At 47.6% G+C, this 266,237-nt stretch overlaps 5 protein-coding genes across 8 annotated transcripts in view; 3 read left to right on the forward strand and 2 right to left on the reverse strand.

The window, feature by feature from the left end:
• Window positions 1-5,057, reverse strand: part of Fas1 (fasciclin 1 Fas1 domain-containing) — a 56,239-nt gene extending 51,182 nt beyond the window's left edge. Inside the window, exon 1 of the mRNA XM_077668553.1 lies at window positions 4,878-5,057. Coding sequence (XP_077524679.1) covers window positions 4,878-4,985 — 108 coding nt within the window. The 5' untranslated portion in view covers window positions 4,986-5,057. The remainder of the gene's footprint in view (window positions 1-4,877) is intronic.
• Window positions 5,058-37,402: 32,345 nt separating this feature from the next.
• Cbs (Cystathionine beta-synthase) lies at window positions 37,403-104,309 on the forward strand. 3 transcript variants are annotated; one of them, XM_077668554.1, is made up of 13 exons: window positions 37,403-37,627; window positions 83,799-83,937; window positions 86,200-86,306; window positions 87,249-87,383; window positions 88,701-88,915; window positions 90,154-90,315; window positions 91,279-91,404; window positions 94,353-94,437; window positions 96,260-96,443; window positions 99,114-99,248; window positions 101,073-101,181; window positions 103,160-103,244; window positions 104,126-104,309. In XM_077668554.1, the coding sequence occupies exons 1-13, from the start codon at window positions 37,597-37,599 to the stop codon at window positions 104,257-104,259; spliced, it is 1,647 nt and encodes a 548-aa protein (XP_077524680.1). In that variant the 5' UTR covers window positions 37,403-37,596; the 3' UTR covers window positions 104,260-104,309. The 3 variants fall into 3 exon arrangements, with proteins under 3 accessions (XP_077524680.1, XP_077524681.1, XP_077524682.1); XM_077668555.1 differs by lacking the exon at window positions 37,403-37,627 and adding an exon at window positions 57,392-57,431; XM_077668556.1 differs by lacking the exon at window positions 37,403-37,627 and adding an exon at window positions 73,167-73,316.
• A 16,405-nt stretch (window positions 104,310-120,714) lies between these two features.
• LOC144136313 (cytochrome P450 3A5-like) lies at window positions 120,715-171,278 on the forward strand. Its single transcript, XM_077668558.1, has 14 exons — window positions 120,715-120,858; window positions 136,175-136,271; window positions 137,756-137,808; window positions 139,934-140,030; window positions 141,258-141,383; window positions 147,374-147,614; window positions 148,979-149,112; window positions 150,557-150,635; window positions 151,321-151,393; window positions 151,678-151,786; window positions 164,108-164,199; window positions 164,282-164,422; window positions 165,355-165,517; window positions 168,466-171,278. The coding sequence occupies exons 1-14, from the start codon at window positions 120,794-120,796 to the stop codon at window positions 168,559-168,561; spliced, it is 1,566 nt and encodes a 521-aa protein (XP_077524684.1). The 5' UTR covers window positions 120,715-120,793; the 3' UTR covers window positions 168,562-171,278.
• A 10,975-nt stretch (window positions 171,279-182,253) lies between these two features.
• oaf (BRICHOS-like domain-containing protein out at first) lies at window positions 182,254-205,861 on the reverse strand. The gene is made up of 4 exons (XM_077668561.1): window positions 205,551-205,861; window positions 196,238-196,372; window positions 193,766-193,958; window positions 182,254-190,199 (listed from the first exon to the last, which is right to left on the reverse strand). Exons 1-4 carry the CDS (start codon window positions 205,749-205,751, stop codon window positions 189,916-189,918), a joined length of 813 nt encoding a protein of 270 aa, XP_077524687.1. The 5' UTR covers window positions 205,752-205,861; the 3' UTR covers window positions 182,254-189,915.
• Window positions 205,862-206,051: 190 nt separating this feature from the next.
• Window positions 206,052-233,971, forward strand: LOC144136314 (uncharacterized). Of its 2 annotated transcripts, none has more exons than XM_077668560.1 (7): window positions 206,052-206,774; window positions 212,086-212,265; window positions 215,783-215,897; window positions 218,002-218,200; window positions 221,454-221,668; window positions 227,731-227,966; window positions 230,812-233,971. In XM_077668560.1, the coding sequence occupies exons 1-6, from the start codon at window positions 206,230-206,232 to the stop codon at window positions 227,962-227,964; spliced, it is 1,488 nt and encodes a 495-aa protein (XP_077524686.1). In that variant the 5' UTR covers window positions 206,052-206,229; the 3' UTR covers window positions 227,965-227,966; window positions 230,812-233,971. The 2 variants fall into 2 exon arrangements, with proteins under 2 accessions (XP_077524686.1, XP_077524685.1); XM_077668559.1 differs by having other exon boundaries at window positions 227,731-227,940.
• The last annotated feature ends 32,266 nt before the right edge of the window (window positions 233,972-266,237 follow it).

Genomic DNA, 266,237 nt, shown 5'->3' on the forward strand with positions numbered 1-266,237 from the left:
TGGACCCACAGCATATAAATTAAACAAATAATTAACCCTGAGTACTGAAGACTAGACCTTGAACACCTTGAATAGAATCGAATCTGCAGGTGACCAGAAAAATTTCCGGAACACTGTAATCGCGAATAAGATTAACTGGATTACATTACAACCATGCAGCCACGAACTTAACGGTGTGCACCTGAGTATGTTATGCCATCAGAGTGCACCTCCCAATGCCAGAGCGCACCACCAGGCATTTACGTTTTTAGTCGTTTCTGTGTTCCGAAAACTTTTTGGGCGACCTGTACGCTGTTACAGCTGAATGTCGGAGCATTGTTCTGGTTTTCGAGCCGCTTTCCCGCCTACTAAGTTTTGCCATTTGCTTTCCGAAGCTCTCCAACTAGCGGCGCTGCCTGACCGCTGATGACAAGGCACAAGTTCGGAGCAGTCGCGAACCGAAACGAAACTAAGTGCCCCCGCCTTTCTCAACTCGGAGACATTGTACATAATTGGGCACTACTGGATGGAATATTGAAGCAAGAACGCAGTATAAATAGCCATTATGATTTTGTACAAATGAGCAAATTTTATTTTACGACATAGAAGGAGAAACCTTACAGTATCAGTATAACCGTGTAGAAATGACCAGCCTTCTGTAACACATTCCACTGCCTCACCGTGGTTAACAGCCACAACAGTGTTGGCACTCATACTAATTTATCCTCCCTCTTCCGTTTGTGATGAGCATTGCCGCTTTGTTGTAGTACAGCTCTCTTGCGATTATTAGCTTCCAGGTTGAGACTGGTACTTTTGCGCTGGCGCCGGCGGGAGATCTGATTAGATCTGGGCCCCTGCAATGCTTTAGTGCCAATAATTAAGTAACACGCGTATGAAGACAATGAAATGCCACGCTGTATGCTGTAAACAATGGATGCTCACTTGTTGCTGCATATACTTATCATTGCTGCGCTATTCCTGATGCAATTAAAACGCCAGCTTATAAAGGCAGTACAATGACTGATGTCGCATTGCTGTTCATTTTTGGTAAACAAATCAGGTGTGTTATTGGGCTGTATGCAGAGGCGCGATTGAAAGTGCGGATCAGAGACGTTAGTGAAAGTTCAAATTTTATCGAAGATTTGGCGCTTAGCTTCGAACTCAGCAACGCAGTCTCAACATCCGCGCTTGAAGAGCACAATGCACCGTCAAGCTCAGGTACCGCACCTTGGCGGGGAGATTTAAGTTTTTCCGCGGCACCCGTGCTTTGTGGACTTTAGTTCTTGAGAATATGTTTATGCTACACGTAACAAAAATGACAGCGTCAGCGCAAGCCATTCATCTGCTGATGAAAACTAAAGTTTTTGCAAGAGAAGTGTGGCCAGCCCTCCCGACTATACTTATTCAAATCTGTCCTCTCTCGATGCAGGCACCAACTATGATCATGTCTATAGTACATCCCGCAAGTCCTTGAACTTCATTTGTAGCCGAGCTTCGTACCGGGAGTTTACGTGGTCCTGACCGCACTCAATCACGCTGCGAGTGTTAGGACCAAGATAAAATTAAGCCTTCAACTGTTGGAGCTTCGATAAAAACTGACGTTCTTATATGAATACTGGCCGACAAAAACGTCCAAGTAAGTGTGTGTTGTGAGTGCTGCGGAGCATTCTTCGTCATTTCCTTTGAACACACCTTGGATCGTCTCCCTTTGCTACTGTTGGTAGGACACTATCAACGGACTGAAACTACCGAACAGCCTTGAGCATGCGCTTTTAAACTAAAAGCAAGTGTCACAGAAGCTGTTTAACGAAATGGAAGCTAAAATGTTTCGAGGCCACAGGCGCTGCCAAATTTTCGTTCGCGATATCGCTCCCATGTTTCTAGTTGGCCTTTGCGGACAAAGCTACAAAAATTCTGGGACAGAAAGCAATCTCAAAGCGATTTCCGCGAAATACGAATGCGCACCCCCCTGGCGTGTACCACAATCGAGGTGTTTCTCGTGGCGGGGAAGGGACGGCTATAGGCTCCCTCTGTCGCAATCCAAGGAGGGACGGCTGCGCGATCAAAACGCCAGTCGCTGCCTCGGGGCTGCAGGTAATGGCAGCCGCGATGAGGAGGAGGAGGCGATTGCGCAAGCACCTTACGTCACGGCGAAATCGCCGCCTACCTGTTGGGCGCGCGGCCCGGAGAAGAAGCCTACGAATGCTGATCATTCCTTCGCCGAAATGTGTTGCAATGCGCAAGCGGACAGTGCTCCGAGACAGGAATTACGGGCGCACTGAGGAGACTCCGGAGGTACGCAGGGCAAATTGCAATGAGCTGACTGTAGTCTGCGCTGCACACGAAGGGCCCAAGAGGATCTGAAAATGAAGCGAATTACCTGTGGCCTCCTGAACGTTTGGAAAAGTCAACAGAGAGCGCCGGCGGCAAGCTGGTGGGGCACTTAGGAAGGGCACAGTTATTCTTTCCGCCAATAAAAACCGATGAAGAAGACAAGCTTAAGCTGAGCGATTGACGCAGTCTGAACATGAAGTAGCCGGTCGCACTTAATTTATTCGGCGGAGATAGACAGCTCAAAACAGGGGACATCACTCAGGAGCAGCCAAAAGAGAATGTAGAAACTAATGCGACGTAACTTCGAAATTGAAGTACTGCAAAAAGTTTAAGGTAATGCACATCTCATGGTCTGAGTTCCGATATGCCGGCAATTCGAGAATCTTTAGGTTTTAGATGCCTTAAGTGGTCATGCGATTTTTACTAAAAACGTTTGAATCATTGCTGTATTTTATTGCTACGCCTGGAGCCTTGTGATGAATATTAGTCAGGATTACGGGTACTTGAGTAGTCATGTTACGCCTCAATGGACACCACGAAAGAACATATCTGAGGAGTTCGGCCGGCGCCAAAAGCCTGGTCCTGTCCTGCCATCTTCACCCTCTTACTACTCCTTCCCGTCGAGGCGCTGCATTCCAATGCTTCCGATGAAATACAACTAAACGTTGTCCCATATCGATGTTATGAAATCACTTACGGTGTGGGTGGCACTGGCATGCCCTCCCTGTACTTCATAAATGTAAAGCCATTGGGTCAAAATCGATTGCGTGCACGCGAAGGCGTAGAAATCAGTGGATGCAGGCTGCGCAGCGACGCCATTCCTCTTGGTTGGCGGATGAAGTGCAACGACATTCGCTCTTACTAGACTATTTCCAACCCTAAACGCCCTCCACGGTTCTGCGTCCGCGCCATCCTGCTGGTGTTCGATTTGCTCTCAGAAAAAACTTGGAAGGAGGCCTCGCAACTGCCACACCCGACTGCTAAATGCGGCGCCAACAAGAGCTCGCTTCGAACTACGAAATAAGAAAATCGCTCGCCGAAATCGCGCTAAAACCTACAGAAAAAGGCGTTCCTTGAGTGCTCTTAGTGGTGATAAAATCCGTCGTTTCGTGACTGATCCGTAGCAAAGAGCCAAATGGTCGTGCAGTCTCGCCGACAAGTGAGCACGGGTGCGATGCCCTCATCGTCGCCTGCAAATTCACAGAACGCCTAGTTTGTCGCCTCATTTTCCCCTCCGCACGACTGCTCAATTGAAGCTACGCGCGACAAGCGGCCAAACTCTGTTGATGTGTCGCTGGCATGTAAGCGCGAGTGACGACTCGTCTCGCCGCGGCGGATTGAAGACTTGTCTGCGCAAGAAAAAAACAAGCTGTACGTCAAACTGCGGGGAGGGTGAGGGACTTCCGCAGACGAGGAGAGTCAATGGAGGCACGTGCTCCTCCATGAGAACCTGTTTGCATGCAACGGCGACTGCTTATGCGTTGTAAATAAGGAAAAAAAAACGCGACTACCGGTACACAAACGAGGGCTCTCGACGCGAGGCAGTAGTTTGCTCGTGAGCAGCGCCGCCCTTTTTACCGCGACGAACGCGGCTCGGAAAACCGAAACACAGTGAATCACGCCTTCAAGGGCTCGCCAACTTTCGCGGCTGTTTGAGTCGTCACGCACACATATAGCCCGTACGCTTTGTACAATCTGGAGGCGGAAAGCTCCCGCCGGACCCATTGGAAAGCGAACTCCAGTCAGCTTGCGTCTTCTCTTGGGGACTGAGCGGAAAGAAAGATTGGGCCGTGCGTCACGCTCGTGTAACCGCGACGCTACCGGGGTAGCGCCCGTGGCGGGCGTCCGCAACCGTTGCGGATTATCCCGGCATGGAATGATTCCCCGCCAAAGGGCTCCCATGCCCCGCCCCGTGGCAAATGCCGTGGACGTCGCTGCACGCGCGGAACGTCCGCTTCGGCCTCGTAGATGGGGCGCGCCTGCAGCAGTCTTGTAGCCGTTTCTGTGGACGATGTCTTCTGACACAGCGACGTGCGCTCCTTGGTTTTGCCACTGCGAAGGGACCTCTCGCATGGGGACTTGGGTGCTCCTCGCGTACTGCGGTTCTTGGGCACCGGACATAAGGGCCGAGGAGCTGGCGAGCCGTACAGCCAGCGGGAGCCCCGAGAAGTTGCCGGCACCGCGAGCCGGATCGCGCGCGGGAGCGGTCGCCGGCCCCGCCCCGTGAGGACCCGCGCGACGACTCGCGCGTGCCGGCGCACGTTCGTGGAGCCGCGCGGACCGCTCCAAGGAGCCGTCGACCCGAAGCGCTTCTTCCGGCCCCTTTGTGCGTCCAATTGCGCGCCCCATTCACGACTCGCTTGAAGGGGCGACGGCAGGCCTGTCCGGAGCGCGCGTATTTCGGCCGCCGAGGGACCGGAATGGGCGGCGCTGGCGGGCCGCTCTCGCGCGGGCCGCTGCGGCGGTTTCGATCGACCGGCGCCATGACGGCTCGCCCATGGGGTCTTCGGGGGAACATGGCGTCAAGTGGTCGCGCTGCCGCCGCGCGAGCGAGCGCTACTCACCGAGGACAGCTCGCCGTCGTTGCGTATGGCATCCAGCACGTTCTCGGCGGCCCCTAGCGCGGCGACGGCGAGGAGCAGCGCGGAGCACACAGCCATCGGCGTCATCATGGTCGTGGCGGGACACAGCGCGGAACGACGCCGGCGGAGACGACGCCTAGCGCATTGTTCCCCCGCGAGCGGCGCTGCCTCTGCCGGGAAAGGGGGGGTCGCGGCGTCCAGCTGACGTCATCCCCCGCCAAGCACCGGTTTTGCCCGCGCGCGCGCAACAAAGCCGCCGCGGGGCGCCCCCCAACCTCCGCGCAGGGCGGCGCCCACCGGCTGCCGTTGTTGCTTCTGCTGCACCGTCATCGCGCACCGGAGTGTGTCCCCCCGACAACAAAGCTCTACAATGGATCCGGCTACTGGAAACCTGACCGCGTACTCGAGCCGAGTCGGCAGAGCGACTCCGTTTTGCGCGGACTCTATCCTCCTCTCCCTCGAACAGCAGCCAGGGGCCAATGCATAATGGATGCGCTTGTATGAGCACCTGGCCGCTTATAACGCACTCCCGGCGATGGTGTAAGGCACCCCCTCAGCCGCCTACTTCGACGGGCTACTGTGATATGTTTCGAGCCAAAGCGATCCGGCCGTGTAAAAGGTACGCGGTGAGGGGTCCCGCTGTGTCCCGGCGAGGGAAAGTCGCGGGTGCATGGCCGTCTGCGCCCGACTGCGCATCTGCGAGTTGGAGTGGCTGAGCGAGCGAAGTTTTTGAACGATAATTGATCTGCGTACGTGGCCAGGTGTGCCGGTAGGCTGTAGCGCTGGCCGGTTTCAGGTTTCGCGGCGGATCGCAGGGTGGGTGCGAAACGTGGGCACGGAGATTACCAATACCTATTAGCCAAGCGGTGCGACGGAGGATAAAAGCACGCGCGCGGTTTCCCCAAAATCACTGGCGGCCTGGCTGGTCACCGCACTTGCAGAAGGTAGAGGTTTCGCGTTGCGTTTCGCCGAGCAATTGCAGTGGGTTTACGAAGTCCGTTAGTTTTGTGTAGTGATTTCAAATTGAGCGGATCCAACCTAAGAACTGATCTTAATTTTCTCGCTGACCGTTATGGCGGCGATGTTCAAAAGCAGTGTCCCGCTCTGTGGGCGTTGCCCTGAGCTGATTTTATAGATACTTTAGCTGATTTCAAGCAAATTGAGAGGTGCCATCCTTGCAACGCCTGCTTTATAGGAGCTCCGTAATGTGTTGCTTAGCATTTGCATGATCACTCACACTCTCTGGCCACTTCAGGAGCATCATTATGCATGATTACGGCATGTAGCACTGCAGTCATGGTGGACTTAATACCTTATAAAAGGAGGTGACGGCCACGAAATACTTCTGCGTGTGTGCGCAGCCCCACAGATCCTAAAAACAGTGATAAAGGCCCAGTACGCTGAGTACAAACAGATGGTCTGTCACTGTCAGGAGCGCCGGTGATGCAGCTGACATAGCCTCTAATTGGCGGTCGTTGACAGTAGCAATATCTGTAGCTGGGATCGCCTCAAGCATACGGGAGAGTTATCTTTAGAAAAAAAAAATACTTTGGCCAAATTGAAGTCTTTTCACATTCTTTCGTTCACCTGCAACTTAAGCAAACGACAATATTTCAGCAGTCTAAATTATTTTATTCGACAGGTAACGTGAGACTAAGGTAACACGAGCGTTACATGATTATTAAACGCGCACACGTTCCTTACAACCTTCGATTTGCATCCATGAGAAATGTCTCCGAGCTTCCGACTAGAAACATAAGTTCATCATCATTACGTTTTCTTTTTTGTCGACAGGCATGATGGCGCAATGATCCGATGCGTGTAACGATCCGACCATGGGCCAATGCTGGCCCACGGTCGCTGGCCAGCAGTGACTGGTAAAACACACACTATGAGCGCGGTGCGCACACCTGTACACACCCATCATCGCTCGTCTGTGTTCTCAGGAGTTATGTGTTTTCCTGAAAAAAAAAAAAAACTCGTTTGTCCAAACGGTGGCTGACAAGTGGTGGAGGTGCCCTTCGTATCCCCAACCTCCCGCTTTGCACCCGTCTACCGGGAGCCACCGCTTTAACAAAAGTCCTCATTCTAAGACTCAGCGCGCGAGCCTAAGAACACAGGCGAGCGATGGCGATGATGGGTGCGTATAGGTGAGAGATTCGCTCCGCGCTTGCAATACCATTGCATGTCGGGCTCCGGACTACAGACTCCATCTGGGACGACACGCACCTCTACCACAACAACCGAAAAGAAGCTGTTTATTCACTCATCTGCTTTCTTTATATCTTTGGCATCCATGAGGGCAGTCAAGTCTACGTTTGTAACCAACAGGAGGGGAAAAGCGCAGGAGGACAGTCGTTGCCAATGGGTGTCGACGGCAGCCGAAGTGAGCGCTTCTCCGTGCCTAACGTGTCCAGCGACTGCGGTTGCCTGGCGTTCCCTACCTATTCAACGAGTTCAATGCCCACGGGCGCGGACAAAGAGACGCTCGCCCCGTCCGGGCGAGGCAGCCAAGGAATTGCTCAATTGCCTCGGCCTATTCAGCGTTCGGTGCGAGAGGGATAAGACGACGCTTAAGGAAAAATAACTCCACTTTGATCCTCGGTGTGTTGGAAAGCGTCACGTAAGCTGGGAATCGTAGTTTTATTAATTGGAGTAAATTCTTCTTTGTTGACAGTAAAAAAAAAAAAAAAGTTTTCCGCGAGAATACCGCATCAGTTGACGAATAGGCTCTCAATCTGAAGACAGTTTCAAAGCCCCGCTCCTATTGGCCGGCCCCGAACGCGCCTTGACTGATAGGTAGGCCAGGGCCGGCAGACAGGGTCTTTGATACTGTTTTTAGGCTGTCTTCAGGTTAATAGCATTCTGTTATTCGGCTCCAAAGTCCTTTAACTTCACGAGAAGAGACTATCCGTGTAAGTAACTGCGTTCTTGCATCATTGAAAGCGTTTTTAGTACAGTACACAAAATCGCTCTAAGGTATTTGCTTCACTTAACACAAATCCTCTCGGTGGCATCCTCCAAATGTCTCGACAATAATTGCCAAGTCCACCCTCTAACTCTGAAAGCAACTGCTACAAAAATAGTTTTTGTCAACAGCAAGAGATAGATAGATAGATAGATAGATAGATAGATAGATAGATAGATAGATAGATAGATAGATAGATAGATAGATAGATAGATAGATAGATAGATAGATAGATAGATAGATAGATAGATAGATAGATAGATAGATAGATAGACAGACAGACAGACAGACAGACAGATTGATCGATTGATTGATTGATTGATTGATTGATTGATTGATTGACTGATTGATTGATAGATAGATAGATAGATAGATAGATAGATAGACAGACAGACAGACAGACAGACAGACAGACAGACAGACAGACAGACAGATAGATAGATAGATAGATAGATAGATAGATAGATAGATAGATAGATAGATAGATAGATAGATAGATAGATAGATAGATAGATAGATAGATAGATAGATAGATAGATAGATAGATAGATAGATAGATAGATAGATAGATAGATAGATAGATAGATAGATAGATAGATAGATAGATAGATAGATAGATAGATAGATAGATAGATAGATAGATAGATAGATAGATAGATAGATAGATAGATAGATAGATAGATAGATAGATAGATAGATAGATAGATAGATAGATAGATAGATAGATAGATAGATAGATAGATAGATAGATAGATAGATAGATAGATAGATAGATAGATAGATAGATAGATAGATAGATAGATAGATAGATAGATAGATAGATAGATAGATAGATAGATAGATAGATAGATAGATAGATAGATAGATAGATAGATAGATAGATAGATAGATAGATAGATAGATAGATAGATAGATAGATAGATAGATAGATAGATAGATAGATAGATAGATAGATAGATAGATAGATAGATAGATAGATAGATAGATAGATAGATAGATAGATAGATAGATAGATAGATAGATAGATAGATAGATAGATAGATAGATAGATAGATAGATAGATAGATAGATAGATAGATAGATAGATAGATAGATAGATAGATAGATAGATAGATAGATAGATAGGTGAGGCAGGGATGTCAACCAGAAAGGTTTCCGGTTGGATACTCTGCACTGGGGAAGGGAATGAGGGGGGGTTTAAAAGAGGAGAGAGAAGGAACGGGAAACACAGTCACAATCTGTCAATCAAGGCAGTCGTTCGTAAAAGCACAAAACAGTGCCTTGTAAGCCTTGATGGTAGTCGTATGTTGTGGCCACCGACCGAGGATCTCGTCCTCTGTGAAACGTTGAGGATCAAGACGGTCCAGAGCACAACGCAGCTTACGTCTCTAGTTCACAAAGACAGGGCACTCACGTAGGAGATGACGGATTGTCTCTTCGCAGACACAGCTTTCACGAGAAGGGCATATTGATTTGTGAAGGCAGCGCCGAGCTATAGACGGCACAACAATGTTGCTTCGCGACGCTCTATGACACATGAAAGGCGGACGCGCAGTCCGGGGTCCAATGCCCTGAGGCGATGGTTGGAGAACTCTCCCGTGTTCCACACTGAAAGTGTGAACTCCAACGCCAAAGAATGAAGCCCACACTCTGTGTCAGCTCGCATTGCAGGGATATTGGCAGGGATGCCGTCGTTGTGGGCAGAACGGGCTGCATCGTCTGCCTGGTGATTTCCTTTAATACCGCAGCGTCCTGGCAGCCACTGGAAAATTATGTCCTTTCAATGTGGCGCCGTGGTAGAGCTTGTGGATTTGTGCGATGAGTTCTTCTTGCGACCCGTGGCGTAGTGCATCTTGCTGGCATTGAAGGGCTGCTTTAGAGTCGGTGAAAACTGTCCAGCCATGTGGAGATTCCTGACTGATGAACTGAACTGCAGCCCGTAAGGCAGCCAGTTCCGCACCAGTTGAAGAGGTGAGACAGGTAGTCCTCACCTTCATTAAGACATACTGGCCGGTATCACCACAGGCCCACCAGAACTTGTCACTGAGCCATCTCTGTATGTACGTGGTGACTATAGTTAAAAAGCAGATGATCCAATGTCATTTGTTTCAGAGCAGGCAATGGTAAGCCAGATTCCTTAGTAATTCCCGGAATAGAGAGGTGTACTCGAGGTACATGCAGACTCCATATGGTTGGGCACGGTCTTGAACCAGGGGTCAATTGCGAAGGAAGCTAAGCACGATGAGCCTCAATTACTTTTGCGAATGCAGTATGTGGTTTGATTGCTGAAAGAGCTTCGAGGTGATGACTCGGAACTCGTGTGAGGTGCCGGATGTGTGTTCTTATGGTTTCCACAGCAATGTATGTAGTAACAGGATGCTCCCCAGCGACAAGAACAGTGGCTGCTGTTCAGGCACATTTAGGCAGTCCGAGGCAGATTTGTATAAAGCTTGGGCTTGTACACTTTGAAATGCCTGGATGTTCGTCTTTCTAATGTTGCTTAAAATGGGAAAGCTGTGCCCGCATGAACTTCACACAAGAAGTTGACCGGTGTAAGCCTTAAGATGACTTGTTTGACCGTGAATCAAGTGCCCTCTTAATCCCGGTTCCACATATATTTCAACACACTAAATAGCATTAGGAGGGCCATGAAGGCGAAAACTATACGTCGGCTGCGCCAGCGTCTGTGTGGAGCCTCCACCTGCCAAGTTGTGTTTAAGGGGATTTTCCTCTCTCTACCTGCCACCTGCCAAGCGTTCCCTCTCCTCCCCCTTTTTCCACTTGTAGGGAAGAGGGTGAAGGCGCCGTACGAAGAACAACACAGCAAAAATGAAAAAAACAAACATTCAGAACAAAATGACACGGACAGCAGCAGGCCTACCTGCAAAATAGAAAGATCTATAGGCGATGACTTAAGCAGGTTTTTAAAAGGGGTCATTCTGTTCGTTTTTTTCTGCGTTTATCGACAAGCTCTTGTTAGCAGATCACGATATTACATGTTACACACTTTCTTGCGATGAAATCGCTGTGCTGTTACCGGTGTGTTTTGTTGAGATATGGTACATTTGTCACATATGTGACAAATGATTTATTGATTGGCATGTCTCGAGCGTTTGGGATAAACTACTCCCAGAAGTTTGTGCAGCGGCCTGATTGAAGATAACGGAAGTTTTCTCCGGAGTGTCGGGGAAAACGTTGATGACAGAAGAACCATTCGTTTTTTTTTTCTCCCGGGACGCTGATTAATAAGCGACAATGGTTTTCATGAAGTTCTAAAAGAAAGCTCTAACAGTTCGTGGTATCGCCCTACTGTTAAGCAGATAAGGGGAGCAGCCCTATTATGGCAGTAGTGTAGTCGACACGGAGTTCATGATTATTAGTACAGCGTTTACCGCGTTTCCAAAGAATGTCTCGGTAAGTCATTGCCTGATTGATTTCTGGAGATAGCCAACTGCGGTTCTGTCTCCGTATTTTGTACCAACTCTGCTCCCCTTCCTATCCCTGTTACGCCTGTCACGCCGGACGGCCGCCTTATAGATACGGCTGGATGAGCAACCATGCGTTGTGACATGCGCGGCCAACGCCTGCCCTACACGCTATTACACCCGCAAGGCCGCTATGGATTACGCCAGGCGTTTTCGACGCGCCCGCTGGAGGAAGAGAAATCTTTCGAACGGACTCGAAGGCTGCCGTGAGCGCGTCTCAGAGCACGGCACTGGTCCTCCTTTTTTGGCGACATAGGCGAGGCGGCGCTCGCGAACATCAGCTTATGGTTCGAGCGCTGTCAAGAAGACAGGTGGAGAGAGACGCAGCTTAGCGCGTGCTCCAACATCTTCTCCCTTTCTCTGCATTGCTACCCGCTTCAGGAAATCCGGGCCTGGTTATAAAAGAGCGTGTCACATGGTCCCATGCAGTTTTTCTGTAGGGCTTCGAGCGGCCACATATATAGCCCCGGTTTATGCGAGGTTGTGGGTTGGGCTCAACTTTGGGAACTGAGTGCGAAGCTGCTGTTACTTTCGTGTGTATCCATTCTTGTATGGGTGTTGAAGTGTTATTACAAAGCCTAGTTCTTCTGTTTTTGCATGCATCGTTCATCTATCGTCTGGCTGTATGCTACATACCGTTCGCCAAATGAACGTGCCCTTCGAAGAAGCGAGATGAAGAAGAAAATGGCTGGTGGTTTAGCATTGCTAAGCACGAAATATTGTGCGAAAGCACAGTCTTTTTTAGGCGGACACCAGTGCCACGTACCTGAACGCGATTGAGGTGTCCACCGATTCAGGGAGCCAGTTATGCCTGTCTTCAGCTTTTTCATGTTCAGTGCCGAAGTACCCAATGTACGCCGGCGGCCCATGCTCTAGTGCCTTGCTTCTGCAGCAATGTTGTCAACGCTATGTATGCAGCGCACATCTCTCTGTCACTGCCGCCACATATATCTCAAAGCACCAATATTAGTATAGGTTGATGAAGAAGACGATGTGAAATGCACAGAGCGAGAGTGTGTTGCAGTTTAACACGAGGCGTGATCGGTTGCGGCGATAGCATAGTGCTCTCGTGCAGTGGCCTGCGAAGCTGATCTGTTCGTCTCGCCGTAGGTTTGAATCCCAGTGGCGGATATTTATTTATTTATTTAGTTCGCTTGGTATACAAACCTACGAACATCACAAGCTCTTGTTCGGGGTTTACCCATCAGAACAGTGATTTCACACTGAAAGGAGCTGATCTTTACGGCCCGTTCACACTTGTTCAAAAATCCGGCGAGCGAAGCGGATTCGGTCGCAGGAAGAAACTAGGCCCTGTTCTTATCTTTTAACGTCCGGGCGAGGCGGAACCGCCGCGCCGCTACTGTTTCTCGCTTTTCCGCATACTTCCCGGCCACCACGTCATCGCTCGCGGCGTGCACATATATGGTTAGGAAAGAACACAAATCGGCGCTGTCTATATACCATAAGTGCATGCACGCTTACGTACGCTAAACGCATGCACATTCCCACCTTTAGTTCAGCGCATGCAGACACGCAACCAGCCTAGTAGCCACATCTGGTGGTCAGGACGGGAACCAATACTCTTAACATACCGACACTTTTCTTAGGCCTAGAGGCGGCAGAATCGTCTCTCTATATAAAAAAATAAAGCAAATTTATTACTTATACGTTTTTTATAGATGAGGTAAGACTAAACGAAAGACCAGTTCCCCTTATGTGGTCAGTTCACGCACTGAAAAAGGCAGCAACAACGACGAATTCAGTCCAAATCGAGGGGTCCGGCTTCGATGAGCGCCGCCATGTTTGTCGCCACTGAATGTTTCCGGCGGCGGAAATCGGTCCAGGACGGATCTAAAGCGCCGCGATTACGTTTTCTGACAAAAAAAGCGCCAGTGACATTAGATGAGCTTTAGACGGATCTAGGGTGCCTTACAATGTCGCTTCAATGTAGGTTGGGGGTCGCTCTATTTTCTGCTTCCCTCTGCGGGGATCACTGCTCAGAGTTGGAGGGGGTCCGAGAAAGGCAACACAGCACACACCATGCGGGCATCTAGGGCACTTGGCGGGTACTGGAGGTGGCGATGACAGGAGGAGGTTCCCCAGGACACTACACAACACCACACAATAGGAACACTGCACTGCCGTGGAGGGACATAGATGGTAGGTCTGCCAGCACAGCGACTGTCCGGTTATGGAATGGGAGTGGTCCGTTGACAGCGTTTGGAGCACTGAGAGGTCACTCTTGGGAAAGCACAGCACACAGCATTGGAAAGTCCGGTTATGGTATGGGAGCGGCCCTTTCACCGCCCTAGGAGCACTGAGAGGTCACACTTCGGGAGAATGGCACAGCACTGTCGGAAGTGAGGGTAGGAAAAACTGCGGGGAAGAGGGAAAGTTCTACACTGCCCAGTTGTTCATTTGGGGCTGACATGGGTCATGGGTTGGCAGAGTATAGGTAACAGACACACAGTAAAGCATTGGTGTGCTCTGACAGGAGCTAAAGTCAGTGTGGATTAACAAGTAGAGGCACCCCCACACATTGAAGATAATGGGCATTGATGCTGAGAACAAATTTGCACTAAAAGGTAACATAGAAAAGAGGGATGTGCACTGGCTTGGGAGGAAGTCCATTTGCACAGTAAGCTAACACAGAAAAATGCATTGTGCACGGCTTGGGAGGAAGTCCATTTGCACTGTAAGAACACAGAAAGATGGATTGTGCACTGGCTAGGGACGAAGTCCATTTGCACTGTAAGATAACACAGAAATATGACTGAGCATTGAAGAGGTGTAGTAAATAGTTGTAGGTATAAGGCCCACGACGAGTGGAAAGAAAAAAGAAAAATTGCGTGCAGGATGGGTGAAAAAGTGTGAAATGTGAGGTAACAATGGTACCTGTGGAGTGAAATTGTAGATAGGAAAAAGGGTATATGATAAGACGCAGTGTTAAGGTCATAGGACTGAGGAAAGGGTTGTGTGGTCAAGGAGTGTGAGAAGATGTTGACAGGCTCACCGGATGGGCCGTTCGGGAAAGAGGAGGTGGTTTTCAGATTCCGCAGTCAATCCGAGCTGTCTGTGTGAATTAATGTGTTTCTCTGCCAGTCATATGCCGGGCACACGAGAAGGAGATGACCAATGGTCTCAGTATCACCGCACTGAGGGCAGTTCAGGTCTGGAGCTAGACAGTGGATGAACTTGCGGAACCTGGTCCAGGTGCAGCCAATTCTCATACGAAGTAGGAGGGATCGTTCTCTTCTTGGTAGATTTACTGGAAGTCGCTTGAACGGGAGACCCGAGGAGATTCTTGATTCAGCATGGTAAGAGAGTGCGTTGTTACGGAGATGTCTTTTGGGGTAATCTAGGAGTCTCACTGCTGATCATATGTCAGTGGAAGTAGAGTGAGCCGATTTGGCTAAGGCGTCGACAGCTTCGTTGCCTTGAATTCCGCAGTGGGAAGGAATCCATCGAAAATAAATGTCAATGCCCGCATCCTCTAGAGCCATAAGGTGAGCCTTGAGGAAAGCTGCGGCTGAAGAGGTATGTTTTGGGTGCTGTAGGCTCATGAGAGCAGTTTTAGAGTCTGTCGGGATGGAGACGCTGCGTTGAGGGTGAAGTTGTTCAATAATGTCTGCAGCTAGATGGAGATCTGCTATTTCTGAGGCCGTTGAACTGACTGGAAATCCAAGCCTACAGGTTTTGGATATTTTGAGACAGGGAATGAGGCAGGCGGCAGCGGCCTGACCAGTTTGAGGCAAGACAAATCCATATGTGAATATGAGGATCCTGTTCCGAAGCTCTTCGTGTAGAAGTGTGGCTGCAGCCTGTTGGAGATGAGCCGTTGGGGTACGTTGTTTATGAAGGCCTTCCAAAGTGGTGCGCACGTCAAGAGGACGGCGGGTGGAAGGAGGAGGAGAGACTGTGCTTGGCGGAGGAAGGTCTTCATCGAAACGATCTTCAAATGCCGCGTAGGGGATACCTTCCCTGGATGAGGTACGTGAGGAAAGCTTTGAGAGGAGCTGCAATCCTTCAGGAAGATTGTAAATGCGATTGATGCGAGTGCATCCTCTTTGCTGAAGGAGGAGGAAGAGGGGGAGGACTCCCGCCTCGATCATGGTAGGGGCAACCTGGGAGCTGTTGGGTACACCCAAAAACTTTCTGATGTAGTTGCGGCAAAGGACTTCGAGTTTACGAAGACTTGGGGGTTGAGAGAGACGAATGGAGGATACAGGAAGTCGCTGCGGCTTCGAAGAGAGTTATGGCCCATTTGTTGCTACAGCCAAGCCCACCGGCTAGTAGTCTGGTTATGGCCTTGCCAACTCTGTGGATATGAGGTGTGAGGGACTTATAGGGTGCCTCGATGAGCGCCCCGGTCCGCCGCTCCGTCGGAGTGGGGGAGCGCGCATCGAGGTACCCTAGACGGATGGGCCTCGCCGCGCCGCTTTCCGCCCGGGCCTGGCGCCGCTTTCGCGTCAAAAGCGGCCGAATCCGCTTCGCTCGCCAGATTTTTGGACAAGTGTGAACGGGCCCTTACTCTAATCCGCTCCCACCCCGTGATGGGCTCCTGAACCAGATTTCTCCCACTCTCGCAAAGGCTACACCTTAACCCTGCCACTAACGCGAGTATAACGGCATAATTGATTGACTGACTGATTGATTCTCCCCTGGTCACTTATCGGGTCCCATTTTGTTAAAGTAACCATATTGCATTTTAAAGTTCTTTTTGAACTGCCCTGAACACTGAGGGTAAACAGAATTTTTAGCGAGATTAGGAACTATTCCTGGGCGAAAACTAAAACCAACCTCCAACTTCAATTCTTATACAAGGTGATTTTTTAGAACTTTTACACATTTTTATTTAACACCTGTGATAGGCAAGTCGGTGCGGTTTGTTTAGCTGCACTATACAGCAACGCGGACATTATATGTCTCATATGCGTTAACAATTAGACAATTAGTTTGCCAGAATTAACTAATAAAGTTTACATTTTCGATATTAGGGTGCAAGGTTATATTGCGAAATTGGTGGCCGTCAACATTGAAGGTGAGCCCTTTTTTTAAATTTTCTTAATCGGCAATGAGGTTCGAAATATCAAATGTTGAAAATACCCATTTGAAAGCTTGTTGAGTTGGCTTTTCCGCCTTATTTAATTATAAAATGCCGTCGCTGCGTGTGCGATCGTCGCTGAAATCAAGTTAATTTCTTCTGCATCATCGAATACACCAACTGCGCCTGTATTTGATGCATTAGAAGTGAGAGAGACGCCAACTTATAAATATGCAATGCAAGAAAGCCAACTCAATGAGCTTCGAAATGCGTATTTTTTTACATTCGATGTTTCGAACCACATTGCCGATTAAGAAAATTTAAAAGCACAGCTCACCTTAGATGTCCATAGCCATCAATTTCACATTATAACCTTGCCCCATAAATTAATAAATAAATAAGTGCATTAGTAATTTTAGTTCATTAATCATTTCATTATCGATCTATATAAGGTATACAATCCAGCTGAACAACTGCACAATTCAGCTGTACAGTCCAGCACAACCAATCGAACCGACGTATCTCTCACAGTTTTTAGTATAAAAATTAGTAATGGTTTACAGAAATTACTCTGTAAAAAGTATTTCTGGGTTTGCAAGCTTTCAAAGATGCTAATAACTCTGACTAAAAGGTATGGTTGAGTGAGGCTTCAAAGAAAATGCGAAAGTAAATTCTTACTGTAAAATTACTCCCGAATAAGAGGAAGTAGTGGACTTGATGCAAATACCTTTCTGATCCTTGCTCGTCAGTGTGCCCACTTCATGAACCTTATCCTCATTCGGCGTATACAAATTTTCCCATGACCTCGAGAGCATGTCATTGGAGCTTCCAAGTCAGATCAGCGCCTCTTTCCTTGAAATAGGCTGGTGGTTCTTTCCTGTGTACAGATTTATTTGCGTTTATCTAAGCAACAATACACTACCACGTCGATAACGATAAGTGGCGAGTCACCTGCACTCCCGATTTCGATGGTGGGGCGCACTGGTTATCTCCAGTCACTCGTTATCTTAATCTTTCGCTATGTTTCTGCCGACCGCCGCAGCGTGCAGAGATTCTGTCTTCACCAGGGCTATCTATTTAACGTCAGTGACGGCGATCTGTAACCTCGGCTGCGCGGCCAGTGGGTGCACGTGACCTTTCATGTGAATTGGTGAGCTTGCCGCGATATGTCGAATATAACTTGACCGATATCATAATACTGTGTTTATACACACAATGAGTGCACCCCCCCCCCCCCCAAAGAATTGTCGAAAATTAATTGAAGCAGGAGGCCCAGGCGCAGTTGCCATGCCACAAAAATGAGTGTTGGATGCCGAGGAAGCAGTCACACCTTAGCGCAGGCGGGCTGAATCGGCCAACAGTGCGTGCGGCAGAAAGCGGCAAATCAATAGGACCACCCCACTTCGAAGAAGAAGTGGAGACCGGCCCTCCTCCCCCTCCCCCACCTCCACCCCCATGAAGCCCCTCATTTCTGCCGCAAGGCTAGGCCTATTTTGTGCAGAAATAAAGACGTATAAAAAAAATGCGCGCAGCGAACTGACAAAAGGAGAGCTGCGGCGGCTGAGAGAATGAGTGAGACGCGCTGGCCAAACTGAGGCACAACTGCAAGCACTCAGACTGCACAACACAGAAGCAATGTCTTTAACGCGACAGGGCCTCCCCGTGTTAGTGTCCCAAGATGCTGATCTTCTCGGAGCAGAAAATTTTAATCTCACCAAAAATGCGTGGCTGAAAAACTTTGAGGCAGGATAGTTTGGACTGAACACGAATAATTTGGCACGAAACCAACAACGAACAATCGCCCAGCGTTAGATTTGATGTCTGGAAAGGTCATTCGTAGCGTCAACTGTCTAAATTCAGCGGCCTACTTCAGTTATCATAATGTTTTGCGTGTTATGGGGTAATAAATTTCGAATAGTGTTGGAGGATGCTTTCAGGCAGGTTCTCATAATGCGGGTGTGCACGTATAACCCGTGTCCAACAAAACCTGCAGCCCATTGGCTTTCACCGCTCTTCCTTTGCAGGATACGGCAAGGAACATGGAATTTTTTTTGCTTCCCAAGTGGCGACATTTAAAGCGGTCGTTTAAGACACAGAGCACGATTTCTGCGAATGGCGCAGCGTCAGTGCATGTTCCACATTCGAAGGCGGCCGAAAATTTTCCTGAGTCACTACGGCACCTAATGCTCTGCTCCTATTTTCATTTCCTCCTTCACCCCCTCGTCAATGCGCGGTTCGGTTCCCACCAAGAAGTGAGACAGTTACTGAGCCCTTTCCTTTGCTTCAAACCAGTTGCAACTTTCACTGCTCAAATCAGTTCTGTGAGCGCACAGAAAGCAAGCGAAGTAAATTATCTTCCTCTCCACCGTAAGTCCTGCACTCTCCTAGCAGCCATGTGAAAGTCTGCCCTACAGCGAAGCCCCATCTCCAAGCTTGAAAACAGGCGGTCTCGGACGTTCCCACTCGGTCTACTGCTCGCGCCAATGGCGGCTCCGCCCGTTCCCACGGTCTTCTGCGGCGTGACGCTGGATACGCGATCGCCTTCCTGCGAGCGGTGCAGCGTGGCGGCTGACACGCGATCTCTGTTGCGCCGCGCTGTCTCGCTCTGCGAAAAAAATAAACGACGCGTACCCCTCCTGTTTAGAGCATGCCAGAACAGGAATATTCATGAGTACGGCGTGCATGTTGTAGTTTGGAAGCCAGGACGAATATCAACCAAGCACTATTTGCAGTAGTGGTGCTTGGTTTATGGTTTATGGGTGTTTAACGTCCCAAAGCAACTGAGGCTATGAGGGACGCCGTAGTAAAGGGCTCCGGAAATTGCCCCCACCTGTGGTTCTTTAACGTGCACTGCCATAGCACAGCACAATGGCCTCTAGAATTTCGCCTCCATCCAGATTCGGCAGCAATGGCCGGGATCGAACCCGCGTCTTTCGGGTCGGCAGCTGAGTGCCATAACCACTGAGCCACCGCAGCGGCAGCAATAGTGGTGCGTTGATGCTGTATCCTATATGTGCTTGGTCAACACCCAGCTCGTGATTGGTTGTTTTCGCCAGGTGTCATTGAATCTGCTGAGCAAGTCCACATAATCACAGATTGACGATATGAATCTATTCAATAAAGTATTTCAAGTTATAGGTGCTTATGTAAAAAAACAATGCACAAGAACTATATTCACATATCTCCATGGCACGTGTTCCTTTCCGAAGCAGCCATGAAAAGTGCCCGGCGGTGTCTATCGATATACGCACGTAATGACGATAGCAATGCATAGCAATTTACTTAGTAGCTGCGCGCCGAGACAACGACCTTGCAACCAGCCTTTGAGGGCGGGCATCGCGAAGCATAAGAAATAATATTTCGCGCGTCACAGATGCTACCTGAGGCCCAAGGTGCAGTGCAACAGCATACATTGATTGTGAATATTCATTAGAGCAAATTTTACACCAAATGGTGACGACACATTTTCAGTGGGCCAGGTGTACTCAGGATGTCATGGTATGATATGAATGCGTAATGTTATTAGGTACCGTTGAACTCAAAATTACTTCCGCCTGCTATCAAAAATATCAGCTTGGAAGCTCTTAACGGGGCTTCGCGCCCGTCGGCAAGCGTACGAGATTCTCCAGTGGCGTCACTAGGGTCAGCTGCACCTCAAGGGGTGGCTAATGGTCCCCCCCCCCCTTTCCATAACGCAGATAATTCTATACAACATCACATGTAGAACGTACTTAGTGAATGTATTCACATGTTTTATATAAGAATAAAGAAAATAAATTCGTGAAATACTCCTTTTTACAAAGAAGCACTCATGAAGAAATAAACACACCAATTTTTTTTTTGGAATGGGTGAACGTGGCGATTGTTCTGCGGGACATTGAGCAGGGCAAAAAAAGAGGCAAGAATTCTAAATATTGTTGCGGCATTAAAGAGTTTACATTCATTTGAGTATGAACAGCAAGGCAGAGCTAAATCGACAGCTGCCAAACGTCAATTTTAAAATGTGCAGAAAAACTGAACTGACACCCTCAGGGTTGACTGGAAACGAACCAACAGTCGCCTGATGCAAACATTGTACCAGCATGTCGCCAGCAACATATACAGTAGAATTTAGAGGGGAGAAAAGCCAGTAGACGTGTTCTCGCACTGTTATGGTTGATGGAACTTGCCCCCCCCCCCCTCCACACACACACACACTGCGATCCGGAGACCATACAAGTGTGTGTGTATTGGAAGCACAATGGGTCAGCAACTGCGAAGAAATTTCGTGTTCAGTGGTCAGGTGGAGATATCAAGGCAACAAATTTTTGGGTAACATAAGGCGTTTTATTACTAGAATTCAAACCACACAAAATACAAATACTGGGGACACCTATGTTTCAATAATGGCAGTATTACGTCACCAATCAAAGATAAACGCCATAGAAAGTTGTCGGCAGGTGTGTTGCTGCTTCACGATAATGCCCCAGTTCGCAAGTCTCGAAAGTCACAAGCTGCTCTCAGCTGCGGCTTCGTGGAGCTTACCCATTCACTCTACAGTACAGACCTGGTTCCCAGTGGTTACATTTTTTCCCGTAGTCTGGAGAAATATCTACGCGGAGAACGATTTCCGTCACCCCCTCTCTCATCCCTCGGCTGCAGCGCCCCCCTTGGCTGTGCGGCGGATTGCAATGAGGCGCCAAAAAGAAGAGAGAGAGCGCTGCCATTTAGTCGGGGTGGCAGCGTTACTGAGGTGTTTTCTGCGGAAATCGCAGTCAGGCACAATAATTAGTAGAAGCACCGATTCGCAGCTAGATCTTGCGATGTTTGTATGCTTGCGGCATTTGTGGGTTTTTGCCAAGTCTAATGGATAAATTATATTACATGAAATCAATATCCGCGACTGGGATTCGAGCCCGCGGCGGCGCGAGCAGATCAGCTTCGCTGGCCGCTGCGCGAGAGCACTAGGTTATCGCCGCAGCCGATGATGCCACGTGTTAAACTGCGACACACTCTCGCGCTGTGCACTGCACATCGTCTTCTTCATCAACTGATACTGCTATCAAACTGATATTCGCGGTTTGAGCTGTGTTGTGCTATGGACAGAGAGATCTGCGCATGCTTGCGTTGGCGTGGATATCGCTGCTGCAGAAATTCAGCACTGGAGCATAGGCCGCTGGAGTGCACTGCGTAAATTGGCATTGACGATGAAAAAGATGAGCATAACTGTGTCCCTGGGTCAGCGGACACCTCAACCGCGCTTTCAGGTACGTGGCGGTGGTTTAAACCTGCAAAAAAATGTTCTTTCACACAATATTTCGTGCTTAGCCATGCTAAACAGCCAGCCATTATTTTGGCCTCGTGTTTGAATAAATCACATTTTTGAAATGTTAAGATAACCTTACGTGCGCAAGTGTTTTTCAAGCTAATATTTAAAGCCCGTTCAAAAACCTTAATGAGAGCAGACAATTGATCGTCTGCCGCACTTTTCATCGAGGGCGGAGTATACGCCGACTATACCTCCCTATCTGAACTGACACCATGCACTGATCGATAAATACCTGCTGTACCCAGCTGTACCCTTGAACTAGAGGGGCGATGAAAAAAAAGATGTGAACAGCAATGTGAACATAATACAATCGTGGACTACCATGGCGTCGTTTTCTTACCGCTAAGGCACGAACACGATGAAATGAAATGCGAAGAGCGGAACTTATGGGGGCGCGTTGTTTAGATTTCTTTTTATCGGGACAGTATACTAGATAATGTGCCTGCAGAAACGCAAATCCTGTTTAATCGAGTACTACAGGCATCATAGCAATGTGTGAAATGGATGCTGTTGCTTTTCTCTCGTCCCACGCCCACAAAGTTAATTAACAAGTCAAATCCGTAAGAGCACCAGCGCTAGCTTAGCGCGCACAGAACACTCCTCGGTCGTCATCAGTACTAACACAGTTGAAATCTCTGAACAGAAGTGTAACATTCGGCGCGTTGCTGACTTGTTTTTGTGTTTAGGTCTGACTGCAGACATTGCGAAGGGATGAACAGGGAGCCTGACCGTTCGCTGTGCTCTTTATAGATACGCGCGGTTAGTTTCAGCCCGCTTACATTAAACGGAGCGAACGTCACAGTAGCAGCGCTGCCGATCGCACAGAACGCGGGAAAGGTGTTGAATGCTTCCAGACGGGCGGCACGCATCCGGTCCGCATAGAGCAGCATCATGTTCGGCTCGTCGGCCTGTGGTTGAATGCGCTATGCAGGGTGTAACCTATCCTGAGCTGAGGTGTACGAGGGAGAGTGAAAAACCATGACATCACTGCTGACGAATTGAAGCGATCAAAAGTGATGTCATAGTGATGTCAGGCTGAAGTTGCAGTTTGTGTATTTTACTTTAGTGTGTGGAAAAGAGGGGAGGGAGTGCGAATGCCACTGCATTTAACCGGCGTCGCATCGATGTTAAGAGGAAGGGCTTGCTGGCCTTACGGGGCTGGGAACTAGGGGCTCTCGCACAAGTGGCGAGGGCTCCTTGTCACCGCGGGTATCTGCTGCTAAACCGTCGTCATCTCTTCAGATGACGCGGTTGTTGCGACGCGCGTCTTGTCTTTCAATCTTTCCTCTAGCATCTCTTTCAACTCTTCTACTGTCTGCACGTGGCAGCGTTTGTGGCTCAGCTGGAGCCACTGGGCAGGCCCGAGCACTTTCCTTTTCCTTCTTCCTTCAGTCGCAACAACACAGCAACAACAATGTTAAGAGGAACTCGTTCTGTAGCTGGATGGGCAGATTCCACACTCGAGTAGTCGCGGAGAGGCTGCGCGGATCGGTAAGGGAGTTCATTCACTGTTAATCGTCCTAAATAACTTGCATATATTTCCTGTGCATAAACATTTTGCCGCTTGCTTGTCTGCGAAGTCTCCGTAAAGCCTGCAAGCCAGAGACGACCACGACGACGGGAAAAAGGATCAATCATTATTATATAATGTTTCACGACGTTTCAGTGTGTTTTTGTTGTTTTAAAATGATTTGCTGCTCACTCGTGATTACGTGCATTTCATAACTTTTGTTTTGTATTGCGCTCCTGCTTGCTTTTTAGTTGAGAGCAGCGCACTTTACATTAAAAAAATATTGAATTTCGCGATCCGTACACTTAAGCTCAACCAATGACAGAAATAAGGGCGTTATGCCGCTGCATCAGAGGAGCAAACACGCAGATAACTTTCCACTGCACAGCTGAAGTTACAAGTTCACAGCATATAAGCCGCCCTTCATCATCTATGAAATACAACGTATACCTCCGCAGTCCCCCGCGCTGTGTATTCAAACTGTTCGTCTCTCATGGTACTGCTTTAATTCGCATTTTCTTCAAGCTTCATCCGTTAGCTTTGCGTTTCGAAATGTCAGCGCCAGCAGCATGATGTTCAGCTGTAAAAGAAAGAGCTGATGGTGGCAGCTATTCAAGCCTCAAAAGCGGCCGGCAAGGCCATGCAGACTGGCCGGGTTGTAGAGTAGAAGCAGGTGAAAGCGGGGGCCCGTCCAGCAACAAACGCACCTATACACGAATGCAGAATCTATGAACTAGGCGTCCTAGAATGTGCTACGTCTTTCCAGCGATGCATTTAGTACGTACATTTCACTTCGACGACGAGACAGACTTCAAATTTTGTTGGGCGGCTTCTATCCTGTGCGGCCCCCGCCCCCTGCTTTCACCGACAGCTTCCACGTTTCGTGCGCAGCACTCGAGGAGCGTAGCAGACGACGCAGAGGTACGGTGGTGACACAGCGACGAGTGCGGTGAGCTGCAGTACCGTGCCTGGCCGGTAGAAGGAGCTGGTAGTACGCGGACGCTACTGTTCCTGTATATGCAGATTCCAGAATAGTAGCTACTATACTGGAATCTGCATTTAAATCTAATCACGACCGAGAAATTATTGAGTCTTTGCTGATCTATAAGTTTAATACAGTATCTTCTGGTTTGAACGAAAGCACGCGGAAATTGAGCACCCTACCAGTTCAAACATCCTGATATCCACCGATGTTAAGTGCTATTCTGTTCGTGCTCTTTCTTCATGTATATCGCACCCCGCGTTTGCGTTTAATCGCGCCTGTATGTTTAACTTGCTGCTCCATCATATAGCTAAAATTTCGCTACGTTTATCTTTTCACCCCACCGCACATATATTACTTATTTTGCTGCAGGTCATGAGGAAAATATGGAAATATGTAATTAATAATACTTTCTCGTACAACAGCGGGAGCCTGGTTTTAATGCTGTTAACTCTGTGCCATGAGCTTTTTCATCTGCTGTTTGCTCTTTTATATGTCTAAATGCTAAAATTGATGCAAGTATTTTGTACGCTGCCTTAGGTCTGCTGCTATTAGCCTAGATGATGAAGGATCTGGGAGATTCAAGTGGCTATCCGCGTGCCTTACTTCATGAACTTGTCTAGCTTCTATTCATTAGGTTGGAGAGTATCGGCATTTAGGTAAACCTTCTCAAGGCCAGTTTTAAGGGCGACAGCGTTAAAGTTTCCGGTCACCAGAAAATGCGGTGTCGGCGTTGTCGGCGCCGTGAGCGAAAAATCACGGGCATGGCTCTGGCAGGTCGTCACCAGAGAGCAACCTAGGAGGCAGGTGGGCCAACTAAGTCACGTGACCTTGTGGCGTCATCACAGCCTGCTCACCGGATATTGAGCAGACTGCTCACCGTGGCAGGTGGCTGTTAAATTAATGTTTGGTAGCTCGGGAAGAGCATCCTGGGCCGCACAAAGCCCACCGCTAGGGGCATCTGCCATCGCAGGGCCATCGATCAACCACTGCACCACTGCGCCAGGAGTGGCATGAGGACTCGCAGGGATCTACGACAGCAAAGTAGAGAATGACCTTCTGCATTTATGACTCATTACGCTATCACGTCATACATTTAAGGCAGAACTTATATGTCCCCACCAATTTCTTTAATATGCCATTATGCGTTTTGCCTGATTGGTGCTGTTCTCTATCTCTATGTGAAAGAAACAGCATCATTGCATTTTTGGTAAACTAGTGCACCGTGCACACTTGGCACTGGCCCTGCTTCACTCTGAGCATTTCTTTTTGTTAAACACTGATTTCCAAAGAACCTCCTGGCAAGGTCAACTTCTTAATGTTTTGGTAAGCACTTTTCGCAGTTGATACTTTTAATTGTTTCACATCATACTTTTTTGCATATCTACAGGCTGTTATCTAAAGTTTGTTTAACAAGCCCCATTATTTGTTGAACCTTTAGAACCGTTAGGGCTGGCCAGGGGAGCAAGGACTTGGGCTAGCTTCAAGCAAATTCATCGCTGCAACATGTGCATGGTTGTTTAGATAGCAGTAAGAATTTAAGGCTATCTTTAAAGCTTGACCTTAATTATGGTTGGTGTGCTAAAATTAGCGTCTGGACTAATGCTTCTTGTGCAGTGGTGAAGCAAAATCTTCCTTTTCATTTCTGCAGGCTGCTGAATAGAGCTGAAATGACTTCCCCATATTACCTCCTAGTTGATATCTTCCTTGCAGGATAAGTAATTTTGGAAACACCCATCGAGTCGTGCTGCTTGCCATCTGCTTCTGAGCAAGTTGCTTATCAATGCATCCAAATGCTTACCATTAAATCTCAAGCAATCAACTTACCTTCTCAGTGGCAATCAACATTGATTTCCCGGTTGTTTTTTTGTGTGTGTGTGTGTGCGTTGGATAAAATAAACAATAGCAGCAGGAGAATCGTGTTTTCTTTTCAGGCTTAGCTTGCGCATTTACTGCATGAGCATTACTGAAGCCGTTCACCGTATGGAATGTAATCATTGTCCTCGTTATTGCAGATGAGCTCTGGGAAAAGCTTTAAGGAATTATTTAAAGAAAAGTTTACTGTAAACAGTTGATGAGTGTTAGAAGTTTAAAATGAGCCTGAAAACCATTCTTAAAATGCGTAAAAATCTGAGCACCGATTTCTGCATAAAAAAAGTAGCGTCAAAGCTCTTCACAAGTATAGGTAAGGAGTCTTCAAGTCAATTACTAGCCTAGCGTTAGCACAGTGACAGGAAGACTTGTAGCTGTGTACATGGTGTTTCACTCAAAACTTAGTAATTTTTGTCTATAGGTTTTCTGTCTATTTAAAAAGGGTTTCGCTGCAGTAATGTCACCGGTGATGGCCACCAGAAAACAGCTGTGTATAATTTTAATTACCAAGACGATTAACCGAAATATAATGGTTAATATTTGAACTAATGCTGTTAGGATTTTCATCTATCTCAAGATTTATAAGCCAGCCATTGCCGATATTCATACTAGTTTTTATATTTTTGCCATTCTCGTCAGAACTGAAGAACTAAGAATATGGGCCGCTTTCACGGGCCAAGCAAAACCCAGGAGCAGATCAGCGCATGCAGCCACTCCTACCAGCGCGCGTCACCAGGTGGCGTGCACGTCACGTGCTCTCTCCCCACTGACGCGCCACAGCCGGACTGTATGCGGCGGCGGTGCGTTCTCCGAAATAGAGCACGTGACAGACTCGCCGCTGTATGACGCGCGTTGGTAGATGTGGCTGCATGCGCTGCTCTGCTCCTAGGTTTCGCTTCGGCGCATGAAAGAGACCCGTATTTATTGCATTGTGACTCCGACGAGAAGGGCTTTTTCGAAAATTAAAAAACTGGTATGCACATCAGCAATGGCGAGCTACATATCTCAAAACAAATGAGGAGCCTGACTGCAATAGTTCGAAACTAAATTACTTGCTTTTATTTAATTAACTTAGTAATTGATACGTCTAAGCTGTTTTCCGGTGGCCACCACCGGCTACAGTACAATAGGAGGTATTCACATGACGTCATCCGCAAGGGGCGCTAACGGCCGGCGCGGCATTCGCCATGTTGGTGGTCGCGCGCGCGGCAGCCGCAGCATTTACCTCGCTCGTGATGTGTGAAATGTGAGTGTATTTAGCGTCTCGCCGCAGATCATTTCTGTCCGACCCGTAACACCATGTGGCTGAGCGGATACGCCGTGAACTGCGCGAAGCAGAAAAGAGCGGGCACGCTGAAAAGGTTACACTTTGTGAAAACGTCGACCCGTAGGAATGTGCAGGTGCCGGTGTGGTGTGCGACGTACTACGAGACGACGGCTGCCGTGCGTTGAATTCACCGATATTGAGGCCAGCCTTGTGCACGGCGTACGTTTGCCGACAGGCCGAGGAATTAAAGCATGCAAATCTATGAGAGTGTGCAATTGCTTGACAAGCGGTCGAGCCCAACATCCGTGCTTGAGGGTGCGACGGCCGAAGTGCCGTTTTTCACCTAGGTGAGTAGTTGAACGTGTCTGTTCGTTTAGTAAGCTTAACTTGTCATCTCTGTCTGCTGAAAGTGACGAGTTACTACTCAAAGTAGCGGAATCGCTGCACATCGCGTTGCTTCGAACCGGCCTATAGATTCCAGGTCTTGTGCACTCGAAACAACGCTACGTTTCTACAATCAAACCTGCAAAACATTCTCGCTATGTCTGCCATTAGTGCTGCGAGTGCATGTCAGTATTTGCTCGACCATTTTGTCGCGTAAATAAAGCAGCTATGACGCAATATGCCTTTCTGCTGAAACAATGAGGCTTCGGCAGTTCGCGGACTACAGCCGCTGGAAATATGAGTTTCTGCAGCGTCAGTTTTGGAATATGGGTAATTAATCATGTGCTATGTTATCCACGATGTGTCCTGCATGAGTAGCTGACAGTTATGAACTGATAATAAAAGCTGCAAGTCGTGTACATTCCTGTGTGCAATGCAGCCGGCCAGTTTTGCTGCCGAGTTGCGGCAGGCAGCTCGGTTGAATCACGGCACAGAATTCTGCTTCAAACTTTATGCACAATTAGCGTTCCACAATGAAAAGTGGACGTTGACGCATTTAACAACATGCAAAGATGTTACGGATCACTAACAATACAGGCCGGCTACCTCACGGCGTACCGTGACACTGCGCGAGCTGGCGCGAAACGACCGCAAACATGGCGCGTTTGCCGCGGCGACGCTCGCGCCGTCTGGTAGCGCGGCCTCAGTGAATACCTCTTATAGCGAAGAGAACGCTTTTAACTGAAAGGCCTACCTTTAGAAAAAACCAACACTCCTAAGTGAAACATACGGCAAGTCTACAGAACATCTGACGCAAAACTTCTTTTAGACATTTCCATTTAATTGCGTAGACGTGCGTTAGACGTTAATTAGACCCTTTCAGCGTTTTTGGAGTTGACGCGTCCTACTTGCTCGCGACATCTCGCGCCCATTGATTATCACATTTTCGATCGCTGAAGGGGGCACTTCGGTGAAAAGAAGGTGCATTGCGTGCGGAAAGGAGGAGGAAACGGCTGAACACTTGATACTTTTCTGTAAAGGGCTTCACCCTACAGTGGAAGGCAGCGGGGCTGACTTACCCAAGGCATTGGGGTTTAGGGATAGTGAAGGGAAAGTGGATTTTAAGAGGTTAGAAGTAACCAAGCGAAGGTTATCTGATTGGTGGCTAAAAGCAAGACAGGAGTAAAATTTCACAAGACATGGCTAGGTGGCTTGAGCCACCGCCCGATGTAAAGGGTTCAGCCGTATCCATCCATCCATCCATCCATCGGTGACGTCGGATGAAGAGATTCAGCGAGCGGTGCATGACTGATCATATAGCCAGCTAAAAAAAAAAAAGAATTCTACAGTAGGCACATTGTAAACGTTGAAAAGCTTGTGTTGAGAATGGGAGAAATTATTTAGGAAAACGACGCATATGAGTTTCTCTTTCGCACAATAAACGACTTTTGAGAACGTATTTACGGTTTCCATTTGGCTGACTTCGTAACTCTGGTACCTTGCACATTGCAATCTGTACTAGTGAATATATATCTCACAATTAATCTATCCCCTGGAGTAAGCGCTCACTACTCTCTCTCTCTCTCTCTCTATACGTTTAGAACAACGTTCAGCCCTTCCGCATTGGTTGCGAGACTTCGCCTTGGAACGTTCCCCGAAACTCTACTTTTGCTCTACTTTTGTCTTCCCTCGGAACGTCAAAACTTCGACCTTCCTGTCTCCCTTCATCATTTCAAGCTGAAGAGCCTGCCACCTTCTCGTGTTGGAGTCCTGGCGATAAGCACTTGCAGACTCTTCCCTCTCTTCTATTCTCCTCCTTCTGCTTGCGTCATCTGTCTGCGCCTTGAGGCCCGTGACTACGTTTTGCTTGGCACGTGTCGACCTTGATATCCTAGCCTTGCTCTGAAGCGTCCTTCTTTCGCTCGCTGTCGCCACGTGTCGTCTTAGTTACTGCTTCCACGTTATTCTGCAAAACCTTGTCCTTCTACTAGCACCCTGTTGACCACCCTTGTATAGGGCCCGTGCATATCTCCTGCACCGGCGCGTGCCCACCATTGCAGCTTCCAATGCCGGTCACGATCACACTTTTCATTTTACTTCCAACCTTTTCTTTAGCTTTTTCTTCTCCTCCTTTTCCAGTCCAAGCTCTTTCTAGAGTCTCAACATGAAGCTTATGTCGGTGCTTTCACCCCCACCCTCTTCATCGGGGCATTCCATTGGTGCACGGGAATAAGGAAAACAACGAAAGGACTTCGGTGATAAAGTGGCCTAATTATACGATAAACTAAACATAAATAGTTTTCTTTATTTTTTGGAATCAGGATTAAAATAAAATATCTCCCATAATGCCAAGTTCAAACGAAACAAAAACTACGACACCGGTACGCGGACTCTGTGTCGACGCAGTCTTCAATGTCCAAAAACACCTTCGGTAATGTTAATACTCGAAGTACTATTTTAAGCTGGATACCCTAAACTGGATAGCCATAACAGAAACCTGGCTAACCAGAGACGTCAAATACTTCGAAACAACTCCCAAAACTACGTTTTAATTCGCAAATATCGGCCAACTCGAGGCGGATTGATAAAAAAGAAATCCTTTCATTACGCTGCCTCAGGTTGAGGGAGGTGAAGAAGTTACTTCCAGAATTTGCCTTGCCAATATCATCTTCGTAGTGGAATGCGTTTCTCGTAGTCTTTCCTCTGATCTGAATATAATACAATTATTGCAGTACGTCTACATGCAACAGCATGTGAATGGAAGCAAGCTGATATTACTGGGTGACTTTAATCCACCTGATATCAACTGGCACACACTGCATCATCAGTCACCTCGTGCAAATATCTTTTTCACATCATCCTGTCTTTCATTCTAACATGTACAAGAATCTAGATAAAACATATTAGATCTAGTATGTTTAGCAATAATTTCCCTATCCATGAAGCTAAATTCGTAGCATCAGACGGCCTGTCAGACCACAAGCTAGTATTGTGCGCTGTCCCATATCATGACTCTCTACTCCCTTCGCGATCAACAATAACGTAAAAAGAATACAGCAGAGCTGATGTCACAAGCCTCAATAATTTCCCTATCCATGAAGCTAAATTCGAAGCATCAGACGGCCTGTCAGACCACAAGCTAGTATTGTGCGCTGTCCCATATCATAACTCTCTACTCCCTTCCCGATCAACAATAACGTAAAAATAATACAGCAGTGCTGATGTCACAAGCAACATTGTTACATTTTCTCTCGAACTGTCATCATTTCATCAGCTCACAGATGATATAAACACAGACATGAAACTATATGGGATAGATTTGAAATGAGGAGTCATATTTCATCACTAACTACGTGCTCTTGAAGACTACCACATAACGGCTATCATGCCCACGTGTGTGCTCTGAGAGCACACATAAAAGTAGGATGCTTCCGGAAGTTCGCCTTATTGGACAAGGGAAATGCTGGCCAGCTAGAGGCAGAATCACAACAATCATTGTATGCGGATGCTATTTTACAAGGCTACAAGGTTACAGGAACGCCTAAAGCGCTTAGATATGTACCCGTTCGCGGGGGGTATGGTCATCCCAGACGTCATTGTCAGCCCTGCGACGTCCAATTAAAGACAAATGCCTCTCAGTTCATTTCCGAGTGGCATTATCCTGAGACAGGTGTAGCCACCTTGTCCCCGCACATTTCCCTTTCTGATCTTTACTCCTGTCTGTCGCCGTATGCTACGTCCTTCTTGCCTCGGAATCCCCTCTGCGACCTTGACAGACCAACGGTTATCTGCTCTTTGCATTACATGACCCGCCCATGTACATTTCTCCTTGATTTCAACTGGACGTCGCTAACGCGTCCTTTTTTTTCCTGACGCACGACAGTCTCCTCCTGTCTCTTAACGGTACACCTGCTATTTCCCATTCTCGAGCTCTGTGCGCTGTCCTCAGTACAGCTTCAACACATTTAGTTATTAAGGCTAAAACAGCGCACCTGCGCAAGGACGAAGGAAGAAGGGACTAGACACAGCGCTGGGTCTCTTCTTTCCTCGTCCTTGTGCACGTTCGCTGTTTTAGCCTTAATACGTCATACGAACTTGCCCATCAGTCAGCGTTATTACTTTTATTTAGCCTCAGGTTTCAGCCCTCTTACTGAGTACTGTAAAGACACAACTAGGATGATGTGTTTCAGCCCTCTTACGGAGTACTGTAAAGACACAACTAGTATGATGTTCTTACCTCTTGAGGAATATTAATAAAGCTCACGGATGAGCTCACCTCACCAGTTTGCCTGCACAGGCAAAGAAGACTGGAGTTTGAAACTTGCCTTCACGGCCTTATATGAGTCTTTTATATATTACCTTTTTATGCGGTAATCATCATGCGTATGCGTTTCCGTGGCCATGATTTTACTACTCTGTGATTAGGTTCTTTTGATGGTATTGTGCTGAGCAGCCAAGCAAAAGCCCTATGTTTTAGCCGGCTGCGTACGTAAGGCTAAAGCACACCAGTGGCTAGACCCCCGAGTGTTCACTGGTTGGTATGAAAGACTTCAGACAAACGTTATGCTCTCCAATTCTTTATTCACAGTGTGCAAAGGTAAACACAGACGCAGTTCATTGTTCAAGATACTAATAAATTTTCCCTCAACATTTGGCTTACATCGTTCGCATCAGCTGTAGCTGCTCATTCATTTAATAAAATAGCTGCTATTACAGTTGCATGGAGCTATTCAACTTTCTATTCCGAGCCTTTTCGAGAAGCCACTACCACGGCACTCGCTTTCCGCTGCTTGTTATTTCTCTCTTTACAGTAAGGATAGTTGCTGTCGAGATTTTGCAAGAAGCACTGGGCTCACAGTCAATGCGCGATGTCCGTCTGTGAAATGGACGATCTCCCGAAGAAAAGAGTAGCGTAAAAACTGCACACTTTCCACACCTCAAGATGGCACGCGCGGCGGAATTTTTTTTAATGTTTGTAACTTTGGTAGGCTACTCACAAGCAATCATGAGAGTTATCAAGTTCACTCAATAAACGAAGAAACAACAGTTGAAATTCACTCGAAAACATTTGTCGTATCCGTTTAAAAAAAATGCAACTTAGTTGCGCCACGGCAATGTTTCCACACTTTGGGTTGCTACAGAGAAGGGTAGAGAGGGTGTGATGAGAAAAAATCTGACTTTCGTAACTGTAAGCAATGCTCACAACGTAACTGCGTGTGCGACGCCAGGATTCTCTATAGGTGAAATGTTTAGGGGAATCCCCCAAGGAATCTGCTCCCTTAACCCCATAAGTAGTCGCATTTATCTAGTCGTCGTTGATTTTCTATACTCGGCCGCACTACTTGTGGGCACTGAACCGAAGATACACACTATCTAGCTTCTTCGACGCACACTGCGGCTCGTTTCGCGCGTCTGCTGTGGTTCTACTCGATGTGCCATGCATCGCACATTGCACGTCGGTCTGTATTTGAAGCTGTATTTTCTGAGCACGCCTAGGGGTGTCGTCGTGAATATAACTGTCCACAGCGGCTGCTTTGCTCCTACGGTCTTGCTTCGCCACTTATAGATTCCTCATGCTCATCGCCGTTTGATCATCATATACTTGTTGAGACTACCGCAGGGCAGCAGAGGCTTCTGCTACTGACTGACCATTAGTTGTCCTTGTACAACTACTCGATTAAGGGGCCGGTTTCCCTGCCGCTGTTAAAGGGCGCCTGGTTATTCTGAACGTATTCCTGCTGACGTAGGCCTGGCCTCGCAGCAGAAACGTTACTTATTTCCTGACTAACAGCGAGTCACAGCGGGTGGCATTGCAGTGCCCGTCGCAGCATATGTGTCCTTTCACTTCCGGACATAGAGCCCCCATTGTCGACCTAAACGCCATTCCGTCATTGCTCTTTTCAAAAATGTGGAGTTTTCCTTGCACATCGAGCGCCGCCATTGAAATGGCGGTGTGTTAGGGGTGGTGGTACATTGTCGGTGATAATGAAGATGAAGGGTGAGAGAACTAATGATCGACGGAAGGGCTGCGCTTATGTCTGGGACGCTTATGTCTCTCGTACATAGCCTATAGAAATTAAAATAAAAACTGTAACACGGAATGAAATGACACCAGTAGTACAATAAATGGCCAAAAGTTATAATTAAAAGAAGGAGTTGCCGACGTGAATTCTATCCTAAATCGTACAATAAACTCGCTGCTGACGCAAACTGGCTCGACTAACCTGAAGTCCTGCATGAGGAAGCATCAAGTTACACAAAGTTGTGCGTCCCTCTGCTGATGCGCATAAGGTAATTCAACCATGTTTCTTCGTGTAGGACAGCTACAACAGTAGGACAACCACGGCCTCCATCTGGGAAGCGAAACATGAGCGACAAAAACATGTTTCATATCCTCCATGGATCCGCAAGATTCACACTTTTGAGCACTCCCTAGAATGATGTTTTAATGCCACTCTTGTAAACGCACAATGAAGGCACGGGTGGCGCAAATCAGATGCGCTTCCTCGTGAAACACCACAGCAATAGACGCACATAATGCCGGGTGCTTGTGTAATCCGTTTTCCGATTTACCGGAACTCCGTGTGATTTTCTCTACTGCACTGCTTCCGTGCACCGGAGCAGATAGAGAGCTGGAATGTCATAACCGAGTGTGCTTGAAACGAGAGAGCCTACATGGTTGTTACCGGATACCTGTGTGCGATTGGCAATACCATCCGCTTAATCGGATGCTTCAACACTCCAAGCTGTGCTGCCTGTCACAACTCCGAGACTGTGGACTACGTAAGCGCGGTTTGCCTCACATATGCGGGAGAGCCTGACGTTGTGCGCTTCCTTTGCGCGTTTCGACATCGCCGCAGGGAGTCGTGCTGAGCAGTTAATGAACCCATTCGTTTTTACACTGCGAGGGTCTCGGTTCGTGGCTGTGATCAAGTGTGTTGATGGTGTCTTTTTATGCTGGCTGTCCCAGCTAAAGTTAACCAAGGTTTTAAAAAAGACAGTGTTCTAGCCTAGTGAGGCCAGCTGAGGGCTGTTGTGAGCCGCGTGACATAATTTGCAGCATTTTTTCATGCTGCAAAGTTAATTATTCAGTAAATACTAATTAGCTGGCTTTCTAGATTATTGGCTTGAGGGAAAACGTATCCATTCGCCAGTTGTGAAGTTTTACATCATCTTGAAAACAGCTGGCTGAAATGTTTGCACCACCGTAAAGCAGCGTTTTTTAGCGACATTAAAAGATAACTCGCACAATGAACGGCACACGCAATCACAGGTAACTAATATACTACGCAATGCTTATTCTGCAATAGAGCCTGCAAGTCCCAGTGATTCCATTTGGAATCATTACTATCTGCGAAATATTTTAGAGCTTGTGCGTAAGTTTTGGCAAGAGAATTTATTTTGAAGGAGTAACGTGAGGCTTACTTACACAGCAAAGCGTACGCAGTTTCTATATCGCTTTCCTACCTACTAGCATACGCCAGTCTGGTGAGACGCCACTAAAATATGTTTAGGAATTTCTAAATGTCAGAACTGCTGCAAAAACAGCAGGACATTCTCTCTCACTTCATGGCTGGCGGCCTCTAAATTTGGTGATTCAACTGGAGTCGCTGGTCTGAAAGTGGTAAGGCCGGCAAGTAAAGGCTGCGAAAATATTACCTTGGTGCAAACGTTGGAGCGAGCTGTTTTTCAAGACAGCTTCCGAATGGACGATTTTGAACTGACACTTTGTTCCTGAAGCCAACAGGGGAAAAGTTGTTTAATTTTTCTTTACTAATCAATTAACTTTGGAGAACAAACATATTGCAGGGCATCGCGATTCTCAGACTATAGGACTCTCCCTTTAAAAAAAAAAAAACTTGGTTATATTCTTTTAGCTGGGAGGCCCTGTATATTACCTCTCTCAGCCAATCAGCCCTCATCTAGAGCAGAGTAGCAGGCCACAAAATCATAGCTACGGCCAACCTCTTTGGCTTCCCATATAAACAGACCTCTGACTGCGTGCTATAGCACTGGCTGAAAGCGCAGTGTCCAGCCTTAGTACTAAATGCGGAAACGCGAGTTCATGACGCTTCCTGTGTACGGAATGGATACCTTGTAGTTTTGCCACTACAAATCGATAATCGCTGAGAACTAACGCTCATTTTGATGTTACAGTGACGAGATTCTTAAGGGCCAGCCGCGCTTTGAAGAACAGCGGTGTGGTAGACCGCGTTGATGTTTAGGCGTCATTAATACATGCGATCCATCTCTCGATCGAATATAGTAAACGGACGTGCCTGTGCCATGTTTAATGCTTCAGTACGTATAACAAAAAGAAAAAAGTTGCTGCGGGAGGCAGGTGTAATATTCTAGACATATTCAGTATACCGTTTATTATGTGTATGTAGCGTGGGTAGTGAAGTTCGTGCTGAGGATAAAGCACAGGCTGTAAGTTATTCAACTTCACGCGGCACAGTTTGTGCCAGACGTCATATGCGACAATCAAGCATCAGGCTCAACCTATGCAATAGCTGAACGGTCGTCCCTACAGCAGTTCAGTGTTTGCAAATCGTCCACGAGGAGGTTTATGTGCACCGGTGTTGGAGCAGTTTGGATCAAAAACCGTGCAGGCGAAGTTACGGACACGATAGAAAAGTATCTGGTTGAGAATATTACATCGTTGTGGCATGCCAGACGTCAGCAGTTTGTGATGTGAGCCACGCTACTCAACCATGTTGGCTGTGATGATTCAGTCTTAAAAGGAAGCACAGGCGTTAAAAATTCTTAGTTCTGGAGGTGAAAGAGTATAGTATCGTTAGAGGGGGCATCTAAAGTCCAGTGGTTGCAAAAAAAAAATAAATCCAGCGGAATGAAGCGCTAGTTTGTGTTTTTCAGCATTGATGCAGTACCACTTCGTGCGTCCGCTGTTGCACGGTGCCACAGAAAACGTCTGACAGACTCGGAAAAGCCCCGACCAATTTAATGTACCTGGAGAGGGGATTGTTTACTCTTCTCTGCCTAGGTTTGCAAATGCCTGATATCAGTGAAAAGTTGATGGCATTATTCTTTAGCGCAAACAATGTCATCATGTTTTGAGAATATTGAGACTGAGAAAACACGTCGAGGTCTAACAGGCTGCAAAAACATAAAATTTTAGATCGAGTATGACCAGATGCTGCGCTTGTCATCAGGTATCAGGTTTGCTTACTAGTCAAACCAGGAAGTCTTCTACGCCTGCACAAGAAGAAAATGAATCCCGTGTATTCCAAACCTCATGGTCCTACCAGTACCATTCAACAGGCTCGTGTAATGCTAAGGATAGCATGCATGCCCGCGGAAGTCGGTCGCATTTCATCCTTTCTCGCACGAGTTCGCAAGCATACAGGTTTCAAAGCAGCCCACGAATTTGGTGACGCAGATAGAGTAGAACACGTGGTTACCTGGGCATTTCATGTAAGTCCGCGCTCTTACATTGCTGTGCAAGCTTGCACGCATGGAATTGAACATGGATCATTTGGCTAAACGCGCATTTAAGCGGTGCTTTGCAGCGGGCTCTCCATCATCCCTCTCTCTTTCTCATTTCTCTCTCTCTCTCTCTCTACGTCACTGCGGCTGTTGGGCGAATTATGACCTATCACTCTCGGCAGACGGCGGCGATCTGTCAGGAGTCATCGATTGTAATAGCGGCGCCGCAGCTGCACGGCCAGTGCGAGAGGGGAGGCGCGAAGAAGGAAGCCGCAAGGGCTGCGAGGCCGGATACTGGCGCGCCAAGGTCGCGCTGACTGGCGAGCGCGCGCCTGGGGCGACGACGGCAGACGCCGCAGCAGCTGCCACTCCTTGCCCGGCGCCGCAACGAGTCGCTTGCTCGCCGGAGCCGCTGCTACCAGCTTCCAGAGACGATGCCGCGTGCCGCCAAGAAGGACTGCGAAGGTGAGTCGGACGTTGCTTGCGCGGGAGAAGCTAGCGGTGACGTCACGTTGACGCCACGCGAACGCGCAGCACCATGCCAACAACGCGCCAAGGGAGTAAACAGTGCGCCTCCTCTCTGCCGACAAATATGAGTGGGAGCAGCATAAGGAATGGTCGCCCGTGGCAGACAACCGTCGGTCCGCGACAGATAGAAATAGCTGCTGATCACCGGGCACCAGACACAATCTAACGCCGTAAGAAACGTCAACATTCGTGCAGGGCATTTAGGGCTTCGAAACGCTATAATTTTAGGCAATGGTATTGAGTTTCTTTTGTCGCACCACCGTCTGCTGGTTGTGCAATGGTATTGAGTTTCTTTTGTCGCACCACCGTCTGCTGGTTGTGCATCCATATCGCTTGCATGTACTGATAGCAATACGGGAAGCTGGGCATCACAAACCGATAACCGAACAAAGAAATTGTCAAACATGAAATATCGTTGCAATTATATACCCGACGAGTCTCTAACGTGAGCCAAACTTGTACGAAATGAAAAACCTTCGTTCTCCGACTGACCAAGGCGAGAGCAGCAAAAGAGAACCTAGCAATATATATATATATATATATATATAGTGTGACGCCCATGCAGAGGCGATGCCTAGTCTATTTGGTCGGCATCGCTGAGCACGCAGAAGAGGAGAACTAGGTGGTTGGCTGCGTCTCGTGCTCGGCAAGCGGACCCAGCCGGTTTCAGTCGCCCGTCGTGGTCTGAATAAACCCCTGGTCGTAACAATATATTCACGGTGCTTGGGTGTGCTGGTGAGATCTTGTTTTCCTCCATACCCATGTGTAGCGCGCTGTGCTTTTATTGTCGCCGTGCACCACAAGTGCCAAGTTCTGTCACTTCACAGAAATACATATTCGATCCCAAGGGTTTCATTGTCCCACATCGATTTCGTGCGTCGTAGCTGCTATTTTAGTTAGGTAGCACTACTGGGCGAATTTTCTGATTTCGACCATACGTACGTACATACACACTTCCCGGAAGCCTGCTTTGTGGCAGGCCGCCCACCTTCCCATCGGATAGTGGGCAAACTACCAGGTGTGTACACCTGGCAGGCCTTCACCTGGGTGAAGACCTGGGTGAGGGTACGCACTTGTCAGGCATTCACCTCGGTACATCTGGTTTAAGGCCTTCAAGGCAAAGGTTTTTAGGGTGAAGGCCTTCTGGCTAAAGACCTTTAGGCCAAAGGCCATTGACCTTTAGTCCTTACCATAAAGGCAAAGGCCTTTAGGACAAATCCCGTTAGCTCGTAAGCACCTTAAGTGCCGACCATAACGAATGCTACTGCACCATATTCCGCGCTTAGCCTTGCCATACCGTCTGCTAATTTTTATATTACTTTGCTCGCACTTTAGGAAGCAGTGCAAGGGTGTGCAAGTTCTTGCGAAAGGGTTAGCCAAGGATTAGGTTCTAATTTGTTTGCTTCTTTTCATGTCTGCGCCATCGAGCATATGAATGCACACTAAGCAAGCAAGTTGCAGTAAGTATTTAAACACGCTGACAGACTCTCGCAATGAAACAAGGATAAATAATCTTTTACTGCGGAGACAAGCTGTTTTCATCTTGTATCGATGATTTCAACGCTCGTTTTGAATAAAATGACAATAATTCCTTCGTCATTGTGCAAAAAATTTGGCCTATATTTTTTTATATTATTCTTTGTCCGACTGAATTGATCAGTGCAATTCACAGCGAGCTATACTGCCTGATAAGTTCCTTATAATCATGGGAAGAAGTTTAGTCATGTCCTTATTAACCCGCAAGCAGCGGTGATTACTCTATGCCAAACCTTATCATCAATTTTACTTATCGAACCTGAGCACACATCAAAGAACAGTTCGTGTGAAATTTGCTCGTTGCCTTTAGTTTGCGTTTAGCGAACATTAGTGCAAAAATATGACTTGAGCAAAGAAGTGTTTATGCTGGGACACATGTGTTACGGTATAACTGATGTGAAGTGTACAGGGGGCAAAAGTTCTGCGATTGAACTGCGCGACCTTGAGTTATTAGCATTCTAATTGAGTACATCAGAGCCGCGATTGAGCGCCATAATACTACGGGTCCGCATTTGCATTGCAACGCGCATCGGCACAGTGAGATCAAATCACATCGTTGCCTTTTCTTCTGACTCCACTGACACAATTATTTGCCCGCATTTGGGCCACCTAAAGTTGGGACATAAGTGAGGCGTGGAGACGAGAAATTCATCTTTACTATCCTGCTTAATACTGAAATTTCAGTGAAAACGTGTTAAACGTTTATATTTCGCGTTCCAGGTTGATAAACCGTATGTGGTCCAGTTGTTCAGGGCATGGGGGCATAGAATACGCTTAACTGACTGCTTCCAGCAGGTTGAGCGAGTCCACTTCTTAATTAATGTTCACAATGGCACACGTCGATAAGATATAAGATAAGAACACTCCCTTCAGTATGCTTCCTTAGAGTATTTGGTGAACGTGTGCCAAGCGGCTTCACTGAGACGAAGGGCCCGTGTTCAAGCATGCAGGCCGGCCTCGCAGCAAATGCAGACGACGACATTCAGGCAGCCAGACGCAGCCATCCGCTATTCAGGTTGTTCAGCTGTTCTGCTGCTGCTGCTGTTGCTGATAGGAAGAAAGAAAAAGAAAAGTGTACGGGCCTGCCTACTGGCTCAAGCCGAGCCACGCTCGCTGCCGCGTGCTGGAAGTAGGAGAGTTAAAGGATAGGAGAGTAAAGACAGAAAGAAAAGGCGCGCGCTAATATGCCCCGGGCCGATCCCGGAGGCAGTGCAATCCCGGGCCGACCCGTGCCACAGTGCTTCAAGCTGAGCACTCCGCCGTATTCCAAAAATAAGTTTAATATCTGTGGTCCAAGGACCCGCAGCAGATATTAAATCAGGTATCAGATTCAGATTCAGCTGTTCTGGCAGACCGTGGCATGCACTTTCCCTAAACGCTTGCAACATGTGCTGGATTGAACTCTTTAATTTTCTTTTTTTTTGCCATCAGTCTTCTCATGGCAGACGCGCGTTATATATCCACGTAGTCAAGTACATTATTTAGCGCTGGAGCGTTTTCACACCTGGTGAACGTCCCTGACCCAGCTGGGCTGTCACAGACACACCGTGCTAGCCACCACGTCAGCCCCCGGGGTGCATGTACTGATCACATGGAAAGGAAAACGCTAGAGCGGTCGATTCAGGCTAGTGTAAATGCAGCCGCGCTGCTTCCAAGGGCTGGTACCCAAAGCAGGAAACGGCAACAAAAAAATTTCTAAAGGTCGCAAGTCAAACTGGTCTTTCCATGAAAGAGGGAGCAGACGAAGGTAAGCCGAGCAGTTTAACTCGTCTTATGCCCGGTTCGCTGCCCCGGATGCAGGGAAGAGGGAAAAAGCACTAAAAACACAACGAACAAAGGGCGCAGACGAAAAATGGTGAATGAATTTGATCGAGAAGCAACCTGCATGATGCAGCTACCAGATTATATTTCTTTATTTTCTTTGAAAAGAATGCATTTTAACAAAACGTCAGAACTAAAAATTGAAGCAGCTACATCCTGTTACGCTCGTTGTCTGCTCCGCGTGTGGCAGGTCTGTGCATTACGCCTTGTATTTCGGAGGTCACAACTAATCTTCCATTTTGTATCTCGCTAGCCTGCGATGCGTGGTTTCGATTTCACTGCGACTTGACCGCGACTTCGTCCGCCGCCTATTTTCGTTGATCCCGGTCAGTGCACCCCGATGATGCCCGTATACGAGTGCGACCTAAAACAGCGCTATTCGCCAGCGCCTGCGAAACGCGGACAGGTGCCCCAAACGCTGCGCTGTTTTCTCCCGCATCCTCTCCCTGCCCAGTAATTATCCTCTGGCTAACGATCAAAACAGCGCCCGCGTCAGCAGTGGTCACGTGACCGACCTGCAATTTGGTGTGGTGGTGCAGGGGCCGGTGCCAGCGAAGAGCGCTCGCACCGTGCACGAAGAAAGTTGTGAGTGCAAATCTGCGCCATCTCTGCTCTGAATTCCTCGCTTTCGCTGTGGCGACTCGCGTTGTGAGCGCGCTCTTACTTATGGGTTGAACGATGCTCTATGATCAGCAGCACGTAATTGGCGGCTAAGCACTCAAAATTTCTTCCTTTAGGGTTACCCAAACCAAGTGCTTCAGGGAGGAGTGGGAGTTTTTTTTTAAAGCTATTGAGCATGATATATATATATATATATATATATATATATATATATATATATATATATATATATATATATATATATATATATATATATATATATATATATATATATATATATATATATATATATATATATGTGTGTGTGTGTGTGTGTGTGTGTGTGTGTGTGTGTGTGTGTGTGTGTGTGTGTGTGTGTGTGTGTGTGTGTGTGTGTGTGTGTGTGTGTGTGTGTGTGTGTGTGTGTGTGTGTGTGTGTGTGTGTGTGAAATTCGCAAATCAATCGTTATCAGTGGTGGAAGTCAGGAAGCACTTGAAATGGACTAGTTAACGAAACCATAGCTCAAAGTTTCTGACTAGCACATCGCCTACTTTGTTCAGTGCACATGCCGTGATTTTTCAGTTGTAACCAGCAGCAGAGGGAGGAAGAGGGGGGGGGGGGGGAGATAGAACTGAAGGAGGGACTAAGGAATTTCGATGGCATAGGGTGGCATTAATGCGGGAAGACGAACGTAACCAAAGGTGAATGGGAGAGGCGTTTTTCCGGTACTAGACTACACTTTTCATATGGTGGCGATTATGAGGAGGAGGATGATGTCAATGTAACGTACACGTGTATATTTACAAAAAAAAAAAACTCAACCTAGAGTCTCCTTGGAGAGCTTCCACACCGACTGCACTTCGAATGGCAGTGGTGCTGCATAGAGTATGTAGCAGCCAAAAGTGCTTTCCACAGTTACGTTGCTCTCAAGCGAGGCACCCTGCCTTCATCATCAACACGCACATGGACACCTCTGTTGTCCCACCTAATCAGACCGATGTTATAGTTTAGCGTTATAATACACGCACTTGTATTTTTGTCGCCTTTCTTTTTATTTATAGCAAGTTTTTTCACATGTGCGTAATACAGACTCGTGTCAATAACAGCTTACTCTGTGTACTCTCAGGCAGCTCCGCGTTCGACGATTGTACTCTGATAACACAAGAGCAAATTTAGAGCTGGCATGCGTCCCCAGCTTGTTAATAGAGATCACAACTTCTACTCCGAGGCGGTGCATAGCGTACCACACAGATAAACGCAGTCACCTTCCGCAGCAGCCAGTAAGACAAGTAAGGCTCACACTGCAAACTGCGATGGCCTACTGGCAGGCTTGCCTGTATGTGGGTGGTATTGGGTTCAAATACCGGTGCCTGTGAAAACAGACCGATTTATTATTGGGAAAAAGCACCTGCGCTAAAGGTGAAACGCTAGAAAAACGTGCCCCCCGGTGTACAACGAAAGCGATGTGCTACGGTCGCGAGCGAAAACTGAGCACATGATCTGAATATATAGGTCACCGCATGAAGTTAATAAGGAATATTAGTGTGTCGGTAAATTCTCGGGCAATTACTTGCGCCACTGCAGCGTTCGGATGTTACATAATATAGGGTACTGCCTCCGCCGCAGCGTTTCACCCCAAGCTAAATCCCAGAAAGTTTCCAAACCAACTTACCTTTCGTATACTTTCGGCCTTTGTAAAAAGTTTAGAACCCGAAATGTTTGCTCCCGCGTCATTGCTGTAAGGCTCGCTATGCATCGGCAGAGTTTCAAATCTCTTGAATTTGAGAGGAGCTTGCGTCCTCACCCCTCCGAATGTTCGGACTTCCACAGATGCTGCAAGGGTCCCATAGCAAGGCTTGGAAGCAAACCCACTGTGCTCCTTAAATTTTACAAAGGCTATACGTGTTTCCTCCTCTAATGCTTTCCATGCCCAGCTTTCCTGGACTTCAGTGCTCCTGTATATGCTCCCGCGGGGACCAGAATTGCGCGAAGGTCCGCCATTTTGTTCCAAGCTCTGCGGGAAAGCCGCTTCTCGTGTGGCAGGAGCCACACGAGAAGGCAGTTTGGAGACAGCCCGCCTCCTCCCGGAGGTGGATATAAAATGCCCTCTACGTCGAATAATAATAATAATAATAATAATAATAATAATAATAATAATAATAATAATAATAATAATAATAATAATAATAATAATAATAATAATAATAATTGGTTTTGGGGGAAAGGAAATAGCGCAGTATCTGTCTCATATATCGTTGGACACCTGAACCGCGCCGTAAGGGATGGGATAAAGGAGGGAGTGAAAGAAGAAAGGAAGAGGTGCCGTAGTGGAGGGCTCCGGAATAATTTCGTCCACCTGGGGATCTTTAACGTGCACTGACATCGCACAGCACACGGGCGCCTTCGCGTTTTTCCTCCATAAAAACGCAGCCGCCGCGGTCGGGTTCGAACCCGGGAACTCCGGATCAGTAGTCGAGTGCCCTAACCACTGAGCCACCGCGGCGGGGGGATGACAAAGCAGACTGCGCTCAAGGTGGAAGCGGCTGCCCCCTTCTGGCTCATGCGTTAGGTATGAGCTGACACGAATTCGAACGTTTGACGTTAGCGGGATCACATGAGAGCCGCTCCGCGAACTGTGTTACAAGTGGCGCAGGGGAAACAGTCGCGCAGCTCTGCTCCCTTCGGGAGCATATATAGGAATACTACTGGACATCAGCACCTACAGACACCTGTTGGCCTCTAAGAGAACATCGCGTAACGGAATGGGGCTATTTTACACTGCTAATTTTCAAAAAACTAGGCAGTCCTGAGCTATTATGCGCGAACATAGTGATTATCATTGCCGGTTCTTCTTTCTCACTGCAAAAACCTGACATACACAATGGTTCCTGCGCTCGCATCAACTGTTTCAGGCGGCCATAGAAAATCAATAAGATGTACCGAACAATCGAAATTCCCTGCGTGCTTCTGAGTGCTTGACATGCCGCTGCACGTGGTGGCGGCAGTGCAGACTATAGAAGCGTTCGTCCAGATTTTCTGGCTCACATGACAACCACGCTGTAGTCCACGAGCATGCCCGGTACCAGAATCCTGGCTTCGCTCCAAAAGAACGTCGCTTGTATTTAGGAGATGCATTGTGTCACGTTTGCACACCTCCTAATGTGTGTACAACCCGGGGAGCTTATTTGGGCGGTGATGATAGTACTGCAGCTCTTTCCTTCTTCGAGCCCAACAGATAAACTCGCGTGCGTGCATGCGGCCGGCTGCGCCCCTTTTCCCGATAACACCTGGTTTGTTCGCCTTCGTGGTGACGCCCGACCATGTGATTCTCCCACGCGGCCTCAGCTTTTTTTTGCTGCCCCCCCCCCCCTCCCCCCCGCTTCTGCTTCTCCTTGTTACCTGGCGGGAACGAACTGCACAACAAACACGACACACTCCTCCTATATTTGCTACACAAGCTGCTCTATTTGCGCATGCTTTGATTTCAGTCCCGCTCAGGGAGGCTGGGCTAACAGAGTTTTAAGCGTGAAATGCTTCAACAACAGCGTCTTCTTGGTCCTGTGGTAGGCGAAGCCTGCGCGCGGCGTGAAGGAGCCTACGCTTTGTTCTGCAGCCCGAGCGCGCAGTCCTCGTGACGTTTTAGCGAAGCGAGAGCGCCGCGTGTGTCGCGTAATCCGCGGGCCCGCGGGCCACTGCTCTCTTGGAGTGCCTCGATGCAGCGTTCCTTCGGCAGGACGGCGACATCCATTGTTCAGTCCGAAGACGACATTTTGGATCATAAGGAACACTACGAGCAATACAAAATGGAGAGGAGAATGTTTGACGTGACTAAATTACAGTCCGTGCTCCAAAATGGCGGACATGTGCCCACCTTGCCAAAGGAACGCAGTCTCGTAGGGAGCCATGGCGAGCTTTCGGCGCGGCTCGAAACCCTCTGTAAACAGTGAGGATGGCGGATGGTCCTGGACGTTGCACTCTGCCGTGTGGACGGAAGGCTGAGACGACACTTTGCAACGAGGTTCAGTCTCTAGAATGTGCTACGCCGATACTGCAGAGCATTTCTTGCTTACGTCTAGTCTTGACTAATGGCTTTCGGTATTTCGGCTTTAAGACGATGTTGGGCTTTAGTTTGCATGCAGTGGGAACTAAACGCATTTTATGCTTAGAGTCTGGTGTTTGTTCTGTCAGGACGTCTTCTTTACGAGTCGTTCTACTTGCCTGAGCTCTGCAGAGTAATGGTGAGGTCTGAGCAGCCTTTATAGGCCCCGGCAGCAGCTTTCATAGCGTTTCTAAAATTACCTTGAGGGGAAAGAGGTGAAGTGGCCTTCAAGAATACCGAAAAGCGCGAGCTTCGTATTTGGCTGTGCTAGTAATTGGCTGAAAACGTGGATTCAGTTTTACTGGTACGACTTTTCCCGAGCAATCTGAATTCGCTAACCTCAATTCCCGCCACGTATTAAGCATCCACTTGAAAGAAATTTACGAAATAATTGAAAAATTAAATACTTTAATCAGTGGACAGTTAGTAGCACTGCAGCGTGCCTATATGTATTTTAAGGAGAACATACGTGTTCCGTTTTCTTGTTGGTTCATTTCCGTCTGGTTATTTAATTCAGTGTATTTGTTCGCAGTTTGTGTCGGGTTGCTTTGTTTGTTGAATGCAACTCTAATGCGCGTTTTTTTCAAACTTGTATTCCACTCCTGAAATAGCCTGAAAAGGCTGACAGTGTAGATCGATCGATCGATCGATCAATCAATCAATCAATCAATCAATCAATCAATCAATCAATCAATCAATCAATCAATCAATCAATCAATCAATCAACAATTAATTAATCAATTATTCGGTCAGTTAATCCGTGTTTTCGGCCAAGCACTATGTAATTCCAATGCGTGGTTAACACCTCCCGGCATTCCCTCGGCGGGTTAAGCGCTCTCAAAGAAATAAGCAGAAATGGTGGTGCCTTTTTCCCATCCGTGTAACTCTGAGAAGCTCTGTGGTTATCACGACGCGTACGTGACGAGAACGAAAGGTCTGACGTGGCACAGCGTCTGGGGCTCGGGTGTCGTCGCCTTTGTCTCGCGCGATCTCCTATTGCAGCGGACGGGCGTAGAGCGTGGTACCTCGGGGTACGCGTACAGCTTGGCTCTGGGCCACCTTCCGATGAACCTTTTAGGACGCCAGGCAAGAGAAGTTTAGTGCGTCGTTGTCTTTCTCATCATGTGACAGCGAACAGGTGGAGCTTTGACTCGGCAATCAATGTGCGGTGCGTCCTTTCAAGCTTTTCTCTCTCTGCCCTCTCTCTGTGCGTTTGCGGTTTCAACTCTCGGCGACGGCAGCCAAAGTCGAGATGGCGGAGCTCAAAAATGGCCACACACAGAATCTCCGGCACACAAAGCAAGTTGTATACCTAAGCTGGCGACGTAAAATTTAAGTTGACGTCCTCCCAGTTTCGCAGGGAATGCTCAATTTTCTGAATGTAATATATATATATATATATATATATATATATATATATATATATATATATATATATATATATATATATATATATATATATATATATATATATATATATATATATATATATATATATATTCTGTAGGGGTTCCAATGCGCCAGTTTACAAGTGTAAGTACAGTATTACGACAAACGCGACTGTCCGTTTTAAAGGTTTATTGTGCCAACAGTTTCGGGAATGGTATTCCCTTCGTCAGGGCCTGCCCTGACGAAGGGAATAGCATTCCCGAAACTGTTGGCACAATAAACCTTTAAAACGAACAGTCGCGTTTGTCGTAATACTGTACTTATATATATATATATATATATATATATATATATTCATCCAGTTCATGCTACACACGTAGGCGACCTCCACGTGTTTTCTCTCTGACTCCGAATCTTTTCACTGGCAGCCGCATATTATCGAAACCTGCAGTTAATTTTTAATATCACTGAAGCTGGCACGGTCAAAATACGGTTCACTCTCTCGGAAGATGTTGTTTGCTGCGTTCAAGAGCCCTGCGATGGTTGATGCACTGTTTACTCCTTATAAGGCAGAGGCCACCACAAGCTCAGCAGTTTTACTGTGCAGAAAGGATTTGCCCGCTGTTTCATTCTCTCTCTTCTATAACTCACATATGCGCTAGTCCATTGTGGTGTCCGCCATACTTCAAGAGGTAAACGTTACGTCAGACGCTGTCCTCGGGCTCATAATTAACAATGTGTAACCGTATAAGTGTTGTGAGAGAAAGAGCGAATGCACAAAAGACGGAAAATGTGGACAAGCAGCCTAAAAGTTAGGGGGTTATAACGTTACCGAAACTTCCTCAGTTAGTTATCAAAAGAGTGAATCAAGTAGGAAAGCAGCGATGAAAAAAAGGGGCAGGTCTGTCGGAGTGTGGCAGGGGCGCTAGATGCTTTTACAGGCTGCTCCACAAAGCAGAACATTGCTAGCAAAGACACGTGTCGTACGTTGCTTTATTGCGGAGTGAAAACCCGCCGACTTGAACGATTGCTAATTGGTCCTCGTTTCTTTTTTTCCTTTCTGAGAGCTGTCATAGAACAAAAACGATTTATTTTTGCTACGGAGACTTGCAACACGTTGATCACTTGTCTATTTTAGCTGTTTCTTTTGCGGCGAATAAAGCTCTTTCGGTTTCCGCCGCTGTCATGTCAAGCTGGCAACTGCTGCCATTTCGGCACGTATACGTAACCCAATGATATTATGATAACAAATGGTGTTGTACAGCACAGTTGAATCAACTGGCTTATATCAAAAGATAAGCCATCAAAAATACAAAGTTACGTGCGCCACTAACAATACATTGGCTTGTTAAGAATGTTTTTTTGCAAAGTTATTTTTCTCCTAGAGCTGGGTTACGTCATTTTCGATCTCCTTATTTCGCCTTTCTTGCCCGAAAGCGTTGTTGTTTTTCTTCATATAATTGGAATGGGAACGGTGAACCATGCCTATAAACTGCTATTCTTCCTGCTCCGTTCCTCAGTCACAGCTGCAGAAAATCGAACCGGACTTAAGAAACAACTGGCCGCCGATGTGCCTGGTTAAGAAAATGTGACTTAGGTGCGCGAGCACGTTTGCCCTTGTTTAGCTTTGTTCACCTTTGTTTAGCTTTTTATAAGCTTGAAAATTATAGTTTCACCCTAATGTTCTTGCAGTCATTCCTCGGCTTTCATCTTGCAATAAGCTGCCTGAATTGCTCGTGGCGACTCGAGTCGTCGTTCCTTCTGTTCGGCGGTCTGTGAAGCCACTTGTACCCTCCACTCTACTGCAGCTTCCACCGGTGACTTCGTCGTTCGCCTCTTCTTTCTCGCTCTTCTGTTTTCGCATCCCGCTTAGCAAGGTTATGCGGTCTTCGCCGCTCTGCTTGGGCTTGCCGCTTCGCTATATCCACTGGATCGGTTGACTCAAGTTGGCGCTCTCTTCTTTTGCGTTGCTGTTCAGCTCGCCGTGCACGTCGTTGGGCTTCGGAATCTGTCGAAGGACCGGCTGCATCCATGACGTTTGCTGCACTGCACGTTCCTCCGGCGACTACATCATTCGGCTCTTCTTGCTCGCACCTGCATGTGCACGCAACCACGTTTCTCACTCTTCATCCCCATATCCTCGCTCCGCTCGGCTGCAGCTGGCGCGACGGCCTCCTCTCATTGGCTGCAGCTGGAGCGAGGCCCCTGCGGGCTTACCCGAACTTACCAGATTTACTCCGAGGTTTCACGTGGACGTCACGGCTTTTCCGCTAGTGACCCATCTAGTGATAGCGCTCTAAAAATGATAATGCCTGTTCCGCTTTATGCCTTCGTTCACTAAACATAATTACGGCCTTACGAACTTCCTCCTGAACGCATTTTTGCCGTTAACAAAAAGGAAGAGAAGAGAAAGAATAAGATACCAGCAATAATTGGCCGCGCCGTTCCGCCTCTCGGTGGCGGCGCTAAAGTTCAAGATGTTTTGTTATAGTGCAGTTGCAATTTAGAATCTTACGTCAGCGTTAAATGAATGTCCAGCATTATTGGACAAAAATTTTGAATATTGGATTATTGTAAGATACTGTTGTGTAAATATCAAAGGTAATGGTCGATTCTAACGATTCGTAGCAAAATCTTTCTTTTAAAGTTTATCCATGGCTCGCAACCAACCAGTTAGGACTAACATAGAAAACCAATGGAGAACGTTCTTGACTTTAGCGAAAACGTTAATAGCTAGAAAATACAAGCCTGGAGATCTGCGGATATATTGATTTTTATAGTGAAATCTACCACTACATGAAAAAAAATTACGTTTGTAAACACTTTCTCGTTGAAAAATGCTTTTGTCCAGAATTGCTGCGTATGTTCCAAGCATTCTCGCATGTTAGTCGTGTGTGCAGCTTTTTATTTTCCAGTACTTATTACAATGTTAAAAGGGGAACGTTCTTCATCACGTAGCAACTCTTATGATCTCCACTGAGGAAATTCAAAAGAAAACTGTTAAATTTCTCACCAGTCGAACTAGCAGCTTCATCTTTCGATTGTGCAACACCGAGTGTGAGCGATAATGCGCTTGATAATAAGTGAGAAGTGAGGACATTGCGTTGCGAAGACACGAAAGACAGTAATCCACCGCTAGCACAACACACTGGCTTCTAACTCGGGCCCACACAATCTGTTGTTCTGTATAGTCGCTCGAACTTGCCACAACCGCTTGAATGCGGTGGAGCATCACGTCCCTCGGCAAACGGACCTGACGACGAGATTGCATGCGCGTTCCAGTGCGCTCATCTGGTTTACTGGCTCGAGGATGTGCGCTCAAGTGATGCCGTATCTGCACTCTCACGGGACGGCGCAGGGCGCGAATGAAGACATCGGGGGACGCGTACTTTCATTTTTTTTTTCTTCCGTCTGTTTTGCAGCGCTGAAAACCCAAGCGGGGCTGAATCGTTGCTCATTCGCTCTCATGGCGTGGTAGGCAAGGCCTATGGTGCCGTTGATGTTTCTTTTCCATGTGCACACAGTGTGCAATGACCAGAATACATTTCGTAATGTTGCTTCATAAGCAGAAACTACAAAGTAGAAGAGCCATTACACTGCTTTCTTGACATTTTGGCGAAATCTCAGAGTTATGACGACGAGGCAGTGCCACTGCTCAATGCTATTGCACTTTACTAGCACCTCCTGTGAGGATCCAACTACGCAGAATGGTTGAAGGGCTTCGAATGTGAGTGAGATTACATTATTTCCTAATCAAGCAATTCGCTATTCATTAACTTTATTACACTACTAAATTTATTACAGCACACGCGCCTTCTTTACTCCGCAACTTGGCAGAGCAGAGGCAACATGCTTGCTGGAATGACATTTTCGAAGTTGCAAAAGGTCGCGGGTCGACGAAATGTGCGTCGTCTGTAGGGTTAGTGATGGAACTCGCTGGCTACAAAACTCACTATAAGCAGAGCGGCATGAAGGGTGTTGTGATTTTTTAAAAATAATTTCATCGTTTCAATGTCCTCCATCGTGGGCGTGACCTCACGCCGGCGTACCGCGAGCTCGACCGACTAGAGCTGCCTTGATAAATGTGAAGCAGATGACCAAGGATGTGTAGCGGCATGCGCACATTCCTGCTACAGTGACCTTTCCTTCGAGGCCTAAGCAGCCGCACGCTGAATCTGTGGCATGTGTGACTGTATACGAAACGGTTCCGCAGTGGGGATCAGCAGGAAACTGAAGCCCTCTCCACAGGAACATCGTAGGCTAACGGAACACTATCTGTCGACAGAACAGCCCAATAATTCTCCCTCCACAGCACATCAGCTATCTCACAGCCGGTATATAAAGGATTAAGCTCTTGGTGTAACTGACGGTGGAATGTGTTGCCAGTGTTGAATGTGCTGACATTGGAACAATGTTGATGTTCCAAGACTTCGAAGCTTCGGTAACGCTTATTTTTATACAAATGCCACTGACGTCTGCACGTCACACACGATTGTTATGCACCCGTTGACAGATTTTTTTTGACATCCCGGATCATTATTGCGCTTTTATTTCTCGTCTTGTAATGAGGCGTTTTTGTCCCCGCCGACCGGCTAAACGTGCGACTGCCGTGCTGCTGGCATACGGCTCCGTTCTCCTTTTTGACTTTTTGCAGCATCGCGTATTCTAAAGCGAGTTCTCTCATCCGACGTCTTCTGCGAAGGCCTTCGTTTGCTGCACTCTGCGACAAAAAAAAAATCTGGAAAAAAAAGAGCAACGCGACGTCACAACGGCAGCAGCTTTAGTTACAACAAATAAGGTGCAGCATGCTTCACAAGCTGAGGATTGCGTCAAGTCCGCCCGCGGCCGCGACACTCGGGAACAGTTGTAGCGCAGATAAGCTCTCCGCGGCTATCCGGAATGCGTTCGCAGCAGCAGGTGTTCCGCTTGTGCGATGCGAATTACAACCATGAGGATCTCATTCATTTAGCTGTGCTGGTATTTGCCAGACTGACTTTTTGTAGTTGTTTGCTCTAATGCAGACCTCATAGAAATGACATCACCATTCAGTCACGGCAGTCTTCTAAAAAAAAAAAAAAGGCTTATAATCTTCAGCTCGCTCCCATAGTAATGGCAACTATGATGTCCCGCTGCTCAGCACTATAGGCGAGAAATTAGAGCGCATTCCAATAGGTGACGTACTAAGCTGATAATGAGATGTCATTCCAGCAAACCTGTGTTTGGTCATTTGCAGCGCGAGGTAATTCCATGCGTGTTTACAGTGCGCACTAAAATTCGCTCCCAAGCCGATACTGCAGATAATAGCATACCCACTGCGCTCATCCTCGAAAGTTCGAGTATGAAGCGGTCATTTGGGGCCCGCACTGCAACGACCTCATACAAGATGTATAAGACGTACATAAATGTGAATTCATATTCGCCTACGCGAATTACTTTTCTCACAAGTGCGACTAAACTGAGAAAACAAAACAAAAACGTTCCGCTTTTCCGCTAACGAATCGTCGCCGTAATACTTTGCCACATTATCACTCGGAATTAACGGCATTATCAGGAATTATCTTATCAGGAATTATCATTCCAGACTAGATGTGAATTACTATTCCCGATTTGTTAATTGTGAACGTGGCCTATGTAGCGGAGAAGAAACGTTCTTTCACTTGTAGCCAATGCGTTTAATGTATTTCTGCCGTAGCACAGCACTAGAACGGTGAAAAGATAAATTGGTAATGACGAAAAGACGCTCCCAAGTCGCTGGGCCGCTGTGGTACAGTGTTCATTATATAAGTAATCCGTGTTTTCCCGCTCGACATTGTTCCCAATGTTAGGCGATATTCCAGCCGCTGGCCGCTATTTAACGTGTGTGCAATTTTTGGTTCTAATCAGTTTTTTGTCTGATTCATTTTACATGTTTCGTCATTTGAATCTTCGGTTTTTCTTCAGAGAGCTTTTGATGCATTTTACACACTTTTAGAGCGCAGATCTTAGCCGCCCGTTCCTGTGGTCCATCGTTCTCGGCGTTGTCGGTATAGCCGCTTGTCCAAGTTGCAGAGCGAAACGCCACCTGGATGTCACGGGAATATCCCGGAGAGTGACTAGCAGCGTATACCAGGCCACCTGCCAGCTGTGCAAAGCTGCGCTCAAATTTCACGTTACCGGCTATCGTTATCGTCTGTCAACTTTTTGCTTCTGCGGGTTGGTTCTGTTCTTTTTACTCAATATCCTGCAGCTGTGTGTATCTATTAAATTTGCTCCTGATGTTACTCACTATAATTAGCTTATCTGAATGTGGCATATGTTACCCTTTGTGTTTAATTACCTTTTTTCGTTTTTGGACGTCCGAGTACTCAAGAAAGTATCCTGCTCCTCATGTAATGCATCACTTGGAGGCCATCGTGGCCATTGTTCTGGCAGCTGACTCTTTGCAAAATTGTGGCTATACTAGGCGCCGTATTTACCACATCTGCATCGCTTTAAGGCGCGGGTCCCACGTTTTCGCGGCCTCTGGCCATTTTTCACAGTATTTGCGCGATCGCTGTAGCCCTTCCGCTTATGAAAGAAAAACAAGTTTTAGCTCATTAGAAATAAAATTGTATTTTAGTTTTATTTGTATAAGTTGTTAATAGCAATAATTGTTGGTACGAGTGTAGTGGGGAAAAAATGTAGTGCATAGAGCAATACTTTTATTCGACTTGACTGCTTGCGTCAAGTTTTTTGAAAAAACTGCTAAGGAAACGCTAAGAAACGCACAACACAGTGCGGCTTCTGAAGCGTTTATAAGGAATTTTTATGCGGTTTTTGGCTCGAGTGGATAGGTATTTCAAACCGGCACTCTAAAAGAGAGCAAAAATGACCACCGGATTGTCAAAAAACAAGTACATTTGGCAAATTTCTGGAACGTGCATATTTAGTTAAGGGTACAAAATGTCTTTGGGCTGCACTTAGTAGCTCTATAGTTCTAGTTGTTCGCAGTTGACTGTAATCGCCAAAATGCAACCCACAGCGGTCTGGTGTTGTGTCACTAAGCCCAAGGCTGGATTGAAGCTCAACGAAGTGGCTGAGAAACGTGTTACCCTCTTAAATTATTTTTTCTCGTTAATAAATGTGTCTTTTGCAACCGCAGAAACATTGGCATAGCGACAAAGGCCCAAACAATCGATTTTTGCTAAGAAAAAAAAAATGTATGAAGGTGTCCTCAGTGACCCTTTATTCCTGTAATACCCTTAGATATGACGTATTGTATAGACTGTAAGAATGTCAATAGTTTTTTTCTGCGCCAGAAAAAATATAAAATCATCACAACGCATTTCCCAAAATATTTTTCAAACCAAAGTCATAGTGTCAGTTGTAACTCACGCGTTAGTTCCCGGTGAGTCCCGTGTGTTGTTGCGCATCCAGAAATTTCTCGTCGTCTCTCGCATGGCCTTCGAGTCACAAGAAAAAGCAGTTAACAAAGCATGGAAATGCAATCCCTGCTGGCTCAGTCAAGGATCGTGCTGGAGTCACCAGTAGGCTTTCAGACCACCACGCTGGTGACTCAGCCGCAAAATAGGCGCACATTTTCTTTCGTCATTTAAGCTGACGGTCAGGAGCAAGGTTAGTCTCCATTATTCGTGTTATTTCGTCTTTTCACGACATTTTTTTTGTAACTTCCGTCGTTGATAACAAAAGATTGGGGCTTTCTTAACGATTGCTTAATGAAGGAAATGCGACATCATTCAGGTGGTTGGTTTTGCCCTCTACGTTGTAATTGCAATGTCATTCCTGCGATTAAGTTGTGTACCCTGTGGAACCACTATTTTATGTAGACAGAAACAAAAAGAACCACTTCAGAAAGACATCGACATGCGGCCTCACTATCAGTGAGCTCATGGCAGACGGACGCTCGGCGCTCCACCGCCACACACATACCACCCTTTACAGCCAATAACCGTTTGAAACCAGAATTTCTCCCCATTTTCGTATCACGCCACCCTTTCCCGCCAAAACCGGTTGAAACAACATTTTCCCGCCCATTTCACATGACGCCACATTTTCGCGCGTAGACTGCAAATCCACTCACTACGGCAGCTTAACCCATGTCAGGTGGGCGAATTCGGAAATTTCATGGGTAGGCCTAGTGCCAAATATTGAGATGAACCCACTGCCAAATTTTGGGGCGGGCAAACAGCCAAATTTTGAGGGGTGGGTCAAGTAGCAAATTTTGGGGCTGGCCAACTGCCAAGTTTTTGGAGGTGGGTCAACTCTGCGTTCACACGAGGCGACCTCCAGTGCCTCGGGCAATGCTAGCCATGAGGCGGTGAACATGCAAGGGAAGTCCGACAAGTGGCTTAACTTTGAGCGCCGACGGTAGTGCATAGTGAAGGTAGTAAGTATGCCAGTCGGGGGTGGGGGGGTGAGGGGGGGGGGCTAGTTCTCTCCAAGTTAAGGGCATGGAAGCGGCTTCTGTCTACTCGCTCGCTTATTTTGCCTCAATTATTTTGCGGGGCCAGCACCAGACTTTGTGCAAGCCCCGAGCATAATCGTCATCATCATCAGACACGCGTGTATCCCCTGCGTATGCCCTCCCAGAAACAGCTCCCGCTGCGCCTTTAAACTCCGCTTTCATTTCCAAGCTTCTATCCGGGCGTACTTCCGTGCCTGTTTTTCTCTCTAAGGGCTCATTACGCGCAGCGCTTCGAGAGGACGTTCCTCTTTTTCGTTGATTGCTATTTGCACCATTTTTTTTTTCGCGTAATCCGAGCCCATGTCATCTTTTGAACAGATATACCACGCTCTTAGCTTTCTAACCTTACTTGTTTTTCACAGGCTGTTTTTCACAGGTAGCAGTCAGTAAGTTTTGGCCCGTCGTCATTTGTCGCAAAGGTCTGGTTAAAAAAAAAAGTAACTCTGCTTGCGCTGCATCCGCCGTGAAAACTATGTTCGCCAACCCTGCGGCGTATGTCCATTCCATCAACGATACAGAGCCCCAACTCCTGGTGTTGCCCCCTGTCTTCTCTGAAAGTTGTCTAAACGGCAATCTTTGCTCCAAAGCCCCTCATAGTGCAACCAGTATACAAGGTAGCACAAACCGCGACGGTAAATCGTAAATTATTTTGGGGGCGCAGTAATTGCTTGTTCAAGCAAAGAATTAATATTGGTTTGTACTGAGTGCATTAAACGCGATTTTCTATCAAAAGCATAACACGCCGAGGTGGCTCAGTGGTTAGGGCGCTCGACTACTGATCCGGAGTTCCCGGGTTCGAACCCGACCGCGGCGGCTGCGTTTTTATGGAGGAAAAACGCTAAGGCGCCCGTGTGCTGTGCGATGTCAGTGCACGTTAAAGATCCCCAGCTGGTCGAAATTATTCCGGAGCCCTCCATTACGTCACCTCCTTCTTCCTTTCTTCTTTCACTCCCTCCTTTATCCGTTCCCCTACGGCGCGGTTCAGGTGTCCGCCGATATATGAGACAGATACTGCGCCATTTCCTTTCCCCCAAAACCAATAAAAAATAAAAATCAAAAGCATCTCAGAGTGCGACCTAAAAGACAACTCACCTCCAGGAAAACATGAGAAATGGTTTGCTTTGTATAAATACTTATAAAAAAAGAAAGGATCAAAGGTGTTCAAGTAAAAATAGGATTCGAACGCTCGGCTACTGATCCGGCGTACCCGGGTTCGAACCCGACCGCGGCGGCCGCGTTTCGATGGAGGCGAAACGCAAAGGCGCCCGTGTGCTGTGCGATGTCAGTGCACGTTAAAGATCCCCAGGTGGTCGAAATAATTTTCTGAATGCCTCCACTACGGCACCTCTTTCTTCCTATCTTCTTTCAGTCCATCCTTTATCTCTTCCCTTACGGCGCGGTTCAGATGTCCGCCGAGATGAGGCAGATACTGCGCCATTTCCTTTCCCCCAAAACCAAATTTTTTCAACTGCTATCTTTTGCGTCGTAAAGCAGTGCTCTATTCTAGTGCCCCACAGAATCTTTTTTTTTTTCTAGAACATGGCATTTGTGCATTACAGTGAAGCAATGTTCTTTGTACATGAACTGTGAAGAAAACAGTCGCAAATCAACACAATACAGAAGCAACGATAACCTGCGGTGTTAAATGTGCACTTACCCGTTCTCAGAAAGATTCTATATTCCGCTAGGTGCCGCAGCTTACTTCCTGCAATGCACCGTGGACGGTTAGAAAACACTCAGCACTGCACTATACATACTGCTGCGCGAGCGTGAAAGACAAAAAGGACGGTGACGGCGTACAATCCATGCTCTACGCTGCTTGCCAAAATGCATTCGAAGGGTCAGCTTACCGGTACGTTACGAAATAATTTTGTTTCCTTACTATGGCTTTAGGTTTGCGCTGAAACGAGCCAACGCATTTAAACTTAACAATGAACGAAGTTGGTTATTCCGCTGCCACCTGGATGAACAGCATGTGCTGCGAATAATAGCTTTGGAACTACCCATGTCCACTCTAAAAAAAAAATTGAACGTGATCCTCACTCTCCCTGTGGCGGACAACTGCCTTGTAAAATTTGAAGCTCTCGCAGGCTCGGTCACGACGGTGGATTAGTAGTGCAGCATCACAAGAAATTAGGCACCCTGCTTTGCTGACTTCACTGCACGTTTCTCGATATATTGTCACTTGATCGCAGAAAAATTGCCTGTTTTGCGCTTGGTTTCATCTATGTAAATGGGAATGGTTCCAGTGTCGCTGTGCTTGAGTGATGTGTGCGCGTGGTTCGGATTTCAGATGTTCCTGCGGAGACGCGGGTTTTGTCGCGGCGCTCATAAGGTTTCTCTGATTCGGTTTGTTGCTCAGTAGAGTGCGCGCATAGTTAACTAAAATATCCACTCAACTCAGGGCTGTCTGGAGGAGTGAATAAACTGGCCTATAATGCTCTCCGTGCCGATCTTTACAGCAATATGTGATATAGTCCAAGATAGAACGTTTTGAACGCTTGTCCAGTGTGCGTTGCACAATAAAAATATTCATGGTAACACCGGTAAATGCTGAAGAAAAGTTTACAGCAACGTGCACTCAAAGTGAAATGAGTTTTATTATCAACCGATGCTAATGTATATGCTAATGTATGGTATTGCGTGTGACAGCACTGAAACGCGCAATTTTGAGTGAACGTTGCTGTAGGCATTATTTAGTTGTTTTGTTGCAAATATAGGCTCATCATGGCGTGCTTAAAGTTGACATGCCATAGCGGGCCACAGGATTGGATTTTCGCTTTCAGGCGCGAATAATAATAATAATAATAATAATTGGTTTTTTGGGGAAAGGAAATGGCGCAGTATCTGTCTCATATATCTTTGGACACCTGAACCGCGCCGCAAGGGAAGGGATAAAGGAGGGAGTGAAAGAAGAAAGGAAGAAGAGGTGCCGTAGTGGAGGGCTCCGGAATAATTTCGACCACCTGGGGATCTTTAACGTGCACTGACATCGCAGAGCACACGGGCGCCTTAGCGTTTTTCCTCCATAAAAACGCAGCCGCCGCGGTCGGGTTCAAACCCGGGAACTCCGGATCAGTAGTCGAGCGCCCTAACCACTGAGCCACCGCGGCGGGGCATTTCAGGCGCGAACGAATCACATTAGCGAACAGACCATGACCTGCTTGACGGGTTCACGCTCACGGGCCTCCCGCGGCAGTACGTCCGGAAAATAACGCTGCAGGTCTCTTAGAAGTGCTTCTTGCGATTTGCGCGTGTGCAGTGGAAATATCAGGTAAAGAAATTTGCACCATATTTAAAAATCAGTTGCACAGCTGAAAAAGGTTTTATCCCATGATATTGGTTTTGACTTTTGGCTTATTGCCATGATATCGGACGGCTGCCGCGCAGGGGTTGCCAGAGTTCCGTCTCCAACTGTTTCAAAGGTTTCGTGCGGACTACGCGATCTGCGCACTTCTCCATAATATTGAACGTCTTAAAATAAGAAACCATATAATCAATCGAGGCTAACCAAGAGTTCACCTTCACTAAAAAAGCTTATGTGTTGGTGCAGAATTAATCTCTTCGTCGTTCTCCGAATTATGGTTCTTCAAACAGACGCAGCTGCGAAGTGTGCTTAAAATCACTGAGGCCTTATTCTTCTGAAATGTGATTAAAAATGGGCAGGAGGGGGCTTGCTAATAGCCGTTAGTTGCTAGGATTGGCCTTATTGCGGTAAGTTCTGCACCTTCTGTGGAGATACAGAAACCAAAGCAGGCAGAACCGACTCGCGACTTGGAAGTTTTGGCACGTGGTTAAATTTCACTTAGAAATTAATGTGTATTAGCCCAGCTAATCCACGATATAGCAAGCGAAAGCGAGATTGAGGTCTCCAGTGGTTCACGAGGCCGGTTCTGCGCCTTTCCTTCCCTGAAAATGAACGGTCTTTGCAAAGTTGTCAACGCCAATGAACTCTATGAACGCCGTTGGCTCACTTGTTTTGCTTGGCTTTTGAGGAAAGGAAATGGCCAAGTAACCGTCTCACATATCTCGGTGGACACCCCAACCGCGCCGTAAAGGAAGGAATAAAGGAGGGAGAGAAAGAGGAAAGAGAAAACTTAAAACCGAAAGTTGGATTTTGAGGAAAGGCGCGGCGCTGCGCAGCGGCGGGACACCTGTGGCTCGGTGCTACCAGTGGCGCATACGCACTAGTGACTAGGGAGCGAGAGAGAGAGAAACTGCGCCGTACGTGACGTCACTCATGCTCCGACATACGCCGGCTCGCGCGAAGCGCGGTGTTGACTAGCGTAGTGAAGCTTTTCGCTTCAAAATTAGCTGCGGTTCAACTACTGCTAAACCTGGTTAGAGAGCGGAAGCTGTGGTGTATCGCGCAACTATAGACGCGGCTTGGCGTCTGTAACGTTGAGTGCGTTCCGCACACTGGACAGGCAGTGCGCCCACCCTCCCATCCTGTCAGGTCGCAGCTAATTACTGGTTGATCGCGAGAGGTTGGTCACCCAATGAACGCTGCGGCCTATTGCTGCAGTGCCGTGTGTCTGCCACAACGTTGTCTGTGCTAATTCATACAGCCCACATCTGTCTCTCTCTCTCTCTCTCTCTAACATCACCTCCACGCACCTCAAAGCGCGATTGAGGCGTCCACTGCCCCAGGGAGCCAGTTATGCCCCTTCCTTTCCTCGAAATCATCGGTATAGAACGCTGTCAACGCCAACGCCAATGAACATAAAGAACGCCGAACGTTGTGAATGCCAACGCATGCAGGGCACATCTATCACTACCACCACGTAGCTTAAAGCGCGACTGAAGGTGTCTACTGTCCCAGGGGGCCAGTTATGCGTTTTTCTTTTGATTCGAAGAAAATTGGACTGGTTTTAAAAAAAGGAAATGGCTCAGTATCTGTCTCACATCTCGGCCGACACCTGAGCCGCGCCGTAAGGGAAGGGATAAAGAGACTGAAAAAAGAAAAGCAGAAAGAGATCCTATAGTGGAGTGCTCCGGAATGAATAATTTCGACCACCTGGGGACCTTTAACATGCACAGACACCGCACAGCACACGGGCGCATTTGCGTTTCGCCTCCATCGAAACGCAGCCGCCGCGGTCGGGTTCCAACCCGGGTACTCCGGATCAGTAGCCGAGCGCCGTAACGACTGAGCCACCGCGGCGGGTGACTGGTTTTGAAAATTTGTGTTGAGGAAAGGAAATGGCGCCGTAACTTCCTCACATATATCGGTGGACACCCGAACCGCGCCGTAACGAAGGGGTAAGGGTTAAACGTGGTTGAGTTGAAGGTCGTTCAAGGTCATTCTCCGACCTATATGATGACTGATTTGCCTAGCATAGTGAAGCTTTTCGCTTCAATAATTTGGGGACCGTGTACGAATTTAATGAGAGATAATTTTGTGCTCTGTATGGTACAAGAGATACAACGCTTAACCTGGCAGTTGGCCGCGCTCCATAGTGATGGCGTACTTTTCCACATTCTTCGTACTGTGAATAGCCACTCGTTAGTTCACAAGGACACTGCTATGTGCTACTTGGTTCGAAATGATAGTAAGGAACAGCCCGGACGCAGGACGATGGAGATGAACGGCACAGGCGTAATTGTTAATCAGCACTTTTGTCGTCCTGTGTCCACGTTGTTCCTCTCTGTCAAGTAATACCATTGACTACGGCTTTAAAAACGTTGATATATGCTAGTTTTTTATGAAGTGATTGTTTTTGCTGTCCAAAAAGTTGCTTTTTTTTCTAATTTTAACCCACGCGAATACCACCAGTAATGAAATACAGCCGCTGCTGGCGGAAAACATTTTAGCCCTATTGGTGGTTCGTGGCAAATCGCCCGACCGCCATATTTACCGCAGCCGCACTCTGCTCTTATCGGGAGCGCAACCGCGAACTCTTGCGAGACAAGCCGCTTACACCCCGTGTTGCTACCCACTTCAAAGCCACGCGGTATATGACAACTGCTCAGCCACTCATATTGTAGCCCTAACTCGTTCCATCGAACCGACACCTTTGATAAAACGGAGAAACGAAGCCGTTTTTTGATGAAGCCACAGCTCTCAGTGTCAAACTCAGCTGCGGTAACGAAGAAAGCAGTTTTCGTGACATGCAAACGCATCGTGTCTTGCACAAACTACAAACGCAACTTTTATTTGAAACATCGGGTGTGTACTTTCTACGCATATAACGTTGCGCGCCACCACCCAAGAAGACAACTGAACAAGTAAAAGTTCGACATTGCTTTCTTAGCGTTGTACGCAAACAATGAACACTTCCGTGTATCTAGCTGAGCAAACATCTGGGCTCGGCTAAGTTTGCTGTGGCCAGGTGCTACATACAGATGCGTCTAATACGGCGCAGACAGTCTGTCATCCAGACAAAAAATTTGTAGGACGCTTAAGCTTCGTCTTTAAGAATGAGACGCGACAGCGTGTTGCAGCGTTGCCAGGAGTCCACGGAACGCCATCGCCCGCTAGGCTCAACGCGTGGCCCGTTGGACAATTTAAGGAAAGGACGCCTGTCTCACATATCTCGACGGACACCCGAACCGGGCCGTAAGAGAAGGAAAATGAAATGAAAATTGGTTTTAAGGAAGGGAAATGACTCCTGTCTCACAGTTCTCGCTGGACACCCGTACCGCGCCGTAAGAGAAGGATAATCCCTTCCCTTACGACATGGTTCAGGTGTCCACCGCGATGTGACACATATTGCGACATTTTTCGCTCACGGCCAACGCCACCGACGCCGACGACACCGGCTTTTCTGCGACACGGAGCCCTTAACGCTGTCGCGTTAAAACCTCGCTAGGATTAAGTTAGCTGCGGGCAGTTTAGGCCAGGTTGCACAGCTGGGCACAGTCGATACCCGGTCCGTCAAGGATAGTTCGGAGACCTGCGAGACAGTTGCGCAGGTAAGCCCTCGTCCACGTTCGAACAAATGCACAGGTGATGCGACAAAACTACGTTAGAAGTATTGGTTGTACTTTTCGCTGACACAGTAATTGCTTTTCCGCTGCGGCTTTAAATTGTGTCGCGTTTACGTCCCAGTGCTACGTGTGCTTAACGCGGGTGAGGGTGTCTAGAGGTAGGCAGTCAGTGGATGGGTGATGGGAAGGGCTTTCTGGAGGATGTAAGGTATATGCTGGTCGTGGTTGAGGCTTCGGTAGGGTCGAGGTAGGTTGGTTGGTGGCGGCTTCTGGATGGTTAAGAAGAATGGGTAGTGGGTGGAGGCTTTCTAGATGGTGGAGGTGGATGCGGACAGTAGGTGGAGGCCTTCTTGAGGGTGGATGCATCCCGCAACACCTTAAGGTCAGATTTTGAGCTAGTGATGGTAGCAATTCGAACGCATTAAAAATATATCCCACTTATCTTACTGCGTTAGCAGTCATTCCCTAAATCGGCTTCGCTGTTTGAATCCTCGGCGAGTGAAGTCTCCGCCCTCCAGCCGCGTCAACCACAAACCCACCTCCACCCTCCACCCAACGGTGTTGGCAGTGTGAAACCGAAACTGAGGCCTCAGCGAAAGTCTGAGAGGACCCACCATTCAAACACTCACCTCCACACTACTACACCCGCTTCCCACCACCGCCCTCCAGAAGTGCCACCCGCCACCCAGCCTCCAGATGGTCCACTTTCCACTCACCTCTGCCTTCAGCAGTCTCCTTCCACTAGAAGCCCACGCTTGCACCGGAACAAAAAAGCGATGCTGAAATAAAATTCAGACTCAATGGGAAGGAGATCAATGTAAAAGCGAAATGTACAGTCCCGGCCATAACAGTATTACTGAGCGCGCTTCTGCGATCAAACTCTTGTCACGCCTTACCTAGCGAAAATCAGGAAGCACTTCTTCCATATACATGCCGCTGGTGAGCTCGGGTATGAACCCAATAAACACTCATATCTTCTCTACGTAATGCGTGAGAAAATTACAAGTTCTCCCAGCTCTTCGCCACTTCACTGCTCCACAGCGGGCGGAGCAGAAAGTGTCACGTTGCACGTGCGTCACGGAGTGTCGCGATTTGACTTAAGACGCTCTGGGCCCTCCCACTAGCGCGCCTTTTCGAATGGCGCATCAAATGGCCCAAATTAGTCGAGCCACAGCGGCGAGTGTAAGCGCGTTCTCAGAATTATCAAAACTGTTATGGCTATTATTGGCTGACTCCAAATATATAATCACTATCAGGTGCCTATGGCTCATCGTTATAAATTTCGTATTAAAGTTTGTGTGTCAATTTATTTGGTAACATGATTCGCCTTTTTTTTATGCCTGCTAGCACTGGCATTACTATGCAGCAAAAAGGTTCTCTTTAGCCAAAAACACCTTTTTTTTAAATTAGTGGCCAGCTTCCCTGAAGCGCCTGGTATAACGCTGACTCAGAGCAACCACGAGTATTGGAGTCAGAAAAGAACCTTCCTAGTGTTGACTGAAAGTTTTCAAAACACCTCAGTGATGATGAGCCTATTATGTGTGTTGTGCGGTAACAGATTTTGAACCGAGAGATGCACTACGAGACCTCGTGCTTCGATCGTCGTGTGCCTAGTTTTCGCCTTCAGCTGAGTTAGAGGTCGAACCATGAAAAAGAGAAAAAGAAATTGAATCAATATCCATGACCGGAAGTCGAACCCGCAGCTGAGCGAACAGTTCTCCTTTAAGGGCCGCTCAGCGGGACCACTAGGCAGTGTTGTCGGTAATGCGTTACTTTTTTCGGTAACTTAGTAACGTACTCGTTACCAATTCGGAACTGTAACGGGTAACGTACGTTAACATTTTTCGGTAACGGGAGGTGTCACGTTACTAGTTACAGCTGCCCTTGACAACGCAAACAACTAAAAAAAGGCAATAGCCATAAAGCACGAAACACGTGCACGAACACGCATTCACACACTTGCCTTCACCTACCTCCCCTTCCCAAACCTCTCACACACACGACTCTACAGAATGGAAGCATGCCGAGCATTTTGGAACATCACATTTTTCAGAATTACTCTAAATTTGATGAGAGTTCAGCGATGTTTTCTTTGCGAAGTTATAATTGATGATGGAGTGTCATTTTGTGTTTAATGCCACATTCAGAAGATGGCTTCACCATGTGCCACAGAGTTAGAATCCAACACTTGTAACTCTACAGGCAACTTTACGCCACTATAACACTGCTAAGCTCCTGCACATTTGTGCAAACTATTTTCGTTAAATCAGGATATCGCGTAAAATCGTTGTTTGGGCTAGATGTTATATGTGAAATGTGAGCTGACATAAAAGTCCTTCAGTACGCTGACGACATCACGGTGTGGAGTAGTCACCAAGATCTCCGTACTCAGGAGGCTGCCCTTCAATCTGCCTTGGATGTTACCTGTAATTACGCATCATCCATCGGACTTCAGCTATCCGTGCATAAACAACATACACGTCAGTCGCCAACCGCTGGGGACGCCGTGAACTTGCTGCAAGTCCAATCAGTCTTTGCCTATCAGGCACCCCGCTACAGGAAAGTCCGAGTGTAAAAATCCTTGGCTTAATGATTCACCAATCAGGATCAGCGACTGCATGGCTCTCTCGGGCAAAAAGGCAAGCTATTCAGACTTTGGGTTTGATTAGAAGAAATGCCCCTAAAACTGGTGGCGCAGGCTCGTTCGTTGCACGGCAATTGGTGAGGGCAGTTCTGCAGCCACGTATTGTTTATCAAGCCCAGTTTCAACATCTTACAAGAGCCCAATGGGATCGCCTTGAAGCCGTGAACCGAGAGGCTATGAGGACCATTACGTGCTTTCCACGCATCACACCGGTCATAGCTTTACAAGATAATGCGCAGCTCAATACCATTGATGAGCTGGTGCAGCAGCGCCGTGAAGCGCGCAGCCTTAAGGCCAGTCCTTCGCACTCCACGCATGCACTGAGGACTTATGCAGCGTCACACTCCATTCTCCAGCCGACAACGCCAGTTCTTCCTCCATGGAAGTTTGTACAGCTCGGCGATCACAAGCCAACAGATAATCGCCGGCCAACATCTGTTCATTCGGCATCGTTGCTTCGCCAGAAATTTGAGGAACAAGATGCTTGCCTGCCTGAAGCATCCATTGTTGTCTACGTAGACGCAAGCATACAAGACTGCAAAGCAACAACAGCTATCTACTGCCCGTGCAGACCTGCCCTGCATCAAACCTCTTGGTTTCAGCTTACGGAACCCCCTTCGTCCTTTTGTGCTGAGCTCGTTGCAGTTCAAGAAGAACTCTGCTTCGTGGCCGACATAACTATGCTCCCTGCGGCCCGCGTTGTCATCCGCACTGACGCCCTTCAAGTTGTCCGGTTGCTACGACGTGTTAGCCGCTGTCCAACGATATGTCAGGACGTCCACCGGCTCGCGGCACGCATCCCGCAGCCAGTACGTATTGAGTGGGTCCCACGGGATCTGCCGACCTATCAAAGCCAGGCAGATTTAGCGACCCGCCTTGCGAATACAAACTCGTCACCGCCTCGGCTCCTTCATTTGGACAATTTTACCCTCCTTTCATCAAGAAAGGAACTCCTCCGGCGCCCCACACGTGCTCTCATCGCTCCGTGTGCGGTAACACTCTCCCGAGGTCTTACCCGTGCAGAGGAGGTTGCGCTTAGGAGGATCCGGGTCGGGGTCGCCCTCATTCCAGCCATCACTCGGAAGTGGCCTCAGTACCGAGAATTGTTTCCTCAGCCAGGGTGTCCGATATGTAAACACGAGGACATTGAGGCCGACATTCATCACTTACTGTGGGACTGCCCAGCTCTCAAGCCTACAAGGATCCGGCACCTGATGGTAGCAGGTCTTTCACCAAGCAACCCTGCTTCATACATTGCCTGGAAGCAGGGACCGTACCATCGTTCTCTACTGGACTTCATCAAATCAGCTAACCTTTTTCCATTCATTTAATCTCTACTACATCATTCATCACACATTCACCCATCATTGATGCCCTGGGGCAATAAATTTCGCTTAAAAAAATGAGCTTTATAAATTTGTTATCGTAAGTTCTTAAGGTGACGAAAACTTAAAATTTATATCTATGAAGTAACGGAAAAGTAACGTGCGGTACTTTTTTTCGGTAACGATAACGATAACGCGTTACCTTTTTCTGTAGGTAACGTAGGGCGGTAACGCGTTCCTTTTTTGTTAACGTAACGAATAAAGTATTTAGTTACTTTTTTTCGGCAACGCCTACAACACTGCCACTAGGCTACCACCGCATTTTTTCCGTCTTTATTGTCTGTTTTGACAGTTTACAACAGATCACAAACACTTGTTCTGCTCTGCATTCTCAAATATCAAAAGTGGACATGTGTTTCCCTCACGTGAGAAATAAAAACTGTTTCAAGGAACACAACTCTCCCATCTCAATAGATAACTTCATCTCCAAAACATAGCTCCTTGTACACTTCAAGCAGCTTAAATACGTTTTCTTTGAAATAGTCTCAGGCAGACCGCACATCTTCATCGCAGTGTCGTACAGCCATCCCACGCCTCGTGTTAAACTGCATCACACTCTCGCGCTGGGCATTGAAGAGCGTCGTCTTCATCAACGTCCATCTGCTCCGTGCCGCGGCGCAGCCTGCTCACCGTCGTCTTCTACGAAGCACAAATCCGTGCCTTCGCTCCGATTCGAATGTAGTAAACATTCTCTGTAATTTCTTAATTGTGGTGGAGCGTGAGTTCTGGCAGTGAAGTTTGCACGCCTGTGTGCAGCAGAGTGTGCTGGCCCTTGGTTGCCTCCATTATTCCTATGCAGGATATGGCAAGGAACCGGGAATTTTTTCTTAAGTAACTTCGCAACTAAAAAAAAAAAACATGCTGCTAGAAACTTCCCAATCTGAGCTAAACTAACGCTCTGTTCTCAAACCCGCAAGCAGTAAAAAAAAAAAAACACCTCCCTGCGTGCAATGATGCCACAGGAGATCATGTGCTTCACATCGCTGACCCTCCGAAGCCTTAAACCAGCCTCCGCCGAGCGACAGCCATCAGCCACACTGAGAAACGCTCTAATTACTGCAAAGGTGAATATCTCCGAGCCTCTCCTGGAACATCGCATAGCTTGCTTGTGTCTGCTTCGAAAACAAACTAAACAAAAAGCCGACGAATATTCTCTCGCGGTCACGTGACCGATAAGGAAGGGGCTTGGAGCCGTGTGCAACATCTTTCCAGGTCATATTTGCCTGACGTGACTTGTCAGCTCTTGGTACAGTGGGAAACCCATATCGTAAAGGCTTGGCGCCTGCTCTTCACAAATGATAACACCATACACTTCACCTCTTTGAGGGCGCCACAGATAAGGGTATGTTCAGCTTTACGATTAACTTCACTTTCCTTGAAATCATCGATGTGCTAGCCTTCTTGAAAGGCGGATAGACATGGTGCCCACGCGAGATCAACTCGTATTGGCCACTGTCAACGAACACGAAGTCATAATTTATGGTTACCGCTATTCGAAGGTTACGAACAGCTGGATCAAGGCGTCGCCCTAGGCAAAAATCAAGGTTCAACGCCAGTGGCCGTTTCTCTTGCACAGGGCATCACTGACGGACGGCCGTAAGATCCGCGCTGCCCTTTGCAAGAGCACAGTATTGTGCCGTCCATTATAACGTGGCGCAAGCGGACAGGATATGTCGTGCAGCGTACGCTGGCGACATTGCAATATGCACAACGAGCAGCCTACATTCGCAGCCACAAGGCAAAATTTAGACAACCGTTGGCCCACTTCCTACTGTTTGCGCCCATCATGACTTGTTACTCAAGCGTGTGTGTGTGACGTACTATTTACGAAACAGCCCAGGCAATCGCAGCATTCGAAGAGCCGTAAATACATGACGTGCATATTGCCGCGAACCTTTGCAGTGTTTGTTCATTCTTCGGAGCTGCCGGCACTCCGCTTTACCGCTTTGCTAGCGATGAAAGACGCGACCAGATTTATCTCGGTTTATCGCAGCCTGGCAGAGTTGATCCTACGTTGTTTCAGAATGGTCTAGTAATTTTGCACGATTTATCTCGTAAGTTCGCTGTCAGCTTTAAATTGAGCACGGCCGACAGCGGCGGGGATTCTATTCGACGACTGCCGAGCACGCTTGTTCGTGTACGCCGCCGCCGAGTGATTCAGTCCATTGTGGGCGCAAGTCAACACAAATCGAGAGTTCTGTTTAGACGCCATTTTCGTAGCCTTTCTGCCCTTCGGACTGCAGTCACCACATCGTGACAATATGAAGAAGGGAAAAGTAAGACTGTCCTGTTCTTGAAGATTTCTGGAGCAGATTCACCACATCGAATTGCAATACTCAGCGCAGCGTCGTAGAGGCGCAGCGGGGGCGCCTTTTTGCGAGCCTGCAAGTCGCACTGCGGCATGGAGGAAACTTTTTATTCTAGTGATAATACAGATATCGACACCTCGAGGACGGCTCCTACAGCACGTGGACTGCGATAACGGCCCTTCGACACGTGTAGTGCATACCTCCCTGGGCACACTGCAACCGGCTTTCTGCAAACCTTTCCTTCGCTTACTTTTAGACGTAGCCAGCTCATTCGTGCTCTCAAAGAATGCAAGGGTCAGGCTACCTCCGGCAGCTGTCCATTGTGTCAGCGCATTACCACAACCCTAGAGCGGGCGCATTTGTCAGCTACTGCGTCCACACCCTGCAAACGTGGAGCTACTTTATGGTCAGGCTTAGGACGACAGAACAAACGCGAGCGAGATTCAGCACGTGCAGCGAAGTGTCTTGTCTCGCCTATTTCCTGCTGTAGCGTGGGCTGCTTGCCCCACCATGCAAGACTAGCCAGTCAAAGCACTGGCGGTGAGAACCGTAGCAGCCTACCCGGCGTGTTTCGGAACCGCCAAAGCCACATTGCCGTAAATTGCGTATTGGATGGATAGGCGAGGCAGGGATGTTAACCAGAAAGGTTTCCGGTTGGCTACTCTGCACTGGGGAAGGGAATGAGGGGGGGGGGGGGGGGTAAAAAGGGAAGAGAAGGAACGGGAAACAGTCACAATCTGTCAATCAAGGCAGTCGTTCGTAAAAAACAAAGAAGTGCCTTGTAAACAGTCCCTTTTTTAACGCTGGGCGTTCCTTCATCTTCGTCCCACTTGACACGGCGCATAGGATGGATGGATGGATGGATGGATGGATGGATGGATACGGCTGAACCCTTTACATCGGGCGGTGGCTCAAGCCACCTAGCCATGTCTTGTGAAATTTTACTCCTGTCTTGCTTTTAGCCACCAATCAGATAACCTTCGCTTGGTTACTTCTAACCTCTTAAAATACGCACAGCTGTTGCGCGCCCCGCCGCCGGCAGCAGCACCTGCTCCGCACCACGTGACCAACGGCGCCGCCATGGGCCACGGCACCGCCACGCTGAAGGCTGGAAATGCTGAACCCGCCGCGGTGGCTCAGTGGTTAAGGCGCTCGGCTACTGGTCCGGAGTTCCCGGGTTCGAACCCGAACGCGGCGGCTGCGTTTTTATGGAGGCAAAACGCTAAGGCGCCCGTGTGCTGTGCGATGTCAGTGCACGTTAAAGATCCCCAGGTGGTCGAAATTATTCCGGAGCCCTCCACTACGGCACCTCTCTCTTCCTTTCACTCGCTCCTACATCCCTTCCCTTACGACGCGGTTCAGGTGTCCGCCGATATATGAGACAGATACTGCGCAATTTCCTTTCCCCCAAAACCAATTATTATTCTTATATTATCAAATGCTAGGGTAATGCAGCTATCGCTACAAAATGACTATCTTGAACGGGCTTTAAAAAGGTGAAAAGAGTCAAGCGACTATTCTAGAGGCATGACAATCTGTACATGAACACAAGCACTACGTTTACGCCACTCGCTCTCATGCGCTGTGCTTGGAGAGTACCTTTAAACTGTTTCTAGGCTTCCGCTGCGCCATCCGTCATAATAATCATCGTGTGTGCTTTCTTTCTTGCGAACGTGGTTTCTTATCATGCAGTTATGGCAAAAGTCACGCGAATTCCTTCTGGTCCCACGTGGAGAGCAGCTAAGAGCTCTCGCTGTTTCTTCGTGCCAACGCTTCCCAGAATTCTCACGCCGGTACGTGGCTGCCCCTGTATAGCTGGGTTCTTTACGTTGATATGGCTCGGCTTGCAAGTGCGAGTTATTTCAACATACCGCGGACGCAACGGCCGCTTTGTCCGACCTATCATCGCGGGCATTGTGCTCACCACGTCCGTGGCGCATAGCATGAAGCTGTTCCCGCTTCTTGCATGGTTGGCTGTTAGCACTTGAAACCACTCGATTCTGTCTCCTGTGGCATTGCCTACTTTTGCGCGCGTTCTTCTCAGCTTCATCATTCCATGCCCTGGCAGTCTTTCGCAGCTCGAGCCAGACGACGTGTGTCAGTGGCCTTGCTGCTGCTGTTGACAGGAAGAAAGAAAAGGAAAGTGCACGGGCTTGCCTACTGGCTCCCCACTGTGCCCTTTTTGTGCCAAACCTGAGACAATAGATCACTTCCTGCTGTTCTGCCGCCGCTTTTCTCATTTGAGGAAGCGTCTTTTGCAAATTCTATTTCATCAACTGGGCTTGCCTGTGTCTTCCGCGGTTGTTCTTTCCATTGGCGCTTCTTTGCTTGGACGAAGCGACAGGAGTGTGCGCTCTGCTGTGCAAAATTTTCTTCAAGAAACGCAGCGACTCCCATTCTAATTTCTTTTCCTGATCTCTGTCAGTAAGACATTGCAACATTACAGGCATTGTGTACTATTATGCACATTAAGCAATTGTCCCGTCTTCGATCTCCAAGTTAACTGGACCCCTTTCCTTCCCTCTTCCAATCTATCAGACTACATACTATTTCCACTGCTTTTCCCGTCAAAAATTTCCTGTATCCAGTAATTAACCGCCTGTGTCTTGGCCACTCCCCCGTAGTGGGTATGTGCCAGCAACGTCTGAGGCCTTCCTTCCTTCCTTCCTTCCTTCCTTCCTTCCTTCCTTCCTTCCTTCCTTCCTTCCTTCCTTCCTTCCTTCCTTCCTTCCTTCCTTCCTACTGGCTCAAGCCGAACCACGCTCGCTGCCGCGTGCCGAAAGTAGGAGAGTTAAAGGATAGGAGAGCAAAGATAGAAAGAAAAGGTGGAGTAACTTCCTGCAGGCACTTGCTGCGGCAACTTGTTTAACGCGGTTTCTTTGCATTCCTTTGTTGCTGTCTTCATGCTCGATTCATTGATTCGTTGCCCATTTTTCTTTTCCTTAAACTTTTGTGGAATCGCGCCAGTAGCTTTCTCCTGTACACTGGTTTGACCGGGACCGCGTTGTCTTTTCTTTCGTTTTTCAGCATCCATAATGCAGCAGCCCATTTCGATGCGTGTAGAATGCTTACCGGTTTTTCAGCAGTGCCCTGCAGGCCACTTCATATAACAAAGCGAGTGGTTTATTATTTTGTTAACGAAATTTCACGCCCCAAAAAAACTCCGCTATAAATCACGAAATTACTTCAGAGGACTCCAGATCAATTTCTGCCATCTAGGAGTTTTTAACCTGCACGTACACGCAACTTCTGCACGGGAATACTTTTTTCGTTTCGTGGGGATCTAAATGTGGTCACCACGGTCGTGATTGCATACGCAAGGCGCAAGTTTCAATTTTCCATATCAACTGAGTCCCCTCGCTATGTGGTCTAGCAAGTAGACCACAGTGTTTTAGCTTCGACTTTATATCTGACATGGTCCCGTCAGTCGAAATCTCGGTGACCTGTTTAGGCCAAGCCTGTTCGGTCATGTCTACTTTTCCTGGGTCCACTTTCATATCTTCTGCCATCGAGGTGACCATATAAAGCGCTCTTATATTTTCGCCGTGCGCCCCACAACGCATCAGTCTTTACATAGACGTGTTATGACCACCATCATACACCAACACATTTCAGCAAGGAATCCACATCATCGAGTGACTTTCAGAACAGATATGTGTATGGTGACGCTCCTTAGCTAAGTTTCTATGTGCATATTGCCTTGTTGACGCCCGTAAATTCTCACCCTGCTACCGAAGTGCGATTCCACGTAGACGAAGTCTTTTTTTTTATCTTGCGTGCACCAATTCACAGACAGGTGCTTGTCGTGGCTTGAAGCGGCACATACAAGCACCACAACGTCCCTAGACATGGTGGCAGCCCAACACGTGCGTCGTATGAGTGCATGCAGCATAAAATGGTGTGGCACTGGCAAAGAACGGCACAGATTTGATTTTGCTCACACGTTTCGTCGCAGAAAATTACGCAGCAGCTGCACCGTTATAAATCGGGGCAACGCTCGCGCAGCTCTGCTGTGGACACCGACCGTGAGTGAACTGACGGTCACTCTTTTCCAGGAATCAACTAAGGGGCCAACTGCAGAACTGCTTGGTTTCCACTGGCGTGCACAGGAAAGTCCAAGATGTATTTCTGGCTAGTTTCGTCCGAGGCGCTAACGCAGACATTTTTCTTTGCTTGGGCACTTTATTTTCCTTATCGGCCGTTCTCGGAGCTCTAATCGGAAAATGATCGCTCACTTCAGATAATCGCTCGAATGCGCGGGCGCCTCCGAGCGATTATCGGCTTTCCGCATTCCGTGGGCGCAAATCGGGCCAACCAGTCTACCGTCGGCCTGATAGCCGCAATAACTCTATCGGTTCCCGCTCAAGCAGCGCGGCGCCCCCCGCAGACGTCGTCGCGCCACTCGGCCTCTTATCGACAGCGTCGCGTCAGTGCAGCTCCAATCGCCATGGCTCCGGTCCAACCAAAGGGTGAGTCCTCGCAGGGCTGGCACCGCGGCTATATAGGGAGGGCGCCGCTCATGATGTTGTTCCGCTTCCACACTGGCCATTCCCGTCACCGCACCTTCAAGCAGTGCATTTTGTAGATCTGGTAGTACGTATCTCGTCTGTGCCTCACCATCGTGGAGCGCCGCCGTGGTGGATGAGGTTATGGCGCTCGGCTGCTGACCCGGAAGACGCGGGTTCGATCCTGGCCGCGGCGGTTGAATTGCGATGGAGGCGAAATGCTAGAGGCCCGTATACTGAGCGATGTCAGTGCACTTTAAAGAACCACGGGTGGTCGAAATTTCCCGAGCCCTTTACTACAGTTTCCCTCATAGCCTGAGTCGCTTCGGGACATAAAACCCGCATAAACCAAACCTTACCCATCGTGGCACTCTTTGATGAAATGGGCAGTCGAGGCTCTGCTTGCGGAAAGCTTACCAAAACGCTTTAGTGTGGTATATTGGGATTTAACGTCCCAGAGGTGCGCATGCGCTTTCAGAGACACCGTAGCAGAGGAGATTCGAACTAATTTCGACGGCCTGCGGTTCTTTGACATGCGCTGACATCGCACGCAACACAGGTGAAATGCGGCCACCGCGTTCGTAATTCGACCCTGCGACCATGGGTTCGGTGAACTCATTATTAGTTAGGTCGAGGGAAGTCTTGCTCATTCGTTACTGCAGGTTATTAGTGCGGTCAAGGGAAGTCTTCCTCATTCGTTTATGCAGGTTATTTTGTAATGCGTGTAGTCGCGAGCGCAGTTGTTGAGGGCGCACTGTAGTGGCGTGCAGTATAAGATAGTGCAGAATCTGTCCTTGGATTTTGCGCAAGATGCGGTGTTTTGTGTTTGCGGCTAGTAGGTTTTCGTGGTCGCTCTTGCCCACAAGCGCTGTATCTGGAAACTGTAACTGGCAGCATAGCTGCGGTACTGCGTTCTTCGCCCCCAAGCATGCCACTCGCCACGCACTCTCGATTGGTGCGCTGGGGACTATGTCATTCCACAGCTGAGAACAGATACAACATATCGACGCTATCGCAGGCATGGCAAGGAGGGGAGCAAAGCTTACTGCTTTGCTGCGCGACGATAGTGCCACTTGAAGAGGCATATCTGCGTTCTGACCCCATCTCCCGCAACGCACTGACTAAGTGGTGTAGTGGGCACGCTGCTCTAGGTTCTTGCTTCCCCACGCATTAAATCAGCTGCTGTGTCTCTTGGATTGAGTACGACTGATACAACTAGCGTAAATGCGTGCACGAAAATATGCGGTCAACTCCCCCGAAGCGGTTTTCCACTCCAACGGCGTACGTGCTGTGTAGCGACGTTTTTCTTTCTTCCAAACGCGCTTGCTTGAAATTATAGCGAAGCTCTCGTCTGCACCAGATTGTGCCACGGCGAAATTGCAGGAATGCGCTAGCCTGACGTCTTAATTATATCCTGAAGACTGAGCGGGAGGACTCGTGATGTAAATAATAGTCCTACTTGTTTCATGGCAAATGTTGAGCACGACGAAAAATGCTTTCGAAAAAAACATTGGGGCTAATGTCTCGGCAAAAACTAAGGATGTGTGAGAACACAGCGCACATGACTCATCATGCACTATTGATCCGCTTGTGTGATTGCAGTGTGTTGCGTGTCGACCTCTTGCTTACGTGTTACTACGATTAAATGCGCCATCGAAGTGCGTGCTGTGGCTCGCAACGTGGCACAGGGTTGATGGGGGCTAGTAATGCTGGAAAACGTGCTCAGTTCCTCGTCCGAAAGCATGGCGAAAACTTGGCTTCCAGTACTTCCTACGGGTGTGACTTCCTGCTTCGATCCATGTACAGGGTCTTCCACTCTTGCCAGGAACACGCGAGCGCGTGGCCGCGCTCTGCGACACGCCAGTGTCCGGCGCAATCGAAGCGAAGTGGCGCAGGCGCAGTAAGAACTGCGTTGGTGCTTGACGTCGTCTGCTACGGCGTTCGAGAGCAGTACTCGCTGTAGCCTGCAGGACATGACGTTGTTGTGCTCGCGCTTCCTTCCTGCTGTGGAATTCGGCGAAGTTGGGCATGGGGAGGATTCCCTGAAGACCACCGCCAGGGTGGGTGAGCCCTCTGGGGGAGACGTGACTGCAGGACTGCCGGATTTAACGACGACAATAGCGTCCCCACATGTTCGAACAGGAATGCCGGAAGCAGCGACGACAATAGCATCCCCACGTGTTCAACAGGAATGTCAGCGACGACCATAAGCGTATTCGTTCCGGTCCTCGCCACGACGAAGTGCGGTATCTGTGGTCCCCTTCAGTCACGCTGGATTTGAACAATTGCCCGAGTGCCGCACCTTCGACAGAGCTTCCGCGTTCCTGTCACCAGTACAAGATCTTTCGACACCTGCTGGGAGACAGCCTGCAGTCCTGTGTCATGCAGGTGCCCTCCGGGTCAACATGGGCGTGGTCCGGACGCACGTGCGCGGCCACCTGGAGGCCGCGAGGACGACAACGTGACCGGATCCTGTTCCCTTTCTCTCGACCGAGCTGCGAAGAAACATCAGGACCGCCCTGCCGTGGGTGGTACCATCAGTGCCATCGTGTGATTGGACGTCATTCTTCGAGCTGTATTCCCCAGCTATGGATCGGGGGAATACGAAGAGTATTTAAGGAGCTGCTGGTTTGATACCAGGAGAGAGCTCCCTTCTTGAGAGGTATCAGAGACTCCCGACTCCTAAGAAGCTCTCTTTACTGAGAAGCACTCTCAATTGCCCGTACTTGTACATAATGTAAATAGTCCTTGTATAAAGTTTTCCGTTTTCTTCCTCCGATCGTCCTCGTCTCTTCTCCGGCCCAGTCACGCTACCTGAATCCCAACAACGTGAAGCATCGCCTCCAGTTCCCTCCGTGCCGACCGCACTGGCGCCCCGCGGAGCGCGGCCACGTGCTCGCGTAATCACTCCTATAGAGTGGAATACCCTATACAGTCGTCAGCACGCCTGCCTAGAGCGCTCGAACGTCGCCCTGTCTCATAAGGTGAAAGTTCTGAGCAGGTATTCGGCTGTTGCAGGCGGTGAAGCGAAGGCGATTATGCGTACTCTTTGCCCTGGAAACTGCACTATAGTGTATAGTGCAGTTGTAGAGCAGCTGAGCCATGCTTTCACTTTCTTTGTTGCGCAGCATAGCGCTCTAGACAGATGTGCTGACGACAGTGCTCGCCGTGCACATCGCAGAGGTTGTTACGAGCGCATTCATTCGCGTTTGTTGGAGAAAGCTGCTACAGACAGTGTGTTCGCAGTCACAGTGGAGCTGGAGCGCGGAACTTGTGATCCAAACTAGACGAGTTCTTTGTGCGATGGCATAAGACTGTCTGGCTATATTTTCTCTTCTTAAAGATGTCTTTCATAGTGGTCGGCTGCACGTTTCATTTTTTTTTTTACGGAAAACAAACATTATCCAAAGTTCGTGACAACTGAAATTACCGTGCGGCAGCTTTGTGTCGCGTAAAAGGATGTGCCACTGATATAAAGAACTATTACCTCAGCACCCAAAACCCATATTTCTGATGACCGGAAATGCGCCTGCAATGATTATGTGCTGTAGCACAAGCCGGCAAAAGCAGCGTGCCTATTAACACGCCAGTGACTAAGCAAGGGTCGTCACTACTTAATTGTCGCGAAGCACCCGAAAAGAGTTTACGGAAGTATAACCGAACCGAGTTTGGGTATAATGTTCGCGGACTAAAGAAACGAATCGTTTTTTTCACGGCGATTACCTTCACATAGGCCACAAACCTCACGCTTGCCTTCTCTTCACATCACCTTTAAACGCATTATGGAGAGGGAAAGCAAAGCTTAATGAAAGGAAAGGTGAAGAGGTCGGCCGACGGTACCCTGGCCTATACTGCACCGCAAGGGATGAAAGAAACGGGAGAGAGGTAGACTGGCGAATGAAGGGTGACGATGTCAGACATGTACTCCCATGAGAAACTGTACAGTCATACTGGTTCAGCATGAACTTCCCAGCGCTCTTGGACATTCTCTAAAATTAAATACGAACATACTTGCAGCTTGTGTTTGCAGCGCGAAGCTGTCAGCAGCTACGTTCATGATAACGACATCCCCCGCTCCGAATTGGGCGCTCATGCAGCGCACATCTCTCAAATTCGTTTCTGATCTCGTCCTTCTGCAACCTTCCATTGCCGAGTTGTACTTCTTTATCTTTCTGCGGACTGTAATCAGATGCAACTCAAGAACGCAGTGGTAAATACCCCTCAAAGGAGCCTTTCAGCGAATGGCGTCAACCGATTCTCCCCTTGACCGATCCCGGTCGACGAGTGTCGCAGAATTCGCAGAGGCATGAATTCAGCATCTCATCACTGCCTTTTAAGCCTACTTACGCGCCACTTTAGCGCACTACCCAGCAAACTGGTGGTCGTCTGCTTTACAGGTACTTAAAACTACCGAGTACAACCATGCCGCGCATGCCCCTCGCCTAATATTTTGAGCGCAATCAAGCCTATTACGAACTTGACGAGTTTGCGTGCTCTTCGTGTCTTTGTGCAAGGAACGCTAAAAGGTCACTGATATGGTATACGAAGATGGATGTCAGGCGAGATCACAAAGTGATCACGTGAAAATAGCGTATATTTGACGGTGTTAAAGACCGCTTAACAGCTCCAGGCTGTTAATCGTCCAGGAAGGAAAGCTAACACAACTCTTGCAAGACTGCCAACTGGTGTCCGCACGGAAGTCCTGGGTGGGCGTCCGGTTATCGCGCAGGGCGCATGTGGGCGAGTTACGCGTCGCGAAGAAGCCGCTATCTCGCAGCAAACCAACGTGTTTTTCTGGGAGATCAGCTGGAAAGCTGGAAGAATGGATCACGATTACAGAGATAAATGTTGCCGCTATATTTCCAGACTATTCATTCGTAGCGCTAGCGTTTCAAGTGGCCGTTAAACCTTGTATCTTATACTGACAGTGTAACCCCCCTCCCCCTCAAGAGACGCGTTTGGGCTCTTGGGGATCACTTATGGCGCAATTAAGAACATACTTTGTCTGAGTGAGCTCTCTTCAAAGCCTGTGAACCCATTAGGTGTGATGCTCTGGGCACCAGGGTGATCGCTTGCACGAACGATGAAGTCGTCTTGCATGATGCCGCTACCCGCACACACACCCACTCACGAACACAAAATTCAAACCTGCGCCCTTTGGTCTTTCAAAGCGGCACAGCGATCCGCAGAAGGCGCCTCGTCGGGAGACACCTCGCTAACCTCGGACCCTCAGAATTCCACGTGAACAGAAACGCAACTGCTCCGGTGCACTCACATATGGTCTGAGCACTCTAATATAGTTCTCCACTGTAGAATACCTGAGCCACTGGAGCAGAGTGGGAAGAGGACACGTTTTCTGTCGGTTCGCCGAAACGGGCACCTTCCGTTTGTCATATGGAATTGGACAGCACACAGCGAGATAGACGCAGAGAGCTCAACTTCCAGATGTCACATTGTTCTCACACTGCAGTTTGCTCCCTAGCCGCGTTGGAACCAACGGGACAGAACAGATCGGTTGTTAGCGTCAAACACAAAGGAACCCTTTGATTGAATTTAGTACTCTGTTCAGAGGAACTTCTCATCTAGTGCAAAATTAGACATTGTGCAATGGAGGTGGTTTGTGCTATCACAAGTAGCATCACGAATTAAAAAGCGCGATAACAGTTCTCAAATGAACATGTACAGTTGATCAATTAAATGCGGGAAAAGATTTATATAGGGCTCTGAAAACAGCCAAGGTTTATTAGCTGTAGCACTTCTCTGTTTAACCTGGTGTGCCGCACAAGCACAAAGCCGCTGAACTGGCATTTGTCACCGTGTAAGCAAAGCGCACCTTAGTATTCTTAGTTTTCGTCCACGTGTTCGCCTTTGTCAATGATAAGATAGCGCATGACGTGTCAGCTGACAGCTCGCGTTGAGAGCAAGGAAAACGATTGCGAACACAAATAATCGCGAGTGTTTTTGTATTTCTTCCTCTGGGCGGCTGCACTGACGTTTGCTGCAACGCACACACAAGGCCAGACTTGCGCAGACCTTGTCGCAGATACCTCAAACGCCAGGGAGGCACCACGCAACCAGTAGGCGGGCATTCACTAAACATATGTTCGTATTCCATATCTGCTGCCCTTGTAACGTTGACAAAGCATTGTAGGCAGCGCTAAAACGATTACCATGGGGAAATGGGCTACGGACGTCACCCGGAAAATCCCTGATGTCCAGATTTCCAGCGCCTGTTTTTCTCGCCGTTATACTTTTAATGTTGCCATGTCCGACCACGGTGAAAGCCAGCAGGTGGCCCACCTGTTAGTTTTTAGTTTGCCGTTGTATCTAAGCCGTCGGCAAATATCGAACCAGCATCGCTAGGTCAGTCTTGTAAGCTCTGCAGATCGTGCATTCTTGCTTTCTCCAGTTCATACCCTTTACTTCTAAGGCGCTTTGTAAACACACACTTTGCGAACTGCGACCTAGCCGCTTTTTCTCAGTGTACATTTTTCTTGGTTCAAGGCGGAGTTGGTACACTTCATCTTGCGAATAGGGCGCTTTTTTTACGCCACCTAGCGAACGCAGCAAAAAATATTTCACAAAACAATGAGCTTCGTAGCACGTCGTTTGCCATTTTCTTGTAGGCAAATTTTGCCATCAGGTCTTTTTTCTGGGTTTCTTGCGTCATGGGTGCTTTCAAAACACATTTTACGATCCCTTGGGTGTTGATATATAAACACCGGTGTTTTAATTTCGCAGCTTCGAGGAATTTTTAGTTTGTAAGAAATTTTGTATATGCGTGTTCAAAATAAGCCGTTGGTGTTTTGTGTTGGAAAGCTAACGAGTAAGGCCGACAAATATTTATGCTGAACGGAAATTATGAATTTTGCCTGAAAGGGCTAAACGCAATATAGGCACAGTTTTTGCCTTTAAGTACCCCTATTTGTGCAGTAATCATGAAAAACTCCGAAAGCTGGACCAAACATGGCGAATTGCGATCTATTATTTTTTTACCTTCAGTTTCTGCTTCGGTCAACCGTCACACATCAACCGTCACACGGGTTGTTGATGTTACAGCGCTAGATGTCCATCCGCTCACGCTGCCACCCGCTCGTCGTCCTGGCAGGTTCGCGTCGCAGATGGTCGATAGACGGGCAGTGAGAAGTCTCGATATTTTCCCTGCTCGAATTACGCGTCGCTTGATGTTATTTACGCACGAATATAAATGCTGTAAGGTGCTCCTCGGCCAACATTGTAACTTGCTGGGTGGCATCACTATGCAACGCTGAGGTAGCAAAAATTCGTTGGAGGCACTTAGATATCTCTTAACTGCGGGAAGGCGAAAGCCGTTTGCGACTCATTGCACTGATTTGTATTTGAGCGGTGTCGTCACGCTGCGCATGCGCAGTTGTTGCTTGGCGGCGGTTCACACCACCCGCCACAGTGGGCAGTTTGCACACATTCCAAGTGGCAGATTGTGATCACTTGACAAGGCCACGTGACTTAGGATGTAACGGACGGACAGGGTAACGTGACCTAGGATGTAACAGACCGGATCGGACGGACGGTCACCGCAAGTATGAGCCATTAAAGGCTTTCGCCTTAAAATTGCTTTTTCTGTTGGTCTTTCAACTTTCTTGTCTACCCATTCAAGTGAATCGGAGTGGACCCGGTGCATTTAGAATGACCGATTATCATTGTCCACTTAAATGTTCGCAACACATTTTCAGGCGAGCAATACAGGCCTGCTGACTGAGCCATTCCCTCAGTGAAAATCTAATAGTCCTGAAACATGTTTCCAATGTTACATTGGACGCTGCATGCTTATGAGTCCGGGCCATGCTTATTACAAAGTTGGAATAAGATTCGGGAAACGATTCACTCCATATTTGAACTAAACTCTATTAAAAGGTAGAAGCGAAGAAAAAAAACGTCTGGAAAAAGCAAAAAAACAAAGACAGTTACTTCATGTTTGCAGATAAACAAACCAAACATATGAGCTAGTAAAAACTTAAATTCAAAGAAAGTAAAGCACTCATATCTAAACAAATTAATCGCACAACTGCTTCAATGACATTCTGGTAATATAAATGTCATATTGGGAGATCTGATTAATGGCGGTGGGGAAGGTGAATTTTAGAATCTGTTTTCTGTAAATACTACGACATTCAGTAACTTTATAACTCAGGATGACGTGTGAGATGAGATTTTTTTTCTAACCCGGCTAGTTCAGCCAGGATTTGGATGTTTTTCTATTATGTCTAACCTCAACATTTACATAATCTACAACGATACGATGAGTCCAGGCGAAGAATATTTAGCTTTTTGAATAAACCACATTCAAACACAGCTTCTTTCCCCTGGCCATTCAACTCTGGAACTCGCTGCCTGCAAACGTCCGCTCGCTACCCACTGAAGAGTTTTTGGTGGCCATCAATTGTTAATGACACTTTTTATTTTCTTTGTTTTTACACGTTTTCATTTTTATACATGACTTGTTTGTCTCCCTACCCACTCCTGCCATAGCCTTATTAAGGCTGCAGTATGTATAAATAAAATAATAAAAAATAAATAAAAGCTATTTTTTGAGCTTCTAGTCTGTGGCCTGTTCAGAGCATTTATCCGACCTGAATAAGAAATCTTCAGTTCTGAACTTCAAAATAACTTCAGTTCATCATCGTCATCAGCCTCACTAAACCCACTGCAGGGCAAAGGCCTCTCCCATGTCTCTCCAATTAACCCTGTCGTTTACCAGTTGCGGCCACCGTATCCCCGCAAGCTTCTTGATCTCATCAGCCAGCCTAGCTTTTTGTCGCCCCCTGCTACGCTTCCATTCTCTTGGAACCTGATGTTAACAGCGCAGGACGTAGACGGGACACAAAAAGAGAAGCACACACAATGAGCGCTGACTTTCAACAACAAGCCCAAGCTGCTGTTCTGGCTAACTACATTCTCTTCGAACCCTCTCAGTTGCCCGTAACGACCAGCTGTTATCTTTCCTTCGCAGTACATGCCCTGTCCAAGCCCATTTCTTCCTCTTGATTTCGACTCGGATGTCATTAACACTCTGTTCCCTCACCCACTCTGCCCGCTTCAGGTCTCTTAATTTAACACCTATCATTTTTCTTTCCATAGCTCACTGCGTTGTACTTAACTTAAGCTGAACCCTTTTCGTTAGCTTCCACGTTTCTGCCCCATAGGGGAGTGCCGGTAACATACAGCTATTGCATACTTTTCTCTTGAGGGATATTGGTAAACTGCCATTCATAATCTGTGAGAACCTGCCATGTGCGCTCCACCCCATTCTTATTCTAGTTATTTCCCTCTCGTGATCCGGATCAGCGGTCACTACCTGCCCTAATTAGGCGCTCTTCACCGCCTGTTTACTGGAGGAGCTCCGATGCTTGGATTGGGAACAGTTGGGAATAAGAGTTAATGGAGGATGTTTAAGAAATTTGCGATTCGTTGATGGCATTGCCTTGCTAAGTCACTGAGGAGATGAAAGCCGCCGCGGTGGCTGAGTGGTTATGGCGCTCGGCTGCTGGCCCGAAAGACGCGGGTTCGATCCCGGCCGTGGCGGTCGAATTTCGATGGAGGCGAAATTCTAGAGACCCGTGTACTGTGCGATGTCAGTGCACGTTAAAGAACCCCAGGTGGTCGAAATTTCCGGAGCCCTTCACTACGGCGTCTCTCATAGCCTGAGTCGCTTTGGGACGTTAAACCCCCATAAACCAAACCAATCACTGAGGAGATGAACTACAAAGCATGATCAATGAGTTAGACAGGCAGAGCAGTACGGTGGGTCTAAATATTAACATGCAGAAAACCGAAGTAAGGTTCAACAGTCTCGCGAGTAAACAGCAGTTCACAATTGGTAAGAGATGTTGAAAGTGGTAAGGCAACTTCAGTTCATAACACTATGTAAATTCTATAGAAGAGCCTCTTTGATTGTTGTGGCTTTAAGTTTTATTAAAGGACGGAACGATGTCTCCAGGTGTAAGCTTGCTTTACCTCCGTCACGGGTTGGCCCGGTATTGCACTGCCTCCGGGATCACCCCCCCCCCCAAAAAAAAAATACTAATCTTAAGAAAAACCACAAAATTATGTTTTCCAAGTAAACGTGGCTAATTTAGAAATTCAGGTAAGCGCGCCGCACTACTTTCTGCTATAACTGCGGCCAGCTTCCACGTTCGTTCCATGGTGCACCAACTTAAGTATTCCTCCACAGCATTCAAGTGCAGCATGAATTACTAGTTTTTGGTCCTAAAGGGAGGCATACTGTTGAAAACATTCCGCTGTATTGGTGTAAACTATACTGGTGGCAAAATCACCAGGGTCGAGTGCTACACACCTGCAACCAGCCAGTGGAATTGGCTGGAGTCCTGTCATATAAACGCTCCCTTTAGCTGTGGCTTTCCGTTGCGACCAGTTCAGCACAGCAGGGCGTTGTTCTTTTCGGCGCAGGTGACTGCTCGCCGCAGATGCCATGGACCAAGTACTGCACGCACGACTCGGAGTCCATCGTGTTCCCCGACAAGGAAAGCGTCTGCACCTGGAAGCTGGGCCAGCCGATCGAGGAGTCTCCGCACCGACATGTGACCAGGTGGGCAGCAGTGGACACGCACGGTGTGGCGCGTCTTTTCCGAACTCTTGTCATCTTGCAAGAGAAAGGGGAAAATGTGCGCGTGCGGATTGTGGTTCTACAAGAGCGGCGACTCCGCTGAGCTTCTATTGTTCTCGTATACTTCGGATTCTTTCCGCAGAAAAAAAACGTACGTATGAAAGAAGGTAAAGGTCACTGAAATCAAGGAAATCACAGGGTAATTTTTTAAATGACGGTATTGACCAATGTGGGAAATAGTGCTGTAATTAATTTGAGATTAATGACAAATTTATAGAAAGTAGCAGAAAGGACAACCACGTGCCGCCGGATGGGAGGGTGGTGAACACCGTAACGGTGAGGTTGCATGCAACATAAATGCACTCTAAAGTGGAGGGTTGAGCAGCCGCCGCCGTAGCTGAGCTTGGTATACAGTGGCGTGCGTCGTATGCGGAGTTCGTGAGTTCGGCTCCCACCGGTGGCATGTCGTCGTCTTTTTGTTCCACTTTCTTTTAGGTTACAATGAAACCGTAAATAATTACGGCACTAACTATCCACTTTGATCAATAACCGTCAATAAAAGTTTTTCCTGATGCTTTCTTTGGCTTTAATGACTCGAATTGTTTCATATGCATATTGTAACGAGCCCCTCATTTCACCACCGTTGCGTGCGCGACAGAAAACAGCGGTGACATTTCAAATCACTCCTAGCCACAAGCGTCCGCCCAAATAAGCGATCATCAGAGTAAGAGTGAAATCTGAATTTTTTTATCTTTCTCTGAAGGCCGTAAGTATTATGGCACTGTAGGCGCAAGTGCTCTAAAAACAATCCAGTACAAGGCATATAGATCACCTTATGGTAAAATTTCACTTAGTTTCTATTCAAAGAATAAACTTTACGTGGTATTCTCTGAATACTACAAACCAAGTATAAAATTTACGTGGTAAGACGCGGGTTCGATCCCGGCCGCGGTGCTCGAATTTCGATGGAGGCGAAATTCTAGAGGCCCGTGTACTGTGCGATGTCAGTGCACGTTGAAGAACACCAGGCGGTCGAAATTTCCGGAGCCCTTCACTACTCCGTTCCTCATAGCCTAATTAAGCCGCTTTGGGACGTTAAAACCCCCATAAACCATAAATAAACTTTACGTGGTGTATTACTCGCTGAAATTCCAGATAGTGCCGGAAGGATATGCTACTGGGCACGTTGGTCGTTCATGTTCATACAAAAAAAAAAGAAACAGGACACACATGAACGTCATATATCAGAAGAAGACAGCCCCACCCTGTCTATTTCATGTATGTGTTCGGTGTGTCGGCTTTGCTGATGAACATGAGTTTTGCAAAAAAAGGAAGAAAGAGTACGGAATGAATCGATTCATGACAATTCCCTACCGCGTACGTCAGCAACCAGGGGTGGACACACGGGATGGAAGTGGCTTTCCTGGGCATCCAACGCGTTCGCCGCAAAATCCTTCAGCCTACGTGGTTTGTCCATGTATCATATGCGTTTCAAACGTTCCTAAGGAGTTTCCCTGATAGGAGTGGACTCAGAACTTTCTTACGGAGGCTCACTGGACAATGCCACTCGATGGTTTTGCGATGAAAGACGTCGTCGAGAAATTCTGCAGTCAATGCAGTCAATCTCGGCCGCACGCCGAGCCTACGTCGGCCTCAGGGACCACGTTCTGGGAATTTTATGACGCTTACACACGCAGTGCTCACGTCTTAAAAATAAACAAAAATGCATTTCTCTAATACAGAAGTCAAGAATAGGCGCTTGATTAGGCAAGTATTCTCTCTACATTAAAACACTGGCTACATTGAAACACCTACGCATCAACAAACCACGTACGAATGTATCGTCTTCACATTGGCCTTTCGCTGCCATAACTTTTCTCTTTGAAGAACTTAGTTTTGTAGTTTAAGTAGTCTTTCAAAGTTGGACAAAAAGTGACTAAGAAAATTCAGGCTACTTTATAGTATGACACGCTGATTTCTGAAGCAGTTATATACACCGCAACTAAACACTGAGAAATAAAAAAAAACTTGTCCGCTCGGAAAAGCCTGCACAAGTCTTTCTTCGCGATGCGCCACCGTTGGTTCGAAGAGGCAGGAATCCGTAACTATGTGCGATACGCTTTATTTTGTGCAAAAAGCTCATACAGTTCACGCACATCACATGCGTACTTACTTCCGACCATTTCTTATCAAATAAGCTTCTTTCGCTTCCGTATGAGGGATGCCGCCTTTTTAAATCCGCAGATCACCGAAACCAAAGATCTACCCGGACATCCTCACCCATATCGGCGAAACACCAATGGTTCGCATCAACAGGATCGGTCAAGAATACGGCTTGGAGTGCGAGCTATGTGAGTGCTTTACCCTATTCTGTTTTTGCTAAGCAAAAGCGTACGAAGCGCCTAAAGAACTATTGTGATAGTGTAGTGTTCTTAGAGCCTATTTTCTGACTTCGGGACTCGGATAGTATGCTCAGTGTGTTTCTAACGTGCCTACTTTCGCTGATGTGAGGCTGGTAGTTTTAATTTGTCTTATATATGTCGAAGCCATTATTTAGCTTTCCGATGAAAGGATTGCATTCTATTTAATCTCTGCTAAGAATGCGTGTGCAGTACAAGAACACTTGTACAAAAAAAGGGAGAGAGGGGGAGGAGCGCACTAGTTTCACCTAAGCACCGTCGGTTCCGTTTACTCGCAGCCTTTGCATGCAGGACCATATATGCTTGAGAAGTCCTTCCAAGTTGATGCTAAGCCGGCAGTATTATTGTGCTTCAAACACAAAACGTATTGTAGCCGCCGCGGTGGCTCATTGGTTATGCTGCTCGGCTGCTGACCTGAAATACGTGGATTCCAGCCCCCCTCCCAAGCCCTTTGTTTTTGTTTGCGTACTATCGGAAGCAAAAAAAAAGAAAGATTGTTTCGGTGCAGTCATGTAAACAATTTGCCTGAAATACGTCAAGGTATGAGGGGACGTGCATCCTCTGTCCGCTGGTAACACTATTATGCTACTAGGTTGAGAGACAGCGCTACAGTATTTATTTTTTCGAGTACGCACATGTCACTAAACTTTTGCTGCCGATAGTAGTACATGTCTGTCATTGCACAAAATCGGGCTTTATTTTTATGTCGAAGTGGTGCGTGGTTACGAGGTTAATTATGAAGATCACATTACGATTGCATGCCGCTTAGGTAGATTTGACTAAGAAAACTATTCATGCGTCTGACCTTCGTGTGCTTCTGTCTCAGTGCGCCAAAAGCGCTAATCGTTGCCCCTTCCGTGCTCTCATACACAGTGGCTAAGTGTGAATTCTTCAACCCTGGAGGCAGCATCAAGGACCGCATCGGGCTTCGAATGGTGGAGGAAGCCGAACGAGACGGTGTTCTCAAGCCAGGCTCCGTCATCATCGAACCGACCTCCGGAAACACCGGTAAAAAACTCTCTCTGAATGCACTATACGCGAGGTTTTTCACTTGTGTCCAGCGCTGAAGGGTAGCTTTGTCACTGCGATCACCATTCGGCTCCCGTGCTGAACCGTTTTCTCCTGCGTCCACGTGGCTGAGCTGCTTCGTGGTGGAAGAACAGCGCTAAAGCGAGGAAACAAGGAGACAGCACAAGAGCTGGCGCTTTTTACACGCAGAAAACGCTGCTCGTTTCTAGGAGGTCGATGGGCATCAAAGCACAAAATTCAGCACACTGAGCGAACTTTTTGAGGTGTCCGCCAGTTTTCGGTTTGATCACACCCTGTGATGCCCAACTTATGAAGGAATCGAAGAAAAAATATTACATTCACATTATGCTAGCTAATGTGCCCACGTCCGAAAATCGATATGAAAATTTCGCTAGCACCGCTAAAATTTGGAATCAGTATGTCGCCAGTTAGCAACAATTGGCATTTTGGCAATTTTGTGCACCTATTACGAGCCGCGTGAAGAACCAAATCGAAGTCCTCGAACCCCGCAACATCTGTCAGGAAATGAGGCGAGTTGAAAGTAGCACATTCCAGGCCCCTTTTTCTTCAGGCAGCTTGCCTATATATTTTTAATGGAAAGCGATGGTTGGGTTTCAGGTTTTCAGCGCTGGATGTCGCTGAAAGGGACATCCCTCATAGTCCATGTGTCGCCTCTCGCATTGAGCACACCCACCTTGAATGCAGCTTTAGTCTCGCAAAACAAGAAAAACCTACATGCGAGCCATGTATGCTAGCTATACAAAACCTCATTTTATATTCATGCACAAAACTCGTGAAACGCAAAAATATTTTACACTGTTTTATAACAAACATATCCCTTTACACACCAGCTTGCTCTTGGGAGACAATTCACTTGTCGAAATTTCATCTGTGTTTCGTTTCCTAAAAGAGTCAATAATCCTAAACAAGTTATAACACCCTAAAAACTTTTATTTCTTGCTCACTAAGCAAACACACAAAACCTTGCATTTGACGCATAATATCTTTAATTTCTTATGTGCCATAAAGCATAACACAACGCATTTATATGTCGTTTCGGGACGTTAAACCCTACAATTTACACTTTTGTATTGGGATGCATTGAAAAGCATGAATATTTTGGCGGATGCATTCTTGCTCATCTTGAGCAAAATGAAGCGCAGTCAGACCATAGGCGTGCTGCTGATTGGAGGAAGGATATACAGGTGAGCGCATGCTCCCGCGTAAGTCGCGCACTGCACGTTTCCGAGAGTAGGGCTGACGTGACGCGCGCCTCCCTCCTCGCACGCGCTGCAGGCATCGGGCTGGCGATGGCCGCAGCCATTCGAGGCTACCGCTGCATCATCGTGCTGCCTGAGAAGATGAGCCGCGAGAAAGTGGACGTGCTGCGGGCGCTGGGCGCCGAGATCGTGCGGACGCCCACCAGTGCGCGCTATGACTCGCCCGAGTCGCACATCTCGGTCGCCTTCAGCCTCTGCCGCGAAATCCCCAACGCCGTCATCCTGGACCAGGTGGGCCTCCGCTCTTCTTTCCCTCCGTTCCGCGGCTGGCCCGAGTGCATGCGAGAGGGAGAGCATCTTTGTTCGGTGTGCGGTGCTCTGTCACTTCTGAGACTTTAATATGTTGCACAGCACTAAACACTGAGTACGTGGAAATGCTGGAAACAATGGATATCCCCGAGGCATTTTAAACAAACTGGGTCCAGGTGGTGAATGCGTGAGTGTGCCACCTTGTGTACGCGCGGTGTATGATATTTCGATCAGAAATATGATGCTATCCACATTGCATAAACGCGTTTCGAGTTCGAGCAACGCGATTGGTGTCACTTGTTAATTATTGGGGTTGAGGGGTTGGAGGGAACCGCATTTATTTCTATTTGCTTTGTCGGTCAAGGTCCAAGAAATGTACTGCTAAAATATAGGACTACACCTCCCTCTCTCCGCTTCCTGCTTCCAATCTTCCTATGAACTCCCTCTCCCAGAGTTGCCCATAAATGCACCTGTGTGCTTCCTGCTCTATCCGCAGACTGCCCCTGCTCTATCCGCAGACTGCCCCTGCTCTATCCGCAGACTGCCCCTGCTCTATCCGCAGACTGCCCCTGCTCTATCCGCAGACTGCCCCTGCTCTATCCGCAGACTGCCCCTGCTCTATCCGCAGACTGCCCCTGCTCTATCCGCAGACTGCGCCTGCTCTATCCGCAGACTGCCCCTGCTCTATCCGCAGACAATTGAACTGCAGAAACTCTGTTCCTCTAGAACAAAAACTGCAGAAAATCTGTTCCTCTGGAACAAAAACTGCAGAAAATCTGTTCCTCTGGAACAAAAACTGCAGAAACATTGTTCCTCTGGAACAAAAACTGCAGAAACATTGTTCCTCTGGAACAAAAACTGCAGAAACATTGTTCCTCTGGAACAAAAACTGCAGAAACATTGTTCCTCTAAAACAAAAAAAAACTACCATTGTTAACCAATTTTTGGCGCATGATAGCCATTAGGCGCTTAAGCGCCATGAAACTCGACAAAACGTTACGACCTTTGTTTTGCTTCGCCCGTACGTATTCATTTCGTCTTTTCATTTTGTCCACTTGATTTAAGCCAACGCAGGTTTAACATGCGTGCTGTCGCACCAACTAGCCCTTTTCTAAGCTTTGTTGGCACTGTCGCACCATGTGCCCATTGTAGCCCATACAACAGACCTAGGATTTTGGTCTTGCTGTACTACATAGTCTATTAAATACATGCCGCCGCAGTACCGTAACCCGGGCAACCCGCTGGCACACTACGACACTACGGCTGAGGAGATCCTGGAGCAGTGTGGCGGCCATGTGGACATGGTGGTCATGGGTGCAGGCACAGGCGGCACCGCCACAGGCGTTGCGCGGAAACTCAAGGAGCGCTTGCCCAATGTCCAGGTGAGTGAGATATCACAAGTTTCCAAAACTTTTACCCTAACGAAATCTATACAACGAAAGAGGATGTGCTTGCTGAACATATTCTATGGAAATTGGTCGGCGCAAATCGCTTGTCCACCGTCGTAAAGCGCCTGCAAGCTCAAGTAAACTGGAGGCACGAAACGGGGACTGGTGAGTGGGAGCGTATGAATGGTGGTGAGCAACAGATTTCATTCTGCAGCTCTCTTTAGGCGGTAGGCGTACCGAATTTCGTAGTCTTCAGGGGAGTAATCGGGCTAGCAACACTGTCAGCAGCACCGTCAGAGCTTTCAGCAGCATGGTACCAAGCAAGAACAGTCTCCTGCATAGGAATGTCAAGCAATGGACGTTCCAGGAGCACAGGAGGACTGGAAAACGATGCGCAACAGTGTTCAGCAGTTCAAGTTCGCATTTATTGGTTTTCGCAAGCAGCAACTTTGTTTCCGCGCGTATGAAGCAACAGTTTGAAGTTAGAACAGCGGTCGCGTTTTGTTCCTGCGTGTTTGTCTGGTGTTGGTGCTTTTTTTTCTGTATAAGCATGGAGAACCAGCGGTAAGCCGAATATGCCACACGGAACGTTTTTCCCGCTACACTTTTTGAATTTGGTTTCTTCAGTCATACAGACTAGTTTATGTTAATTTATATGTACTCTGCTTTCTTGTATGTTGCATGTCGCGCTCTAGTGTTGCATTCTTCAGGCTACAGTAGTGTTTTTTTGCTTCTGCCTGTAGCTGACAGGTGTGCATATTTTAATAACTACTGGACCTCGCGCTCTTTTGTTAAGCTCTTTACTATTCGTAACTCTTTTACCCAATGAAATGAATGAACAGAGCATGTTTTCAACTGCTATTCGACCCATTTCCTTCCATGCATTCACAACGAATTGCGGTATATTAAAGGCTCGAATACAGAACGTCATTTTGGCCTTCACATCTGTTCTCACAGATCATTGGCGTTGACCCGCACGGTTCGGAGCTGGCATTGGACGCCGAACCAAACGATCCGTCTGTGACGATGTACGAGGTCGAAGGCATCGGCTACGACTTTGTGCCCACTGTTCTCGACAGAAGTGTAAGCATCCTCCCCGTTGTGTTGTCTCGCGCAGCATAAAAAAGGAGGGTACAACATTCACTCATGTACCGTGTGCAACTAGTGAATGGAGGAGATCCGATACAGAAGCGGGGAACCTGCGCTTCTGAATTCGTTGCGTTCCCGTGAACGCGAACTACAGTGCCTACATTCGAGTGCATGTGCAACCGCTGGGGCATCTTCGAAAGAAGGGCGCTTGGGACTACGCAGCACCACAACCGAAGTACACATAACTTCATTTTTGACTGTGCACCGTGCTCACAGAAGAAAAAAAAAGAGACGGCATGGACAAAGCTTAGACTGTCGATTGATAGTCGTCTCTTTTTCGTATCGTCGTTTGTGAGCAGTGCAAAATGAACGAAAATCAACAAGCCCGACTTGTTGCGTCATTTTTGCATTAAGTGCAGATAACGTTTTGAATACGGCACAGACTGATGTCTCCGTCTTCTCACGCCATCATTTTCATTCGTGTCAGTTTGAAAAAAGAAAGAATTATCTCGTTCCTTTCAGATAAAAGTTAGACGAGAAAATCAGGGCTGAGAAACCAAACATACCTGCACACTTGGAACGTACAGTGACGAGCGTTATAAAGGCTCTTTGTGCAGTTGCCCAAGCAGAGTTAAACAAGTACATGTCATTCTTGATTCATCTGTTGAGAAACACAATTCCAAATTGTCATCTCCGTTACGCTTGCTGCATGTGTCTTGACATTTTGAATCAGACATATCCCCGGAGTAGCATCTGAGCCTGAAGCGTGCACATTCTGGTAGGACATTGACATAGTTGAAATAAAACAGCTGTTAGATTTGATGGCCACAGTTCCGCTATAGCCACGGCTGCACCTTAAGGACTTTTTACTACCCCGTAAACCTCAGGAGCACACACAAGTTTGCAGGGGCTGAACGTTCTTGTAAACAGTAGCAGGTAAGGTTATATTCCAGAAACTTCAGTTAAACTATTTGCTGCTATCTCTGAATGTCACCGTGGCTGAACGAGCATGACAACGTCATCTTCGAACACGCAGTTATGAACGGTAAATTCCTGGTCATGAGAGTACTAAAAGGATGTCTGAGGCGTGTGGGAAAAGTGGTGCCGCTTAGTATGCTGCACTGTCTTTGACGGACGATCTCACCGGTCCCGAAGGTTGTTAGAGCACAAAAAAACCGAGTGGTCTCGGGTTGCGTCGGCCGCGTTGTGATGAGAGCCAACTATGCCTCATGCGGAAAGTGAACGCATCGTAGGCAGTACGTAGTTGTAATGAATTTTTATTGCGAAAGCAATACTACGTCAGGTCTAACCGCCCGTCGCGTATGCCGTGCTCCCCCCAGAGCCGGCGCGGCGCTTGGCAGGTGGTGTGACGTCAGCTCTCTCCGTTGCTATGACGACACGTGACGTCAGCTTGCTCCCCGCCGCAGCTGGAAGGTAGCCGCTCGTCGCGTGTGCCGTGGCCCCCGAGCCGGCGCCGCGCCTAGCAGGTGGTCTCTCCGTTGATATGACGACCTCCTCGCCTTGCGCCCACTCCGTGGCGGCTTCACTCGGATATATAGCGGTGCGCTACGCGTTGGTTGATCAGTCTCGCCATGGAAGTTACCGACAAAAAGTCTATATCTGAATCAAGTTGCTCTACTGCTTCGGAACAGTTAAATTTAAAGGCGAAAGCTAAGCAAGCTTTCGCAATTCAATCAGGTTTAACCAGAGGTAAACCACAGCCAATTTTTCTTTCTTTCCTCCATCTAGTAAGACAATCCATCGCGAAACATGGGGCATGACAACAGTGGACTTTTCAAAGAAGGAAAAAAACAAACAAGAACTACATGCGCTCAACGTCTTCCTGTCTTTTCATTTTTTGTCTCGTCTTCTTGTGCACTGTTCCACGATGAGCTACGAACAAGCCCTACGTTCCGCGCCCCTAAGCGAAGCGAACATCACTGCTTGGCAAGAAGTTTAAGCAGGACTTCGCGACATGGGCTATCATTGCAGAGAAAAGCTTTGAAGGAGTAGAAAGTGTAGGTGATCAGTGTTTTTTTTTTTCGTGTTCCTTCAGTGAAGTGATGCCTAAAACTTAAGTAAACATAAATTGCCGTTGTAGAATTCATCTGCACCCAATACATATTCGGATTTAATTTTTCTCGTATAATTTAGACTTCGATTTCAACAGCCGAATGGTGGCAATTAGGTCACAGATGAGTTAAAGTCACGCGAGGCAAATAGACACATATAATCGCTGCGTCGTTTTGACATCTTTAATACTTACGCCAACCTGCCCCATTCGGGAGCCGGGATGGCATCCAGGGAACAATCTGCTGTTATATCGCGGTTTTTGCATGCCTCATGCTCATAAACCTCACTTGTGACGTCATATTCACCTTGTGTCGTCAGCCTCATGTTGTGACGCCTTATTTCAGGATCCGCTTGGCTCCTGAAGCCAAAGCCAGAACTAGACGGGGAAAAAAATTCAATTATAAGTTATTTACGGGGGCGCAGGCGAATTCCATGGTGATCCATGCTGTCTTGCACACTATTACGAAGGAAAAAAAATGTGCAACAAAAAGATTGCCGTTCTTGAACGTACATGGGACCATCGCATCCGTGCATGACTGTGTTATTGGAGACAATTTACAATTCTTAGCCGAAAAATGAAGATGCAGCAGGACCTTGTCTAGGCCTTCAGAAGTAATGTAAAATCAGCGCGGCTAAGTTCTGCGTCTAATCCTCTGTTCTGTCATAAATAATGTCTGCTCACCAATTTCAGTTTGTGAAGAAATCAGTTCGTTCTACAAGAGAACGAGTGGCGCCTGCACGACAGATTTTCTAGTGCACATAAAAAAAAAATCTGCTGTACATTCTTCATATTGGCAACTCGCTGTTGCAGCAACATTTAAAAGCGACACACCGCTCTACAGCTGAGAGTGTTCTTAATCTCGTCGCAGCTGGTTGACAAGTGGTACAAATGCAACGACAAGGATTCTTTCCTCATGGCGCGCAAGCTGATCCGACAGGAGGGCCTTTTGTGCGGTGAGTGGCGTCGCACTGAGCACTGGAACATCATACTTCGCATACCACGAGTAAGAACAGAACCCTGTGCATTTCACGTTCTTGGTTCTAAACTTCCATATCAGTGCCGTTATCAGGGTCGAAATGCCATTCACCGCAACAACCTTCTTAGTACCTCTGAAAAACGGCATAAACAGATGCTGATCCTCCTCCTGGAGAGGCTCGCTTGAAATGAAGGTAACCCTCAGGTATCGTGAATGAAGGTACCCCTCAGGTCAAAGCTGGCGGCATGCACTGTCAGCAACAGATTTAAAGGCGAACAAGACAGTTGAAACACGAACAGAAAAATGAAATCTTAGCCTGGAGAAGGTCAACACTATGGTAAATTTCACTTCGAAGGTGTGAAGACTGTCCTTAAGAAGTGTTAATCAACCTTAATTGTATTTCCTCTCCAGGAGGTGTTTTTGTGTTGGATTTTCACTTCTTTTGTTTGCATTTCCTGCGCGGCTGATAATGCACTCGTCTCTTGCCTCAATGGCCCTAGTGACCTGCGCTCTTCAATGCTGGCCTGGCATCATGGTGCCCGAGTCTGCATGCTCTCTTCGACGTGAAGTGTGTGAACGCATATTAGCAGAGACTGAACGTCACTAGTAGCGGCCATTGTAAACTGTGGTACTCCGAGTGATTAGGACATGCCTTTTGCTGTGATAATGGTGCGCAGTGCCTCAGTAACGACTGACCTGGAGATGATACACACCGGCGTGATTTAAACAATCTATAACAGTACTTTTTCTCTTCGTGTTTCGGTTTTCGTTTCCGCCGACATTTCCAGCTCTAAAGGGTGTTTAAAAAGTGGTAGTACCAGCATAAATGTGCAGTATAATTGCTCATGATCCATGCTTCTAAACGAAGCATAGAGTTCACTGAATGAGCAGAGGAATGTACAGTGGTGAGCAGTCCTGTCTAGAGCGCGCCGACGGTGCTCTGCGGAGCAAGTCAGCGCCATCTAACGTTAGGCTCTGGGTTTGAGCTATGCGTCCCGTGTGCATGCGCAGCAAAATCAGAGGGATGCCTGCTCATCGCTTCCTTGTCCAGCCCCTGCCTTGCGACTTCGTTTCGTGTCTCCAGGGCCGCGCTGCCTGCATTTGTGACGCACTGACGATGGCCAGGGCGTCGCCATGCCACCGTGTTTCACGAGTGTAACGAGACGGCCAGGCAAGCAAGTGCGAGTGATAGCGTATTATCACGCGTTTCTGCATATAAGGTCCTATATCTGTACGGATGCCAAATGCTGTGTCCCTTGTAGTGCAGCGCAAAGACACGCCATCAAATAATACGCCTGCAACGCATGGTGCGTGTGGTAACGCTCAGCCTTATACGGACAAGACGAAAACAGACACCGAGCAACCAACGAGGCCCAATTCTCGCACACTCGTTCTGGGTCGTGTTTGAAATGCGCGATCACCCGATATCACTTGCTCGCCTAGCCTCCTCGCGATTCGCGCGAAACGCGTTGGTTTTCCGGTCGCTGTTACATATCATTTAGCGTGGCCCTGGCGGCATGAAGAGCAAGCACTGAGCGGAAATGAGGCCGAGAACCCAGGAGCAGACAGCGCTTTATTTTGGTCGCGCATGCGCACGGGAGGCATAACTCAAACCCAGAGCCTAACGTTAGATGGCGCTGACTTGCTCCGCAGAGCACCGTCAACGCGCTCTTGACAGGGCTGCTCAGCACTGTACGCGTGCTCATTTACTTTCGGAGACGAGATTAAGCGGAGTCTGCGGCGTTCGTTGCGGGACTTTATGAACATCAGTCTCTGCGCCCGCGCATGCTCGGTTGCAGGTGGCAGCAGTGGGTCGGCGATGAGCGTGGCCGTGGTGGCGGCCAAGTCCCTGGTGGCCGGCCAGAAGTGCGTCGTGGTCCTGCCTGACGGGGTGCGCAACTACATGACCAAGTTCCTCTCTGACAGCTGGATGGCCGAGCGTGGCTTCATCTCTCTCTACTCGGAGATGAGCACCAAACACTGGTGAGGCTCGTCCGACACCCATGACGCGTCTAATTGAGCGTGGCTAGGTTTTCGGTTAAATGTGATAGGATGGCTTTTTAAACGCATATGGGAAATTGTATACGCGCCCTACCAGCGCCTTTGGTTCATATACCCACAGCCTGCCACTCCAGTCTGTCCAAAACAGTAACGGGCAGGGACGCAAAGTTAAATGTAAGCCTTAATTCTGTAGAAGCGAGAGTCGCTGAAGACTTGCAGGCTCGATTTTTCAGAAAACATTATGGTTTTCACAAACGTACATGCAACGTCTGTGCTACTAGATGATCAGGTGAATTCTTCATGCCTAAGTAACCTCCAAAAAGCGTCGCTAATATGTTGTCGCCGAGCCGGTGGATGCACTTCTCGGCACTAGCCACCGGCTAAGGAGATCGCGTTAGATGTGTCTATTTGCGATATTTCAGTACCCGGTCCTCGTGCAGCACATCCTGGTGGACTGGCTGTCTTACATCGCTCGCTCCTCTCGCTCAAGTCTCGCCTTATGTTGTCGACGTTTTAACGCACTCTGTGAGAAGGAAAAACACGACGTGCTCACCCACTCCGCCGCGTGTATATATTCTCGATACTTCGCGCACTCTTTCTGATATCCCTCTCGCGATATGTTCCGGAAGCCACTCGGAGTCCGCTAGCGAATGGCATAAATGCTATCGACGGAAAAGAAAAACATATCTAGCATATCCGATGGCCAGGGGAAATTTGCAACTCTCCCGCTCTTTCGTGCGAAATCCTGGGCGAACACCTAAAAAAGTAATACTCTTAGCTTGCTGTGAGTGTTCCGCCGACTGGCGGGAACTTCGGGGGAACTAACTTTCTTTTTAACTTACCGAGGCGTCACCGGCCTGATAATTTCGGTGTTAGAAAGCCGCCACATTGAGAAACTAAACAGCTTAGCTCCTCTCTGTGCGATCCGAATGCCATGCCCAGTATCGGCTCTCCTTCGATTGGCGGCAGCCGTCGGTTTCGGCCTGCTCGACCATGTGCCGCGGTGATCTTGTAGTGCTTTTAAAGCCCGTATAACCTTGATTCGGGCCAACATAAACATGGCCATGGGGCGAGAACAGGCAGGTGTAAGCTGAAATGCTGAACTGCGCATAGCAAGCGCTTATGTTTCAGATAAACAGGCTTAGCGAATTTCCATCAGCACCCACGCAGATAGCGGCACGAATTAGCGACTTTGCGAACGATAGTTTATTGATGCCTATTCGTAAGAGGCGGAAAAAATATTCCACATATCGTCATGAGCTTGTGTGGTCGGATACCATTTGCTGTGCCGCTGTCGCGATGCAGTAATTCTAGTCTTCAAAGTACGCCAGGCAAAAAAGAAATACTCAACAATGGTGCATATATTCGCTGGGGGCATCGTAGTTCCTTAAATATGAATATGAAACAAAAAGTATTTGTCGCTAAATTCTCAATTGTGTCCAACGTTTTCAGTGTCATCATACTGACCTCCCCACCCGTGTAGTCTTTTAATTTCGGGACAGCAAGCCAACCAAGCCCTGCACAAAGGCTTGACGTTGGGCTCCTCCTGCCTTCACGCTGCATGGAGTTCAAATTCTCGTAGTGTTTAGTTTGCTGTTCCCTCTTGCACTGCCTTACATTCCTCCGTAGCGCCAGTTCCGTCAGGGCCGTCTGCAATTCGCTTGCGCTTGAGGTGCTGTGACCCACAGGTTTTTCAAAAGCCCATCCTGGTTAGACCGACTCACCCACGAGAGTGCCGTGGTCGCCATCTGCATGTCTCCTTTGTCCTTCATGTGCTCTGTTTCCCCCTTCTCCACTTCCCTAACGATGTGGTTAAAAGGATTCAGCTGAGCACAATGTTTATCGCGCCTTTCCCCTGTACACATATTTTCTTCCTGCTCCTCCTCCTCATCTGTAACACGTGATTCTTCGTTCTGTGCACTTGCGAAGCCAATGCGCCAACCACCGCCATTCTGTTCAAAACTCTAGACATATTACAGGAAGAAGTAAGCCTACCGCGAGAGGATACTGTACTCACAGCATTCAGCAAGGAATAGACAGACTGTAGGTTGAGGCCAATAAAAGAAGACCTCGCCTGCACGACTAACGTATCGCGGGAGGCGAATAAAATCCGATTTAAAATAAAAGAAATGGACATAGTACAAAAAGAGGAAAAAAACTGATAAAGAGGAAAAGGGGAAAGAGATTAAGGGAATGAAAGAAAGTTAGGCACAAGATGTCCCAGGGGCCTCTGATGATCGTTTCTTCTGTCTTCCTCCTCTTCATTTTCCGAAGTCCTCGTTGATGCGTAGGGTGCCTTCCATAGGTAAATTTGCTAGACGTGGCTTCGTCCAGGATAGATGTCGTTTTGCAGATTATAATCCAGCCTTGCTCTGTCTCGGTTTACAATATGTGCCGTAGGTTTATGCTTGCTTTTCTTGATTTGCCGATCTTTACCGCAGCTTCTGTGGCAGTAAATGGTATCTCTCGATCTTCGGTAGAAATGTGATATGATAATTATGCATGTTTTGATGGTAAATGTCTGCCTATTATGCTGTGTTGGTTGGATTATTTTGTTTGGCTCAGGTGCCCCCGTGGTATACCTCACGCAGAGCATTGCTTGCTTCTTTTCTCCCCCCCGGCGCCTCTGGTCGGCGGCTGTGGCATGTGCAGGTGGTGGAACCAGACGGTGCGCTCCCTGCGGCTGCGCATTCCGCTGACGGTGACTCCCTCCGTGACCTGCCAGGACGCCGTGGAGTTGATGAGCAGAGAGGGCATCGACCAGGTGCCCGTCGTCGAGGAGAGCGGGTCAGCGCTTTGCTCTTCGCCGTCGCGTGCGCAAGGCGGGTATAATGAACGGCACGCGCAGTAACGCTACGGAAGGTCGCGGCAGTCTTGATCCCATAGGAATCGCGAGAGGATTCTCTCACAGCTGCTGCCCTCGGCACAAGGTCCCGCCCCTAGTAACACTCGGTGTATTACAGGGCGTTTCACGTCCGCCGCTATTGCAAAGGGTGTCACTGGTGAACACCCTCGATGTTAGGTTACAGGCAACATAAATACACTCGAAAGTAGACGGTGGACAGCTCAGCTCGCCGTACGTGACAGGCGGAGGTCGTCGGCTCGGATCCCGCCGCCGGCATGTGGTTGTCTTTTCTTCTACTTTCTAGTCAGTTATTTTTAGGTAAATACGATTCTACGAAATTATATTTGATGAATACCGTAAATTATTTTTTTTAAAAATCTCCTATACTTGCCTTGGTTTCAACAACTGTTGACTACATTCGTACAACTTCTGTAAACAAGCCGCCCGCCGTGGCTCGGGGCTTATGGTGCTCGGCTGCTGACCCGAAAGATGTGGGTTCGGTTCCGACCGCGGCGCGGTCTCAATTCGATGGAGGCGAAATGCTAGATTCCCGTGTACTGTGCGATATCATTGTACTTTGAAGAACACCAGGTGGTCGAAATTATCCGGAGCCCTCCACTACGGCTGCCTTCATAGCCTGAGCCGCTTTGGGACGTTAAACCCCATAAAACCAACCTGGGAGAGAACGCATTTGTCGAAATTTCCTGCGTTTTAAGCTTCTTGAAACAAGCAATGCTCCTAAACAAGTTATATTATCTTAAAAACATTTTAGTCCTTTTCCACAAAGTAAACACATATCTGGCGTTTAGCACATGATAGCTTTAGACGCTTATGTGTCATAAAACACAGCGCACTCGCTGTTTCGCTTACTGTTAGCCTATGCAGCTATTGTGGAGTCTTTCCTTCTGGCAAAATTCTGCGGCGCAGTGTGTACGAGTGGAAAAGTTGCAATAATGCATGCGTACAAACTATGACTCGATTATTATGTGTGTTAAGCGGCGTGTAGTTACGCGTTCATTAGGAAGTTCGAGTGCTCTCTTACTGGGAAGCACGCTTCTGTAAACCCGATTATTCGTATCGTCTGCTACGTTATTCGTAGCGAGCGGGTTTTCGTGCCAGGAAGTTAGTTGCTGAGAGTGTGGCGGTGGCATTCGAATGTGTTTACCGCTCTTCCGAGCAGGTGATCGTCTTTTTGGCTTGTGCTCCATCACAGTCACCTAGCAGTAACGCACTAAGATGATGTTTCATCTTTGTATTTAAATTTATCGTCAAGCTATTAGCTGGTTAAAAGCTTTCATAAGCGATATTTTATTGCCAACTTGTTTCAAGGAACACATTGCTCTTGCGACTCGTAATACTTTTCCGAAACAAGCATTAACTTCATGATTGAAAAAGAATTCCGCAGCCAGGCTACAATGCTCTTTGTTTAAGGCTGTCGCGTTCTTGAAAAAGGCTGTTCGCAGCGTGTAGTTACGTCTTTTGTAGAGAAGACTGTACTATTTCCCCCCTAACCTATCGTTAACCAAGCGCCTGCACTCGAAGCTTGCACTCGGAGCTTCTCATCTGGAATTTTAAATGCGGTCGTATTGAAGAGTGCGTGATTCTCTAGTGATTCTCGATTGATTCTGCTCATAATCCAATGCGCTCCGCTATGTCCGTCACATTTTCGAGAAAGAAATAATAAATGCTCCGTATAAAATCTTTCCTCCGGGGGTTATATAATGAATAATAATTTATAATTATTCTGGATCGCCATTGTTTTTCAGAGCGGTGATTGGAATGGTTTCACTGGGCAACCTTATGTCAAAGATACTGGCACGTCGCATCGACTCCACCACTCCTGTATCAAAGGCTGCCTATGACCAATTTAGAAAGGCAAGTGAAAATGTTCGCCATTGTCCACGTCCCTATTTATTACGAGTATTTTGTGTCACTAAAACCTGCAGTGGACCCACAATAGACGTTGGTTCTGTGCGTGAGAAAATTGTGGTTTGCTACTTTTTACGACGAGAGCCGTTAATGGCAGCCCCCTCAATCGTCGTGTAACTGAAGCCCGTTGTAGGTTTAGCTGCGTCCTTGGCTTGCCTTTCCTAGTCTTGTTGCCTAAGTGGATCGGTGCCCAGCCAATGCAAGCAAAATCGAACCCAACCATGCTAAAGGAGAGATAGAAAGAAGACGAAAGAAGAGAAGAAGCAGTCTAAAAGAGAAAAGTGAAGGGCGCGAAAATGGAAGAGACGCTGTCGTGGAGGGAGAAATGAATAGAGAAAAATTATATTATCATCAGCCGAACTAAGTCTGCTGCAGGGCAAAGGACTCCCCCATGTCTCTCCAATTAACCCTTTTCTTTGCCAGTGTATCCCCGCAAACTTAATCTCATCCGCCCAACCAACTTTCTGCCGCCCCCTGCTACGCTGTCGCCAAATGTTTCGACTAAGCTTTAGCCTACTTTGGCAATTCCTTTTACCTTAGTGTACTAGTCAGTGTCGTTGATGCATATTCTAAGCTACGGTGTTCTGGGAAGATGAGAGCACTGTCCTTTGTGCGCCTGGATAAAGATGCGTTAGGCAAAGCGGAGCCCTGCTTCTATGTTGATTTGCTGTGTAGTAGTATCTGCAACAACTGCAACGTCAAGACAGCTGTACGTAGGCCCTAGCAGCAGGAAGAAAGGCCATTTGCTTTTTTTGTGCGCAGTGCATGGCTTGAACCAACCAGATCTTGGAGCACCACAATGACGCCGCACAGAGAAGGAAGGAAGGACGCGTCCTTGTCTGCTTCTGTGTTTCGTATTTGTGGTGCTCCACATAATGGACCCCTACGAACTCGACTGTGGAAGTTTCCACCGTCCTCTTGAACCGAAACCACGTCATGTTTTGATGTCCAGAAATTTGCGTCACCTTCCTTGCTTTCCCTAATTCACATGTGCACTTCACATAACTATGCATGTCAGGCTATGAGCTATTTAGATGCACTTCCACCAGCCTCCAAACGTACATTTATCCCTGTAATGACATAAGTACGTCACGCATAGTAAATTTTCTACTATCCCCCCACCTTTTTTTTTTCGCGCTGGATTTGTGCGCGTGCACAAAGAGCGTACGTTTCCCGCATATTTCTCACAGCATAATCGAAGTGTGACTTGCAAGGTTCGCATAAGGCTTGCTGTAAGATTACACACTGCAAAAAACATGACCCACATGACCAATTTAACGTTTAAAAAAATGTTCCTTTACTTCAGGGGGTAATGGAATGAATTTAAATTTCGCTATTGACACAAGTTCTCGAGAGTCTTGTACTGTGCAATGTCAGTGCACGTTAACAAACCCCAGGTGGTCGAAATTTTCCGCACCCCTCCACTACGGCGTGCCTCATAGCGTGATCCGCTTTGGAACTTTAATTCCCGCAAACTAACAAACTAAGTCAACCATCAACACAAGTGCATAAGTATGCAGGCGTGGTTGTATCATTTTAAAACGTTCGAAAATAAACTACTTTGCAGAACTTAATTTAAAGTTCTATTCTCAATAAATATATCGCCTTCTAAATTTCTTTTTAGGGGCCAAAAATATTGAATGCCGGACGTTCCGAACTTCCACATTTTTTTCACCCGCTGAGATATTGCACAAATGCTGCTGAAGGCTGGTTCACATGCAAGCGACTGAGCGATTGAGCGGCGTGTCGCAGCGAAAATTTCAAACTTGCTGGAACCTCGTCGCTCACGGCCGCGAAGTCTCAAAACGGGTTTTTTTTTTTTTTTTGCCGGTGGCACGATTCGCTAGCATTTTGGCTTGCCTGTGAAAGAGGCTTAATGCGTCACACTAAACCGGCCTCGCCTTACATGCGGAAATGGTTTCAGGTGACCCTGGACACGACGTTGGGTATGCTGTCCACCATGCTGGAGCACGGTCACTTCGCCCTGGTCGTCGCGGAGCAAGTGCAAGGTGACTCGATGGCCATTACATTAAAGAACCTGGCAGCACAGAGAAGGAAGCAGATTAGAGTGACACGGCCCTAAAGGCGACCTCTATCAACGTGCAAACTACAGCAAAACAACTGCTCTATTAATGCAAATTTAAGCACCCCGCAATACTAAGCATGTTTTAATTTGTAAGCACCCTCGCATTATTATGTTGTGAATCCATGGTGAAGAAAAAACAGCAAAAGGAGAGGGAACGGGGTCGTTGGTTTTGCTTAACTAGTTTACACGCTGGGATTTATCACCGCAGACCGCGTTGGGAGCAATATAATATGTCATCTTTTCTGATGGCTCGCCACGTATGGACACACGAGTGGTCTCAATCGTCCTCTGGTAGACACGCGGTGTGCGATGTCGATCTTTTTTCTGACGAGTGTTGGCGTCCGCTCCACATGAAGCTGCTTCCCGTTTTAGGAAAGAACGTGAACCAGTGCTTTAATTTAATGCATCGTTGTTGTGGGCCAGCTAGGGGTGTGCCATGGTGGTAGATCCGGGATTTTAAGGGGTGAGAAAAAAATTGCCCGTAATTTATAGTAGGATACAATTTAAAAAAAAAACAGCAGTCCACACTGGGCCACAGTCCGCGGCATACCGCATTACTCCGCTAGCCAGGCACAAAAGTAACGAAACCAGCTTTATAGTGTTTTACTTTATTAAGCAAGCCAGGTATCAAAATTCTAGACCTTATAACCTTTTTCTCATGATTAACTTCTTGTGTGGGTGCCAAGAGAAGTTTTAACAACGGTCTACTTTTTTGTCGTGGAGGAATTCTGTACGCCGGTCCTGAATGTGGGCGGAGCTTCGGTGCAGTCAATACGACTATAGTGATTCTCTCCTCTGTTCCAGTGGCCACAGGTGCATCCACGACCAAAGAGGTTGTCATTGGAATCGTGACCAACATCGACCTTCTACGTTTCATCACCAAGAGTGCCAAATCAAAGTCGGACACCAATGTCAACGGCGAAAAAACAAGCGACTGAACGAGTCTCTGGAGTCTTTTTCCAATAAAGTTACTTTTCTTTTGGTTTCATTTTCGCTTACGTATTCAGTTTTTATGAGATTTATCCCGTGTAGAAAAAACAATTTCTTGTTTCCGCTCTTACGCCCGGAATGGACTTCCGAGGTTATTTAAACCAGAAGTGTAATTTCCGCGCCTCTCTCCGTCAGTTTCATAGTATTTTTCCCATTGAGAGCAGAACGCATTTCCGCTTTGACTCTTTATGTCAATTATGGTTTAATAAAAGACCAAAACTGGAAAAGTACTGCATTTCTTGAAAAGTAATTAGTAGGGAACAGCAGTTCACAATTGGCAGCGAGGTGCTGGAAATGGTGAACGAATACGTCTACTTATGGAAGATAGTGACAGCTGATCCGGATCATGAGAGGGAAATAACTAGAAAATTAAGAATGGGATGGAGTGCATATGGCAGGTTCTCTCAGATCATGAATGGCAGTTTACCAATATCCCTCAAGAGATAAGTGTACAACAGCTGTATCCTGCCGGTACTCACCTACGGAGCAGAAACGTGGAGGCAATGCAGCGAACTATGGAAAAGAAAATGATAAATGTAACGGGCTGAGTGGGTCAGGGATCAAACGCGGGTTAACAACATCCTAGTCGAAATCAAGAGGAAGAAATGGGTTTCGGCAGGGCATGGAATGCGAAGGCAAGATAACCGATGGTCCTTAAATGTAACGGAGTGGATTCCAAGAGAAGGCAAACGTAGCAGGGGGCGGCAGAAGGTTAGGTGGGCGGATGAGGTTAGGAAGTTTTGCAGGCATAGGGCGGGCGCAAATGGTAAAGGGCAGGGTTAATTGGAGAGACATGGGAGAAGCCTTAACCCTGCAGTGGGTGTAGTCAGGCTGATGATGATGATGATTACACTGTAGTGCTGAATTACTGAACAAGAAATATAGTACAACACCGCGGCAAAAGCATTAAACTGATTTCAGTGAAGAAATGTAATTAATATTTAAGTTCTGAGGAAAATTTTTCGTAACGTCCTAGTGTACATTGACCCTGCTCGTGACACTGTTTGGCCATACTGCCCTCATATCATAAGAATGAATGAGAAACAATAAGAGCTGCACAAATATCGATTTAAAATAGCCAATTTGCTGAATTTTTTATTTCTCCATTTATTTTTGGCAATCTTCGTGCTTTCATCTGCCTCATTACAAAAAAAAATTAAAAAATGTGGGAGTTTCGGAGTGCCGTATATACCCTTCCCTGGCCGGCGGGGCGCGCCGTGGAGACGCACTGAAAGCGGACGCTTTCCCCCTTCCCCACGGGCGAGTAGCCCGAAGGTCAGCTCCAGAGCGCTGCGCCGCCTCCTTCCTCAAATCGGTCGCAAGCGCGCACCGCCAGGCGCCGCCGGAGTGGTCGCTGATTGGTCGAAAGTGACAACGGGCAAATGCGCCGAGATCGGCGGGAACCGGCCGTGGCCGGAGACTCAGGCAGTGCTGCCAACCCTAGGGATTTTCCCCTAGATCTAGGGAATTTGAACGTTGTTTAGGGGAAAAGGGATTTTTGTTGTAATCTAGGGAAATTTTACTTTCCGCATGAACCTTTTTATTTTTCGATGTGACTCGGTTCCTTATTCACTGTTTCTTCACCACCTTGATTTTGAGAATCTGGCTATGCGCCATGTGCACGAGGGGAAAGCGTTGTTTGGATCGAGGTGGCGTGGTCGGGCCGGGAGGAGGTACGAGGTACGGCAAGCCAGATATTAACCAGATTCCCATTGGACAACGTCCAGATGAAAAGACTGGAGGCAATTGACCCGCAAGTTGTCATCGAAAAGCGGATTTATTCAATAGCCCCACTTGCCACCTCATTTCCTTCTCTGGTGCCAGAAAGAGAAATGAACAAAATTGACGCAGAATGGAGACTGCTCCGCAATACAGAAATGGACCTGCCGGCAGATGCGAGCGTTCAACACTTTTGGAAACGAGTGAGAGACGCCAGGCAAGGAGACGGGAGCCCAATGTTCCCTCTCTTGAGCGACTTCGTCTACAAACTTCTATGTTTGCCGCACTTCAGTGCAACAGTGGAGAGAGTTTTCTCTCTGATCAACCTGATGAAAACAAAGACCAGAAACAGCTTGGTGATGCAAACCCTGGCAGCTACGCTTCACACCAAGCGGGTTCTAGGAGGGGCCAACTGTTATGACTTTGCAGTGAACGAACGCTTAATTGGCCTCATGAAAAAAAGAAATGTATATACAGGAGCGAAACTCAGTCGGGATGCCAACCGAATGACGTGTCCTACGTTTTAGCGTTTGTTTGTTCACGCCCACATTTGGGCACAAAGTGGATTTCTCTCGCTCTTTGACTGCAGCCGGTGAGCGTAAGTGTTCACTGCGAGATTTTCATTCATTTCAGGGCTTAGGCCAGGATTTATTAGATTTTGGTATTAACTAATGTTTTCCTTACCCGTGATCACGTGGTACGCGAGTTTGCATGGGAAATCAATGTGTTGTTGTATTCAAAGTTGCTGCCAAAGTGTGGTAAGAGGGTCTCTGCGAAATAAAAGAGTTCACAATTTAACTACGCACCTTTTTTCCATGCCTGAATCTTATTTTTCGGATCTAGAGAAATCTAGGGAAGTTTGAGTGAAAATTTGGGGGAAAAGTGGCTTTCGAGGTTGGCAGCACTGCCGGAGAGAGACTTCAGCGAGCCGTGACAGTGAGAGGACGTCAGGTAATTACCTACCTTCTTCCCTCTTTGTTGTCGCCATCTTGCCCCGTCAGCCGCACGACCAAGCCAGACGGCAAAGGTCGCAGATCAAGCAGCCAGTAGCCAGCGATTTTGGGAAAGACCAAAAAACGTTTGGCCCTGGGCAAAGCGTCCTGTGCCGTGTTGTGTTCTTATTTCGCATTTCCGCTGCGCCGCCGTGAGAACGGCCGCGCGTGGTGTGCGATACCGGGAGATCGGAGTTCACAGCCTAGACCACAAAGGAGGCTCAACGGCCTGGTAAGAACCCCCACAAAAAAATTACGAGACACTTTAGCAACTAAAGTGTTGAGAAGCGAAAGCCGACCATTCTCTCACAATTTTCACTATGACGTGATGACTTCCGGTGGATGTGACGTCACACCATTCTCGTGGCTATATCGACGTCCGCGCTATTTCGACGCAATTTTGACATTTTTTGCCTATAATTAATTAATTGCTCTACAGTCATCAAATTTTGCTTCTAGGTTCATTTTTTCCTTCTCGACCTGAAACAACCATTCTTTTTGTGCTATATTTTTCAGTTCCCGAGTTAATCGCGTGACACCCTTTGCGTACGGACGGACGACAGTATGAGCCATTAAAGGTGCACTAAAGAGGAATCTGAACTCGTATTTTTACCGCGGGGACTCTAGCTACACGTTCCGGGCATTCTTAGAAACTTGGAATTATTGTCCTGTGCGGCCGATAGCTCTAATTAAATTGGATACCAGCTTGCGTAAAATAAAATGCAGTTCTGAAATCGGGATAAAAAGTTGCATACCTGTGCCAAAGTCTGGTTACATTTCATGCGTATATGATGGAAGTAGTTTCAATTGCTTCTTCCCGTTTTAAGTGTGTGACATGAAGAGCAAAGATAAATATCGCGAAATACGAATAATGGACTGTTCGTGACAAAGGGCTTATCCGAAGTAAGGGTATCAGTTTGTACTGCAGTGCTCGGGATATTTATTGTACTTCCACGACAAACTAATGCCATGAGTTAAACGCCACGCTGGTGCCTGTCAAACAAGCTTCTTGTTCCTCGTAATGTGCAAGAAAACTAATCAGGAGCGCCGCATTAAAGGTCAATGGAGGCTGTACTCTTAAGTCGTTGCCGTCAATCAAAGGGACACTGAGGACCCATAAATTGGCCCGCATCGAAAGCGTTCCATGTTCTCATCACAAAAAGGCCACTCTTACCGAAAAGGGAGCTTTTACGAGCTGGAAAAGAAAAGAAACCAAATTCAGTTGTCGTCATCAGCGACCGATGTCGCAAGCAGAATGCGTGCGTCGACACTAAGTTTTGGGCACGGATCCCAGAGGCTACGCTGTACAGCCATTCACTTCAAAACGGTGGTAACCAGAACTTTTGGGCATGGGCGTCACGAGTTTGAGTCGACTCGCGGGAAGATGTTTATATTCCATTTTCTTGCCGACCAATGTGTTTGTTTGTTTGTTTTGTTTCTGCTGCCGGACAAATGTCAACATTGCCAGAGAATCAATTTTTACTGAGAAAATTAATTGGACGAAATTGCCTTCAGTGTCCCTTATGTCTCTGTCTCACTGACTGCGCACCCATCTCCATTGCCGCATTTAAGACTGCGACTCTAGTTTGCACGAAACCCGTTTACGCTGCCAGCGTTTAGCGCATGATGCAAAGATCGCAGCCAACATCCACTGTCATTCCGATGACGATAACAATCAAATCAGCGCCTCACTGTAGTGTTCGTATCTCAGTGAGGTATGTTCTTATCGGTCATGACACCTAACACACACCTCATGAATGAAGAGGTGGAAATAATGGCTTGCTTACCCGACACTTGTTATCTGCTCTCAACTGGGTGATGTAATTAGTCGATTGACCTGTAACAATCGGCGTGGTTCGGTGAACTCATTGCTGAGCTGAGAAGTAGAAATGCAGGAATGAAATCCTCGTTCATTGTAAATATCTGGGTCATTGGACTGTGGGGTTTTACGGGTTCTTTAACGTGTGCTAACACCGCACAGCACACCGGCGTTTTTGTATTGCGCCTGCATCGAAATACGGCCACTGCGGCCGGGATCGAACCTGCCGCCTTGGGATCAGTGGGCGAACGCTAAAGCCACTGAGCCGCTGCGGCGGGTGACAAACTTCTTCGAGGCGTCAGGCTCGTATCCTTACAACTTCACTTTATTACCTTAAATACCCAAATTTGTGGTATTGCATATGGGATGGGAGGACAAATATTAATTGAATATGATTGTCTACATGATATTATTGAAGTGATTATTTATATTGATAAAACTTGATGGGCAGGTGATGGCAGCAACGTCGTGGGAAAGGCCGTTCCAATCCTTTGCTGTGCGAAGAAAAAAGGGCGCAGAAAAAGTGACGGTGCGGGCGCATTGGCAACAAACTTAAAGTGGATGGCCGGTGCGATGAGATATGCGAGCTGGTGGTGTGATGTGACACCACAAGCGGCACAACAAAATAAATACAAAAAGACTTCCACTCGATCATCGAAGGGCAACGTTTGGAGGTTAGCGTTACTTGTAGTATGCACTGAATCTCAAGCTCGAGAATTGAGTCTCCTTCATTTTTGACCGAAGGCCCATACTTAAACACAAACTTAATGTGCGTTCTGGATTGCCACTCCAAGAATATCGTGGTTGCCGCGTTATAAATTTGATTTTTCGAGCGTTGAGAGAGCATTTTAGGACCCAAAACTGCGCCACGTATTGTGATAGATTTTGTTTCACGTTTATCTATAGTGTCGCCGCGTTGAAGCATCACCGGCTGTATAAACCAAGACCAGACCTGCTAGTAGCCAGCAACAGCTTCAAGCTCACTCAACGGCTTTCGGGAAGGAACTTTTCAACAACGAAGCAGTAGCAAATAAGCCTTTTATTCCTCCCGCTGTGGCTTAGTGGCCATGGCATTCGGCTGCAGAGCGCGAGGTCGCGAGTTCGAATTCTGGCAAGGGCGGCCACTTTTTGATGGGGGCGAAATACAAAAATGTTCGTGCGCTGAGCGATGTACAGTGCACGTTAAAAAACGTGGTTGCGCGTGCTTTGCTAGAAACACTCCAGGTCAGATGCACACAGGTTGCAATGGCAGCGTTGAAACGCCTCGTGCGAAACCCCGAGGATCGGTAACCTATATTTTTTTGCTAACTTAGCGTGCTTGATGATCACACCCGTGACGCATAAAACCCTACACGCTGAGAGCGCAGGAAGCAGCAATCTTCTTAGTTTTCGATTCCAGCCGCTTAGTGGCCATGGCATTCGGCTGCAGAGCGCGAGGTCGCGAGTTCGAATTCTGGCAAGGGCGGCCACTTTTTGATGGGGGCGAAATACAAAAATGTTCGTGCGCTGAGCGATGTACAGTGCACGTTAAAAAACGTGGTTGCGCGTGCTTTGCTAGAAACACTCCAGGTCAGATGCACACAGGTTGCAATGGCAGCGTTGAAACGCCTCGTGCGAAACCCCGAGGATCGGTAACCTATATTTTTTTGCTAACTTAGCGTGCTTGATGATCACACCCGTGACGCATAAAACCCTACACGCTGAGAGCGCAGGAAGCAGCAATCTTCTTAGTTTTCGATTCCAGCCGCATCGCTCTTTTTGAAGGTGCAGGGCTTTTAAACCGCGATTCAGAATTTTGCATATTGCTTTATGGTCGTGCTGAAAGCGTCCTGATTCATCTGTAGCGAAAATGAAAGTTTAAAGCCCCCCCCCCTCCCCCCTTACCCTGCAGAATTTGGTGACGAGCAGAACTGCTGCTAATCAGAGCTTCAAATAACATTAGGGAGCCGTAGCTGTCGTCTCGCCGTGTGATTTTGCCACTCGTATATTCGTCCTCAAGATAATTGTCCTTCACCGTAGCCATGTAGAATCTGGGTTCTCGTGTCTACCGCAGCAGTGACGAAGTGGTTGAGCATCCGCCTCGCATGCGGGAGGTGCGGGATTCGATCCCCAGTGCCGCCGGGCACATACCGGTGATACAATGGGTACAGGTTTTCCTCTGGTCTGGTGATCGGCTTATTTGGGGTAAAATGCTTGGGAAATAGGTCTTTTACCCCACCTTGAGAAGTCGAAAATACCTTGTGCCATAGCATTCTTCGGCCATAGATGCCGTTGCGCCATAAAGAATCCATAATCATCATCTTTTTCTATCTAGGCCACAGTCCCTTTGTAGGACAGTGACACGCACGTGTACAACTTCCGTCAAGTGCCTGCAAACTGACAACGGTGCGCCTACGTAGCATTTTGTGCGCTGATTACTATCGAGCTCTCGAACAAACCATTCAGCGTGTTTTTATTTTCGCTCATATGTCTCCCTGGTGTTCGCTGTGTTTATACAAGCGCTGATGAACAGTGCAACGAGGGCCATTATGGCGGGAAAAATGAAATAAAAATTGACAGGGTGGTTACTACTGGTTGACGCGTGGTTCAGCGACAGCTTGTACTTTACCTTCTACTTTAATTACGACATGTTGTGGTAGAGAATATGAGAGCGACCTCATATCTGTTTGGTTCCAGGGCACTTTTATTTAGTTGTCCACACACAGTCGTTTTTCATCTAGGTCTGCTTCCAGCCCGCCGCTCTTGAAGAGCGGCGCTGCCGATGATCTCCTCGGGCGGCGCGTTTCGCAGCAGCTGCCGGAGGTGGACCCTACTACATACTTCCGCTCCTGCCATACCCTTCCTCCTCCTTCCACGCTAACCACGTTCTAGATGGTTATCATGGTACGCCTTCCTACGCTCTCACCATAACCTACTCTCACCGTACCCTCCTTCTCCTAGAGTAAATACCGTCCGGTTAGTTCCCATGGCAACCACGTACTGAGCGTGCCTTCTCACGCTCTCGCCATGCCCTCCTCCGTCCATGGTAATGATCCTCTGGTTGGGGATCTCTCCGTTCTCGCTACACCCTTCTCCTTCCCCGGTGACCATCATCTTGTTACGTCTTCCTACGCTCTCTCCATAAAGCCTCCTTCTTCCATGGTAACCCTCCTCATCCTTCCAGGGTGACTACTCTCCGGATGGTTTCTGTGGAAACCGCTCACTGGTTGTGCATTCTTATGCTCTCGCCATAGCCTCCTCCTTCCAGGGTAAGAGTTATACTTCTTCATACGTTTCCTTTTATCTCTCGGTCGGCACGTGGAAGAAGCTTTCCAGACAAGCATCGGGTTACAGGTTGAAATTTATTCGTTCACATCATGATCCGAATCAAGAGTCCCCCTCAACCTTACATGCTACAAGATTAAATACCCTTCACATACAAGGCCGACCAATGGGGCCCGAGCTTCAGCCAACGGAGCGGTGACGCTCGCCCTCTGGCAATGTTCCTTCTTTCCATCGGAGATGGCCGCATATCAACAATCGGATACACACCGGTGGCGAGGGAAGTGTTTGTCTTGCTTGAAAAGAGCTTGTCTAGCCGAAGCCGCCGCCGAGATCCAAGACCTTTCGGCCATCTCTAGGCGGGTAGCCCTGTAGCTACCCTCTCTCGGTTGGACATTCAAATCTTTCCTATGTCTTGCCATCGCTGCTGTCATCACCGGCCCCGCTGCCATCTCCGCCAAGGTCGGGCGCGAACTTTCGCGTATCGCACCCACGCAAGAACATCAGTGCTTTAGTCTCGACCAATTTCCGCCACATGGCGCTCAACCCGGGAGTAGCACAACCGCCAAGCCATCGGCCTTCACGCACGAGACTCGATGCGCGCCCGGCCCGGCACACGAGGAGGGGTTTAACGAACTGCGCGACACAAGCGCTAATCCCTTTAGACTCCGGCGACGACTCGCCGCTGTGCACTTGCCGCCACCACGTGCAGATGGCTTGTTACTGCCTCCGGATGAAGCTGCTGCTTAGCTCGCACGAGCCCGTCTCGCCGCCACGTCCTCTGCTGACCGGCCGTTCCCGAGGGGGAACGTTCATTACTGACGTTCTTCCATTTTACCAAGGCTGGCTCAAGGAAACCGCTCATTTCCGGTTCTCAGGCGACCTTGCGGTAGGTGTCGAGCGTAACAGTAGACACCTTTAGCATATCGTGTTACCGTTACCGGTATCGGAGTACCGCATGCGCATGCACAAATCGCCTTGAGGGTGCCAGATGTCGCCAGGTGCCCGACAGCTGCGCGCGCGCCTGCAGCACCGGGACCAATCAGCGCGTACTCATCGGCTGTGGGCGGGCTCCTGGTACTTCAGTAACGGTAACACGGTACACGCTATGCTAAAGCTGCCTATTAACCATCCTCCGATTGGGGATTCATCCGCTCTCCCGATACCCTCCTCTTTCCAGGACAACCACCCTTCGGATGTCTCCTGTGGTAAGCACTCACCGGTTACGCCAACGACTACGACCGACAACGGCATACTACTACGACGCGAAACCTAGGAACGGGTTCTTAACAGCTGTCTGTGATAGATTGTGCAATCACGCGCTGTGACATCACGCGCTTGTGCCACAAGGGAGCATGCACCAGTTTTGTGCCTGTGTTGCTATCACCGGGTGTGCTGATAACTGGCCACCGCCGTAGCTATTTAAGCAGTGCTAATCTTCCAATAAATCCCTTTTGATTCTTTGCAGTGTGACTCACGCGTCAGTCTGTTAGAGTGGCGGCAAGGCACGGTCGGACCTGTGCAAGGGCCGGTTGGCCGGCAGCATGCCTTTCGGTAGTTTCATTCGAGCGTTCGACCTCAGTGAAAATTCGTCATGGGTAGAAAATGTCGAGCGCATTGAGTTATCGTGAGCAGCTAACAAGCTCACAACGGATGACGGCAAACGAGCTGTGTTGCTCAGTTGCTGTGGGCCAGAGACGTACTCCCTCATAGCAACCCTCGTCAAGCCTTCACGACTGCCCAACGTGGCCTACCGAGTCATCGTCGACGCAGTCAAGAAGCACAGCAACCCGAAGCCGTCTGAACTATCTTTTCGAAGCGGGACCAACAAGACTGAGAGGGCGTGGCTGACTATGTCACTGCATTGCGCAAGAGAACTGCGGATCTGGCGGTAAAAAATTTCATTTGACAGTGTGACTCAACAGCGATTGTTAACGGGAAAGAATCTGATGTTCGAGACGGCATACGAGTTAGCAGTAACAGCTTGAACGACTGCCAAGCAGCAAAAAGTAATGAGAAGCAAGTTCCAAGTCATAATTATGCAAGTTAACCATCCGGGAGCGACAGACATGAAGGCAATCGCTAGATCGTAGAGTTTGTCAGGCGCCGCACGCCATTCCAGGAAAACAGGGAGAGTGAACCAAGGACGCCAACACATTTCTGGGCTAAGCCTGAACGACCATGGAGTAGAATACGAGTAGAATTTTATCATTTGTATGCGAATGAGGCGCGCACACAGCTCGCGCCTTATAAAGGGTTATCAAAAAATTTCAAGTTGGCGTGCCATTTAGCGCTGTAGTTCCCAGACATAAAAAATGTCTCTGCAAGTTTAGAACTTCCCTTATTTCGTCGTCTTTTCATTGCATGAATGAAAGAACTTGTAGATTTATTAAATAAAAGTGATACCAAGATGATAACATTTTGCTGATTTTAATGATTTCTGAATTTCTAAAAGCGATTATACCTGGTGCAAATACTCAGGCCTATTCAATAAATCCAGAGCAAAATTTAAATTGCTCCATCAGCCCTTGCTACAGCAGTACGATCACAAAAATTTCAGGGCATTCAGACGTTAGGGTTAGCCTTTGGATGTATTTATCTTTCAGAAGACCTCCTGCATCTTTGAAAGCCCACACGTTGACCATGCTCTGATAAATATGTCAGAAAAGAGCATTCTTCCGAGCATAAATTGGCAATTTCTGTAGTTCCAACTGCCAGCAGAAGCGATAAATATTCACATTTTTACACTCTGCATTACAGGCAATACGCTGCCCATTACAGGCACGGTTAAAATAAAATGGTCGTCCATTCTTTCCACAGCACCCCTGATTGAAGTTAGCAGCCACTGGTATGAGCAGGTATAGCACTTATGAAAGGGCCTATCCAAAAGACATCTACCCGCCGCGGCGGCTCAGTGTCTATGACGTTCGGCTGCTGATCACAAGGTCGCGCGTTCGGTCACGGCTGCGGCCGCATTTCGATGGAAACGAAATTCAAAGGCGCCGTTGTGCTGTGAGATGTCAGCGCACGTTAAAGAACGCCAGGTGGTCTAAATTATTCCGGAGCCCTCCACTGCGACATGCCCCCACCGCCTATGCATCTCTTAGCGACATCAAATCCCATGTACCATACCATAACATATGAATACGAATACGGTTTATTTCATGTTTGTTCAAAACATGGGGAGATGGAAGAAAAAGCTGCTGAATAGCAGCTTGACAAGCTTCCACCCCTTTTGTTTACATAGGCAACAGCAGCTCATACAATATACATATACAGATCCGTATACACACACACCACACAAAAAAACAACACTTTTTGATTAATATTTGATACATAAATAAAAAATGATTAAAGATAATTTCCGTGAAATATACAAGTACAAAACGCAGTGTAAGTATGTATGATTGAAAATACTACAAAGATTTGAAAGAACAGCAGTTATAAAACCAAAGAGAAGAATTTACAGGTACACAGAGCATGCAGATCAAACCCGAGAAAAAAAATTCATAAAAGGTAGTGCAGAGGTAGTAAATTTGTAGCATTTGAGAAAAAAAAGAAGGAATTAGTTTTTATCAAAGCTATTTCAAAACAACTAAAGGAATAAATCTCTGAATTCTGTTTTCGAAATGCTCGTCAGGTCAATCTTTTTGTGAAAAATATAATTTAATACATTTGGTACTGTGTGTCGTAACATTTGTTCACCGTAATTAGTGCGGCTACGATGGGCTTCTCAGTGCTCAGGATGTCTAGTTGTATAATAATATTCGTTTGCAAGTTTGCCAGATTAGTTATGACATTAATGCCTTGTTTCTTTTCATCCCTTAACTTTTTACAAAGGTGATAGTTACACAAGTTCTCTATGTTAATTAGTCTAAACTTTCTAAGCAAGCTGTCTGTTTAGTGGTCTAGTGAAGAATTTCCAATAATCCGGATTACTTTATATTGCATTGCCATGAGTTTCCTGACGTTTGTTGAGGTTATATTGCCCCACACTAAAAAGCAGTAATTATTGCGTGATAAAAACTGTGAATGATAAATTAGCGGTCTTGTGCTTACAGGAAATTGGTCTCGATTCCTGTAGATTAATCCTCTAGTGCGAGCTATGGTCGTGATGACATTATTAGTGTGCGAGTGCCACAGCATGTGCTGTGAAAAAATTACACCTAGAGTTTTAAATTTTGTCACAATTTCTACCGGCTGACACTGTATTTGAAGAAGACTATTTGGAAAAATGTATCTGCCCTTCGCTCGGAAAATGACTGCTTTAGTTTTTTGGGTATTAATAACCAAGCCGTTGCAGGAACACCAATCATGAAGTTTACTTATAGTGCTGTTTGCGCGGGTAACAAGTCTTTCGTAATTGTCACCCTGGAAAAACAGGCTGGCGTCATCTGCGTAGATCAGGAATTTCGTGTGATCATCAATGTTAACAATGTCATTTATGTGAATATTAAATAGATACGGTCCCAAAATGATGCCCTAAGGAACACCAAACGAAGTAGATTTAAATGTGCAGGTGCTGTCGTTTACTGAAACAGACTACATGCGAGTATTAAGGTATGATTCCATTAACTTCAAGGCAACACCACGAATTCCACTGAATTCTAATTTTCTCAGCAAAATATCCCGGTTAAGAGAATCAAATGCCTTTGTAAAGTCAATAAAAACTCCCAGTGCGTATCGTTTTTCTTCAAGTCTTTTTTAGAATGAACTCTTTTTTGATCAAGCAGGAGAAGTTCGGTGGAACAATTTTTCCTAAAACCGTATTGACAGTCAGTCAGGATGTTATGTTTATCTGTAAATAAAACCAGACGTGAATGGATGACGTTTTGAAGTACTTTAGAAAAAATTGGTATTATAGAAATTGGTCTGAAATTTGCTAAATTATTTTTGTCACCTTTTTAGTGTAGAACACAAACCTTTGCACACTAGCTGTGCGGGAAATACTCCACTTGACAAAGATTGAAAATATGGGCAAGTGGGAGAGCAATAATGTTAGCAATGAATTTAATCTGGCGGACTTGAATGTCAAAGATATCACTGGAGCTAGTATTTCTTAATTTCATGATCATAGAGAAAAATTCAGTTTCCGAAACTGGACTCAAATAAATTGTCTCAAGACAACCGCCAGTCAAGTATTTGGTGCAGTCTTCTGATGGTGCAGGAAACTTCAAGTTTACTAGATAGTCGTTGAAAACATTAGCTAGATCAGTCCCTGAAATTGTTGTGTCATTCACAACCATTTCACTAATTCCTTACCATACCGTACCATACCATACCATACTATACCATGTCATGCCATGTCATGCCATGTCATGCCATGCCATGCCATGCCATGCCATACCATACCATACCATACCATACCATACCATACCATACCATACCATACCATACCATACCATACCATATCAGTGGACCTTAGTGAACAGGTGTGTTATCGCAGCTTATTACTGAGGCATCTTTCGGTCTTTCCTATGCGTACTCAGCCACACGAAAAATGCAATTTGTTCACGACGCTTCGCTGGCGCTCGTCTTATACCATGCAAGGTGCTCCGTCTGTCATGTGCAGCGCGTGCAGTATATGCGAAGTGGGGTTAAGCGCTGATTCCATAGGGTGACGGAGTGGATTCCGACAGAAGGCAAACGTAGCAGGGGGCGATAAACAATCGGGTGGACTTATGAGATTCGGAATCTTACTGGTATGGGGTAGGCGCAGCTGGCTCAGAACAGGGTCAATTAAGAGGCCATATTAAACAGCGCGAAAAAGACGAGGACGGAATGAGCACAACAATACGAGTGCTGTTTTGTCCTCTTTTTGCGCTGTTTAATATGAATGGCAGCCAACTCGCCCAGATTTCTGTTCTTCTAAAGTTATAGAGGCATTTGTCCTTCAGTGAACGTGAGTGCGGGCTGGTGGCAATTTTATTGCTGATCCGAGCAAGCAGCAGTTCTGCAAAGCGATCACAAGTTACTGGTGAAATCAAACACGTTCTTGGCTGCAGCCCATGTGGGTGTCATGAACAATCACACACTGCTGACAAGCATTAGGGGCTTTCGAGAACTTAATAATTCGAAGCGCCTCTTCATGCAGAAAAACAACATGCGCACATGTTTAACGTTCAGCTTTAGCCAAACGTTCGTAAGCCGCTTCATATATCAGTGGTACAATTTCCGGTTAGTTCCGTGAGGCTATGAATGTTTGAGATTGGTTGAAAGGAGCTGCTGCCTATGTTATTTTCGAACACTCCATAAAGTAGAGATGTCATAGCAAAAAAATAAAAGATACGGATAGTGTTACCCTTAGACTATAACTTCAGTAAAGATAAGTCGATAACTTGTCCCATGGGAACTCTCAAAATAACGGCCTTGCCATCTATCTACAACACACCGAGCACAAACTGAAGTCGAATTGTAACGATACATTGTCGCGTTATATTGAATGTTATAGGCGCGTTCACACTAGTCCAAAAATCCGGCGAGCGAAGCGGATTCGCTCGACGGAGAAACTAGGACGGGTTCTCATCTGCTGACGCCCGGGCGAGGCGGAACTGCCACGACGCTGCTGTTTCTCGTTTTACCACACCACGTCGCCGCTCGCGGCGTACACAGATATGGTGAGAAAATAGCATAAATTGACGCTGTCTACGTACCATAAGCGTATGCATGCTTACGCACGCTAAACGCAGGCACGTGCACTCTTAGTTCAGCGTATGCAGACACGCAACGATAAGCCCAGCGTAGTGGCCGGATCTGGTTGTCAGGGCAGGAAACAATAATGTCAACAAACCGACGCTCCTCTTAAGCCTAGAAGCGGCAGATTCGTCGCCCTAAATAAAAAATAAAGCAAATTTATCACTTATATGCTTTTTTTCTATAGGCGAGCTCAGACGTAGCGAACGACTGATGCCCCATTGATGGCCAGTGAACGCACTGAAAAAGGCAGCAACAACGACGAATTCAGTCCGAAGTGAGGCGTCTGGCGTCGAAGGGAGCCGCCATGTTTGTCGCCGCGGAATTTTTCTGGCGGCGGAAATCGGCCCTGGACCGATGGAGCTCGCCGCGCCGCATTCCGGCCCGGTCGGCGTCCAAAGCGGCCGAATCCGCTTCGGTCGCCGGATTTTTGGGCAGGTGTGAATGGGCCCGGCGGTTTTCACAGAAAGCGGGTCGTTTATGAGCAAGCTGAGGTCATAAAATAAAATGCAGGTATCGCCGCCACCATCGGTTCTCGCAAGAAAACTGCGGTGATGTCAACAGCAATTTTTTTTTGTGCGGATCTACGAGGCTACACTACACCGTCATTAACTTCTGAACAGTGATCACAAAGTAGTTTTTCTCCTTTACGCGACGAGTTTGAATCGAGTGGCGGCAAAATTGTAAACTCCAAATTAGTCTTTTGCTGCCGAACAAAACATCTGTATAGCCAGGAAGAGCGACAAGATCGATTTTTACTGACAAAAGTTGGAAGGGGTTATACTCAGCGTCACCTTTGAGGAGCACTGCCTCCGCTACTGTAGCGGGCTTCTTTAACTTTGTCTTCGCTCCGAGTACGTGCCCAGTACGTAGATTACAAGAGGTGAGACACGCCCAACGGCTCCTACGTGTAAAGCTGTTTGCCTGCACTAAAGAGTCGATTAGTTGAATTAACGTTCAAGGATTAACACTCACGAATGGTCTTCCCATATGAAGATATTAACGCGATAGCGTTAAAGGCCCTGTTCTCAAAAAAAAAAATATCTGGCGTTGTTGGCGTCGGCGTTGTGAGCGAAGAATCTCGGGCGTGGCTCTGGCAAGTGGTAGCTGACGTGGCGGGCACAGAATGCTCGCAGGGTTGTGCGGCGTCACGTGACATGGCAGATTTGGGAGCAGCTGCCATCTCGGGCTTCTCAAATCAGATGGGAGGCCGAAGCGTATCGAACCCTCCAGCGCCCTTGTATTGCGAGTCGTACATGCTCCCCTATAGGCCACGCAGGCACGGTCGTATGGCTTGGTTAAGCGGGACGTTATATGGGCGTTAGCCCACTAAAGCTATCGCGTCATACCGTTAAGACTGAGCTTAAGTGTCTCCTCCATTTTTTTCCCCAATGGCTCCTCCAGTGCTTCCTCCCCGCTATAAGCGGCTAACACGAGAGCATTTGCAACTGCTAATGCGGTCCGGGTCCATTGTTTCTGTTATCTTATCTCATAGTCTCTCACCACGTCACTTAAAGCGTATTTGATGCGCTTAGTCTCAATGGAGAACCAGCCCTTGTCGGGGCAAAGAGTACGCGAAACAATGAGCCGCGTATGTGACGGAACAGACGTGACAGCATGTGCTCAGTACGCAAACGGAACGTCCGCGCATGTCGCCGGTGTAAACGTCTACGCAGCTACCATCTAGATGTCTCGCTAACGCTACTGTTGAGGCAGGTGACGTAGCGCACATGTCACGCTTGTTTAAAAGAAAAAACTGGCCACTTTTGTTTGTTAGTTTTTCTGAATGGTGTTATTAAAGTGACAGTATTAACCAAAAAATGAGCCGCTGTTGTGAACCCGCGGTGTTTCTGTGGGCCCAAGCGGAGCTATCATCGGCTGATAGCTATCGCAGCGCCATTGTTCAGCGTCGGACTCGGCCCGCTTTGGCGACTGGCGGCGGGGATAAATGCTGGCGCTCATTATCGTCCACTGTACTCGCTTCCTCTCCGCCCAACCATGCTGGCCACGGCAGCTCTCGTCGCCTGGACTCTGGCCGTGCTGGCCGTCGCCACAGTGCTGCGGTGAGTTCGAGGAGGGGGGTGGGTGGACTGTGTGCCAGGAATGGACTTCTAAAGCTGCATTAAATGCCAACCGCTTCAGCAAAACTAATGGCGCAAATCGGCATTCTGGAGCATCGCTCTCAATCCGCGAACTATAGGAGCAAATTCACAGCGGTGTCAAGAGAGATAAATCAGCGAGGGGAATAAACGACGCGCTCCTGGCGTCGTGCACCAAGACGGGACGATCCGCGGCCAAGTGAGAAAACATGCTCCGGACCGCCGATTGAAATATGCCATAAGAGAGTGCAACTTTTGCATCTTACACCGAGATATATGCTGAGGGTTATGCGCATCAATATCTTTCGCGCAACACGAAAAAAATAATAATGCCAGTATTCACAGAGCAATCCGTGCTGTAAATTTCAAGTGCATGGTTGTAGTGGCACTGGGAACTTGCACGTTTGATCTCATTTCCTCTGCCTTGCACTTTAACTGTCCTTTTAACGTGGTGGCGTTAAGGACCTTGCGCTGCAGAAAATCCGGCATCCTCGTCGGCGTAGGTTTTGGCGTCACTGACTGTGAGAGAAAAATCCACGAAAAATATCCAAAGGAGCAACCTACGAGGCCGGTGGACCGCTTATATCACGCAACCTCGCGTCGTCGTCACAACCTACCCAACGGATTATGAACAAAATGACCACCTTGGCAGGTGGCAGTTAAATTAATGATTGGTCGCGAGAGGTTGCGCGGGAAGAGGAATATGGGTCGCGCAAGCCCCACCGGTGGCAGCACATGCCATCATAGAGCAGTGGCGCATCACTTAACCCCTGCGCCACTGCGCCAGGTGTGGTATGAGGACTACCAGCTGGGATCTATGAATATTAAGTAGAGAATGACCAATTCTGCATATATGGGTATTAACCCACTAAAGCTTTTGCGTCATGCCCTAAGGCGGAGCTTGTCCCCTCCAATTTTTATCAGCTCAAATGCAAATTTAAGATGTATAATTCTGAGCCACACTAAGCAGACTAATTCATTGGCTCGTTGGTTAATAATAACACGGGGCATTGAAACTTCGTACGCTATTAACAAATTTTGAAGAGTCACTCTTTTTAATACTGCTGCGAGCTTCAAACAAAGCGTTATTAAAGCCATTACGCTGTCAGCACAGTGTCCGTAGGCAGTGGAAGCAATTAACAAATCAAAACATTTTGCTCAGTTAAGTTTGCCGAAATAAGTCAAATTATTATGTAACGTATGCGTTTTCCTTAAACATTATCGGAATGAAATTAATCAGCTCCGATGCTCACCCATACGTCTGTCCCAGTAGATATGACACGAGAGCACATTCGGTCATGTTCGGGTGGTGACGCAGAAAGAACAGTGCTTTATAAAAGTATAAAATTGTTGTTTCCGAAGCATTACAGAATGTGTAGTTAACCGACCACCCTAGCCTTCAATAGGCTGCAACTGCAACTACGACTCAGTTAAAGTGACTTCAGGATTAATTTTATTTATTTATTTATTTTACAATACTGTTAAGCCCTTGCGGACTGTTACAGAGTAGGAAAAAGAGAACAGCACTTCATATACGTTTACAAAACAAGCATTTCCCGCATCTACTGAAACATTTCAGCTGAACGGCACCCTGAGAACACACTGGCATCGAGTCTGTTAACAATAGTTCGAACGAGACATGATTATTTTAATGTATCAACTCTTGGTGTATAAGGCTGTATGGCATAAGGGTGACTTGTACGTGCGGATACTCGTAGTGGACGTCGTAGATATACATCAGGGTCTAAGTCTAGATTTTTGTTATAAAGCTCGTAAAGAAATTTGAGCCGTGCTATTTTTATTCTCAGGGACAAGGGTGGTAGACAGGCCCTGCCAAGGAGCGCAGTCACCGATTGCTTTGTGTCGTAGCTCAAAAAACTGAACCGGGCTGCTAACCTCGGCATCTAGCACAAAAAGAGAATCCGAGTGACTGCGTTGCATTAACGGCGTCACTTAAACCGCATAGACACATATAGCATAGCGCAAAGAAGACGTATCACAGCAGAGCTTTATCTTAGAAACGATACAAGGTCTGTATCCCCAATTTATGGCATTGGTTGCTCTGGTCGTGGCCGTTGACTCCGTTATGCTACAATACAAACCATATTTTTTTACCTAATTGGCATTTCATTATTGTCTTTATTACGCATAAGAAAAAATTACTGAGTCAGTTATTAAGCACCACAAGTCCTGGTGTTGAGAAATAGGGTGCTCTAGTGATCTCAGTGCTCCATTACTTCTTCTTCGTCGTCCTCTTAAGGCATGGCACATACCCACATGGGGGGATTGGCCAAGATGTAGTGGCATAAACAAGAAAATTTCCATAGGTGATTACGACAAAATTTTAGCACCAAGCGTGAATTTTGAAAAAAAAATGTATCAATAAAAACGACAGAAGAATTTTAGAGTAAAATAACAGACAGAATTTTGGTGAAAAAAGAAGAGCTCGAAGAATTTTAAAAGAATTAGCAAATCAACCTACCAGTTCAAATTATGTAATCATGGAGAATCCCACAAATTTAACCCAATGCAAATCATTTGGCGCTTGCACCGAACGATAACAACACTGGCAGAGATAACGGGAGCCCTAACCTGGAGAGAGGAAGTTTCAGGTGAATCTTCCTCTCAAGTGCGAAATGTGGACAGTAGAGGAGAAAATGGTCTACAGTTTCAACTTCCCCGCATGCGTCACATAGGTTTGTCGGTGTCAACCCACACCTGCATAGATACAAATTCAAACTGAAAATCCTGAACCACAACCGCGTAATTGATACCTCACACAGCCTGGTTTTACACGAACGGACGTTCCAATTATATGCTAAGTGCTGATAATCAGTGGTATTTAGTAAGGAATCACGTAACCTGGCTGATATGTGTTGTAACCGCTAAAACCTGGAAATCGCCAGGAGGCTGAAATTCGGGACAGGGTGTGTCACTGACCCGTCAAGAGCCGACCTTGCTAAGTAATCAGCCACCTCATTTGAATGAATACCTGCATGGCCAGGGACCCAGACAAAACGGACCTCCTTCAAAGTGCATGGGACAAAAGATCGCAGGAAACGGCTCAGAGAATCTTTTTGTGATGTTTCAAGGGAGACTTAAACTGAAAAACAATCATCGAGAATAAAAACGTGAGACGCATGACATAAAATTTTGTGCAGGGCCAATCCAAGAGCCAAAAATTCTGCAAAGAATATAGGAATATAATCAGGGATGCGGACAGAATAGCTCCTTGCCAAATCCTGTGAAAAGATGCCAACTGCAGCTTCCTGGCAGTTGACAGAGGCATCGGTAGAAAGCACCGCATGATGGGAAGAGAAGACCGTTTAAAATGTTTGCGGGCATGTGTTTCGCATGAGATGGGAAGATGGGGTCAAAATGGAATTCCACTAATGCTGGCGTGTCATCAAGCCACTGCAAATAACTGAGATCAACACCAATCGGTGTTAAAAGGTTCTGCGTTAACATAATTTGTGGCATTTGATAACGTGGCCAATGATGTGAAAATAATAAGGCCTGCTGAGACACAAAAATAGGAGTACTGACATCAGTCACCGGGTCCAACGACCTGAGGAAGGTTCGCACCATGAGTATTTGGAAGCGGGATCTTAAATCAGGGATACGGGCTTCCAGATAAAGCAGGGTGTTTGAAACTGATTTTGGGAGACCAAGGCGGAGACGTAGAGCGCGCCTTTCCAGTAAGGGTTGAATCTTGCAGTTTGCGCTACCAGACAACAGAATGCAACCAAATTCAAGTATAGGTCTTACATAGGCTTTGTATAGTAACAATAATGTGTCGCGGTGCATCCCGAACTTTTTATTGGCGATTCTTGTCAGCCGGCCTAAAGCGCGTTCTCTTTTAGACACATTGTTCTTTATATGAAGGCTCCAATCTAATGCTGGGTGATAAGTGACACCTAGATATTTAACGGATTCCACTTGTGGAATCTGGTTAGAGCGATGGACTAATGAAATGTGCAAAGGCGTGTCTGGGGGAAATACCAAAACGCCGCACTTGTCTACATTCAGGGATAAATTAAGACCTTGCAACCATACTCCAAGAGCATCAAAATATCCCTGCAGAATCTGGTAAAGGGAATGGATATCCCTGGCCGAGGCGAAAAAAGCTATGTCATCTGCTTACACAAAAACTGTTATATCAGGACGAATGGGTATGCCACTAACCAAAATATAAAGATCAGCGGGGATAGCACCAATCCTTGCGGCACACCTTTTGATTGATAATATGTATTAGAACATAGGGTTCCCTCTGTGCAGTAAAAGTATCTGTCCTTCAGAAATTCGGATATCCACGCACAAATGTAGATTGGAGGATGTAACTGAGCAAGTCTGTTAAGTAATATAGCATGTTCTACATTGTCATAGGCCTTTGCTATATCAAGAGTCACCAAAGCTGAAACTTCCCTTCTGCGTAGCGAAAGCCCAATTCTGCTCTCTAGATCCACATGCGCGGACCATATAGAGCATCCGCGACGAAAGCCAATCTGTGCTGAGCTGAGACCGTTGACGTCATGAACATGTTTTGCGAGGCGACTGTGCACTATTCTTTATATTTATTTGACTAAATTTGAAGTTAGCCCAATTAGCCGAATATTATCTAAGACGTATCCTCCTTTTCCTGCACTTTTCATCAAAAAAAAAAATTCGCTGTCTTTCAAATTCTTGGAATCCATGCATTTTCCAACGATGCATTGACGATATCTAAGAGGTCGCTTGTAAAATCCTGGGCTAAAATTTTAATCATACCAACAGTGACACCAGCTTGTCCAGGAGCTGCAGGATGCAACATTGTCAGGACTGAGAGGAGCTCTGATGCGTCAACCTCGGTATAATCCAAAGAGGGTGAGATTGTGCACAAAGGGACGTTTCTCTGCGTCCGGAAACGTAATGCCAATCCCCGAGCAATATGCTCCAGGGCTTCCTGAGCCTTTTGTGTTGATAACCCTGTTGAACTAGTGAGGAGCGGGACTGCAGAACGCTTGTTACATTCCATTAATCTAAACAGGGCCTTGCGATTACGAGGTCATAAAGTTCAATGGCGCAAGGGAACGAACACAGGAAGACACAGAGACAGAAAGAGCGCCTACTACCAACTGAGTTTATTGCAGAAAGCACCACCTTTATACGCCAGTACATTATCACCATCAGTGCGTTATCATAGCCAGGGAAAGCTAACAAGAATAAATATATGTACAGAAAAATATTACATTTATGCATAAATGCCAGAGAACTGATACTCACAGAACAAGGCATGAAAAATTTACGAACGTGATAACAAGATTAAATGACAAGATCTACACATAACCATCTCAAAAATCCAGTTCCTGTCCGCTTAGTTTGACCGACGAAGTGCTTATGCACGTGGGCCCACCTTTCTGTATGTGAAATGCTTCTATAACTTTCCTTTCAACTCGCTCTCTTCCTCTGCCAATAAACTTTGCCTCTTCCAGCACCGGTCCGCAATCTTGACAATCTCTGCAGTTTTCCTGGAGGGAGGTTTCGCCTATTATTGTTTTTTATTGTCCGTTTGTGCTCAATCGCTCTCTCATTGAAACAACGGCCGGTCTGCCCAATGTAGACCCGCCCACACTTGAGCGGTATCTCATAGATGACCTCAGACCTGCAATCCGTATAACGCTGCATATGCTTGATAGCGCACCTCGGGGTCGTTTGTCCATCATGGAGCATATCTTGCCAATCTTACATGGTGCTGAAAACACCACATTCACACCATAACAACCCCCTATCTTCTTGATGTTGCGCGCTATTTTGTGCAAATACGGAATCACCGCCACAGGCCTCTTATCTCGCTGCTTGCATGATAGAGCACCTATCGAAGAGAGTTTAGTCTTCTGCAGCAAGGCTTCACAAACAGCGGTTATGACAAGGCAGGGATAACCAGCGTTGTTTAATCTCTGAAGTTGCTTGTAAAAGACAGCCTGCACGCAGTGATAACATGATTTTGAGAGAGCGGTGTGTAAGCACGTCATGGCAATACTTCGTTTCACCAGTTTAGAAAGGGCCCTGCTGAACGGCAGGAGGCTTTTCTTGGAGCGGGGGTTATACACCCAACATATATGATCTACGCCAGTGAAATAAAACTGGACGTCCAGAAACTGGATCTTGCCCCTTTGCGGCAGTTCCTATGTGAAGGTGAGGCCTTGGGAATTGTCTCTAAAAATGTTAAGGACATCAGCAACAGCTTCATCAAAGTTGAAAAAGGTAGGCGGGTCAAAAAGAATAAAATAATCGTCAACAAAGCGGAACACCCGCCTTACAGGTGTCCGGTTTAACTGCGCACAAAAGTGCTGGTCAATAAAAGCTAAAAAGATGTCAGTTAAAATGGGGCTATAGATGAGCTAATGTGAATTGCAGTTCTTTGCAAATAAAACTTCTGTTTAAAATCAATGACAGTGGATTGCAGATAAAATTCAAGCAAAGAAATAAAATGGCCGTTATTTCAATGAAAGAGCGATTGAGCACAAACGGACAATAAAAAACAATGAAAGGGGAAACCTCCCTGATCACTGCGAGATTGTCAAGGTTGCGGACCGGTGCTGGAAGAGGCAAAGTTTATCGGCAGAGGCAGACAGCGAGTTCAAAGGGAAGTTATAGAAGCATTTCACATACAGAAAGGTGGGCCCTCGTGCATAAGCACTTCGTCGGTCAAACTCAGCGGACAGGAACTGGATTTTTCAGATGGTCATGTGCAGATCCTGTCATTTAATCTTGCTATCATGTTCGTAAATTTTTCATGTCTTGTTCTGTGAGTAGCAGTTCTCTGGCTTTTATGCATAAATGTAATCTTTTTCTGTACATTTGTTTTTTCTTGTTAGCATGTCCTGGATATGATTACGCACTGATGCTGATAATGTACAGGCGTATAAAGGTGGTGTTTTCCGCAGTAAACTCAGTTGGTAGTTGCGCCATTCAACTTTATGATGACTAGCCCAACAGCAAGTACTTCTGCGATTACGAGGATTTGAAAGATATGTGCGTAAATTTTGGTTATACTCCTAGGTTTTTGCAATTAATCTTTTTGAAAGATGCAGAGAAGAATTTGTAATTTAACCAATTAGCTGGACTCTGGTTGCAGGATAGCCTCTTCCAGGCCACTTTTCTGCGAAGATATTCCTTCTCACATTCGTCTGTTCACCAAGGAGACGGCTTTTTATGGGAGCCTGCTGCGGGCACGGTGAATATTGAGTGATCAGCTACATTTTGCAAAAATGAAACCGTCTGCTGCGCTCAGTCATCCCGGCTTGTACTAACTAGAGAGGCGATTGAGGCGGGCATCAGATTTTTATAAATATTGTGGTTGACAAATTTATCGGCTACCCAACTAGTTTTGAGCGGAGATAACCGGATAGTGAAAGTTATAGGAAGGTGATCACTAGATGCACCCGAATCCTGTATCGACCAATCAGTCACCTCTAGCCTACCTGCTGATAAAGCCAAGTCAACGGCTGAGCGAGCAACCCCTCGCATAAAGGCTATTTCTCTGGAATTGCAGCAGCGTACAGCATTTGGAGACAGCCACGACCAGAGAAGCTGGCCGCAGGAAGCAATGCGACTTCCCCAGTCACTATGGTGAGAGTTAAAATCTCCCTCGAGCACGAGGGGCTCGAGGGAAACGAGGCCGCGGACAGTCTAGCTCGAGGATATACTAACCGAGCGAATAATCTCCCCGATTTCACCCCTCTCCCCTCTACGTACGGCGAGCGCCTCCTCCTCCGAACACAACGACAAGTCTATCCCCCACCACACCGTAAGCTAACGGCGGCAGAGGCGAGGGAATGGCGACAGCTACAGACGAACACCTTTCCTAACCTACACAAGTACCACATCATCTTCCCCGACATATATGACAGCATCTGCCCCTGGTGTGGCGGAATCCCAACAACATATCATGTAACATGGGGCTGCTCCGGTCCCAAGCCCCCCGAACTAGACAAACATCACTCCGAGGAACAGTGGGAGTCTGCCCTGCTCAGCTCTGACTTGGCGACGCAGCGAAAGCTGATATCCCAAGCAAGAGCAACTGCGGTGGACATGGGGTCCTGAAATAAGGACTCCACCCAAAATCTGTATTTTCGCCTCTCTATCCTACCTTTTTGGAATAAATGTTTTCTACTACTACTACCCTAATTTCCTTATTCCACACACTTCGCGGCTTCCTCTTTCCTCTCCAACGGTTTACTACTTTTACTTCTTTTATTTTTGTACTAATGAGTAGTTCTAACTGATTATAATACCACTTTTCCATGAGATGTTTCTCTACTGCTTCCTCTATGCCGGCCGCTATTTGCGCTATTTGTTCATAATTTAATCTTGCGTACTCTTTTTGACTTTCCTGCATTTCTCTTTTGAACAGGGCTCCCAACTGTAGACTAATACGCTTATGATCACTTCCGAGGCTGTACTTCTCCTCTTCATCTATTTCCATTATTGCGAGCTTGCTATACATCCCCCGCGACATTAAGCAGTAGTCAATGGTCGTTTGCCTGTTACGGGACTCCCACGTGATTGGTCCCTCACAATTAGTTTCTCTATTTACAATAACTAGGTTGTGTCGCGCCCAGAAGTCTATCATCAAATTCCCGTTACAATCTGTGTATCCATCCAGGTCCTCGATGTGGCCATTCATGTCAGCAGAATAATATCGGCACCTTCTCCAAGCTGGTTTATATCGTCATTGAGACACTTAACTAGATCCCTGTTTTCTTGCCTGCATTTGTCCCCTGTCCCTAAATAAGCTACTCCCAGCGATGTACTTTTACCGGCAATTGTACCTGATACGCAGACATGGTCTTTGCGAGTTGATTTTATTCTTTGCCAATTTGTTCCCTGATGTATGAGCATACATACTCCTCCTCCCTTCATCTCCGTTGTTGTTCTGTTGCTCCCTTCCCAGACGAAGCCATCAATAAAGGGTGGATCTTAAAGATCCCTGAGGTGTGTCTCGCATAGCGCGTATACACCTACTTCTTCGTCCTTTAACAGGTGCTCTATCTCTAACCACTTCGCTCTCTTTCTACCGCCTTGCATGTTTATGTACCTGATCCTGGTGTTAAATTTCTTTTTTGTAGTTTTCTTCCTGGACCTCCTAGTGGCCATTTTGTTAGGGCCAGCCGCCATGTTACACTTTCTACTTTGCTTCTAGCTACCCTTACGCCCTGAGCCGAGTGGACCCCCTAAAAAAGCTACTGCCCGGCCTGCCAGGCGCCAGCCGATCTCGGCTCTTAATCATTCATTAAATGGATGCCATCTCGTGTAAAGCCTTCGCCAAAGCCTGCTCTATGCACTTCCCTGCTTATGTCTGCCACTTCAAAGCCTTTCTCCTGGCTTAACTTCCTTACCTCTCAAAGCCTTTCTCCTGGCTTAACTTCCTTACCTCTCAATTAACAGCCACAACGTCCTTGGCAACTTCTCCGTTCCGTCCTTGCACCTCCGGCACTGTGCACACCACGATCTGGACTAGCTGTGTTATCGCCCTTAAATCGACAACTACCTCCGCAAATCTTTCCACTACTTTTGCGGCTTCACCATTCAGGACATCATTTAGTCCCGCCGCTGCCACTACCGAATTGCGCTCTGCAACATTCTCAGAAAGTTCGCTTTTTGTCGCTCTCAGTACTGCGTCCATTGTCCTGCCTGGGAATGCCCGGACTGCTACCCGCTTATCACCCTTGTCTCCCTTCTCTCCATCGCCTCCAGACTTCCTAGCTGCCACGTGTGCGTAGCTGTTCCTGTCTGAACCTGCCTGACCAACTTCCTTATCGCTGTCCATGCCAGTGCAGGCCCCATCCACGTGGCTGATACTGGAATGTCCGCCAATATGGCTTCGCTTGGCAGTGTCAGCCATTTTTGCCTCCAATAATTGACTAAGCTGTTCTTTACGTTTGCGCTTCTCTGCCCTCTCTACCTGTATCTCTCTTTCTAGTACATCCATAGGTAACGCTAGGTTGGTGTTCGCTTCGTCAGCCCTGTCCAGGCATGCACTTAATACGCAGCATTTGCACATAAAATTCGCGCCTTCGGCCTCCTCTACATATTCGAACTGAGTTTCCTTCAAATTCACCGACGCCTCACACTCCTTGCATTTAACCTTCAGTTGCTTGACCATTTTAGCAGCGCTCAGTTATTGCTAGAAGCACCCGCAAGCACGTGCTCAAGTAAAATTCTGCTTACCGCAAAAACCAATGACCTAAAAAAACTAATAAATACCTGTCTAAACAAGTTAAAGGGACTATGCAAAGAATTCAAAGTCGCTTGTAAATGTTTTCTATGTTTAGAAATGATGCTAATGAGCATTCACACCAAGCATAAGTCTTCGGAACTGAGCCGGCAATTTATTATAAATTTTAAAAAAAACGTGCTTTTTAAAATTCGCGGGCCGATTGGTGTGCTCGTAGTGACCGATTTTGGAACTAAAATCGTGGCAGAAAGACGTCACTGTACCATGACGTCGCCAGGCCACCACACGCTGTCATTCGCTGGAGCCACGGCAGCCACGACGTCACGGGCACACTTCCGGTAGCCGTGAAAATCGTCTGCTCGTGCCGCCGCGCGACCCTCTCGGGCAAGCGCGGGCCAGGCATTCATTGCCTTCGCGCATATGGTTTCAATTTTCCTCTGCCGCCTCCTTCTGTCGGGAGTTCCGGAGCCACTCGTACGGCTCTTCGTGGGCACGCATAGGGCTCGATGCGCATCACGGCCGTAAGAGCGAGCAGTCACGCCTCGAGGTCCGGGTTTATTACTGCTAACTACAACTGACGACAAGCAAAGAAACCCGACGCGCGCCGCAATTCAGGAAGGCGAAGAGAGACCGGAGAGATGCCGCCACGCCGCCGAAGCTGCTGCTGGGGGGCTAGGACAACGTTGGCTAGGAGCGACAACCGGAAGTTGCAAAGCGAACGTCATCTGAAGACGTATTCAAAGGCGGGGCCCAGTTCCAGACCTGTTTTCTTTATTTTTGTCTGGTGCCCCGCGTGTACGAGTTGAGGGGGGAGAGGAGGAACGTAATTTTTAATCGTCTATATCTTGGTTGTTATTGATGCTACCGTAAAAATTCTTGCGTTGGGGTGACGAGTGATGAAATGCAAATCTCTCGTCTGCTTTACGTAATTTCAATTCATTTACTGCATAGTCCCTTTAAGTCAAAAATGAGAGCTGCAGATCTATTGCTGCCGGCCAGAAAAGAGCCGGCAGTTAGGTCACTGACTTGCTCTTTCGCGAGCAGTTCACCTAGACAGCCTAGATCTAAAAATAACATAAATCTAAACTCTCAAAATATTGAAGGTACGAACTCATCTATTCGTCGTAGTCACGCCCCTCTCGCAGTCGTCCGTCCGTCCGGTCCCGGTCACCACGCGTAATCCGAAGAGCACCGAAGCAAGCGTCCGCACCGCAGCGGCGTCGACGGCGGTGCCATCTGTTGGAGTGCGGCTGCGGCGTTGCTAGGCAACGCCACGGCATACGGCTGAAGTGCGACCATGCGACGAGCCGAAAAATGACTCGCTGGCTGGCGTAGAGTTGCTTTCGCAACAAAAGACAGGGGATAACTCTCCTGTGTCACCTGCCTTGGCAGGCTACACACGATGCTTGGCAGCTTAGGCCTAGCTATGGGTACGGAACGCTGGGCGTGTTGCGATGGTTCATGTTGCCTTGCATACAGTATGCGAAAGCAAGTCCTGAAACGCCTTCGCGCAGTTTCGAAAGTTTTGCTCTTGGAGATCGGATGAGCTCCGTCCACGCGATCCACTGGACGCTATCGCTTCATATCGCGTCGCCCTTTGAAACGGCGTTTGTCACTTAGCCACGGGTTGAATAGAAAGGCCAACACCCTTCCGAGTCTGCCTGCGTCCGGCTGGTCTGCGAGGGAAAATCATATTCGAAGCAGGGCAGCCATGCTTATACCTGCAAGTTGATGAGAACAGACTCTTTCACTTGGCCCACCAACAGCCCAAATGTGATCAGAAGTGATAGTGAGAGTAACCTCGAGAACTACACGCCAGGTTACGTGAGTTCATCCTCACTAGATGAATCTTCGGGGGCCTGCGAAGCAGCAGCGGTTCTGCTTCACTGCACACGGGCTGCTCCTCTGTAGCATGGCGGCGCCATTTTTTTTTTACTCTTAATTTTCTGCAGCCAGGTACATAGGACCACGTCCGGAACATGTCCAGCATTCTTGGAGAGAAAAAAATGAATTTTTGAAGACCGTAAGGTACTGCTATATAAACATTGAAGGTAACGGTGCAATCTTCTGATATGTAGCAAAACTTTCTTTTATAGTGTTTCCATCGGTCGCATCGAGCAATGGGTAACGCTTTTGACGATAGCAAAAACGGTAATAGCAAAAAAATTCGAGTCTGCCGACGCGAGATTTGCGGATGTTTTGTGACGGACTAGAAGTCGATGAAGCGGGCAGTGGCGCGGGCAGGAGCGCTCGCGCTGGGCCCGCAGTCATTAAATCGCCATCTGTCGCGTCTAGTTGTTGTTGTTGCCTCAAATATGATGGACGTCTAGTTCTTCGGCTTGCCGTCACGTAGCATTATTGATTGTTATAGTGAAATAATACAATATATGAAAAAATTGCACCCGTTCAAAAATGTTTTTGTCCAGAATTGTTGGGTATAGTATACCCTGCGATGGTTTTGGTGCCGGTTGCTACTTCGCGCTGTTGTGACGAAATTTGCTTTGCCCGAAGAAAAAGGCACGTGAATTGAACACAGCCTTATGCCTGATGGCCATGGCTCCCACATTTAAAAAAAAAATGCGCACCTCACATGAACCGTGTTCCTCATATGAACCATATCGCCCTTATCGCCCTTATTCAATAACACCGCATCTATATTTCTTTTTGTAATAGGTATCTCTAAGAAATCTCTAATAATTGCATGTCCTTGCAGGGACCCAGCGGCTAGCATACCGCGCAAGTTAAGCTGAAAAGGGAAAATAAATTGAAAAGCTGAAAAGAAGTTGCAGAACATCCCCAATTGTAGAATTTAAAAAAAGAAGAAACTTGGTAATTAAAGTCTAAGATTAAGCGGTGTAGACCGCACACGTAGTCAAGGAAGGAAAACTAAAAATGGGCTAGCTGGTACTCAACACAAGTGCAGCAGACGCACTAACGATAATTGGCACTTTCTGTGGGAAAAGAAAGGTGGAATACTTGATAGTTCCCGTCTGGAGCCTCGAAAAAGTCGAAGCCTTACTGGGCGGTGAATGGTAGAAGGTGTCACGTACGACTGAACAGGGTGTTGGTCATTTCCGGCCAGGAAGTAGCAACGGTTGTGAGTATGAAAGGTTAACCGCGGAACCTATTATCAATTGAAAAAAAAATGTACAGATTTGTGCTTGTGGTATGAAAAAAAACAAAAAACCTTCAAGGCGTTTCATATGCGCTAATTGCTGCCTTCATCTCAACTTCCGCTCAGGCTGAGCAAGACGTAATTTTCGATGCATGAAATTTGAGCACCGAGGAGGAGAAGGATTAAACCTCGTATGTCGAGTTCATCACAGTTTCATCATATGAGGACACGCTGCAATTGTTCTGTATCCACGCATGCGCCTTATTTATTTATATTTTTGTCTCCCTGGCTGGCAAAGAAGCTGTATAGGCCAATAAAAAAAATCCTGAACTGTGCAAAAAAATTCACAGCTGGAAGAGTTAAGCAGCCTACAATAAACATATTGGCGCCTGTGTTAACACGATTAATAATGAGCAGTTTTCACAATTACAGCAGCCTCTATTTGCCCATAAAAAAGCAGCATAACTCCACTTTTCATATTGCGCTGCTTTTAAAGTACGCTCAAGGTACAAAAAGTACGTTAAAGAAGACAAGTGCCTTTGCAACCACAGTATGCTCATTTGTTTTTCTGCCTCTAGTTTGGCCCCTCACGTGACTCGGTTGTTACAGCATTTGGCTGCTGAGCCAGAGGACGTGGGTTCAATCTCGGTCGCGGAGGCAGCGCTTCAATGCAGGCAAAACAAAAAGACGCCCGTGTGCTGCTCGATTTCAGTGCTCAATAAAGAACCCCTGGCGGTTAAAATTAATCCGTATAGCCTTCCACAACAGCGCTTCTTTCTATTTTCTTTCTTTATGCTCCTACTTCATTGCTTACCCCACGGTGCCGTTCATTTGTCCGTCGATAGTGAAACATACTTCACCTTCCTGATAATCAGTCATTATTAAAATACTTTTTGTGTGGGTTCAGGGGCTAACGCTGTGTTGGCTGCCGCGTTACAGCGCGCACATATGACAACATGATGCAAGAGGCGTTTGTGTGTATCATTCTAACCCTGACTGCCCCGTACAAGCTGCTAAGTTGTTGGTGTGGATCTCGCTGGAGCCTGGGAGGGCGTAAAGACAGCTATAGAGACCAGATAATGGGCGCAGTGTTGCGCTAGGAGAGGCCAGATTAAGGGGAGAAGTTCGGAACGGCCAGCCATGAAAGGGGAATAAGGGAAGAAAGGAAATGCTGTTGGAGGATGGGAAGTTGCTGTTGGGGACAATTCCTGTACATTCGTTTTGTGTCAAGGTAACCACCACAGACCGAACGGTGAAAAAATCCGGGTCAGTCAATAAATAACGTGTGGTTAATAACGAGACAGGTAAGCCAAAGGGTTCTCAGTGAATGTGCACTCCTTCTCGGCGTGTGACGTCACAGCGAAGAGATACAGCGCGGTAGAGACGTCCCACCAGTTATCCTAAAGTGCCATCGTGCGGTGCGAGGTCAGCGGTGAGAGACGAAAGAATTCGGTGGTCCAGGCTAACTCTCTTCAATGATTTCCATGCGCGACGCGTTTTTCTCGAGAGCTGTAGTCGCGGGAGCACGGCTCAGGGTAGCTCGGCGACGGGTTGTCTTGCTCGAGCGACCAACCTCCGATCAGCCGGCTGTGCTGCTTGATGACCAGGCAGCCCACGCGACCGACGCTGGCGCTGACGTATCCCGACAGCACCGAACACAACGCTTGGTGGTTGCACAAATTCGAACATCTTTGTAGCTGAGGGATGCGATAGGCCGCTTTATTTCGCCAGCGCCATCCGAGTCCTGCCGCTCCCTAATGAACTGTGAGCACGGAACAGCAACATACGGTACGGATGTCAGGCTGCGTTGTGTTCAGCTGAATGACCAGAGCACATCTTTGTTTTCATTTTATTCGTGTTTTCTATGCCCTGGCCAAAAACGTCCTTCATGAAAGCACACAGCGTGCCTGACCGCAATGGGCCTTGTTTCATCTATTGTTTTACAGGTGGCGAAAAAGAAATTTCAGTTACTTCAAGGAGCTCGGAATTCCTGGACCAACTCCCAATATCTTATGGGGAAACCTATGGGAGTATCACCGAAAGGTAACAGAATGCCTTTGCTTTTGGACCGTTACAGCAGCTTACACGAATGAAGTGCAACATTATGCACCGATGTCAGCATTAGGCAACATTAGCAGCTTCCCCGTTGTAGATTCGGCCGCTTTTTGTTGCTGCTTTCTGGACATCTCCTTATCTTTCAGCCGAAATCCAGCACCAACAGCTCCCTCCCTCTTACGAAGACGTGCTAAAGCAGAGGCGACAACGGCTGCATACTTGCGTCATCAACCCGCCTAATGCCATTATCATATCGCCGCCATCTACATATTTCATATGCAGCCGTGTCGTGAGATTTGCGCGAGCAGGACGTGTAGGGTTTAACTGTGCGTCCCATTCGTAATTTAACTTCGATTAAGATCCATTTATCTCTCAGCATGCCCAATGCTGCAAGTCAGCACGACCCATTATGCATCTCCCAGCAGCCTAGCTAGCGCCATTATTGCCACCATACTTTACAACGCGTCCATCAACATTTCGGCTATGCCTGTCAGAACCGTCCGGAACCCCTGCCAGTGCCGCCATTATCACCACCACAGGTCCATCAACAGTGTAGACTCTAAACGACGCCCAACAGGTCTGCCAACATGTCCATCATTCCTTCCGTCGTCACCACCATCATTCCATCATGGCGACCACTGTTGCTTTGAGGACATCGTCTTTTCTGCTATATCCACTAAAAGTTTTAGCATAGATCGCCATGGGAATTTTGATAGGATAGTGCACTCTGTAAGGGTACAACAGCCTCCTTTTTCTTCGGCACCGTTTGGCCACCCTCTTTAGGCAATCCGTGAAAAAGTAATTTTAACGCGACATGAATCAGTGAGTGACTGAGCAAACTTTTCATTCTCCTGTCTATATTTAGTGGTCGGTGGCAATTCTCGGAGGCACTTATTATGAATAACGTATCTTGCGTCTTGTATTAGAGAAACAGTGAAGCGTTTTCGTATTATCATTAATCAATGCATGATAGTAGATGTTAGCGCCCCCATAAGGGACCAGTTACCTCGCTTCACGTGCTTTGAAAGTGGTGCTTTATTCAATCGCCAACTCAGGCGTCTCGACGCTTCCCCGTTTAAAAGTAGGCACGTCTGATAACACATGTGGCCGAGGCACGGAACCAGGAATTTTTTTTCAGGAGGGACACGTTAAAAGCCCAACACGAAAGTTTGTGTAGAGGGAAGGGGGCGGTGGGCTTGAATTCAGGAGAGAGGGAGCACTCGATCCTCACCACCCTCACTTTTTACTTTCTCCTTTGGATACGTGCCTTCCCAGTTAGGCAAACTTATTTCTATCCAATATAAAAAAAATTCTTGCTTCAAGCGCTTGGCGCAAGATGTCTCTCCTTTCTTCTGACTTTTGAAAAAAAAAGCAGGAATGACACTATGATACATCACAGGTCGTGTCCCGCTCAAGGGCTTTTACTCGTGGCGTTACTACGGATGTGTTTTATTCATAATTCCTTCTTGCAGGGCGTCACCAAAGCCATTGACGAGTGGTGCGAGAAGTATGGAGACGTCTTCGGGTGAGTATCCTGACAACTATTGGAAGGGTGCCCTGCTAGTTATCTAACCTGATATCGATATTCTCGGCTTGCGGCGGAAATTTTGAATTTAGGCTTACGTCAAATTGTTGATACATTCGGTACTTTAGACAAATGCGTAATAAAAAGTAAGAGAAAAATTTTCCACAAATTTTAAAGTGCGATGTTATAAACTTTCGACGTGCTTGTACCTTTCGTCAACTGAAGTCTACCACTACCCAGAAGGGAATACGCAGGAAATAGCACTTGCCCATATCTCGTCTCCCGTCCGGTCTTCGTCTGAGCACTGCTTTCTTCTCAAGCAATTATACTTGTTGGTTTGTTTTATTTGGATGAGTGCGTAGACTTTTGTGTGGCATTCTATTCTTGCTATCTCTAGCACAATTGCACTCCCGTTCATGGTACTTCAGCACAATCAACATCATCGTTACCTACGTTGAGCCCACTGCAGGGCAAAGACAACTCCCACTGATCCCCAATAAACTCAGAGTTGCACCAGGCACAACCAGCCAGTCATAGTTGATTGCCCACTTTTATGTGCACGTCTGGCGTTCTGCAGTTTCCCTTCTCTTGGCATGGCTACCAGCTGTCTGTCCTCAACACAACATGCCCCGCCGAGGCTTTTCTCCCACTATTGACTTTCGTCTATACAACAATATATGTCGTGCCCTGGTGCTTAACTCGCTTTCAATAGCGAGCTAAAACATTTCCCCGCTGTGCAGGAAGACTCCATACAGCCAGGGACAGTCCGTAGTTTGAGTCTCAACCGCGATGCAAGATATATATAAGCGAGGACACAGTGGGCCTGCGCCGTGGGCACAGAAAGTCCCCGAGTCCTCTTGGGGACACGAGATGAGCCTGCGCTCAGCGGCCCGTTTTCGCGCTTTTATTCAAACATGTTACGCATGAAAGAACCGGCACATTGATGAGAAAACAATACCTCGCATGGCGTTATTTTACTGTTTCGCTTGTTCCTTCGATCATTGGCTCGTTCTTTCATCGCCGCTCCTTGCGTTCGTCACTGCACGCAGTCTGGTGTCCGCAATCCAAAAAAAAAAAGGGGGGGGGGGGGGGGCGGGGGGCTTGCCGCACGTGTGTGGGGCGGGTGCGCTGTACGGTGGCCGGCTGGCCAAACGCCAAGAAACGAGCGCTGGGCATCAACATCTAGTGTCAATGGCAACGAGATAGTTCATGTGTGTTTTTGTTGCTGCCATTGAAGCTGCACCACTCGGACGATAGAAGAGACTGCGATCACAGGCCTGGCCAGGAGGAGCATGAGTGGTACTTCATCTGGACACTGGCGTCCAGTGCATTTTGCGTGGTGTGCCCCCACCTATATATCCCGCAACGTGGGCTCAGTGCTGATGTGTCTGACGCTGACTCACGTCCTGTCTGTAGCAGCAGAGATCAAAGCGGCCGCTCCTGCGTCTGTTGCCCCGCTCTGCGTTCGGCGGGCAGACAGCAAGGCACATTAACACCTGAAGCCCGGATGTGCAACTGCGCCCTTGACCGCCGAAACTTTGCGCAAAAGACGCTCAGCTCTCACGTCGCATACGTATATGCCACTGAATAGTGAAGCGGCATATGCCCCGGGAATGTGGCCCTCCTGCCACATGACGTGGACAGATTCTCATGACGTCGTGGTTAATTCCCTCCGCCCTGCTAGTGTGACATCGCACCGGTTGGCAGATGAAAGGGTGTTAACCATGGCCTATTTGGATTAACTACTCGGCATCATGAAAATCGGTCGGCGCCATTGGCTGGGACGCCTCGTTTGAGGGGCATCTGCCGCTTCTTTCTTGAGTTGTATCGCACTATAGTTAAGCTTCCTCTTCTTTCTTTCACGCAGCAGGATTTTCTGTTGGATTGAATGAATTAAAAAAAAACATTTGCTGAGCCAAGCGAAGCCCTCTCTCAAGCCTGCTCCTGTGATGGGTTTTGTATCAAGCTGAGGGTTTCATCAGCATTGGTGTCCTTCACTTCACGCGCAACTTGGAGGGAAAAAATAAACAGGCAGCACTTCACAAAATTTTTTATTTCACCAATTTTATCGCTTATTACCCCAGAGCATGAGCATCCCTCACTTTTCCGCCCGTTTTTTTCGCAGGTTTTACAATGGAGACGTCCCGACGCTTGTTGTCAAAGATCTAGACTTTCTGTCCTACGTACTTGTGAAAGACTTCGGAAACTTTATGAATAGAGGGGTGAGTGTAACATTTCCTCTTCCGGGTTTTGATACATCAATATCATAGCGTGCGTTGTGCACATGCCGCATGTGGTCCACGAGGCTAACATTTTCGAATGGCGCTTTGACGACGGAAATGATGCATTACTAAGTGCATTAAAACATTAGTTAGCAATCGAAGTGACAGGCTGCAGAAATAATATTTTCAGGACAGCTTTCAATTAAGGGCAATGCATGCCCAGAATGGGCTTTCTGGCTTAGCATGTATAGATTCATTTCTTTGTTCTTTATGGGGGGAGGGGGGGGGGGGCTTATAGCGTCGACAATTTACTTGTTGAACTTGATCATGAGTAATTGGTGTACTATATTACGAAGTACTTAATTGGTTGAACTTTTTAAACTGGTCACAAATAACCAGGAGTCTGTTTTGATGTTGCGTTAAGTGTTCCCAGAGAACAAGCAAAAAGAACGCAACGCAACAGTCGCACAGCGAAAAATATGCCACAGAAATTTTGCGAAATTAACATTTTTTATATATAATCTGAACCACACCTTCGGAAATTCTTATATTTTTTTTTATTTAGAAGGTAATCCTGTTGCGAAATCTTTGATATTTTTTTTGCAAATCGATTTTTGTCTAAAAAAGACTGCCGTCACGCTCACGACTCTGTCCATCAACACGTGGGTTGCCACAGTTGATGCCTTCAGCATAGTCAGAGAAAAGGCCCCCAACAAAAAGGCACACTAACCTAATCCAACGTGGTTTGCAGCGTATGTACCTGTGTCTATATATCCCACTAAGTTTATTTTGCCGCATCTATCACAGCAATGTATATGCGCAAACGACTTCCTTCAGTCTAAACGGAATTCCCGTCACATTCGTAGTATATCTCCACTAAAAACTGCCGCATTCACCCACTCACTAGCCAGCCCGAACGAGAGACATGCGAGTGGGCGCTCCTGAGAATGTGCCCTTCCTTCAGCCACGTGTTTCTTCTGGGAATGGGAGCCTCGTAAAGTGTGCGGTGTATATACCGTGAAAGGCAGAAGGTCCCGCACTTCCTGAGCGAACATTAACACTGAAATAAAGGCTCCGTCACGATATCTGACACCAGAGGGCCAAGGCAATGACTCTGTCCCCTTCTCTGCGGGGTCGCCAGGCATCTTACCAGGCTTTCGAAAGCTGAACGGTAAAATAACTCCGGCTTCCCGTGCATGATGCGTGTCGCGCTGGACGCCTGCGCAGACCACGATGCGCACGGACGAACAGCACCCCCTGCTGGGCCAGGGCCTCCTGCACGCCCGCGACCTGCAGTGGAAGCGGACCAGGAGCGTCACCTCGTACGCCTTCACCGCCACCAAGTTCAAACAGGTGCGTGCTACGGGCGTTGTCGCGCTAGGCTGCGCCGTGTGCGCACCGGCGACGCCCATGATCGACATCTAAAGGTTGTTGATTGCGGGCAGTCAGCGTCCCGAAGAGACTCAGACTACGAAGGACGCTGTATTGGAGGAATCAGGATTAATTTCGACCACCTGGGGCTCTTTAACGTGTCCTGACGCCGCACAGCGCACGGGTGTTTTAAGGCGAGAACGTTAGTACCCCCCCCCCCCTCCCCGCCTAACGGAAAAATTAGTCCGGCGTCGGCGTTGGCGACCGTTTGAAGCCTCACACTCGGAGCGGTGGACCTGGATGGGCCACCTAGATCATGTGACCTTGTGACGTCATCACAACCTGCCCACCAGATTGTGAGCAAACGTTCCACCGTGGCAGGTGGTATAGTTAAATTAGGGATTGGTCGCGAGAGGTCGCTCGGAAACAGCAACATGGGCCTCACAAGCTCCACCGGTGGCAGCACCTGCCATCGCAGGGCAGTGGCACATCGCTTACCCGCTGCACCACTGCGCCAGGAGCGGTATGAGGACTCCCAGCCATCTGTTAATTTAAGCCGGGGATTACCAATTTCGCATATATGGGAATTAACGCATTAACGCTACCTCGTTATAACCTTTAAGGCGGAAGTTAAGCGTCCCCTCCAGTTTTTGTATGTACGTTGCCTCCACCTAAATACGGCAGCCGCGGTCAGGATACAAACCCAGCACCTCGGATTCAGCAGCTGATCGCCAAACCGACCGGGAAAGAGTAACAGCAATGGGAAGCCCACTACTTGACGCGGCGCTACAGCTCCATGATGTATTGGCGATTTTCGCCACCTTTGAAGAGTGCCTCTCAGTTTATCCGATACGACGGCGCTAGCTACGGAACACTGCCCCTGGGCGCAGTCTGCATAGAAATGCGCTTGTAAAATTTCTCGCTAAACCAGCTCTTGTTCGTCGACAGTGACTATATCGTGTGAGTCAGTCTTTCGTTGCCCGACGGTATAAAAGGGCCAAACGGGAGTACTTATTAAAGGAAGGAAGCGCTGTCTGGCGCGTGAAAACGGCTGGCGTGAATGCGGAGTGGTGGACGGTGCGCACGCACTTTTAAATCCAGGTAATTTAAAACTGATAACATCGACGTTGGAGACTTGGACAAAGGTTGAATGAATAAGCTAGAAGCGCGAAGTTTTTTGCACTGAGCACTACAGGTAAGCAAGACTCCGCGACTGTCATGCTGATGGCGCACAAAAAAAAATGCTAGAAACGTTCTGACTGTCCCATGGTTTTTTCTCCTAAAGCTTCCCCTACCCCCCCCCCCCTCCCCCCATTTTGCGTTTTTTCGTGCTCATAAATATAATTTCCGTGGTCATAAATTTTAAATACAATGTACGAGTTTAAACATGAATACAGATTTTAATCTTATGTGCAGGTTGTAACTGAGAACTGTATGGGAGTGCCTTCCCCGCGCTTTATTTTCTCACGGCTACCGTGGCTGGCAGTCTCTTATTCGTAAGCAGTGGACAATTCGGTTCTTACCATCCGCCCGTCCGAGTGCGTATTTCCAGTCAAAGCGAATACACGGGGCAGCGGCGGAGTGCACAAAGAATAAAACGAAATGGAGTTCGAGGGAACCATTATATCACCCCCCCCCCCCCCCCGCATCCTTACTTCCCGCGGATAACAAATCACTATACACGCACGCTGTAATAAGGACTGCCATTGACACACATACAAGCACAAAACTCGCGTTTCCGTTAGTCGTGTTCTCTGACACGGTTGTTGACAAATCGCACCTTGTATTTACATAGGTCAACACAAATAATCCCTTTTAGAAATAGAGGCTTGGTCCCTGATAAGAACTGGGCTGTCATATAGAACTTCAAACGCTCCACTACAAAGAGTGCAAATTTCCCATCCCTATGCTTACTGCTCTCTCTGTCCGACCTCTTCAATCTCACCAGAGTGCAAACATCCACGTAACAGGGCTCCTAAGATATGTTTTTGCACCAAAACTTAAATAACAACGTCTGAGTGTGCTGACAAACTACTCACGAAAAGGAGCAAACATCGTGGTTCTGTGCGCCGATCCTTCTCAGACGATAGCTAGCGGCGCCGCCGCAGCACGACGTAGATTTCATGAAAATCACAAAAATAGATTTTAAGCCGGTAGAAATGACCAAGCGAAAGTTACCTGATTGGAGGCTGAGATCAAGACAAGAGTGAAATTTCATGAGTCATGGCTAGGTGGCGTGCGCCACCGCCCGTTTTCAAGGGTACAGCCTTATGCATCCATCGCCAATAGACATCTCGAAGCAACCTAATCCGTCTTGCATACTAGCAGCACCTGATGGCAGGAAAGACATTTCCAGTGCAGTTGTTACACCATCTACGATGTGAAGTTTTGCTACTCCCGCTAAATACGGTTGTGCGTTCATTTCGAATATTCCTTATAACAGGAACCCGCCGCGGTGGCTCACCGGCTAGGGTGCTGGACTACTGATCCGGAGTTCCCGGGTTCGAACCCGACCGCGGCGGCTGCGTTTTTATGGAGGCAATACGCTAAGGCGCCCGTGTGCCGTGCGATGTCAGTGCACGTTAAAGATCCCCAGGTGGTCGAAATTATTCCGTAGCCGTCCACTACGGCACCTCTTTCTTCCTTTCTTCTTTCACTCCCTCCTTTATCCCTTCCCTTACGGCGCGGTTCAAGTGTCCAACGATATATGAGACAGATACTGAGGCATTTCATTTCCCCAAAAACCAATTATTATTATTATGATAACAGAACACGAAGACGAACTGGCGCCGCTCGCCTTCGGTATTCATGACGTGGACACAGTGCTTCCCTGGAAATCAAATATACACTTTGTCGTGCAGATCCGCGCTGCGCAGTTAGTTGCATGCCGGCGGGGAAATAAACCACTTCAGATTGAGGCCACCGTTATCTGGTGTTCAGCCGCCGCGGACCATGGGCAATGTACGCGAGCATGCAGACAATAGGTCTGCACGTGCTGGAAAGGCAGACTACTTCTCCCACTTTCACCCGGCCTACCTATCAACGTTATCTCTCCTCCGGAGGTCTGACGGGAACAAAAACCTCTCTTAAGGCTATGCTAGTCTTATCAGGAAACCACAACGGCATAGTGGCTGGCAGCTGAGAATAGTAACCTGTCAGCAATTAGGAATGCAAACGTGGGCTACATGTTTGCCTCAAGCTAATTGGATATCTTCAGGCGTTAACCATGTCATCTCACTACCCTACTTCGGGACTTCCTTCATAACTAAATTCCCATTCTCAATGTCCCTTTCGTACATGGTGCAGCTTAACCAAAGCTGACATTGAAGCTTGAAGTACCCCTATCCGGCCCATTCCCAACCGGGCAGTATTTAAGGAGCCTATAAAATTCTACAAAATTATAGAAGATTTCACGCCTTCTAGCATCAAAACGTGCGGCACAGAAATATTTTCAAGAAATAATATTGTTTTAGTAAAGTACTTCAATGACACTGTATCACTGCCTCATGGAGATATGTCCGTGCGTCATTCCACTCAACCTTAAATGTTATCAATGGCAAGTAACGCTTCGTAAGTCGTGGCAAAATGAAAATCGAAGCAAAAACGACAGCTGTTGCTACTTAAGTGTGACGAGTCATGTACTTACAAAATTCATTCCAGTGAAGCAACGCATCAAAAAGAACAGTTAATAAGTAGGACTATGTCTGGGTGTCTGTACAATACTAGTGAAGTAAGGGAAAAGGGATTAAATTTAAAATTGAACGCAGTATTCACGGATGACTTAAATGCTGTTTGTTATCTGGTCCGGGTGCATGCGCGCGAGTTTGTGAGGTTTTCACAACCCGACTGCTTTAAGGTCCTGAAATTAGAATTCATTAAATTCACTTATTATTTTGGACATCCTTAAAGGCTCGTACTGCGCCAACATATTAACAGGGCACAGGGCTGTGCTTCGTTGTAAATGCCTAGTTTCTGATAAAAACACAACGAATGCATACTTACTTCGCAAGAAGAAATGAATGGATTCACTACCACCAAGAAAGGAGCAAGATACACCATGGAGAAAACACGACGTAGCTATAGTTCGAAAACGGCGCGGCAATGTCGCGTGGAACCTCCGCCTCAACAAAAAAAAAATGCTACGCGCGTTTGGCGCGCGCATTTCCTCTGGTTCCCAACTCGATGGACACATCCTACGTGTACCGGCGGAGCGCCTACGCGCACAGGCGTACACTGGATCCTGTCTGTGCATGCGCAAAGCTCGACGCGCGCGCAGGCGCGAGCAGGGGCAGATATCTGTCCATGTCAGATATCCGGGGTCCGGTTTACAACAATAGGAGGACGCGGGGCTCTCGGGGACTCTTTTCTTCATGGCTTGAAGCTCTTTCAGGTTCCTGGAACTTTTCTTCGCGGTTTAAGTTGTCCTTTCAGCGCCTCCCCAAATCCCCTTTCTTCACGCTCGAAATTCGTTCGGTCGGCCCGAGAGGGGAACGCGCCAGCACAGGGAGCATGGAGGTTGATGCCTTTTTTCGACGCCCGTCGCGGCGCGGCGCTGGGCGCGGAGGCGCTCCGCCGTACGCCTAGGATGTGTGCATCGAGTTGGAGCCGCGGTGGATGGCGCTCGGCTGCTGACCCGGAAGACGCGGGTTCGACCCCGGCCGCGGCGCTGGCATTTCAGACGAAATGCTAGAGGCCCTCGTACTGTTCGATGCCACTGCACGTTAAAGAACCCCAGCTGGTCGAAATTATCCGGAGGCCCCCAATACGACGTTCCTCGTAGACTGAGTCGCTTTGGGACGGTAAACCCTACAAACCAACCAAACCAGCTTATCTGGCTGCTAAAGCCCCAACTCGATGGACACATCCTACGCGTACCAGCGGAGCGCCTACGCGCACGGGCGTACGCTGGATCCTGTCTGCGCATGCGCAAAGCGCGACGCGCGCGCAGGCGCGAGCAGGGGCAGATATCTGTCCATGTCAGATATCCGCGCCTGAGCGCGCGCGCTTGCGCGCGCGTCGGAAGCGGGGTCCGGTTTACAACAATAGGAGGACGGCGGGGGCTCTCGGGGACTCTTTTCTTTATGGCTTGAACCTATCCCAGGTTCCTGGAACGTTTCTTCGCGGTTTAAGTTGTCCTTTCAGCGCCCCCCAAATCGCCTTACTTCACGCTTGAAATTCCTTCGGTCGGCTCGAGAGGGAGAACGCCCCAGCACAGGGAGCATGGAGGTGTATGACTTTTTTCGACGCTTGGCACGGCGCGGCGCTGGGCGCGTAGGCGCTCCGCCGTACGCCTAGGATGTGTGCATCGAGTTGGGGCTTTAGAGATTTAAAACCAGAAACCAGGCATCAGAGGCAAATGGAGGGCCACTATTTGTTCTGCCACAGTAAAATATATACAGGCTGTTTCCGCGAAGCTATGCCACAAGGTCATGTAAGGAGGCCGCGTCCTTGTCATGTGCTCGTTTTCACGGCACTCGGACAGTAGCAGCGAGCGGGAAAATAACACGTGGAACGTCTGCCGCCCAATGAAGTGTGCTTGTGGAAACGTCTGCGTTTCCGCTTCGGCAGGCCGGTTTGGTTATGGTCTCCTAGAGAGCCAGAATTTCAATCGCTGCAGCGCAAACCAATGATCGCAAAACAAAACTGATTGGTCTCTCTTACCAACGGCGAGATACAAATATGTGATATCAATGAGGCACTGAAATGTAATAGTCAACTATTATTAGATTACAGCTAACGAGCTTGCTACTGAAAACGTATTTACTGTTTTCTAACCGCCACCGCTAACGAAGTCGTTTGTAGAAGTTGTTTAAAATATATATATATATATATATATATATATATATATATATATATATATATATATATATATATATATATATATATATATATATATATATATATATATATATATATATATATATTGATAATAGCGGCAGTCTCTGATGAAACATTGGTGGGGGGCGGGGCAGCTGTTCCCTCACCTGGACGCGGCATGCGACCGCTTCCTGGACCTTGTGGCCGAGAAAGGCGCCCACGGCGAGAAGGAGGTGGCCGCGTACGAGCTGTTCAAGCCTCTGGCCATGGAGTACATCTGCCACGGGAGCTTCGGCATCGCCAACCTCTTCCAGGAAGAGACCATGCACCCGTTGTTCCGCATGGCCACCAGGGTGCTGCCAGGCACCATGACCGGCCCCATGCACATGATCGCCCGTGAGTACCGTAGCCCCGATCATTCATGTAGCATATCCATGGCATTGTGAGGCTCACCCTGCGTGGTTGTTTACAATAAGTCTCGTATTTAACGTCCGTCATCTCCAACTACAAATTACGTGAAATGGTACATGTTTGTGTGACCTGTGCGTGCAGAGGGACGACAGTGATAGCGTATTGACTTGAAGATTATACGTGAAAACTGGCATGCCCAGTCACGGAGGCGATATTCCTATTTGCATTAGAACATCAGCACTAGATCAGCCTATGAGATCATTGTCAATAAACTGGAGTTTCGAAAAATACTGGAAGGTGTGTGCCCAAGCGATTAACTCGCGAAATGCACACGACACTCAGGCTATTTGGGCGCTGCGTGAAAGGCTGACCACATGGTCGAAAGGCTTGTTTTCCTGTACCTCATGAACTTTGTCTCACTGTCTGCAGACTCTTACGTGAGAGGCACGTGCGGCCGGCTCCAGCCAATCCGGAGCCTAATCCCCAAGGCTGTTCTAGGGGCCGCCGCTATGGCTCATTGGTTATGGCGCTCGGCTGCTGACCCGAAAGACGCGGGCTCGATCCCGGCCGCGGCGGTCAAATTTCGATGGAGGTGAAATTCTAGAAACCCGTGTACACTGTGCGATGTCAGTGCACGTTAAAGAACCCCAGGTGGTCGAAATTTCCGGAGCCCTTCCCTACGACTTCCCTCATAGCCTGAGTCGCTTTGGTACGTTAAACCCAATAAACCATATTGAATAGTTAACTTGTTAACTTGTTCAATAATTAAGGAGCCGAACTTGATAGTTAAAAAGTTAACTATTCAATATTAGTTAACCAGCCTGCTAGTTAGCACGTCTTAGCTGTATTCAACGTTTGGCTGTATTCTGATGTACTACGCCGCTGACAATGCCGCGCCAAAAAGTGCTCTTCTAACTCAAAAATCCTCTGTTTAAAAATTGTATAAAGTGTTAGGTGAAACTCCCTGTATATGTCCATATTTGTACCCGAAATTCCGGTATACAACCCGAGAATTATACATATTTTAAAGTTAACATTTGGTCTTTGGTGACTTTCTATAGGCGCAGACTAAACGGTACTTACTTTTCCCTATCGCCCAATATAGCGTGAAATTCCCAACGCGATTCCATGCACCGGTTGCGACAAGTACAGCAGATACGGACAATTTAGAAAAAAAATTTTTTTTTTCAGCCAAAATTGAGCTCTGTGGTTTAAAAACAGAGTACGGAGTATATAGCAGAAATTACGGAACTTGCTAATGCGCAAGTTATCTTTCTGGGTCTGTGTGCACTCGAGGGGGCGATTTCGTGTCCTGCTCACCGGTCATAACGGGCGCGTCCTTCTCGCAGAGAGCACGACCACATTGAACAGAGTGGTGGCTCCGTTCCTGTGGCTGAACAGCAAGATTGGCAGCTTCACCTACGACCGTTTTTCGAAGCTCGCCTACAAGGCCATAGACCTCAGGCGCAAAGACCCGCTTCCAGTAAGCAGCGCTCCTTTCTTGTCGCGCGCAGTAGATTCTTCCAGGCCCTTCAGACTTGTAAGCTGACAGTGAAAGTCGTCGGAAGGGTATTTGAAAGAAACAAATTATAAGTTACAATTCAACTCTGGCCTTCCAATTCTGTTGTGGCTGATATAGCAATATCTCATACTTCCAAGCTCCACTATTCACATAAAAATCAGGCGTTTGTAAATATGAGACACCAGCTTCAGACATCTATCGGCGTTACGCATGACAGTATAGGGGTGCCTCCAGTGACAGAGTTGCCTATTCTCAATATTTACCTACTTTTGGGACATGCCCGCTTAATTTAAAGGCGCATTCTCCTGGGATGCCTTTCCGCTACACTCTTGCCCCAAATACGCACACCTCTTTAGCCACATATTTTTTTATATTGTATATTTTATGCCTTCTAATCAAGAAGTACTGAGCAGCAGTAGACAAGGTCATTCAGATTGTGTTTACCACTCGCGGCGGCTCAGGCGTTCGAACAGAGCTGCTCCCCGGCCAATTCTTCTCTGTCCATAGCTCAGTTACTTTAGAAGAAAAAGAAAATGTAGTATAATGAACATGATATACAAGGCTGATTTATTTGCCCTCTGAACAAACAAGTTTCTCTTCACTGCGTCTTCATAACTTCTTAACAGCCCCATTAGTCCTCTTTAGTCCGATGTTTTAAGGAAATTCCCAAAGGTGGAGTACATTTGTAATAGAGGAGTAATTATTCGGACGACGTGGAAGGCTGGACAAATTGGTTCAACATTATCAGAACAGCGCCAAAACGCGGACGTGATAAGAGGTACACAGGTAGGACGCTGACTTACAACTGATTATATTGAGCCTTAGCCACTGCAAATTCAGCACGCGCTTTGACATACGCTGAATAGACGCGCGCATGGTCACTGAGCAGACGTGTTTTCCGATTTGACACGGGGGGATGTAAAATCGCCTGGCGAGAGTGTTTTTCACCAGGGGTATTTGTCACCAAAGAGGAGATGAATTTGCGACGTGGCCGCCGAGCTGGCTCAATGGTTATGGTGATTGTCTGCTGACCCGAAAGACGCGGGTTCGATCCCGGCTGCGGCGGTCGCATTTCGGTGGAGGTCAACTGCTAGAGACCCATGTACTGTGCAGTGACAGTGCACTTTAAATAACCCCAGGTAGGTGAAATTACTCAGAGCCCTCCATTACGACGCCCCTCATAGTCGGAGTAAATTTGAGACTGTAAACCCGATAAAACCAACCCAAAATGAATGACACGGGTATAGGTTACGTGTTCGTGCGCTCTCTTTAAAAAAAAATGTATTGCTCGTCGTAAGTACCATCAGCCATTAGTTCACGCTTAGGCTTGCCACAGCAGCAGCGAAGTTGTGGTATACGGCATGGGAACAGCAGCATTCTTAATAACACGGTCATTTTCTTTCAGAACGGAAGAAAAGACATCTTGCAGATATTGTTGGATGCCGAAACCGAAGACGAAGCAGCTAGAAGTGAAGTGACCGATGGTATGCTCACCGTTTACATTGAGCGCGCTGCCACGTTACTCTGTACAGTGGAGAGAATAATGAGTGGATTAGCCTCGGTATTGGTGTAAATTTATGTACGAGGAAACCAAAAGTCACATAAACGCTGTAAATAGAGGGCGCAGCCTTGCTGCACCTCTGTGCAAGCATGCAAGCCTCGAGTAATATATGGAGGCCCCTTCATCCTTCCACAATTGATGAAATTGCTCAGCACGCTTCAGGAGTGCCCTGAGGCTATGAGTTTATCATACTGAAATATCGTTGCGTTATGGTCGTTGTGGTGTTTATGTAAAGGTGGGATTAGCCTTAATGTGTACTCTCGGCAACTGCTCCGCCTCAGTCACTGATTTGAAAGAATGAGTATCTACCACTGACCCATAAGGACAGCTCCATTTAAAGACTTCTAGAGTGTTTTTGTCTAATATATCTGACAATCTGTTAGGGTTTTTCTTCTTGAGAGTGCCACACGCACGCACGCACGCACGCACGCACACGCGCGCGCACGCACACACACACACACACACACACACACACACACACACACACACACACACACACACACACACACACACACACACACACACACACACACACACACACACACACACACACAAAACGCAAAAAAAGACTAATCATTACGGATGCCGCTCGCGCGAAATTGTTCCAGGTGTCTTCAAGGTCGAGAAAAAGATGACACCAGCGGAGATTTCTGTCAACACCGGGATGCTTCTAATTGCCGGGTAAGATAGAATTCCCCAGAGGAACACGTGTTTTTGGTGAGCGCTTTTGCAGTTCCTCTATACCAATACATATTCAGGTATGCATGTAAGGAAAAAAAACAAGGCATTTAATTCTTAATCGCAGTGAAAAGTGAGGGTCACTATGCTTTCATGTATACGAACTGTAACCCTTGGTCGCTGCGGGAGGGGTAGTTTGCTGCCCATTTTCTTAGCAGGAAGAAAGCATGCAGCTGCGCGTGGACACACATGTGCTTGTGTCTTTATTTTGTTGTTTCTCGTTTCAGCTTCGGAACTACCTCAGTGGCGCTCAGTTTCGTGTGCCACATGCTCGCGAAACACCCCGACATCCAGGAAAAAGTGAGAGAGGAAGTGAAGCAAGTGAGAGAAAAATACGTGAGTACTTACGCTTTTTATCATATCCTCTTCGATGTTAGAACCGCCATAAAATAATAATTTTTTTCAGTTCGCAGCTGCAGTTGGTGCAGTTTTGAACTTGAGGCCTATAAAACGCCGGACATGATGTATAAAAGGCCAAGACATGATCTGCTAAGAAACGCAAGATTAATTGACAATTGGCCTAATTTCGATTTTAGCATTGAAAAGTTTGAGGTGTAGTATAATAAATACTTAGTGCCTAAAAATGCGCGATTAACGGCTGCGTAGCAAAATTAAGCTACAAATATTATGGTTCACTCCCAAACAACTTTGGCAAGGTTTAGACAGCACAAGGAGTTGCATTTCGTTATTTCAGAAGCTGCAAAATATCTGGCACGCCTTGCAGGAGCGAAGCAGCAGGTCATTTGCGGGCGACGAGAAATTGCAGCCAGATTAACCGCGCAGCTCACACGTTCAAAAATATACATATAATTTCGTGATTGGCTTCTGGCCGTGAGAATATACGTTCATTTCCGCCGAACATGCATGCTGCAGCAATGGAGAGCCACCAAAGTGGTCCTGTAATTATACCGCCTTTTCCGTACTTCGGAAGGAACAGCGCACCCAAAGGCCCTAGTCATTCATGAACTCGTTGTGAAAACAGTGACGTGTCCAACATAATCTGACAAAAATTTTGAGTATTTAAAAATTGTAAGATATTGTTATGTCAATATTTAAGGCAATGGTCCGTTCGTTTTATATTTGTAGCAAAATCTTTCACAGTGTTTCCATCGATGGCATCGAGCAGTTAAGACTGCCATAGAAAACCAACGGGGAACGCTTTTTACGATAGAAAGAATGTTAACACCAAAAAACTGCGAGACTGGTGTCGAGTGGTCTGCGGATGCATTGATTGCTGTACTGAACTCTTACATTATATAAAAAAATTGCGTTCTTAAACTTTCCCGCTCAGAAATGCTTTTGTCCAGAATTGCTGGCTGCACGCCTACTAACGGTTATGCGCAGCAATTCTCTGCGACGAGAGAAGCCCGGCTGTTGCGTCATCTTCCTTTTTTTTTCTGGAAACGGCGTGAACTGCGTGTCGATTACGATGCCTACACCGAAAAGGATGGTTGCCACCGTCCTGAAGCTAATAGAGAGTTATAGCATAGCGCGATCAGCGATCCGCTACCGTGAAGCGCTTCCGCGAGGCGCCACTGCGCGTGCGCAGAACACCCTAAAGGAGTGTGACATTCCGTGTATGCTACGAGGATCCACGTTCGACGGCGCGGCGTAGACGGAGACCCGTGACAGCGGCATCATCAATTACCCAGCCATGCTCTTTGAGTGACGACCAGAAAAACCGGACCCGCCGCCGCCCCGGGGAAACAGGCTTTATCCTCCCCAATTTCCGGGCCACTGGGACAACATTCTTTCCCTTCCCCCCCCCCCCCCTTTGTCGTGGGCTATCGCCGGGAAGGCACCCACAGCTTCCCAGAAGGGCCGTGACGGACACCTGTCATGGCGGACAGGCAAGACTCGCCAAGAATGTGGAAAGACAGGCGCTAGTGAATTAGCTCCGAAGAGAGAGCCTGTGTATACTCTCACTTGAGAGAGAGTGGTGGCGTTTTTGTTGTTTATTTAGTTTGTATTGTTAACAGACTCTGGGTTCGAGGCTAAGCCCCACCCAAGGGGTGGTCCCCATCTCGCATGTTATTTTGGATTGGAGAATTGATGCTTTGGGCGGGCCACTGAAAATGACCGCCCTTAGTCCTTTGTTAATCAAGTGCTTAAAAGCGCATGTAAACGGATGCAGTCCAGTCTGAGCTGGGGCTCCATGCTTAGCATGTAATGTGATGCTACTTAGGCACTAACCTGCCCGGTCGATGAGAGTAGTGCAAAGTTTGTTCTTTTGTAAATTCAGTTCTGCTTTTTCCAGTTTAACTCTCTGTATATGTATGTTGTAAAATTATGCTCTGCTGTCATCATCTACAAGCTCGCCTCCTGTTCATCTTCCAAGCCGAACGACACTAGAGGAAGGGTTTGTGAACCATCCTCGAAGAAACGGACGACTATTGAAATTCTACTGCATACACGCTCAGGACGACATCGTTCGCCAAGAGGACCTTCAGCGCCGAAGCCCGACGGCGTGCAGCTTCTGCCAGCAACCGCTCGAGCCCAACTCCGGAGCCACTCCATCGCCCCCATGAAGTCGTCGGCACGTAAGCTCGGACGCCCCAGCCTCTGATGTATAACCTTAATGATGTGTAATTACTGAATATACCTGTTTGTTTAAACTGAGCCATACGGTGTCTCTTTGCCTCTCCGTCCCGTGTGGACCTGCGCATTATGGGGGTCATTACACTGGTGTCAGAAGTGGGGTCTCAAAAGCAAATGTCCTCTGAATGCTGTGACATTCATGACTTCAAAATTGTAATCAAAAGGGAATCACGGGACTGATTGTGGGACTTTTACCCCCATTTGAGAGGCTTGAGGCACTGGAGGGCTTGAAAAAAAAAATGACTGTATCTGAGGGAGCTCCCACTCCACAGCCGTCGCTCGGAGCAAGCATGCTGGCATTAGGAAGCGTCATTCCGACGTTTACGGGAGATAAGACAGGGGTTCCAATCTGCGATTTCTTTTCCATGCTAGAAGAGATTGGGAAAATGGGGGGATGGTCCGATGCTCAAATGCTGGGAATGGCGAGGTGTAAGATGGCAGGAGCTGCTCATGAGTTTGCCTGGCGAGACGAAAAAGTAAAATCCACAAAATCATTTGCGGAATTTAAGAAGCTCGCGTTTGAGCATTTCGACACTGAACCACGTCACGTACGGGTACAGAGGTTCCGTGACGCCGGACAGATGGTAGGGGAGGACGTGCGAACATTTGCGTCGCGGCTTCAGCGCCTAGCACGCGATACGTTAAGCAGGGAGGAGGAAGGAGACCAGCTAAGGAAGAAATACGCGGAGGATCTACTTAAAGAGGAAATGACCGCTTTGTTCGTGGCTGGTCTGCAAGACCCCGTGCGCCGGTTCGTGCTCTCGCGCAAGCCGAGCAATTTCGACCAAGCCGTGGAGGCCGCATTGGATGAGGAACAAAATGAGGCGTTAACGACAGCCGCAGCGAGAGTACGCGTCATAGAGAGAGCGGTGCTCAACCCTGAGGTTGCTCTCCTGACAGAGCGGTTAGATCGCTTAGAACAGCTGCTATCTCAGCAGGTAGAATGCCAGGTTGAAGCGCGCGCTCAACAGCGCCCATTCGCTGGAAACCGGAGACCGCCACAAAGCTACAGGCGCGGTATGCGAGATTTTGAAGAAATCATATGCTTCGCTTGCCAGGGTCGCGGACACATCGCCAGGTTCTGCCAAAACGTGCGCCGTGGGGAGCCACAAAGAGAAGCAGGCGAGACACGCCCTAAGCAAGCCTACAGCGGGGCTCCAGATACCGAGACAAAAAACTAGTTAGTCCTCCCCAGCCTGAGGAGCGTGGGGAGGGAGCAGTGGATGATGAGGTGGTGGTAGTTTGTGTGGCCGACGAGGCATGCCCTGTTGTGCGTTGCAAGTTAAATGGTTGTTGCATGGAATTGTTGATAGATACGGGGTCAAAGGTGACATTGCTTAAGGAGAGCAGTTTTAACACGCTTCGAAGGAAGGGGGACCGCGAGGTGTTGGAAGCGTCTGGTGGTATGGCAACCAAATTTGTAGGCATAACGGGGGATCCTCTTGGCATAAGTGGACTCTACCGGTTACACTTCTCTCTCGGCGGAATTGCATTGGAGCACCCCTGCTACGTATGCCCGGACACGGTGTCTCTGCCAAACGGAGTGTCAGGTATATTAGGGCAGGATTTTTTGAGAAAAGGGAAGGTAGTAGTCTCATTCTCTGAGGAAGAGGTTAATGCGGGCGGCTCAAAAGTTCCGTTTTTGAACAGGAGAGGGGCTGAGATTCGCATTACCGATATTGACACCCGTCAAACAGTGGGATCATTGGAGAAGGTATATTCGCGGGTTGCCGTCCGGCTGGTCGAGGAGGCGGTCGTCCTTCCTTGGTCGGAGCACATTTTGTACGCGTTTGTGCCTTCAGATGTAGAGAGCGGCGCCGTGGGAGTGCTTGAGCCGGTCGACTCTCTCAGCAATGGCCTGAAGGCAGCCGCGTGCCTCGTGACAGTTAATGACGCCCACAGAGTGCCCCTACGGGTGGTTAACTGTAGCCAGCAGCCACTGAGCCTTCCCAAGAACAAAACATTGGCTTTCTTCACCTCTGCGATAGAGCAACGTGAGCCCACCGATTCGGTACTCGCAACTGTAGAGCATGCTAGTCCTTCGGCTGCTCCAAAGGTGTCGTTCGATCTTTCTCACGTAAAATCCAGGGAGAGGGAGGCTCTGGCTGGTTTGCTGAACGACTACTCGGAGGTATTCGCCGCGTCCAACCTGGATTTGGGCTGCTGTGGCGTTATAAAGCACAGGATAGAAACCGGCACTTCATCGCCCGTTTACCAGCGTGCGTACAGGATTCCTTACTCCCAACGTGAGGAGATGGAGCGGCAGGTGCAGGACCTGATTGATCGCGGCATTGTCGAACACTCAAAGTCACCCTGGGGAGCACCAGCACTATTGGTGGAAAAGCCAGATGGCTCGTATCGATTGGTAGTGGACTACCGCAAACTAAATGCCGTAACTCGCATCGATCCATACCCCATCCCCAATATACAGGAGACGCTTTCTCAGCTGGGCTCTGCCAGGTACTTCACGGTAGTGGACATGGCGGCGGGATTCTGGCAGATAGCAATGGATCCGGCAGATGCCGAGAAAACGGCATTCAACACGCCCTCAGGGCACTATGAATGGAAAAGAATGCCGATGGGTCTGGCCAACAGCCCTGCTGTCTGGCAGAGAACCGCTGATGTTATCCTGGCAGGTCTTCTGGGGAGGCTGTGCTTCGTGTATATGGATGACATTATCATATACAGTGACAGTTTTGATAACCATTTGCGCGATATTGAGCAGGTTTTGGTGCGACTAAGAGCAGCGGGTCTCAAGCTGAAGCCCTCTAAGTGCCAATTCCTCAAAAACGAGGTGAAATACCTCGGGCACGTTGTTTCAGCTGACGGCGTGCGACCGGACCCTGAGAAACTAAGGTGTGTCTCGGATTTTCCATCCCCGACTAGCGTCCGCCAGGTCCGGCAGTTTCTCGGCCTGATCGGTTACTACCGAAGGCACATAGAGGAGTTCGCCAAGCTCGCTAAGCCGCTCACCGCCTTAACAGCCAAAAATGTCGCCTTTCGCTGGGACGAAAACGCGGAGAATGCTTTTGGGGCCCTGAAAAGGAAGCTAATGAGTGCACCGCTGTTGCGCCACCCGGATTTTAATTTGCCCTTCGTTATGGCCACAGATGCGTCAAAGTTCGCAGTGGGTGCCGTGCTATCTCAGGTTATTGAGGGCAAAGAACATCCCGTTGCTTTTGCTAGCCGACAGCTGAGCCCCACAGAGCAAAAGTACGGAGCTACGGAAAGGGAGTGCCTCGCCGTTGTCTGGGCAGTAAAGCACTTCAGATGCTACCTTTACGGCCGCAAATTCAAGCTAGTCACAGACTGCCATCCTCTGAAATGGGTGATGAGTGTCAGGGACCCTAGCTCGCGACTCGCTAGATGGAATCTACACCTGCAGGAATACTGCTTTGAAGTTGAGCACAAGTCAGGAAAGACACATCTGAATGCTGATGCACTCAGCCGCACAGCTGCCGTGGCAGCTATATATGAGTTTGTCCCCGTAGTCGACCCCGCCGAATTACGCACAGAGCAGTGCAAAGATCCTGACCTGAAGCGAATAATCGAAAGCTTAGAGGGCGCACCTTCTCACCCCGAACAGCTAGGTTATTTCATTGGCAAAGACGGCACCCTGTGTCGGCGCACGAGGCCAACCAGGAAAGGGAGACCAGAGAAAACCGCTTGGGAGAGAGTCGTCATACCTCGGTCGTGGACAGAAAGGGTTCTTCGCGCGTTTCACGATGCGCCATGCGCCGGTCATTTTGGCGTAGCGAAGACACGCAGGCGTGTGGAGCGTTTGTACTTTTGGAGTGGCATGCGACGGGATGTTAGAGACTACTGTGCGAAGTGTCATTCCTGTCTCGAAAGAAAAACACCCAAGGGACGAAGACCAGCTCCAATTCAGCCGTTCCCTGAGGTTTCGGCTCCCTTCGAGCGGACAGGTATGGACATAATGGGCCCATTGCCCACGACCACTTCCGGAAACAAGTACATTTTAGTATTTGTCGACCACCTTTCAAAATACGCGGAAGCGGTAGCACTCCCAGATCAGAAGGCAGACACGGTTGCAAGAGCATTTGTCGAACAGATCGTGCTCCGACATGGACCCCCGAGGCAACTCTTGACAGATCGGGGAACGAACTTCGTGTCGCAGCTAATGAGGAGAGTTTGCGAGCTGCTTAAGATCGCTAAGAAGCAGACAACACCGTACCATCCGGCTTGCAACGGCGCGGTGGAGCGACTGAACCAAACCGTGGCCGGGTTCCTGTCGCATTTTGTTTCGCGCGACCAGCGGGACTGGGATTTGTGGCTCCCGTATGCAATGTTTGCCTACAATTTGTGGGGTTGAATTGGGGAGATAAGTACTTTCTCCCCACTCAATCGCGGCTGACACGGTTCAAAGCCGCCCGGACCCCACCCCGTGATCGCGTACGCTACCGAGCGCTCGCCGACCACGGCGGGCCTTGCTCTGGGGGAACAAAGGAACGACACATTGGCTGACACAAACAGGCATTTATTGCTACAGAAACAATAACGCCAGCTAGCAACAAGGTACGCTAATGAATCAAGGACGTCCGACTCACCAGCAAGGTTCCGAGCGAATGTTCGCCCGCGCTAGGGCAAGGGATATAAACTCCGCAGGCCGGACGGGACGAGTACGGGAGCCTGTCTCACCGTCGCTTCTTCGCCCCGTCGGCGAAGAGCGGAGCACCGAGCGACGCGTCCGATCGCGGCGCTTATCCCAGCCCAAGAGACCCCATCTCCCGCGGGCAGGCTTCAGCAGTCTCCCGCGCAGCGACGCTGGCGCCCTCTCTTGCCAGTTAATGTAACTGGCAAGGGAACGCGCTCATCCTCGGGGTACGACTGCTGCTGCACGGTGCCTCGCGGGAAAGCAAACTCAGGGGGCTGCAGGGCAGGTCCCCACATCCCCCCAACCTTAAATAGACCCACGCGCCTGAAAGTACATGCTATGGAGGAGTCTCCTGGTCTTCATATCTTTGAGGCACGTCTTGCAGCGGAGGTCACGCCGACAGCGTCCACGCAGACTTCCGCGGTATTCCGAAGGCGGCGTGAAGGTCTCCGCTGGGACGACTCGTATGGCCCGCGGACTACCGTGTCCGCAGGCCCGCGAATCGAAGGCCGGTGGGAAAACTGCAGGCCAGGATCCTGCAGTAGTCGCCAGGGCAGCAGCAGCCGGAGGTGACTGCTGACTGGTCTCGCCACAGCTGCCCCGGATGGATGCGGCGAACAGGATACAGGCCGCTCCGTCGCAGCAGGTGGCAGCGAGACGATGTGCACCGGTCAGCAAGCCTGGGTGGCTCCACCGGATCTGCAAAATTGTCGAAACGCTCTCGGCGTGCCTTTAACGTAGGTCACGGGAGGGGAAACGGCATCCGCAAGGGCCTCGTGGCACAATGCCTAACTCGCTAGCAAAACGTGTCGGCGGCTGTGCAAACGCAAAGTTCGAGTGAACAAAGCCCTTTCTTGAGTTGAACGAGACTGCTCAGTTCGTGCGAGGTTACAAAAAAAAAACGGACGGGCAGCAAAGTGCGCCCCCTCTCAACGTCACGGTCCGGTGGTCATCTCTTTTAACGTGGTGCAGGCAGCTCCGAAAAGCCTCAGGCCTAACGACCACTCCGACAACGACCGTGACCACACCAAAGACCCGAAACGGGTTTTGTGCGCGCAGCCGCGAGGAGACATCAGCCTTGTGGGGTGGTCCTACCCCGCTCACTGCACAAAGCAGCTTCTGAGCGGTCGGCGCCCACCGTATCGGACGGTGTCGGAGCGCCCGGTGCCGAGCTGCAATACCAGCGAGCTCGTAGCGGCACCCGTGGCCCCAGGCCACCCGGCTCCCGGAGCCGCGACTCCCAGAGTCGAAAAAGGGATAGTAGAGAAAATATGTACAGAAACTCGGACCACCCACGCGGCTTCCGTACTCACTCGCTTCGGGCTCGGCGACTCCGCGGGCGCTAGGCCTCGAACTCCCTCGATGCGGACCAAGTCGTTCTCACGAAGAAACTCCAGGGGAAAAAAATGTGCTGAGCATGTCGAAAAGTTCAAACATGCTGCAGCGCAATACACCTCGCGCTCAAGAAAGCATGCCGCAGGTCCTAGCGATCAAAATTCACTCTAGGCCTAGCACTTGTCAAGTCCGGACAAAGAGCGTTCCTCGAACCGAACCGACAGTCGTCCAATGTTCCAAGAGCAGGCCCCACGTTGGGCTGCCAGATGTGGGGTTGATTGGGGAGATAAATACGTTCTCCCCACTCAATCGCGGCTGACACGGTTCAAAGCCGCCCGGACCCCACCCCGTGATCGCGTACGCTACCGAGCGCACGCCGACCACGGCGGGCCTTGCTCTGGGGGAACAAAGGAACGACACATTGGCTGACACAAACAGGCATTTATTGCTACAGAAACAATAACGCCAGCTAGCAACAAGGTACGCTAATGAATCAAGGACGTCCGACTCACCAGCAAGGTTCCGAGCGAATGTTCGCCCGCGCTAGGGCAAGGGATATAAACTCCGCAGGCCGGACGGGACGAGTACGGGAGCCTGTCTCACCGTCGCTTCTTCGCCCCGTCGGCGAAGAGCGGAGCACCGAGCGACGCGTCCGATCGCGGCGCTTATCCCAGCCCAAGAGACCCCATCTCCCGCGGGCAGGCTTCAGCAGTCTCCCGCGCAGCGACGCTGGCGCCCTCTCTTGCCAGTTAATGTAACTGGCAAGGGAACGCGCTCATCCTCGGGGTACGACTGCTGCTGCACGGTGCCTCGCGGGAAAGCAAACTCAGGGGGCTGCAGGGCAGGTCCCCACAAATTCCGCAGCACACGAGAGCACGGGCGAATCGCCATTCTTTCTTCTCTACGGCCGAGACCCGGACCAGCCTAGTGAAGTGCCAGAGGGCCCCCGTCGTGTCCCATACGCTTCACTGGACGACTATAAGGTTGAGCTAGAATCGCGCTTGCAAGTGGCGAGGGACATCGCAAAGGAGTCCTTAAAGAAAGCGGCGAAGCGCAGGAAGGAGGTGCACGATCGCAGTGCTAGAGACGCGCCGTTTGATGTGGGGGACAGCGTGTACATTGAAAACTGCCAAAGGCAGATTGGGCTAGCTCGTAAGTTCCAGACGAAGTGGAGAGGACCGTGCGAGGTTGTCGAGAAGCTTTCTCCGGTAAACTTCAGAGTCCGAGACGTGAACCGGCGTTTGATAAGGATACACGCAAATCGCCTCAAGTCGGCACCGGTTCAGTATTCACGAAATGAGGAAAGGGAAAGCGCGGATTTTGATGGGGACAGAAGTGAAGCGGAGCGCGCAGATAGTTCGCAAGAAACGCCCTCTCCTGCATTTGTTCGGCAGGCGCCCGAGGTGACGGCCGGAATGCCACCGGATTTACTTCATGCATTGCTAGAAGAAGAAGCGCGTGAGGTTGCCGCGCAGATAACGCCAGGAGAGGCTCCTGCCACGAGCCCTCGCGAGTCCCAAAGCAGACAAAGGGGCACAGACTTACTTAGTATGACTCATGAAGGCCGATATCCGCTGCGAAATCGGAAAGCTAAGTCGGACTAATGGCGTAAACAGACGGAGTTGTGAACTGGTTAGAATTGTGTAATGCCGCAGCTCATAACATTGCTATGTGCTTATGTGTTAAGTTATCGGAGTTGGTAGTTAAACCTTTCTGTCATTAAGTAACACCTTCACAGGAGAGCATGCGGAGCGCATGCAGAACCTGCCCTACTTCCTTTCGTTATCTATATTTTTGTCTGTGCCGTGATCGTGCTAGAAGTGGGAGCTCCTTTGTAACTGTGGTAAATTTATTTCGTCCAGTTTGGACTAGAAAGGAGAGGCTTGGGTGCTGAGTTTCATGTTTATCTGTAAAAGAAGATCAGTGCTGCCCCTGGAGACGCCAGTATTGACAGCGGAGGCATATGGTGTTGTGCAGTGGTGTTGAGTGCAGCGAAAAGTGTTTTGTCGGACGCACTGTGCGAGGCGAATCAGAAAGACAAGGGCAGCTGCGTGGACTCAAATGTTCGGAGAACATTCTTCTGGAGGGTGAGCGAGTGTGACATTCCGTGTATGCTACGAGGATCCACGTTCGACGGCGCGGCGTAGACGGAGACCCGTGACAGCGGCATCATCAATTACCCAGCCATGCTCTTTGAGTGACGACCAGAAAAACCGGACCCGCCGCCGCCCCGGGGAAACAGGCTTTATCCTCCCCAATTTCCGGGCCACTGGGACAACATTCTTTCCCCCCCCCCCCCCCCTTTGTCGTGGGCTATCGCCGGGAAGGCACCCACAGCTTCCCAGAAGGGCCGTGACGGACACCTGTCATGGCGGACAGGCAAGACTCGCCAAGAATGTGGAAAGACAGGCGCTAGTGAATTAGCTCCGAAGAGAGAGCCTGTGTATACTCTCACTTGAGAGAGAGTGGTGGCGTTTTTGTTGTTTATTTAGTTTGTATTGTTAACAGACTCTGGGTTCGAGGCTAAGCCCCACCCAAGGGGTGGTCCCCATCTCGCATGTTATTTTGGATTGGAGAATTGATGCTTTGGGCGGGCCACTGAAAATGACCGCCCTTAGTCCTTTGTTAATCAAGTGCTTAAAAGCGCATGTAAACGGATGCAGTCCAGTCTGAGCTGGGGCTCCATGCTTAGCATGTAATGTGATGCTACTTAGGCACTAACCTGCCCGGTCGATGAGAGTAGTGCAAAGTTTGTTCTTTTGTAAATTCAGTTCTGCTTTTTCCAGTTTAACTCTCTGTATATGTATGTTGTAAAATTATGCTCTGCTGTCATCATCTACAAGCTCGCCTCCTGTTCATCTTCCAAGCCGAACGACACTAGAGGAAGGGTTTGTGAACCATCCTCGAAGAAACGGACGACTATTGAAATTCTACTGCATACACGCTCAGGACGACATCGTTCGCCAAGAGGACCTTCAGCGCCGAAGCCCGACGGCGTGCAGCTTCTGCCAGCAACCGCTCGAGCCCAACTCCGGAGCCACTCCATCGCCCCCATGAAGTCGTCGGCACGTAAGCTCGGACGCCCCAGCCTCTGATGTATAACCTTAATGATGTGTAATTACTGAATATACCTGTTTGTTTAAACTGAGCCATACGGTGTCTCTTTGCCTCTCCGTCCCGTGTGGACCTGCGCATTATGGGGGTCATTACAGGAGGCAGATGGCGCCACGTCCCCATCAGCTGCGTGCGCGCCTGCCGCGTCGGGACCAATCAGCGCGAACGCAGCGGTGCCCCGAGGAGGCGTATAACGGCAGCGGATCGCGCTATGCTATAACTCTCTAATAACGCTGTAGCGTATAGCCTGTGGGATCTGTGCACACAATTCAATGTCGACTTAGGCGTGTTACCTGTGAAATCGGCTGGCGATGGCGACACCTGCATTTCATTTCTGGGTCTTTCATTTTCGGTGAGGGTGGTCTCCTTGTTATTAGAACGCGGAACCCGAATGATGTTTAGGCCGTATCTATTTGTCCTCACTGTCCCTTTAAAATCAGCGGTGGTGAAGGCCGACTTGCGAGAAAAATCAAATGTTTATCCATTGCGCAAATGGGATGCATCGCGGGCAGCACGGCCCTTGCGTGGGTGTTGCAGCAAAATGTGTCGAAGCTCCAGGTGCTTTCGCCGCACTAACCATGCATTCACCAGTATGGCTACCGCATGCATATTCCCTGTCAGCTCAGGAACTTTGCTACATGGACATATATCGTTGGCACGAAAAGACCCCTCGTTGTAGTCGATGCCTTTTGCCACATGATACCCTAACTGTGGACGTGTTGGTGCCCGTTTAGGGGCACGGCACCAAGAACAAGCTGGCGTCATGACAGGTTGTTTCTAGTTCATTTATATCCAGCGATTTTGACACGAACACAGCTGCAACATGGCTGGCTTCTGCGTTTCCTGCTCCATTGCAGAGCTACCAGCCTTATTTTTTTTTTTCTAGATGGCGCCGAACATGCTCGTGCTTTCTCGAAACTGTCGTACGTAGCATCGCACACGACATACTCGTAGGGTAAGGCAGGGCGGGTGTGGCTTCTATACCACCGCTGCAGGGCACTCTTGATTACACGGCGGTGACGCAAGGCCTCAAGTACCTGTCCTGCGTGGTGGATGAAACGCTGCGAGTCTTCCCCGTGGTCGTTGCGTGCGTACACCTGTCAGCCTCACTTATAGGGCGTGGTGCAAAAACATTGGGCAGCGAGCGATAAACACGCTCTGCGCCGCAGGTTCACGACGCGATCAGCACGTGAGGACTTCGAATACAAGGGCGTGCAGTACCGGGCCGGCCTGAGCATCATGTCCCCAACCATGGTGGTGCAGAAGGACCCCAAGGCCTGGTCTGAGCCCCAACGTTTTGACCCTGACAGGTGAAAGTGTGCTGCTCACCTCCTTTCTTTTTTTTTAGAGAAGAACCTTAAAATCAAGCCTGCCATATTTACAGATTGTCATGGGGTTATGCGCTCCGGCGTCTTGATTGTAGAAGCCGGGCTGCACAAAGACGCAATGAATAAGCAGGACACCGGTGACGGCGATGGCTCCCCGGGCTTCGCGATGAGCACGCACGCTTCGTTTTGTCAGAATCACGATGCCACAGCACAAGCGCGACCGCATAATACCTCAAGAAATTATCTGCGCTGTGCCGTGAACCGGTGATGGCGTGGTCGCGCTCAGGAAGGGAGCTTGTAGGAACCGATCCTGGAAGTCGCCGACGAGGTTGTACCGCGTATCCAGCGGTGCGCGGGAAGAAGCTACGACGACTTCCTTTCAGGTGTCCGCATTATCTAATGTCGAATCAGACAGCTGCCAGAGATAACCTGAAAGAATCATGGCGTTCTTTGTACCACCTTTGCCAAATGTAACCAGGCCACGGGGTTTGCTTCTCAACCGTATAATCGAAACCTTGCGGCACCCATACGGACTAAAAGGTCTCGAAAGGTGACAAGGGTTCTCCTTCCTTGCACAGATTTATAGCTTAAGGAGTGTCGCAAAGGCTTGCAGGTATACGACTAAGAAAGCAAACCCCGTAATTTTGTTAATTTTGGCAAAGACGGTACGTGTATGTATTGGTACTTAACAGCTGTTCGAGACTGGTTGGCGCAAGTATGCGATAAACAGCAGTTCTGGAAACATTCTGTATTCAGATTGCAAAGAGAAAAGAACAAAAAATGCGACAGCCAGAGGCCCTGGCCAGCCAGGAAACGATCTCACTTACGAATACGTGTCGCGTATGCTTTGTGGAGGTTCGTTTCCCACTCATTCCGGCCACATACGCGTGACACTGTGCGACTTCCGTGTGCAGGTTTCTGCCCGAGAACGTTGCCCTGCAGCACGGCATGGCGTACCAGCCTTTCGGCCAGGGCCCGCGCAACTGTATCGGCAAGAGACTGGCTCTCATCGAGATCATCTACACTGTGGGCCGCATCGTGGAGCGCTTCCAACTTGAGACGGGACCTTCCCAGAAGGCGAGCATGGCTTGATGCTCTTCGAGCAACCCTTACCTATATAGTAAAAGCCCATTGGTTCGGATTTCACGCGACCGATGAAAACGTCCGAATTAACCAAATGTCAAATTAACGGAGAGACGTAAAGAAAGCCATAATAGTGCGTCCCACATCAACCTACTTTTATTTCTTGAAAAAAGTCGCTAATGGTTGGTTGCTTCTTGCGAGAAATTTACATGGCAATTGCTATTTTTTCGCAGTTTCTCTTAATAATGTAGTGCGTGCGCACTGTGAGTCGAGCTAACACATGTCCTCTACGGCAATCAGGGCAACAAACAGGAACCCCGGAACAGGGGGGGGGGGGGGGGGGGTCGCCCCCCGCCCCCTCCCCCTATTTTTTCAGCGGGGGCAGCGCCCCCTTGAATCACTTTAGTTCTAAAGACTCGTTTAATGCAAACCACAGTGAGCTGAGCTACATGGCTTCGTGGCCAGTTGTAAAGCATTTCGTATGTGAGTAACCTGAACTAGTCATGTCCCAACAGAATTCGAGTGTCCGACCCGTGTACATGATCATGATTAGCAGAACTTAAGCTATGCACAAACTTTTTATTGCAATTGATCACTCCTCGTGCGTACATCTATAAAGCTGGCCATTTCAATTCGTTTTATATTGCCGTGAATCTCTGCGCCATTTGATCGTTCGCACTCAAAACCACCAGCACGCGGCTTTACCATTTTGCTTTGTAATGCGGGATGCGACCAGACTTATCTCCATTGATCTTGGCCACGTACAAATGCTTCCACATTTTTCCAGATTGTTCTAGTTGCTTTTGGTTCTTTATCCAGAAGGTTCCCAGCCAGCTTTAAATTGATCGAGCGCGGCCAAGAACTGCATGGATTCAGTTCGATGACCGCCCAGCGCGCTTGTGGCTATCGCCGCCGCCGAGCACGTCATTCAGTTCTTAGTGGGCGCGAGTCAGCCCTTTAAACAGTTTCTTTTGGAAGCCTTTTCTTAGTCTTCCTGACTGCAGGAGTGTCGTCACCGCAGCGTGACAGTTTGCATCAACCTTTGAACATTAAAAAATAAAAAATAACAAAAATGTAAAATTTAATATGTAAACGAGCATTAAATAAATAAATAACAAATAAGCTCAAAGGCTTGCCTTCCCCCCCCCCCCCCCCACTAAAAAAAATGTTCCGGAGACCCTGGCAACAAAAGCCTCCCCTTCTCACGCACACCCTGCATAAACGCACATGAGGTAATGTAAAACGATTGCAGGCTCCATGATAACACGAAAAACGCTGGCAGTGCGGCGCTTGGCGCCCACGAAACAAAAACATAGAATAAAATGGCAGAGCGCATATAGTGGCCAGACTTCTGATTCGCTAAATAACCATCATATACACCTGTGGTGTCTTGTGCAAATGCGGTCTCCTCTGCCTATCCGAACTAACCAAACGGCTGCCAGATCCCTCCGAATTTACCAGAGTTGAACGGCGTAGAATTGTAGCACATACGCTTTAGAGGCCTGAACAGGGTGTACGAGCTATTCATATTCAGCTTTCAGAATTAACGGGGGTCGAATTAACGTGGTTTTGCTGTAATACTGTGCTGGCCGGTATGTTCTCCGATCACACTCAGGTTCAGGTCGCAAGAGACGGATAACTGGCACAGTGAAATCAGACCTCATGAAGTTGTTCGCAGTGGTCAAAATTTACCTGCATACCAGGTCACTAGAAAGCTAGTAATTCGACAGTCGTTATATATAGCATGATTCCTTCAACGATCCATTCTGCATATGCCTGCACAGAATACCTTACTAGTGTTATATAACTAGTGTTATATCAAGTGTTTGAGAAAGTTAATTATCAAAAATAGTTTTTTTAGGTAAAAATATGGCATTTTCAGCAGAATACCAGTGTTGGCGGACGCTAGAAAAACGGTGAATCGTTTTATGTAGTAAGCTGGTTAACTCATTCTTAATAATTAACCTCTTAACTATTTGAGTGAGGCGCCTAGTTACAATTAGAGATTTGTAGCTGTTCGTTAGTAACAGCCATATCAGTTTTTAGAATTTAGAAAACGCGATTACCGTTGGCGCTGTGGCTCGACAAAATTTGGCTTTTTTACTAGTTACGTGCACTGGAAAGGCTGCTTTGCCTGTATATTTTTCGAAAGCGCATGTATACTGGCACGATATAGCCAAATTTTGTCGAGCCACAGCGCCGAGGATAATCGTGTTTTAGAAATTTTTAGAAACTGATATGGCTATTACTAACGACCGGCTAGAAATCTCTAATTGCAACCAGTTGCCTAGCTGTGATAGCTGAAAAGTTATCATAAATTAGTCAGCCAGCGTACTACTTAAGACAATTCACCGGCTTTCCGGTGTCCGCCAACAGTGGTAATACTATGACGCAAAATCCATATTTTTGACACAAAAAGGCTACTTTTTTTTTTAAATTTACTGTCTTCACTGAAACACTTGGTATCGCACCTGTATCTTGCCTGTTCTCACCTAAGGGGCAGGAACGTGAAGGCTAACGAAAAGGATTCAACTTATATAGGGGACAACGTAGCCAGCTATAGAAAGGAAAATTGTAGATGTAACGTTAGGGCAGAGTGGGTCAGCGAACAAACGTTGTTTAATGACATCCTAGTCGAAATCAAGAAGAAATATGCTTGGGCAAGGCTTGTAATGATAACAGACGGGATTCCAAGATAATAAAAGCGCAGCAGCGGCGGCAGAAAGTTAGATGGGCAGATGAGATGAAGTTTGCGGGGATAGGGTGGCCGCAGCTGGCACAGGAGTGAGTTAATTGGAGAGATATGGGAGATGCACTTTGTCCTGCAGTTGGCGCAGTCATGCTGCCGATGATGATAAGGATGATGATGATGATGATATGCTGAAGATTATTATTCAGCAGTGCTGTTTTTCCTTAATAACGGCCTTGGCAATCGGTTTCAGGAGACAATGGACCTTCGCTTCTACTCGATGGTCTGCGAACCTCGTGAGGGACCCTGGATCAAATTCTCGCCGCTTCCGACAGAAGAGCAAGCTTGAGGAAGGGACACCGGCTGAAGCTGCGTTCTAGACGCCCCCGAAAACGCTTCGGCAGTGTCATTCCTCCTCGACACGACTGAGAGGCTCACAGTACAAAGCACTGATTCCACCATTTTATAGAGAAGGCAGGACTGGTGACCAAACCGCGCAAGCGGTGGTTATTGTACTTTATTATATTTATTCAGCGCAAGGTCTGACAGCGCGGTAGTCAGCTTGTAGTTGCAATCCGTTATCAGACCTCAAATTAACCATAAACTCCACGCTGCTAAAATTACCGTTCACTGGCGCTGTCCGCGGAGAATGCTCAAAATATACTGTAAGAAGGCCAACAAAAAAGAGAACTGAAATCAAGAGCCACCTGCCGCGGTGGCTCAGTGGTTAGGGCGCTCGGCTACTGATCCGGAGTTCGCGGGTTCGAACCCAACTGCGGCGGCTGCGTTTTTATGGAGGCAAAACGCTAAGGCGCCCGTGTACTGTGCGATGTCAGTGCACGTTAAAGATCCCCAGGTGGTCGAAATTATTCCGGAGCCCTCCACTACGTCACCTCTTTCTTTCTTTCCTTCTTTCTTTCTTTATTCTTTCACTCCCTCCTTTATTTATTTATTTCATAATACTGCAGGCCACTGCTTGGCCCAAGCAGGAGTGAACATATAATGATACATAACCAAAAGAATAAAGTTATTCAATATTAGCAGCACACGGAGACCAAAAGAATAAAACCAAAAGAATAAATTTATACAATGTTAGCAGCGCACGGATACCAAAAGAATAAACCAGACAATAAACTTATACAATATCAGCAGCACACGTATACAAAACATACATATAATCAATATTAGCAGGTAAATAGACGATTTAACGCATCAGAAAAATTTTGCGAGGAAAAAACAGATTCCGGTAGCGAATTCCAATCTTGCACTGTTCTAGGGAAAAAACTGTATTTAAAACTGTTAGTTTTGGCGAAAAGGGGAGTAAGTGAATGTACAAGAACGTTCCGAGTCCTTCTCACTAGAGGACGCTTAATGCACTCCGGTAGCTTCAATTTATTTTTACCTGTTAAACCCTTCCCTTACGGCGCCGTTCAGGTGTCCAACGATATACGAGACAGATACTGCGCCATTTCCTTTCCCCAAAAACCAATTATGAATATTATTAATCAAAAGTTGGACGAAAACTCGTCTGGTAGACTCTTGTGGGTTTTGGCTCGACACGCGTACGAAATTCGGCTCACTTCATCGAGAAGGTAAGCGGCATATCACCGGACAAGCTGCTATCTCGTTTGACATCAAGTCGCTTTTCACGTGCGTCCCTGTTGACCTTGCCGTACAAGCCTGCTCTTCTGCCCTCGAGTTTGACAGGTCCTTACCTGAAAGAACCCCTATTGACGTTCCTGACCTCTGCAGACTCCTACAGTTCTGCCGCAGCAACACGTATTTTGTATTCCAAGGCCTGTTTTACCGTCAACTTCAAGGCACTCCTATGGGTGCCTCTATCTCCGTTACCGTCGCGAACCTCACCATGGAGTCTGTCGAACGCCGTGCCCTTGCAACATTTGCTCACCCGCCAAAAGTTTTCCTCAGATATGTTGACGACTGTTTCTGCATGATTCAAAAAGACGCTTTGCCTGCTTTTTCATCCCATTTGAACTCCATAGAGGATGCCATTGAGTTCACCACCGAGGTCGAGGCGAACGGTGCATTGCCCTTTCTAGACGTCCTGGCAAAACGCGATAGTGGCAAACTATCATTCAGCGTTTTTAGAAAACCTACCCACACGGGACGTTATCTCAACTTTAGATCCGTCCACCCAGCCTCACACAAGAGATCGGTTGCTGCCACCTTATTAAAAAGGAGCCCATGCATTTGCAGTTCTCCCGAATACGGGGCAAACGACTTTGATATGGCGGGGCAAGAATTTTCACGCAATGACTACACATCTTTCGTCGCATCGGTCGAAAGACAGCTGTGTCGACCAGAACGTTAAACTGCTGTGCCTTCTTCCCTGAAACGTGCCGCTGTTCCCTACACCCCTGGAATCAGCGAGGCGTTGGCACGCATTCTGCGCACCTTCAATGTTGACATTGCCCACGTTCCGATTAGAAAACTGCGACATGCTTTGGTCAACGTAAAGGACGTTCTTCCAAAAGAAAAATATCCCGGCGTGGTTTACAGCACCACCTGCTCCGACTGCGACTGCGTCTACATTGGCGAAACTGGTAACTTCGAAAGGCGCCCAAAAGATCACAAAAACGACTTAAAAACAGGAAAGTGGATTCAAGTGCTATCGCCGAACACTGCATATCGAAACAGCGCATCATCGACTGGGACAAGGCGCAAGTTCTTGCGGCAGAAAAGAAGAAATTCCCTGGCCTTCACCTGGAATCTTTGATTATACAAACGACCGGTCACACCTTGAACCGAACCTGCGGCAATCTGACAACTGCTTACGCACGCTCCCTGCGCCCCCTTTTCAAGCATACATAACCTCGCGCACCCGCCTCTGGTTTTTTACTCTGAACAAGGCTCCCGTACGGGAGCCGAAACGTCTTTTGTGTGTTCTTTTCTTTGTGTCGGTCGGCGTCTTCAATGTCACGTTTTATAAAAAAGAGAACTTCCACAGATGGGCATGTGCCAAAAGCAAGGTCACAGGCAGGACAATATTTCAGGCACCTTCCTTCAGCTGACCCATAAAAATAAAACCCAGATCCCTGTCGGCAACGTTGCACCATCTCATTCAATGAACACGCATGCCGTTATAAGAAAAAAAAGGCACTCAGAGCGCCACAATAAAAACCTTACCTGCCAACATAAACCACTCAGCGTCACGTTTTGTCTAAACTACACGGCGCTCATTATTGCAAAGAGTTCATTGCGTCACGCAATAGGGGTCAAGAATGAAGTAAGGTAAGAATGCTTGCTGCTAGGACATTTCAGATCAGGCGAACAATAACTGCGCAAAGTTTCGCCCGCACGCCCCGATGATTCAGCAGCTACATTAAAACGTAACCGATTTCTCCACAAACAGTTGCACTACCGAAAGTCTGGCGCAGATAACGCAAAAACACATGACGGAAGCCAACAGACACCGAAACCAAAGAGCATATTGGATGTTTTTTTTTTTATTTTCTGGTGTTCATCAATGGGAGATTAATAAAAGCAGAAGAAAAACAACCACATGCCGCCGGTGGGTCTGAACCCACGACCTCCGAATTCCGCGTACGGTGCTCTACCACCTGAGCTACGGCGACTGTTTTTTTTTCTTTATTGCATGGAAATGGTGCCGAAAAGAAAAGTCTAAGCACGCTTACGCCACAAAACACCAGGCCACCTTAAGCCTGTGTGAACCCTCCTTCCAAAACATCAGAAGTCTGGGAGGCACACACATGCATCCAGATAGGGGAGCCAGCTAGGCGGCTCTTGCAGGGCAGCGTATACTCCCTGCACCAAAGCGTTTTGTAAACGAAACAAAGGTATCGATGACCGTGGTGATTCGGCGTGGCGGTCCATCATGCGGCTCTTCCAGAAACTAAATAGTCCAAACAACAATAAAAAGTTTTTCTCCACAGGCAAAAAACGGATACTGGAGGGTGTGATGCCAATGTAATTCTTAATTGTTCGTTATAATATATCCCAGAAGAACACAGCATCAATGCGCAGACAATGGTCAATTGTCTCTGGTGTACTGCACAGGCGACAGTTCAACGATCATGGCGCAAGTATACACTTAGCTCGAAGCCATGCCTTCACAGGCAACGTTGATATGTGCAATTTAAAGAAGAATGTTGGCCTATGTGCTGCAGGTTCTCCACTTTACGAGGAAGAAAATGCATGTTATGCACAGAATATTTGCTATCTCTAGAGTCTGGTGGAATCGGCCTTGTTCACTTATTCGTGCATCAGCTTATTTCGCGTTTTTTTTTCTTTTTCAAATCGTCAAACCACCCTTCATTAGTAGCCATGATTATTAGACGTCTCAGTGCTCATTTGCCTTTCCTATTCGCACCGACTGGACACACGCGTGAGAGGCCTTTTTGGGGATTCCTTAAGGAAGTTGCTGACGCCTTCAATTTCCTCACTGCGCGCTTTTCTTTAGACTACCTGTATAGCCTCTGCAGAAGGCAGATGACTCAGGCACTTACAGAGTATTTGTTCCCTGTACCGTTGTATCGGCAACCTTTTCTGGGGTTCATTGACACCAGTGTTTTAAAACGTGTTAGGCGAATGCGCATTTCTTCTGAGCTACGGCGACTGCTGTACAATCTTTTTGCTTTCGGGGGTACTTAGGTGTAGTGTAACCGAACCTTGGGTGTCCAACAGCACCACCCTCCTCCACAGCGGCGGACGTAGTACGTCCTGTATTACCGCGTGTGCACGTAGGAACATACCTTGGGTGTCCAACAGCACCACCCTCCTCCACAGCGGCGGACGTAGTACGTCCTGTATTACCGCGTGTGCACGTAGGAACATAACCTAACGGTGAGGGCGGAACCTGTGCGAGAACCTTCTTATGCTACGCATGGCATCAAGACTGCCAGATTCGAGGCCCTCGTTAATCTGTTCAGTAGGCAAGGGAATGGAAAGAGGTGCTAGTTGTGACGTACACGACGGAAGCCAACCGTCACCGAAACTGTTGCATATTACAACCAGCAGGGGGCCACGGTCGTCTGTCTATACCTCAGCGCCACTACAATGAACCTGCCCTGGCAGGGGGGCGTGTTCTTCGTGTGTGTACCGGCAAGCCGTCGGCAATAAACCTGTTCCCACCAGCCGTGTTTCTTTTTTTTTTTGCGCTTGTGAACACTCAAGGTTCGGTTATACTACACAAATACCCTCGAAAGCAAAAGTTTGTTCAGCCGTCGCCATAGCGAGAGTATATGCTGCCCTGGAAGAGCCGCCTCGCTGGCTCCCCTATCTGGATGCGTGTGTGTGCCTCCCAGACTTTTGATGTTGTGGGAGGTGGTGTCGTGCAGGGGCATGATGGCATGGTGCTTCTTTGGCGTAAGCATGCTTAGATTTTTCTTTCCGGCACTATTTTCATGCAATAAAGAAAAAAAATGTCGCCGTAGGTCAGTTGGTAGAGCACCAGACGCGAAATTCTGAGGTCGTGGGTTCGGATTCCAGCGGCGGCATGTAGTTATTTTTTCTTTTGCTTTTATAATTTCCCATTAATGAAAACCAGAAATTAAAAGAAAAAAACCACCCCTGTACTCTTTGGTTTCGGTGACTGTTCGCTTCCGTCATGTATTTCACAACGAGAAGCTCTTTCCATTCCCTTGGCTACTGAACAGTTCAACTAGAGCTTGGAATCTGGCAGTCTTGATGCCATAGGTAGCATAGGAGAGTTCTCGCACAGCTTCCGCTCTCACCGTTAGATGACGTTCCTACGTGGCACTCAAGGCAATACAGGACGTACTACGTCCGCCGCTATGGAGGAGGGTGGCTCTGGTGAACGCTCAAGGTTCGCTTACAGTACTCATAAATACCCCCGAAATCAAAAGACTGCCCAGCCGTCGGCGTAGCTCAGTTGGTAGAGCACCGGACGCGAAATCCGAAGGTCATTGGTTCGGATCCCACCGGCAGCATGTGGTTGCTTTTTCTGCTGCTTTTTTTAATCTACTATTGATGAAAACCAGAAATTAAAAAATTGGTGGTGGTTTAGCTCTGGTTAAACCTGGAGTGACGCGATAGGTACAGCTGGCCGAGTGGAACTTGCTCAGTTGAATTGCAAAGCTAGTCTTTCGCCGCTCCGTTTCGCTGGGCGGTCTTTCTTCATCTTCGTCCCACTTGGCACGGCGCATGCGCCGGCAGCAGCAGGTGCTCCGCACCACCTGGCTGGTCACGTGGCCAACTAGGTGACGTCCCACGTGATCAGCCACGGTACCGCGGCGCCGGTAGCTGCTCCGCACCACGTGACAGCGCGGCGGCGCAGACACGCTGAAGGCTCGAAATGCTACCGTAATGTAGCTATCGCTAAAAAAAAAAAAACCATGCTCTTTGGTTTCGGTGACTGCTGGCTTCCGTCATGTATGTCACAACGAGCACATCTTTCTATTTCCTTGTCTACATAACGCAACGCAAAAAGAAACAAACAGCTAAAGCTAGTTCATCTGCTCCGGACATGCATGCTGAGGAACGAATTAGATTATTGTGATTATCTATTCATCATTACAACTGAGGCTTCTAAGATAAGCTAAGACCGTTTGCTTGCGATGGGAACAAGATGACACACACTCGCGAGACAATTCATGGGATGGGTTGCATTGCGAGCAGCACCTGGCCAACAAACGCTGCCTTAATTTTGTTGCTAGTTCCACACGTCAGCCGCGCTATGCTGAAAAGCGTTATCCTGTAATAGAGAATTTCAGCATAGCTTATACCGTTTACTCAGCAATATTTTATATAATATTATATTATCTACTTTAATATATTATATACCGTGTTATGTTTTATTCTTCCGGACAAGCTATTCCGATTCCTGTGCCACATGCATGACAACAAACTCTCAGTTCACTGAGCACCAATTCATCTTCCTAGACAGATGTATATGCACATCTTTTTGGTTACAGGCGCGAAAACAGACACAACACAAGGTAGAAAGACGGGACGGAGCGGAAAGACGGGAGGCGCTCCGTCCCGTCTTTCTACCTTGTGTTGTGTCTGTTTTCGCGCCTGTAACCAAAAAGATGTACAGTTGCCAACTTGCCCCAGCAAGACGTCCTTTTAAGATGTATATGCGTCATGCCAAGATGAACAAGTCATCTTAAGGTATCTCAAAGGACCACTGAGGCAGTTATTGAATGTTTGTAAGACATCTTGCAGATGATTATACCAGGCATTTCTACACATCTTGAAACACTGTGTACACACATCTAATGCTCCCACTTTTTTGAGCTAAAAACTGTTGCAAGATTTCTTGTAGATATCTCAAGGGCTTTATCAAGAGGTGTACACGGGCTTTTTTTTATTTCAATATACTGTCAAACCCAATCGGGTTTTTCAAAGGGGTGAATATGCGCTTAAAAAACACAACTTCCAGATAAAACAGTTACAGAACGGTAAGCAGTTATACAATGCAAAAAATGGGCCTAGGTGAAGCAAAGACAAGAACAAACAAATTCGAGGTCACCAGTTATACAATATACGAAGTAAATCACCAACATTTTAACAAAATTTAGTCAGTTTTGACGCAATATACTCCGCTCAGCAAGCTCCAGAGATTTGAAGACTGTCGGCTGCATTACAACTGAAGCATCAAGTGTATTCCATTCGCGCCCTGCTCGCAGAAAAAAAAAGTAAAAGTAAAAGGTGTTATTGCAAGAAAAAAATTCAAGTGTGTGAGGGTGTTTGTTTTGTGGCGGGATTATGGAGTGGCTTATTTTCACGGACACTTCGGAGTTAAATGAATTGCGCAGGAGTAAGTATAGGAATTTCAAGCGGTGCAGTTTTGATCGGATAGATAAAGGGTGAAGCCCTGAGCGATGCAAAAGTTCAGTAGGTGAGTCTGTGCGTCTGTACCGGCTATAGATAAATCGTGCGGTTTTTCACTGCACACTTTCGAGTGCGGCTACCCTGGCACCTGTATAATGGAACCATGCAACGTGACGATATTCTAATACCGAACATTTAAGCGAGACGTATGCCAGAAGCTTTATTCCGGGAGGCGAATTATTCAAGGCACGTTTAAGGACAAACACATGACAGTCTACGACAGGAAACATGTACGACAATCAGAAGTCTCAACTAATTTTGGGCTGTCCCCGAAAGTATGCTGCCTGGCCACTCACTAGCACAGTACGTCTCAAAGACGCAAAAATCTAAGAGTGATATTTTAGAAAAAAAAAATGAGACATATCTTTCACAGACGTCTGCAAGACGTTTGTACTTGACTTTTTTATGTAAAATGCGTATGCGTGCCCATAAATAGCTTTTATTTTTTTCTTTGCTACCAATCAAGACTTTCAACTAACAGGACGTCGCATTTAAGCCAGATTAACCGGGTTCGAACCCAACCACGGCGGCCGCGTTTCGATGGAGGCGAAACGCAAAAGGCGCGCGTGTGCTATGCGATGTCAGTGCACGTGCGTTAAAGATCCCCAGGTGGTCGAAATTATTCCCGAGACCTCCACAACGTCTTTTTTCCTCTCTTCTTTCACTCGTTCCTTTATTCGCTTCCGCTTCCCTTTTATTATTATTATTACGGCGCGGGTTGAGGTGTTCACCGAGATATGTGAGACAGTTAATGCGTATTTCCTTTCCCCAAAACAAATTTTAAGTTTTCAAGCCACCGGTGGGTACTTGGCGGCACTGCAGACCGAACCCTGCACCTCCCGAAATGCGAGGCGAATGCTCGAACGACTAGGCCACCGCTGCGGTGTAATTCTATTGCACAAATTGAATTTGTCACTGTAAAAGCATTGAATGAGCGACGGACAAAACCGAAGGAGTACTTCGCAATTTTTGGTTCGGGAAGGCACTAGTCGCTCACAATCTTTACGCTCGCAGGAAGCCACTTCAGCGCATTTTTAATGCACGCAAAAATAAAGCTGCACATCTGTCCAACAGAAAATGTTAGTAAGAGGATCTGAGGTAAGCCGTGTCAAGGCTGCCGCGAAAAAGAACTCCCATAGCACATGACCTGAAATGTAATATGTGCTGCTCCCATTCGGCATTGTCATTCTGCGTAGCTTCAAGCATTACAACTCTTGCCATTAAAGTTTTCACAAAAGAAATAAATTTCTTATTTAGCCCAACAGGGGCTGGGGCCTCTCACCGAAGGAGCTTGTTCATTCATTTTAATTCACTGATATGTGGTCTTAAAAAGTGAATAAATAAATTTTTATCATCAGTGTACATTTTGCTTAACATGTACTCTTGCTGCATGGGCTTCCAGTGCAACCCATTGATTCACGATTGATCGCAAGGCAGGTACAATGCTCAGCCATCTTGTCACACAGAAGCTTGTGGATGTCTGTGCCATAATAAGATGGTCATTATTATTATTATTTTTCAAGCCAGACTAATTCCAATGCACCAAGAATAAATTAGGAGACATGAAAAGACAGGAAGAAAGAGGTGCCGTAGTGGAGGGCTCCGGAATAATTTCGACCGCCCGGGGATCTTTAACCTGCACTGACAGCCGCCGCGGTCGGACTGCGGCGGGGTGTTCGAGGTTGTCAATGTACGCCCTTAAAGGGAAGCTGAAACGGTTTTCAAATCGCATGAAACGCTCTGGTTGGGAAGAAAGGACCTTGAAAATCATGTGTGTAAATGCGTTTGGTCCTGTCTTTGAAACCCAGACAGTTCCACTATACAAGGGAAAGAGCTTGCTGTCTTTGTGGGGGGCGGCGCCCTCTGGGGGTTGGTTGGGAGGGGACGCAGCCATGCTGATTTGAAGAGAGATTGCCTTGGAGAGGCGGAACAGGTTCCGTCACCTGCAGCGGGGGCGGTTCCGGGTCCTCCGAGAGTTCGGTTAGATCAATGCGTCGGATGAACCTTGATGAGCGGTTCGCGTCTTTGAGGGGTCCCATTCGGCGGAGAAGCCGAGGGTTTGACTATAGCCACGTCTTAATGTTTGCTGTCACGGCGGCCATAACTGTGGCCGTGACTGCCTTGAGCAGGTTGTCTTGGATTTGGCCAAAATTGGACGTCTGAGTCGTTAATTGGGCGAGGGCATTTTCGAGGGCGGTGAAAGCACGTCAGAGCTAGAGGGTGTCGGGTCCACCGGCACTTCTTGCTTCGGTTCCGGAGCTGCCCGGCCAGTGGGCGGGGAGGACCGAGCCGTTTCTAGCGCATGAATTTTGGCGTGGAGTTGAGCATCTTGTGCCCGGAGAGTCTCGAGCTCGCAGCGGAGGTCCGCGACGTCAGAGTTAACGGGGGAGGAGGAAGATTTGGTGGAGGAGAAGGTAGGGGAGTATTGGGAAGCGGAGGAGGCCCATCTCGGCTGTCTTCTTTGGCGCGCCAGGCGGAGGGCCCACGAGAGGCGGAAAATCTCCGTTCTGAAATGCGGGGGCACCTGGATCACGTGACGGTTTCTGATTAGTTGATCGAGGAGGCTTCGGGGCACGCCCGGGCAAGGCGCCCGCCGGTGGCGCTTGTCCGATTGCGCCTTGCACTATCTTGTTGCTAGGCGGGGGGACTTTCGGAGAGGTGCCAGGACCCGGGGCCACTGCACACTGCGGTTGTTTACCGGTCGTGTTGCCCGGTTGTTGGAGCCGTCGGAATTTGGCTTTGCAGTCTTGCGAGCCCGTAAGCTGGGCGCCACCGGGGATGCGGTCAAGAAACCGGGGATGCCGTCAAGCTCTCGGGCTATAGCACTTTTCAACGAGGCCCATTCACCTGTCTCCTAGTCCATAACACCTACACAGCGCAGGAGGCTAATCTCGACCTAAATCTGGAATATTTGAACGTGATGGTCCCTGTCCTCCCTCGACGGCGAACAGATAGTCCCACACACACCCTTAATATCTACTGCGCCCCGAAACTAAAAAAAAAAATAGTTTTTCTAGAATCTTTAGCGCAGCGCTAAGGATCGCGGGTCGCGACCACCTCATTATAGTAGGCGATTTTAACGCCCCCTGTCCCATGTGGGGCTATCGCAAGGAAGAGCCGCGTGGTTGTAAGTTGGCGGAACTTATATCTACGCTGGGCATCACTCTTCTAACCGACCCTGCCCACCCGACACGTGTAGGGAATTCCGTCACTCGGGACATCTGCCCCTACCTTACCCTCACGAAACACATCCGACACGCAGAATGGATCAGCACTGAGGACACCCTCGGTAGCAACCACTGCATACTGAACACTGTCATTTACACTCGACCCTTGTATCGCCCCCTTGCACAAGCCAAACTTCCCGACTGGAATGCCTTCCGCCAGGCGCTCCCAGTAACCTCTCTCTTGGAGCAAGACTACTCAACTTGGGCACACGGACTCATGCAAACACTCCGTTCACACGAAAAGCAGATCCAGCTTACGGAGCGTGCATCGGACGTGGATAACCACCTGATGCACCTCTGGGAAGCTCGCCGCAGCCTCACTAAACGATGGCGGCGGCAGAAACACAATCGTAATCTCCGCGCTCGCATCTCTGACCTCACCCAGCAAGCTGCCGAGTATGCTGCCCAGCTCGCTGACAATAACTGGGTAGATAGATGCAACAGCGCAGCAAGACAGATGTCGAGCCGCAACACATGGCGGCTCTTTAGGAGTCTCATAGACCCTACACAAACACGCTCGGAAACCCAGAAACACCTCACTCGCGCGATACACAATTTTCAAGGAAACACAGAGCACCTAGCGAACGCTCACAATACCTCAGTCACGATCAAGATACGCGCGGGCAGGATTATTCGTATGCAGGCAGCGATAATCCGGAACTGGATCAGCTTTCCAGCTTCACGACCTTCACGCGGTTCTTGCCAAAATGCGCGAGGGGACGGCGCCCGGGAGGGATAATGTCACAGTCAGACTGTTGGAAAACCTCCCCGATCGGGCATACGAAACCATACTTGAATATAACATCGCCATTTGGACCGGGGACACTTCGTTGCCACCCGATTGGAAGACATCATTGGTAACCTTTATGCCGAAGGCGGGGAAACCGGCAAACACAGACAACCTCCGGCCCACCACCCTCACTTCATGCGTAGGGAAACTGATGGAAGCGATGGTCCGTGACCGAATCCCGGAATATCTCGAGAGCAAGAACACCTTCGCCGACACCATGTTCGGCTTCCGACTTCGTAAGTCCGCACAAGACATACCTTTACAGCTTCATCGCGAGGTTCTCGAACCCATAGAACACCCACATAATGACTAGTCCTAGCACTCGATATGAAGGGTGCGTTTGACGATGTTAAACACGCCGTCATATTAAAACATCTTAGCGAGACCAACTGCGGTCCACGTACATTCAACTACATCAAACATTTCTTAACAGACCGCTTGGCCTATATACGCATACAAGAGACCGAGTACGGCCCGTTTGAGACGGGAACGTGGGGCACACCACAAGGCGCTGTGCTGTCCCCGCTTCTCTTTAATATTGCCATGATGCACCTACCGGCGCTCGCGGGTGTCGGCGGTGTTCAGCATGCACTGTACGCCGATGACATCACCATCTTGGCTACTACGGGATACATAGGAGAGATGGAGGAATGCCTGCAAGCAGCGGCGAGCACAGTAGAACACTATGCTACATACTAAGGCCTCTGGTGCTCCCCGTCCAAGTCTGAATTTGTGCATATTCGACATTCTCCGAAATGTAAAATCTCCGTTCAGCTTTCTCTCGCCAGCGGCCCCATCCGTGAAGCGCAGGAGCTGCGAATACTCGGTCTCTTCATTCATCAGCATCGCAAGGCAGACACGACCCTTGCCAAACTCCGCAAAGTCGGCGACCAGGTGGGCCGAATGGTTCGCCGCGTTTCCAACAAGCGAGGAGGGTTGCGAACTAAGGATGAGGTGCGGCTCGCCCATGCCTTCGTAACTAGTCGAGTACTATACCCGACTCCTTACCTCCGCTTACGGAAACATGAAGATTGCTCGGAGGTTCTCCTCCACAAAATTTTTGAGAGCCCTCGACCTCCCGATCTCCACATCCAACGCGCGACTGCTCGCGTTGGGGATGGTGAACACCTATCGGGAACTTCGCGAGGCGTATCTCGTTAACAAATACACGCGTCTCGCTCAGACCGTGTCCGGTCGCCGCCTCTTGGACCGGTTGCATATCAGACATGGCCACCATACGATGGAACGGGTTCGAGTGCCCGAACTGTGGAGACACGCCCTCTACGTTCGACCCCTTCCGACTAAGATGAACAAGAAGGACCACAATGGCCGGCGCCAGGCACGGGCGGATGCCCTGCACCGCCATTATGGCTCAAAGAAACACGTCTTCTACGTCGACATTGCAGGCCCCTCCCATTCCAGCTGCAGGGGGGAATGGTACACGGCTGCAGTCATACAACTAACCCAAGTTTCCGCTTTAATCTGCCTTAAGGGCATGACCCGATAGCGTAATGGATTAATTCCCATATATGCAGGAGGTCATTCTCTACATTCATAGACCCCCAGAGTCCTTATAACCCTCTGGTACCACGCAGTGAGCGACCAATCATTAATTTACCTGCCACCTGCCATGGTGGGCAGTTTGCTCACTATCCAATGGGCAGGTTATACTGACGCCGCAAGGTCGCGTGACCTAGGTGGCCCACCTGGCCTAACTGTCGCCTACGTTGCTCTCTGGGGGCCACCTGTCAGAGCTGTGCTCGTGATTTTTCGCTCAAAACACCGACACCGGATTTTATGAAGAGCCGGGGCCTTTAACGCGATAGCTATAAAATGCATTTGCTTCTATGTTGTCTACCCAGTGGCTGCGTGCAAAATGGAAGTTAAAACGCAATACACTGAAAGGGCTGTGCCACAGAACTTGGGTGGCCAATACCACCTAGATGAGGTGGTATTGGGGTGGTATTGGCTGGGCGCCGTTCTTCGCTATCATTCAGAAGGTTCTGCAAGCGGCTCCGTGGCGGCGCCACCCATCGCGAAAGTTGCGCCGGCGATGTAATGCTCATGTAGAAAAGCGCGCCCTCTTGCAAATATGGGAGGTATCCACTCTGCAACAAGTGGGTGCACTGTGAGCTATTACTCTGCAACAAGCGGGTGAGCTATTACACATGGAAGGAACGCGACTGCGTAGCGTACAAAAACAATTTTATTGTGTAAAATAGCAACAAGAGTGGCGGAGCGCACAGGAGAACACTCCAGCGGCAGCACATGATGTGCTGTGGGAAGACCTTGACACAAGTGGACGCCGCGCGCCAACACGACGGCAACGGCGGGACACTTTGAAACGACGGGCCACCAGGGCTGCTAGGTTTGTTCTGTAAAGACACGCAGGCAAATGCAACCCGCCCCAATTTCACCAGGTGGAAAAGCACAGCGAAGAACTTGGGCTAATCAGACCTCTTCAACACACAAAAGGACCACCGAAAATTAATGCTGCAAGACAGCTGTGCCAGTGTGCAGATGCAGTAGACAAAAATGCAAAAAAAAATGCAGGGCAGTGACTGTTTGCCCTGTTTGTTTACTTCTAAATGAGAGCAAATAAACAAAACTGCATTGACTTGGTCTCTTGGCACAAGCCTCAAGATCAACTTTTGCCAACAAACTACAACACCTGTCCCACCCGCCCAACTATTCCGCCTGTTCGGTAAAAGCATCACAATAATTTCTAATCATCTCCTTGCACATTCACTGCTTTACCATTACAGACAAGCACTGGCATCTTGCCCAGCTTTGATTCAGGAAGCAGCTCACACTGGCAGTACCAATGAGTTTATATAAAGGTTTCTTCTGCTAAGCCCCAGATCACTTTACTCAAACTGATCTCCAAGATAAGGTCGGCTATGGGAAGCACAGAGCAGTCACGTGCAAGCACTAGAGCAGCCAGTTAAACAATGGCTACACAGGGATAACAACACTTGGTGTGTTGCATATTGGCAATGAACAAGCCAGGAGCTTTGACATGTGCACGGCTGCAATTCAGGAAACTGTTTGTGGCCTTCAGAGGTGATGGCTTTCATGCTTGATCATTGATCATTATGCTCATTGCAGTGGTTCTCACCACCCATGGAAAAATATCTTTAAAGAAGGAGCATTTAGAACAGCAAACAAGTGCAGTATTGCTCATCGCACAGACTGAATTTGACATGCAAGTATCTAAAATGTTCTTAATTCACCTTCTTACAAATCTCCTTTTAGAACAAAGGAAAATTATATCATACCAGGTACATGCACAGCATGCCACCATTGTTGAAAAATAGCTGGCACCCCTTGTTGTGAAACTGCATGCTTCCCAAGCCAAGTGTTCCTTGCCTGGACTGATTCATAGCAAGCACAAAATCTGCTGAAGCTGCCTTTTCTGTCCAAATCAGCAATGAGCAGATAGCACAGTAAAGTGGAGATTAAAATCTCCACGGTGTTTTCAGTGATTACCTATAACTTAGGGCAGCCTTAACATGTTCGTCACAACAACACTCCACTAAAAGAAGAGTTCCATTTGACCAATGACTGCATTGTCTTCTAGCACTAAGCAGCACATCGAAGTCTGTGCCCTTGTCACCAATGTACTCCATTCAGCATCGCCTGGCCATGAAAGAAACATGGGACAGCAAGCAATGCATAGGCAATGAGCAATGCAGCCTTCCTGCTATGAGCACAAAGGATCACAATCACAATGAACTTTGATGCCCAGCATACTTCAGATGCTAGCTCCACTGCATAAGGTGCAAAAAGAAGGGAGACAACAGACAGATGTAAGGCTAGTTAACTAAGCTGTTTGCAAGACGATGCCACCCCAATGCAGTGCAACCCTCTTAGTTGCCTTCCTTTACAGTTTCCTCTGCCATCATCAAGAGGAAGATTCCCACTAGCCTTAAATACCAGACATATTCAATGGTGCACTGTACAATCATGTCAGACACAAACCAAGAGAGAGAGCAATAGTCTGTATGTAATTACTTCTCAACACAGCTGCAGCAATCAAACAAGGCATCCTTATCGGAGTGCTACAGACTCTGTTCTTGGTTATGGACTTGCAGTGTATTGGCAAAAGCACAAAAAACAAAGACAAGACATATGCTTGCAGAACATTGCTCGAGGGTCAAGTTTGCAGCAGAAATTCAGCAACTTGCCAGTGTACTAAAGGCAAAAACATTATCACCCGTGTTTCTTGCATTTCAAGTGTGTGCAGTGCAGACCACAAGCCACTGTAACTGCACAACAAGAAGTTTTGGCAGGCTAGTTGGTCATGATACACACCAAGGATGCCACTTGGCATGCAGCTCAATGAACAAAGGCCGTTGTTAACAAAGCACCCAATAAGAATGAAGATAGCAACAGCTCACCATACAAGCTGCGACCACTGTGTAGTTATAGTGCAGACTCTTCTCCCTGTTTAGCATCTTTGTTCTCAGCAGTAGTCCCAGCTGCAACCTAAATTGACTCCCCCGCACAACAAAGAAATGGCACTTTTAACTGCAACATGTAATACAAATTCTGCTAATATTATGATTACACCTAAACCAGTACAGAGTTTGAATTCACATATGCAGATGAAAGACATCAGAAATGTTGAATCCGGTAAAGAGCCAACAGCTGATGCAAAAACTGACCATTCTTGCTTTTTTGTTCTTCGCATTCAAACAGCCTCTGATCAACTTATGTTGCCCTATTTAATATGAGTAACTATTGACTTGAAATACAAACATATCATTAATACCATAACTTAATCATAACAACACCTGTGGCTACAGCCATTCAGATGCTTGCTGAACCTCCAGGAAAACTGGAAATAAAAACAAAGTGGATCGCACACGTAGCTTCCCACCTTCCCAAAGAATTAAGTGCAGGAAGCAGGTAAAGCTGTACCAACTGCATCAAATGTGACCTAAATAAAATCCAAAAGGCACTTAGGCATATAAGCGCAACAATGCAACTCTGAAACACAGATATGACAAACAAGATCACATGTTCACCGCCTGTGGCCAAGCGCAAACAAGAAGAAAACTCTGGTAACCCTAGTAGAAAAAAGCCCGAGAAGGAAAAGCAGTTCTATTTGTTGCGAACTGTGCAGCATGTTCACTTTCAGCGAAAGAAACTGCACACTCATTTGGGCAGCACATACACAGTAAATATGCCTCAAAACAGCACACTGCCCAGATAAGATCAATTCGCCTGCATATGCGGGTTTGTGCCTACAATCAGCCCCATGCTTCTGACGTAACAGGCTGCCTTTAACAACAAAACACAAGGGTGAGGTGTAATAAATCTGTTTCCCTCATTAGAAGTTGAGCTTACTGCTCCTTCAAAACAAGTGAGAACTTTCTCCATATGTCTGCTGGAGACGGTCACAACCCTCGCATTCCTCAAAAACATGCTGCTGGGTTGAAAGACGAAAAATGTGCCAAGTGCATGCCACGTGCAAGGCCAGTCAAAATTTCCTTGCTGCACTTGCTCAACTTGAATGCCTCTATGCACAAAACTGTTGAATTATATTCTAAGCTTTCCCTTTTTTGTTGTTGCTCACTTTGCTGTGCTCTTATTAATCACCGATTGAAACACACTCAAAAACCAAATGTCCATTTGCTGTGGATTATTAGTCAATCTGGCACCATTAGAGCTCATGTCAAGCAAAGTGCATTACTTGGATGGTCCATGTTTGCCAGATCTTCTAAACACTGCCATCAATGGGAAACTAAGGATATGTCTGAAAACTGCTTCACTTGTTACATAATTTGGCTTAAGTTCACCTTCACTTAATCTAAAGAATACAAAAACCAGGCTTCTCTGCAGGAAAAGCCCTAAACGCACCAACATATACAAGTATAATAAAAGAGGTGCATGTACCCACGTGAGCCCTAACTGCACCTGTACAGCCACTCCACTCAGCAGCTGCACTGCACTGAAAGCTATGATGATTATGGTGATTATGGATTTTCATGTTGCAAGGGCATCTATGGCCAATGAGCGCCATGGCACAAGGTATTTTTCGACTTCTCAAGGTGGGGTAAAATATCCATTTCCCAAGCATTTCACACTAAATAAGCTGAGCACCAGACCAAGGGAAAGCTTGTACCCATTGTATCACCGGTATCACCCCGCACCTCCCGCATGCGAGGTGGATGCTCAACCACTTGGCCACCGCTGCGGTACGCACTGAAAACTAAATAGACTAAGCAAAGGAAGCACACGGGTTGTGTCAGGATGTAAAAGGACTGTGATACTTTGCTACTGCAATATCACAATTCAAACAGTACTAAAAATCACATCACACAATTTCAATATCAGTGCATAGCCACTAGGCAAACTCAACGGCAATAAGAACAGGCTAAATGTATTAAGTGTGGTGGCCGGAGGTACGAACAGCCAGGACTGACATCTTTATGCCTATTTACAAAAGAGGCATATTATGACACCCCAATGAATGGATGAAGCCCCACACAGAACCACAGGGACAATGCTGTCTTTCAGTCAGATAAGGTAACAGGCATGCCCTGTTAGACACGCCTCCATGACAAAGGCACAGTGAGACTTGGAAGATTGCAGAAGTGTACGCATTCAGAGCAGAGGTCATTCCAGGTGGCGAAAGCATAAATTTGAAAGCCACCTGTGCATACATGCTGAGCCTTATCAGCAGTTACCACTCACAAACTCTGGCAAGGACATGCTGGTAAAGGTCTGAAGTCTCCTTTGCAGCTGCAAGAGGACCTTGCATGTGTAAAGCCTGTATGTAAAGAGAATGGCACTCGCAGCCTAGTGCTGAAAGCTAGCACAGGAGACAGCTGAAGTTGAGCACGCTACCCTGGCAAGCCTCTCAAGAACCAGTACCCTCATCTGGCCACTGTCACCATCCTTCCTTTGACTGCAATACAGTTTTTACTACTTCCTGTCCCTCACATCAACCATGCAGGCTGCCTGCGCTTGATGTGACACTCTGTACATGCTTGCTGTTTGATATTCAGTGCAACAGCAAAAATTCCGAATCTAGAGAGGAAAAATGATATGGCAGGCTTGTACTGATCTCAGATCAAAACACTGCTGACAAGACTGGTTATAACTGCCACATGTTTAAAAGCGACAACTGTTAAGGGCATGCTTCCAAGTTCTGTGATGTCAACAGCATAGGTGTAACAAGAAGAAGAAACAAGGTGCAAAGGGGTGTGGCACTGCTGGCCACACCGCCGATGTCTGGTGTCCTCTGTGAACAGCAGTGTGAAGTAGCATTCGCGTTATTCGTGCCTCAGTGCATAGAGGACACCACTCAATGGCACAGTGAACAGCACATTCAGCACCACAAATACATGTTGCTGAATCTTGCACTGCACAGACACAGTAATTGGTGGCCAGATTTCTAACATACACCGCAAGCTGATACACTCGCCCTTCCTCATTCCTACAATGCCTGCCACCCACCAGCAATAATGCCTGAGCATTGTTACGCTCTTGCCTGCTTGGCAACAAAGTGGGAAAGTGAACACCTATGATGTCACTACACAGCGCCAGCAGAGAGGGAGAAAAGGCAAACATTGAATGTGGGTGCTCACACCACATTGGTCCTTTTTGCACTGTCCTGGTGCTGCGTACTAACAATGTCCTTCGTGAGGGCAATGTCCTGAGGGCACATGTAGGAGATACCTAAACACTGCTTGGAAGCTGTTCTTTAATAACCCCCAGGTTTGGAACCCCCAAGTTTGGAATTGTTTGGAATGGAACCCAAAAGAGCGACTAACTCTGTGAAGAGAAAATATGCTGCTGCAAGAGTACACGGCATAGCCATTTTTATAAGTGAAAAAGCTGAAATGCAACCTCAATGCTCCCCCCCAAAAAAAGAATGCAACTGCTTCAGCAAGTGGTGCTTTCTGTGAAACATCACTCCCGTGAAAACCCTGCATCCAATGCATACTTTACACTTTAAAAGTAGGGAACCTCCGTCAAGCTCAGCACCATTATCAGGACTCAGTGTTCACATCCCTGTGGCAGCCATTTCTATTTTTAGCCCTGAAGTGCACGTCACGTCTCTGCTTGCTAAATGACTAAGGAATTGTAAAAGATACCTAAGGCTTAAGCTTCCATGCCAACTCATGCTCATCTTTTTTCTTTTAGTTACATTTACACTCTATTCCACCACAAGCACATTTGAGTGCATAAAGAAAGCTATTATGGCACAAGCATGAATACCATGCCTGAAACAATACGTTAATAAGCAGAACACAGCAAATCAGAGAGAGAGAAACGGTAATATGTAGATACAGATGAAGTATCCATGCCACCATTTCAAAGTATAACAATGGAAGGGAGTAAAGAAAGAAGCTTGCATCATCGTCCTCCTCTATCCCTGTCAACATTGCACTTTGAAACTGAAGTATGAATCCTCATAAGGCTGCTTAATTAGCTTTCCTTCTGCACGGATGAGTAAGCGAACGCACCTCTTCACTTGTTTTGCGGCCACAGGAATCCCCCCTTTTTTTTTTCATATCCATAATAACAAGAACAAATGTGCAACATTGTTTCTAGAATGGGCATTAGAATTTCACCTCTGACAGATTTGATAACCCTCACTGCTGCACCAAGGCTGAGCAAAGCTTGTTCATACTAAATAAGAAACTGAACTTCCTGACCTACCTTCCCTAATCTTTGGCCGCATGAGCACATTTAAATAAAAACCTAGTGTTAGTGATTGCCTTCCAAAACGTTGCATGTAACAGTAAAAGCAGCTCTAACATCCATAATATATATTCCAACTGTTTCAGGCCAATAGCAACAAACCTCTTAGTATGTTACCTTATGTTAGTGGTAGCAGAAGCAGCAACTTCAAATGCTACTTAAGTGTCCACAGCCTAGAAAAGACAAAATGAAGGAATACAACAGGCAGTGGTCTGCTCTACTTGCGACCACAAAAGCTCTGATAGTGCAGATGGTTGGCGTAACTGCCAAAGGTTTCTTTGAACTTGTAAAAAACTCAATTATGTCACAGCTGTCATTAGACACAGATCGTCGAGAGAATGGAAGGTAACCTGACCTCTTTGCACTGGTGCCAGTTGCCTTTCAGCTATCGTCACTACATCTGGCACATTCTGGCTGACCCTTGTCAGGTACCAGCTGTATTAGATGTAGCTATACTTGGTTTCATACATAGCTGCGCAAGTATTGTGCCTGCAAAAGCGTATCACTTCTCTGTGCCACTGCCACTTCTCGAAACTTTGGTAAGGGTTTGGACAAAAACAATGAGCAATATAAACGAAATGCTAGCATTACAAATCACAGTAAAGGTAGCCCCACATACAGTCACTGGGACCTGTGATTATAATTTTCACTGATGGTGAACTACCTACTTTTTGGGCACGGATGGAGTCACAGCAAAAAGGCACCCCAGCCATTTATCACTCTGCCGCATGTCACTCTTACTTCTCGAGGTCTCATTGAGATGTAGGATGAAAGCGTGGCAAGAGGTAGAACGAAGTGCAGAATGTTGCCAGTGATGGTACTTCAGCTTGGTCACATCGAAAGATGCTTGTGTTTAGTTTGGACGCGTGGCGGACTACTTTTCGAGCATGGACGTAGCCAGCATGAACAGGTGCACTAGCTCTGGCAGCTTTGCACGCTACGTATGAAACTGAGTATAAACCACGAACATCACCACATTACCTCATAGAGAGGAGACCGGTGAGGTCACCCTCAAGCCAGTCTAAAGTTACAGCAGTTCAGCCCCAAGTGGGCTTGGTGAATCAAATCAGTGACTGCGCTCTCCCGTCCCATGCTCCAATGACTGGCTGAGGCGGGCGAGCGAGGCCAGCCATCAGGAAGCATCGTCCCAGAGGCACTGCATACGGTCAGGCACAGGAAAGTGGAACTCGCGGCACTTGCGGCATGAGCGAATGCCGCAGCGGAAGGCAGCTCGCCGAGCATCACGGCACCACTTGAGGCCGCAGGGAAACCAGGCCACACAGAGCTGCAGGCGGCAGCCACAGGGGCCAGACACCAGGCGCGGCAGGGCACCGCAGCGCAGCCCTGTGGCTGCCTCAGCTGCTCCTGGGGCAGGCCGCACAGCAGCCTGTAGCAACAGGGGGTCCTGGCCGGACGCTGAAATGCAAAACACATGTGCACAGTTGAAGCACGCATCTATGGGCCCACTTCTTTGACGGCATCCTAAGCAGCACATAATAAACTTCTAGAATAGGCTGGATAACCTCCCAGGACTAACACTCAAGAATTCCTTACTCAGTTTGGCCACGGCAGTGGCATAGAACAAGCCAAGGCACATTGTTTAGCCAGCTCACTAAAGTGAGTAAAATAAACAGCGGCAACAACTCTACAACAAATCATAAGGCTGCAGACCACAGCAGGCCCACTAAGACTCCTGCAATGTGTGAATTCACCTGGTTCGCCCTACCATATAGACAAGGCCATGTACAGAGCTCTCAATGGGGTAGCTGGGGTTTAGTGGCGAAGTTGCAGCATAGGTCATAATGCACTAAACACAAAGTCATCTAATCTATTTAGTTAGTGCTAGTACATAGGCTTAAAGGCACTTAGTGGAGAATATACAAAGAAAGATGGTGAAAAAAAGAGCTGGTTTATCCCTTTATAGCTGCAAATGATAACAGCACAATTTGTGCTACTGTCAGGTGTAACTATAGCCTTTACCGATGCCTTCAATGCCCATAATATGTAAATTCAAATGCCAGTAGCACAGATGTTAGTGCCATTAATCATTGATCAGATGTGCCTGAGTGCAGCAGCTACAGGTAATGCCACACCAAAGTATAACTGCAAATGTTATTTTCCTTGGTTTGCACAATGGCAGTGTAGTTCTGATTTTAAAACAACAAACATATAACATTAACTAAGGGGAAATGAGAACTGTGCAGACAACTCTACTGTTCAAAAGCAATAAGCGTTATTGATATATCATTGAGTAAACAGCAAACAACACACATAATATGACCGTAACAGGAAAAAACATCGTCTCTACATTTTTTTCTCTCTCCCTAACTCCTTCATTTTACCCACGAAAGAAGCCGTCCAAAGCAATGCAGGACGTACAAGATTAAGCCCTCATTAAGAAGTATAGGCCATGACAACAATCATCTCACACAAAACACAACCTAAGATCTGTCACGGATCACACAATGCTCTCACACCTGAGTGTCAATTTTTGGCCTACAAATGCAAAAAGAGCACAAGATATGGCCCTATTTCAGATGAACATGAGAACCCCGAAAATTTATGAGTAAATTGCAAAGAGTTTTGGTGCAACTCAATTCTTCACTTCTCGATGCACTCATTCAAGACAGAAAATGTGACACTGCGCAGCAGCAAGCATCGTGGAAAAGCACAGTCCAGGTGCAATGACTGACAGCATGCCTTTACAAGAATAGCTTCCTGCTGGAAGCCAATGTCATCCTGTTCTCTTAATCATGACTGGGAGGTGGGCAGACAAAAGATTACTAGTACAATCCAATCCATGCCCGTCAAATAGAAAAAAGACTGACAGAAAAAGCTACACCAAAAAGTCACAAGTGTACACAAGTGCACAAGACAAAAGGAAGAAATTACCTTCGACATGACAAGTCTGTACTCTTCTTGAGTTCAACAGTCGAGCTGCAGCTATGGCACTCCATTTCATACACAGCGTGCAACGTTGCCAAAATTGAACTTGGTGACAGTTTTTCTTAGAAATGAAAGGAAAGCTACAGGGGCAGAGCATCCTTAACTGTGTTATTCCGCCAAAGAGCTCAGGTGCACAATGATGCGCCTGGCCACATGGCACATTGCTCTTTTTGTGGTGCCTTCACTCCGTAACTGAGGCACCTGGCGCTATCTATAGAGGCTTCTTGTAATTAGACATGCCTAGAAAATTCGTTGTACTCAGGAAAACTTTTTCCTTGACTTCTTCCCCAGATCCGGCCCGCTCGTATTTAAGAGCATTGCTGAAGTTCACAGTTGCTTCGCTTCCTTACCCCTATGCACCACGAAGAAACCTCAGTGTTTCTCCTCTTCATGTCATATCCCCACAATAATGGCTGTCTCGAACCCTTGCATGCTGCTTTTATTTCTGTAGTAGCTGGCGGTGATGGCAATGGTGGTGCTTCGTCTCCTTGCACTTAGGCACTGCAGAAAAGCCACCACTGCTGGCGATTGCCACTGCATTTTACCTCTTCATTTGCACATGTGCAGTTGGTCAATAAACTTATTATACGACAACAATTTTCTGAAATTTTAAACGTAGCAGCCGGAAAATTGTTATCTGGCAATGCTAACTCTAATGGACACTTTTAATGTCTGCAATTTTGAGTATAAAAACAGGGAAATCGTACGAACCGGGAAAGCACTAACAAGGTTTTCCTGTTGTGGGAAACCACATTTCCCTCATCCGCCGGAAGCTAACGCTCCCCTTCTCTCTTTCAGGGCCCGCTGGTTGCATTCGCTTCTCGACTACCCCAGAGCAATGACGGGAGTGGAGATGGGGCCCCCTCATCGTCACGTGGGCAGGCCTCCTCTCTCTATCGATTGACGGCGGCCGTGCGGGCGGGCACGCGACGGGCAGCGGAGAGTCGAAAGCGAGACACTGGACGGAGGCAACGACACTTCCGTGGACCAGGTGACTGTTTGCCTTGCCTGCTGCCTACCGCTGCCTGCCTGCTGCTGCGGTGCTGCTGCTTACGTGCAACCGAGAGGCCGACCGAACTGGGAGATTCCAATAAACGGCTTTGCTTGCGGGCTAATTCTCGGTGGTGTTGATCTTCGCGGCTACAGCTGTGGTTCGAGCTAGCGGAGTGGTGTTGGCCCCAAGTGCGGGGTCTAAACCGCACTAGAAACCCCCACACTGTATAGTTCACGTATTTGCGCTCGCTACACCCATGCCTGAAAATTGGCTTTCCATATGTCCAAAGTGGACAAAAACATCTTTGCTAGAGAAAAAGCTCAAATACCAATAGTGGCCGCATTTGGGCGAGTTGGTTTTCCATGCTGAACGTAAAAGCGCAAAAACAAGGAGAAATCAGTTGCAAGTAAGCACTTGTGTTGTCTGTCTTATTCTGTGTCCTTGTCTTTTTTGCGCTTTTACGTTCAGCTCAAATACCATTTGATAGGAATAACGCGCTACATATGAAGAAACGACAACTGAAACGACGGACACAGGACCTGTCCTGTGTTCATTGTTTCAGTTGTCGTTTTTTTCTTGTGTAGCACGTTATTCCCATCAAATGTACAACCAACTAGCCCACACTGCTGCCTTGCTCGTACACTTCATTTTACCTCTTACCACATATTCATGCTGCTCCTCACCAAGACCTAAAGAAGTAAAAGTGACATGCAGTGGAGTGATATGCAACTGACAAGCCTATTTGCTCTGACTCCACACACACCCAAAACGAAATTTAACATCTGAAAATTATAACCATAAGGTTCAATAACTAATACCTAACTGCATTAATGGTGGTTCGCAGTGGATAGTACATCACATTGTGACATTTTCTTTGTCCAAACCTTCACTTATGCTTTGCGAAATAGAAGAGATATGTGGCAGAGTAATATGCTCTTTTGGGTGCATGACTTGCACAGATTCTGCAACACTGCACTCTTAAGTCTGAAACAAAACTTAGCTAGGCAGACCACACAAGACAAGGGGGCAGATCAGCACTGACCCTGGCGTGCAGGTGATGCGGCCCATGCCTGCATGTCCCCCTGGCGGGCGAAGGTCGCCTGCGGGGCATCTGCGCACAATGTGGCCACGTGTGGCGAGATAAGGCCTGACCGAGAAAGGTCAACGCTCAGGTCGAGCTGCACCAACTCCCGGCCACGGTCATCCTCAGGCTCACGTTCAGCCAGTGGATTCCTCTGCCACAAAAACAAGCAAGGAAATCACTACTAGCATCCACCTCACAGAAGCCACACGGCGACAAAGGAAATCAAGAGAGCTAGCTTGTCCCAGTCATGGGCTTAAACGTAGGAGCATCAGCACACTGAGGCATACCACCTTTAAAGGCTTCCCCTGTAGCGCTGGACTGAGCCGACAATCAATAGCTAAGATCAAGGCACAGCCCCTGCCTACACAGGCAGTGCCCCACCCAAAACTGCACAATAAGGTGTACCTTTCAGAAACCACCACAGCAACTGAGATGCCTTGATTTCAGTGCCAAGCAATAATGAGCTCTATGCACCCTGCTATTGCCATTTGCTTTGCAACATAAAAAGTCCTCAGGGTTTGACAAGAGTAGAGTACCATTTCGAACTCACTCAATTAAAAAAAAAGACAGTTACAATACACATTTTTTTTTAAGAACATAAGGAAGGCCGCTGATAAATAAGGCCACAAAACAGGCCACAGAAAAACACCGATGAGCACAATGTTTTTAATGAACCTGTGCAAAAAAAAACCATTCAATGTGTCAGTAGCCACCGTAACATCCTGTGCAAAGCAGCAAAAATAGAAAGGAGACAACATATTTTAGCTTAGTGTTTCTGTTATAATTAAAAATTTAATATTGCACGAAAGCTGAGTTTAGGAGCACTGATAATTGAAAACCAACCGTAAAAATGATATTAAGTTATTAACACCTACATTTAACTACACAGCTTGGTAAATGTAATGGCAAACATACATTTGCTACACCAAATAAATATTGCCAACACAGCTAATGAATAGATCACGAATTCCACATTACTTGCACTTTGACAAACATCATTACATGTCTTGAACCATTCATAAAATAACATTCTTAGCTACCCATTATTTCTTTGGTTGCTCATAGAGCTCTTATTGGGTTGCTCATTGCACTTCGACAGTTCCACTGTTAAATTTCTAAAGTTCTAAACTACAAGACCGAGTGGCCACAAGCTTGCACCATCAACACAGCTACTGTTCACTAAAGAAGTTGTGCATGCTGGCATTTTATTTGAAACAGCTCTCTCAACTTTGAACTACATTTACTCGACTGTAACAAATTTTTTTTTACTGCCGCTAGAAGTGAAAAACCACCTCTTAGCTAAAACTGAATGTCATGCAGAGGCCAGGGGCATATCCAGGTGAAAGGCTTTAGCACCTCTCCCTGCAGGGAAAAAAAAAATGGGCAACAAGGTGCTCCTTCATGGCTGCTCCAAGTCATGATCATTATGTTCGCCGGTAGGCTAGTGTAGCTGTTACATCAAAAAGAGAGGAAACAATGAAGTAGCAATGAAAAAGCAAAGCTCCCACTTCTGAAAACACTTGGGTGCAAAGGAGCAGAGAAAGGTCGGGCGGGGGAAGAAAATAAGCAAGCAAATGGTGACCACCTTCCGGATGGCTCCTGTGGTAATCCCCCTGCAGTTATACCTTCCTATGTTCTTGCCATACTCTCCTTATTCCACGGTAACCCCTCTCTCCTTCCAGGATAACTACCCTCTGTTTGCTTTCTGTGGCAACCAACCACCGGTCGCTCCATCTTACACGCTCACCATTCCCTCTTCCTTCTGTGGTAACCACCCTCCCCTTTCCATGGTAACCACCCTCCAAGTGGTTCCCATGGCAACGCAGCCATTGGTTGCGCCGACCGCTATGACATAGTACTAATATGACATGAAACCCAGGAATGGGTGCCTGACAGCTGTTGCTGTAAAAAGAACATAAGCACCTTTGCTGGTCACAAAACAATAGATCGCTTGAGTAGTGTCATCTTCAGGAGAAGATGGCTTTGTCAATATTGTGCTTCAACAACTTTTATTTCTGCTTGCTTATTGTCAAGTTTTATTGCTCTGCTGGCCTAATTTTGCACGCATCATTAAGCCTTCACTCAGCAAGAGCAAAGAAGAAATGCCTGACAGAAAACCCATCTCCAGCTTCCGATTTTATCAAGCTACAATATATGCAGCAGACTCTTAAAGTTCGCAACAATGATACATTAGGGCTAGTTATAGTAAATAAGCTCAAGTACTACTTCAAGAGAATGAAAGTGATAACTCCGAGTGCAGCAATAAAGCCGTCAATTTGCACTTGTTGCTTAGTTGTTCATATGTGGTCCTACCTTTGCGATTAATACAGAGAAGCAGCGGTGGCAAGAAAGAACAACCATGTCTGTAAGAAAACCACAGTTGCACAGTCTTGACAGAGGAAAAGACAACAAGGAAGGAAAGCACCGCACCTGGCGCAGCTTGGACATGGCATCAACCGAGATGAAGCCCAGGTGGTTGAAGCGGATGAGGAAGCACAGCACCTGGGGCTCCCGGTGGCCTTGTTCTTCCTCAGCCAGCACCACCACCCGAAATACCTGCACCTCCTACATGAACAGCATTGACATGTAGCAGCTAGCGTCAATTCTTTTGAGTCAGTTTTTTTCTTAGCTGTATCACATTTAGTCTTTATGCTCTGCACTGTTATTTGGTATTTTTGGCCGGTTGGGAACTTTTTAAAATTAGTGCTTTTTGCTCTTTATTTGTATTAATCTATAGGCGTAAACTACCCTACATTTGTACTTTTTTGCTGTTTTGCTATTCACTTTATAATTAACCCAATCCCCTTTGTAATGCCCATGTCTTGGAGCTGAAGGCAAGTGACAAACACAAAAATTATTTTCAGAAAAATGCATAGACTGTTTTAAACAGTATGCGTGGCTCGTGTAACTTAAACCAATTAAATTAGTAGCCAAACTATTCCTAGTTAATGCACAAATTGATCCATCAGAAGCTACGAGGAATCTCTGAGCTCACGTAACTTGCACCATTAATGTCTCACTATGTGAAGCACGAGAAAAGCCAGTAAAAGTGACAGACTGATGACGAATCATCTTCAATCTCCAGACATGCTTCAACCACCCGTCAGAAACTTGCAATAATTGCTTGGACAGGTGATTCTAGGATGAGCTTAACTATTCAGCTGCCCTGATAGTCTTTTCCATACACGAGTTCTTTCCTCTCATTTCAAATCAGAATGTGCTTTATGATGTAAATTACGAAGCTCTTAAACAGCTGGCCTTAGCACTCTCCCAGGTGGAAACATGGAAGCCAATGTAAACACTTTAAACTTATCGGTAATAACACACTCCTTAAAATTTGGCCGCTGGTAGCTCTTACCTCAATATGTGCTTATTTATATGCATTTTGTTTTAGTCATGGTGCATGTGGCTATAGAATGCCTTCGGGTGAGCTAAACAACAATTGCAAATGCTGAATAAATGCTTAATTTTGCTTGCATGAAAATATTTCTAAACTTGGACCTATTACTATAGCCAATGGCTGCAGGTCCAAAAAGTCTCTGATGATGCTTCACTTGCATTGTAAACAATGAGGAGGCTTGAAGCCTGAAACCACCACTTGAGGTGGTTCATTGTAATGAGTGTTCAGTTAGTTTAATGGATAAAACTAATTGACTGCAGCCAACGTTTGGATCAAACAACAAATCTCTTGTTTGGCTAACCTACATTTTTAATGAGAAGCAGCACAGTTTTAATAAACCCAGTTGTGACAAACTGTCAGCTACAGTAAATGGATTAACACACTTAGTGCCATGAAACCAAACAAAATGCCAATTGTGCTGATGTTCAAATTTTTATTCAATAAGATCTTTAAAAATGCAGTTTCAGATAGCAGAAGCAGTGCACCAAGAAATCATGACTGCTATTTCGATGTGGCTGCATTAAGCAGGCATAGGTGGCATTTCTGCAAAGGAATAAGTTGAAAAAATTTCTCAGATTATTTGGCATGGTACTCTGTCCATACCAAACACTATATTGTGTGCATACTAGACTTCCACAGGTACCTGCGAGGTTCCGCAGGTATGCACATAGAAACAAGCTTCTCAGCTGCTAACTGCCACTTCAGAACATTTACGTACGTAAAGTCCAATTTTGGCAAGTTCCAACTGTCAGTTATATGTATCTGCTCATGCTTATGTAGACGGTGAAGAGGCTATTGGCTGAAAGGAACACATAGCCTTGCCTTAACAAATATTTTCTTACTTGTACTGCATGTGTTTTGTGCGCACAGCTTTGAGGATGTGTCCACCTATGGCAATTGAACCATGAAAATCCTGAAGCTATGTGCTTGTCATCAATCCTGTATCACTGGGCCCTGAAACAAAATTTTGAGCTTAGTTAAAAAAACCACAGATATGAAAAAAAAATGTCACAGGATTCAGCAGTTCAGTGCTAGTGCTTTGAATGATGTTGGGCACAGTGCAAAAATGAAGAATTTCAGATGAAAAAGTGCTTTTACACTGGTACAGATTATGGTTAGTTAGCCAGCCAAGAAAATACAAGCGTAATGTTGTTCACATTTGTGTCCTGGAAAAGCATAAATCTGCACCATCTGTGTAAGTCTACTGCAATTGCTGGCAACTACAATTAAGCTGCTTGCCAAAGGAGGCATGTTCACAGCTACCGCCCTTTAGAAGGGAGAACAGAAGCAAATAAAACAGTCCTATCAGTTCCAAGTTGCAAATAACCAAAATATGTAGAGAGATCACCGTGGAAATAAGAAGACCTTGCTTTCTGTTGATGGAATGAATCGAATTTTTTTATGCGAAGTGAGAAATCCTAATACGAAACATGTATCAAAACTACATGCAACTCATTTAAACAAAATTCGTAGTAAAACTTCCAATACCAATAGCCTACGCCACTATGCTACACATACACATATCGCCGTACATAACGCGGCTGCGCTTAAGCGGACTGCCATTTTTAAAACCATTTCAATTACACTTTATCAGCATTCATGCAATTTAGATGCATCTTCACATGCCAAAAAAGTGTGTGTGTGCGTGCGTGCGTGTGTATTTGCAAGGAAGTAACACAACAATCCTGAAAGCATGTGTCAAAATGACAACTGCACTGTTCAGAAAAAGATCACTTTCTTTCATCTGAGGCTGCATTTTGCATTTCCTTGCTTTTCATCAGAGCTTTCACCATTTTTCGAAATTCAGGGAGTAAAAATTGAGCAACGCTTTTAGTGCGAAAGCACTATTCTGTACGGTACATCTCGAGCAAGATCTTGCGATGTTTGTGGGTTTGTGCCAAGTGGAATAAGTAAACGAAAAGAAATCAAATAAATATTCACAGCGGCGCGAACAAGTCAGCCTCGCTGGCCACTGCACGAGAGCACTAGGCTATCACCGCAGCCAAACATGCCTCGTGTTTAACTGCAATATACTCTACCGATTGCACATTGTCTTCGTCATCAACTAATGCTACTATCAAACTAATATTCGCGCTTTGGGCTATGTGGAGGCAGTGACAGAGAGATGCGCGCTGCATGCATTGGCGTGGACAACGTTGTGGCGGAAATACCGCACTAGAGCAATACACATTGGCACTAAAAACACTGCTGCAGAAATGTGGTACTGGAGCAGAGGCGACCGGGGTGCATGGGGTAAATTGGCATTGACGATGAAAAAGTTGGAAACGTGCAAAACTGGCTCCCTGGGTCACTGGACACCTCAATCACACTTTTAAGTACATCGTGGCTGTGTCCACCTGCAAAAAACTGGGCTTTTGCAGAATATTTCATGCTTAGCAATGCTTAACTGCTGGACATTTTTGTGCTCCAATTTGTGTCTAAGTCAGTCTTTTCGTAGAAGAACTAATTATCAGTGCTTGTTTTGCTGCAGAACTTGAAATTACCTACTTCTCTCATGATTCGCTTAAAGGAGTATTGATACCTAACTTTTGGGTGCGTGTTTTATTTTTAAATGATGCATAAAGCATTATTATACGTGGATTACTACGTGGTTTTCTCTTACGACCGGAAAATAATTTATAATGCAATTTCTTTCTCGTGCAGTCTCGGTTTCAACAGCTGAACAATGACTGTGACGTCGAAGTGTGATAGGTCACATAAGGCATGAAAAAACTGAAATAAAATCGCTGCTTCAACATTTGTTGCCATTCCGGCTCTTGAGACAGGCCGACTTTAGCATGTAGTGAATTAAAACAATGAAGCAACAATTATATTGCAGTTTTTTCATGCCTCATGTGACCTATAACTACACTTTGACATCACAGTCAACATTCGACTGTTGAAACCGAAACCAAAACAGCATAACAGAGAAGTTCAGTTATAAATTATTAGGCAGTCGTAGGCAGATACCATGCGGTGATTACCATGTGATGAATACCATAGTAGTGTCTTCCGCATCACTGTAAAGAAGAAAATATGCCTCCAAGTTAGGTGTCTATGCGCCTTCAACAATTGATGAGTTAAAGGTCACACCAAGAAACTGCTTACCGAATCAAGTATCTTTTTTTATCACTACAAATATTTTGTCATTAGATCATCATCCCCATGCTGTCCAAGACTTTACTTTTTTACAAATACTGAGAAAACATTTTCGACACCACAATAGCCTTTTTGAAATGCACAGCAGTATTAGAGCAAGGCATCACTAGCCTGCATAGTGTTTGACGCAAAAACACAAATGAGAGATCAGGTTAGTATGTGTGTTCTGATAGATCACTTCTCAACAGATATTTCTTGAACTGAGGACATTTCATAGATAGCAAGCACTAAAGAAGATGATCAAAAAATATATGAAAACACTGCTCTGGAAATGGTTCAAGATATCCATTTATTTCTACGCAGTGCCTTTAACTTTGTGCCTTGGTAAACTACCTTTCTTTGAAACCATTTTTGTGTGCAGAAACTTGGTTTAACTCAATTTTCATGAAATCTGCCGAGGTGCATATACAGCGGAAAATGAAAGGCCTCAATTTTATCCCTTGAGATATTGTCCAACATTCTTGGACAAAAATTTTGAATATTGCAGAATTGTAAGGTACTGTCATGGAAATATTGAAAGTAATGGTCCATTATAGCGATGTGTAGGTAAATTTTTCTTTTAACATATGCATATCACTGTACTTTTGATATACTCTAAGCTCAACTACAGCACATCCTTCACTGCAGCATTACTAAGCAAGTGAAAGCTGCAATCGATGCAGACACCTTTCAGCAAAAAAGAACTACACTCCATTTCCTTTTCAGAGAGCCAGTAATAGTGTACTTTAAGAAGCCAAACTCTCACACATAGCGCCATAAAAAAAGAAACCGACACACGGTATCCATAAAGAACAATAACAAAACAACTAGTTACAGTTATTCATGCAGCGGTGTTCTCTTTCCATCATTTTTTAGCAGCAAGCATCATGGCAAGCATAACCAAGCAGTCCACCCATTAGGTGCAAAGCTTCCTTAAAATTACATGGAAGCTCTTGCAGCAGCTCTGTGTTTCACTCTGCTTACCCTTGTACCCCTTGCTGTAAGTGCCTCTACAGAGCTAAAAGGCTCTGCTGAGAACACTGTGCCCCGTGGAAAAACAGAATCCATGCCAGCAATGGTCAATCCATCAATCAATACTGTCAAAGAATCACAAAAGAAAGCTGCACAAAGCAGCTCTTGGAACGCGAACATTTTGACAGAAACCTGCCTAGTCGTGAGGCAAAGAGTTCGAAACTTCAGGTTTCTCCTCTCAGAATTTTAGTTGAAGCTTTACGTTCTTTTCTTCCAAGTAGCGACTTTGCCCACGGTCTCAGCAAGCACGTGAGAGCTGCAGTCATGCCTATATCGAAATGTAGCAGCTCGCACCCTCTGCACATTTGGCATGTGCTCATTATTCAAGAAGATAATTCATGGCAGCTCTTGCAGCAGCTCTGTGTTTCACTCTGCTCACCCTTGTACCCCCATCTGTAAGTGCCTGTACAGAGCTAAAAGGCTCTGCTGAGAACCCTGTGCCCCATGGAAAAACAAACTATGCCAGCAATGGTCAATCCATCAATCAATACTGTCAAAGAATCACAAAAGAAAGCTGCACAAAGCAGCTCTTGGAACGTGAACATTTTGACAGAAACCTGCCTAGTCGCGAGGCAAAGAGTCCGAAACTTCAGGTTTCTCCTCTCTTCACAGTATGCACCAGTTACGTCGGGAGTTCCCCAAGGCTCAGTATTGGGACCACTTTTGTTTTTGCTGTATATTAATGATATTTCAGTTGGCATACAGTCTTCATTCAGGATGTTTGCCGATGATTGTGTTGTTTACAGAGTAGTAAATTCCACTTCTGATTCACAAATCCTGCAAACTGATTTAGATACTGTGGCAGACTGGTGTGTACGTTGGGACATGTCCTTAAATATAAACAAAACTGTTCACGTCACCTTCACAAGAAAACGTGCTAATCATCCGTATAGGTATAGAATTAATGATCTTACTCTCAACATAAGCAAGTCATTTAAATATCTAGGCGTCTTTTTTACATCGGACTTACGATGGAATAAGCACATTAATTATATTGCGAATAAGGCAGCGTCACGTTTGGGTTTTCTACGACGGAATTTTAGCCATTTACCAAGGAACTTAAAAACACAGCTGTATTTCAGTTATGTACGCTCCATACTTGAATATGGATGTGTTTGCTGGGACCCACACACATCTGAGTGTGTAGGAAAATTTGAGAAAATTCAGAATAGGGCAGTTAGATTTGTTCTTGGTAATTATAATTGGCAAGTTAGTATGACAGAAAGCAAACGAAAACTTAACTGGCAAGAGTTGAAGGACCGTAGAAGGTACATCAGATTGAAATTTTTCCATGAGATTTATTATTCAAAAACTGGCATAAACCGCGAACAATATATCCAGGCACCTCATTATATATCAAAGCGACTGGACTACTGCTTGAAGGTCAGAGAATTTTCTTGCAAGGGTGACGTCTTGCGTTATTCTTTTTTTGTTAGAACTGTTCGAGACTGGAACAGTTTGCCATCAAGCATTGTATGTATTACATATAACGAAGCATTTTTCCATGCACTGCAATAATTGCTTTATACCTATAAATGAAGTCTGTACCCCCCTGCTGTAATGCCCTGCGGGGCGATGCAGGTAACTAATAAATTTAGTTGAAGCTTTACGTTCTTTTCTTCCAAGTAGCGACCTTGGCCACTGTCTCAGCAAGCATGTGAGAGCTGCAGTCATGCCTATATCGAAATGCAGCAGCTAGCACCCTCTGCACATTTGGCTTGTGCTCATTATTCAAGAAGATAATTCATGGCAGCTCTTGCAGCAGCTCTGTGTTTCACTCTGCTTACCCTTGTACCCCCAGCTGTAAGTGCCTGTACAGAGCTAAAAGGCTCTGCTGAGAACACTGTGCCCCGTGGAAAAACAGAATCCATGCCAGCAATGGTCAATCCATCAAACAATACTGTCAAAGAATCACAAAAGAAAGCTGCACAAAGCAGCTCTTGGAACGCGAACATTTTGACAGAAACCTGCCTAGTCGCGAGGCAAAGAGTTCGAAACTTCAGGTTTCTCTTCTCAGAATTTTAGTCGAAGCTTTACGTTCTTTTCTTCCAAGTAGCGGCTTGGCCACGGTCTCGGAAAGCATGTGAGAGCTGCAGTCATGCCTATATCGAAATGTAGCAGCTCGCACCCTCTGCACACTTGGCTTGTGCTCCTTATCCAAGAAGATAATTAGGTTCAAGACCATATTTAGCAAATTTAACGAGTGAAATAAGCTCATACTAACTAATAACAGAAAAACAAAAAACTTTCTTAAAATAAAATTGTAGCACTTAAAAAATCAAAATACAGTGAAATTTCGTTAATTCAACCACAGTTTATTTGGAAATCCGGATAATTCTGGACTGTCGACATGATCATGGCAAACGCCCATGCAAGTCTATGGTAACGGACGTTCGTCAATTCAGACGCAGCTGGGCTCACCGGTTAATTTGGACGTGCTCTCAACCAGAGGCAGTGTCGCTGCATGAATGACATTACGAGTGGGAGTGCTAATATCCTGCATTATGTCAAATAACATGTCAGGAGGTGTCTGCGTGCCTTTTACGTCGGACAACGGGAGGCATGATAACATTCAGAAGGCCAAGGCATGAAAAAATTATGCAGCCGCAGTTTCGGTTTCTCTTTATGAGTTCCGCTCGAGACCATGGTGGTAGTGGCCTGGGCACACACTGGCCAGCCAGCAGAGTTGAGCTTTGTGCAGGTTTGGATGCTGACTGGTGCGTCACTGGTCTTTCCATTTTTGCACCGTAAAGCCTCTCGCCGTTCCCGCACTGACACGTTTCCCTCGGTTATGTCCTCAGCGTCTCGGTGGCACATACAAAATGCAACAGTGTCATCTCGACCAAAACGCGTGGCAATTCCTTACATCCCAGGCATAAATGAAGCCGTGGCACAGGTCTTTAAGAAGCACAATGTGCTATTTCCCAGATGCCGACTAGCAAATTGCACAGGGATCTTTTGAATGTTAAAGATACTCTGCCCTGTTCAAAGTTCACGGGTGTAGTCTATAAGGGATACGGTGCAGATTGTCTGCGGGGATCTGCGGGGGGGGGGGGGGGGGGGGGGGGGGGGGGGGGGGGGGGTGTAAGGGATCGTCTGCAGGGATACGGTAACCACAGCTGGCAAAGGATAGGGTTAACTGGAGAGACATGGGAGAGGCCTTTGCCCTGCAGTGGGCGTTGTCAGGCTGATGATTATGCTCGTATATAAGATACCTTGTGATGATTGTGACTCTGTCTACATCGAGGAGACTGGAAATGTGCCAAGAAAACTAAAAGAGCACCACAATGATGTCACTAAGGATATGATGGCCTCAAGCACTGTGGCAGAACATGCACTAAAAGAAGGGCATGAAATTGTTTGGGATGACGTGGAAATCACTGCTACCAAAAGAAATCTGTCAGTGCGGCTGCTCCTGGAATCCCTAATAATATAGACAACACAGAGCACTAAACAGAACAAAGCGGAACATTCACCCAGCTTATTCAAAATCATTTACGTCGGTTAGTCAAAGCTACTTAAGCTGCATCTTACTCGGCCGGTTCTTCATTATGAACAAGGAGCCTGTACGGGTTAGGAAACGTCAACTAACCGTTTTTGACTTGATCAGAGACAAGATTCATTCTACTAAATATTTCAGAGCTCGGTTATTCCATACAAATAATTAATAGCGTGCTTCGAGACCTGTAAGCATATGACCAGGTGTTCACTCTGCACTCAAGACAGAAATTGTATTACAATTTAAACATATCAAGATTCACTAGAATGATCCGGTTCCTTATAAGCTCAGTCTTCATCGCGGTGTCTGCATTCCAATGCACCGGCCCTCTGGGATAAAAAGCTGTCATCAGAAACAGCCTTTCTAAAAATGGGGAGTAGGTTTCAGTGCAAACAGCCCAAGTACGTATGTAGAAGTCATTACAAATTACGTTTTTTTTTTTTCAACTTACACGCTAAAAAGAAAGGACCGGGACAAAGTCAATGCAACGTTCATCCCTCGTCCGTCGGTGTTAGACCTCTGCGTTATTAGCTCTGACTTAAAAGTTAGCTAGCTAAGATTACGGCCTGATCCTCAACCACAGACCACCATTCACCAAGACGTAATTAAGGCAGTTTCCAGTGGTAAGGTAAGGCGGTAGGCTCGGCTGTCCGAGCACCGGCGATGACACTGACCGCGCGGAAGTCGATGAGCTGCGTAACGTGCGTGCCGTCTGCCCTCTGGAACTCCAGCGTGATGGTCTCGTCGCTGGTGTTGGCCAGCAGCCGCTCGCGAAGCAGGTCACCTCCCGCGTTGCGCACGTTGATGATGAGCTGAGCTGGCGCAGGTTGCACCAGACATGCCCAGAGAAGAGCTGTTGCTGCTGCGCCCAGCATTCTTGAGGCATAGGCTAGCTACAAGCGCCGTTTGCTCGAAACATGCCCGTCACACAGTCCGCCCGCACTGTGGTGAAACTAAACGCCCAGCGACTCGCTGGTGGATTTTGCTTGGCACGCGCTTGACTCGTGTCGGCTGTTCAGCTGCTACAACTAAAGATGTACGTAGTAAAGTAAATTGAATAATAAAAGTATTTTATAAAGCAGTGCCACAAATAATAATAAGTGAATAAAAAAACCGAACGAGTTTAGCCTTCAAATTGCCGCTTGACTTCAAGGCCACAACTTTGCAAACAAGGCAAACCACAAGGGGAGTGACGGCATGACGCATCGTTGCGGTTGCTAAGCCCCAGTTGTGGCGCTGTAGAACCTGCTTGGGCGCTTGTTTTGCCGTAGCCAGCTGGCGTCAACGGACCGGACGTGCCGGTCGTTTCGTAGAAAGATGGTCTAGCCGATCTCAACAACACCGATAACCAAGATGGTGAGCGGGGAGCCAGTCGAGGACCTGCGATACCTGTTCGACGCACTTTGCGTTCACGACGGGGGCTACGAGTCGCCGGATCGTGAGGATGACGGCGATTCAAGCCCGGAAGTTCGGCGCCGAGGCCCTCTGCGCCGCGAAACCGCGCCTCGGCCGTGCCCGTATCGCCATGGCAGCAGCGACGGCCGGCGGAGCCCTTCACCGGACTACGGGCTTCCGTCGTCCGTCGACTCGGCTGTGTCGTTGTCGCCGCCGGCTTCGAACGAGACCGCGCACAGCAGCGGCGTAGAGGCAGACTACGACACTCAGAGTGACGAGAGCATCCTTGAGGTCTGCCGCATCTTGCTTTCTCTCCCCGATCCCGACGAGTTATATGACGCCATCAGGAGCTGCCTGCCCGAGAACAGCCCCGAGCCGGTGTCGCCAAGCCCTGAGCTCGTACCGCCTAGCCCCGAGGAGTTGCCACTCGCCGTCCAAGAGCTCAACCGGCAGGCGTCGGCTCAGCCCCGCTTCAGAGTCATCTTGCCCCGAAAAACAGAGAGGTAGTACTTCTGCGCAGGCTGCTCGTATGTCTTAGTTTTAGCGTTCCGCGAAATCGACCTGGGGCACATTCATTGGGGTTGACAAACGGAAGTTTGCGGTGCGCGGGTTGCGCACCGAGAAGCCCATATGAAGCTCTCAAGGTTGCGCCAGAGGTTGTAAACACAGCGCTGGGGACACGTGCGCGTGTTGCTGCGATGAATCGTTGGGCAGAATATGCAGAGGCCGTTTATTATGTAAGTTCTGGCAATTTTAGCCCTGCAATAGAGTTGGTGCAGGAGGACCTCGTCGTATTCCTGTTGTACGGCCCTCTGTGCAAAAATTCGAACTACTTTTGGCATTTAAAAAAGCGATAGGTGCTGGCAGAAGTTATTCGCCCTTTAACGCAGTGTGCAACGAGTTGTACGTGCAGCTGTTTGTAGTCGACAAGAACGAGATTTTACTTTATGAAGCAAGAATACCAAGTCAGCTTTGCACGTGACAAAGCCTAAAATTATGTGCTTTCATTGTCGAACATATTGTCACGTTGGCGTAGAGTCAGCAACGGCGTTAAGCGACCGCGAGTCAGTAGCGGCGTAGCCCTGGACGAGAGCGCTTCTTCTCCTTAGCATGGCGCATGCCCACGCAGGGGGATTGGCCAAGGTTCAGTAAATAATCCCAATGAGGTATTTGCGCGGGGAAAAATAGGCGATGGGAAGAGGCGAGCTGTGTACAACTCGAAAACACAACAGCAAATGCCCCTCCAAGGTCTCCAGCCACTGGTGCCAACCGAGTGCCTTGACATCATATTTATATAATTCCATGTTTAAACACCTTTCCCCTACCAGCCCCATGTGATCCACAGTAGCAGGTGTAAGGGGATTAACTATGATGTCATGACAGTCAGTGGACACCATTGGCTGGAGGGCCTCCTTTGAAGAACATTTGCTGCTGCGTTCTTGAATTGTACCTGACTGCAGTTGAACGGGAACTCAAATGAAAGCAACTGCCAGCTGGGTTTCTGTCAGCGAAGTCCGCTTCTGAGAACTGAGGGCTGCATTTTAATGACCTGAGCCGAACATAGCTTGTGTTGTTTTTGAGAGCGGAAACCCAAACTGCACTGGCCACCTGTGATGCTGCCAAGCATGGGTCACTGTGTTTTATTGCCTTGTTTAGTTTTTCTTTATGTGGGATACAACTGCAACAGCAGTCGCAAAGCAAAATTACCAGTAATATTTGGGGGCATAAATAAAGAATCCTTCATTTTCTCCCGTGCATTGATTCTGTCAACCTCGGCCATTGCTCTTAGAATCGTCCCAGACATCAGTGCCATTCAGTTGTTGAACAGGCCTGTGGTTGCATTTCCTGTCTCATTTTTCACTCTTTCCTAGCTTATAAGAGGTCCATGCTCAGGGAAAGTGTCCTCCTTGTCTTTAGGTCGTGGTAATGCATTAGGCTAGGCCAACTTCAATTTGTCTTCAGTGCCCCTCAGTTTGGCCCCTGCAGAAAAGCCAGTAAGGAACAGTTCTTCAAGCTCATCCCAGAGGTTTGATGACAGAGTCATTCATGGCTGTGAACTCTATGGCCAGGAAATTCAGTTTTCATGTTCACATGTTCGTATGACTAAAAGGGACGGACATCTGACTGAAACATGTTGAGAGGTTAGTTTGGAAATGAAAATATTTCTCCTCATTGCAGAATTAGGCATTCGGACACTGATGGAGCAAAGATTTATAATTTTAATTAGGCAGTAAAAATTGCATAAATCAAGCTGAAGTGGTATTCTGTAGTGAAAATTGGCCTTAATCGAAAACTGCTAGTTTTATTTTATTACAGTTTACACAGTCTTCAATGTGTTTTTTGATGTTTAAAAAAAGTACGAGATAAAAAAAGGCGCTCCTTTTAGCAATTCATGTTCTGCTGTTTTGCAGCTTTCAGTTGCAGGGGGAATTGCCTTGCCTTTTCCAAAACAAAAGTAAATTTTCAGTGCTTCCAAACTCAGAGATGTGTTAAAGATATTCAGAGTTTATGATTATAGTGCAGTTAGAGATAGGAGGAGGAGGAGAACTTTAATGAAATGGGAGAGGTCTGCCTGGTTGTCCACCTGGCATGCTACTCCAGAGAGGTAGAAAGCTCTAATGTGCATACAGTCTAATCACCGAAAACCCATACCTGCTGGCTTCATCACTGTCTTGGAGTGTGCAGGCGTCATTGAAGGGAAAAGAATTCAAGCCTGCACTCGTGCCTCTGGTTGCTGTTCTTCTAAGCTGCAGGGGACACCCTTAATTTGAATGTTAGAAATTTTGCTACATGTGTATCCATATTTGAAAAACTGGAGGGGACGCTTAAGCACTGCCGTAAGGGTATGACACAGTAACTATAATGAGTAATGCCCATATGTGCGGAACTTAACTGATGGTCATTAAGGGTAACGAACTGAATTCCAAGAGCTATCATTAAATGGAACAATCAATAAATGGAACAAGCTGCTTCACTCTGTGATCGAATGCCAGTCCGAGGCAAAGTTTCGTGCAGTGTTGTCGGACGTCTGATGTGCTTTATGTACTTGGATACTCTTTCCCGCTCTTCATATTTCGCTTTCTCCATTTCCTTACTTTGACTCATGTGATTTCACATCGACGATCCTTTTCGTTTTACATAACTTTTTTTGTACCAGAGATTGAGCCCATGTTGCATGCTGTAAGATTTATCTGAAAATTGTATGTTTGTATCCCCCCTGCAATTATGCCTTCACAGCGCTGCAGGAAATGTGAATAAATAAATAAATAAATAAATAAATAGAAGGCATGCATAGCAGGGGGCAGCAGAAAGCTGGGTGGTTGGATGAGATTAAGAAGTTTGCAGGGATAGGTTGGCTACAGCTGGCACAGGACAGCGTTAATTGGAGAGATATGGAAGAGGCCTTTGCCCTGTAGCAGACATAGTCAGGCTGATGATGATGATGCAGATTTGGTCATTCTCTACATTCATGGATCACTGGGAGTCCTCATGCCTCTCCTAGTGCAATGATGCGCTGTGCCACTGCCTCAGCAAATGGCGCAGCCATTGTGATGACATCCCAATGTCACATAACCTAGGTGGGCCACCTGTACTCCGACTCAGTAGTACCTTGCAGCACTACCAAAGTTGCGATGAGTGCAGAGGCAGTGTTCTGATGCTGCAGTATGCAGTGCCTATATAAAATGGTTTTGTGGGGTAGCGTGCACTAAAAAATGGCGTGCTTCACGGTGTACACGGGCCAAACGGCATTTCAAGTTGAGCCTTGCCGTAAAATTGCATTACGTATGCTATTGTGTGAGTTTATCATGTGTGACTCTTGCGTGTGCTAAAATATTGTTTCTAAACGGCAGCGCTCTTTGGAGCAGGACCTCTCGCATTGGACTGCTGTGCTGAGTACTCTCACTGGCCATATTTGTGGCACCGGGCTTTTGCTTCATCTCTTCCTGTCTATAAGAAAACATATGAGCAATAAATTTGCTTTTTTTTTTATATAGAGTGACGATTCTGCCACTTCTAGGCTTAAATATTAGCGTCAGTTTGTTGACAGAAATGGTTCCCGTTCTAACAACGAGATGGCACTACTAGGTCGAGCCTATCATTTTGACTTTTTTTGCATATGTTGAACTAAATGAGCAAATGTGACAAATGGCTTAACATTCAACAAAATGCTTGCATTTAGCATACATAAGCGTGTATACGCTTATGGTACATAGACAGTATTGTTTTAATATTTTTTTCAACCATATCTGTGTGCACTGCGAGCAGATGACGAGGTGCGGAGGAATATGTTTAACACGCGCTCCTGAGGAGGTCTCTACCTTCCATAGTGCTGCAGAACTTATGAGATGGAGTATAGGTCACTTCTCTGTTGATTTATCGCTCACGCCGGCAACGCTGCAATTTCCACTGAACAAGACTCTTAACACTATCATGTTTATGGTGGCACAAGGTGCAATGTAATGAATTTTATCTGTGTAAAAAATGCTGTTTGCAATTCAGGAGAGCATGTTTCCAGGCTAGTTGGCATTGCATGTTGTGCAAAAGTTGTGAAAAAGTCAGTGTAAAAACTAGAAGAGGGACAGAAGAAAGAAGAAAGGACAGAGAAGACATTCGCCACTGCTGGTGAATGTCATCGCTAATATAAAGGCCTCATCAAATTTGAATCAAGTGCTTAATTTTCTAAAAAGTATTGTTTATGTTTCAAGACATTTGCCCTGTTCAGATCGAGCTCTTGCTGCGAGACCCTTCATTCGCAGACCTGGCACTTTCAAAACGGTGCATCCGTTCCAGTCATGTTTTGTGTAGCTTCAGGCACTGCCGTTGGAATTAGCCCCGGAAAAGTGTATAAAAACAGTGTGCATGTGTCGGCTATGACTCAAATCTAGCAGATCTAGATCATGAGAAAGAAATTCGCTGGAAAGTAAGGGGCAGTTCAAAATGTGCATGGCAGATACTTCTAGGTATCTGCCATGCGCATGGCAGCTTTTACTGGCGGCTTTCAAATGATGGTTTATATAACCACATTTTGTGGCCAGATGCTAATGAAAAAGTTGTAGATGAGATGAAAAGGGAAACGCTTAGTATAAGACAACAAGTGTGACTGCTAAAATTAAGAGAGCAAGTGTACTGAGCAGACTTTGGCAAAGTATGTGGCGCGCAGTTTTCTGTCACAGTGACAGAGCGAATAGCAAAAGAAGGGAAATGAAGTTGAGTAGGATGTGTTGCTGAGTGAGTTGTTTCATATGTATGGATTGGTTGTGCACAACACACACCTACACAAGGAAGAACAAGATATAGCAGGCACTCAGCGTTCATTCCATCTTGTGCTCTCTTCTATGCATCTGTTTTGCCCACAACCCATCTCTATGCAACCGAGGGAAATACAATTATGGACCGCAGAGAATCAAACACAGCGACGAGGTTAGGAGCTGTATGGGTGTTGGATGTTTGTGGCTCGTGCAGGGCGGTGACTGTAGGCAGCCAACTGGAAGAGGAAGAGCTGTTGTCTTGAAGTGAGCTTAGCTCAGATGCTGGTGTCGATTATGTGAAGGTCTGTAGGTAATCTCTTATCTTTTGTCCATAGGACAGCAAGCAGTGCCATCTATTTTTGTCTTATGTGCAGATTTATCCTCATTGTGTGATAAATGTCACTTGTTCTTCACCGCTTTGGAGTGAGCCATATCCCAGCTGCTTTGCACCGTGTGCCCACTATGTCTGACAATAAACCTCCACAGATTATGGTTTAATTGAGAGTGCGGACACGGCAACTTCTGGTCTGAAACCTAACTTGACCAAAGTGCCCTCTGGTGGTAGCTCATGCAGGGACCAAGAAGATCCAGTGAGCCCACCTGCCAAGAGCAAGAGTGCCATGGGGCCTCAGTGGGCACGCTTGCACAAAGCACTGCCCGTGAAAGCTCTCAACCAGGGAGCTACCTTTGTTGCAAAGCTGGTAGTCAACAACTCCCTGAAAATGCGCGACAAGTGTGGACGCACGTGAGTACTTTCGCATTTCTTCCTCATTCCGGAGCCAAAAACAAAGGAAGCTAACAAAGGTAGTATGCCTGTCCCCGACACAGAGCTAGGTGAAGGGTGGGGGGAAGTACTCACTTAGTGGATTTCCCAAGCACTGGCAGCAATAGCTTGCAAACTTCTGCTACATGTGAAGACAGGGCACTTTAATTGACTTCCAAAATGGGAACTTGAAACTCTTCTGCAACAGAGTTGGGCAACATTTTGTTTGCTTGTATTTTAATTTTTATTTATTGAATAGCTTCTGGTCATCTACATGATTTCTGCGGCTCCATTTCCATATGAACACATGCGGCAGTAGGAATTCACCTCAGACATGACGAGCATCACTTAACTCTTTCACACAGGCAGTTTCAGGATGGTGTGTGTAAAAATTTATGCAACCATGAATATAAAAAATTTTCTATATTGCAGCACATCAGAGGTGAACAAATAAAGCTGTCTATTTAATGACAAAGAAATAAGCAGGACATGTATTGCTTATGAAAAAAAATCTAATTGGCAAAGTTTGAGTGACTTGTGCAAAAAATTGACAAAAATATATTCAGTCAGTCAGAAAATAACACAGAAAGAATATACGGAGCCTTCCATATTTATCTGTCTGGATTTTAAAAAATTGCTGTGCGCCAACTACTGGCCCAATCGAGGGCAAATATAGGTCACAAGGTAGAATATCATTGTCTACGTTCTTTTGGATGTAATTGAACATTGGTATATGCTGATTTTTTTTTAATTGCTGGAGTGCTGGTGTCGCCCACAGTGCAGTGTTTGGTAAGGCTGGCTGAGAGGCCGTAACAAAGGACTGCTCCTCCTGCCACTTGGAAGAGCAACCGGTGGCTTGTGGACAAGTTTTGTTGTTCCTTGAAGATGCCATTTTATCTGTCCGTTAAAATTAAAGTCAACAGGAAGAGCCATCACGAGAGTGCCTCATCCCCCACGGAAATGCTGGGAAGACTAGGTTCCTTATTTGGCTTGGCTAGCGTTGGGCCGAAATTTCAATAGTGCATTTTTCGCGCTGCGAATTTATGATTCCGGAATCACGAGGCTGATATCATATCCTTCAAGCAGAGTTTTGCCGATGTCTCTGGCCAGCCTGCGGTACTCAAGTTGCACGCTGAGAAACACCTACATGCCCGGATGCAGCTGTATGGTGGGAATTTCAGTAATATATTGAAGATGTTGTGGACCTGTGCAAGCGCATGAATGCTTCGATGCCCAAGCGCACCAAGATCGACCACATTCTGAAGGGCATTGACAACAACGCGTTTCAAATGCTTCTAGCCAAAAATCCAGGAACCGTTGTCAGCATCATCACCCAATGCCAGAGCTGCGACGAACTATGCAGGCGTCGTATTCTCACTCATTCTCCGCCCTCGCGCACAGAGCCTCTTGCGGCTTTGACATCTGACTCCGAACAGTCGCCACTGTTCCCCCAGATCAAGCAGTTTGTTCAGGAAGAAGTTACGTGTCGGCTCTCGTCCACCTGAGTCATGACGCTGCCTCTCCTCCAGTGCCTGCGTTGCAGCGTGTCATCTGAGAACAAGTCCCAGAAGCTCTTCCAGCCCTCCCTGAAGTCCCTTCCATTGTTCCTTTGACGTACGTGGAGCAGCGGCACATTATAGCCAACCCGCTCCTATCTCAGTGCCCTTGACATACGCCACATTGGCTACATGGCCTTGGCCTGTGGCATTTCCACCCAGTCAGCCTGTCCTGTGCCCGGCACCGGTTCCACATGTGGCTTCGCTTCATCCTCCCCCTCTGCAACATTACAACCCTTGGCGCAACCCCGGACAACTGTCCTGTATTTTTCTCCTGTGGTTTCCCCGGACATGTGGCCCACTTTTGTCATCGTTGCATGGTCGCCCCTCCTGAGGCTGCGCCTTCTGCCTGCTCACCTCAGTTGCTTCGTTCTGCTCCACCTCCAAATGTGTACACTAACAACCAGTGTCCGTATACGACCCGTCGTTGCCGTCCCCATGTCTCCGTCCGCTGTCACTTTCACGCTGTCACCCTACATCCGCTGAGGATGGAAAGTTAAATTCTGCATGTCCTGAGGCAAAAACAACGTGCTCTTCGAGCAGCTGAAGGCCTCAAATTTCCCCCACAAACATTTTAGCCGTCAGTGCCGATGGTCTATCTGTATATACGCACTTGTCGACACAGGTGCTGCTGTGTCAGTGATTCATGGGAGAGACTGCCATCATTTACACAAAGTGGTATTTTCTGGTTTGTCGCTCTGCACTGCTACTGAAGAAAAGATCGCACCTTTGGGTGTATGTGCAATGCATGCCTTCATTGCAGATATTTTGTAGTGTCGAGATCTTGGTCCCGTCCTTCCTCTTGTTCCCACGACGTGTTTCTCGGGTGGGACTTCACTTCTTGTCTGAAAATAACGCCGTGATCGATTGCGCCTCAGCTGAGGTAGAATTGTCTGAACTGTTTGATGAACTGGCCAACAACACCTATTCCGTGTATCCACAGAAGCTTGCCATCACTGAAGGCATCGACGTTGCACCAGATTCTTCAGTGCTTGTGTCTCTCCCGTGTCCTTCCATGTCAGTTGTTACCGTTTTATTTACGCTGTCTCCTTCCTTTGTTCACCGTACACACCTGCTGCTGCCGTCTGCTGTTCTCAATGTTCGTGGAGGTCTCACAAAGATGCTCATCTGCAATCCGTCTCCGTGTCCGCTTACCCTGTTACGTGGAGAGTCTCCCGATTCCATTCAACATCCCATCTCTCTGACTGGATGCTCTTGAGACCTCCCACAGTTCCTCCATCAACACTCTGCATTCCGATTTGGCAACTGATATCAGATATTTTTGTGCAGTTTGTTCTTTAGCAGAGCTGTGGACCAACTAGCCCAGCAACAAGTACGTTTAGGAGTGAGTTGGAAATGGTGTTAGTTAGCACTGCCATCTGTCCTGTCTCAGTGTTGTTTAATTTTTGTTAGACACTGAGCATCACTCAGTTCAAATCATAAATCTTAGTAAAAATTAATTCTATTGCTCCTCCTGGGTATGTTGATGTTTGTCTGGCATTGAAAGACATTTATTGCCAATAAAATTGCATTAAAAAATTTCCCTGTAACTCTATTCAAACTCCTGGTGCCCAGCCGGAAAAGACTCCCATGTCCGCCACTTTGAAGTGCATGATCTCTGGGATCCATGCCAAAAAAAATTGATGTGCCACTTTTTACTTGCAAAATCGGCCAGTTGTACTGACACATATTCATTTTTTGGTCATGTCTAGTTTAATAAAGCTCCATTTTCACTGAAACTAGCATCTTTGCCAGTACAGTGTGGTAACTTCATTTTATCTTCAGTGTCTCTTTTAGGTTAGGTGCCAAACGGTCTGCATGGTATTCTTGTTTCATGTGCTGACATAGCTTTGGAGGTGTGGGAAGCATGGGAGTTGGCAACAAGTGCAAGGTATACACATGCTTTTGTCAAATCTTCCTAATAGAGTTTGTTGCCACTACAGGTACGTCCATGAGGCAGTTTCTCAAAAGAAGCCAGCACTGGTGTACAGGTTGGTGGAGCACATTCACCGGCAAAACAGCTGTGACCTACTGGATGCACCTGATTACCAAGGGCAGGTGCGTAGGCCCCCTTTTTTGGGGTTCTTACAATTTATTCTCATTTTTGATATTTTAAAAATGTCGTAGGGCATATTTCGCATGTGGAAGCCTTTCTTGTGCTACCTGTTTTACCATTGTATTGAGGATTGTTTAACCCTTTTTCGTTTCCTCTAGACTTACTGTTATATCTACACCTGTACTCAAACCTGACGCTCTCCCTTTTCACTTGCTTTGTCTGCACTATTTGTTATCTCAAGATAAGTGTAATATCATCTTAACCAATGAAGATTTTTATAGCAGTCTAGTAGTCCGTGCTCATGCTTCACTTGTATTTTTGTGTTTGTAAGACAAAAGTACTGACATTTCCAGGGCTCACAGTTTGCATCGATTTCGGTAAAATTTATGGATTCTAGCATTTTTCGCAAAATTTGAACAAGAACATCTTTGACTGAAGTCCGTCTGGCTGGGTTTTTGAAACAAAAGTTAAGAAATTCTGAGACCAGCTCTGTCCCTTCTTCATGGATGTCTGAAATGTTAGCCAGGAGCAGAAGGGAGCAGCCTTCGCTTTCCCTTTCTTAACACATGGCGAAGCCCAATAACATTCGCAGAGAGGAGCGTTCTTGGAGTCCTATCAGTGTCGCCATTGTGAGCAGGATGTTCCATGACTCAACGTGCCAACACTTTGGCATTCCTTGACGGCCTTATAAGAAGACAAGGGGGGGACCTAAATTTTGGTATGTATTGGAAGGCAGCTCATATCGGCCACTGCTTAAATTTTAATTCCAACCATCGCTTTAATCACAAGGCATCCGTCGTATCCTTTCTTCTGAGGAAACCAAAACTCATGTGCTCTTCTGAAGTGGAGAGGAAAGAGGTGCCTTCGGCACCTGCCCAGCTCACACTAAGTGAGGTTGAGGCAGGGCCATCCGCGCCCCTGGCAGATGCAGCGAGAGCTGCTATGCCACCCCCACAGACGGGCCTGTCGGCCTTCAAGTCGGCAGCCCACAAGGCTTCCCCGTTTGGGAGAAGTCCACCACTCCCATGCCCGCGGGTTTCCCGCGGAACTCCAGTGCCTCCACCGAGGCGATGGATACAAGTCAGAGCTCGCCTCTGCCGCAACGGCGGCGGGGCTCCCTTGACTAAAAAAAGAAAAAAATCACGATAACATACCCTCAGCAAGGAGTGACCTGAGATTCTGAATGCCTCCCCCTAAAAATTTATAATGGCGTTTCTTATCCACTGGCTTCATATATCAGCGAGAAACAAAAAACCTTAATCAGATGATCAGTCAACAGTAGAATGATGTCCGGTCAATGAATTCGGAAGGCAACCCCTTGCCGAACACTGCGAGCTCGCCAACCATAGAATCGCCTTCAAAGAAGTGAGAGTCTTGGCCTTGGAGCATAATATGTTCAAGAGGCATCACATTGAGTCATTTCACATCTGGCTCAGAAAGCCGGCATTGAATAGAACTCGGGGAGCGCTTATTTTTTTCAAAAGGGTTTGATTGAGCAAGGGGGACAAGAAGTTATATAATTACAATAAGAATTAATAGCAAAACACAATCTGATATGAAGATTCTAGGCAGAAGCAAGAGTATGCTGGCAAGGGTTGTGTTAGAAGCCTTTCACATAAACAAAAAAGAACCCCTGTGCATAAGTGATGTTTTGACCAACTTATACATGGCAGAGTTTGACTTTCTATGCAGACACGGGAATGCGGTGCAAAAAGTGTCAGCAAAGATAAGGCACAGGATGTATTAAAGGGGAAGTAGCTCAATGCTGTAAATTCATGTGCTTCACTTTCGGAATAAACAGTTGGAAGTTGGCGCCTGTCTTTCTGTGCGTGTACTTGTAGTGCCATGTCTTTTTCAAAAATGCAAAACCAACTATCCCGCCAACATACATTATTGAAGTGACTGACTTGCTTCCTTGGACAAATCATTGCAGCGCAGTGCAAGTGCCAGCGGAACGCCATCACTTTCGTCATTTTTTCAGTTTGCAGAAGTTTTTAATGTTGGCACTGATGCTGCTTGTTATCTTTCGGGCTGGTAACCTTCTGGCCCCTGGTGATTAGGCAGAAATTATGCAACGCCACAAATTTGCACGTGTGCTGTGTGCAGACTGCACTGCACTATGCGTGTGAGCTACAGCAGTACCTGGTGGTGGGCGTCCTGTGTGCGGCTGGTGCCAGGCGGGACACGTGCGATGCAGATGGCGCCACCCCCATGCACCTGGCCGCCGAGCGGGGCTGCCACCACTGCATAGAGGAGCTGCTTGCACCGCCGTGCCCAGGCTCCGTCAACATCCAAGACAACAGAGGTCTCTGCTCTTGGCCTCTACTGCTGCCACACTATGCATAAGCACAAACCATATGCTACTGCGTTTCACACTTAGGGAGGGGGACAGTTTGACAGGTGGAGAGAGGCAAATGCCCCTAAACACCACCTAGTGGATGGAGGCTTCACACAGACGCCGCCACTGCACAGTTTTTGCTTTCATGGTCCTCCTGATGCTGTCAGAGTAAAAAGAAAAAAAAATGCACATCTTAGGCTTTTTTCATGCAATTTCATATCGAGAAACCAAAAGGCCATGGCAAGACAAAAACCGTTAGCAGTGCGCTAGCATTTAGGTTGTCATCATGCAGTTTCCCGTTTCTCCATAACGAAATTCCAATTGGTCGAGAGCGGTCATGTGGCTTTGTGACATCATCACAACCTGCCTTGATGGCCCATCCTGATTGGTCGAGAGAGGTCATGTGACTGACGTCATAACCTGCCCACTGTGGCAGGTGACAACTTCTAAAACTTGGAAGTTTGCTCACCCTAAGGAATTTCTAAAGACCCCTGAGATTTTGCAAGTAGGCCCACCCAAGAAAATGGATTAAGGTGGATTATTGACGATCAGTGTGTCGGATTAGTATAGTTCCATATGATAATACAATGGAAGGTACTCGAACATTCCAGAAGGTAGTGACTCATACATACCATATGAGGGCAGTGGAACCGGTTCCAACCGGAACTTTTGCAGGAAAATTGCAAAAAGACTATTGCTTTTTCTTTAAGAGTAGTTAAGAAGGCCCCAAGATTTTCTGTTCTATCATACAGTAGCTGCAGTGCCGACACAGTTCATACACAATCCCTATGGAACAGAACATAGGTGTTGAATCTCGCATGCCTGCAGTGTCTCTGCAGTGAGGTAATAAGAATTGCTGTAAAGAACTTTAAATTTACGCAACTATAGAGTATTATTGTTGCTAATGTGGAACTAGGACTGTGATTGAACACTGCACGTACGCAGTCATTGAGCCTTGCGTGCACCCAGTAAAGCCCAAGGTATTTTTTTTTTTTCATTTACAAAGTTTTCTTTTGAAAAATCTAGTTGGCTTACAACGCTGACAGCTCAGTGCTCCCACTCAGACTCCTGCACCAATAATGTTACGTGGCGGCCAGCTGAAGAAAGAGACGCGATGATCGATGGCAGTGAGATGATTTAATGGCTGCTGGCCTAGCGCGAGCGCTCCTGCCCGCGCCACTGCACAGTTCGTCGTCTTCTTCGTCACAATATTGCCCTTATGTGCCAATACGAGATTCGCTGTGCCGATTTGATGAGAATGGCCAAAAGGGTACCTAATTGCACTGAAATGAATGTCTTGGGCACTATAGGTGATAATATCAGCCGTTTGAATGGGCATAGGTGGCACCCAATGCCACCTATCGCAGTGCAACCCTTGCTGTAGATTGAGGTTCAGCATGCATTTTAATCTTGGAAACGGAGTAAAATGGGAGAAGCAAGCAGCGAGTTTTTTTGCTGGTTACTAGAACTTCAGAGTCTGTAGAACACATTGAATCTCCCTTGATGTATGTACTGTATTTACTCTTGTAATTTGCAAGCTTCTGTTCTTTAAATTAAGGCTTCAAAAATGGGGTGCGAGAATTATGCTCAAATTTTCTGGACAAGTCCTGAAACGCTGCAAAGATCATAATGCGCAATATATACTGTATATTGCTGCTTATACTTAGACCCCTCCCCCTTATCTTGCACTGCTCACTGGCCAAAAAATAAATACCCAAATGTAAGACCCGGCTCACATTATGTAGCTCTCCTTGGGATTGCATGACGGCGCATGCGCAGCGCAAAGCAAAAATTATGGAGGGCATTTAATACAGCGGGCGGCGCAACGTCACAAAGAAATTCGCCGCTGGCGTAGGTACTCCTCATTCTAGTTTTTTTTGCTCAGCATAACATTTTGTCTTTTCTGGTGCGAATGCCTAGAGCACAAGACAATTCAGCAGCGCTGAGGCATTGCATGTTCACAATCCGGGTGGAGTCCGGCTAGGGACGACGCACAAGTGGTCGTACTGAGTGTCGCAGGCAGTGTTTACCAGTGCCCTATGTAACATGCCACGTGGGCAAAAATTATGCACACATGAAGCAATTCTTTTGGCTGGCTTTTTTTTTTTTTTCGAATTACCAGCTGCTAAGTTTTGGGTGCGGCCCCTACACGAGAGCGGCCCTTACACAAGTATATATGGTATCCAAGTAAATTTTTTTTTTTTTCAAAAATACTGGTAAACTGTTGGGGGTGCACAAATTATGTGAATAAATACGGTAAATTGGTATCGGCAAACGTCGTCGCCACTCGCTGCTCTCTGCGTGATGTTTGTAGCTGCTTAGTCTGCTTTGCTTCCAAACTTACTGACTTTTCGTCTTCCTAGTTAGCCATTCCTTCAGGTCTGCATTTTAGTCAGTGTTGTGTACTGTGCCATTTCCTGCTTAGTAACACCGTACCGTGCTCTCCTTCATTCTCATGTTTACACATCTGCTTGTCTGCCCGATATATTCATTTCCACATGATAGTGGTATGGGATGGACACCTTCATCACATGGAACAGTTTGCTTCTTATGGCCAATTTCACATCCTTTTTTGTCTTGCTTACTCATGGATTTGTCTCTTTGCAGAGGATCAATAATTTTAGCGGTGCTGAAAACAACTTAAATACCTACTCGTTTGCCCACCATTTTTAAATTTTATGAGAGCTGGTGAATATAAGACCTTGAGTTTGCAGTTTGGCAACTGGACAAGTGTGCCTGTTGATGGTGCATGATGGTTACAATTTGGGCAAATGATACTCCTGCAGTGCACAAATCAACTAAGGAGAGGGCACTGCACTTGCTACTTAAACTTTGATCATAAGAGGGAATAAATAATTCACAGATGATCAGTGCAAATCTTGCGACAGGATATGTGTTGGCGTTAGTGTTCTCTCCATATGGAGCAGCCGCTGCTACTGACTAGTTCAGGCTGCAAGCAGGTAGCATGATCCAGTGCATCAATCACCTTGTGACACGCCATACCCCAGCTCCACTCTGCCCGCCCCTCAACTCTTATTAGAGACTGCGGTGTCTTGTCTCTCTCTCCACCCCTCGCCTGCCACCCCCCCTCCTCCTCCTCCTCCTCCTCCACCCACTAACCCTCTCTCCTCTCCATTAAAAGAAAAAAAAAAGAAGATATGAAGGAAGCAGTATGTATCAGATTCTCATGTTCAAACTGTATTATGCTTGGAAATTTCAGGGCGCACCCCCCTGCACCGGGCAGTGCTGTCCCATGGAGGCCAGCTGTGTGTGAAAAGTGGTGGCAAAGAGGGCTATGTGCGGATTGACTGCCGTACAGCTGTCAAGCTGCTCACCACCACTCCCAGCGCTCATCCTCATCTGGAGCTCCAAGATCGCGTGGGGGAGACCGCGCTCCACTATGCCGCCCAGCATCACAAGGTGGACCTCGTCGAGGTTGGTGGTTGCCCTTCAATCAGACCGCCTACCTCGCGATGTCCTTCTGGGACGTAATCTGTTTCGAACAACTAGCGCCTACCTCTACTGGCTTGTGCTGAACTCTCCAGCTTTTTTATTGCTGCAAAGCTTTTGAATGCTTGTTTGTTTATGCCCTAAGCCAGCAGCGTGCGCCCTTATCACTTCCTGAATCAAGAGGCAACCAAACTTATCTGGAGTGAGTGTCGACGTGTGCAGCTGCTTTTACAGTGTGCAAAATTGTCGTAGGTGCTTTCTGCTCTTTGTTTTTAGAGTTCCTAGTCACCTTTGAATTGCGCTTGGCCAAGAGCAGTAGGCATTCTGATCTTTGACACTTCCAAGCTGTTCAATTCATTGTGGGTGCAAGTCAACCCAATAAACAGTATTGCCACGCCAGCCTGCCCACCTGTTATCCGCGGAATTGTCACCACAAGCACTTAAATATGGCCCAGACACGAGCAACTTTTGTGCACACCACTGTGTCATGTTTAGGGTCCCTGCATGGCACAGATATTAGAAACACGGCTAAGTCACAAGAAGGTGACAGAGTCAAAGGAAGGATTTGCAAGTGTTGGGGAGGCCATATGCATTGTCATCTCTTTGGAATAAATGTTGTGAAAGGTACTCTGTTCTAGCTCCTCGCGTCTGCACGTTCAAGCTCACGTCTGCAGACCCAACATCGCAGCTTGCCTCGGGCTGACGACGTCATGTCCTGACATGACCTACATGATGCAGTGTGGGACCACGCAGTGGCCCAGGGACCCAGCAGGGTCTAAATCTCACTTGCAGAAGTAAAGTTTTTTTGTCTGTCTGTAGGCACAAAGACCAGCCACAACAAATTGCTATAGCTACGATCTTATTTGTGGCAGATAGAACAGAGAAACCATTTTCTACTAGCTGTTGTTTCTATTGCTTCTTGGATTTTTTACGCAACATTTTTAGTGCCCATTCATCCTGCAGGGTGGGGTATCGTACTCTGGACATTCTGCACATTCTTTATAGTATAGCATTGTTATTCTGGCATCTGCAAAAGTGCTAGCATTTACTATCATCATCAGGAAGCTGCATGCAAAAGGAATGGGGTGCATTCATTATTCGAGCGCGTTCATTATGCAAGTAAATATGGTAGCAGTTTACATACAGATTGTTCCACCCAAAGTGGATCAAGATTTAAAAACAAAGTACTATACTATACTTTTCTAAATGAAATGAAGTGAATGTTGTTTTTTTCATTCCACTTATTTTAATTGATAAACATTAATTAACTTTAATAAATATGGTTTTAAACACTGAGGTGTTAATTGGAAAGTTATCGAGCACATGAAAATGGTCCAACCCAGGGTGCTTCTGATGAGGTAGCCTTAGTGCATTGCATTAGGGCACATAGAGCATGCTGTCGCGTAGTATGTTAAAAATTGTACGGGCTTTATTTTGTGCTGAATAAAAAGAGCTGCGCTAAGGCTACCTTATCGCAAGCACCTGGGGTAGAACAATTTTCATAGCACTGGATAACATTCCAATTCGCACCTGTGCATTTAAAGGGGCTGTGAAAGGGGGCCTCAACAAAGATGCGATGTTCCTAGGATGCTAAAGGGTGCCGCTTCACGTATATCCTCCAGCAAAAATTTTTTAAATGCGCGTCGTAGAAGCTGAGTTATCTGTAGTCAAGATTTGAATTTCCGCGTCTTGGCGCCTTTCCATCTCCTCTCGTCACTTTTTGCACGCTGAAATGTCAACACTCCTCTGCCAACCCCTCGCACTCACGCCTTCCACCGGCTGCCGACGCCCGCAAACCAATGCTAGCAGTCCAGCGCTGACGTAATGAGCGCGGATTCAGGCGAAAGCGCAGCACCGCAGTCGCCGCTAGGTGCGGAAGTGGGCAGTTTTAAAAATTGTATTGTAAATTATCGGCTCGCTTTTGAGGTCTTGTACGCGCATGAACGCTTGTTGGCCTGTAATCTACATAATGCGAGCATTTTATAGACAACCTCAAACACCCTTTTCAGGGACCTTTTAAAGTACGTGTGTGCAGATGCAGTCAAGCCCACTTGTAACAGCTGCAGTTATAACGAATGCTTGTTATAACGAACAGTGGTGGAGCTACCATCAAAATATATATCAGGGCTATGGCACAGCATCTCTGATAACACGAACAATCATGACTGCACCACTCAATTGAAACGAACAAGAAGGCTCAGTAAACTCACCTCCACAGTCAAAAAATGTGCACTTCCCATTGGCGTGGAGAAAGAAGAGCGTCTCCCATTCCCGTGACCCCCTTAAAAGGAAGTGTCAACCCTCCCAAAAACAACTTGGGGACCTTCATAACTATATTCTTAGAGAAGAAAATCCTTTAGCACTTATTCTTATGTTCTTTAATGTCTAATGAATGACTAATCTTATGATTTTACTGCCAAAACTTGGTTGGAACCAGTTCTGTTGCCCTTATATGGTGTGCATGAGTCATCACTCAGCCGGTGGTCAACCAGTGAGAGAAAGTTGAGAAGTTTGAATACCCAGTATGCCTTCCTGGCCTACCTAGTCATTTGGCTTGCATCGCCTATCCAATCGATGCCCCGCCTTGTCTGCCACTGCATGCAGGCTTCGTAAGATGGCAAACAGTCTGCATCACCCTTATGCACAGAGCACACCAAACAATCAAAACTGAAATCAAATGGCAGCTGATGACTACTGGTTTATGTAGCTCTACTTCCACGCGAAGGTTGCTTCAAGAACATAGCAGCTGCAGCGAGGTGTTGCTTTATTTGGAGCCTGTTGCATGGCTCCAGTGCTTTACACGAGATAGGTGCGTACTGTACGTTGTGCGTGCATATGCTCTGAGGTAGCTCCGTCGCCACATCCCTGCAACTCTGTCACGAATCGAGGATGAGGATTCTAACCTACCAAAACCAGTTGCCATGAGACCCCATAGCTGTCAGCATTAATGCTAAACACCTAAAGCAGCTCTACCGCAGCAAGTCTCAGCCAGGAACACATGACAGTGCTAGAGAGCTTGGAAAACGGCATCATAGGGTCTGCTTTGAAGAAACAGACATGCACAAAGAACTTTTTAAAAAATAAACTTCACTTTTGTCTGACAATTTTTTTTTTTTTGTTACAATAGGGCAGGTCCACTTATCACGAACTTCGGAAAAAACTAACGCAATTTGCATGACCTTCAGGTTTGTATTAAATGGGCTCAACTGTGGTTCAAAGCGAATACAGTAAAACCTCGTTAATTCAACCCCCCCTTAATTCGGGCCCCACCAAACACCCATGCAAGTCTATGGCATCGGAAGCTCGTTTTTTCGGACGTTGTAGGGCTCACATCGGTTAATTCGTACAGGCCCCGGAAGGGGTGCCATGTCGAGATATGACGTGTTCAATAGATGATTGTCCAGATTTTCGTCCACAGGCCTGATTGGCATATTGCATTGTCTTCTGCACCCCTCTGATGTACGCACAAAGGCAGGCGTGTTGATTGTCGGCTGGTTCCCATCGAGAGACCTAGAGAGAGTCTGACAGCATAGTTTCGTTTTCAAAACTTCGCTACTCCGGCGGTGCGGGCGGCTACCTGCTGCACACATCAGCAAGCCAGCAATGTCGTACATCATTTGGTACGACGATTGCCATGTTACTAATCTTTTTTCGCTTGTTTTTCAAAGGTGTATTGCCGCTCCGGCGCCAATGTGTGCTTGCCTCGCTTCCGTTCGCATCGTATTTTCATTCTTCCAGTGCACCGAAACTCCGCGCTCGTCACGTGCTCTTTGCTTTTTGTGCGGTGAAGCCTCCTTACATGCGAAGAAGCTCCAGCACTACCGTTTTGTACACTGAAAGTAGTCACCGAGACCATTACCTTTGTGAAGCAGTTCTGCTTCTGCCCCTCCTGATAACATGCACAAATTAAAACATTTGACGTAACTGCAAGAAATCGCTGTTGTCGTGTAGTTTTCATCTTAAAGGGACACTGAGGAGAAATTGAAGTTGGCTTGTATCGATAGAATACTAGCTCCTGATCACAAAAACGCCGCTCTTACTGAAAGCAAAGCTCTTGTAAGGTAGAAAATAGCAAGAACCAAAATACAGGTATCGCCGCCACAGGCCAATCTCGCAAGTACAAGCGTGATGACTTCCTAGGACTAGAGGCGCCACCTTGGAGGAATTTTCCTTCCTACATGGTATCTCGAATCTCTGAGGCTGTCAAAGGAAGGTTGCGCTGTTCAATATTGAAGTAAGTTTTGTTTTAAAACCGATAGTGCACTTTTATCACACAAGGAAGGCAGACAAAAGACAACCTGAATGTTGGAAGCAAAGAAAACCGATGCTTGGCGGCGCCACAGGCGGCCAGGAGAGAGTCAATTTTTTATGGTATGAGGTTTGCGTGCCCCGTGGTTTTGTTTTTGCCGCGTCTCGATATACAAGCGCTGAACAGCAGAGGAACTCCAAGTGCCGCTTCAAGTGCTAGTTAAACTTTGAAGGAGCCTGTTAAGGCTGGTCAGATGATCGCCACGGTCGATGAAAAACTATGATGGCACGATGGTCTGTGATCGTACAAGGCAGTTCGTACTTGTCTACGCACGCTCGCCCGGCGAAACATTCCCGGCTGTGCCAGTCAACTTCAAACTACTTAACGGAAATCGTTTAAGGACGGGAGACAAGGTACAAGGCAGTTAAGAAAAATTGTTGATGGCCTAGCGCTGTTAGGCCAGCAGGTATGTAGCGAAAGGGCGGAGATTTCTGCATCGGAAGAGTGCATTCACTAGATGCGCCTTTATTGACGGTTACACATTGAGCCGTCGTGGCGCAGTGGTAGCGTCTCCGCCTGAAACACCAAAGACCCTGGTTCGATTTCGAGCCTTGTCACAGGATTTTCTTTTTATTCAGTGAGTGGGCAGGGGGTTTGAGTGGCTCCCATAGATGCCGCCACCGAATACGTTGGTTAGTGGTTAAGCGCAGGCTCTGTTAAGGCGCGTTTATTCTCCGGCGTAACGCACGCGCGCTGCACAGCGACCGGCCAAAGCGAGACCCTCTATTCTATACTCCAACTGCGCTTGGCCGCCGACGCGCTCAGCGTACTCTAACCGCACTGGGGGGACTTGGAGCATGTCTCTATTTCGCGCTGAGTGCGCCAGCCGCCGCCGGCCCGGCCAGACTAATTCGGCTCCGCGGCGAGGTGCGCGTTGTGTCGTAATTCAATAGCTTCGGCAGTTGGGCGGAGCTGTTGTTTTCGAGCTCTCGGCTAATTTAATCCATTCACAGTACACATCTGAAGGTACATGCAAGTGGGCGAGAGAGCCCGATCCAGTGGACCCATTGGATCTAGCGGAAGCCGTTGAAGCGTCGTGTGTCGGCTTTAATTTCAAGCCGCTAACTTTAAAACGCGACCGCCCTTGAGCACCCATCCGTTTTTTGTGGCAAAAAAAATAAACAAATAACTTGTCCCTTGCAACCGTGAGAGACCTCGACGCCGCCTGCTGCACCGTGCAACCATACCGTTCAAGGAATCACAATCCGTTGGCCCCAAAGCCCCGGCCAGCCTCCGATGGGCACAACGCGCCGACCTTGTCCTGTCCCCTCGCGATTCCCTGCACTGGGAGCGGCTGCTCACGGCGGAAGGGGGAGACAACCCGCCGGCGCCTAACCTAACTGTGCTCCCTCAAAAGCATCGCACGCTCTCTGGGGCTGAGGTCGCTGAAATGCAGGCCGGAGTTTTTGCGAGAACTACGTCGTCGGCTTCGGGAACGGGATCCATCGTAACGCTCGCAAGACGCCGGTGCAAACGTAAACGAAGCGACGATAGCGACCCCCGATAGATGCCTTCAATGTGCGGTGGCGGTAGCTTTCATTTCGGCAGCTGCTAGAGCGCACCGCTAGCCGCCAGAAATCACGGAGTCTCCGTTTACGTCACGTTTCACGTCACTCCATCCTGTGACGTCATAAGAGTTCTCGAGTTTGAATCTGTTTTTTTTTTATGTCTGTGTGCTAACCTGGACTTTCATTCTGGTTGTAGATGAAATAGTCTGGTACACACCCGTTGTTTGCAGCTGCTGCTTCTGAATGCGGAGGACCCCGAGGCCCTGACGGCCATCGCTAACAATGCGGGTGACACGGCTCTGCACATGGCCTGCCGCTCTTTGAGCCAATATCGAGACAAGCTGGTGCACCTTCTTTTGCAACGAGGGGCATCCCTGGATGTGCCAAACAAACGTGGGGAGCGCCCCATTGATCTGCTGCCCCCTGACCAGCAGCTTGAGGTGTGGGGTGCCTTCCTGCAATAACAGTAAGAAGGCAGCTGTGCTCCTTTCTTGAGGTAGTCAAGAATGCAACATAATTGAGCCATGCTATAAAAGTTGTCAGAATAAGAATTTCATCCCATGCATGAACATCATTCCAGTGTGTAGTAAATGTAGCAGTGGGAAAAAGCCAAATGTTTGTTATGCTTCACCCATAATACACCTTGTATAGGCTTTGCAAATTGTGCCTTTTACTGCATGTGATGAAATACTAATCATTCATTTTTCTGACTGCGAAAGCTTGGCAAATTTCACTTTTGTACTGACATCTTTTTCTCTGTACACATGAACATGGATATACCGAAATCGAATAAAGCCCACGATATTTTGTTACATCCAGATTTTCGTTACATGCAATTTTCTTGTGAAGACTAAAGGGGACAGTGCCGAACAGAAACAAAAATAAGAAATAATTGTAGGTTAAAGAAAGTCTTGTTAGGCTAGTAGGTAATTTTTCATCTTTGTTTAGAGGCACGAAACACACAGACACAGGGCACTCAGTCAGACAGACAGACAGATTTATTCAACATCATGAGTATGCAATGTCAGGAACATGGGCAAAAAGCCAATGAAGCGGGGTTTGACAAGGCCGATGTTCTCCCCAAGTTCAGGCTACTGAATTTGTGTAGGTCTATTAACAAAACTATTTGCCATTGCAAGATTAACACACATTATAAAGATAATGCTTACAGACAATTGCAAGTCCCATTTACCTTCCTTGTGTCTATGATGTTTCGCGCCTTTAACGAAAAATTGTCGATGAAATCACCTTGAAAATATCTACAGTAAATCCTCATTACTTGTATTCATAAATGCGGAGAAATGTTTCATGATCGCAAATGGTTCATCACTGCGTCAGCACTGCCTCTGCTGCGGCTTGCACATTGCCACCAGATGTGCGGTGGGGAGGGGGTGGCAGTCGGAGGCAACACCGTTGGGCTGCCAGGCTAGACGCAAGTGTGCACGGTCGTGCCACCACTGACAAGTGCTAGTTGGTATGGTAACCTTAGAGAAATGGTGTTGTGTCTTTCTTCAAATAGAGGCCTGTGCCCCCTAATTTACATAACACAGTTACCGTAAAAACCCGTGTATAGTACGAGGTTTTTTCCTGTTATTAGCGCCTCAAATTTCCGCCTCGTATTATTTGCAGATACGAACAAAAATTTCAGTTTTGCTCGAAGTTTTGGTTTCGTTATTGATGTGTGGCTACGGCTTGGCTTCGTTACCCGTGACAGCGTACGCACTGACACATAAACCACGCTTCGCGAAGGGAAGGTATTTTTTCTGCCGTGGAGGAGCACGATGTCAGGGCCACGAAAACAGTATTCGGGTGCTTTAAAAAGAAAGACTATTTTAGTTGCCGAGAACATCGGCAACAGTGCGAACGGGAGACAGTTCGGCGTCACCGAGGGAAGCATCCGCGGATGGCGACGACAGAAGGAAGCACTTTTCGCGTGCAGCGGAACGCAAAGAAGATTTCGCGGCCCGAAGAATGGGTCATACCCAGAAATTGAACTCGCCCTGACGGAGTTCATAAGAGAGCAGCGAGCCGCACATCTAGCTGTGAGCGTGGAGCTCATGCAGGTAAAAGATAGGGAGCTTGCTAGAGAAAAAGGTATTCCAAGCACAGCCTTCAAAGCGAGCAAGCACTGGATCTACCGCTACATGTGCCATGCTGGGTTTTCGTTGCGCTGGCAAACGTCGGTTTCCCAAAAACTGCCCTAATCATTTGAAGGGCTGCTGGTGGCTTTTCAGTGCCACATTATTTCGTTGCGCAAGTCCAAGAATTCTCAACTATGGCAAATAAGCAACGCGGACCAAACGCCGGTTTACCTGGACATGCCATCACTCCTCAGCGTGCACGAGAAGGGTTCCAAACAAGTTTGCATCCGGTCTACCGGCAACGAGAAGACGCGGGTTACGGTCATGCTATCATGCACAGCAGACGGCCACAAGCTCCCTCCCTATGTCGTGTTCAAGCGCAAAACAATGCCGAAAGGCGAGGAGCTGCCAAAGAATGTCATTTTGAGATGCCATGAGAAAGGTTGGATGAACGAGGGTCTTGTCCTTGACTGGGTGAAGCCCGTGTGGTGTATGCAGCCCGGTGCACTGTTGTCCTTCTTGTCGATCCTCGTGCTGGACTCGTTTCACTGCCATTTGGCCGACTCGGTCAAGAGAGTTACGCAATTGTGGCACTGAACTTGTCGTCATCCCAGGCGGAATGACTTCCCAGCTGCAGTCGCTTGACGTTTGCGTAAACAAACCTTTCAAGGACGCAGTCAAGCGGTGCTACGCAGAGTGGATGCGCTCAAGTGAGCCTGCAGTGACGCGATCAGGCGGCTGAAGCGGGCATCGCCAGCCACACTGTGCAAATGTATTGTGGACGCATGGGCGAGCATCCCAGCGGACCTTGTGCGTCGTTCTTTCACAAAGTGTGGCATCTCGAACGCCCTCGATGGCACAGAAGATGAGTGCCTGTGGGATGATTTGTCGGACAAAGAAATCTCTGAAGAAAGCGCTGTTGAAGATGAGAGTGATTGAAGTGTGGTGTCCGATTTCAATAAATATCTTTCTTCTTTGTGCTTACCTGGCTTACCTCACTCGTATTATATGCGGATGAATTTTTTTTTCTATTTCGCGTCTCTAAAATTTCACCTCATATTCATGTTCGTATTATATGCGGGTTTTTGCGGTACTTCTCGTAGCATGTGAAGCACACCATGGCATTGTACGGATGTTACATGACCATTGCAAAAGCATCAAAGTACTTTGATGACATAGTGCTCCAAGGGTTGCAGACCTACAGGGTAGATATTGCCATTTCTCACCCAGGTCGGTTGGCTGGCAGGCACCTCTACAGAGCTGTGCCAGCTACCTTGCTGAGACCATACTGATGGAACTGATTGACCCTGCCTTCCTGGCTGGCTGCCTGCGTGGGAGCTGCTTTCTAAGAACCTGTCCCTGTGTTGGTCTCCCATTGTCCCAATTCAGTACTGTGCTGCTGCAGGTGTTCAAGTGTAGACGCAGCCACTTCCTTCGTTACTGCAGGAAAATAATTGGCAAATATGTTTGCATGTAGCCGTTGGTGCCTTTTAGTTAGAAGGATGCCTGTGGCTGTTATTTGTGACACGTACTCTGCTGATGAGCTCGCTGAAGCCAGTGGTTTTGTACTTGTGCTGCCCTCAGGGTCACACCAGCACTCTTGAAAGAGGGCTGATTGATCCAGTGCGTTTTGGGATGTTGTTGTGCTTTTCTGTGTTGAAGTTGTGCAATGCTGCTGCTTAAGAAATTGGGAGTTACTTAGCAAGAGGTGACTTCTGGGACTAGCATTTTGAAGGCTGGCTTGGTATATCAGGAGTCCATGGAACATTCCAGAGTTGTTTGGGACACTGCAAAAAGTCAGATTAGTCAAGAGCTTAGAGAGGGCTAGCTTGAAATTAAACTAAAGAAAGGAAGCTGATATTTGTTGAAATTTGTACTCCAGCATTGTTCTTCCAAATGACTAAACTATGCATTCACCAGGTGATTGCACAAAAGTGACAAAACCCCTCTTAGCCCATTTAGTGCAAAGAAAACATAGAGGTTGTCATTTATTGAAGATGAAGCCCACGCGTACCTGAAATATCATTCACAGTTTGTACCAGTCATCTGCTGTCTTCGCAGTGTCATTTTGTTAAGCCTCACAATGAGTATTGCATTTGTGTGGATTGGTATCATCACTTTCAAACTGTCAGAGGCCACCGCAATACTTTTTGCTAAAATTTTTGGGCACTGTGCATGTCATGCTAGCTAGCAATGATTGGTCATTGCAGTTCTGAAGGAGGCCTTTTGACTTCATCAGAAATATTTACGCACATTTAGCTCACCAGTGCTTGTGGTTGGAACATTCTTTTTCTTGTAACAGTGTTCATTTTCCCTCTCAGCTTGCATCTTCATGTCTTTCGATTTTCAACTGTGACATGGTCGTCATTTTAGCATCCAGCTGTGGTGGCTATACTTTGATAGAAACAGAGTGCAGAAATGTGTGCATGCTGACACTTTGCAACACATAGAAATGCACCAGCGTGTTTAAGTTAGCCCGGACTGTTCCTCTACAGCCTTCCTTATTGCCTGTGGTGTAAATTTCAGGGGCAATATATTTCTCTCGGTGTGCTTTACTCTTTTTGGACCACCCGCCATGGGCACATCTTTGCGCCATGTAGTTTTTATTTTCACCTGCCACCAGCTGTCCCATTTCCATATTCACTTAACTCTTCTCGCATCGTGACACCTGTTCATCTTTGGCTTCTCTCTGCATAGTTTAAGTGCCTACAACTTCACTGCAGTAAGACTATACAGCACATTAGCAAATACTTCAGGCTGTACTCAGATGTGTGGTCCAAACCACGTGGTTAAGTGCCATGTCAATCAGTGAAGCCTAGTGGTATTTGGCCTTAAATTTGCAGCTAATCACTAAACTGCTGGGTTCTAGGTTGGCTTGTCTGTACCTCAGTATTGCAGAGGTGACATGTGGGGACAAAAATCGGCCTCTCTCTCAAGCCCTGTTCAGAATTTGCCCATCCTTTCTCATTTCTTTCGACCAATTCAGGGTTGGAGGAGGGCGACATTAGTCTTTGTGTCGGTATGCACTGCTCATTCTCGTTTCCCACTTGGTAAACTTGTCACTTATAGTTGCTAGTGCTGGCCTTTGGAACAAAAATTAGTATTATTCGCTGCAACTGTGACGGTGGCCACGTGGGGTGATGGTCTAGCTGTTTTCCCCCGCCTCAGGACCTGCCACTGTCCTCCACCCAGCATAAATGGTCAACTTTTTCATGCATGCAGGCACCATAAGTAGATGGAGGCATCCTCACAGCACTCAGGTGTGATGCCAAAAAGAATTGTTTGCTTTTCATTGAGAAAAATCATGCATGGAGGGCTGCGGAGGTGCACTCACAAGTTCCAGGGGCCGCAGTTTAGTGGAAGAAAAAAGCTCACATGCATTTCTTTTTTTCGAAATAAAATGTCAGCACAAAGATCGTTTCATCTAGCAATTGCTGCACAAGTTGTGGGAACCTGTATGCAAGCAATGTCATTTTAAGCCATTAATCTTTCAAATTATTGCCAAATCTGCAGATTGTTTAAAAACATATTTACATTATAGTAGCTTCATACCATGAGCAGATATTGCTTTCATAAATTGCACCTGTTGCAGCACTCAGAGTAAAAAAATGATGTTAATTATACTTAATATTGTGTTGTTGCATTATTTTTGCTTCTGTGTTTTTGGTACTCTCCAGTATGAAACATATTTTTGATATCAAATAACTATTGTGTAATGCAGTGAAGCTCTGTGTAAAGCTTCCTGTCTAGTGTAGAAGCTTTAGCTCTTCATTGCATAAATTCTTTGTGGCCTTGCCTATTGTTGGACTTATTTGTTTTTATAGTGCAAATTTTGTTTCCGCAGTCTAGTGGTTTATCGTGCGTGTTATCAATGCTCAGCATTAGCCTTGTGAAGGTCGTTTTAACGGCACTTTTAGTTGCTTTCTCTATTGCATGAAGTTGTGCCAGTACCTGTGCATACATTTAATGCTTTTATGCTTAATGCTTTTCATGCTGCTCTGATACTGTTATGCTACTGTTGGAGGAGTGGATTATGCACCTGTGTGTTGCATGCTGGTGATGCTGCATAAAACACTGCTGTAGCAAAGCTTGTTGTAGCAGAAGTGTTTACTGCAAAGTAGCCCTGTTTAGTCATCAGCCTGAAAAGTGGCTTTTTCGTTACTGATGCATTGATGTGTTTACAATCAAGCTTCTGCAAAGGCATCCCTTGCTTTGACCTCAAAAGTTTACATTTGTCTTTGTCTTCAATTTATCAGTTTTTCTTGGAGAGTTGTTTAGGTGGGTATTTTTATGCAGTCCCGTTTCACCTCGTATTTGCTCAAACATTTGATTCCTTGTATCCAAAGTATGCATAAGCATGTATGGAAATAAAAGAATTTACTGAAGTAGACCTACAGCATCCTTTCTAAATTGCAACCATCTGCCAATTAATGATTGTTGTTGTGTTGTGTGTTGGGTTTTATGGCACATAGGCAGCTAAGGCCATCATGCGCCAAACTCAAGGTGTAGAATTGGCTTTCTGTAGAATGTTTACGAATATCAAAAAATGCCGATGGCGTAGATGACTTAAAAACATTGTGCTGCCTAGTAAAAGAAGAGAAGAAATTTGGAAATCGCTAATGGTAAAAGCCTTAAAGAAGGCCAGGCAGCCTTAGCGGCTATCCTTGGCTAGGCAAGGATCCTGAGGCTCCCAACCAATCAAATAAAAAGCCTCAGCCTACTTCTCAGGAATGAGAAAGTGGCTGAGGTGTATCATGTAATAAAGGGAACCAGTGGTTCAAAAATTAGTTTTTCGAGCACGCCCGCTGCTTTTAAAAAGCTAAAAACGGAGGGTATGTTAACAATGGCATTATCAGCTAAGAGCAATGTTGGGTGAAAAGGAATGTATTCATGATAAAATTGAGTGAAGTACTTTTTTCTTAGTTTTTCTAGTTTCACACATGAGAAATGTGGTTAACAGTAAGTTCTCCGCATTCCTCGCAACCAGGTTTATCTTGTTTTGTTAGCAGGAAGTTGTGCGTGTGGCCTATTCGCAGACGGCATAAAACCACTTCTTTAAAACGTTCCTGGTGCACACATGACTTAAATTCACCCAAAACTGGTTTTACAAAGTGCAGTTTATTATTCACTTCGCTGTTCCAACGCGACTGCCATTTTTGTCTTAATTTCTGTTGAACTAATTTCATGCAGTCATTAAAGGGTATATCTACTTTTTTTATTTCCTTGCCTCGAGCTTGAGCGGCACACAAATCTGCTCTCTCATTTCCTTTTATTCCGACGTGGCTCGGGACCCAGCAGAGTTTAATGTTTTGTCCTCGAGCTGTTGCTGTTACTATGTTGTGTATGATGTCCCCAAGTATGGGAGTGGTTGCGTTTCTAGAGTGGAGGGCTGTAAGTACACTTAAAGAGTCTGTGTAAATAATAGTGTTTTTGAGGTTCTCGTTTAGTATTTTTTTTGTTGCCACACATACTGCATAACATTCTGCGCTGAAGATGGATGCTCACTGTGGAAGTCGCATTGCTGTCTCCGAATTTCCTCGCACCACTGCGCTTCCTACGTAAACATTCGTTTTTGAACCGTCAGTGTAAAACTCCGTAAAACTACTGTATTTTTCTTCGAGTGCAAGGAATTCCTGTACTATATGTTGTTTTGGAGTTTGTTTTTTTTGGAACTGCGTAAGGGTAAAATCACAGATTGCCGGAAAATTGTGCCATGGAGGCAGTGGAGCTCGTCTTCGAGCAATGGCAGGTAATGTGTCCAGTACGCCGAGGTTTTGACACATCTCTTCAAAACGCAGGAGGAGTGGCCTGATAGCTTGTGGTTTGTTGTTAAAAAGTGTTCTTGATGGGCACTTTGTGACTATGGGGTAACATAGGTGTTTGGGAAGCGAACGGATTTTTAAAACGTACGAGCAAGTGAGCATGGTTCTTCGGTCCTCGAGTGACGGTTCGTTGGTTTCTACATAAAGACTGTTAATGGGTGATGTCCTGTAAGCACCAGTGGAGAGACGCAAACCCAAGTTATGCGCTGTATCTAGTCGTTTAAGGTATGATGGTCTCGCGGACCCATACACTATACATGCATAATCAAGGGTAGAGCGTACTACAGAGCAGTAAATTTTTAGAAGGCATGTCCTGTCGGCACCCCAATGTTTTCGTGACAGCACTTTGAGTATGTTGAGGGATCGGGAGGCTTTCTTTTTCAGTGCATTTATATGAGGCAAGAAAGTGAGCTTTTTGTCAAAGGTTACGCCTAGGAATTTGTGCTCATTTTTCACCGGTAGCTGTGTTTTGTTCAGGTGTATAAATGGGTCGGCCTGTAAGCCTCGCTTAATAGAGAAAAGAATGGCCACGGTTTTCTGTGTGGAAAACCGGAAACTGTTCTCGTCTGCCCAGGTCACCAGTTTATCCATTGTCAGCTGTATTTGTCTCTCGCATGTTACCAGGTTTGAGGATGTGCACGCTATTTGCAGATCGTCAACATAGACGGAATACATAATGCCCTTCGGTATTACTTTGGCTATGGAATTTACTTTTATAACAAACAATGCCGTGCTCAAAATACACCCCTGAGGAACCCCGTTCTCTTGAACGAAGCCCCTGGACAGGGTTGATCCTAGGCGCACTTGAAATGAGCGGTCGGAAAGGAAGTCCTTCAGGCAGTTCAACATCCTGCCACGGATGCCAAGATCTGCTAAGTCACGAAGGATGCCGAACCTCCAGGTGGTGTCGTATGCTTTCTCGAGGTCAAAAAAGACGGCAAGACAGTGCTGTCTATGTATAAAAGCCTCTCGGACAGTATTTTCCAGGCGAGTTAAGTGGTCTGTTGTTGAGCATGCTTTCTTAAAACCGCACTGATGGATGTCAATAAGTTCGATTCAAGCAGAAAAGTTAGTCTTTTATTCAGCACACTTTCGAATGATTTGGCAAGGCAGCTGGTAAGGGCTATCGGCCTGTAACTAGTAGTGGATGTTGGTTGTTTTCCAGGTTTCAGGAATGGTACAATAACTGCTTTCTTCCAAGCTTTCGGCAATCTTCCGAGCACCCACACTTGGTTAGAAAACTTCAAGAGCGCCTCCACAGATGGCTGGGAAAGATGTGCTAGCATTTCGTAATGTATATTGTCAGGGCCAGGTGCTGTCTTTTTTCCGGCCGAGAGAACTTCGTTTATTTCTTGGAGTGTTATTAAACCATTGTACGGTTCTTTCGTGCAACCCGTTGTTGGAAGTCTATGTTTCTCCACTGCATGTTTATGCTTTAAAAATGTTTCTGTGTAGTGTGAAGAACTAGAAATGTTTGAGAAATGTTCTCCCAAGATGTTTTCCTGTTCCTCTATATTTGTCTGTGTACCTGGAGCTGTTAAGAAAGGAATTGTGTAAGGAGAAAAGCTTCCGTTAAACTTGTGGACTTGTTCCCACATTTTTTTGGACGTAACTGAACTATTTATGCATGATACGTAGCTTCTCCATGATGTTCTTTCGGCATTTCGGCGGATGTACCGAGCTTTTGCTCTCGTCTTTTTAAAGTTGATGAGGTTCTCCTGAGTTGGGTATCTTCGAAACACTCCCCAAGCTTTATTTTGCTTCTTTTTTGCTTCCCGGCATTCCTGCGTGTACCATACCTTGTTGTTTTGTCGTACTATTCCTGACGATTGAGGAATAGCTTGGCACGCAGCATCAATAATGCAGCTTGTAAAAATTTCATTCAGTTCGTCAACGTTAAGACTGTTTGAAAATAATTTCTCCAGGCTAGCCTTTTCTCTAAATAGTTGCCAGTCGGCTAGGTGTAGTTTCCAACGGCGTGGTTTACTAGGGATGACTGATGGTGGCGATGAAAAGTTAACCACTACCGGAAGATGATCGCTTCCGTTATCGAGAGCATCCCACTTAAAATCGGTAAAAACGGAAGAAGAGCTAAAAGATAAATCTATGCAACTCATTTTTCCTGAGGCTGGAGAGCAATATGTGGGTTTGCCTGTATTGAGTAGGCAAACATTATTGCACAGAATAAAATCTTCTAATATACGGCCCCTAGTGTCTGTCTGTACACCACCCCAGAAAGGGGAGTGTGCATTAAAATCCCCAACTACCAGATATGGCTCTGGTAGCTGATTAAAAAGTGATTCTAGGTCATGAAGTGTTACTGTGAGGTGTGGCTGAAGGTATACTGAACATATGTTAATTGTTTTAAAGCTAATGACGGTGACTGCAATGGCTTCATAATTCGTCTGCAGCTGGATTTCACGTGTTGCAACACCGCTCTTAACAACGACAGCAACACCTCCAGAGAGCCTATCTGCCTGCTCACGGTCACGGCGAAAGACTTTATAATTCTTAAAAATATTTTTTTGTAAAGGTCCCAAATTGGTCTCCTGAAGGCACAGTGCTACAGGAGACATAGAGCGTAAGAGATCTGTTGCATCGCTGTAGTTATTTAAAATTCCACGGCAGTTCCAGTGGATAAGGAACGCCATGATTATTTTAAGGAGGAGTGTTTTGAGACCTCAGGTCCCTCCCTGTTGAGGGCCCGTTATCGTGGTTTTTTCTTTTTTCTGGTCAAGAGAGCCCCGTCGCCGTTGCGACCGAGGCGAGCTTTGACTTGTGTCCATCGCCTCCATGGAGGCGCTGGAGTTCCGCGGGGAACCCGCGGGCAGGGGGGTGGTAGACTTCTCCCGAACGGGGAAGCCTTGCGGGCTGCCGACTTGGAGGACGGCCGGCCCGTTGTTGGGGGTGGCATAGCAGCTCTCGCTGCATCTGCCAGGGGCGCGGATGGCCCTGCCTCAGCCTCACTAGGTGTGAACTGGGCAGGTGCCTGAGACCGGTGTGATGAGCCGCGCCCGCGCACCACATCGGCGAAGTTTGTGTGGGGTGTTAAGGAGAAAGTGCCTTGCGACATTGCATAACGCTTTCTTGCCTCTTTAAAAGTGATATTATCTTTTGTCTTTATTGTAATGATTTCCTTTTCTTTTTTCCAGGCAGGACAAGACCTTGAGTAAGCAGCGTGCTCGCCTTCGCAGTTTGCACAGCGTGGCGCGGCGTCGCAGCCGTCTGATTGGTGGTCATTGGAGGCACATTTAGCACAGGTGTTGCGGCCGCGGCAGCTCTGGGAGCCGTGACCGAACTTCTGGCATTTGAAACAGCGTCTAGGGTTGGGTATATAAGGGCGAACGGAGATTTTTGCATAGCCTACCTCGATTGACTCGGGTAGGGTGCATGAGGCAAACGTCAGGACCAGGTGTTTTGTCGGAATCTCTTTGTTGTCTTTGCGGATTGTAATTCTGTGGACGTTGGTAACATTCTGAGGGTTCAGTCCTTCAAGCATCTCTTCCTCTGTTAGGTGCAGGAAATCATTATCTGAGATATGACACCACATACTGTGTTCAATGATCTGTGCGGTGTAACAGAGACAGGAATATCGCCAAAAGTTTCAGTGTTTGCAAGCTTTAAAATCTGAGTTATGTCGAGCAGTTCGAGGAGGAGGTCACCACTATCCAACTTTGTGACTTTGTACTGAGGGCCTAGGGACTCTGTAAGAACTCTTGAAACAAGGAACGGGGATATTTGTCTGGCTGGCTTTTCTGTTTCTTTACTGTGGACTATGTGGTACTTCGGAAAAGTTGTCTTCTTTTTGCTGAAAAACTGTGTTGTGACATCGGTCCGTCCTCTTTTCAGAGGGCGATCATTATTAAGCAGGGAGGAAGCCATAAAAAATTTTGTTCTTCGGCCTTGGTGCCAGCCACCCACCATGGAGCCCAACTAGGGGACAGGACAGGAACTTGAAAACAAGTCCTGCCCACGCCAGCTGTACACCATTGCTATAACCGAATATGACGAAACCCAGGATAGTTCGCCACACAGGGTTAACCCTAGCCGCCAGGAAAAAAGGAAAAACCAAGGAAGGAGGAGGAGACAGGAGAGTTGTAAGAAAGATGATAGGAAAGTAAAAGATGGAGGGGAGGATAAGAAAAGACGACTGCCGATTTCCCCCGGTCGGGTCAGGCCGGAGGTGCCGTCTACAGGAAGCTGGGGCCAAAGTGGTGTGTTGCCTCCGCCGAGGGGCCTTAAGGGTCCAAACGCTCGGCATCGGCTCAACCACCAGGATCCCCTTTTCCCCGGACACGGCGATGCCACGCACGGCGAAGCGCGGGTGCTCGGGTCCGTGGTGATGCACAATTCACCATCATCCCCTTGTGGAGAAGTCCCTGCGGATGCTCGGGAACCGGCGGTGTCGCCACTCACCGTCGCGACGCCTGCAAGCTGCAGGCGCCCCCCTGCGGGGGGCCAATTAATGAGGTTGTGTCACATTTTTGTTTTGGTTTTGCACAACCCTGTGGCTATGATGTCACAGTCGAGCATACAAAAACTAATGCAGTAGAACCTCAGTGACAACATGGCTTATATGAATTTCAAGATGATACGAATTCGTAAAGTGCCCCGACGGTAGTGCATTGTGTACAATGTGCTGAATTTAGGACTTTCTGAACACTCTCCCATGCCACTTCAGATTACGCAAACGCGCAAGCTGCAGCTGTACCTTTGAGTGCTAAATGCTGCCCATAAATCAGCTATGTTACGATCTCTGTTTATACAGTATGCACCGTGAGAAGTGCGCAGTGGCCGCACGGCCATAAATAAATCTGGTTAGCCATAAACATATCTCCAGGAATGCATTTCACCATCTTCTGAAGGCGGATTTTGTTCGTTCGAGTGTTATATAAAACTTTGGATAAGAATTTTTTTGCGACCCCATGAGATTCGTCTCTTATTCCACTGTACTATAGCTTCTCATTCATTCACTGTCATTCTGTCCCTTGGGGCATGTTGGCATACGAGATGGAGTGGATTAAGACTGAGTAGCGACTATGTGTTGTGCATGCCTCATGTGACCTCAACTCTGCTGTGATGTCATAATCGCTGCTCAGCTGTTGAGGCCAAAACTACATGATTATGCAGTGTCGCCACCGTGTGCCATTGTGTTAAACCTGCTACGTGCTGCAACAAATTAGAGGTTTTTGATGGTAATTATGCCAAATTACTATTCTAGCAACCAACAGCCTCGCCCAATGCAAAGAGGCTGAGAATACCGCCCAGTGTGCGCAGCTGCTACCGCCTAATGTGCAGAGGCATGACTGGTTCCTTGTCCCAAATTTGAGGAGCAAGATGGCTGACTGAATCAAAGCCTCTCCCATTTTGCGGAAAATACGCAAGCAAGGAAAAAATTGCTTTTAAGACACTCAAATGTTGCTAAATTTGGGTCCTGCTAAATTTATAGGGCTTTTGCGCAGCACTATCACGTGTCCTATAAGGTCAGTGTGTGACTGTGAAATAGGCATCGGACCAACTCCAGCTGATATAGCTCGATTCCATCATAGGCCTCTTTGGCTCTTGCTAGCTGCAACAGTATCGTCAGCATCCGAGCTTCTGATCTGTTTGTACAATAGACCACATTAATTCAAAACTACAGTGTGGAGAGTTTGTTTATATAAGCAGTAGTTGTAAATAAATTGAGCCACTTCCAATGATGGGATGGCATTCTCCGTGGGTTGGCATACAATGACCACATTTTGCACGCATGGTGATGAGCTTGTGTCACTGTCAGACATCGTATGTCACATGATCTTGAATTTTATGTTACACGGTACGAGGAAGGCCAAACTGAATCTCAGGCAAACACTTGAAAAGGAAGCAGTGAAGCGCATGGGAAGTGCACGACAACGCGAACCCATCAGCGGTGGGAGGTAGCGGTGCTCCTTGAGACGAGAACCGCGCATGAGCAATAAAATGCATCACTGCGAGAGACCCGCTTATGTTGGACTGCAAGAAACCTGTTGCAGCGTCCTGCGAACCTCAGTAGTTTCTTGCAGCACTACCAAAGCTACGATGAGTGCAGGGGGGACGTTCTGACTCTGCAGAATCTAATGCCAGTATAAAATGAGTGTATGGGGTAGTTTGGTTTATGGGGGGGTTTAACGTCCCAAAGCGACTCAGGCTATGAGACGCCTTAGTGAAGGGCTCCGGAAATTTCTACCACCTGGGGTTCTTGAACGTGCACTGACGACGTACAGTACACGGGCCTCTAGAATTCCGCCTCCATCGAAATTTGACCGCCGCGGCCGGAATCGAACCCGCGCCTTTTGGGCCAGCAGCCGAGCGCCATAACCACTCGGCCACCGCGGCGGCAGTATGAGGTAGTGTATACGGTAAAAAAAAAAAAATGCGTTATCCGCTATTTCAAAAAATTACACAAGCTTCGTTTTTAGACGAACGCGATAGCGTGCGTGGTGCAGCGCTGCCAGTGAAGTGAGGCCATGGAATGCCATCGCCCGTTAGACGCGACGCCTTACCCGTTAGACCTTTGAACGCATTTTACATTTGTTTAATTGTTAATTATACACTCGAAATTTTCTTGATTACCATCATCAAGCATTGGCTTTTTCATTATGAGCATTTTGACACCTTTTTTAATTGGTTTTTTTGGGGAAAGGAAATGGCGCAGTATCTGTCTCATATCGTTGGACACCTGAACCGCGCCGTAAGGGAGGGAGTGAAAGAAGAAAGGGGTGCCGTAGTGGAGGGCTCCGGAATAATTTCGACCACCTGGGGATCTTTAACGTGCACTGACATCGCACAGCACACGGGCGCCATAGCGTTTTTCCTCCATAAAAACGCAGCCGCCGCGGTCGGGTCATATATATAATTATAATTGGTTTTGGGGGGAAAGGAAATGGTGCAGTATCTGTCTCATATATCGTTGGACACTTGAACCGCGCCGTAAGGGAAGGGATAAAGGAGGGAGTGAAAGAAGAAAGGAAGAAGAGGTGCCGTAGTGGAGGGCTCCGGAATAAATTCGACCACCTGGGGATCTTTAACGTGCACTGACATCGCACAGCACACGGGCGCCTTAGCGTTTTTCCTCCATAAAAACGCAGCCGCCGCGGTCGGGTTCGAACCCGGGAACTCCGGATCAGTAGTCGAGCGCCCTAACCACTGAGCCACCGCGGCGGGGCAAGGTCGGGTTCGAACGAATGGATTTTTGGGCCACACCACCGAATGTTACTGGACTTTCTTCGAGAGTCAAGTGTGTACCTATATTTATAAATAATACTTTATGCCAGCAGGCACACTGTGGCAATTTAAAAAAAAAAGGTTTTATTGAACGCTGGCACGTGCTGTGTTTCTCTTACCTCTAGTGACGCGGGCGATTTCATCGCTCCTAGGTGGTTATTTTGAAACTTTTGGTTTTGGTTGGAGACTTTGGAAAGATGTGTAAGAGTATTTGGGCCATCTATTTCCACATGTCATAGCTACCGATAGCGACACATGTCAAGTAGCGTGTTCCAAAGACCACGACACGTACGCTGCTAGGACTAGAGCCAAATGACGATCGAACCTCTTGAGCACAAATACTAGCTCAAATCATTCGTTCGTGGCATAAATCCTGTTCTCTATAGCAGCTAGCACCGCCAGAGCTTCTCAAGAATTGTGTCCCCACGGGCGAACCTAGAAAGCCAACGAGTCCGACAGCGCGCTCCAAAGAATGTGTCTCATATACATCTCCTGATTGTTATCTTGGACTCGGCGCTTACGCTCAGTAACGGCAGCATGGCCCGCGTTATTCACGGATCAAGGTGGCTCCGTGACACCCTGCAACGCCTGCCGCGTCTCGGCTGGCACAGCGAGGAGCGGTGAAAATACACAGGCGGGGCGGGAGAAGACACGTGGCACGTGCGACAGACCTCTCTCAGGGCTCACCAAAGACGCGCGATTTTCGAATTGCGCGAGACTATACAGAACAGTCTGTATAGTCGCGCTTCGAAATTGTGAACTGATGTGGCTATTACTAACAGCCAGCTATAAACATCTCATTGCAACCAGGCGTCTAACCCTATTAGTTGAAAGCTAATTATTAGGAACTAAGAAGGGTCAGGGTTCGGGCTAGTGGGTAATCAGCATGAGGTCCTCATCCTCATTAGGAACTAGTTAACCAGCTTACTAGTTAAGACGATTCACCGGTTTCCTCCTGTCCGCCAACACAGGTAATACTATGCCCCAAAAGCCATATTTTCACCTCGGAAAGCCTAAAAACATCCTGTGTTTTCGGGGGCACCAGAGTATCAGTTGGGGAGTTATTTTTAATTGCCGGTATCTTCGGTATTAACGTAGCCATCGCTCATACATTCTTGCGGTGGGATGGCGAGTGATGGAATACCGCTGTTGTGTGCCTCTATCCCCCTCCCCCTTGCACACTGTGTTCCCACCACAGCGGTTCCAAAGGCAATGCGGGGTCCTGCTATATGCTTCTCCCAATACGCGCTCCCATGCGACCACCCGAGAGGAATGCGGCGCCCGACACGACGAGCGGAGACGTTCTGCCTAGCCGACTTATCTGTAGTAACGACCCTGCGAATGGACCTCCTCCGCCAAGGAGGCGCCACGCACGGGGACGAGGGGCTGTCAGTCATCGACGGTGTGGGTGCCGCCGATGCAGGTGTTCATCTTGGGGTGGCCCTTGAACGGGAAGATAACCATCGCCTGGCACCCTGCACCGATCAGCTATAGTAGACAGGTTGCACCAGACGTCACGGGCACCATATGATGGTGAACACCATGCATAGCTTCATCGGTGCAGATAAGCGGATTATGGAAATCTTCTCGCAGTGTTTCTAGTTCTCCCACATATGGCGGCTGCTGCTGTGAACGTACTGAATGGGTTTCGCGTGACCTCCCGAGTTCGCACAGGCACGCCGATTCTGCGACCCGCTTGGTCGTCCATCCCCTTTCGCCACCGTCTCAACTCCTCGCTCAGTCTGGATGCCGCCACCTTCCTTTTGTTAAAAAAGGGAAATCACCGGCGCTGTGCGCATGCTCTATAACTTCATCTCAAGGTGTTTGCAGCGCTGTGAAAGGTAGAGATCGATCCTCCAGTTAGGGCCAAGGAAGACAACATTTGTGCAGTGTTGTGACAATTTTTCAAGTAATTATTGCAATGATTGAGAAGATAGTTCGGGGTGGTGTTTCGCAACTACAGCGAGCGTTTCGTTCAGTGGTTGAACAAGCAGACTAAGCCAGCGTGAACACAGCACTGCGGAGTCCGGCTGGAAGTGGGGCGCCGCCATTTTTAATCATGGCGCCCGCAGAGTCGGCCGAGTTTCCCGAGCTATGGCGGCTACCATACCCGAGTTACATGTACCCTCTTCTAGTACACTGTACCCGAGTCTCCTGCGCGCAACATCTGGAGACCGGTGCTCTTTTCTTTCCAGAGGTGGAGCCACCAGGCGCGAGGTAACGAGCGGAAGACACCTTGCTCGCAGCGCACGGCGTTCTAAGTGGCTCAGATCGCCGCAGCCTTCACAGCGCTGCAAACAGCTTGCGAGCGGAGTATAGTCCCTCCGTGTGCAATAATCCTCCCCCGCATTCTCACCGGCGCCGAGGGAGTTGCGCTTTATAGAACCCGGGTCGGGGTTGCCCTCACTTTAGGCTTGTTTTCCTGCCCCGGGAGTCCGGTGTGCCAATCCCATAGGAATTGGAAGCCGAAATTCACCGTCTATACTGTGGGCCTGCTCAGCTCTAGAACTGGCAAAAACCAGCAAAGGACAGTTCTGCATCCCGTGATACTTGTACGCAAGAACCGCATCGTCGGTATCTCCTTCAGCAGACTTCGTGCGATCTGCCAATTTCTTTTTTGGGTCGCACAACATCCCTGCCATCGCAGGGCAGTCGCATTGCTCAAGGAGTGGTCACCCAGGGAGATGTAAAGTTGAGAATGACCGATTCCGCAAATATGGGCATTAACCGATCTACAAGCAGCAGACGACCCACAATCACGCGCGAAAGTTGGCGAGCCCTTCCCGGCGACTTCATGCTCGCACTCGCCTCCGTCGCTCGCATCTACGTGTACATGTTGAGAGGTGGCTGCTGGTTAGATTCTTTCAGACGTCAGGCAGCTACCGTGGTCGCGGCCAATAAGCCGCGTAGCTCCGGCGGATCAGGAAGCTCACTCCCGGACGTGAGGCCGCCGGAGGAGCGCCGACCTTCCAATGTGCAAAAAGTGACGAGAGGAGAGAGAAAGGCGCGAAGACGCTGAAATTCAAATTTCGGCTGCGTTTTTATGGAGGAAAAACGCTAAGGCGTCCGTGTGCTGTGCGATGTCAGTGCACGTTAAAGATCCCCAGGTGGTCGAAATTATTCCGGAGCCCTCCAATACGGCACCTCTTTCTTCCTTTCTTCTTTCACTCCCTCCTTTACCCTTCCCTTACGGCGCGGTTCAGGTGTCCAATGATATATGAGACAGATGCTGCGCCATTTCCTTTCCCCCAAAAAACCAATTACCAATTCTTACTACAGATAACTCTGTTTCTACGAAGCGCATTAAAAATTCTTCCTGGACAATATTCGTGAGGCGGCGTGCTTTAACAATCCAGGCATACCGCACCTTTATTAGAGCACCTTTCAGAGCCCCATTAAGGCGGAGCTTAAGTGTGCCCTCCAATTTTTTTTATATAACCCTAACCCTTGAGTAGACTATCCTTCTTGACCCACGCGACGAAACAAAAGAAATTGCACGCCGTGACACAGTTGCGCAGGCAGTTTGAAATGGGCGCCGTGGGGATTCCGGCACGTTACCCGCGGCCGTTGCATTTTCACTGAACTTCCTGCTCTCCTCGTAACTCAGGTTTGATTTTGTGCGAAAAAAAAACAACACCGTATTATCTCGCGCTGCTGTCTTTAGAAAATGACTCTTTCTTCGTTTCAAACACTCTTACGGCATTGTCTTGTCCGTGTTACTATATAGCTCACCATTCGTGCTACCAGACTGCAATAACTAAAAAGCTAATAAGACAAAAGCCAATATCCACTGTTACCTTGGAGCATAGGGGATTTTTTTTTATTCGGAGGTCTTGCGTTCGGTTCCCACCGGCGGCATGTAGTTTTTCTGATTTTGTAATCAATTATCTTTAAGCGAAAATATTCGCTAATAATCGCCATTGATCAACACCTCAAATTATAAATAAATCCCCTATGTTCCCTGGTTTCTGTGGCTGTTGGCTTCTGTCATATGTATAAAGAGCCCTTCGTCCCTTGTCTGCTAATATATATATATATATATATATATATATATATATATATATATATATATATATATATATATATATATACTGTTGGCCCCCTTCATAAATACTCTCAAGGCTCGCTTACACCCAGTAAACATAAATACCCACGAGAGCAGCAGATTGGACAGCCGTCGCCGTAGCTCAGTTGGTAAGAGCACCGGACGCGATATTCGGAGGTCGTGGGTTCGGATCCCACCGGCGGCATGGTTGTTTTTTCTGCTGCTTTATAAGTAATTTTCTTTAAGCAATTTATTAATCTAAGTATTATTATCCCACTCATAAGCATAACACATTAAAAAAAAATTAACGTTCCCCTATGCACCTTGGTTTCGGTGACTGTTGGCCCCCTTCATAAATTTGTCAAACGGGCCCCTCATTTCCTTTAACTTGTCTGCTAATATATATATATATATATATATATATATATATATATATATATATATATATATATATATATATATATATATATATATATATATATATATATATATATATATATATATATATATTGCGGCGAAACTTTGCAGTGTTTGTTCATGCTTCAAAGCTGCCGGCACGCCGCTTTATCGCTTTGTTTGCGATGAGAGACGCGAGATTTATTTCCATTGTTCGCACCTTCGCGGAGCCAATTCTAGGTTGTTCCAGAATCTTGGGTAGCTATGTACGCTGTATCTCGAAAGTTCGCTGCCAGCTTTAAATTGATCACGGCCTAGAGCGGCAGGCATTCTGTTCGACGACCGCCGAGCACGCTTGTTGCTACGCCGCCGCCGAGTGATTCAGTCCATTGTAGGCGCAAGTCAGCCCAAATAGTTTTGTTTAGAAGCCATTTTCGCTGTAGTTCTGATCCCTGGATTGCAGTCACCACTTCGTGACAATATGCATACATATATACACACACACCGGTGGCAGCGCCTGCCATCGCAGGTCGTTTAACCGCTGCACCAGGAGTGGTAGGAGGAATGCAAAGCAGAGAATGACCAATTCGGGACATGTGGGCACTGATCGCTGTCGCGTCATACCCTAAAAGGCGGGCCAAAGGTGTCTCTTCCAAGTTTTCTTTTTTCTTTAGGCTAGGATTTTAGGTTAGGATATGGGCTCAAAGCAATTCTTACTTAAAACGGCGCTGATCGCACGCGAGTTACTGAGGCAAAGAAGAAGTGGCTCGTGATTGGGAAGCACACCTCGCAGTCGTCTGTGCCCTCGTACAGCCTGAAACACATGCACGAACAAGGTGAGCTTTCAGTCGACGCTGCAAGCACTTGTAATTAATCGGCTTGAAAGTTAGGAGGATCTTAGTTAAATTCTATAACCTTCATGAGCAAGTACCATTGCAGTTTGTTACAACGCAGTTTCTTCGTAGAGCGGCGGTAATTTTCCTGAGGCCAGACCTATAGACCCAAACATTCGCGCAAGAGCGGAAGCAGAAGACTGCAAGCAGATTTAATTACACAGCGTTTCTCTGGAACGAATCAAGGTTACCAGATGGCCCAGCTCCAGCCATTGTTAAATGTTCTCGCTTGTTTCCAGCTGAGAGGTTGTGGCGACCTCCGAGATCGATCAGCAGTGGCACCTGATTTGTGCATCCGTCTTGTCTCTCCGAAATAGGTGGCGGTGCAGCACAGGCCAAATTATTTGCTACTGTGACACACGGCGGGCGTATAAGTGCTCTTCCGCCTTTTTCCTTCCAGTGTCTGCCTTTCATATCCTTGGGATCCTGTGGGTTGCCTTGTCTTGAAGGGCATATTTCGACGACCAATTTCATATTCGACACGCACGAATTTCTAATTTCAGAACATCCATTCACCACCACATTTGCTCCGGTCGACATGTTCATTCCACACGGACTTGCTCGTTGCTGATAATTCTTGTCATTCTTTTAGCAGTGTGCACAGCGCCAAAAAGGCAGACCGAACTTTAACGGCCACATTTAGCGGGAGACAATACTATAAATTTCTCTTTCGCTAAAATTTTTTTAACGACAAAGTAACGGGGCTATAGTTAATTTTGATGGGTACTGGAAACGTCAGTGCATGCGTTTGTGACAGCAAGACGTGCAGCGGGCAATGGGACTGACTTCTGCAAGTCCACTGGTTTACTTGTCGCAAGCGGCGAGAAGTTTCAGGCAGCTAGGGATGTCACGCATCCAATTTTTTTTTCGGAGTAAAGATCAATTTTATGGCTCTTTTGGCGATGTTGAAATTTTGATACTTGTAAGGTACTTCTACGGAAATGTTGAAGGTAATTAATGGTTCATTCTTAAGATGTGTACCAAAACCTTCCATCGCTCGCTTGGAGCAGTTAAGACTGCCATAGAAGACCAATGGAGAACGCTTTTGACGATCGCAAAAACGTTAATGGCAAAAATAGGAGGACGCTTAAGCTTCGCCTTTATGAGTGGAATGCGACAACGTGTTACAGCACTGCCAGGGAGTCCACGGAACGCCATCGCCCTTTCGGCGCGACGCCTTGCCCGTTAGACAAATCGCTCTGCTACGTACGGTGAAACGGACGCGCGGAGCAGCAAAACACGTAGAAGCGCTGCCAGGCGCCTTGCCGAAAAGCGCGGGACTCAAGCTGCAGTCGTAGTTCGTCGGCGCATCGTTCTCGAAAAGCCCGATGCCACGAACGCCAGCATAGCTTCCGCGCCGAACGAACGGGCAGCAAGCCGCAAGCTTCGTGGTGAACGCGCTTTGGATGTGCGCTGCGTTGTTCGCCGCTCACCGCGTGATTCCTGCGTGCGCGCACGGCCTCACTGCGCCCGAACGAGAGATATGTCAGACGCGTCACTTCCTTTACTTAAAATCAATTTTCATTAATAATAATAATAATAATAATAATAATAATAATAATAATAATAATAATAATAATAATAATAATAATAATAATAATAATAATAATAATTGGTTTCTGGGGAAAGGAAATGGCGCAGTATCTGTCTCATATATCGTTGGACACCTGAACCGCGCCGTAAGGGAAGGGATAAAGGAGGGAGTTAAAGAAGAAAGGAAGAAGAGGTGCCGTAGTGGAGGGCTCCGGAATAATTTCGACCACCAGGGGATCTTTAACGTGCACTGACATCGCACAGCACACGGGCGCCTTAGCGTTTTTCCTCCATAAAAACGCAGCCGCCGCGGTCGGGTTCGAACCCGGGAACTCCGGATCAGTAACCCGGGAACTCCGGATCCCAATTTTCATTTCATTTTCCTTTTCTTAGGCGCGGTTCTCGTGTCCACATAGATATGTGAGACAGGCCTTACTTCCTTTCCTTAAAACCAATTTTCATTTCATTTTCCTTCCCTTGCGGCGCGGTCCATGGTTGTCCACCGAATTATGTGACAGGCATCCCTTTCTTTCCTTGCGCTGCCGTCGCGCGCTATCTGTTAGGGCAGTGGCGTACATTGCGAGGAGCAGGAGGAGGGATTTTTTGCTCGTGGTCGACGCCGACGACACCGGCTTTTCTGCGACACGAGCTCCTTAACGCTGTCGCGTTAAAAAGTAGGCGAAACGCAAAGGCGCCCGTGTGCTGTCCGATGTCAGTTCCCAGAAGACGGGTCGCGATACGCTTCTGCGATTTCTAGAACTCAGCTTACAGCCCATGGTATATAAGTACGCTGATTTTTTTTCTTGTTGACAGCGTGTAAAGAGTTTACAATGATAATATTTCCCAGCTGCGCCAGCTCTAAACGAAAATGAACATCTGAGCACTGGTGTCACCCGCTATGGTGGCTCAGTAGTTAGGGCGCTCGGCTACTGATCCTGAGTTCCCGGGTTCGAACCCGGCCGCGGCGGCCGCGTTTCAGTGCAGGCGAAACGCTAAGGCGCCTGTGCGCTGTGCGATGTCAGTGCACGTTAAAGGTCCCCAGGTGGTAGAAATTATTCCTGAGCCCTCACCTACGGCACCTCTTTCTCCCTTTCCCCTTTCAGTCCCTCCTTACTCCATATCCTTACGGCGCGGCTCAGGTGCCCGCCGAGATGTGAGACAGATACTGCGCCATTTCATCTCTCCAAAAACCGATTTTCATTTTTTTCATTTAATGAAAGCCTGTTGACCGGAAACCTGCGGATATATCGATTACTACAGGGAAATCTTGCAATGTAAGAAGCAATTGCGTTCATTAACTCTTTCCCGTTCAAAAATGCTGTTGTCCAGAATTATTGAGCATGTTGGGCTCCGTACAGCTCTCGCTGCAAAAATTTTTCCCGCCACTCTGTTCAAAATTGTGACGCCAAGACGGAAAAAGACTCCGCGATCACCAGTTGAAGTAGCTAGCCTCAGAGTTGCATTCGCACAAAAAAAAAAAAAGTCTTCATGCACTACTACATGCTAGCGGAAACAGCTGGTGGTGGCGACAGCTGTATTCATTTTTTTCTCTTATTTTCTAACGTATAAAAGTTCCGTTTTCAGTTAGTCTTCTTTTCGTTAGAAAGCCGTAATCAATGGATAACGGCCAAATTCAGTTTTGTCCTCAATGTCGAGGCCAGAGCGCTGCTCCCTGTGGGCGACACTGATCTTTTCCCGCCCGCGGCGCGAGCAGGTAGCGGTGACCTCCGTCAGATGGTGCCGCAGAAGCGGCGGCGGCGGCGCAACGCCTCGGCGCTCGTCATCCGCACTGGCGTCATGGCGGCCTGGAACGGCGCCGCCAAGACCCTGGTGCACGCCATCGCCCTCAAGCCCACACCGAGTCAGTACTCTCGGAACGCAGGCATCAGGCGCGACAGCGTCCATGCACTGTTCAGTTCGCGTTTCCATGTGCTGCGCCCTCCAAAGAAGGGTACTATACGGCTCGCTTTTCTTTGCAGCCGAGAGAGACCTTGCCCCTGCATCAGACAACCATCTTTCAGTCGTTTTTGTTACGGCGACAGCTGTTAAGGTTGCGTATCCCGTTTATGCATCGTTGTGTTATGCGTCGTTGTCGTTGCGTGATAACACACCACGTGCAACCCCTCACACTGACGGGTGAGAATGGAGGGACGCATTGACAATGCGCCATGCTGATTGGCCAGAATGCCGGCCATTCATTGGCCCGAACACAATGACGACACTCATCGCGTCGCGAGTTCTCCGCACCGTGAAACCATTTTGATGGTGATATTTTAATGAGAGGTGGTCTTTGCGAGTATTAGACAGAAATTTAAAAGCTCTACGACAAATGCCTAACAAGAAGACGGCCAGGGGTGCACAGGGAAGAGGGAGGGGTGCTCTCTCGGGCCCCCATTGATTGACGACGTGCCTGCCTCTCAATATTAAATATTTAAGAGCACTGCTGACGCAAAACAATTCATATTGCATGACCTAGAAGCAAATCCGGTTGGCTATGTACTTTTGACAAAAGGTGTACGTTTTTATTTGCTGTCTTTTCTAAAATCGCCTCTGATCTTCCAAAGCCGCGTCGCGTATGTCACTAACGTGGAGCGAAAACTGTTGAAGAAGGTGTTCCCACCGGTGTCTTCTTTTTCACTTGTTTTAGGCAACCCCACCCTAACGAATTTGATGGTACTCAGTACGGGGTCACAAACTTGCAAGTACATAAATTGCTCTAACTTTGAATCCTGCTCAGATGAGAGAACGATCGAGCTATAATTTTAGCATCACAAGTGACCGTTCAAAATTCAGTGCTCACACCATGGCTACCCTAAAGGGATGGATGTACCCATTGCTATGATTTTTTTGGCGCCAAGCTATAGTCACAGGTGGCCGCGTATGCTCCTGGGGTGATTAGAAGCTACAAGTTGTTCATCATGTTTGCTCGGAAAGCAAAAACTGTTCTACGAAACTTGGAGGAGGTAAGCTTGGTTCATGCCTCCTGCGTTGTTCAGAGCTCAACTCGGCTAAGGTTTTATAAGCCTATTTGGCTGCTAGGGATAATCTCGGGAATCAACTTTTTTACTGGAATAGCATTACACTTCATCATGCGACTCTGCGTCCGTTACTCACTAGTCGCTTATGGGCAGCGAGGCCGATGACGTCATAAGGTCCCATGCCCAAGAAGCTAGTCTTGCCCTTCTGCGCGCAACCGTGAAAGGGCGAGAAAAACAGGTTGGAACTGGTAGAGTGAAAGGTGTCGACGGGATCTGGGACGAAGGCTAAGAAGAGATGTATGAAGAGGAACTCAGCGCATGATTATACGTGTGCCTATAAAGATACGATGACAGTGACCCCATTGTGTTCCTGGTGAACGAACTGACAAAGGAACATGTAAAAGCAACGTTGCTTCTAAAGCTCTCGCATAAGCTCTCTTAAGGTGACTTAAGCGTCGCCATAATTTTTCTTCCATTAAGGAGCAATTCTGCATATTTAATATATGAACATTGGGTGCGCGTCTGACCGGACATACGCAACTTTCAATTGAGCGAACACAGGAGACGAGGCTGACCCCCAGAATGCGCAAACTTTAAACTGATTTGGAAGCTTGGGCACGTCCCGTCAGCCTTGTTTCCTGTGTTCGGCATTTAAGTTTGCGCAACTTGTTCGCAAATTAGCTCAGCTTTTACTCGCTGTCTTGCGATCTCTCCCGGTCGCCGCTGTCTTCTCGTTAGTTAGCAGAGACGCATACGGTACTATATATCGGTCAAGCTACTTTCCAAGGACATCGTCACCCAGTATTCTTCAGGGTCAATGTCTGGACTGATCTAGGGTTCCCGCACCAAGTCAGTGGGTCCAACCCCAGTCGGACAAACCGCCTTTCCCGTTCCCACAGTTCGTCTGTGCCGGCCACACCTCCTGTTCCCGGTCATCCTCTCCAACCTTTAGCATTGTCTCCGCAGTTTTGAAATTTCGTCCTTCTGACGACGTCGGGGGAGATAACGCTGAAGCTCCTAAAGAAGCCGAATACCGAGGTCGTTGCACTCATCCCCCCACCACGCACTAGAAGTCGACAGTGAGTTGAGAGCCCCGGAGGAGTCGGAGATTCGGAGAAGCGGAGGCCACCACACATACTGATGGGATGGACAGGATAAAGCCTTCGCCACGCGCCCACATCACACCACGGAGCGGCATGCACGAAGACTGGAAAGCGGCCATCTGAACAGAGATAAATCGGCCTGCTTGAGCGCGGTTAAGTTTGCAGCGACGCCAATCAATACAGGCGGAGAGATGAGGCCGGAGCTTTCTGGGTCTGTTTGGAACGCAAATGATTTTCTCGCGTGAGACATCCGCTAAGCGTCTACACCTGCACTCGTGAGCATATATCATATACCAGGTGCTTCAGAGAAGGCGGCAAATAATTAAAAAAATAGGGTTTTTAAGTAAAGAGAAGCTTTTTATGGCATAGTAATACCAATGTTGGCGGACGTTAAAAAACAGGCGAATCTTGTTAACTAGTTAAGTAAAGCTAAATTCTAATAGTTAACTTTCGAACTTTTACAGATAGGCACCTGATTGCAATTAGAGGTATGTAGCAGGCTGTTAGTAACAGCCATATCAGTTTTTAGAATACTTAAAACCCTCTCCGTTGCGTCTCTGCTAATAGGGGCCATTTCTTGCGCCATTCGAAAACCGCGCGCGTGCGGGCGCCGTCAATCAAATGTCGACACTCCGTGACGCACGTACAACGTGACATTTTCTGCCACGTCCATTCCCGAGCTGCTAAGTGGCGAGGAGCAGGGACCACTGTAGCACTTGGTGGCTGAGATCTTCTACCTTAATGAGGCTGGCACGAATGCCCGGAGTCGGCTGCCAGCCACGCTTTCGACCTAACGTCGCCTCAACGCAAACACGAAAACACGGCAAGCTCGCGTTGGAGAGACGCTTTCCGCGCACCCAAAGGGCTGCTCCGGAAGGAGTGCCCTTAATTTCACGTCGGAGAAGCTCCCTGTGGAGAAACTCCATGTTTGAGAATTGCCTTGCGTGCCTTTTGCCCTTCCGCATTCCGCTATCGTACGAAGCACGCCAGGTGGTCTCAGGATGGCAACTCGCTTCGGGAAGAGCGTGTGCTGCTTTTCCCACCATTTCGCGCGCTCTCCACATCGGCCGTCTTTTCCCGCCACGCTGCATTGCCCGCATTCGCACTGCGGCTCTGCGCTTATAAAAAAAAAACGCAAACAGGTCTCTTGCTCAAAAACGTTAAAAAGAATGATTTTTACTTCGATTTTTACGCCGTGCCACCCCTACACAGAAAACAGCGCACAGCAGACGACGTGGGCTGTCTTCGTGACGTCAGCATAATTGCGAAGGTTGCCATACCAGCAAGCTGTTCACGAAGAAATGGAACAAAACTCCTTCACAAGACATTTGCAGCGCCTAAGAGAAAAATATAAGTTTACATGTGGGAAAGAAGTCCCCACATGACCCCTTTCCTTTTTTAAAAAAAATCTTGCCAGATGCACTACCGCATGACCAGTGGAACGCCCTCGCGGGCAGACAATCGTCCCCTCCGTACCATTACTGCATGTGTTGCCTTCTGCTATTGACTCGCAGGCTTCTACAAGGATCTGCATGCTACGTTCGAACGGAAATCAGCCATGGCGTACATAAACCTGGTAAGCAGAAAGCTGCAATTTACTCACGCACCGTTCACTCACTCTATTCAATGAGCGAGGCGAAAAGTAGGCTGAAGCAATAGTTCTTTGTTTAAATGATAAAAAAATGGCTCGATGACATCTCTCTAGGCTAACATCTTCATGTGCTATAGCAACCTTGCTTTCTCTAGGACACAGCCACAGCGCTTACCGGCATGGTCTGCCAGATTTGTTCTGTTCACCTGTCATGTCATTAAAGCACCATTGTTTTGTAGCGACAGCTACGTTACGATAGCATTTCGAGCCTTCAGCTGTGGCTGGGCCCCCACGCTGTCAAGTGGTGTGGTGGCTGGTCACGTGACCAGCCATGTGGTGCGGAGCAGCTGCTGCTGCCTGCGGCGCGGCACGCCGGCGAAACCGAACTGCCACAGCTGTGCGCATGCGCCATGTCAAGTGGGACGAAGATGAAGAAGGAACGCCCAGAAAAACGGAGCGGCTAAATACTGACTTCAACTGAGCAAGTTCCGCTCGGCCAGCTGTAGCTATCGCGTCACTCCAGGTTTAACCAGAGCTAAACCACCGCCAATTTTTTTCTGTTGTTGTTCATGGTAACAGGATCATCGTAGATAATTCTGCTCGTGCCATCAGTGTACCGCGTGCTTCTTAGAGCATGATTCGCGATTTCGTTCGCCGAGCACCGAACCCGAAAGTGTCGCGCAAAACAATTGCGTGTAGCTTCATATCCCCGCCTCTGACATTTTATGAGCCGACACTCCCTCTTTAGTGACCATCGAGAATGTCTCGCGAAATGGCGTTAAGATATTTTTTTCTATGCTGTACCCAGATTATTCGTTACTGATCACAATAAACTCCTGCTTTTTCTTTTATTATCGCTCTATCCTTCGTTTAGGGCGCTTATTTTTCTCTATTCTTGCCACTGATTCTCCTGTTGTCCGTAGTGGTTGTGCTTGACACGTGACGTAAGGTGTTCGCAACAAAATTTTATGACACTTCGTTCATCGCGGTTTCCCTTGTCTTATCTTGCAGTAGATGGCAGAGTTTTTCTGTGCACGGGTTGATAGCTCCGACTGCTCTCCTTACTGAATAAAATGAGTTCGTTGTTACACTCGGGGACAACTTGTCTTGGTACTGCTGCAGAGGCTAGGCAGGAAAGGGAAGGAGACGGGCTTTTGTCCCCGCGGAGTGGGGTGTGGGTTATTCATTTTTCTGGCTAGGGGTACGGAAAGCTATAGAGCCGAACAATGAACAACACTGACGGAGACAAAGCTCGTCTCTTTCCGTTTAGCTGCCTAGCCCCCACTGCACTGCCAAAAGAAACACTGGCTTTTCGCTAGGAGTGCGCCCATATTCGATACTCTGAATAGCGAATCGAATATATTTGTAATATATTCTCTGAACGGATCAAGTACTGCATGCTAAAAATTATTCCAGAAGAAGCCGTTCTCAAGTTTTCGAATAGTCTTCAAATAAAAAGTTCGAATAGGGCAAGCCATTGATTTTTTTTAACGACTGTTTCAAAAACGAGGCCAACACCGGCGGCGTTTATAATGTCCATACTTATGGCTTCAAGACTGGGTGACGCGAGAGGGTCTAGTCAGATTTAGAAAGTGCTGCCTTCATGCCCTCTATCGGAGGCCATGACTTCAACTCTCGTCCCTATACTGAGTTGTTATACTCTCTTCATATAGCGTGTCCTCATGAGGAGGTCAATGTGGCGTCGGTCGACAGCGACAGCGACAGCTTTAATTCCAAGACGCAGCGCCGCCGGCAGCTGCTCCGCACCGCGTGACAGCTTGGCGGCGCCGCCACGCTGAAGGCTCGAAATGCTACCGTAATGTAGCTATCGCTACAAAAGTACTATTCGCAGACCCTAATTTTCGCTTGTTTCTTCTAAGAACGTGAACCAATTAGCCCAAACGAGAATTAATGATTGTGCGTACTCACAGCAGGCACGTAACCAGAATTTTTTTTTTTTTCGTGAGGGGCCCACGGCAATTTACCGCATCGGGAATGAGATTTGGGGGGTGGGGAGGGGGGGGGGAATTGATTTTGTACGGTTGCTCGGGCCTCTCCTGGATACGTGCCTGATTCACAGCGTACATGAGCAGACCATGATAATGGTTCACTGCTGTTACCTCGATTCTAAAATGATCGACACCAAAAACGTACGCTGTCTATAGCAGCTTAAAAATTGTAGCCTAATTCAGTCTAGTGTGTGCCGCCGGGGAGATAACGATTGGAGTACGCCGCTTGCCAACGTTCCTCCTTCAAGCAACTCGCAGCCCGGCACACTCTCCCGGCTCCTAACACACCTTAGCTCACCCTGAAACTCAATTTGGTGACGACTGCCGTGTAAAATTTTTCCCGCTCTGTAACGCTGATGCTGTGAACCTCGCACGCTCTCGTCCTTCGCGGTGCCGTCTGGCGTCCACCGTTGCGCAAGCCGAGGGCTGTGCGTGGTTTCAGCCTGCATGCAGGCATGGTGCCGTTTCTCCACATGCATTTATGACGGCTTCGCGTGTCAGCCGACATGGTTTTCTAGTGCATTGTTCTAACGCGATAGCGGTCAGGCCTCGTTCACCACAAAATCTGGTGTCGGCGTTGAGCGAAAAATCACGGACATGGCTTTGGAAGGTGTTTCCCAGAGAGCAACCTAGATGGCAGGTGGGCCACCTAGGTCACGTGAGCTAGCGGCGTCATCACAACCTGCCCACCGGATAGGGAGCAAACTGCCCACAGTGGCAGTTAAATTATAGATTGGTCACTCGGAAAGAGCAACCTGGGCTCCACAAGAACCACAGTTAACCGCTGCACCAGGAGGGGTTTGAGGACTCCCAGGGATCTACGAATGTAAACCAGAAAATGACCTTCTGCATATATGTGAATTAACCCATTACGCTATTGCATCATACCCTTAAGGCGGAGCTTAAGTGTCTCCTCAAATTTTTAATACTGCACTGTCGTCACCAGCGGGCAAGAGAGCGCATGATATTTCATTAAAATTTTCCGCTTTATTGCGACATCTAATTATTCGGTAAAGCGTGACAATCTCTGTCACCTTCCAGCCCTAAGGTTGATTACAAAATGTGGCGGTAGTGGTGAGAAAATCTTCGGAAATTTACCTTTCCGACGTAGGTGTCTCCGGCTCGCTGGGCTGCTGTGTGAACGTGACCCAAGCACGGCGGAAATGTTAGCACCATGGGTGTCCAGCACTCCAGCGAGCAATATGACGACTCTGAGGTTGGAAGGTATAGAGACTGACAAATGTTCGATAGAAGGAAAGCGAACTTGCATGACCTTTCCATCCTCTGTCACGCCAATGTCAGTCTCTCAACACCTTCGTCTTAAAGATCCCTGTGTAGCCAAAATTAATCTAGAGCCCTCCACTACGGCTTTGCTTGCTTCCATCCTTCTTCCACTCCCTCCATCATCCCCCACGGCGCGGTTAAGGTGTCCTGCGAGAGTGAGACAGATACCGCGATTTTCCTTTCTTCAAAACTACTTATAAAGTTATTTCTATAATTTTATGGCTATTAACATGTGTCTACAAATCATTCACATTAGGTCGACAATTGGCCCTTGAAATAGAAATGCATCGCGCGTTTCTTTTTTTTTTTTGCAATTGCGGTAAACACCTGCACGCTCCGCGGTGGCTCATGGCGTTCGGCTGCGGGTCTCAGCTTCACATGTATGATTGCATCGCAGCCGCGGCGGACGCATTGCGATGGAGGTCAAATGCAAAAACGCCCGTGCACTGTGCGATGTCAGCGCACGTTGAAACCTCAGGCGGTGTACATGAACCCGGAGCCCTCCACTAGGGCGGCCCCCATAGCCGTTTCGGGATGTTAATTCCCACACACCACAAAGCAAACACTGTCCCCAAACGCTTCGGGAGACATACAACGCCCCCTGGGTGGGTGCGCGCAGCTGCACTCCCACCAACCGGCAGTGTACGCGCTGAGCCTGCTCTTGAGCGTGTTCTCCGCGGTGGCGGTCCTGTCGGGCCTTGTGTTCGTCGTGCTGCGCTTGTACAACCGCTGCGGGGCCCGGCGCTTCGTGGACGTTAACGAGGAGTACCGTCAGCGCTACAGCACGCTCGTCAAGATGGAGCTCATCTGCATTGGGGGCCTCGGGTGAGCGCGGCGCTTTCTTGGTTCTCTAGCAATTATTTAGCCATTTGTTCGACGCGGAAAGCTGCTTCTTTAGCTGTATACAACTGAATAATAATAATAATAGTCCTTTGGGGGGGAAAGGAAATGGCGCAGTATCTGTCTCATATATCGTTGGACACCTGAACCGCGCCGTAAGGGAAGGGATAAAGGAGGGAGTGAAAGATGAAAGGAAGAAAGAAATCGTATTTCGCGCCACAAGAGTTGGGAACTGCCGCCGTTGTTGATAGGAAGAAAGAAAAGGAAAGAGCACGGGTCTGCCTACTGGCTCAAGCTGAGCCACGCTCGCTGCCGCGTGCTGAAAGTAGGAGTTAAAGGATAGGAGAGCAAAGATAGAAAGAAAAGGCGCGCGCTATAATGCCCCGGGCCGATCCCGGAGGCAGTGCAATACCGGGCCGACCCGTGCCAGAGTGCTTCAAGCCAAGCACACCGCCATATTCCAAAAATAAGTTTAATATCTCGGGCCCTTGCGAAGTCAAGCATGACGTAGTGAAACCACGCATGCGATTATTAACCCGACCGTGTGACGGCACCACTGGGGCCTTTTTTTAAGCGAAAGCTTCACTTTCGCGGTGGAGTACATTAGAAGGTACCTGATGGTACCTGATACCTGATTTAATATCTGCTGCGGGTCCTGGAACCCAATAAAACTTATTTTTTGAATATGGCGGAGTGCTTGAAGCACTCTGGCACGGGTCGGCCCTGTTTTGCACTGCCTCCGGGATCGGCCCGGGGCATAATAGCGCGCGTCTTTTTCTATCCTTGCTCTCCTATCCTTTAACTCTCCTACTTTCGGCACGCGGCAGCGAGCGTGGTTCGGCTTGAGCCAGTAGGCAGGCCCGTGCACTTTCCTTTCTTCCTATCAGCAATAGCAGCAGCGGTGCTGCGGTTTTTGACGGCGCGGTTCGGGTGTCCACCGATATATGTGAGACGGTTACTATGCCATCTCTTTTCCTCAAAACCGGTTCGGGTGTCCACCGATATATGTGAGAGAGTTACTGCGCCATTTTCTTTCGTCAAAACCAATTTTGAAAACCAGTCTCCACCCGCCGCGGTGGCTCAGGGGTTAGGGCGCTCGGCTACTGATCCGGAGTTCCCGAGTTCGAACCCGACCGCGGCGGCTGCGTTTTTATGGAGGAAAAACGCTAAGGCCCGTGTGTTGTGCGATGTCAGTGCACGTTAAAGAACCCCAGGTGGTCGAAATTATACCGAAGCCCTCCACTACGGCACCTCCTTCTTCGTTTCTTCTTTCACTCCCTCCCTTATCCCTTCCCTTACGGCGCGGTTCAGCTGTCCAACGATATATGAGACAGATACTGCGCAATTTCCTTTCCCCAAAAACCAATTATTATTATTAAAACCAGTCTCCACTACGGCACCTCTTCTTCCTTTCTTCTTTCACTCCCTCCTTTATCCCTTCCCTTACGGCGCGGTTCAGGTGTCCAACGATATATGAGACAGATACTGCGCCATTTCCTTTCCCCCAAAACCAATTATTATTATTATTATTAAAACCAGTCTCTTCACCCGCCGCGGTGGCTCAGTGGTTAGGGCGCTCGACTACTGATCCGGAGTTCCCAGGTTCGAACCCGACCGCGGCGGCTGCGTTTTTATGGAGGAAAAACGCTAAGGCGCCCGTGTGCTGTGCGATGTCAGTGCACGTTAAAGATCCCCTGGTCGTAGAAAATAATTCCGGAGCCCTCCACTACGGCACCTCTTCTTCCTTTCTTCTTTCACTCCCTCCTTTATCCCTTCCCTTGCGGCGCGGTCCAGGTGTCCAACGATATATGAGACAGATACTGCGCCATTTCCTTTCCCCAAAAGCCAATTATTATTTTATTAAACCAGTCTCCCGACCGCGGCGGCTGCGTTTTTATGGAGGAAAAACGCTAAGGCGCCCGTGTGCTGTGCGATGTCAGTGCACGTTAAAGATCCCCAGGTGGTCGAAATTATTCCGGAGCCCTCCACTACGGCACATCTTTCCTCCTTTTTTTTCTTTCACTCCCTCCTTTATCCCTTCCCTTACGGCGCGGTTCAGGTGTCAGCCGATATGTGAGATGGATACTGCGCCATTTCCTTCCCTAAAAACCAATTTACATTTTCATTTTCTTCGAAGCCAAAGGAAAGGCGCATAACTGCCCCCCCCCCCTCACCCCCCTGGGAAGGTGGACACCTCAGTCGCGCTTTAGCTATGTGGCGGCAGTTTCGGATGTGCGTTGCATGCGTTGGCATTCACAGTGTTGCAGCAGAAACGCGGCACTGAAGCTATAGACCGTCGGCGTTCGTTGTGTTCATTGGCGTTAGCGTTGAGAATGTTCTAGACTACGATGATTTTGTGGAAAGGAAGGCGCATAACTGGCTCCCTGGGGCAGTGGACGCCTTAATCACGCTTTTAGGTACGTGGCTGTGGGGAGAGAGATATGTGGGCTGCATGCATTAGCGCTGACAACGCTGTGGCAGACACGCGCTTCCACTGTTTTTCGAGCTTTCCACTTCATTGTTCACGCAAGTGCCAGGAGAGGATCATCCAATGCAGCTGCGCTTTTCATCAAATAAGCCGCAGCGTTCATTCGGTGACCAACCTCTCGCGATCAACCATTAAACTGCCACCTGGCAGCTAGGGTGGGCGCGTTGCCTACGCAGTGTGCGGAACGCACTCAACGTTAGAGCGTTTGCTTACCCGATACACCACAGCTTTCGCTCTAACTAGGTTCAGCAGTACTTGAACCGCAGCTATTTTTTCTAATTTTATGTTTTTTCGAGCTTTGGGCTTCATTTTTTACACAACCGCTTGGAGAGGATAATCAAATGCAGCTGCGCTTAAGATATATCGGAAAGCGCGGAACCCTGCATTTACGATGCCTCGTCACCTCAAGTGTATCAGAAGCATGGAAAAAGGCCACATGCCACTAATCCATACGAAATTTAAAAGTGTTGTCAGGACTTTCAAAATAGTCGACCAGTTAGGCCGTACCAAGCAAGATATTGTCACTGCTGATATGATCAGTGCATTAGACCAATCAGGAAAAAACCACCGCGGTGACCGAGTGGTTATGGCGCTCGGCTGCTGGCCCGAAAGACGCGGGTTCGATCCCGGCCGCGGCGGTCGAATTTCAATGGCGGCGAAATTCTAGAGGCCCGTGTACTGTGCAACGTTAGTGCACGCTAAAGAACCCCAGGTGGTCGAAATTCCCGGAGCCCTTCACTACGGTGTCTCATAGCCTGAGTCGCTTTGGGACGTTGAACCCCCATAAACCAAACCAGCCAGGAAAAGTTGTTCGACGATAGGCTATATACATGATCGACATTAATAACGCTATAGAAAAATGTACAAAACATGAGGTTCATATACGAGGTGTTGCATCTAAGTAGGACCAAGCTCTAAATATAAAAACAGCAAGCTCAACTAAAATCCAACTAGTGCACTATTGTAGGCATTTCTCTTGAGCCAGTAACAGTTTTTCAATAACCCTAATTTGGTAATTGACAAAGATAATCAGAAAACTTATGATAATTAACTTGAGCGCTAAACTCGAAATGGGAATCTCATAAAACATGTTAAAAAATACCAATTTGGTGATCTGCAAAACCCGCCGCGGTGGCTCAGTGGTTAGGGCGCTCGATCACTGATCCGGAGTTCCCGGGTTCGAACCCGACCACGGCGGCTGCGTTTTTATGGAGGAAAAACGCTAAGGCCCCCGTGTGCTGTGCGATGTCAGTACACGTTAAAGATCCCCAGGTGGTCGAAATTATTCCGGGGCCCTCCACTACGGCACCTCCTCTTCCTTTCTAATTTCACTCCCTCCTTTATCCCTTCCCTTATGGCGCGGTTCGGGTGTCCAACGATATGTGAGACAGGTACAGCGCCATTTCCTTTCCCCAAAAATCAATTATTATAATTGATCTGCATCGTTTTTTTTCAAGTGACTTTAGCTTGGTTTTCACGTATACACATACAGGATATGGAAATACATGTGGGGTGCTGCGCTGCGACTTACACGAGTTAATGACAACACCACAGAGTTTCATGCACTGGAGAGGTGGCTTTGCCTGAAATCTTCTCGAAAGCGCATGCATTTTGGGTCGATGTAGCAAAAAGTTTTTGGGTCACAACGCAGAGTAATAAAAATAATAATTGGTTTTGGGGAAAGGAAATGGCACAGTATCTGTCTCGTATATCGTTGGACACTTGAACCGCGCCGTAAGGAAAGGGACAAGGGAGGGCATGCAAGAAGGAAGGAAGAAAGAGGTACCGTAGTGGAGGGCTCCGGAATAATTTCGACCACCTAGGGATCTTTAACGTGCACTGACATCGCACAGCACACGGGCGCCTTAGCGTTTTTCCTCCATAAAAACGCAGCGCCGCGATCGGGTTCGAACCTGGGAACTCCAGATCAGTAGTCGAGCGCCCAAACCACTGAGACACCGCGGCGGGCCAGAGGGTAACAGCGTTTTCAAAATCCTAAAAACTAGGATCCCCAGGTGGTCGAAATTATTCTGGAGCCCTCCACTACGGCACTTCTTTTCTTCTCTTAGTGCCTCCTTTATCCCTTCCCTTACGAGGCGGTTCAGGTGTCCGCCGATATACGAGACAGACATTGCGCCATTTCCTTTCCCCCAAAACAAACTCAATTTTCAGTGTTACTTATGGTTGGTTACACGCCTCTCAAGAACTATTAAGGAGCCTAACACAAATGATTAAAAAGTTAGCCATTCAATATTAATTAACCAGCGTGATGTTCGCACGTCTTAGCTGAATTCTGATGTACTACACCACTGACAATGCTATGCAGAAAAAAGCGCTCTTCTGACTCAAAAAGCCTAATTTTAAAGATTGTGTAAAGTCTTAGGTAAAACACCGTATATACCGGAAACCTGCAGGCCGCTGTAGAACACGTTGTCATCGACGGAAGGAAGTCGCTATATGGTGAAGGTCATGCATGCATTCATGCCTAACAGCCTGCAGATAAAAAGCTATTCCAGGCCATTCTCTCACGCTGTTGATGGCCTGCGTTCGCCGGTTCGCGCAATTGCTCTAACCACGAGGTGTCAGGCGACACTGTTGCTTCTGCTTACCCCAGGACGTGGCTGCTGGCGTTGTACCTGTGCAACGGTGGCATCCGAGCGGGCCTGGCGGACATGGACGCCGCAGACCAAAGCATGCAGATCGACAGCTACGGGTTCTTCTCACAGATGCGAAAGGCGAGCTCTTTCATGCGGGCATTGTCCGCCTGCGAACACGGCGCAGCATGCGAACTTCTATCGGCATCAGCACCGCACTGCGAAAGTGCGCTAAGAACAAAGCCGGGCCTCGGTGCCATACGGGATACAAAAGGCGCAGCAGTACGCCAAGATAGGCTGACGGGGAGAATGTGTGCTCTGAAAATGTGCGCCACCCATTGCATCGGACGCAGTTTGAACGAGCTTTGGTCGCATACTGACAGGAAACTGTCGTGTGCACGTCAGTGGCGTGCGTGCGGTTGATAACGGCTGAGTTTTCGCTGTGATTGCAGTCTATGCTGCAACAGGGAAGAACAGCCGTCGTGAGTCGGCTGCTGCTCGTCCGGAGGATTGCGAAGCCAAGCGATAAAGGGGTAGCAACTGATGGTTTCGCCTTTCGTATCTCGGCGTCGAAGCTTAGGCGTCCCTATCCTTTCCGTGAAGCGCGATGCGATAGCAAGCAAAGCAGAACAACTTCCTGAATCAAGCTCCGTGACCGCTGCCGACTGTACCACAGCCGAATGCGCATCACAGGGTATGCGAGTTGAAGAGCGGTCGCGCTATTCAAGGATACTAGGAAGATTGTGTCAGCATCCTCGACGCAAACAAACCATTTTTTTTTTCAAGTGAGCGCTCAACCGAGAAAATTATCACGGAATATTGATGCTGACCCAATAGGGTAATTTTATTTTATTGTGGATCACGACACGTCGAGAGGATACGCCCTGTGGGTGCTTGGAACCCCGTAAATTATTTGACAAACTGTTCATTGTCTTGGGTGGAAACTTGGGAAAGTCGGTATCGGTGATCTATAGCATGAGGGGTAGGGAAAACCAAAGACACGCACCCTAGGCCCTAGTCCAAATAAGTATACATATACTGGACAGGGAAGACGTGATGGATAGCCTTCTGACTCTGGAGGATGGAACATTGCCGTGTTCCCCCGATGCCCAATGAAAATAAGACATTTGTGGTCTTGTGATGCAGGCCTTGAGGAGTGTGCCTAGCTGTAGACGTCTTCAGCTGGAGGGTGACGGGTATAGTCACCATAGCTGCCAGTGATATGCTGTGGAGGTTCGGCAATGAAAAACTTATTCGATATATTGGACAATTGAATGTGCAGACGTGGCAGCCGCGGAATTAGGAAGTTTAAGAAGTGCCGTAAAATGCGGAGCCTGAAGTGCTGGGACACGTGTTTATGACGCCCTTCGCAATAAATTCACTCGCTGCAGCCCGCACAGAGGCCTTCTTGCCATTCTTGGTCCTTGGCGGCTTTCGCGTGCGGCTGCCGTAACAATGCGCTGTTTTGCACTTCTTTTCGAACAGCTTTCGGTCACCGAAGTCTTGAGTGTCTCTGAAGTCCGAACCCAAAACAATACGACGCGAGTCGAGCAAGCGCAGCTGTATAGCCGAGCGCAAGGGCTTTGTGCTCCGCCCCCGCGCAAACTCCGCTGGCTGCTGGAGGAAAACTGCGGACGTCAGTGCCGACCTGGGTAGTCACGTGATGAGACCGTGAAACTGTTGCTGTTTGTGTGCGTTTGCTTTTGCGCGTAGAATCGAGCCGAAGCGCTTTCTGAAGATAAGATTTCCGCCGATTAAATACAGCACCGCTCGGTCACGGCAACGCAGAATACCTTGGTTCAAAAATTCATATTTTTAGACCATTTCAATTAGCGCCG

Source organism: Amblyomma americanum, chromosome 6 (assembly GCF_052857255.1).
Source record: "Amblyomma americanum isolate KBUSLIRL-KWMA chromosome 6, ASM5285725v1, whole genome shotgun sequence".
Classification (NCBI taxonomy): domain Eukaryota; kingdom Metazoa; phylum Arthropoda; class Arachnida; order Ixodida; family Ixodidae; genus Amblyomma; species Amblyomma americanum.

Coding starts and splice junctions, on each gene's coding strand:
- Cbs (XM_077668554.1), top strand. CDS start 37,597: ATGCCGCGTGCCGCCAAGAAGGACTGCGAAG. Junction 90,316..91,278: donor AGCGCTTGCCCAATGTCCAG/GTGAGTGAGATA, acceptor CTGTTCTCACAG/ATCATTGGCGTTGACCCGCA. Junction 99,249..101,072: donor CCCGTCGTCGAGGAGAGCGG/GTCAGCGCTTTG, acceptor ATTGTTTTTCAG/AGCGGTGATTGGAATGGTTT.
- LOC144136313 (XM_077668558.1), top strand. CDS start 120,794: ATGCTGGCCACGGCAGCTCTCGTCGCCTGGACTCTGGCCGTGCTGGCC. Junction 136,272..137,755: donor TATGGGAGTATCACCGAAAG/GTAACAGAATGC, acceptor TCCTTCTTGCAG/GGCGTCACCAAAGCCATTGA. Junction 150,636..151,320: donor TAGAAGTGAAGTGACCGATG/GTATGCTCACCG, acceptor AAATTGTTCCAG/GTGTCTTCAAGGTCGAGAAA.
- oaf (XM_077668561.1), bottom strand. CDS start 205,751: ATGCTGGGCGCAGCAGCAACAGCTCTTCTCTGGGCATGTCTGGTGCAA. Junction 196,373..205,550: donor AGCTCATCGACTTCCGCGCG/GTCAGTGTCATC, acceptor CTGTTCATGTAG/GAGGTGCAGGTATTTCGGGT. Junction 193,959..196,237: donor CCATGTCCAAGCTGCGCCAG/GTGCGGTGCTTT, acceptor TTTTTGTGGCAG/AGGAATCCACTGGCTGAACG.
- LOC144136314 (XM_077668559.1), top strand. CDS start 206,230: ATGGTGAGCGGGGAGCCAGTCGAGGACCTGCGATACCTGTTCGACGCA. Junction 206,775..212,085: donor TTGCCCCGAAAAACAGAGAG/GTAGTACTTCTG, acceptor CTCTGGTGGTAG/CTCATGCAGGGACCAAGAAG. Junction 215,898..218,001: donor CACCTGATTACCAAGGGCAG/GTGCGTAGGCCC, acceptor TGCTGTGTGCAG/ACTGCACTGCACTATGCGTG.